Source organism: Bufo bufo, chromosome 1 (genome assembly GCF_905171765.1).
Source record: "Bufo bufo chromosome 1, aBufBuf1.1, whole genome shotgun sequence".
NCBI classification, from domain to species: Eukaryota; Metazoa; Chordata; class Amphibia; order Anura; family Bufonidae; genus Bufo; species Bufo bufo.
This window is the reverse complement of record NC_053389.1, coordinates 215,277,276-215,565,633: the sequence shown is the minus strand read 5'-3', so window position 1 is coordinate 215,565,633 and position 288,358 is coordinate 215,277,276. Positions and strand designations below refer to the sequence as shown.

General features: G+C 45.1%; 3 protein-coding genes across 3 annotated transcripts; 1 reads left to right on the top strand and 2 right to left on the bottom strand.

The window, feature by feature from the left end:
* Positions 1-72,534: 72,534 nt before the first annotated feature.
* Positions 72,535-109,277, top strand: CYTH2 (cytohesin 2). The gene is made up of 12 exons (XM_040434969.1): positions 72,535-72,768; positions 83,481-83,628; positions 86,277-86,343; positions 87,520-87,638; positions 89,212-89,292; positions 93,295-93,407; positions 97,276-97,424; positions 99,341-99,452; positions 105,567-105,643; positions 105,750-105,821; positions 105,908-106,062; positions 108,663-109,277. The coding sequence occupies exons 1-12, from the start codon at positions 72,750-72,752 to the stop codon at positions 108,769-108,771; spliced, it is 1,221 nt and encodes a 406-aa protein (XP_040290903.1). The 5' UTR covers positions 72,535-72,749; the 3' UTR covers positions 108,772-109,277.
* A 14,962-nt stretch (positions 109,278-124,239) lies between these two features.
* On the bottom strand, positions 124,240-143,563 carry LOC120986924 (neuronal pentraxin-1-like). Its single transcript, XM_040415606.1, has 5 exons — positions 142,537-143,563; positions 130,587-130,773; positions 126,501-126,748; positions 125,609-125,788; positions 124,240-125,035 (listed from the first exon to the last, which is right to left on the bottom strand). Exons 1-5 carry the CDS (start codon positions 143,410-143,412, stop codon positions 124,826-124,828), a joined length of 1,701 nt encoding a protein of 566 aa, XP_040271540.1. The 5' UTR covers positions 143,413-143,563; the 3' UTR covers positions 124,240-124,825.
* Positions 143,564-159,598: 16,035 nt separating this feature from the next.
* LOC121003259 (toll-like receptor 13) lies at positions 159,599-252,970 on the bottom strand. The gene is made up of 3 exons (XM_040434956.1): positions 252,754-252,970; positions 181,287-184,011; positions 159,599-160,014 (listed from the first exon to the last, which is right to left on the bottom strand). Exons 2-3 carry the CDS (start codon positions 183,968-183,970, stop codon positions 159,852-159,854), a joined length of 2,847 nt encoding a protein of 948 aa, XP_040290890.1. The 5' UTR covers positions 183,971-184,011; positions 252,754-252,970; the 3' UTR covers positions 159,599-159,851.
* Positions 252,971-288,358: the final 35,388 nt, after the last annotated feature.

The window sequence follows — 288,358 nt, the reverse complement described above, 5'->3', positions numbered from 1 at the left end:
AGATATATTCAATTGCCGCTGAACGTGGTCATATAGCTCTGGGATGACCTTCTGGGAGAAATATTTCCTTCCGGGGACCTTCCATACGCTCGAACATTTGGGCCACGGAAGCCTGCCATCTGCCAGATGAACACGACGATAGCACAGTGAAAGGTGGAGGACAAATGGGAGGAGAGAGGAGAAGGAGAAGAGGCAGGACGTGGAGCTCCAGAAGTGTGGCTTTGTGGGTTCTGACAGCATTGCTCCCACTGGACTCGGTGATGGAAGGCCAGGTGCCTTCTTAAGGCAGTCGTCCCTAAGTGAGTGTTGGGCTTACCGCGACTTAGGCATTGACAGCACAGGCGGCAGATGGCAACACTATTGTCAGCAGCTGACACGTTAAAAAAAGCCCACCCTGCGGAGCCATGTGCCGGCGTCCTGGGAGCGCAAGATTTGACTGTGCATGGTGGATGCCTCCTGTGCACTGCGAGTTCTGCCTGCTTCTCCTCATCTGCTGCTCCGTCTCTCCCTCTGTACTCCCCTCCTCTTCCCCTCTTGTGGGCACCCACATGACGTCCATAGACACGTCATCATCGTCACCTTCACCACCACTGACATTAGAGATCTTGGAGTAGGCAGCAACAGCAGGTACCACCCTCCTTGGGCTGATCTGGGTCGTCAGACCGCTGGGTGGTGGCCGTTGCTACCTCCTCTTACTCATCAGATGCCAAGAATTGCTGTGCATTTTTAAGGTCTGGGAATGGATGGGAAAATAATTCCTATGACTCGAGTGGAGGGGCTATAGTGGTGGTGTCTTTGGGGGTGCACACAGCAGAGAGTGAGGAGTGTGCAGATACAGAGGATGAGGAGGGTGCAGAAGCGGAAGGCTGAGTCAGCCACTCAACCAACTGTGGTGCATCCTTTGATGTAATATCACGCACCTTCTCCAACTTGCCACTTAGCCTACGACCTAGTGCACCTGCCTGACCCCTACCACGCCTGCGGAATGGCCTGCCTCTTCCTCTGCCTGTCATTTTTAAAATGACCCTGTGCCTAAGTCCTTATAGAAGAACAGCATTTGTGGAAGCAGGTATATCACAGGCCTCAATCAGTATTTGGTGGAATCCGGTATATCGCACCCCTCAATCAGTATTTTGAGGAAGCAGGTATATTGCACCCTTCAATCAGTATTTTGTGGAAGCAAGTATATTGAACCCTTCAATCAGTATTTTGTGGAAGCTGGTGTATGACTGGCCGCAATCAATATTTGGTGGAAGCAGGTATATCGCACCCCTCAATCAGTATTTTGTGAAAGCAGGTATATCAAATCCCTCAATCAGTATTTTGTGGTAGCAGGTATATCAAACCCCTTAACCAGTATTTTGTGGAAGCAGGTATATCGCACCCCTCAATCAGTATTTTGTGGAAGCAGGTATATCAAACCCCTCAATCAGTATTTTGTGGTAGCAGGTATATCAAACCCCTTAACCAATATTTTGTGGAAGCAGGTATATCGCACCCCTTAATCAGTATTTTGTAGATGCAGGTATATCGCACCCCTCAATCTGTATTTTGTGGAAGCAGGTATATCAAACCCCTCAATCTGTATTTTGTGGAAGCAGGTATATAGAACCCCTCAATCAGTATTTTGTGCAAGCAGGTATATCAAAGCCCTTAATCAGCATTTTGTGGAAGGAGGTACAGTCCTGATCAAAAGTTTAAGACCACTTGAAAAATGGCAAACAAATCATATTTTACATTGTTGGATCTTAACAAGGTTCCAAGTAGAGCTTCAACATGCAACAAGAAGAAATGAGAGTGAGACAAAACATTTTTTGAGCATTCAATTAATTGAAAATATTAAACTGAAACAGGCTGTTTTTCAGCTGATCCAAATTTTAGGACCACATGCCTTTAAAAGGCCAAATCTGTGCAAAGATGTAGATTCATTGTCATTTTCTGTCAGGTAGTCACACGTTGTGATGGCAAAGTAAAAAAAAACTCTCCCTTTTTGAACGTGCTTGGGTTGTTGAACTGCATAAGCAGGGTCTCTCACAGAGCGCCATTGCTGCTGAGGTGGGACGCAGTAAGACAGTCATTTGGAATTTCTTAAATGATCCTGAGGGTTATGGAACAAAAAAGTCAAGTGGAATTTCATCAGCACTGAGCCAGAGGATCCAATTGGCTGTCCGTCAAGACACTGGACGATCCTCGACCCAAATTAAGGCCCTTACTAGTGCTGACTGCAGCCCCATAACCATCAGACGGCATATGAGACTGAAGGGCTTCAAAAACAAAAAACGTCTTCAAAGACCTCGTCTACTTGAACGCCACAGAACTGCTCGTTTGGACTTGTCACGCTGCGTGGTGGGATATATGTCGGAAGTAACAGAGATAGGCCCCCTCAGAGGTGGGCCCCCTCTGCTTGTAAGGTTCACACTAGGTGACTAAGATATTCGCACTATTAACAGTGCTTAAAGAGAAGATCCGTTTTGCAAACAGACCGGTATGGAGGTGCAGTTGAAGCTCCTCTCTCCTGCTTCTCTACATGTAGGTGACGGAGCTGGAAGTCCGAGACCCTAGAATATTATCCCACTCCCTAACCAGACCAGATGCACCTATCCAGTCAGGCAGTTTTGGGAGCTGACTGCAGACATCATAGAAAAATTGTTTTTCAATTCGGGGGTTTGGGGAGGTAGAGCATGAAATAATAAAAAAAAAATCTCAGAACCTCTGTACAGGCATTTTACTGTACTTCAGGGCAGATGTAAAATGTGAGTGATTTCGAATGTATCTATTTAACTATCTCTATCTCATGTATGTATATACAGCTTTCGTGATTTCCTTACAGTGCAATGTAATATTTAAAAATGTAATTTTTGGGGAGTTTACAACATCAGGAATTGTATTACAGCTGTCTATCCATTTTTAGGTTGTGCCTTCCATTATTCAGATATCACATAGTAGTACACAAGTTTTCATAAATTTGCCCGGTAAATCTATTTAAATAGCAGTATACTGCCACCTTGTGGATATAATACACACTGAATGGAATAAATTACACGGGCCATGAAATTAGGTGGCACAGTTTGGGATGGTTTTTTTTTTTTTTATAATTGTGCTTAGCTTTTAATTGGACAAGCCTGAGATCAGATGTCCTTCAGCAAAGTCCACCTGCATTCCTTGACCTAATGAAATTGTACTTAGTCCACTACGATCTAAGGCTTACAAAACTGTGGCCAAATATCTCTCCTGATGGGCAGGATCCAGGTTTGATAGACTACCAGTAGTCGTAGGGTTGGTCTATCACTCTGACCTATTATCCGATGTATTTGGTAGCAAGGTAATGACTGTGTTTATGGGGCCAGCACAAAAAGTAGCTGCAACAGCGGATATAGCATATGTGCTACCTCTGCCGCTGCACAAGTGCCCAGCAGGTAAAGGGACCACCTTAAGGGCTCATGCACATGAACGCGTGCCGGCCATGCCCGTATTTCAGCCCGCAAACAGCGGGTTCACTATATACGGGCACCGGCCATGTGCGCACCGTATCACAGAAGGCCATGGAAACACTACGGAGCACTTTTGTGGCATTTCAGTCCGTGCCTCCGCACCGCAAAAAAATAGAACATGTTCTATTATTTGCAGTGCAGACAGTTCGTGGACCCATTCAAGTTGAATGTGTCTGAAGCCATCAGCGCAGACCATGTGGACAGTGGCCACACATTAAGGACAGCAATTTGCGGTCCCTGATGCACGGCACGGGCTGGACACATTATGTTTCAGCTGCAGATAGCTTGTTATAGAGTAGGAGGAGCTAAGCAGTTTGATATATAGCTTTATGTGAAAAGATTCAGTATAACTTGTATTTTATTCATTTAAATTCCTGGTCACTCTGCTCTATGAAGTCAAGAAGCCGGTTCTATCAGTGATTGACAGCCTTCACCCGCGGGCAAACCACTAGAAAGCATGGGGACGAGCGATGGCATTGGTGATCGCTCCTCCCCATACTGCGGATCAGATCGCTGCATGTAATAGCAGCAGTCTCCTCCGCTAGCGAGCAGGCGATTGCTGGGAGGAAATCCCAACATTCGCTTGTGCGACGCATGGCAACGGCCATGGGTCCCTTAAAGCAAATGTTTTTCGTGACGCCAGTTGCAGTGCAGCAACACAGCAACACGGACACAAGGCCCCTTTTAGTGCTGTAGTAGATAGTACCCAGGTGTAGAAATCCCAGAGTGGTGCAGGGTAGCCTATAATGTTCCTTAATGTTGGTGCACGTGTCACGGGACTCCTACCTGGATTCGCTGGAACCCAGGCGTTGTCGTCCGAAGCAGAAAAAAAAGGTAGTTGAATTAGGGGATGACCTTGTATATAGTTGAACAGCAGCTTTACTTGAATAAAGGTTCATCAGAAACAGTCTTCCAACCTTATCTTGGTTCCAGCAGGCGTTAGCATAAACTGTGGCAGGCAAACTCCTCTCTGCTACGTCTATATGCTGTACTTCACTTTGTAATCTGTTACTTTGTAAACGTTTGAAATTGCCTGAAGTGTTTTGGGAAGATTAGAAGCAGCAAGTGTGATCTTTTTCATATGCGATTTTTTTCATGCGATTTTCTCATGTGCTCACTGTGATATGCATTAAAAACAACATAACCATCTGTATTGTTTTGTTTTTAATTTTTGTTTTCAATTTACAGATAGTATTTTAATATTTTATGTGATTTTTTTTATATATTCCATGCTGATTAAACTTTTATATTTCAATTGGATGCTGAATGTATGAGTGCTCGCCCATTTCAACTATATACTGTTGTGTCTCTAGCTTTGTCCAGGGAACACTTTACTTCTGGTCTCTGAGGCTTCAGGCTTCTGCCTCCATGCCCAGTCGAGATGAAGATGCTCCAGCTGGCCTAGACAGGGCTCGTCCAACAGGGATGTGCACCTGCTCCTTTCCCCTAGCAGGGGATAAGCTGAACTGACTCCTAACTAGAACTCCCTCCTCCCTGCAGCAAGTGGGACACGCCCACCACACCACAGAGGGGGTGTTAGAATGGAAAGGAAAAGCTCTGCCATGTTTGCTGCCACCTCCTGGTGAACCAGTTACATAACAAGATTATGAATGCACATTATGGAAGACCTGGAACAGAATACATAAGATGACATACAGGTTAGACCATTAGAGATAGTAGCAGGGTGCATGAGTGGTAATGCTTGTCTGGGGTGTTACACTTGTTTAATCGGCCTGTGTAATACAGGCTTTATACTGTGAGTCCGCCACACCCTGCACCTAACAATCTTCACCAAGCGGTGTCCGGAAGGGTTTCCCTTCACTCAAAAGCTTTCGATCAGAGACACAATGCTAAAAGAATCATGACCTATGCAGGAGACCTATGCACAGAGAGCATATCCAGCTGTTGTGTGCATAGACATCTTATATCTTTAATGCACTACCTCAGGTTCTGTCAGTTCTTTTCCCTGGACTGTTCGTCTCAACTCCCAATCCCCATATTCGTGTTCTCGATCTTATTAGGCTACTTTCACACTGGCGTTTTGGCTTCCGTTTGTGAGATCTGTTCAGGGCTCTCAGAAGCGGTCCAAAACGGATCAGTTTTGCCCTAATGCATTCTGAATGGAAAAGGATCCGCTCAGAATGCATCAGTTTGCATCCGTTCAGTTACCATTCCGCTTTGGAGGCGGACACCAAAACGCTGCCTGCAGCGGTTTTCTGTCCACGATGTGGTGCGGAGCAAGACAGATCCGTCCTAGCACACAATGAAAGGCCTCATGCACACGACCGTTTTTTTTTACGGTCCGCAAAAACGGGGTCCGTAGGTCTGTGATCCGTGACCATTTTTTCGTCCGTGGGTCTTCCTTGATTTTTGGAGGATCCACGGACATGAAAAAAAAGTCGTTTTGGTGTCCGCCTGGCCGTGCGGAGCCAAACGGATCCGTCCTGAATTACAATGCAAATCAATGGGGACGGATCCGTTTGACGTTGACACAATATGGTGCAATTGCAAACGGATCCGTCCCCCATTGACTTTCAATGTAAAGTCAGGAGTCCCTTTTATACCATAGGATCGGAGTTTTCTCCAATCCGATGGTATATTTTAACTTGAAGCGTCCCCATCACCATGGGAACGTCTCTATGTTAGAATATACTGTCGGATATGAGTTAGATCGTGAAACTCAAATCTGACAGTATATTCTAACACAGAGGCGTTCCCATGGTGATGGGGACGCTTCAGGTTAGAATATACTAAAAGAACTGTGTACATGACTACCCCCTCCCCCCCTGTAGTTAACTCGTTGGTAGCCAGTGCGGCCGCCCCCCCTTCCTCCCCTGTAGTTAACTCTTTGTTGTCCAGTGCGGCCGCCCCCCCCTCCCTCCCCTGTAGTTAACTCGTTGGTGGCCAGTGGGCCCTCCCCCCTCCCTCCCCCTCCTAATTAAAATCTCCCCCCCTATCATTGGTGGCAGCGGAGAGTACCGATCGGAGTCCCAGTTTAATCGCTGGGGCTCCGATCGGTAACCATGGCAACCAGGACGCTACTGCAGTCCGGGTTGCCATGGTTACTTAGCAATTTGTAGAAGCATTATACTTACCTGCGAGATGCGATGTCTGTGTTCGGCCGGGAGCTCCTCCTACTGGTAAGTGACAGGTCTGTGCGGCGCATTGCTTAATGATCTGTCACTTACCAGTAGGAGGAGCTCCCGGCCGGACACAGACATCGCATCTCGCAGGTAAGTATAATGCTTCTACAAATTGCTAAGTAACCATGGCAACCGGGACTGCAGTAGCGTCCTGGTTGCCATGGTTACCGATCGGAGCCCCAGCGATTAAACTGGGATCCGATCGGTACTCTCCGCTGCCACCAATGATAGGGTGGGAGATTTTAATTAGGAGAGGGAGGGAGGGGGGAGGGCCCACTGGCCACCAACGAGTTAACTACAGGGGAGGGAGGGGGGCCCACTGGCCACCAATGAGTTAACTACAGGGGAGGGAGGGGGGGCCAGCCGCACTGGACAACAAAGAGTTAACTACAGGGGAGGGAGGGGGCCCACTGGCCACCAATGTGTTAACTACGGGGGGTGGGGGGCCTGCCCCCTGCTGCCTGGCAGCACCTGCCAGGCAGCAGGGGGCAGTCATGTACACAGTTCTTTTAGTATATTCTAACCTGAAGCGTCCCCATCACCATGGGAACGCTTCTGTGTTAGAATATACTGTCGGATCTGAGTTTTCACGAAGTGAAAACTCAGCTCTGAAAAAGCTTTTATGCAGACGGATCCGTCTGTATAAAAGTAACCTACGGCCACGGATCACGGACACGGATGCCAATCTTGTGTGCATCCGTGTTCTTTCACGGACCCATTGACTTGAATGGGTCCGTGAACCGTTGTCCGTCAAAAAAATAGGACAGGTCATATTTTTTTTGACGGACAGGATACACGGATCACGGTCTCGTGAAAGTCAATGGGTCCGCGAAAAAAAATGGAAAATGGCACAACGGCCACGGATGCACACAACGGTCGTGTGTCCGTGTCAGTTTTGGACCAGTGGTGGGTCAGTTTTTTGTTAATGATCCGTGAAACACGGATCCAACACGGATGGCATCCGTGGTTTTCACGGACCCATAGACTATCATGGGAGTGATGGATCCGTGAACACATACAAAATAGAGCATGCATCTGTGGTAAAAAAAAAACTGACCCCCGGACTGTGCTGAAACACTGATGTGTGAATACACACATTAAAATGAATAGGGACGTGTGCTGTCCGTGGAGAACACGGACAGCACACGTCCGTGCAGGGCCATCTTTAATATTGATTGGACCCTGGGCAAAATTTACTTGGGCCCCCTGGATCCCGCTTTCCCACACCTTAGCAGTCAATCACGCCCTCCACCACAACACACACGCAAAAAATCCACACATCTGGTAGAGTACAGTGAATGACTGTAAATACTTCCAGTTCTGAAGACTCCAGCGGCTCAGGATCAGTGCTCTGGGCAGCTGGGCTCAGGCTGGAAGTGGGCACCGCTCTGCAGGAAGGAGACCAGGGCTCGGCTCACCCTAGTGTTACAGTGCACCCCACAGTATGCAGTATAGCACCCTATAGTAAACAGCAACCCACAGTATGCAGCATAGCACCCTATAGTATACAGCACCACAAAGTATGCAGTATAGCACCCCACACTATACAGTACCCCACGGTATATAGTAGAGCAGTATAGCCCCCCACACTATACAGGCCCCCACACAGTATACAGCCCCCCCCCACACTATACAGGCCCCCCACACTATACAGCCCCCCCCCACACTATACAGCCCCCCCACACAGTATATAGCCCCCCCACACAGTATATAGCCCCCCCACACAGTATATAGCCCCCACACACAGTATACAGCCCCCCACACAGTATACAGCCCCCCACACAGTATACAGCCCCTCCACAGTATACAGGCCCCCACACAGTATACAACAGTCGTGTGCATGAGGCCTAAGTCAATAGGGACGGATCCGTTTTCTCTGACACAATCTGGCACAATAAAAAACGGATCCGTCTCCCATTGACCTTCAAAGGAGTTCATGACGGATCCGTCTTGGCTATGTTACAGATAATACAAACGGATGCATGCGGTTATATTATTGTAACGGATCCGTTTTTGCAGATCCATCATGGATCCACCCAAAACGCGAGTGTGAAAGTAGCCTTACTTATAGTTTCAGGAACACTCTCCGCTGTCTCTCTGTTTTGATTCTGGCCTCTCAAGTTGTTTTGTTACTGCAGAGACCTCCAGTAGAGGCCAGCAATCCTCCTCAGTTGCAGTGTGTTGGTTTTCCCCACTGAGATAATACTCTGGTACTGCTCCCTGAGTACTACCACCACAGACTTGACATGCTTACACTTGCTCTCTTCTCTTTCTGTGTCCAGGACCTTCACAGGATGTGCATATCATGTGCTCCAGGCCCAGAATAGGGGAGAGGAGTGGAGGACAGGACTGATGGTAGCAATAATGGTGCTTGTAGTTACTCACAGTAGCTGTCCTCACTCTTGCACTCCCTGGGTCAGCACAGTGATGGGGAAGTTGCACCTTTTCTTCCCTTCGTGGCACTCCCTGGCTTTGGGGTTCCTGCTTGGTGTTAGGTGGGGTGAATTTTGAGGTACAAGGCAGGATTCACTGAAGTGTGAAGTTATAATCTGGCTGGGTTAAGGCCTTATGCACACAAACGTATTTTCTTTCCGTGTCCATTCCGTTTTTTGGTTTTTTTTGCAGACCGTATGCAGAACCATTCATTTCAAAGGGTCCGCAAAAAAACGGAAGGTACTCTCTGTGCATGTCCTACTTTTGTCCGCATTACGGACAACGATAGTACTGTTCTGTTAGGGACCAGCTGTTCCGTTCCGCAAAATACGGAATGCACACGGACGTCATCCATATTTTTTGCGGATCAGTTTTTGGCGGACCGTAAAATACATACGGTCGTGTGCATAAGGCCTAACAGTAAAACTGTGCTTTTACTGGCAATTCCATTTCCCATGTACTATTCACAGCAGTTGTGACAGTTCAGACTTTGCATGGTCTGGCAGATCCTACATAGTTTTGCAGTTCCACAGTACTTACAGTTTCAGAGTCTGAGCAGGTAGTTAAAAGGTTAAGTTGTCTGTTTAACGCAATCTTCCTCACACTCCACCTCTCTACCCCACGCTTAAGCATCTAGACGAAGGGGTGCAAATCCCCCGGCACTCTCACTTTCTGTCACGGTTTCTCTGTACTCACAATGAGGTACTACAGGTTTCGGCCTCATGCACACGACTGTTGTGTGTTTTTCTGCGGTCTGCAAATTGCGGATTCGCAAAACACGGATGGCGTCAGTGTGCGTTTCCGCAATTTGCGGAACGGCGCAGACAGCCATTACTATAACTGCCTTTTCTTGTCCGCAAAACGGAAAAGAATAGGACAGGTTATATTTTTTAAGGACCGCGGAACGGAGCAACGGATGCGGACAGCACACGGATTTCTGTCCGCATCTTTTGCGACCCCATTGAAGTGAATGGGACCGCATCCGAGCCGCAAAAACTGCTTGGATGTGGACCAAGACAACGGTCGTGTGCATGAGGCCTTCCTCTGCGGGGTTTAGACCTTGACAGAGCCTCAGTCCGCCTCTAAAGTATGTCCAGGCTCCTGAAGCCTTTCATCTCCTGGACAAATTAGCTGAGGAGTCCAAAGTCATTCAGGCAAGTTATCTCCAGTCTTCATTTTGCAGTCGCCCCTCTGAACATTGGTATGCTCCACAATGTCTCCTTTTTCCCTCTCTCTGGCTGGTTCTTTTCCAGGGTCGTTCTTTGGTTCAGGTCACTGTTCTCAGCTACTCCTCCCCATGGGGAAGGTGGCACAGCTCCACTTGCTCATGGTTACTAACTGCCTGTTAACTCCTTCTGCAGCACATGCACAAAAACACATTTTCCTACTTAATGCCTCAGGCCTCATGCACACGACTGTTCTTTTGGTCCGCATCCGAGCCGCCGTTTTTGCGGCTCGGATGCGGACCCATTCACTTCAATGGGGCCGCAAAAGATGCGGACAACACTCCGTGTGCTGTCCGCACGCATCCGTTGCACCGTTCCGTGGTCCCGCAAAAAATATATGGCATGTCCTATTCTTGCCCGTTTTGCGGACAAGAATAGGCATGTCTACAATGGGCCACCCGTTCCGTTTTTTGTTAATGATCCGTGAAACACGGATGCAACACGGATGGCATCCGTGGTTTTCACGGACCCATAGACTATCATGGGAGTGATGGATCCATGAACACATACAAAATAGAGCATGCATCTGTGGTAAAAAAAAAAAAAGGACCCCCGGACCGTGCTGAAACACTGATGTGTGAATACACACATTAAAATGAATAGGGACGTATGCTGTCCGTGGAGAACACGGACAGCACACGTTGGTCCGTGAAACACTGACGTCTGCATGGGGCTTTAACAGTGGGACACTGCACATGTGCCCAAAGGTCCTGCTGCATGTAGTTTGGACACTAGGTGGCAGCATAGCAATGAACACGATAAACCATACATTTCTCAGGCTGTATGAGCATAAAGGCATAAAATGGTTGTCAATGGACAGGCACAGTATAAACCCTCTATACATATAACAGTTATCAGTAGTCTCACACATTTCGGTTTAGCGAGGGATGGGTCTCTCCACACCATGCATGTCCTAATTCCCTTGTTGTCTGGTTACCCAGAGAATCAATCACAAGGCTAGAAGCACTGAAGCTCTTGGGCCAGCCATTTACCTGAGCCATAATTAAACTCGTGGAAAAGGAGGGTGCAGTAGGTGAAATTGTACCGCCTGGTTGATTCTCTCTCTGGCTAGTGTAGCAACCAGACCGTAACAACTGTTAGCAATTGTCTTGGACTTTGACGCAGAGGATTTGTAGATTGTGTTCCTCAGAACTCCTCTCATCTAACTTTTAGGCCCCTTGCAGACTAGCGTGTCCGGATGCGTTGCGGATGCGTTCAGTGAAAACTGTGCGATTTTGCAAACAAAGCCATTCAGTTTTGTTTGCGATTGCGTTCAGTTGTTCAGTTTTTATCGCGTGGGTGCAATGCGATTTACAGCGTTTTGCACGTGCGTGATAAAAAAACTGAATGTTTACAAACATCTCTTAGCAACCATCCGGAAAATCGCATCGCATCCGCACTTGCTTGCGGATACAATGCTATTTTCACGCAGCCCTATTCACTTCTATGGGGCCAGCTTTGTGTGAAAATCGCTAAATATATAACATGCTGCGATTTTCACGCAATGCAAAAATGATGTGTGAAAACCACCGCTCATGTACACAGACCCATTGAAATGAATTTGCATCACGCATTGCACCCGCGCGGAATTCTCACTCGTGTGAAAGGGGCCTTATAGGCACGAGAATGGACAGACTGGCATAGAATAAGGTTGATGTCCAGCTTCAGAGACATTAAAGCTTAAAGGTGTCGTTCACCCCGGGGGCTTTTCAGGCAGACTTCCCCCCAGAGTGGCTGGACCAGCGGAGGGAATTATACTTACCTGATCTCTGACACTGCGCTCCAGCTCCTCTGCTCCCCCACTGCCACTTCAGATCTCAGGTCTTCCAATGTCCGCATTCGGTTTGACATGGGTCACAAAGCCGCAGCAAAATGTAAGCCATGCGTCATGTGACCTGATGACATGACGCATGGGGTACATGTCACGGCTGCAAGCATCATTGGCTGCAGTGGCCACGTGACCCAAGTCAAACTCGATTTCTTCATTATTCCTGCTAGAATGAATTACAATCAGTTTGCAATGAAGGTCCACATCAGGAGCAGACTGGGAACTTAAAGAGGACCTTTCACCAGAATAAAACATCTAAACTAACTATACAGACATGTAGAGCGGCGCCCAGGGATCCCCCTGCACTTACTATTATACCTGGGCGCCGCTCCGTTCGCCCGGTATAGGCTCCGGTATCTTCATAGTTAGGCTCCACCCAGGGGAACCTGACGGCATCTCTTTCTCCTATGCTGTAGCGCTGGCCAATCACAGCGCTCAGCTCATAGCCTGAGAGGTTTTTTTTTCTCTCAGGCTATGAGCTGAGCGCTGCGATTGGCCAGCACTACAGCATAGGAGAGAGAGACGCTGTCAGGTTCCCCTGGGTGGAGCCTAACTATGAAGATACCGAAGGCTATACCGGGCGAACGGAGCGGCGCCCAGGTATAACAGTAAGTGCAGGGGGATCCCTGGGCGCCGCTCTACACGTCTGTATAGTTAGTTTAGATGTTTTATTCTGGTGAAAGGTCCTCTTTAAAGTGGCCCTGGAAAAAAAAAAATAAAAGTGGCCCCATTTTTTAGGCAGGTGCAAACAGAAGTAGGCGGGGTCAACAATACCATAGTGCAAAATACCATCCCAGCAGAAACAAATAACACAATATACTGCCCAAAAAGCTGGTCCTCTGTGGTGGCCATCAATAGCCGCCATCTTCTGTCCTCCTCCTCCAGTTGTCTATGGAGCAGGGGGCTTAGGAGGTGAGGTGCGGGCTGCAGCAGTTGAATTCAAGAGGGCATGTGCGGTTACTGTTGAGAGCTCATTATGTACTTGGTCAGCGGCAGAGATGAGGGCTTAGGTGGCCCCCTGGGGCATCGGCCCACTGGGAAATTTCCCTGTAGGGTCTATGGCCAATCTGCCCTGGTCCACGTAATGGACTGCTACCAGTTGGGGGGGTCCCTGCACAGTCTGACTCTGGCACTTATTGAATAGAGTCAGACTGTGCAGGGGCTTTTCCCATTGGTAACATCCATCTGGACTTTCATTGCAAAGGAGCAGTAATTCATTCATAACTTCTAGGAGGAATAATAGTAACGGCACATCATAGTGTCATAAGAATAGATATTCCAGAATTGTTATTACACAGTGAATGAAAGTGGTTACTAAAACAGACATGTCAGGAGAGATTATAGGCCGTCTTTAACCACTTCAGCCCCCAGTGCTTAAACACCCTGAAAGACCAGGCCACTTTTTACACTTCTGACCTACACTACTTTCACCATTTATTGCTCGGTCATGCAACTTACCACCCAAATGAATTTTACCTCCTTTTCTTCTCACTAATAGAGCTTTCATTTGGTGGTATTTCATTGCTGCTGACATTTTTACTTTTTTTGTTATTAATCGAAATTTAACGATTTTTTTGCAAAAAAATGACATTTTTCACTTTCATTTGGATATGAAGAAAATGACTGGGCACACCTAAGGATACTTAGTTGCTAATGTTTATTAGATAAAAGGACAATAAATGTAGTGGAGTAAATATTATACAATATAAACTTGCGACAGTAAAATTATGTGGCAACACTTCATATAAAATTCTGTATGTTTGTAGTTGACGTGCGCATTTAATCACTATCGTAATGAAATAGCATCTGTGACTAAAAGCTGCACTTCAGATACAAAATAGAAATAAGTAAATAGATGGAATTAATGCATAGAAGACGACCTCATATAAAAGCAACAATGTATATAAGTGAAATATAATATAACATAGCCCAATAAAATTTAAATATAAGTGTTGGTCTTGATAAAAATAAGAGCCGCAAATTGAAGGTAAAAATACAATATGATATATTCTCCTAAGATATGTGGACTAAAAAGTAGAGATTCACTATCCTGGAAAAATCATGAAGTTCCAGGTAAGGCAGGTGTCAGTTCAATATATCGAAAACGGACCCTGACAGGACAAAGATGCAGTTTATAGTGAATGGTGTCTTACACCGTAGGTGACTCGGCGGCGTCCCGCTTTCAGTCAGAGAGGGATCCCTTAGAAAGATGGTAAACAAGTTTAGGAACAGTCTTACCGGTTTTTGGAGGTTCCTCACGTGTGGAAGGAGCCTCAGCTGTCTATCGGAACTTTGCTGTTTTCCGCTGTAATCAGGTAGAACCCCCGATAGATGTTTTGGGTCACCTGTTAGTTATTAGTTTGCTGCACGCGGTCCCGCTTGTTACACGCGGTTGCGATGTCGCAGCTCCCGATGAGCAGTTTCAGACCAGCTTTATAAAGACGGTGTAGACTTGTTCCTCAATATAGTCGGTGTGGTGCACTCACACAAAGTAGAGCTTGGGGGGTCAGACCAGACGCGTTTCGGGGCTAAGATATCCCCTTCTTCAGTGGCTATCCGACCTCCCCAAAAGACCTTTCTTTTATGCTCCACAAAGGAGCTTTGCAAAACCCGGTTCGTGTTCTGATACCGGAAGTCCTGTAGAAGTGATTGTTCCATCAAACATTATGTATTTTCTTTTTCGATATAGTAAAGTATAGTTTTTATTTTTTGTCACAAGTTAGTGGAATATGAGACTTTGTATGAAAAAAAAAAAAAAAAAAATCATCATTTTCCACTAACTTGTGACAAAAAATAAAAAATTCTAGGAACTCGCCATGCCCCTCACGGAATACCTTGGGGTGTCTTCTTTCCAAAATGGGGTCACTTGTGGGGTAGTTATACTGCCCTGGCATTTTCCAGGGGCCCTAATGTGTGGTAAGTAGGTAAATGACCTGTGAAATCCTAAAGGTGCTCTTTGGAATATGGGCCCCTTTGCCCACCTAGGCTGCAAAAAAGTGTCACACATGTGGTATCTCCGTACTCGGGAGAAGTTGGGGAATGTGTTTTGGGGTGTCATTTTACATATACCCATGCTGGGTGAGAGAAATATCTTGGCAAAAGACAACTTTTTCCATTTTTTTATACAAAGTTGGCATTTGACCAAGATATTTCTCTCACCCAGCATGGGTATATGTAAAATGACACCCCAAAACACATTCCCCAACTTCTCCTGAGTACGGCGATACCAGATGTGTGACACTTTTTTGCAGCCTAGATGCGCAAAGGTGCCCAAATTCCTTTTAGGAGGGCATTTTTAGACATTTGGATACCAGACTTCTTCTCATGCTTTGGGGCCCCTAGAATGCCAGGGCAGTATAAATACCCCACATGTGACCCCATTTTGGAAATAAGACACCCCAAGGTATTCAATGAGGGGCATGGCGAGTTCATAGAATTTTTTTTTTTTTGGCACAAGTTAGCGGAAATTGATATTTTTAATTTTTTTCTCACAAAGTCTCCCATTCCGCTAACTTGGGACAAAAATTTCAATCCTTCATGGACTCAATATGCCCCTCACGGAATACCTGGGGGTGTCTTCTTTCCGAAATGGGGTCACATGTGGGGTATTTATACTGCCCTGGCATTCTAGGGGCCCTAAAGCGTGAGAAGAAGTCTGGAATCTAAATGTCTAAAAAATTTTACGCATTTGGATTCCGTGAGGGGTATGGTGAGTTCATGTGAGATTTTATTTTTTGACACAAGTTAGTGGAATATGAGACTTTGTAAGAAAAAAAAAAAAAAATTCCGCTAAGGGCTCTTTCACACTTGCGTTATTGTCTTCCGGCATAGAGTTCCGTCGTCGGGACTCTATGCCGGAAGAATACTGATCAGGATTATCCTAATGCATTCTGAATGGAGAGTAATCCGTTCAGGATGCATCAGGATGTCTTCAGTTCCGGTACGGAACGTTTTTTGGCCGGAGAAAATACCGCAGCATGCTGCGCTTTTTGCTCCGGCCAAAAATCCTGAAGACTTGCCGCAAGGCCGGATCCGGGATCAATGCCCATTGAAAGGCATTGATCCGGATCCGGCCTTAAGCTAAACGTCGTTTCGGCGCATTGCCGGAGCCGACGTTTAGCTTTTTCTGAATAGTTACCATGGCTACCGGGACGCTAAAGTCCTGACAGCCATGGTAAGTGTAGCGGGGAGCAGGGGAGCAGCATACTTACCGTCCGTGCGGCTCCCCGGGCGCTCCAGAGTGACGTCAGGGCGCCCCAAGCGCATGGATCACGTGATCACATGGATCACGTCATCCATGCGCATGGGGCGCTCTGACGTCATTCTGGAGCGCCCGGGGAGCCGCACGGACTGTAAGTATACCGCTCCCCCGCTCCCCGCTACTACTATGGCAACCAGGACTTTAATAGCGTCCTGGGTGCCATAGTAACACTGAAAGCATTTGGAAGACGGTTCCGTCTTCAAATGCTTTCAGTACACTTGCGTTGTTACGGATCCGGCAGGCACCTCCGGCAACGGAAGTGCATGCCGGATCCCAACAACGCAAGTGTGAAAGAGGCCTCACTTGGGCCAAAAAAATGTCTGAATGAAGCCTTACAGAGGGGTGATCAATGACAGGGGGGTGATCAATGACAGGGGTGGTGATCAATGACAGGGGTGGTGATCAATGACAGGGGGGGTGATCAATGACAGGGGGGGTGATCAATGACAGGGGGGTGATCAGGGAGTCTATATGGGGTGATCACCACAGTCATTGATCACGCCCCTGTAAGGCTTCATTCAGACGTCCGGATGCGTTTTGCGGATCGGATCCATCTATCAGTGCATCCGTAAAAATCATGCGGACATCTGAATGGAGCTTTACAGGGGGGTGATCAGGGAGTCTATATGGGGTGATCACCACAGTCATTGATCATGCCCCTGTAAGGCTTCATTCAGACGTCCGGATGCGTTTTGCGGATCGGATCCATCTATCAGTGCATCCGTAAAAATCATGCGGACATCTGAATGGAGCTTTACAGGGGGGTAATCAATGACAGGGGGGTGATCAGGGAGTCTATATGGGGTGATCACCACAGTCATTGATCATGCCCCTGTAAGGCTTCATTCAGACGTCCGGATGCGTTTTGCGGATCCGATCCATCTATCAGTGCATCCGTAAAAATCATGCGGACATCTGAATGGAGCTTTACAGGGGGGTGATCAGGGAGTCTATATGGGGTGATCACCACAGTCATTGATCATGCCCCTGTAAGGCTTCATTCAGACGTCCGGATGCGTTTTGCGGATCCGATCCATCTATCAGTGCATCCGTAAAAATCATGCGGACATCTGAATGGAGCTTTACAGGGGGGTGATCAGGGAGTCTATATGGGGTGATCACCACAGTCATTGATCATGCCCCTGTAAGGCTTCATTCAGACGTCCGGATGCGTTTTGCGGATCCGATCCATCTATCAGTGCATCCGTAAAAATCATGCGGACATCTGAATGGAGCTTTACAGGGGGGTAATCAATGACAGGGGGGTGATCACCACAGTCATTGATCATGCCCCTGTAAGGCTTCATTCAGACGTCCGGATGCGTTTTGCGGATCGGATCCATCTATCAGTGCATCCGTAAAAATCATGCGGACATCTGAATGGAGCTTTACAGGGGGGTGATCAGGGAGTCTATATGGGGTGATCACCACAGTCATTGATCATGCCCCTGTAAGGCTTCATTCAGACGTCCGGATGCGTTTTGCGGATCCGATCCATCTATCAGTGCATCCGTAAAAATCATGCGGACATCTGAATGGAGCTTTACAGGGGGGTGATCAGGGAGTCTATATGGGGTGATCACCACAGTCATTGATCATGCCCCTGTAAGGCTTCATTCAGACGTCCGGATGCGTTTTGCGGATCGGATCCATCTATCAGTGCATCCGTAAAAATCATGCGGACATCTGAATGGAGCTTTACAGGGGGGTGATCAGGGAGTCTATATGGGGTGATCACCACAGTCATTGATAACGCCCCTGTAAGGCTCCATTCAGACGTCCGTATGCGTTTTGCGGATCCGATCCATCTATCAATGGATCCGTAAAAATCATGCGGACGTCTGAATGGAGCTTTACAGGGGGGTGATCAATGACAGGGGGGTAATCAATGACAGGGGGGTGATCAGGGAGTCTATATGGGGTGATCACCACAGTCATTGATCATGCCCCTGTAAGGCTTCATTCAGACGTCCGTATGCGTTTTGCGGATCCGATCCATCTATCAGTGGATCCGTAAAAATCATGCGGACGTCTGAATGGAGCATTACAGGGGTGTGATCAATGACAGGGGGGGTAATCAATGACAGGGGGGTGATCAGGGAGTCTATATGGGGTGATCACCACAGTCATTGATCACGCCCCTGTAAGGCTTCATTCAGACGTCCGGATGCGTTTTGCGGATCCGATCCATCTATCAGTGGATCCGTAAAAATCATGCGGACGTCTGAATGGAGCTTTACAGGGGGTTGATCAATGACAGGGGGGTAATCAATGACAGGGGGGTAATCAATGACAGGGGGGTGATCAGGGAGTCTATATGGGGTGATCAGGGGTGATCAGGGGCTAATAAGGGGTTAATAAGTGACGGGGGGGGGGGGGGGTGTAGTGTAGTGTAGTGGTGCTTGGTGCTACTTTACTGAGCTACCTGTGTCCTCTGGTGGTCGATCCAAACAAAGGGGACCACCAGAGGACCAGGTAGCAGGTATATTAGACGCTGTTATCAAAACAGCGTCTAATATACCTGTTAGGGGTTAAAAAAAACACATCTCCAGCCTGCCAGCGAACGATCGCCGCTGGCAGGCTGGAGATCAACTCTCTTACCTTCCGTTCCTGTGAGCGCGCGCGCCTGTGTGCGCGCGTTCACAGGAAATCTCGGCCATCGCGAGATGACGCATATATGCGTGACTCTGCGCAGGGCTGCCACCTCCGGAACGCGATCCTGCGTTAGGCCGTCCGGAGGTGGTTAAACGTGGCAGCCTCCCTCTCTTGCCCACCGTTAACAAAAGCGATAAGAGCAGTATAATAAGGCAAAAAGTTGCACATTTTTCTGCAAACTAGAGATTGTGGGAGACACTATCCTGGTGCAGAGGGCTTCATAAATCTCCCCCTTAACTCCAATCCTGTGAATACAGAATGCCAAGACCAGCGTTAGTCATACAATACTGACATCTAGTGGCCGTTTTTAAACTTGCCACAATAATATACATCAGATATGGGAAAGCTACACAGGAATAAACTAAGTGTAACTTTATCTGGATAATCAGAAGCCATTTTAGGGCTGCACTGTAAATATATGGAGACATTGTAAGAGCTAAAATCAGGACGCCTGCTCCCATTGCCTTATCCAGTTTCCTTCCTGTGTTTCCTTCCTGACTCCTTGTTAAGTTTCCTTGCCATGTATCTCTCCTTTGCCAGTTGTTAATTCAGTTGAAGGATGGCAACTTAGTGGTTACCATGAACCTTGCTGTAACTTTTTTTTACATTTTATTTATAAAAATGACCCTCCGGGTCCATGAGCCTCAGGAAAGGTAATGCCAACTACTGTTGGGATCTCTCAAATTTGGTTAATATTTTCTAAGTGTGCCGTGTTCCATGAACATGTGCATAAATGTGCAGTAAACACAGGTTACATTCAGCGCTGCATAACAATTAGGGGTGAGCGAATCGACTTCGGATGAAACATCCGAAATCGATTCGCATAAAACTTCGTTCTAATACTGTACGGAGCAGGAGGTACCACTTGGAAATGTTTTTTTTTACAGTACAAATTAATTTATGAAGTTATTGAGCAAGGCCTCACGAGACTTCGCGAACCGACTTCGGATGTTTCATCCAAAGTCGATTCGCTCATCCCTAATTGTTATGCAGCGCTGAATGTAACCTGTATTTCATGGACCCGGAGGGTCATTTTTATAAATAAAATTTTAAAAAAAGTACAGCAAGGTTCATGGTAACCACTAAGTTGCCATCCTTCAACTGAATTAACAACTGGCAAAGGAGAGATACATGGCAAGGAAACTTAACAAGGAGTCAGGAAGGAAACACAGGAAGGGAACTGGATAAGGCAATAGGAGCAGGCGTCCTGATTTTAGCTCTTACAATGTCTCCATACATTTACAGTGCAGCCCTAAAATGGCTTCTGATTATCTCATTCCTAATAACAATATACATCCCGCAATGCTAATAACTTCCACATACCAGCAATGCCACATTATATCTGGGTGAAGAGGATGATTAGAAATGCTGCTTTGTCCTTCAGTTGATCTGATCTTGTTAGCCGGGTTATAGATGATAAATACAGTGGCTCACATAGGTCATACCAAGGATTAAATGCTGGTTAGCTAGAAACTGTTTGCACAAATGGCCACTAGATGGAGTTATAACAAGATGAACACAAGTTACAGTAAACGCATAGTATTAATAGACAACTGCTGAAGACATGACACCACACTCTATCAATTCTATTCTAGTCCCCAAAATGTAAGCCATTTTACATGTGAATTTGCCAACAATCAAGGGTTATGCAATGAGTTAAAAAAAAAATATGAAAATCACACATCATACATTTAGCCCTGTATGTCACATGGATCTTGAGCTCTTCCCATTGCTATGCTAGGTTTATTTCAGCTCAGGGGGTAAGTCCTTTCTGCCGTGTCTCTTTCCCTGTCACAGCCTCTAATAGTAGATATGGCTGGTGGCAGTTGAAGGATGGAACTGAGAATGTGCAGGTGAGGTGGACAGGTTAATGAGGATCCAGGTGGTGGCTTGAAAAATGTAAAAGAATATTTTTCATGGCACATTGATACTTTTCGTGCACCTTCATTTCTACGTGTGGGGTTTATTATATTTGGAATTTCTCAAGATCTCTGCTGCAGTTCACCATTGGGAACTTTCACTGCTTACTCCCAAAGGATGAAAATCTGTCCTGGTTAAGTGATGGACACACAGGTGTAAGGCTCGCGTAGCTACAGTACAGTTACTAGAGCTCTGTCTTATGGGATTTAGGCAATAAATGAAGATTCCTATTGTACAGAGTTCAGATGCAAACAGAGATCTTGGAAGCCAAATTGACACATAAAATAGTAGGGGAAATTTATCATCAGGGTAATGTTTGAAGTCAGTTCTGCTTCAGCCCATATTGCCATACTTTGTGGGTTTTCCAACATTTACTAATGATGACCTATCCACAGGATAGGTCATCAGTATCTTGTTGTTTGGGGTCTGACACTCGGACCCCCGCTAATCAGATGTTTTAGAAGGCAGTGGCACTCCTGTGAGCGATGCAGCCTTCTCCGTGCTTAAAGAGGACCTTTCATCGGTCCAAACATTGTGAACTAAGTGCCATGATCTGTACAGCGCCCAAGGATCTCACTGCACTTACTATTATCCCTGGGCGCCGCTCCGTTCTCCCACTATGCCCTCCGGTATGTTTGGTGACTTGGTTATAGGAGGAGACTTAGGGGATTTGGTTATAGTAGGAGGAGACTGCCTTTGTTCTCCTGGGCGTCTTCTTCTCCCAGGCTGTAGCGCTGGCCAATCGCAGAGCAGAGCTCACAGCCTGGAAGGTTTCTTCCTCCCAGGCTGTGAGCTCTGCGCTGCGATTGGCCAGCGCTACAGCCTAGGAGAAGGAGACGCCCAGGAGAACAAGGGCAGTCTCCTCCTACTATAACTTACTGACCGAACATACGGGAGGACATAACGGGAGAACGGAGCGGCGCCCAGGGATAATAGTAAGTGCAGTGCGATCCCTGGGCGCCGCTGTATATGTCATGATACTTAGTTCACAATGTTTGGACCGATGAAAGGTCTTCTTTAAGAAACACAGCGCCGTATATTGTATAGTGGTTGTGCTTGGTATTGCACTCAGCCCCATTCCCTTCTACGGGGTTGAGCTGCACCTAGGACACGTGACTGATGAATGTGTCGTCACTGGCCTTGGAGATGCTGTGAGAAGGTACTGCTGCCTTCTCAAACACCTAATCGGCAAGGGTCCCAGGTGTCCGACCACCACTGATCAGATACTGATGATCTATCAGAAAATCCCTTTAAGTTTGGTGAACCTTTTAACCTAATGTGTTTGTCTAGAAATGCTGCTTCAGTTGGGGCGGACACAGACAGCAGAGGGCCCCTGTGCAAAGACTGTGCCTGGGCCGCCCGACTTTCCCATGCCAAATTCTCAACCTAACCTATTCCCTCCTAACGAAACATACAGGTTAAGGCTACATTCACACCTGTGGCACTATGACCCGGCCACCTGATCCGACAGGGAATGCAAGGAATCGACCAGACACAAACAGCAGCATGCAGTGGTTTATGTCTCACCAGTTCTCTGCAGTTTTGCCAGATTGTGGCCGGTTCTGTGTCAGACCCCGTTAAAATGAATGGGACCGGCGGGCATTCCATCTGGATCCAGCAGTGCCGGATCCGGTGAATTCCAGCATTCTGTTTTATGCTCTCTCGTCTCTGCAGAGTTCGACAAACAGACGTCTTAGTATCCTACTATTCCATCATCTTCCCACCTTCTCAACATCCTATTGTGCCACTCATAATATTGTGCCCACTGTGCTCCCCAATACTATACTGCAGAAACAGGTAAACCCCCTGAAAATACTAGTACCACACAGATAGTGCCTCCTTCAATAATTATTGGCACACAGTGACCTATAAAATAACTCCACCCAGCAAATAGTGTCCCTGACACTAATAGTGTAAACATAATGTCCCCCAAAATAACTGTTGTGATATTTTGCCAGGGTACCCACCACTGTATCAGTGCTCCCCAAAGTCCCACCAATAGTAATAATTCTCTGCCCCTCAACAGTAATAATGTCCTCACTGTGCCCCAGAAGTAATAATGCTTCTATAGTGCCCCCATTAACGTTCCTTTTAGTCCCCCAGTTGTAATAAAGCTCACCATAAGGCCCTGGTAGTAATAATTCACTTTATAATGTGTGTAAGTAGAAAAATGCCCCCTTATAATGTGAGCCAGTACATAAATGGCCACTTATAATGAGTGCCAGTGCACAAAATACCCCTTGTAATGTGCACCAGTACAAAAAATGCCCCGTTGTTTGGCAGTAAAAATAAATCCCTCCTCATAATGCCCCAGTAGAGATAATGTCCACATAGTGCCCCCATAATGTGTGTCAATGGCAGCTACTGTGTGACAGTACAAAAAAAGCCTTTCTTAGTGCCTCCAGTTGAGATAAATTCCCCATAGTATACCCAGTATAAAATATTCCTATATAGTGCCTCCAGTAGATGCCCCATAGTGCTCCTCGCCCCCTTCCCCATAGTGCCCCCATAATGTGTGCCAGTATAAAATGCCCCTATAGTGCTCATCCCCACCCCCATAGTTCACACATGTGTGCCAGTATAAAATGCCCCTATATAATGCCCCCAGTAGATGCCTCGATAGTGCTCCTCTTCCCCACTTCTCCATCGTGCCCCCCATAATCTGTGCCAGTATATAGGACCCCCAGTAGATTTCCCCATAGTGCTCCTCTTCCCCCTTCCCCATACTGGGACCAGCATATTGTAAATGAAAAAATAAAAACATATACTTACCTCCATGCCACTTTCAGTGATGCTATGCAGGCCTCTTCCGGCCTGCATCCCGCACTGTACTACGCCTGGCTCAGGCGGCAGAGGAACGGGGAAGGGAGATGCCTCTCCCATGTCCTACCACAGTGTTCAACTGTACAGTATAATATAAAGAGATGAGCGCTTCCATAATGGAAGAGCTCATCTCTCTATTTTCTACTGTACAGTTGAACACTGTGGTGGGGCAGGGGAGAGGCATCTCCTTTCCCTGTTCCTCCGCCGCCTGGGCCAGGCATAGTACAGTGATGGGCAGAGGCCAGAAGAGGCCTGCACTGCATCACTGAAAGTGTCATGGAGGTAAATATATGTGGATCACTATCAGAGCATCTACTGGGCTCATTTACCTTGGCCCTGCTGCCCAACCTTTTTTGAGACTGTTTAAACGGTCAGTAATAATTGTGAGTAAAAATACTGACTTAATGGGATGGCAGAACCCTTCCGGCTACCCCATACTCTTACCACAACCCCCCTGTTCTTCTAATAATACTCAACCACAATCTTGTTGGTAAAATATGGCTGTACAAGGCCACCTTTATTAATTTAACATATAAAATTACAACCTTTTCAAACATGCATATTATTTAAACAATAATATCAAAACATTATCTTAACATTTTTCCACTGTTACCCCTCCAAGAGATCCTGGGAGGCAACCCCAAAAACACGTCTTATTCCCGATCTCCTTTTCTCATGACTTTCCTTGCCCTTGGCCGCATTCACCGACCCAAGGACACCAAATCCACCAATTCCAAGTATACAACTCCCCTAGGCCAACTTAGGCCGAACAGGAAGCGCATTAACCAGCTTATTTTAACTCCAATAGACGCGCATTCCACCATCTAGCGCATCTCTTAACCATGAATTGCCCCCCAGGATCCCACATCAGAAACTGCCACCAACGACCACCGGTGACACCTCACCTGTGGGAGTCACGCCACACCTTGAAAGCCATTTCTAAACCGTCTCGAATCCCCAAAGCCCACATATCAATCCCTAGATCATTCAGATGTACTCCATCCGACCTCAGAAATTGAGGAGAAGCCACCTCCAACTCCTGATGCCGAACCACCAAGCCACCCTGGCGACGAACAAAACGCCCTACCTCCTTATTTAATTTGGCCCGAGCCTTATTAATACGGTCCACCGACCGCGCAAATCGCCATGATCTCCTGGCTACTACATCGGACCATACCACGATCAGGTCCGGGAATTGTGACAGCAAGCGGAGCAGATAAAGCTTAATGTCTCTGATAACATCACGCGACGTGCGGACGCTCAAGTCGTTCCCCCCCACATGCATCACTACAATATCAGGCGCCCGGTCCAAGGCTACGTAAGCCTGAAATTCCGGCAACACACGACCCCACATGAGGCCCCGCAGCCCTATCCACCGTACTTGTAGCTGCTCAGGGGAAAAACCCAAACGACGACCGTTCCGCCGCACGTCCGCCCGCAAGGCACCCCAGTAGACATAAGAGTGTCCGAAAATCCACGCCAATCCTGTCACCGGTTCTGTTGAACAAAACAAAACAGCAAACCACTGACATTAAAACCCAGCAAAACATTTCTTAAGGCCACATCTATATAGCACCTCCATATAACAAATGTGGTCGAACGTATGACCGAAAACATGACGACTCCCACCGGCCAATCCTTTTAATAACATTATCCCCCAAGCCCCACCGGGCCGATTCAGTTGCTGCGCCAATCCGAAACGAATGCGACGCATATTCCTGGGCCGGCAACCCAGCCGCCCTCAAACAAGCCCGAAACACTGCCACAAACTGAAAAACCGACAAACTAGATCCGTCTTGATGCACCAGCAAAGGAGCGGAACCACGTGGCCGCACTGCCAAAAATTCCTGCACACAGCGCACCGGACACAGCACAGACCCAATCAACGGCCGCAACCATAACACTGCCCCTTTTCCAACCTGATCCGTCTTGGACCTGCGCAACCTACATCGCAATACTACATCCTGAATACTAACATCTTCCCTCAAAAGACCCCCGGACCCTTTCCGAGTTGGAGACACCAACTCTGATATCCTAAACGCCCCAAGAAAGCTAAGGAAAACGCCACCCTAAACAGCACGACCTCAAAAGACGAAACACAAATACCCCCAGCCTGCCCCATAACCGCAACAAAACTTCAAAAGACACTGGGCGCCGCGAATCCCTGCGAACAGCCCCACGGCGATAGCCTTTCAACGCCTGCCGCACCAAAAAATTCTTGGTAACGTCCGCCAACCCGCGCAAACGCAACCAGAAGGAAACTGCAGCTAACCTCTTGGAAGCAACCGAGAAGGACAACCCCTCACTGAACGACACCCCCAACCAATATACCAACAAGGTCTGCCACTCCTCCACTGCATCACCCACCCCCACTTCCTCCAACAAACCTTCCCAAAGCGACCACACTGCCGAGTAAGACGACCACGTCCCTTTACTCACTGACCGCCGAATCAAGTCAGCCGAGACCCCAAGGCCACGCTCCAGAGCCACTGGGGACAGGACAACCCTTGAACCTCTGCTTCCGGTGCCAATCCTCGAAAACGATCCCACTGGAAACGAGAAAGAGAATCAGCTATGGAGTTCTCAACCCCCGGCAGGTGAACAGAAACAAAACAAGCATTCAACCGCAAACCTTGTAACACCAATAACCTAAGTAATCTCAACACCGGAGGAGACGAAGCCGATTGACTATTAATCACCTGCACCACCCCCATGTTGTCACAGTAAAAACGCACCCGTTTATTACACAACCTGTCACCCCACAGTATTGTAGCCAACACTATCGGAAACAGCTCCAACAAGACCAAGTTCCCAAGAAAACCAGCTTCTTGCCATTCCACCGGCCAGGGCCCTGCACTCCACTGTCTACCACAATACACCCCATAACCGCCGGAACCCGATGCATCCGAGAATAACTCCAAGTCCACATTAGAGACAGGCGCCTCCATCCACATCGCCCGGCCATTAAAACTCACCAGAAAGGCCTGCCATACCCGTAAATCCTCCCTCACCTCCGAGGACAAACGCAAATAGTGAAACGGAACCACTACTCCCGCCGAGGCCTGTGCCAGCCGGCGACAGAACACCCTCCCCATTGGCAGTATCCTGCAGGCGAAATTCAACTTGCCCAGCACCGACTGAACCTTCCGCAACTGAACCCGCCTAGCCTGCACCAAAAAGGCCAAATCCTCCAACAAATCCCTAACCTTATCTACCGGCAACCGACATTCCATAGCCACGCCATCTATTTCAATCCCCAAAAAACGAAGAACCGTTGCCGGTCCCTCAGTCTTATCCGGGGCCAACGGTACTCCATAGTTCTCAACAAAACCGAACAAACCCGTGAACCCGCAGGGCCGATAAACAAAGAGTCATCAAGATAGTGTAACACCGAATTCCAACCTGATTCCATCTTGATTACCCACTCCAAAAACGTACTAAAACATTCAAACAGCGAACAGGAAATCGCACAACCCATCGGCAAACAGCAATCTACATAAAAACTCCCCTCCCACTGAAAACCCAACAAGTGAAAACTCTCTGGATGAATCGGTAACAGCCTAAACGCGGCCTCAATATCGGTCTTAGCCAACAGGGCACCCTGACCAAAACGACGAACCCACCGAACCGCCGCGTCAAAAGAAGTGTATGAAACTGAACACAACTCCTCCGCTATACCATCATTCACCGCCCCACCCGGCGGAAAGGACAGGTGATGTATTAAACGAAATTTTTTGGGCTCTTTCTTTGGCACTAGCCCCAACGGTGATACCCAAAAATCTGGCAACGGCTGGCAAACAAAAGGACCAACAACCCTTCCCGCAGCAACCTCTTTAGCAATCTTCTCAGTCACCACCCCTGGACAACTCAACGCCAAAGCCAAGTTCCGCGGAACGGTACCATCCCCAACCGATTGACACGGAATTTTGAACCCCCACTGAAAACCTGCCAGCAACAATGCAGCCGCCTCCCTATTTGGGTACTTCTCTAAATAAGGCACCATCTCTCCCACCTTCACCAGCGTCACCCCTCTTTTGCGCAACCTCGGGTCCCTTGCCTCTCCCCCTCTTGAAGCACTTTGACAAACTATGGGCGCCTCCGCAACCGGAGCACTCGTGTCTGAACCGGCACTCAGCCATGAACCGACAATGGCCTTCGTTGTATTGCCAGCAACATCCCTTCCTTCCAACACCTTGACCCTCACCGGCCGAGGAACCCCCGGCCCCCCCTCGAAAGGGCATAGACCCCGCTTTAGGAGCCGTCATCAATTTCATCCAAAGACTAATGTCTTTATGATCCAATCTGATGCTCGGTCTGACCGCCTTCCTCTGCCTAAACTGCTCATCGTATCTGAGCCACGCCACACCCCCATAAACCCGATGAGCCTCTCCGATGGCATCCATATAACCGAACAACGCAGAGCAATGTTCCGGAGCCTTTTCCCCTACCACACTAGCAAAAATGGCAAACGCCTGAAGCCAATTCTGAAATGTGCGCGGAATGAGCCTATACCTCCGTTTTTCCTCCTCCTCCCGCTTACTTTCGTCAGGTTTTCCCCTATCCAAATTAAACTTCTCTAACGGAAGCAGGGAGAATATCTCCACATATTCATCCCGCCATATTTTTTCCTTAACCTCCTGCTTCAGGTGCGCACCCAACGGACCCTCGAAGCACACGTAAACTTCACCCTTAGCTGCATCCGCCAACCGCACACCATCACCCAGCACACTCCCTTGCTTAGCTGACTCCCCCACCGAAGGTCCCGCAGACAACCCAGGTTGAGAACCCAAACACTCCGACCCAGCAACCGCTCCCGGACTACTGACTCCCTGCAAAGGATCCCAAACCGCCGCTGGAGACACAGCTGATCCCTGTCCCAATTTTGCCAACAGAGCCAACATACCGGATACCAATTCCTGTGCTAAAACCGCAGGACCCCCTCCCCCCACCTGACTAGGCCCAGCAACCCCAATCCCCGCCCCCACAGTAACATGTCCAGATGTCCTCTCACCTGGCCGTCCCTGGGAAGAAGACCCAGCAGCCGCAGCTCCTCCACCATATGACGCCGACGGGCCTCCACACGGAAACGGCACAGCATCCGGCACCTCTTCTTCAGCTAGGCCACCTGCCGCCTGGGAATGCTCTGCTTCAAGCTCTCCCTCCTCCATGCTCCGTCCCAATGATGACCCACCGCCCGGGCTCCTAGCGAGGGTGTGGGAACCGGACTCCTGGTCCCTGCCTCCATGTTGATCCGCTGGACCTAAGGACCTCCTGGCCCCGGCCACCGCATTCGCCACTGACCCATACTCCGTCAGCACCCTCTCCTCTCCTGCTGAACTATTCCTGCTACACCGCCGCACCGGGTGCGGAAGCAAATCCGGCCCACCAGTCGGCGCTCCATAGTCCTGTCGCCGGCCCACCTCCAGGGGCCGCGACGCGCCCCTATCTCGACTGTCTCCCGCCGCCGCGCTCAGCGCATGTCCCCTCCTACCAGCCGAGGCCTCCGGTCGCGCTCCATCTTCCACCACCGATTCGCGCAAGGCCGCAGCGGATCCCCGCCCGGCCGCATCTCCGCTCTCAAGCAGGACTCCCCCCGCGTCCGCAGGTGAGTCCGTCGATCTATGTCTCGTACTCAGGGGCCTAGACCCGCCGCGCGACTCTCTAACGGACCTGGGGGCAGGCCCAGCAGATGACTGAGCCCCTCCCGCCGACCCGGCACGAGCAGCCACTGACCTCCCGCTGCGCCGGGGTGCCGAGCGGGACGCCGGCACCGCCGCTCTCCTCTGTGGGCCACGGGGAGGACTCCGCACCCGCCTCCTGACCCGTGGTGTCGCCTCAGGGCTAAGCCGCTCCGGGGGGACCGAACGGCGTGTCCTGGTCCTCACCTCCACCGCTGCACTCGGAACCGGAACCGCACTCAAAGCCCCAGTAAGGTGATCCTGCAGCCACGCAGTCCCGTGCTGCCGCGCCGCGTCTCTCACCGCCATCATCAAAGCCTCCAGGTCCGCCATAACCTCCTCGTTCTCTTCAACTCCCTAAGCTCCTCCTTTCTCCTTCTTTTATAATGCCCGCCAAACCGCTCTCCAACTCCTCCCCTTAACTACCTCCCCTCTTCACACACTCCCGATCTCTTAACCCTTACCTGCCTGAAGTCTCCCCCCCAAGTCAAGCCGCATTCCGCTAGGTCTGCGCCCCCGCTACATTGCTATTCTTTTCGCTTCATAAAACTCTCAAAAGTGAGGGGAAAATGGTGGTGCATCTGATGGAGTGAATGTGCTTCCATTATGGAAGGGCTCAGTAGGACCGGGCAGTGGGGAATACAGCACTCCTGGTGCTGACTTTACTCACTGCTCTCTGGTCTTCTTGGGGCATCGTGCTTCATTGTCCTGACTGTGTATAGCGTCAGGACCTAGTGCGCACACTATGACCTGTTGATGTGTGATGTCAGGTCACAGTGCAGAGAGGCACCCAGAGAAGACCAGGGAGTGGTGAGGGCAGGAAGAGCTGTTGGCTCTGTAGAGTAGCGGTGCCGTCTGGAGCAAGAGAGGTGAGTTCAATTATTTATTTTATGCCTGATGAGGGTCTGATCTGAGGGCTAATATGAATGGTGGTCTGATTTGGGAGTCTGATAAGGAATGAGGGTCTGATGGCGGTCTGAAAAGGAACAGGGGTCTGATCTGAGGTATGATGTGAATGGGGATCTGATTTGAGGTCTGATGAAGATTGGGGGATAGATCTAAATTCTGATGAAGATTGGGGGTCTGATGAAGATTCTGGGTTTGATCTGAGGTCTGATGAAAAATATTTATATTTTCTTATTTTCTGCCTCTAAATCCTGGGTGTGTCTCATGGTCCGGTGCGTCTTATAGAGAGGAGAATACAGTAATTAACATTGCTAACCACGTTCACTATCATACCCACTGGAGGGAGTGGTGTAATAGTGTAAAAAGTTTAAATTTTTGCGCAAATAGGCACTAAGCAAATAAGGAAAAGCGCTATATTGTGACTTTTTAAAGACAGAATTTTGGAGTGCAGGGGTTGATAAATTCACCCCATTGTATGTTGCAGTTCCATTTTCCATCATCTCTGATTGCTTTCACTGTTTGTGCAGCAAATCAACTGACTTTAGTGTTACATTGTAGCAGGCTACATTGGTGTGAGCAGCGTTAGTTTGCTAGTTTTCAGCCTCTAAACGTAATTCGCCAACAGCAAGCATTTATCCTGACTGATAAAACAAAAACAAAAAAAGCGATACTTACCTCTATTCTCCCCTGTCACTTCCAGCACTGTCCTATCTTTCATTTCCTGGCTTCAGCAGCACATCCTGTATACTGCTGAGGCCAGTGATTGCCTACATGGTACTCTGGTGTGCAGAGGATGTCATCACTGCAGTCAGGAAGATGATGTCAGTTAAAATACCAGTAGAGAATGTGAGAATCCCAGTAGTCAGACCCCAACATTTTGAACTTTTTGGTGTATCCCGTAGATATGGGAAAGTCATGACATGACATGACAGGAGGAAGGATCCCTAGTTTACCAAGGGTCAAAGAATGCGTATTGGCTGAGTTGAGGGAGCGGACAGAATTCTACAAGGGTCACGGTCTTTATAGCGGGCCACTGTTAGATAGGACCCCCCGCCATTTGCTGTATGAACCTTAAGACAAATCTACCAGAGATAATCTATCACGGACTGTGCGAGAATGGGGCAAATTTTAATAAGAACTAACAGGGTTTAAGGATTCTACTACTAGCTACGAGTAAAATGCTTCACAAGTGTACGGTCACACACATACACAGTGTAATTTCCACAGTAGAATTTCGGCTGCACATTTTGCCAATATGCGTATTTCACCGTATGACATGATCTGAAGCTTTCCGTTTTGTAATTTGAATCTGCGTCATTATTTTCGCTGTTATTTCACCTGGACTATGGCAGACAAATAATATACAGGGGTCATAGGGATCCATAGGGCCTAGCTAGCCAGTCGCACAGCTACTATAGTTACTGGGGCCCATGTAGTACAATTATTTGGGTATCAGTTACTAAAAGTGATTGACAAGTGATTGCTGTTACATGGGGAACCTGGGGCTAGTGTAGGATTTAATGGGGCCATCTTCGGCTAATATAGACTGTAATAGAGGGCATTTTTGGTTGGTGGTGACACAGCAGTATTTCGAGCTGGCACACTGGGATCATCGGTGAGATGCTCTCCAGAACAATGGGAACAATAGTAAGGTAATACAGAAACCTTTGCTCTGCGCCCTACATATCTCATAATGCCCTGGCCTATTCAGCCAAACGTAATAATCTGACAACTATGCATGGCACGTTACTTATTCCTCCTTTTTATTGCTTTGTCTTCTGGGGAGGACAGGCTCAATTTGTCAGTGGACAATAGATAACTTGGCCCTCACTCATCTAAGTACTGTATGTGGTATGCGCACCAGAAACATTTGCCCACCCCTCATCTAGAGTAAGGACCAGCATGAAAGTAAAAAGCGCTCCAATCAGAAATATGAGTCAATTAAAGGGGTTTTCTCAGGACAGACCATCACTAGCTGATCAACAGCAAGAGCTAACCAATATCATTGGTTCGATACCCCGCACCCCTGCTCTGTGTAGCTCTGTTGATGAGAGCACCATCAGAAGCTCATTACAGTGCTTCTCTCATTGACATCAATGGGAGCAGTGCTGTAGTAGTGACCTCCCACCGCTACAATGTTGATGATGTTCTGTAGCTCTGGTGCAGACTTCCGTTGAAGGAGCTACACAGACCATCTGATTGGGAAGGGTGTAGGCTGCAGGGTGTTGGACTCCCACCAATCAGCCAGTGAGGGCCTATCCTGATGATACCCTGTACAACCCCTAAGATACAGTAGTTCCAAGCAAGGACGCAGCCAGTATTGGTCAACGCAAGCATTCTGGTGGGCTACTGCAGCTCAGTCCCACAGCCTGTCATAGCTACATACACAATTCACCAAAAGACACACAAGGCTACCGAACATGTATACAAACCTAACCTGACGGAGCCCTGCGGCACCAATCTCCAGTGCCCAGAACCAGTGCGGCACAAGTACCCATCTACAGTATCACATGTAACGCAACCAACAGCCACAATTAAAGCTACAGTACCTGCACTGGTATATAACATAGCAAACATAACATCTACCAGTTAAACCCACTGGATTATAATGTCCAATCCACAGCAAATAAGGTTCAGTTCAGACATATCTTTGGTAAGGGGGTGTGATTCAGGTTTGTAGTTTAGTTCAACCACCATCTTACAACTGTTGCAGTGATGCAATATGGTTTTATACATTTCTTATTTTAGAAATGATAATTATACACGCTATACCTGACTTGTATAATGAAAGCTATGTGTGATGTACCTGCTGCTTATGAACAATTAATACTTGGGTACTAATAATTGTCTTGCAGCAGGAGAAGGGAGTGGGGCCTTTTACAGTCCTGTGCTTCACAATGTGGCTTTCAATCAGTTTATAAAGCTAGATCTATTTTTATATTAGTAGTGGGTAGTGTGGGCAATTATTGCTGTGTGGCACAAGAAAAATAAAGGAGGGAACGAAATTGTAATTTTCTTTTCTTACTACATGAAATTGCATGGATACAGCAGCCTAATATAACTTCGGCTAAGTGGGAGGATTGTGTTTTACATGAATGCTGATCAGCTTATTTTTTAACACTTATACTAGTCTTATAGTCGCTTTTTTATTTTATATAGAATTTTTTCCTGAATTTTTTTTTTTTTTAAAGAAATCTGCTAAACAGCCCTCCAAACTACAGTAAGTATTACAATGTGTAAGGCCCTCTGCACACGAACGTGTGCTTCCCGTTGCCGTATTGCGGACCACATTTGCGGATCCGCAATACACGGGTGCCATTCCGTGGGCATTCCGCATCACGGATGTGGACCCATTTACTTGAATGGGTCTGCAAATCCGGAGATGCGGAATGATGCGGAACAGAAGCACGGAATGGAACCCTACGGAAGCACTACGGAGTGCTTCCGTGGGGTTTCGTCCCGTACTTCCGTTCCGCAAAAAGATAGAACATGTCCTATCTTTTTGCGGAATGGCTGGATCGTGGACCCATTAAAGTGAATGGGTCCGCGATCCGTTGCGGCTGCCCCACGGACTGTGTTCGTGCATTGCAGCCCGCAATTTGCGGGCCGCAGCACGACCATGGAGTGTACACGTTCGTGTGCAGGGGGCCTAACGCTGATTCCGATTATATAATTTGTATATTTATACTCACCCTTTTTTCCTGCTGTGTTCCCACAAACCGCCAGTGAAATGCATTAAGAGGACACCTCCTTTATGTGGGCGCTCAGCAGTCCTCTAAATGCATTATACTGCCAGTTTGAAGGGGCATAGCAGGGAAAAAGGGGGTGAAAATAAATATAAAAAATCTACAAAATCAATAATTTTTATACTGTACAATGCTTACTTAGTTTGGGATCTATTTAGGAGCTGACGGATTTCCTTTAAGTTTATTTTTACTATTTTTTTTCTTTATGAGGCAAAAAACAGAAGTCTCAGTAGCAGTGTAATGTTTTGAGCACTGAATTCTCCACTCAGGAATCAAAAAGAAAGGTATTATCCAAACCAAATTCTTCTCACTCTGTCATAGGGCTCGTTCACATGACCGTTGCCGTATTGTGGCCCGCATTTGCGGATCCGCAATACATGAGCACCGTTCCCTGTGCATTTCGCATCAGGGATGTGGACTAATTCACTTTAATGGGTCCGCAAATCCGGAGATGCGGAACGGAATCACGGAACGGAACCCTATGGAAGCACTACAGAGTGCTTCCGTGGGGTTCTGTTCCGTACTTCCGTTCCGCAAAAAGATAGAACTTGCTCTATCTTTTTGCGCAACGGATGAATGCAGACCCATTCAAGTTGAATGGGTCTGGATTCACCCCGGCGGCCGTACTGAGGTTGCCCTTGCATTTTGCGGTGCCCAATGCATGGATCGACCCACCTACGGCTGTGTGAATGAGCCCTTAGGCCTCTTTCAGACGGACATTGTGGGAAAATGTGCGGGTGCGTTTTGCACTCGCGTGAGAAAAATCGCGCATGTTTGGGATCGGGGTTGTGTAGATTGTATTATTTTCCCTTATAACATGGTTATAATGGAAAATAATAGCATTCTGAATACAGACTGCATAGTAAAACATCGCTGGAGGGGTTAAAAAAAAATAATTATAATTTAACTCACCTTAGTCCACTTGATAGCGCAGCCCGGCATCTCCTTCTGTCTCCTTTCTTCAGGACCTGGGTAAAGGACCTGTGGTGACGTCACTCCGGCCGTCACATGGTCCATCACATGATTCATCACCATGGTAAAAGATCATGTGATGGATCATGTGATGACCGGAGTGACGTCACCACAGGTCCTTTACCCATGTCCGGAAGAAAGGAGACAGAAGGAGATGCCGGGCAGCGCGAACAAGTGGACTAAGGTGAGTTAAAAAAAAAATATCTTTTTTTTAACCCCTCCAGCGCTATTTTACTATGCATTCTGTATTCAGAATGCTATTATTTTCCATTATAACCATGTTATAAGGGGAAATAATAATGATCGGGTCTCCATCCCGATCGTCTCCTAGCAACCGTGCGTGAAAATCGCACCGCATCCGCACTTGCTTGCGGATGCTTGCGATTTTCACGCAAACCCATTCACTTCTATGGGGCCTGCATTGCGTGAAAAACGCAGAATATAGAGCATGCTGCGATTTTCACGCAACGCACAAGTGATGCGTGAAAATCACCGCTCATGTGAACGGCCCCATAGAAATGAATGGGTCGGTATTCAGTGCGGGTGCAATGCGTTCAACTCACGCATCGCATCCGTGCGGAATACTCGCCCGTGTGAAAGGGGCCTTAGATACAGTCTGAAGAGAACTACTGAACAAAGTTGCTGTGAACTCAGTACTGGGGTGAGACAGTAAAATATTTATTGTAACCAGCAGCATCTCTGTCTTGTGTGTATGTCTCTCTCTCTCTCTCTCTCTCTCTCTCTCACTGCAGCTTTTCCCTCAGGGGTGGATTCAGGACTGAAACCTGTGGGAAATCGGGGGTGGTAACGAGCTATGCCGATATCTGCTTTATTTGGTCTTGCACATTCTTCTTTTTTGGTCTTACACCTTCTCACTATCTTAAAGGGCCTCTGTCATCTCAGAAAAGCCCTATAATACAGTAATACATAAAAAGAACACCTGCTGCTGACTCCATATTAGTAACGTGCATCTCAATACCCCCTGGTGGCTCCACCACCTAGCTTGAGGTTTACAGAAATGTCAGTTTTAAGCACACAGGCAATGGTGCGCTTTAGGTAGGGAAAAGTATAATAAAAATACAAAATACATTAATAAAGTATATTAGAAAAAAACTTTTATTAGGGCATTAGGAGCATCTTATTGAAATTTAGTCAAAGGTTTAGTCACTCTTTAGTAATATGGTAACATAGTTTATAAGGCTGAAAAAAGACATCTGTCCATCCAGCTCGGCCTGTTATCCTGTAAGTTGTTCAAGAGGAAGGCAAAAAAAAAAAAAAAAACTGTGAGGTAGAAGCCAATTTTCCTCACTTTAGGGGGAAAAAAATTCCTTCCTGACTCCAATCAGAATAACTCCCTGGATCAACAACCCCTCTCTAGTAGCTAAAGCCTGTAATATTATTACACTCCAGAAATACATCCAGGCCCCTCTTGAACTCTTCTAGTGAATTCACCATCACCACCTCCTCAGGCAGAGAGTTCCATAGTCTCACTGCTCTTACCGTAAAGAATCCTTTTCTATGTTTGTGTACAACCCTTCTTTCCTCCAGACACAGAGGGTGTCCCCTCGTCACAGTCACAGTCCTGGGAATAAATAGATGATGGGAGAGATCTCTGTACTGCCCCCTGATATATTTTTTCATAGTAATTAGATCTCCCCTTTGTCATGTTTTTCAAAAGTGAATAACCCTAATTTTGATAATCTTTCAGGGTACTGTAGTCCACCCATTCCAGTTATTACAGTTATTACATGGTACTGTAGTCCACCCATTACCAGTTATTAGTTGCCCTCCTCTGAACCTCTCCATCTCTGCTATGTCTGCCTTGTTCACAGGAGCCCAGAACTGTACACAGTATTCCATGTGTGGTCTGACTAGTGATTTCTAAAGTGGCAGGACTATGTTCTCATCACGGGCATCTATGCCCCATTTTGATGCAACCCATTATCTTATTGGCCTTGGCAGCAGCTGCCTGACACTGGTTTCTGAAGCTTAGTTTGCTGTCTACTAAAATTCCTAGGTCCTTTTCCATGTCAGTGTTACCCAGTGTTTTACCATTTAGTATGTACGGGTGACTTGCATTAGTCATCAAAGTAAGCTAAGGATACCTGCGCTGCTGTTAGTATGAGTAACCGCACTATACTTTGAGGTTATGTGTGGGTTCTGTCACTGCAGGGTTCAAAGGGGTTAATTGCCTGCCCCCTTAAAATAAGTTGCTGAGATTAATTATATGGCCGAACCCACGCTGACTTAGCAAAGGTGTGTTGTATATGTGATATATAGAATCCTGTTTTTGCTCACTTAATCACAATCATTAAAAGATACTATGTACAGTCGTAAAGGATACTTGCCAATATCGCAATGCTGTAAGTTTGGTCCAGGGGAATCTTCCTTCTCTATTCACTCCCGGCTTGAACTTGTCTTCTGCTTCCTCCTCTCTCGCGGCTCCGTCCGGTAGCACACACGCGCGGGGGAAGCAGCGTGGTTATTTCAAAGGGAACCTTCGGTGTGATGTCACACATAAGTACTACGGATGCCTTCTCTGTCCACCAAGCCTCCGCCGCGTTTCAGAATAGACATATTCCTTCCTCAGGAATGGCAGCGGGTTCTCTTTTCGGAGTTTACAGCTACGCTTAAAACTCCAAAATTAGAACCCTGTACATAGTATCTTTTAATAATTGTGATTAAGTGAGCAAGAACAGTATTCTATATATCACATACACAACACACCTTTGCTAAGTCAGCGTGGGTTCGGCCATATAATTAATCTCAGCGACTTGCATTATTCCATCCCATGTGCATAACCTTACATTTAACGGAATAGGGTCTTTACTGACCCCTGTGGTACCCCACTAGTGACAGTGACCCAATCTGAGTGTGTACCATTAATAACCACCCTCTGTTTTCTATCATTGAGCCAGTTACTTACCCACATACAGACGTTTTCTCCCAGTCCGAGCATTCTCATTTTATATACTAACCTTTTATGTCGTACAGTGTCAAATGCTTTGGAGAAGTCCAGATATACGACATCCATTGATTCGCCGCTGTCAAGTCTAGAACTTACCTCCTCATAGAAACTGATTACATTTTTGGACATGACCGATCCCTCAGTGGTAGCTGCAAATACAGTGGAGGAGTTTAAGCATGCATGGGATAGGCATAAGGCCATCCTTCATATAAGATAGGGCCAGGGGCTATCCATAGTATTTAGTATATTGGGCAGACTGGATGGGCCAAATGGTTCTTATCTGCCGACACATTCTATGTTTCTATGTTTCTATGAAGCCATGCTGATATGGTGTTATTTGCTTATTTTCATTGAGGTACTCCAAGATAGCATCTCTTAGAAAACCTTCAAACAGTCTATCCACAACCGACGTTAAACTTACCGGCCTATGGTTTCCGGGCTCTGTTTGTGGACCTTTTTTTAATATTGGCACCACATTTGCTATGCGCCAATCCTGTGGAACAGTGGTCCCCAACCTTTTTTGCACCAAGGACCAGTTTCATGCAAGACAATTTTCCCAGGGACCGGGTGGGGGGAGGAAGGGGGTGTGGGTTCTGGGGCAGGGCTTATGGGGTGGGCGGGGCTTTTTTTTTTTTTCGTTACGGCGCTCACCACATAGGACATTTTTTTGATATTTTAATAGTTTATTTTATAAAATGTTTAGTAATATGATTATTTATTGTTTATATATTTTATATGTAAAATTGGGAAAGGGGGTGATTTATACAAAATATTTAGGTGTTTTATTTTTGTTTTGTTTTTTACTTTTTATTTAATAACTATTTCCCCCCTTAGGGGCTAGAACCTGGGATCTTTTCATCCCTTGTCCTATTCACCCTTATAGAGCTCTATTAGGGCAAATAGGACTTTACACTGTACCTGCTGCACTGTGCATAGCACACACAGCAGCAGGGAGCTCACCATGGCAGACAGGGCTTCAGTAGTGTCTTGGCTGCTATGGTAACCGATCGGAGCCAGTAGCGTCTTGGCTGCCATGGTAACCGATCGGAGCCCCAGGATTACACTGCTGGGGCTCCGATCAGAAGCTGCCACTGCCACCAATAATAATTAATACAGATACAGGAGGCGGGTGCGGCAGAATCACATAGCCGTCACCCGACCTCTGACAGGGAGCTGTGATCAGCGGCAGTTAACTCCTCAGGTGCCGCGCCCGCCTCCTGTATCTGTAAGAGGAAATTTCATGGGTCCATACTTTAGTAACTAAGTAGCAGGACATTTTAAATCCCCAATTAAGCAACAAAAGAAAAATTATTTAAAAATAGAAAAAATATAATAAAATAGACATATTTGATATTGCCGCGTCCGTGCCGCCTGGCTATATAAATCTATCACATGATCCACCCCATCCGATAAACACCATAAAAAAAATATATACAAACTGTCCAAAATTTCTTTGTCGCCTTACATCACCAAGTGATCAAAAAATCGTATGTCCCACAAAATGGTACTAATAAAACCGTCACCTCATCCCACAAAAGATGAGCCCCTACATAAGAGAATCGCTCAAAAAAATATATAACTATAGCTCTCAGAACATGGAGACATTAAAACATAATTTTCTGTTTCAAAAATGCTATTATTGTGTTAAAGTGAAATAAATTTTAAAAAGTTTATATATTAGGTATCGCCGCGTCCGTAACAACCAGCTCTATAATCACATGACTTAACCCCTCAGATGAAGGCTGTAAAAATAAATTAGTAAAAACTGTGCTAAAACAACCAATTTTTTGGTCACCTTGCCCCATAAAGTGTAATAATTAATGATCAAAAAAAAATTATCAAAAAAAATCATATGTACCCAGAAATGGGACCAATAAAAACATCAACTTTTCCTGCAAAAAAACGAGCTCCTGCACAAGACTATTGGCAGAAAAATAAAAAAATATGGCGTTCAGAAAATGGAGACACAAAAACATATTTTTTATTCAAAAATGCTTTATTATGTAAAACTGAAACAAACAAACAAACAAAGAAAGTAGACATATTTGATAGCATTGTGTCCGTAACAACCTGCTCTATAAAAATATCACATGATCTAACCTGTCAAATGAATGTTGTAAAAAATAAACTGTGCCAAAACAGCCATTTTTTGGTTACCTTGCCTCACAAAAAACGTAATATAGAGCAATAAAAAATCATATGTACCCCAAAATAGTACCAATAAAACTGGCACCTTATCCTGTAGTTTCCAAAATGGGGTACATTTTAGTAATGAATATTTTATAAGGTATGACTTTCTGTTTTAAAAGCAGAGAAATTGAAATTCAGAAAATTGCGAATTTTTCATACTTTTTGGTAAATTTGGGATTTTTGTGTTTGTATCGGGGGTCTAAGTACGTTGCCACACAGTACTGGTCCTTGCCCTTTATGATTTTTATACGGGGGTCCCTCTTCAAACACTGGAGCATGAAGGCCCCCATTTGCACAAAATTGGAAGCTGTGGAGCGGCCTGGCTCCTGCTCATCGCCCAGGAGAATGTCGTCCTCTGTCTCCTCTCCCCATCCAAGGACAACACCAGGGATCCCACAAAAGTTTAAAGCCTGCTCTTCTCGCTCCTCCTCCTCCCTACATCCACCATCCTCCTCTTACTCCTCTTCAGACTCCTGCTGACTTGTCTCAGATGGAGTAGCCCCCCCTGGGAATTCATTCAGCATTGCGACTTCCTCATCTTCCTGCTCCTGCTCCTCGACGGCTTGATCAATGACACGACGCAATGCACACTCCAGAAAGAAGGCGTAAGGTACGATGTCACTGATGGCATCCTGGCTGTGACTGACCAGTTTGGTGATCTCATCAAATGGCCGCAGAAGTCTGCATGCGTCGCGCATGAGCAGCCACTGGCGCAGTGAGAGAAAAAACGAGCTCCCCAGAACCTGTCCTGCCGCAAAGTTCGTTCACGTAGTCGTTAACGGCACGTTTCTGCTGGAGCAGCCTATCAAGCATATACTGTACAAGGTGGAGTTCCAGCACGTCGGGCAGTCACAAATCAGACGTCTGACAGGCAAGTGGTGTAGCCGCTAAACGTCAGCAAGGCGAGCCATGGCCGTGTAAGATCTTCTAAAATGGCCAGAGATTTTCCTGGCCTGCCACAAGATGTCCTGGACCCCGGGGTATTTGGCAACGAATCGCTGCACAACTAAGTTCAGGACGTGTGCCATGCACGGCACGTGTGTCATTTTACCCTGTTTCAGCACACTCAGCAGATTGACACCGTTGTCGCACACCACTTTACCAACTGTCAAATTGAGCGGGGTTAGCCACTGATCGGCCTGTAACCACAGAGCTGAAAGCAGTGCAGAACCGGTGTGGCTTTTGGCTTCCAGGCACAACAGCCGCAGCACAGCATGGCAACATCTCACCTGGCACGTCGAATAGGTTCTGCTGGAGCTGGGGGGTGCAGCGGAAGAGGCGGTAGCAGTGGAAAAGGAGGAGTCAGCCGAGGAGGAGACAGAGTATGGAGTAGGAGGAGGAGAAGAAGAGGCAGCCCTGCATGCAATCCGGGGCGGTAACACCAAATCCACATAGGTGCCAAGGGTTGCATGCTTGACAGCCGTCAGAAGTTTCACCCAGTGGGCAGTAAAAGTTATGTACCTTCCCTGCCCGTGTTTGCTAAACCACGTGTCTGTGGTCAGATGTATCTTGGCACCGACAGTATGTGCCAGAGATACATTCACTTGCCGCTGAACATCGCCATATAGCTCTGGGATGCCCTTCTGGGAGAAATATTTCCTTCCGGGGACTTTCCATTGTGCTGTGCCAATGGCCACAAATTTTCTAAAGGCCTCCGAGTCCCCCAGTTTATATGGCAGAAGAAAGGGGAAAGGACCCCAGGGGTGCCAAGGGGAAAGGGGGCGGTGCCCACCCAATGTACTCACAGAGAACACCCCTAAGAGATAACTCGATACAAGCTCCCGAGTACAGTAGCAGAACAACAAAGGAAATGGAGCTCAGAGTACCAAATGATAAATATTAAATTTTATTATGGTATAACAAGACATGATTAAAATTACATACATGTGATGCCAGAGGACAGGATGAAAGGGAGCAGGGAGAGGGAAAGAACGGCGCCACCCTGGGGAGAACACACCGGTCAAAAATGCATAAATTTATGGAGGTCAACGGGAAGTGCATGGTACAATGACCAGCCCATAACCAAATATGTATACATAATAAAGGTGAATGAAAATCAGCTGCAAAAAAACACAAACACGGGCATGAAACAAGGTATCTTGAGCAAAAGCTATGAAATAAAAGAATAGATGATAAACAGCATACCACAATGGATCAAGACCTAACGTGTAGAAAACATCCAGGTCAGAAAGGACCATGGAAGTAAAGTTGCAGCCGAGACTCACCTAGATCAGACCAGGAGTGAAACAACCCAGGATGGCGCTACCCCAACGCGCATTTCGGCGTGCCTTCGTCAGGGGGTAACGCCATCACTGTGGATGAGATGTTTAAAGTCTCTCTGGACCAATCAGGAGCCAATACTTACTCGTCCCCAGGTGCATATGCTGATTGGCGCGGAAACAATCCAGGGCAAGCACGTCCGGACACCCCGCGGCTGGCGGCCCGTCAAAGCACGCCCACCTCACGTGACTAAGTCACCTGATCGGGCGGAGATGACGTGAGGACGCACAGGCGCGGGGTGCCGGGGGCGGCGCTGGATGACGCGCGCACGCATCACAACGGGGGAGGAGCAACGGACGTCAACCTATCAAAAACACACCCCCTCCAAGGTCCGGATACCTCCATCATGAATCGTTACATAGAAGCGAAAGAGAGGAGGAAAACTACTAAAGGCACATTATATATACACCCATACTGGTGACCACATGCGTCATATAATATATATAATAAAAAGAACAAGTGAAAACATAAAATATAAGATGTACATAATATAATAATGCCCACATATATACATATATGCATAAACAATAATACACACAGGCATACATACCTGGCCATAAATACATACAAAAATAATAAGTGCATACATATGTACAAGGGAATATAAACATGATTGATGATTTATATAGTCATGATAATCAATAAGTCCATGATTGGATAAAAAGGCATACAATGAAAAAACGGAAAGATAGTAAATATATGCATACGTGTCGTGCAATAACGTAAAGTGCAGTGACAAAAGAATATGTGACAATCACAAAGTTATGTAGAGACCAATAATTCATACATATGGATAAAGTGCTAAGTGCTGAACAAAAAGGCTTTATTGGTGATGGGTGCATAGGGAGTAATTAACCGATGGAAGGACCACCGAAAGGTTTGTTATATATACACCCTCCTGGGGAGTAAAAAGGGGTGAGTGAGGGAAGGGGTTAGAGAAAAAGAGAGGGAGGGAAAGAAAAAGAAACCAAACAAGGAAAACGAAATGGGGGGGGGGGGGGGTAGAGAGAGGAAAAGGAAGGAAAGAAGGGGGGGGAAGGGGGGAAAAAAAGGAAAAGAGAGAAGAAGAAAACAAAAAAGAAAAAGAGAAAGAGGGGAAAAGAAAGGGACCAACACAGGTATACCGAACCAGCATAGGCATGCATCAACATGAATACAAATATAAACACAGATGTGCAACAGAAGCTCCAAAGATGGAAGTATGACCAGATGAAGGAATCTAATACGATGGTAGATCAGATAGGGGGTAAGTGGATATGGCGTCCTGTAAAAGACTGATGAAGTGCTGGAGAGAGAGACAAATAAAAAAAGTCAATAAAATTTGTAAATTAATACAAATTAATTTGTAAAAGAAATGATGGGATCCACAGTTGTGGACCCAGCGGCTACAAAAAAGCAGAGAAACCCAAGTTTTCGTTCAGGCCCCTGGGACGTAAGGTCCCGAGGGTCCAAATCCAACGGCTCTCCTGTTGGGCTAGCCTCTTGAAAATATTGCCAGCACGTAAGTCCACCCGGATGCAGTCAATTCCCCTCACCTTGAGGAGCCTAGGGTTGCATGAATGAAATTCTTTAAAATGCCTCGCAATAGGTTTGAAGACCTCAACTTCCTCTAGTTCCTGCGCATTCAAGATGTCCCTCACGTGCTCCCGCACACGGACCCTCAGCTCCCGTGTAGTCAAACCCACATAAATCTTGGGGCATGGGCATTGGGCATAATATACCACCCGAGTGTTAGAGCACGTGAGGGGCTGATTGATCCTAAACGTCCTGGTGTCAGATGAATCCACAAATTCGAAGGAGCGCTCCATGTTAGGACACGCGGCACACCTACCGCATGGTCTGAAACCAGTCCTGGGACTACCCTGTCCGGCAAAAAGCTGGGGAGGAATCGGCTGTAAGTACACTCTAACCAGGTTGTCACGCAGGATATTGGCCCTGCGCGCCTTGACAAGGGGTCGTATGGACAGGAGTTTTTCCAGGACTGGGTCCGTGCGTAGAATAGGCCAATGTGTGGCCAAACAACTCCTCATTTCATCCTAATATGAGTGATAAGTACTAATAAATCTAACTTTTTTATCTGGTACCCTCTCCTTTTTATTCTGTAACAATTGGGACTGGCACTGGGTTTTAGCCCGCCAATAGGCCTTTTTGATGGACCGGTGACTATAACCTCTCCTGAGGAACCGGTCCTTCAAATCACTGGCCTGTCTCTCAAAAGTCGCATCGTCGGAACATATCCGACGAATGCGCAAAAATTGGCCCACAAGAATTGAAGAGATGGTACTCTTGGGATGTAGGGAGGTTGCGTGTAGGTACGCATTGACGGCCGTCTCTTTACGAAAGACGTCAGTTCTAAGGTGGCCGCCAGTGTCTCTGAACACTGATACATCCATAAAATCAACCCTCTGTTTGTGATATGTATAGGTCAACTTTATATTTCTGGAGTTAGTGTTCAGTAATTTGAAACAGTCATGGAGCTGTTCCTCCGTTCCCTGCCAGATCAAGAAGACGTTGTCTATGTACCGCGCCCATAAAATGGCGCTGTCCATGACGACATGTCTGTCTGACAGAAAAAGGTCCCTCTCCCACAGCCCCAGGAACAGGTTGGCATATGCGGGCGCACAGGCTGCCCCCATAGCTGTCCCCTCGAGCTGCAGGAAAAAGGACCCGTTAAAGGAAAAAAAGTTCCTCGTAAGCACAAACTTGAGGAGTTGTAATAAAAAAGATGCAAAGTCCCCCGGTAGGTTGCTGGCAGAGAGAAAAAAACTCTACTGCCCGCAAACCATCTACATGTTGGATACTAGTGTAGAGGGACTCTACATTGCAGGTTACCATGATGTTATCCTCATCCAACGTAATCCCCTGTATCCTCTGCAGGAAGTCAGAGGTGTCTCTGACGAACGATGGCAGGGTTTCCACAATGGGCTTTAAGTGGAAATCCAACAGTTTACAAATATTTTCCACCATGCTGTTACACCCAGATATAATGGGCCTACCTGGGGGTACTAAGGCATTCTTGTGAACCTTATGTAAAAGGTACAGGGTTGGGATAGATGGTTCTTGAATAATGAGGGCTTCATACATCTGTTTGGAGATGATGTTCTTCTCCAAACCAGTGTCCAAGATTTTCATTAGTTCACCTCTTAAAGAAATAGAGGGATTAAAAGTTAGTTTTTGGTAACAGTTGGAGTTATTTAATTGTCGGTATGCCTCCGTCAAGTACATGCTCCGGGGCCAGACCACCAAATTTCCCCCCTTGTCGGCCGGTTTATAGATCACATCATTGATACCTTTGAGTTTATCAAGGCTCAGTCGCTGGTCCCTGTCAAGGCTGTCACGTCGAATGGACGTCGGGATTTGTTCAAAATCCTTGCTGACCATCTTGACAAAAAGATCAATCGCCGGACATAGCGACAAGGGGGGAAACTTCGCAGACTTTTTCCTAATCTCCAATGCAACTGTTAGGCTGTACAACCAACACCAACTGAGGCGGAGATAGACTGCACTCATCACCTACAGGTTCCTGTGAATATCATTCCATCCAGAGACTAAATTCTATAAGCTGTGATATCTACAGGTGAAACTCGAAAAATTAGAATATTGTGCAAAAGTACATTTATTTCAGTAATGCAAATTAAAAGGAATTGCATTAATGCAGCTTAAAATTAGAGTTTTGTGAAAAGGTTCAATATTCTAGGCTCAAAGTGTCACACTCTAGTCAGCTAATTAATCCATACCCCCTGAGCAAAGGGTACCTCAAAATTGAGACTTTGGGGTTTCATAGGCTGTAAGCCATAATCATCCAAGTTATACCAAATAAAGGCTTGAAATATCTCGCTTTGCATGTAATGAGTCTCTCATATGTTAGTTTTACCTTTTAAGTTGCATTACTGAAATAAATGAACTTTGCACGATATTTTAATTTTTTGAGTTTCACCTGTATATACTGTATATAAAATCTAATATATAAAGATGAGTGTATGTGTGTGTGCATGTCCGCTAAAGGAATCTGCACTGTCACATTTACAATCACAAAATTTGGCACACAGGTACATCAGGTGTCCAGCTCTCTAGGACATGCTGTTCCTGAGATATTCCCAAAAAATGCAAATATGGCACATCACATGACCTACATTAGCCAATAGAAGCCTGCAGGTCTTTCTCCTCATATCTCAACTGCCATAAACATGGTCACATGACCCTTATCAGCCAATAGAAGCTCGCAGTCCATTAGTCTCCACATACACACAGTTTTACACCAGGTTTCTATAACAACCCAGCCATTTTTCTTCACTGCTGTAGGTCAGCTCTAAAGGGGCAGGGCACTCTGGATTACACTGTTAAGGGAGCGGAGTGCCGTGGAGGTCACAGTTAAGGGGGCAGGTAGGGTGGCCATTCAGGCCACCCTCAAAAGACGGACTTAAAAACCCTGCCCCCAGGTCCCGCTAAGCCACTTCCCGGTTAGACCACGCCCCCTCCCACTCTGCAGCCGACGGTGATTGAAAAAATGAAGGTAAAAATCAACTTCTGTCAGCTGCAGAGGTGGGAGGGAGGATGACTTTCTCCCTGCAGTTCACGCTCAGATAGCACAGTGCTGCTGTCTGAGAGTGAGCTGTTCAAAAGGACATTCCTGTGTCCGTCCAGGCCCTGCGCCAGATGGAGGACAGGGAGTCTGAAAGCCGGACTGTCGGGCCTAAGACCAGACCTCTGGCCACCCTGGGGGAAGGCTGCTATGGAGGTCAAAGTTAAGTGGATGGTCCGCTATGGAGATTAGTATTAAGGGGCAGATTGCTGTAGAGGCCACTGTTAAGGGGGCGGGGTGTTGTGGAAACCACTGTTAAGAAGATGGGGTACTGTGGAGGTCACTAATAAAGGGACTGCCACTGTGGAGGTCACTGTTAAAGGAGCGGGCTGCTGTCGAGGTCACTGGTAAGGGGGCGGGATATGGACAAAACCAGAAATCAAGCGATTATATTACAAATCACATGGAATCTCCCGTTGTGCACATCTTCAAGAAAACTCATTCAAACTAGTCACCAGATGGTATCTCACGCCAGTCCGGCTCAAACAGATGAACTGTCTTAGTTCTGACGTCTGCTGGAAATGTCATCTTTCACAGGGCACCTATCTGCACATGTGGTGGTTGTGCCCAGTGTTACAGCCCTTCTGGTCTGGGATATTAAATCTGATCAAGAGCATATGTTCATTAGATAAGAAGACCCCTTCACCAATCTCTGTATTACTGAACATCAGACTAGAGGACAACATCCCTCATCCTAAGTGTAAGCTTTTTCAATACCTATCTGCAGCAGCAAAATCGCTGATACCCCAATATTGGAGCCAACAGACACCCCCTAATATACCCCAATGGCTACATAATGTGAACCACATATATTACATGGAGGAGCTCTCAGCTTGGGAATTGGGAACTCACACTAAATTCCAAAAGATATGGAAGGACTGGGTTATGTATCGCTCAACCTCTTCAATCCTGAAACAATTAGCGGAACATGCTCACACCACGAATGACTAATCCTCTAATGATATAAGTGAACCATTATGCCCACAACAAACCCTGTCCCCCCCCCTATATTCCCCTTACCCTACATACAACCCTATACACCCCCGTTACATATCTATTGTACCAGTTTTGCATGATGGCATGATGATTTCCTGCTTATCTTCATTGCATCTTATCAAATATGTTTGCATTGTACCAATTTTTGTCTTTTCTGAAAATGAATAAAAAGAGAATTGAAAAGAAAAGGGGGCGGGATGCTGTGGAGGTCACTGTTAAAGAGGCAGGTAACGGTGGAGGTCACAGTTAAGGGGATGGTCCGCTATGGAGGTCATTGTTAAAGAGCGGGGTGCTGTAGAGGTCACTGTTAAGGGGGCGGGGGGTGTTGTGGAGGTCACATTTTACTGTGGAAATCAATGTTAAGGAGACGGGGTGCTGTGGAAGTCACTAATAAAGGGGCGGCCGCTGTGGAGGTCACTGTTAAAGGGGAGGGCGCTGTGGATGTTACTGTTAAGGGGGCAGGCCGCTGTGGAGGTCATTGGTAAGGGAGGAGGGGACTGTGGAGGCCACTATAAAAGGGGCAGTGGGGTACTGTGAGGTCACTGTTAAGGCAGATGGGTACTGTGAGGTCACTGTTAAGGGAGCGGAGTACAGTGGAGATCACTGTTAAGGGAGCGGGGTACTATGGCAGTCACTGTTAAAGGGGCAGTCGCTGTGGAGGTCTCTGTTAAGGGGGCTGAGAATGGTGGAGGTCACAGTTAAGGGGACTGTAACCTATGGTCAGTGTTAGCGGACGGGTGCTGTAAAGGTCACTGTTAATGGGGCGGGCTGCTGTGGAGGTCACTGTCAAGAGGGTGGGGTGCTGTAAACTCACTCTTAAAGGGGCAGGCTGCTGTGAAGGTCAAAGTTAAAGAAGTGGTCTGCTGTGGAGGTCCCATTTTAAGAAGGTGGGGCACTGTGGGGGGCTCAGTGTTAAGGGGTGGGGGCTGTGTAGGTCACTGTTAAGGGGGTGGGGTACTGTAGATGTCACTGTTATAGTGGATACTGTCGATATCTTTTAATGAAATATACCCGTTCAACGGCAGGTCCTTCTGTTAGTAATATATATAATCTTATATATATATATATGTTAATGCCTTGTATTGCACCTACATGGATCAGTTGGGGTTAATGATTCTGACCCAGACCCATAGGGAAGTTAGGTTTGGTTCTTAGGACCGCTCCTAGCTCAGTCTAATGCATTGTGCGTTAGCAGAGAAAGTGAAAACTGTGACGTGCTGATCTCCTCACAGGATTAGGCCAACGTTCCAAAGAATCACCATCTTTGAGACTTATCTATCGAGAGAAAGACCTCGCTACTTCTACATTACTCCAGGAAAAGAGAAAGAATTAGCCCGAAGGTCCAGAACCTGCATGGTCAAGTATTATGCATTTTTGTACTTCCCGCCTTTTATGCTAATTCACATAAAAGAGTCATATCTCACTTGTGTGACCAGAGAAGAGTCATATTTTCAAGCTCTGACTCATCTCAGGTTAATTTGCATATGTATCAAATAGTTTTTTTTACACAATAAAAGCACAGAGAGCTATGGGGACTGGGTATTGCGGATGTGGTAGATGTCCTCAGCTCTATACCCAAAATCCAGGTGACAGGTTCCCTTTAAGGCTGATAGAGACTTTACTGCAGTGAGAGGGACATTGTTAAGACACCCTTCACACTTGGACACAGTCTGGCCCACCATATTTTAATCCTGTACCCCTCAGACGGGAATTCCAGCCACCATTGCAAGAGTAATATTGCCAGCCTTAGCTTCTGCAGAGAGAGAAGCTAAGGAAAGATGGAGAGGAAATAATACTATAATTCCCATCCTTGCTCAAAACCATATATTGCTATCTGGGAACATCTGCACTGTGAATTGTTTGAAACTGTGTTTTGATAATCTTCTAAACTTTAGCAAAGGAGGACGTTTATTTTCTACAAGTGGCCTGGTTACTGACCCCAGCATCATACGACAGCCACTGCTCCTGAATCTCCTGCCTTACACCCACAATAAATGCACAACACCAAGGGCACCCCAACTACCTTCAAGGTGGAGCCCCAACATCAGGTTGCGCCCTACTATCACTGCCCTGGCCCTAGGGAGCATCGGTGCAAGGATTGCCACTGTGACTAACCATTGTAGCCAGTGTCTACCACTCCCATCCTACGCTCTCTGCTCTTTCCAGGCTTGCAGCACATGCCTCGATAACTCAGAGCTGTCTATGGCTACTTTTAAGAATCAGGCATTACCAAAGACCCTTCCTTGGTATGCACATTCAACTCCATCCAGATGTCTCCACTCTTTCCTCACCCAGCGCTCGTTATTGCATCACAGCACTGTACATCCGTGTTGGCTCAGAGTCTGGCTGGATCACTGGTTCTTCCAGTTTTTTTCATATTCCTCTTGTTAATCCACAGGGTCGGTCTCCTGGACACATTTAGCACATGTACCTATTGTCTCACTCCCCCCACCCCAGTTACTTTGTAAGCTCTTATAGGCAGGGACCTCTCCTGTTAACTCATTGCTTGCTCATTTGTTGTGATTGCTTGCCATTTTTACTTGTGTTTCTTCTACCCTATTGTATCTACCCATAGCTGGAATATGTCGGCGCTATATAAAATATTATTAGTTCCAAACCGTTGAGCCCTTTATATGTTTGGAATCTGCCTGCCAGGTGCCAGCTTTTGTACCGAGTTCCTTGCCAAGTTTGGAATAATTGTGTCATATATAGATGGTTTATAACAGGATTTTTCAAAAACAATTTACAAGAACAGACACCTGTACTCTCTACTTTGCGGAAAGCAGGAGAGTGCACTTTGAACTACAGGAACTGTGACAGAGATAAGGGAGGGATGTTAGCAAGCAAATAATAAGCCATGACTATACACTGGCTAAAAATAACACAGTCAAACCGCTTTAAGACGACCATCCATAATTTTATTGAAAAGTTGTCTTCTAGTGGGAGGTCTTCTCAAAAAAGATGAACAGTATGCATGATATTTGATGGAACTGAATATGTCGCAAGAAATCTGGTCTTGATAAGGGCTCATTCAGAAGACTGTAAGGGCTCTGTGCCCGTATTGCGGACCGCAAACAGCGGATCCGCAATATACTGGCACTGTGTACTCTATTGACTTGAATGGATCAGAGATCCGCAAGATATGGTGAAAGATAGGACACCGGGCTTTGGGGTCTGTGCTTCCGCACCACAAAGGAGAGGACATGTCCTATCTTTTGCAGATCGCATATGGCCTCATAGACTACCGCACCACAATACGGTATTCACACGAGCGTTCCCCATGCATTGTGGACCACGAAACAGGTACAGAGCCCTTACGTTTATCCGAATGAGCCCTTAGAGAGTGGTCCTCTTAAAAAGATGGTCTTTTGGAGAGGTTTCACTGCGGTCTTTAAATTTGAAAACCATGCTACACGGATCAAAATCTGTGCAACAACAGGACTTCTCTCTAGCTGCCCCTTGTAATGGTACTGTAGGAAATTGACCTTTTTAGCAATTGCACTTCCACAGTCAAGCTTGCCTGCAGTGGCTTCACCCTAGATAGTGATCTGGTCTCCACTGCTAGGAGTTTCTGGTTGGGTCTGTAGAGTAGCCGCTGACTGGTGGAGCAGTGGGGAATCCAAATGCAGAGTCAGCATCACGGCCAGGTCTAATAACCGGGAAGGACTACAAGTACTAGTGTCAAAATAGCAGGTCAGTCAAGGGTAAAATCCAGAAGATTCCCACCCAAGTCTTTAAATTATCCACATAAATATGAAACGTTAGAGCTGTAGCTAAAGATTGGTAACAGATTCTGTTCTGCTTCTATTACTATTTCAGATGTTGCATTTTTTCTGTTTTGCTGTGGAGGCCAAAGGCAAATCCTGTGGTGGCATAACGGTCCCAACTTTTCCTGACATATCCCTTTTATTTTTATAAAATCTTTTTAATACCATGTTTTTAGCAAGATATTTTATAGTAATTTGTGAAAAAGGGCAAAAAAGTTCAAACATTTTTTAATCTAAGTGTAATTTTGACATTCTATATAAAAAAATCTGAAATGATGAATAGATATTAATATGTGATCCCCTTGGCGTCCATCATCTTTTACTTAGAGCATCTTATAGATGTATACAAATAAATTGCACTCTCTAGTAACAGATTTTTTCAAGTCCTTTCATTTACAAAAGTAACCTCTAATATTCAAAAAATTCAAAAAATTGCCCTATGCTCAGGTTGATAATACATCTCCTTACCATCTTTCCTGCCACCCCCAGTTTATAATGGAAATCACAATGCCATATCCCATGGCAGATTCCACTGGCTCCCCATATACCTAATTAATAACCTAATTATTCACACATTCAAACTTAAAGGGGTTCTGCAGTTTGTTTTAACTGATGATCTATCCTCTGGCATCCTCCTCATCTAGCATTTGAACAGCGGGGGTCCGACACCCGGGACCCCCGCTGATCAGCTGTTTAAGCTATGAACTCGCCATGCCCCTCATTGAATACCTTGGGGTGTCTTCTTTCCAAAATGGGGTCACATGTGGGGTATTTATACTGCCCTGGCATTCTAGGGGCCCCAAAGCGTGAGAAGAAGTCTGGTATCCAAATGTCTAAAAATGCCCTCCTAAAAGGAATTTGGGCCCCTTTGCGCATCTAGGCTGCAAAAAAGTGTCACACATCTGGTATCGCCGTACTCAGGAGAAGTTGGGGAATGTGTTTTGGGGTGTCATTTTACATATACCCATGCTGGGTGAGATAAATATCTTGGTCAAATGCCAACTTTGTATAAAAAAATGGGAAAAGTTGTCTTTTGCCAAGATATTTCTCTCACCCAGCATGGGTATATGTAAAAAGACACCCCAAAACACATTCCCCACCTTCTCCTGAGTACGGCAATACCAGATGTGTGACACTTTTTTGCAGCCTAGGTGGGCAAAGGGGCCCATATTCCAAAGAGCACCTTTTGGATTTCACTGGTCATTTACCTACTTACCACACATTAGGGCCCCTGGAAAATGCCAGGGCAGTATAACTACCCCACAAGTGACCCCATTTTGGGAAAGAAGACACCCCAAGGTATTCCGTGAGGAGCATGGCGAGTTCCTAGAATTTTTTATTTTTTGTCACAAGTTAGTGGAAAATGATGATTTTTTTTTTTTTTTTTTTTTTTCATACAAAGTCTCATATTCCACTAACTTGTGACAGAAAATAAAAACTTCCATGAACTCACTATGCCCATCAGCGAATACCTTGGGGTCTCTTCTTTCCAAAATGGGGTCACTTGTGGGGTAGTTATACTGCCCTGGCATTCTAGGGGGCCCAAATGTGTGGTAAGGAGTTTGAAATCAAATTCTGTAAAAAATGACGAGTGAAATCCGAAAGGTGCTCTTTGGAATATGGGCCCCTTTGCCCACCTAGGCTGCAAAAAAGTGTCACACATGTGGTATCTCCGTATTCAGGAGAAGTTGAGGAATGTGTTTTGGGGTGTCTTTTTACATATACCCATGCTGGGTGAGAGAAATATCTTGGCAAAAGACAACTTTTCCCATTTTTTTATACAAAGTTGGCATTTGACCAAGATATTTATCTCACCCAGCATGGGTATATGTAAAATGACACCCCAAAACACATTCCCCAACTTCTACTGAATACGGAGATACCAGATGTGTGACACTTTTTTGCAGCCTAGGTGGGCAAAGGGGCCCACATTCCAAAGAGCACCTTTCGGATTTCACTCGTCATTTTTTACAGAATTTGATTTCAAACTCCTTACCACACATTTGGGCCCCTAGAATGCCAGGGCAGTATAACTACCCCACAAGTGACCCCATTTTGGAAGAAGAGACCCCAAGGTATTTCGTGATGGGCATAGTGAGTTCATGGAAGTTTTTATTTTTTGTCACAAGTTAGTGGAATATGAGACTTTGTAAGAAAAAAAAAAAAAAAAAAAAAAATCATCATTTTCCGCTAACTTGTGAAGGCAGCGGTGCTGGCAGTAGCGCCGCGACCCCGCCGATCAGATGCTGTATGTCTTTCGTATTCGTTCAGTTTTTGCGGAATCATCTACTGAAAATGTTATGCCCAGCCCAATTTTTTTATGTACTTACTGTTTAAACATTATTGTATGCTTCTGTTTACGTTCTGAAAAAAAAGGATCACAAATGGAAAACAAACGGAAAGGAAAAATGGAATGAAAGCAGAAACACAAAAAAAACGGCTTGCAAAATACTGAAAAAGCCATACGGTCGTGTGCAAGAGGCCTTAGGCTGGGTTCACACTTGAGCGTTTTACAGCGCGTTCAAACGTTTGAACGCGCTGTAAAACGCTCAAGTGTGAACCCAGCCTAAGGGAAAGATCTGCTCCTGTTCTGTGTTTAGAGCCGCACCTGGTTTTGGCTCGAAATCACTGATGGAAATCACTGACCGAACACTGACGTGTAAATGAGGCATTAGAGCCCGTATACACATGAATCTAGCTCTGGCGGTTTTTTACCAGAATTTACTATTGTAAATCCTTTATGTTAAAATTCAGTCCATGTACCAACCTATAAGTTGGTGTAGTTTTACTTCAAAAAGTTGCCTAAATTTTGGAGCATGTTGGTGCACATCCCTTTCCCAGTGAAGCCAGGCAGACAGGCTTTTACACACATACTTCTATGCAGGCAGGCACACAGGATTTTACACACTTCTATACATGCAGACAGTCTTTTACACACATACTTCTGTACAAGCAGACAGACTTTTACACACACACACACACACACTTCTATACATACAGGGAAGCTTTTACACACATACTTCTATACATAAAGGCAGGCTTTTATACACACACTTCTATACATACAGGGAAGCTTTTACACACATACTTCTATACAGGCAGGCAGGCTTTCATACACATACTTCTATACATACAGGGAAGCTTTTACACACATACTTCTATACAGGCAGGCAGGCTTTTATACACACACTTCTATACATACAGGGAAGCTTTTACACACACACACTGCTATACATACAGGGAAGCTTTTACACACATACTTCTATACATAAAGGCAGGCTTTTATACACACACTTCTATACATACAGGGAAGCTTTTACACACATACTTCTATACAGGCAGGCAGGCTTTCATACACACACTTCTATACATACAGGGAAGCTTTTACACACATACTTCTATACAGGCAGGCAGGCCTTTAGGCCTCCTGCACACGAATGTGTGCTTCCCGTTGCCGTATTGCGGATCCACAATACACGGGGGCGCCGTTCCGTGGCCATTCCGCATCACGGATGCGGACCCATTCACTTCAATGGGTTTGCAAATCTGGAGATACGGAATGGTGCGGAACGGAAGCATGGAACGGAACCCTATGGGAGCACTACGGAGTGCTTCCGTGGGGTTTCGTCCCGTACTTCCGTTCCGCAAAAAGATAGAACATGTCTTATCTTTTTGCGGAACGGCCGGATCGCGGACCCATTGAAGTGAATGGCTCCGCAATCCGCTGCCCCACGTACGGTGTTCGTGCATTGCGGCCCACATTTCGCGGGCCGTAGCACGACCACGGGGCGCACACGTTCGTGTGCAGGGGGCCTTACACACATACTTCTATGCAGGCTTTTACACACATATTTCTATACAGGCAGGCTTTTACTCACAAGGATTGGATTGCAAGTGAGTATGAAGATACTCTGTGTCACTTACACTTTACACCACTTGCTTTAGCTTGGGGGTAAAGATTCAGAGCAGAAAGATTCCCTTTAATGGGTCAACCCTTATAACCCCTTAAAGGGGTATTGCCTTCTGAGACCATGGGGGCATATTGTTAGGATATGTCCCCATTGTCTGATAGGTGCGGGTCCCAGCGAGAACGTAGCGGGGAAGGTGGTGGCTGGAGGACCGTGGGTTTCCCCGGGTCCAGCCATCACCAATCGCTCTCTCCATAGAAGTGAACGGGAGCACACCACGCTTGCGTAGCCACCACTCCCATTCATTTCTATGGGGTCGACAGAAATAGCCGAGCCAGTGCTTGCCTATTTTCGGTGGCCCCATAGAAATGAATGGAGGGCAGCTGGCTGCACCTATGAGACAGTGGAGGCATATCCTAGTGATATGCCCCCATTGTCTGAGATGGGAATACCCCTTTCATGACCAGGAAATTCTCCATTTTTTTCATTTTTGTTTTTTACTCCCAGCCTTCCCCAAGCAATAACTTTTATATTTTTCCATTCACATAGCCGTATGAGGGCTTGTTTTTTGCAAGACAAGTTGTACTTTCTAATGGAACCATTTACGGTTGCATACAGTGTAGTGGGAAGTGGGGGAAAATTGGCATGGAATTATAAAAAACACAATTCCACCACAGTTTTATGGGTTTTGTTTTTACAGTGTTTCCTACGCAGTAACACTGACTAAACAATACTTTCATTCTCTGGGTCAGTACAATTACAACGATACCCCACGTGTATAGTTTCTTGTGTTTTAATACTGGAAAAAAAAAAGAAACAAACTTTGGATAAAACTATTTTTTTCTTTCCATCACTATATTCTTACCCCCATAATTTTTTTTATTTCATGTGTACGAAGCTATGTGAGGCCTTATTTTTGCAGAGCGATCTGTACTTTTTATTGATACCATTGTGGGCTGTGTATGACATTTTGATCGCTTTTTACTCAATTTTTTGTGAGAGCTGAAGCGACCCAAAAATTGGTGAATCGCCATTTTAACTTTTCCGTTTTGCTATATGTAATAAATATTTTCATATTTTAATAATACAGGAGAATTACATTAAGGTGGTAATTTATTATGAGCAGTGAGATGTTGGTCTTAATAACTCCTACGGTAGATCTGCCGAAGTTATATGGAGGTACCGGCGTCTACATAACTTCGGCACATCCCCTGCTGGTTTAAATGTAAGACAGCTTCCTTGATGGCTTAAATGTAGACCGTTTTCTATGCCTAAGGGTACTTTCACACTTGCAGCAGAGTGATCCGGACAGCATTTGTAAACATATCCGTCTTACAAATGCATTGCAAGAACGGATCCGTCTCTCCGGATGTCATCGCAGACTGGAAGGACGGATTCGGCCTTGCAGTATTTTTAATCCCGGATCCGGCACTAATACATTTCAATGTAAATTAATGCCAGATTCGGCAACTGATCCGAAATTGTGGACTGAGATAATACCGCAGCATGCTGCGGTATTTCCTCCGTCCAAAACCCCGTTCAGTGACTGAACTGATGACACCCTGAACGGATTTCTCTCCATTCAGAATGCATGGGGATATGCCTGATCAGTTATTTTCCGGTATTGAGCCCCTATGACGGAACTCTATGCCGGAAAAGAAAAACGCAAGTGTGAAAGTACCCTAAAACGGGTGTAGAAAATTATAAATGGGAGGGGCCTTCCGGTCCGTCTCCTTCCCAGCCCACACCATGCCATTGTTTTTAAACCTGGCATGAGTGGGGAAAAGTCGCAGATTGGGGCGCAAATCAACTTTGCGCCGCAAGCTGCAACAGATATACACCAGAAAACGAAGTACCCCTCCTGAGTACAGGGGCTGCAGTACACTACATCCGGCTTCCCCGATCTCCGTTGGGGGGAGCCGGAACACACCGTGCTTCTGGGTTTTTGCACCTCATGGTGCCATGGTCACATTTAGTCATGTTTCAAACAGCAGGCACCCCGTGGCTATAGCGTCCCTGTATGCGTGAGTCCCGACCGCTGACACATATATATATATATATATATATATATATACACTGCCTGTCAACAAAAAAAGTCACCACCTGGATTTTACTAAGCAAATAGTTATGAGCCTCCTATTGGATAATTACTGCCTGGGCGATTATCTTTCAGCTGGCAATAAGTTATTTAACCCCAACTGGTGCAATGAGTTGCTTCTCATTTCTTAAACAACCATGTCGAAAGACACATCTCGTGGTCGTGGAAAAGATGTTAGTCTGTTTGAGAAGGGTCAAATCATTGACACTGTCCCACATAGAAGACTTATCAATAAACTGCAGTCATTGAGCATGGACTCCCATATTGTTGAGTGGATTAGGCAGTGGCTGAGTGACAGACAACAGAGGGTTGTAGAGACAAATAGTAGTGTAGAAGCAGCACTGTGCGGTCTCAGGATAATGCGTCTATGTCAATGCAGCAGCCTAACCGTAGGCCCTTGATCCATCAGGCCAAATCGTATACGTGTAGAAAAGAAGATGGCTTCGGCAGCATTCCGCAATATCAAAAATACTTTAATCGTACCTCCAGACACAGATGGCAACGAACGTTTCGACTGTGCAACAGTCTTTGTCAAGCCTAATGACACAAAATCTGATAGGCATATATATACCCCCCTCATATAAAATACACACCCCGTTACATCATTAGTGCAGATCACTACACAATAAGATACACATGTTCATACTTTAACTCACAGCTAACGACATGTCCAACGAACTCGTGTAGTTCTCCTCGGCGTTCCCTTATCTGTAATGCGCAGTCGCGTCTCAACCCATCTAAAACCCGGAAGTATCATACGTCGCCATGGCGCCCGGAGGCGCACGTGTCTCTAGCCAATGAGCTGCCAGAGGGCCTCACTGACGTCACAGACTGCGCGTCAACCTCGTAACACTCACCCAAGAGCGCACATCCGTGCGTCGATGGCGTGGGTCACATGAGGTACGCAGCCAGTAACAACATCGCGCAGGTACCGGCGCCATGACAACGATGACGCCACGATCAACGCTGCTTACTGTGGAGTAAATATGTGCTATCCGTATCCAAAATGAACTGGTTTGTGCAACATATAGACAACACAGATAATAGCCTGATTACAGAGGGACATCAAACCGGACTGTACATATTCATGATCATAACAGGTATAGAGCAAAAACATATCATAGCAAGTACAGATAGCAATACAAACAGTGTATCCCATGTATACATCACATATAGATCATCATCATAGCACTTTGACATAAAAATTTGGGGACCAATCCCCCGGGGGATGCGCTACATATAGGTTAAAATCATAATGTCCCTATACTAAGAGGACAAAACAATGACACACATCAATCGATGGATGAGACATTGAACTCTAGATTCAAACCAAAGGGTTGAAGGGACCTAAGGGTATGGATCCATTTAAGTTCCTTTTTCCTCAGGATTCCCTTCCTGTCCCCACCCCTTCTCAAATATCCCACGCTATCAATAGCCCGAAATCTCAATTGATTGATAGAATGTTTGCAATCAATGAAGTGTTTGGCAACCGGTTTGTCGAGTGCACCTGTTCTTATTGTACTTTTATGTTTATTAATTCTTTCCCTCAATTCCATCGTAGTCTCCCCCACATAGATCAAGCTACATGGGCACTGTATCATGAGTTGGATGAGTTCCACGCGCACCTGAACTCTGGGGTCCGGGACCTGCAGTTCACCGTGATGCATTCTGCCCGTGAGCTGCAGTTCCTTGACGTCCGAGTTCAGGTGCTCAATGGAAGGATCTGTACTGATCTCTTCCAAAAACCTACAGACAAGAACACCTTGTTAATGTATGACAGTAGTCACCCTCAGAATATGGTAAGCTCCCTTCCGTGGAGTCAATTACTTAGAGTACGTCGCATCGTATCAGATGACACCCTCTTTGAATTTAGAGTTGATGAGATGTGCGACAAGTTCAGTAAGAGAGGTTATCCCACCAAATTGATTAACCGTACCAAGCATAGGATTACATCTATGGAACGTTGTTCCACTTTGGTAAAGAAACCACAGAAACATGAGACCCCCCGAATTCCATTTGTATCCATCTTTGGGAGTGATAGCGGTAATATAGCCACCATCCTACGTCAGGAATGGCAGATCCTGCAGAAAGGATTACCTACAGTCACTGAATTTTCAGTTCCCCCAATGATGGCATACAAACGGAGCCCCAACCTACGGGATAGATTGGTGAAAGCGGATATAGGGGGTAAGGACATCGAAAGACAGAAAAGACTAGCACCAATGAGGAATGGTAATTTCCCTTGCCTTTCCTGTTGCAACTGTGGTGGCATCATGAAAGGCGACGGTTTTACACATCCCTATAGTGGTAAACGGTTCAAAATCAAGGGTCACTATACATGTAAGTCCACAGATGTGGTTTACATGATACAGTGCCCATGTAGCTTGATCTATGTGGGGGAGACTACGATGGAATTGAGGGAAAGAATTAATAAACATAAAAGTACAATAAGAACAGGTGCACTCGACAAACCGGTTGCCAAACACTTCATTGATTGCAAACATTCTATCAATCAATTGAGATTTCGGGCTATTGATAGCGTGGGATATTTGAGAAGGGGTGGGGACAGGAAGGGAATCCTGAGGAAAAAGGAACTTAAATGGATCCATACCCTTAGGTCCCTTCAACCCTTTGGTTTGAATCTAGAGTTCAATGTCTCATCCATCGATTGATGTGTGTCATTGTTTTGTCCTCTTAGTATAGGGACATTATGATTTTAACCTATATGTAGCGCATCCCCCGGGGGATTGGTCCCCAAATTTTTATGTCAAAGTGCTATGATGATGATCTATATGTGATGTATACATGGGATACACTGTTTGTATTGCTATCTGTACTTGCTATGATATGTTTTTGCTCTATACCTGTTATGATCATGAATATGTACAGTCCGGTTTGATGTCCCTCTGTAATCAGGCTATTATCTGTGTTGTCTATATGTTGCACAAACCAGTTCATTTTGGATACGGATAGCACATATTTACTCCACAGTAAGCAGCGTTGATCGTGGCGTCATCGTTGTCATGGCGCCGGTACCTGCGCGATGTTGTTACTGGCTGCGTACCTCATGTGACCCATGCCATCGACGCACGGATGTGCGCTCTTGGGTGAGTGTTACGAGGTTGACGCGCAGTCTGTGACGTCAGTGAGGCCCTCTGGCAGCTCATTGGCTAGAGACACGTGCGCCTCCGGGCGCCATGGCGACGTATGATACTTCCGGGTTTTAGATGGGTTGAGACGCGACTGCGCATTACAGATAAGGGAACGCCGAGGAGAACTACACGAGTTCGTTGGACATGTCGTTAGCTGTGAGTTAAAGTATGAACATGTGTATCTTATTGTGTAGTGATCTGCACTAATGATGTAACGGGGTGTGTATTTTATATGAGGGGGGTATATATATGCCTATCAGATTTTGTGTCATTAGGCTTGACAAAGACTGTTGCACAGTCGAAACGTTCGTTGCCATCTGTGTCTGGAGGTACGATTAAAGTATTTTTGATATTGCGGAATGCTGCCGAAGCCATCTTCTTTTCAACAGAGGGTTGTAGTCAATGGAGAACATTCAAAACAAGGTCATGTTACCAGTGGGGTTCCACAGGGATCTGTACTGGGACCAATTTTGTTTAATATCTTCATAAGTGATATTGCAAAAGGCCTCGCTGGTAAGGTTTGTCTTTTTTGCTGATGACACAAAGATATGTAACAGGGTTGATGTTCCTGGAGGGAAACGCCAAATGGAAAAGGATTTAGGAAAACTAGAAGAATGGTCAGAACTCTGGCAACTGAAATTTAATGTGGATAAGTGCAAGATAATGCACCTGGGGCGTAAAAACCCAAGGGCAGAATATAGAATATTTGACACAGTCCTGACCTCAGTATCTGAGGAAATGGATTTAGGAGTAATTATTTCAGAAGACTTAAAGGTGGGAAGACAATGTAATAGAGCAGCACGAAATGCCAGCAGAATGCTTGGGTGTATAGGGAGAGGTATAAGCAGTAGAAAGAGTGAAGTGCTTATGCCGCTGTACAGAACACTGGTGAGACCTCACTTGGAGTATTGTGCGTAGTACTGGAGGCCATATCTCCAGAAGGATATAGATACTCTAGAGAGAGTTCAGAGAAGAGCTACTAAACTAGTACATGGATTGCAGGATAAAACTTACCAGGAGAGGTTAAAGGACCTTAACATGTATAGCTTGGAAGAAAGAAGAGACAGAGGGGATATGATAGAAACTTTTAAATACATAAAGGGAATCAACTCGGTAAAGGAGGAGAGCATATTTAAAAGAAGAAAAACTACCACAAGAGGACACAGTTTTAAATTAGAGGGGCAAAGGTTTAAAAGTAATATCAGGAAGTATTACTTTACTGAGAGAGTAGTGGATGCATGGAATAGCCTTCCTGCAGAAGTGGTAGCTGCAAATACAGTGAAGGAGTTTAAGCATGCATGGGATAGGCATAAGTCTATCCTTTATATAAGATAGGGCCAGGGACTATTCATAGGATTCAGATATATTGGGCAGACTAGATGGGCCAAATGGTTCTTATCTGCCGACACATTCTATGTTTCTATGCATCAAGCAGAGAAAACATCTAAGGAGATTGCAGAAACTACTAAAATTGCAACGCATTATTAAAGGATAACTGTCGTATTTTTATTTTTTTTGTATTGGATTGTGGTGATTAATATCACCTTGGTGGCCCTATTTAAACTTTTCACTGTGTATTCAATTACCCCTTAATTCCACATTTTTGTTCCCTGTACTGCCTACTTTTACCTGTGCTTAAAATAGGGTTGCTAGGCATGGTCCGTCTATCTGTTGACGGACGGAGGACGCAGAAGCACGCAGCGTGCAGGCTCACATTACTGACAGCCAGGGACTGTAAGTAAATGATTAAAGCCAGGTCCTCCCCAGCAGCTGATAACAGTGCCTGGGCTGTGTGCACTTCTCCCTGTCCCTGCGCTTGGCAGACGCTCCCTCACTCAGCAGAGCTGGAGAATGCAGAGTTCGAGCAGCACAGACCAGGGAAGGGAGATCTGCCATCTGCTGTCATGGTCTTACCTGCTTGCTGCTCTCCTTCGTTTGACATGTGCTGGCGGCCATCTTGGGTCCTGGGTTTCTTGTAGCCTTCCACCCTGCGGCTCCTCCTTCCCCTGGGAGGAGCTGGATGCCTAGCTCATATATATAGGAGGTCTGTGGCTTCAGTTCCTTGCTTGGTCCTCTTGTGTTCACATGCTTCTAAGACTGCTGCTGCTTCTGGTTCCTGATCCTGGCTTCGTCTGACTACCCTGCTGGTTCCTGATCCTGGCTTCGTCTGACTACCCTGCTGGTTCCTGATCCTGGCTTCCTCTGACTACCCTGCTGGTTCCTGATCCTGGCTTCGTCTGACTACCCTTCTGGTTCCTGACCTCTGGCTTCGCAAAGACTCTGCTCGGTTTCACCATCCGTTTGGACTTTTGCTTTACAGCTTTATTTTCAATAAAGCCTTCTTATTTTCATTTATCTCTTGTTGTACGTCTGGTTCATGGTTCCGTGACATTAGGACCAAGCCATGAATTCTGACGGTACAGGGCCATCCTCGCTACCCACGCTGGTTGCCAGACTTGATCAGCAGGATCACCTGTTGGGTCGGTTCGCTGTGGCGTTGCAAACCCTGCTTGAACGCACGGCTCATTTCGCTCCCGTTGCCGATGGGTCGGTTGTCGCTCCTGGGCTCGCTCCTACTGCCGCTCCGGTTGTTGCGCCAGAGTCTACCCCGACACCTGTTGTTGCGCCTGCGGTGTTTCGGGGTATGACCGGTTCTGCCCCTCTTCCACAGCGCTTTGGGGGAGAGCCAACTCAGTGCCGAGGTTTCCTTAACCAGGTGGGCATTTATTTCGAGTTGCTGCCACATGCCTTTCCTACTGAGAGATCAAAGGTGGGCTTCTTGATCTCGCTGCTCTCGGACAAGGCCTTGGCCTGGGCCAGCCCTTTATGGGAGAACAACAATCCGGTGGTTGCCGAGTTTTCCGGTTTTGTTGCTTCTCTTCGGAAGGTATTCGATGTGCCGGCTCGTGCTGCCTCTGCTGCGAAGCTCCTTATGTCCATCAGACAGGGTTCACGATCCGTAGCTGAATACGCCATTGAGTTTCGTACCCTGGCAGCAGAGGTGGGCTGGAATAATGAGGCTCTGGTCGCTGCTTTCTCTCATGGTCTCTCGGATGCCTTGAAGGATGAGGTTGCAGCTAAGGACCTACCAGTTGAGCTCGAGTCTCTTATTTCTTTCCTGATTTTGATTGACACCAGACTCAGGGAGAGACCTTCCTTTAAGGAGAACCTGCGGAGGTCTTCTAACAGATTGGTGCCTACGTTTGCTGTCCCACCCGTGCCTCCCTCTCCTCCCACGCCTCCTGGGGATGACTTGTCTGGGGGTGAACCCATGCAGCTGGGGTTTGCTCGCCTGTCCGAGGGGGAGAGGGCACTCCGGAGACGCGAGGGCCGATGCATGTACTGTGGTCTCGGTGGGCATTTTCGGTTGGCATGTCCGAACCGTCCGGGAAACGCTCGTACCCTGAGATCCTGTCGGGGGCAGATCTTGGGTGGAGTCTCCTCGTCCCCGGTTTCCCGTGTTGACAAACCACTGATCACTGTTGTCCTCTCCTGGGTCGGGGGCTCGGTGACGACCCAGGCGTTGGTGGACTCTGGTGCTGGTGGTTTGTTCATTGATAGTGTGTTCGCTGCCGCCAATTCCATTCCTCTGCAGGCTCGAGGTTCCCCACTGGCTCTTGAGGCGATAGACGGCAGACCCCTTCTGCCGCCACACGTGACTCATGAGACCCTTCCAGTGGGGATAGCCATTGGTGCCGTTCACAGAGAGTCGGTCTGCCTCCAGGTTATTTCGTCTCCACACTACTCGGTGGTCTTGGGGTACCCCTGGCTCCAGAAGCATAATCCGACTTTCGATTGGAGATCGGTCGAGATCCTCTCGTGGTCACCGCAGTGTGGGGCTAGTTGCATCCATGGGTCTGTCAAGTTGCTGTGTACTTCCTCGGACTCTCTGTTGCCTCCTGAATACGAGGAGTACCGGGATGTATTCGATAAGGTGCGCGCGGTTGCCCTACCTCCGCACCGCCCATACGATTGTGCCATAGAGTTACAATCTGGTGCCGTTCCTCCTCGTGGCAAAGTCTATCCACTGTCGGTAGCGGAGAATGAGGCCATGGAGGAGTACGTGAGGGAGGCGCTTTCACGCGGACACATTCGCAAATCTTCGTCCCCGGCAGGGGCTGGATTTTTCTTTGTGAAAAAGAAGGGCGGTGAGTTGAGGCCTTGCATCGATTACAGGGGTCTCAATCGCATCACGATCAAGAACGCTTACCCGATACCCTTGATTTCCGAGCTGTTCGGTCGCCTTAAAGGGGCCACGGTCTTTACCAAACTCGACCTGAGGGCGGCATATAACCTGGTAAGGATCAAGGCGGGCGATGAGTGGAAGACCGCGTTTAACACCAGGACCGGTCATTACGAATCCTTGGTTATGCCCTTTGGGTTGTGCAATGCGCCCGCAGTCTTTCAGGAATTCATCAACGATGTTTTCCGTGACCTGTTGCAGCAGTGTGTGGTAGTCTATTTGGATGACATCTTGGTATATTCTGAATCCATGGAGGCCCACATTCTGGATGTCAGACGAGTGTTGCAACGGTTACGAGAGAACAAGCTGTTCGGTAAGCTTGAGAAATGCGAATTTCACCGATCCCAGGTAACCTTCTTAGGTTACATCATTTCCGCTGAGGGGTTCTCCATGGATCCTGAGAAGGTTTCGGCTGTCTTACAGTGGCCCCAGCCCAGTGGTCTTCGTTCCCTGCAGCGCTTTTTGGGCTTCGCCAATTATTATCGGAAGTTCACCAGGGACTTTTCCATGCTGCCCAAGCCTCTCACGGATCTGACCAGGAAGGGCAGTAATTCCCAGGTCTGGCCGCTCGAGGCCATCCGAGCTTTTGAGGCCCTAAAGTCCGCCTTTGTGTCGGCTCCGATTCTGTCGCATCCCAACCCTGGGTTGCCCTTTGTCCTCGAGGTGGACGCGTCTGAGACGGGAGTAGGCGCCCTTCTGTCTCAGCGTAGAACACCAGAGGGTCCTCTGCTTCCTTGTGGGTTTTACTCCCGGAAACTGTCTTCCGCGGAGTGCAACTATCAGATTGGTGACAGGGAGTTATTGGCCATCGTGCAGGCCCTTAAAGAATGGAGGCACTTGCTCGAGGGTTCGGTGGTTCCGGTTCTCATCCTGACGGACCACAAGAATCTGACCTACCTTTCTGAGGCCAAGAGATTGACACCACGTCAGGCCAGATGGGCTCTGTTCTTGTCACGTTTTAATTACGTGGTCTCCTACCTACCCGGTTCCAAGAACATCAGGGCGGATGCCTTATCACGGCAGTACTCCGAGCTGTCCAGGGAGGAGTCGATTCCGACTTCAGTCATACCTCCGAATCAGATCCTGGCCGCCATTCGCACCAGCCTGACCTCTCCCCTGGGTGAGCAGATTTTGGCGGTTCAATCTGGTGCTCCCTCTGGGAGACCCAACGGCAGATGTTTTGTGCCTGAGGAGTTGCGCACTCGGTTGTTGCGAACCTACCATAACTCCAAGACCGCGGGGCATCCTGGAAAGAATCAGCTGTCCTGGGCTGTTTCACGTCTGTTCTGGTGGCCTTCCCTACGTTCCGACATCGCCGCATATGTAGCGGCATGCTCCGTTTGTGCCCAGAGTAAGTCCCCTCGGCACCTTCCGTTGGGCCTTCTGCAACCCATAGCCACCGGGGAGCGCCCATGGTCACACCTGGGGATGGATTTCATTGTGGACCTCCCTGCATCCCGAGGCCATACGGTCATTCTCATGATTGTGGATCGGTTTTCCAAAATGTGCCACTGTGTTCCTCTCAAGAAGTTACCCTCTGCACAAGAGTTGGCCACGATTTTTGCCAGGGAGGTCTTCCGGTTGCACGGTTTGCCTAAGGAGATTGTGTCGGATCGGGGGAGTCAGTTTGTGTCCAGGTTCTGGCGCGCCTTTTGCTCCCAGTTGGGGATTCATCTCTCCTTCTCCTCGGCCTACCACCCTCAGTCCAATGGGGCCGCAGAACGATCCAATCAGGCCTTGGAGCAATTCCTTCGTTGCTATGTCTCCGATCACCAAGACAATTGGGTTGACCTCCTGCCTTGGGCTGAGTTTGCCAGGAACACGGCGGTGAACTCTTCCTCTGGGACGTCTCCCTTCATGGCCAATTATGGGTTCCAACCTGCCGTGTTACCGGAGGTATTCTCTCCCCAGGATATTCCGGCTGTGGAGGATCACCTTTCCGTCCTACGTGCTTCTTGGGTACAGATCCAGAAGTCCCTTGAGGTCTCTGCGCAGCGCCAGAGATTCCAGGCTGATCGCAGACGAGCGCCTGCTCCTTCCTACCAGGTCGGAGACCGTGTATGGTTGTCCACCCGCAACCTCAACCTTCGAGTGCCCACTCCCAAGCTGGCGCCTCGCTTTGTTGGTCCCTTCCGAGTGCTTCGCAGGGTAAACCCGGTAGCCTATGCCCTTGCGCTTCCTCCTGGCATGCGGATCTCCAACGTGTTTCATGTCTCCCTGTTGAAGCCACTGGTGTGTAATCGTTTCACTTCCTCGGTTCCTCGGCCTCGTCCGGTCCAAGTGGGCAATCGTGAGGAATATGAGGTGAGCAATATCCTGGACTCACGCCTGGTCCGCGGTCGGTTGCAGTTTTTGGTCCATTGGCGTGGTTATGGTCCAGAGGAGCGTTCCTGGGTTCCCTCCGCAGATGTCCATGCTCCTGCCTTGCTCCGAGCCTTCCACGCACGCTTCCCTCAGAAACCGTTTTGTGCTCCGCGGAGGAGGGGCCCTTGAGGGGGAGGTACTGTCATGGTCTTACCTGCTTGCTGCTCTCCTTCGTTTGACATGTGCTGGCGGCCATCTTGGGTCCTGGGTTTCTTGTAGCCTTCCACCCTGCGGCTCCTCCTTCCCCTGGGAGGAGCTGGATGCCTAGCTCATATATATAGGAGGTCTGTGGCTTCAGTTCCTTGCTTGGTCCTCTTGTGTTCACATGCTTCTAAGACTGCTGCTGCTTCTGGTTCCTGATCCTGGCTTCGTCTGACTACCCTGCTGGTTCCTGATCCTGGCTTCGTCTGACTACCCTGCTGGTTCCTGATCCTGGCTTCCTCTGACTACCCTGCTGGTTCCTGATCCTGGCTTCGTCTGACTACCCTTCTGGTTCCTGACCTCTGGCTTCGCAAAGACTCTGCTCGGTTTCACCATCCGTTTGGACTTTTGCTTTACAGCTTTATTTTCAATAAAGCCTTCTTATTTTCATTTATCTCTTGTTGTACGTCTGGTTCATGGTTCCGTGACATCTGCTCAGTGTATAAATGAAAGCAACATGTGGTAAGAGGACCCCTTTGTGCTGCAGGAGATTAACCCTTTAGGGGGAGGGCTCTGGTTACTGACACTTTTGGGGGGCTATTGTTACTGGCTAGTGCATGTGAGGAGCTCAAAGCATTGTGGGTAGTGAGGGCAGGCGGGATTAGCCTCAGGGTAAGGGCAGTGGCGGCCATCTTAACTGAATAGTGAAATTGCAGTTTTATGCAGACTGGTTGCTAAGGGCTAAATCTTATTAAATATGGGGTAAGTCAGTCTAATAGTAACTGATTCTGGAATATCATGTTATTAGTAACTACATATATGAAAATTGAAATTAGGGTCTAAATGTGACAGTTATCCTTTAAAAACTGGAAGGATAGTGGGGACCATCGTATTTGAGGAAGAAATGTGGCGGGGAAAAAATCCTGACTGATCGTGATCGCCGATCACTTAAACGTTTGGTGAAATCAAATCGAAGAAAAACAACAGTAGAACTCAAGGCTATGTTTAATAGTGAAAGTAAGAGCATTTCTACACGCACAATGCGAAGGGAACTCAAGGGATCGGGACTGAACAGCTGTGTAGCCGTAAGAAAACCACTAATTAGTGAGGCAAACCAGAAAAAAGGCTTCAATTTTCTAGGGAGCATAAAGATTGGACTCTGGAGCCATGGAATAAGGTCATGTGGTCTAGATTTACCCTGTGCCAGAGTGATGGGCGCATCAGGGTAAGAAGAGAGGCAGATGAAGTGATGCACCTGCAATGAGCAGGACCGTGGTACGGTTAGGCGGACGCCAAAATATGTAGTGAGTCCGGATATGGGTATATAAGTCTATAGTTTTTTGTTCGTGACGCCAATTGCAGCATGCGCAGGGTACAGTCTCAGGGCCCTTTAAGGTTTTGCAAATCACGCACCAGGTGAGGAATGCCAGAGTGGGGTAATGTCTCTGTGTAATAGTAGTAATAGTGTCAATGGTGTCTCCTACCTTGGTACGGCTGGACTCCTGGATCCTGGCTCACTTGCAATAAATGACTGTGTTGCTAGTAGGAGTAATTGAGGGTTTTGGTAGCAATAATTGAGATCCAGACTTGGGATATAATTCAACTTGTCTTTACTGAAGGCAGCATTAATCCATATGAGTTACAGCAATAGTCTTGGGTCCCAGCAGGTATTGGCAATGTATGGCAGGGATCAATATCTCTTCTGCTCCTATCATGTGCCTGGAGAATATGGCAGGAATCTGTCTTCTGTTGTGTATGAGACTGACTAGCTGAGGAGGAATTTGGCTTCTCCTGGTCTCTGGATGTTACTCAGTTAGCTTACAGGGAATGGCTCTTCCTGGAGATCTGGAGGTGCTGCTTGCTTGCCAACCATCTGAGGCTGAAGGGCTCAGACTGGGGATGAAGATCTTTGGTCTCAGCCGAGACTCGATCCTGGGTTGGGATCCCTATTTCTGGGAGCTCCTACTTGCACAGCCTTCCCCTAGCAGGGGTGGCTGGCACACTAAACTTAACTTCCTTTCCTCCCCATGAGACAGGATGTGGGAACATTCCACACCTCCTCAAAGAGGGGGGAGCTAAACTGGAATGTTCTATTCCAATCTAGATATGCTAAACTGTTACTAAGGCCCTGGTAACACATTGCTGCCACCTGCAAATTACAGCAAATTACATGTAACAGGCTTAGAATATGCACATTTGTGAGGAATATTACATAAAATCACATTAGATGACAAGGCACATGTTACCAACAAATAGTAGCGGGGAGAAAGAGTTTAGTAACATAACTCTGGGATGTTACACACCCATCATGCCTAGTGCCTACTGTACAAGCCTGTGGGGGCAGTGCTATGATATGGAGTTGCTGCAGTTGGTCAGGTCTAGGTTCAGCAACAGTATATGCTCCAAGAATGAGGCCAGCTGACTACCTGAACATACTGAATGACCAGGTTATTCCATCAATGGATTTTTTCTTCCCTGATGGCACGGGCATATTCCAAGATGACAATGCCAGGATTCATCGGGCTCAAATTGTGAAAGAGTGGTTCACGGAGCATGAGACATCATTTTCACACATGGATTGGCCACCACAGAGTCCAGACCTTAACCCCATTGAGAATCTTTGGGATGTGCTGGAGAAGGCTTTGCGCAGCAGTCAGACTCTACCATCATCAATGCAAGATCTTGGTGAAAAATGAATGCAACATTGGATGGAAATAAATCTTGTGACATTGCAGCTTATCGAAACATTGCTACAGCGAATGCGTGCCGTAATCAAAGCTAAAGGCGGTCCAACGAAATATTAGAGTGTGACCTACACTAAATAACTGCATCCTGAATGCATGTCAGAACTGCACGGTGCGCCCTTAGACTAGTTTCACACTTGCGTTCACATTTTAGGCAGGCTGTTCTGACAGGGGAGAAGCCTGCCAGAGTGGGCTGGATGCTGCATTGCCCGACGCTACCTGACACCCGCCGACCCCATTCACTATAATGGGAACCAACGGAGATCTGGCTGCAACCCGACAAACATGCTGAGATCCCGCCACTTCTCCACATATTTGTCGGGTTGCAGCTGGACCTCCGCTGATCCGCATTATAGAGAATGGGGCTGGATGGCAATGCGGTTGCTTCCGGCAATGCCGAAATTCAGAGAGATTCGGCAGGCTGTTCCCTTCCAGGACAGCCTGCTTGATCTCTTTATCACAAGTGTGAAACTGGCATTATGACCACCCTGCAATCCAGCAGCAGTGGTCGTGCTTGTGTACTATAGGAAAAAGTGCTGCCTCTCTGGTGGCCGGAACCATGGGAGCTCACATAGGCACACATGCGCAGTCTACCTTCCCGGCCCTCTCGTATCTGCTCTGCAGTGGTGACCATAACCCCTGGATATGAGCAGTGGATAATGTGATGAAAAAATGAATCCAGCCAGCAAAGGGGGCAATATGGACAATCAGGATACAATGGTAAGTGGCTTGTATTAACTTTCTCAACATGGTATTTGCCAATTGCTGAAGTGACACAGCCCCTTTAAATTCATCTGAGCTCAACAATTTTGCCAGATTCTGCCCACCATGGGCGTCATTTATCAAAACTGTCTAATAGGAAAACGTGGTTGCCTGCCCATAGTAACCTATTAGAGCTCACCTTTCATTTCTTAAAATGATCTGAAAAAAATGAAAGGTGAGCTGATTGGTTGCTATGGGCAACTAAGACAGTTTTCCAGTTTTGATAAATGAGGCCCCATGTCTTCCTCAAGGGCAGATGTCCTGGGATCAGGCAGAGGAATGTGAACATGCCCAGTTCTTACGACCACCAGAGGTGACTGACAGCGGCTCATTCAGAACACATGTAAATGACCGTACATGGGTCGGGGGGGGGGAAGTTATCCCACTGCAGACAGGGGCTGCCAATCTTTGTACTGCGCCGCAGAATGGTGGCGCTATTTCTGCTATCAGGCACGTTTGGCCCTTTCTAATGGTGTCCAAGGGAATCCATGTGATCATTCCAGTGCCGTAGTTAGCGGATCCGTTATGGATCTGCACAGATGGATCCGTTCAAATAATACAACCGTCTGCATCCGTTCAGAACGGATCAGTTTGTATTATCTGTAACATAGCCAAAATTGATCCGTCTTGAACACCATTGAAGGTCAATGGGAGACGGATCCGTTTTCTATTGTGCCAGATTCTGTCAGTGAAAACGGATCCGTTTCGTCAGACGGACACCAAACGCTGCAGGCAGTGTTTTGGTGTCCGCCTCCAGAGCGGAATGGAGACTGAACTGAGGCAAACTGATGCATTCTGAGCGGATCCTTTTCCATTCAGAATGCATTAGGGCAAAACTGATCCGTTTTGGATCGCTTGTAAGAGCCCTGAACGGATCTCACAAACGGAAAGCCAAAACGCCAGTGTGAAAGCAGCCTTATGAGGGAAGAGGTTGTAAATGCAGACATTGCACTTATGAGACATTCCATTAGCATTTCCTTTCAGGAGCTCCTTGGATTCCCCGCCCTTACCAACCTCTATTTGGCTTAGCTACGCTTGTATCCGTAGATTTTATTGGTCGATGTACGGCGTTGTCCCGCCTTTACCAGACAGTCTTGGCTTAGGATTGGCCAAATAGCTTGTCAATCAAGAAGGAATGCACGTCCTCGAGACAAAGAGGCCGTAAGCTTCTGCCCCCCACCCCTAACTCCCCGACCCTGATTACAATCGCGACGTGATTGGATGACTGCACTGTCGGTTACCGAAGTGGGCGGTGACTGCGGGTGGCTGCTATGGAGGCAGTAGGTGGGCTTTAGAGGCGACGGGTGTTGGGGGGTGGTGAGCCCGATGAAGGCGAGCCGGATAGAGAGCGGTGGGAACGGAGCTTCATAGGAACCGTTCGTTTAGAATATTATTCTGGGTCCGTGGACATTTCTGACGTGAGGTCGTGATTTCCGGTCAAGCGAGTCCTCGGACTTGTCACCTTCCTGGACATGGACGATACCATTTACGGTAAGTGCAGCTATGGATTCTCCTGCAGTGAGTGGTCGGGAGTGTACATTATTTCGGTTTCTTAGGCTCTTCCTGGGCTGTAAACGGGGAAGGGGCAGGATGCTCCATTTTATGCCTTGGGATGGGGTGGGGATTAGCAGTGCTGTGCATGGGAAGCAGCGTGGAGACCGTTCCATCTTTACCGTTGGGGGGGTGTAGCCTGCAGTCATGCTGGGGGCGCAGGCTGGAGCCAGTGTGCAGATTGTTATCGTGTCAGCCCTGTGATAGGTGATAGTGTCAGAGCCCTCTCCATTCTTTCTGTGTGTGGCCCTTTAACAAGCAGTGATAAGTCGTCTCTGGACTGGAGGGAAGAATTGCTGCATGTATGGGACCGTGGCGATATCTGCCGACCGTGGCGATATCTGCCGACCGTGGCGATATCTGCCGACCGCGGCGCGTTATCTGCTGTGATGAAAGTCAGACGAGCCGTGTGTATTAAACTTTTACATGTCATTATGATCGCCTGGGCTGTGTTCACGTTACATGAGGAGCTGACGCTGGGGTGTACACGTGACGGGTGCATCTACATCTGTACAGCCGGCGCTGCCTACGTTGCCCGCTTAGTATACATTTCATTTTTTTATTTTTTCCATAGCGCTTGACTATACAGGAAACCACCGCAGGCCGCGCTCCTCTATAGAAATCCCACCTGGTCGGCGCCAAAGGGACGCTCCTTAGTCGTGACCGGTGAGGGTCTCTGGATGCATTAGGCTTCATTCAGATGGGGACCTTTATCTTCTCCATATGCCTCCCGGGATTGGCGACTGGTGACTAAATTTAAGGGCAATTTTTGTTTATTCCTCGGCCAACGAGAGGATGTGGCCATAGGCCTCGGCACGTTTATCATTCACGCCAGTTTTCTGGCTTAAATGGTGACAAATGTATGCCACCTGAGTTGCCATATGTGTCCTATGTGTCATCTCCAGAGGTGCGGGAGATATAAGGCTGGCATAGCAGACGCTGGTCTTCACGAGTCTCCCCCCAATGTGTATGGGAACAAGTAAACCTTAGATACATTGGGTATAGAGCTGTTCGCTAGCGGGCTGGCGACATACCAGTAATCTGCCCGGCTCCTGGCTGCAGTAGATTTTGGTTCTGCAGCACGGACAGCAGAAGAGGAGGCACCTCTTAGTAAATTGGTTGGATCTTCCTCCAGCGAGGTTCCTACTAGCACTAGGGATCGCTCTGCTTGAGAGGCTCCATCCAGCCCCATTTACTGTAATGGGGACCGGCGGTGATCCGGCCACTATCTAGCGAAGGGTACTTTCACACTAGCGTTATTCTTTTCCGGCATAGAGTTCTGTCAAAAGGGCTCTATACCAGAAAAGAACTGATCAGGCATATCACCATGTGTTCTGAATGGATAGAAATCCGTTCAGTCACCGTCAGGCGTTTTGGCGGGACATTATACCGCAGCATGCTGCAGTGTTATGTCCGTCCAAAATGCCTGATAAGTCGCTGGAATGCCGGCATTAATTCCCATTGACTTACATTAGTTCCGGATCCGGCATTGCAAAACAACTGAAGGACGGCATTGCAAGCGGAGAGACGGATCTGTTCTTGCAATGCATTTGTAGACTGATTTGCACCCGGATCCATCTACAAATGCTGTCAGTTGTCACACTGATCGGCGGAACCGGCAGGCAGCTCCGACGACGGATCACACTAACGCTAGTTACCCTAATATGCTGAGAATTGTCCATAAGAAAATCCTTTCTTTTAACCTGGGGATCTGTGCATGGTTCATGCCCCACATTGTATACAGTGGCATACGATATGTATGTGGAGATTTTCTCTGCCACAGATGCCACCTAGTTGACAGGTATATGACGGGCCCCTGTTATAAGACGGTGGTGTCCATAGTACAATAGATCCTTCACTGCACCATGGATTCTGTTTGGAGCCCAAACATAGATGAGCGAGTTCAATGTGAGAAACTCGCAGCGTGTCAGTGTGAGGTCTTGCTCCTCTGAGGAGATCGCACTGCAGTATAATGATTTATAATACTGGGGGACCCTGAGAGTCCTGGAATCTATTACAGTGACCACATTATGTCAGGGTGACACAGTATTATAAATCATCATGCTGTGTGATCCTGTCAGAGGAGCGGAGGTCAGAACGGGCTACGAGTTTCTCACATTGAACTCGCTCATCTGTGTCTGGCCTAAGGGTTCAGCTACAGGGTGATTTTGGGGCTGATACATGTCCCATGCCCAAGTATTGCAGTGTAGGTGGGCAGCCATAGGAATGAATGGGGTCGCAGAACTTGGATCCTTTCTCCTCAGAGGAGGTTAGCTGCTGCCATGGGTGTCTGTCCCTATAAGGAGCCCGTGTGAGCGTGCATAAGTATGGAGGGCATGGAGAGGCTAAAATGCTGAACGTGGGGTGTCGGGATTTCCATTTTCCTGTTCTCTTCGGTCCTCGGTGATTTCAGCACATGGAGCTATAACGTCCCCTGGGGCTGTATAAAATCATCTGCAGTGAATCACAGCACTGAATGTCTCCTGCTTCACGTATGAAGCAGGGGTGTGACCCACCTGGAATGTAGGTATGGCCGACCACGTGAATGGCATCTGTCATCAGCCCGCGTAGAAGGGTTGTCTCAGGACGGAGGCCTAGAGCAGTGGGTCCCCAACCAAACTGGCTGAAGTGGTCGCTCATTATAGTCAATATTAGTCCGTAAAGGGGTTTTGCAGTCTCAGACAATGGGGGCATATCGCTAGGATATGCCCCCATCAGCTGATAGATGCATTTACATTGAGAGCGGACCCCTGAAGATTGTGGAGGGCTCACTGGGCATGTGCAGCCGCCCTACATTCATTTCTATAGGGCCGCCGAAAAAAAAAAAGCCTGCTCGGCTATTTCTGTTGGCCCCATAGAAATGAATGGGAGCTGTGCTCGCGCAAGTGCGGTGTGTTCCCATTGAATCCTATGGGGAGAGTGCTTGGTGGTGGCCGGACTCCAGTAAACCCGGGGTCCTTTGGCCAACACCGTCCCCGCTCCATTCTTGGAGTACGTACGGATCCCAGAGGTGGGACCCGCACCTATCAGACAATGGGGGCATATCCTAGCGATATGCCCCCATTGTCTGAGATTGGAAAACCCTTTACGATAAGTAGTGTATATACTAACGGACTAATCATTTCGACTATAATGAGCGACCACTTCAGCCCACATTGTCTGAGATGGAAATACCCCTTTAAGTGGGTTGTCCCACCATAATAACTTGCCACCTATCCAGATCGGATCGTGGCAGTCTGACTGCTGGGTTCTTAGTCCACCGAGTGGATGGACCGATGATCACGCATGCTGAAGAGAAGCCAAGTACATGACGTAGAGAGGAGCATCAGCGCATATGGGTGGCCATTGTTTTGCTCACCCCAGGGTCTCTGGCCCCTTGTTGTTGTGATTGTTGGGGGTCCCAGTGGTTGGATCCCCACCAGTCGGATAGGTCTCCTCAGTTTCTCTGTTGTCAGGTCAAGTTTGGGTTATAGAAACTCTAAAAACGTTCTCGTCCCCTTTGTGATGAAAGTAGGTTACGTATTCCTGTCTGAGTACCGCCATGGTAAGCGCTTTATGTAACCTAGGAACAGGATCAGACCGGGAAAAGAAAGAACTGAATAGGTTTTCTTAGGTAATGATTTGCAGCAGAGTGTGAATTATGGACTCGCTGACCTTTTGTGCTGAAATGAATTTTAGCAATTTGTGGAGAGCGCTGCAGCTTGCTCCATCATATGTACTGTACCTCCTAGGTCCTGTGCTAAGGAGGGGGCATAATCTGGTCATGCCGTGTCCAGGGAGACCCCTATCAGGGGACTATAGTCACCTAGTGTCCTGCTTTGCCGTGGCTTGTTATAACAAGTTATATGAAACCTCACGGTCTCAGCCGCTCTGTGTGTTTACCTTAAGGTACCTCTGTGTCTGGTGGTTGAGGGGTCTGTGACCACCTTTATGCTGCGCCCCCTGCGCGCAGTGTAAGGTAGTGACAGACCCGCTTGTCTGTTATGTGAAGATAATGTCACTTCTGAGAAATGGGCTTGTCTACCTTCGGAGGGGGGGGCCCTTTCAGCCAGACCCCCATCCCTAAGTCGCTGGACCCGCAGAGGGAATTATACTAACCTTCTCTCTGCCCCTGGGTTCAGGCTCCTTCAGTCTCTAACCGCAGCTGGTAAACTTCTTGTTTGATGGGGGTCACTTGGTCGCTGTAGCCAATGACTGGCTGTATTGTATGTAGCAGGGCTCAATTTGTGATGGCAAAGGCAGCCCCATGGTGGCGGAGAGCCTTTTTTTCCCCCGGCTGGCCCATGGTGGAGGAGAGGCCTTTTTTCCCCCGGCTGGCCCATGGTGGCGGAGAGCCTTTTTTTCCCCCGGCTGGCCCATGGTGGCGGAGAGGCCTTTTTCCTGGCTGGTCCCACAATGCAGTCTCTTGCTATTATCGTGCATATGACCGTGTCTGTATTGAGGCCCACAAACCACGGATAACGGTTGTGTGCATGCCGCATCAAGGCGCGGACCCATTAACTTCAATGGTTCCTTGGTCCGCAAGTAATATGACATGTCTTATCTTTTGGGGCTGCCTGGATGCGGAACCACATGTTCCGAATGTGTTTATATTTGCTATCAGTGTTTTGGTTTCCATTAGTATATAGGTCACAGTGTACAATTTGGGATTGTGCCCTCCGTACAGCAGTACAAAACCACAGTCAGGATCCATCCAGCCGGTCCTGTAACAGTGACATTTGTCCGGCTCCCTGGACTGTGCTCGTTGGCAGCCAGAAACCCGTATGTATGGCTTCTGCATTCTGCCCTATTCCTGGTAAGGGGCCGTTCACCTGGTTTGTAAAGTACACTTACCAATACATCACCCCTGGGGACCTTTTCTGCAGAATCGTACTTATCTGGTCCCCACTGCTAGGTTCTGACTCCTGGGTCTCCTCACGTTAACATCTTGTTTGATGCGGGTGACGTGGCCACTGCAGCTGATGACTGGCACAGCAGTGGCGTATCTCATCCGTCACGTGACCCAATGACATTGACGAATAAGGACAGGTGGTCACTGCAACCTGGTGACGCTTGTCATGCAGGATGTTGATGCTGGGAGACCCAGAAGCTGTGGGGGAGCCGGAAAACAGAGATGGGGACCAGATAAGTATGATTCCCACCGTGGGTCCCAGGGGTGAACAACCCTTTTAAATGGACATGAACAAAGTTGCACAAATGGCAGCAATTTCAGGAATATATACGGTAGTTTTTAAAGGGATTCTGTCACCTCTCATAACCCAAATTCGGATTTTAAACCAGTCATGCTCCACAGCTTACCTTGAATCGGCTGTGCTGTTCTATATTGTAATCCGTCCAGTAGTTTTGCAGAAAAACGACTTTTATAATTATGCAAATTAACCCTGAAGGTGCCCAGAGGGGCGTTATGTTCCCGTTTGTGTGCCCAGTAACGCCCCTCTTACAGTGCCCAGAATGCCTTCCTCCAGAATCCCTAACCGCCCACAGCGTCTCATCCCTCTCCTCCCTGACGGCCGAGCGATATCTCGCGCAGACGCAGTACCCACTGAGGGCTGCGCCAGTGCGATTTGCTGGGGACTGAGGGAAGAGCGAGCATCGGACGTCACTGGGCTCGGCGCATGCCCAGTGACGACGATGAAGCTCCTGCCCTCAGTGGGTACTGCGTCTGCGCGAGACTTCGCTCGGCCGTCAGGGAGGGGGAGGAGAGGGATGAGACGCTGTGGGCGGTTAGGGATTCTGGAGGAAGGCATTCTGGGCACTGTAAGAGGGGCGTTACTGGGCACACAAAGGGGAACATAACGCCCCTCTGGGCACCTTCAGGGTTAATTTGCATAATTATAAAAGTCGTTTTTCTGCAAAACTACTGGACGGATTACAATATAGAACAGCACAGCCGATTCAAGGTAAGCTGTGGAGCATGACTGGTTTAAAATCCAAATTTGGGTTATGAGAGGTGACAGAATCCCTTTAATGTATACATTTGTCTAGATGGTTTATATGTTTCTGTTTTTATGGAAAAACGCGTCCACACATGCACATTTGGACTACATTTTCCCAATTATTACCTACAAGTACGTCAGGCAATGTCGGTACGTTTTTTTGCCACATTCATACTTCTATCGATGTAACCAGGTTGATGGTGGTTATGGTGGCAGCCTCTGTCAAGATGGGTAGTGATCTGTGACCGCCACCTCTTGGGCAGGTGGCGCTGTCAGTGCCAGTCTGTAGGAATTTGACCTGACCGACTATGATACTGATTTGCTAATTTGATCTGATAAATGATTTTCTTGTGTGACCTCCATTCCTCACATTTTGTGACCGAGGTGGTAATTGTTGTCTGGGGCATTTAGAGTCCTTGTTTCACTTTTTTTATTTTATTTTTTTGAAAATGAAGGCTGGACTCTGGTCCTGTTAATTGTTCATCTGGCTGGTGCCAGGATCTGGTATTACACTTTTCAGCCCAGGATAAAGAATGCTTTGTTGCTGCAGGCATGTACGACGTTGGTATCTGAAGTATCCGCAGCCAATTTGCATCTAGCGTTTGCGGTCACCCATTCAACATATCTGTACACAATGGCGCCTCTTATGTCGCCCTCTCTCGCCTGCAGTCCGGCATCCCTCCTATTACACCATGTACAGTTCTGCTGTCAGTATTGGTAGAGATTCTCTTCCTTCGTATATGGGTGAAGGAGCTGCGCACGTTGGGCCCAGCCAAAGCTGAAATGTATCATCCGTTCCCGGAGCCGTGCTCAGGTCTATGGGTGGCTCCAGCTGACAGGACTGGAGTCACTGGGTGTGAAACCAAAGCCAAAAATGTGTAATTTTACGAGCTGATTTGATACAAGTTTTACAGAGTTTTTCCAGTAAAACTAATTTATTCATTTATATACCTGATTATTCTTAGGACCGCCCACTGGACTCCTAAGCTATCAGTCATTGACAGCTATACAATAAAGGCTGTCAGTCATGTAGTAGAACTGCCCACTGGACTCCAACAGTGCTGGCTGCCGCTGCTAAAAGGATCTTACCTGTTCCCTGCCTCTCCTGTCCTCTGCGCTGGCTCCTAAGCCTCCATCTTCTGGTCCAGGGTTTTTCTTTTTTCCCAACATGGACATGGTCACCTGATCCTCTTCAGCCAACCACTGGCTTCAGTGGTGATATGTCTCTTGTGGACGCATCACTCCTGAAGCCAGAGGTTGGCTCAAGAAGATCAGTTGACTATGTTGGGAAGGAAGTAAACAAATCCTGCAACGGAAGATGGAGACGCGGGAGTCGGCACAGAGGAACGGCGTGGTGGGGAGCAGGTAGTAGTATGATTTCAGTGGGGGAGGCATCTGTTAGAAATCATTTATTCCTGGACAACCCTTTTAAGGGACTAGTTGTAGCTGTTAGATTGTCAGAAACTCAGAATTGAATGCCTTCATGTTTTTTTATTTTTTTTGTTTTTTTTGTTTTTTTATGGGGTGATGATTGTTCTTATTCATTGCCCTCATGCTCATTGATCACATCTTTTAAGATGACACAAAAATGAATGAACAACCTTTGCATGAAACACATAAATGCAATGAATGAGTGCCGATCTACTGTGTCCTTGAAGGAAAGGATCCTAAAGGTGACAGTACACATTAGTCTAAAGTTGATCAAAATGGATGATTTCAACCAAAAATGAACATTCATTGAGTGAAGTTTAAAGGGAACCTGTCATCAACTTTCTGCTGCCCATACTAATGGCAGAATAATGTAGAGACAGGTGAGTTGATTTAAGCGGTCTGTCATTTATAAGATAAAAGTAAGTGTTTGCAGAGCAGACTGGGCCTGGAAAAGAGTCACGGCCACCTAAGAAGAGTCCTGGTTATTCATGAAGTCCTGCTCTCCCTGCCCACCTGCTGATGACTGACAGTCTTCTACCTAGTTTTCTCCATTTCTATCTAGGAGAGACAAGCCAATCATCAGCAGATAGGCGGGAGATCAGGAGATTATAATAACCATGACTCTTCTCAAGTAGATTTGACTCTTCAAGGCCTGAGCGGCAATGGTTATGATGCTGGTTCTCAGCAACCACTTACTTTTAGCTCATAAGTGACCCTACTGAGGTCAGCATTTCTGTCACTATTTTATGCTGTCCTCAGTGAGGTTAGCTTAAAGTTGATGACGGGTTCCCCTTAACAGATAATCGTTTTAGTCAACCAATGACAGACCTTTATCATTTGAAAAGAAGTTGGCCGTGTGTTATATTTTTGTTCGATAGCCAGATGAAAGAACTGTTTTTGAAAGAAGGTTCCCAGAAAGATCTTTCGTCCATCGCCCAGTTTCATTGAACATGTATGGGCAGTTTGAGCAACTGTGACGGCCAATATGGACTAAATATGTTCAGCTGTGTCTGCAGACAGAACGTTCACCAGATGACTGTGTGTTCAAACTGCTGTCTAATCTGTATAGCTTTAGATATGTAATGTCTAATCTGATCATCTGTTTCTGATGAGTAGACAAACCTACCACCATAACATCAGGTATGATATATATATATACACATGTATACACAAATAGCTCAGTGCCTTTTCGTGGACTTGTCACTGACAGGTTGTTATGGTTGTTAGGTTTTGGCACCTGAAATTGCCTTTCATCCCCAACAAATTGCCCTGATGTCCAATGGTGACTGGAGGACTCCAGTGTATCTTCCATCAGAGCTTGTATTTGGGACTGATCATGGATATAAATGAGGGACTGTCATCAAACAGGACTTTGTTTTACAGTATGACAAGGATTATACCATGACCAGCCCTTGGCATCCAGTTTAAATTTTTCTTTTTTTTTTTTTTTTTTTACAATAAAGACCTTTTTCTCACAAGACAAAATGCACAATGACTTCAGTGTTTCCTTACCAGCTGCTAAATATTTCTCTCCGTGTACAAAGCGCTTATTTTTGGCTTTCTAATAAATAGTTAGCTATCTATGACTGTAGCTGTTAGAACGGATTCTGACGACTTTCACCAACAATGCAAATTCTGTAATAATGGTCCCAAAGTAAGGAAAGTATGCTAAGTGCAAAAAGCCCGTGGTGAGCAAGTCCGTCTCCAGCCAGGAAAACTGAGAACTCCATTCACAAGTGGGATTCTTATTCTTCTCTGCTCTCTAGTGTCTGATGTAGGCCATATCCCAGCTGGTTTCTGGAGTCTCATCTGGCCGCTCATTTTCCCTCCAGCATTACATGCTAGCTATTCGAATGGATGGCCCACCAGGACGGGAGTCACTTGTACAGAGCAGGTTCTTTGTTCTGCCTCATTGAGGGTGCCCTGAGCAGGGGACGCCATTTTAGTTTTTCTGCTGCTACAACTCCTCTACTGCAGTGCCTTCTCTCAAAGATTGGGCGTGAAACCGAAAGGCAATCTATTATGTCCAAAATCCGTTTTGTTAATACTGATGATCTATCCTCTGTGTAGGTCACCAGTATCTGATAGGTGGGTGTCCGACACCCAGGATCCCCTGTTTGAGAAGGCAGTGGTGCTCCTGTGAGTGGCGTGCCCTTCTCGCAGCGCAACGCTGTACATTATATAGCGGCCATGCTTTGTATTGTGCTCAGCCCCATCCACTCCTGTGGGCTGTGGCTCTACTGCAAGTGCTGCTACCTTTTCGAACAGGTGATCGGTTTGGATCCCAAGCGTTGGACCCCCACCAATTTGATACTGATGCCCTTACCAGCGGATAGCGGTCATCAGTATTAACGTCTCGGGAAAACCCCTTTATGCATAGCCTAGGAACCCCAAAACATAACCGTGCCTTTGTTGTGAAAATCTGGTCCTCTAATCCTGAGAAATATTTTTTTATACAAATAAGATTTTTAGTACTGAAATCTCAGAGACTGCCAGTGAAAGGAGGGGGTGGGCGGCGTTATGGTGAGAGCTATGGCGCACCACACTGGATGCGTAACATTTAAAAGGATTAGGGCACCGGGTTTTCACAAGAGAGATATCGTTCTCTTTCAGGGCACCTACTCTACATGCTGGTATGCTTACTTTGAAACCGATTTGGATGTGACAGACCTCCAAGTCAGATGAAACAGTAATTGTGGTAAAATTTCAAAAGAAGTCATTTTGCTCCCCTGTCCTTCCCGCCGGTGTTTGCGTTCTTGGACGCAGCAGTATCATCCTGGGCACACCAGGTCACTGCTGCAGTCAGTCAATGGCCTCAACAGTTGTGTGCTGTATACTGTTGAGGCCAGTGACTGGCTGCATGGATACCTGGCATGTTCTAATCATTTATAATACATGTCAGAAAAAATTTACCTGTTTTCTCCACGGAATCCGGTGCAGATGTCTAGGGCTGACCCTCAGATTTCTGCCGCAGGTTTGTAGTTTGAATTTGGCCAATCCAGTGGGGTAAATTTGCTTGCAGACGCCCGCTGTAGTTACCATGTAGAAACCTCATCAAGAAGGGACATAACCTTTCTTGAAGTGGCACAGATTTCAATAGGAGGTGGAATGCGTGACAAGATCCTTCTGTGTGAACATGTCCTTTGCCGGTCAAAGCTAAACTTTTTGGCTTCAAATTTACAGTGATTTTATTTCTTTTCTTTTATTCCCCCCCCCCAACATAAAACACGTCGCTGCTATGCACAATAGATCCTGAGAATGTTTATCTTGTTGCTTCCTCTTTAGTTCCCGCTGACCTGACTCCAGAAGAGCGTATTGAGCTCGAGAACATCCGTCGCAGGAAACAGGAACTGCTGGAAGAGATCCAGAGGCTGCGTGATGAGCTGAGTGATGCTATGAATGAGGTGGAAGGCCTGGAGGCCAATGAAGGAAGGTAAGGCTGTGTAGTCTCACGTGCAGCATGTCCATGGGCCATTGCGTGCTGCTAAACGTGTGAGTTAAAGTAAATGCGGACTTCAGCTTGGTTTTGGCGAGGCCTCATGCACACCGCCGTGTTAGTATTTTGGTCTGCAAATAACGACTCTACACTCCATATTTTTCTCACTCCAATTGATAGAAAGGACTGTTCTTGTAAGCAGCATGGACAGCCACGTAGATCCATGAAAAATACGGATGTGTGCATGGCACCATAGGAATAACTGGGCCAGCAGAAAATGCACTTTGTTGATAAATATGACCATGTGCCTGAAGCCTAAGGCTTCGTTCACATCACCGTTCAGCCCTTCCGTTCTCCTGCTCCGTTTAGGAGCAGGAGAATGGAAAGGATGGAGAAGGCACATAACTGAGCCAAATGGAGCCCTTAGGACACCATAGACGATAATGGGGTCCGTTATGTTTCTGCTCAGAAGATGATTTTGAAGCGGAGTCCTGCATGCACAGCTGAGCGGAAACATAACGGACCCCATTATAGTCTATGGGGTTCTTAGGCTCCGTTCAGCTCAGTTATATGCCTTCTCCGTTCTTTCCGTTCTCCTGCCCTATAATTAAATGGGTTATTGAGATAGGTATAAGGGTTAATCAATATAATTTTTTTCTACATTGGAACTCTGGTGACGGATGCCACAGTATGGGATCTGTCTGAGGCATCCATTAACGTATACGTTTTGTTGTATGTTTCTGTGTACATATGACAAACGTGATGTGGACCCAGCCTGACCGGAACAGAGCTGAACAGACTTCTCTGACAATGATGGAGTCCGTTTTATTTTTTCTCATAAAAAGATTGTCTTTTTACTGGGCAAAAGTGCTGCATCCAGGGCTTTTTTTGTCCGGTCTTTTTGACAAAATCTGCAAACAGATGTGAACAAGTGTGGGCCTACGCATCATGTATCTGAATTACTGCAACTTTCGTACTCTCCTTCGGCTAAAAATACTCCCCAAAAGTGCTAAGAGGAGTGTTTTTTTTTTTTTCTCTTTAAAAAAAATTATAGAAAGTACCGCGACCTCGGGGTGCTATATTTTGTGACTTTTTTTATTATGCCACAATAATGGAGTAAAACCATTAGTAAATGTCCCCCAGAGTATTTATTGGACGACTATCGCTGAACTCAAATGGCAGACCCTGTTTTCACTGTAGTAGATGGTGGACGAATCCTTCTGACTGCAGAGCTGGCCCTGAGGCCTAATACATCCTGGTACTTACCTTCAGGGTGGGTTCAGAGAAACGCCATGACCACAGTCCTAACAGCTATTGACAGTTTCCGCCCCAAGGCCACTGTCCGGAAAGTTTTTATCACTGTCGCCTTCCTGTGAATCACTTTACTAAATAAATGCGTTTTTCTAGTGACCAATAAAGACTGCGTTGTACGGGGTTTTCCCATGTGGAGGGGCTGTCGGCTCTGACATGTCTCAAGTAATACCAATGTTCTGGAGCATCTTGGAGCTTTCCATTGGTCTGTTCTTCTGTTATTTCTCCCAGAAATTCTGTAGAGACAAATTGGTCTTAACATGTGTCCTTATACAGTCCAACACTGTCAGTTCTGATTGGACATGTGTGTCAGGACATACAGTTGTCAATAATTCATTTTCTAGGATGAATAGCCAAGGAGCAACATATTCTCCAAAATTGTAGTTTTACCATGTGTAGTGGTGACAGGTGCCCTTACTATAGGCAGAGATACAACAGCATCTCTTGAAATCGCGGTCATCCTGCATTAAGGGCATGTGACCACTGCAGCCAATCACATTGTCTAACTCTGAGGACAGTGATTGGCATCTGTGGTGACGTTCCATACCCGCGCACATCACCATGTCGGTGACACATATCCATGTTAAAGGATGAAAAACGGGCTAAGGAGGAAATTGTGTAAAACAATAAAAGAACCATTACTTGCCTGTTAGAGGAGCTGTCGCCTCTCCTGACAGGTCGGTTTTAGTAACTAGTTGTATTCCCCATGTAATAACCATTCTGGATCTGCATCTGTTCTTAGGACTCTGTGTTTTGTTATTCCTTTATTCCTATGAATAACCGTTTGCAATGAAGGTCCAGATGGGTGTTACTAGTTGGGTTTGTTTATAAGGCTAGTACTACAGGAATGTTATCACAAGAGGGGTGCCAGTAGTTACTAAAACGGACATTTAAGGAGAGGTTACAGGTCCTCTTTAACTCCTGCTGCTCCAGTGTTCTTCACTGTTTGTTGCGCTTCAGCGCAGTAATGTCACTTTGACACGTGTGACTGCTGCAGCCAATGAATGGCTGAACAGATCAGAGGTCTGTGTAGAGGGGGACCAGGAAGGAGCGACCCCCACGGGAGCGTCGGGGGATTGGTACACCATTCTGAATGCCTTGCTTATGTCCTGGACACGCACATAACGCAGTGCTGTTATTAGACTGAAGCCTCGCTGGAGCAAATATTACTAAAGCCGACCGCTTTGCTTGTTGGTGCAACTCGATCGCACTTTTGTTACATTGGGATCCTGTAAGTGACGGCAGTGTACTGTAACGTCTACTTGTTCTTATCTGCCTTACTTTGGTCATTCTGGTTAACGTTGTTTCCTTATGGTTTTTTTTTCCCCCCACAGCAAAACGTTACAAAGAAACCGGAAGATCGGGATGGGCAGAAAGAAGTTTAATATGGATCCTAAAAAGGTAAAAAATAATGTATTAAGGGCCTCTTGTGGTCATGCTCTGTCATCTGATTTAGCATTTGGGATACTACAACACTGTTTCAGTTCTGGAGCAGGACTTCTGGGAATTGGGCAGACCACACCTACACCTGAGCCATAGGCGAAAATCTCCAGTGAATCCCCGGAATGCGGAATTTGCTGAATATTTGTAGTGCATTTCACCCTCTGTTTCAAAGGGTGAAATCTGCAGCAGGAATGTAATATCCGCACGACAGGTCAGCTTATACTGTGGATTTGTTTTACAGTGTGAGTTCGGTTTCTTAAAGTCTCATCCATGTAGCTGGTACTGAAGAAGCCGCACGCATATCCAGTGTCCTGTCCTGTGTAGACATGCTCTTAAAAGGGTTTTCCGAGATTCTTATATTGATGGCCTAGCCTCTGGATAGGCCATCAGTATGTGATCCGTGGGTGTCCAACACATAGGACCCCGCCGATGCGCTTTTTGATGTATTGTATAGCGGCTATGCTTGGTCTGACAGCTCAGCCCCATTCACTTCTATGGGACGGAGCTGTGCCTAGGCCACATGACACGTTCATCACTCGGCCCAGGGATAACTGAGAGAAGGCCGTGGCATACTGCAAGTGCCTCTGCCTTCTCAAACCGCTGATTGGCGGGGGTCCTGGGTGTTGGACCCCAACGGATCCGATACTAATGACCTATCCATAGGTCATTGCTATAGAAATCTTAGAAAACCACTTTAAAGGTTTTATTTCATGGCTACTAAAAAAAAAATGGCTTATGGAGTTTTGACTTTGGTGTAAAATATTCAAGAACAGAACGCCATGTTTGATATGAAACTTGCTATATTGTGCTAACCCCTTGTGGCGATACCATGGAACAAATTCTGCTAGAAATGTATTGCTGTCATCAAACTTGACTTGTCTTCCGTTACCGGAAGGGCTTGTTATCTGGCTTTGGATAACCTCTAAGGAGCGCCTAATGTCCAGGGGGTTAAGCTGTGGCTAGCTTTGTCACCTGCACTTGGGTAGATGAAGGTTTAAGATGCTTTACTACAGCGACTACCTGCGTCTTCAGTGACTCCTTATGATGGTTCTCGTCTGTGTTTTGTAATTTAGTTAGAACATGATGTATTTTATACTGTTGGTTAATTTTATGACATTCGGTTCCTGCTTTTAGGGCATCCTCTATCTCCAGGAGAATGAGTTGCTGAGAAACACTGCAGAAGACATAGCACGCTTCTTGTACAAAGGGGAAGGGCTGAATAAGACCGCCATCGGGGACTACTTAGGAGAGAGGTAAACCTGAGCTCTATGGAAATTAGTCTAACAAAGACAGTGTTCACCATCTGGATTCTTGAGTGAAAATTCTTTAAATATAAAGTGGATTTATAGAGAGATGGTATAGATGGTGGTCAGACCGCCAGCATAATGACCAATGCAAAGGGACATTCTCCCTCCTAGCCTTATTACTGCTGAAGTGATTCCACTCCTGGGGGTCTCCTAATGCTGTTCCCACCTCAGAGAAACTTGGTGTAGTCAGGTAAAGCTTTCTGTAATTCTAGGTACACATGTTAAAAGGGTTGGCCACTATACCTTTAATCCTACAGATGCACTGGGAACAGCACTCAAAGGCAGCTGATGGGGGGGGTCATGTGATCAATCCATCAGCAGCCTCCATTGACTTCCCCTGCACTGTGCATGTTCACGTTTCTATTGCTGTGTGCACGGTTAATCAGTGGGACTTATCCCGTGACCCTCCATCAGCAGCTGTTTTGGGACTGGAGTGCCGGACTGTATATTAGTCACTAAACCATCAGACATCAGCGACAATTGTTTAATACCAGTTGATCCCTAGCTGCCATTATGTGCCATGCCATTTCCAGCACATATGTAGAGAATAAGGTGGCCAACCCCTATAAGCAGGCTGGCACTGGGTGCCTTCCCTATCGTGACTATATTCTGGGGAACCCCTGATTAGAGCTGAAGGGACCCTATTTGGAACCCTGGTTGGAAAATACTAGTACTTGTCATTACAGTGTCTGATTCTTGCAGTTAGTTGAGCCGTGGTGCCTTAAGCAGCGTTACATGTACGTCATCTGCTAAAGGCAACAAGTCTGATCCCTATAGTTTAGTATGGTCAGGGAAGGTCTGCTTACATAGCATGCTGAAGAAAGGTCTTAGTTTTCACAGTAATTGTCAAGCAATGTGAACCGCAAAGTTGAAATATGTTGTCGTAATCTTAGTCTGAGCAATCACTATTATAGAGTTTCTGGGAGTTAAAGGGGTATGCTCATTGGCACATTTATGGCATATAAGTAGGAGCGCGCTTGTCTGGCTATCTACGGAAGTCACACAGCAGTGAATGGAGAGTAGGCTGCGCATACACTATGTGGTCTCCATTCTCTCTGGAGCCCCATTCTTGAGATGGGTGCGGGTCCCACCTCTGAGATCTGACATTTATGGCGTATGTTATCGATCTGCCATAGGTGTCCCAGATGGGACAGTTCCTTTACATAACTTAGGATAGGTCACCTATATGATTAGTGGGGGTCCGACTCGTGGCACATCAGCTGTGTCAGCATTGCAGAGCAGTGTTGTACATTGTATAGTGGCTTTGCTTGGTAGTGCAGCTGAACCCCATTCACTTAAATGGGTCTCCTGCCGAGGAACACACACAGTGTTTGCCCGAGTGCCAAAGCACAGCTGACAGCTGATCAGCAGGGCCCCTCACCGATCAATATTTAAGGCCTAGAAACCCCTTTTAATTACCATTACTTCAACGGTTAAAAGAAAAGCAAAGGCCCACACTTTTTCGGGTTGCTTTGCATCTATTAACAACTCTCACAAACTTTTTCTTTACTTTTTACAGGGAGGATTTGAATATTTCTGTTCTTCATAGCTTTGTGGATCTCCATGAGTTTACAGATTTGAACCTTGTTCAAGCTCTCAGGTCAGTCACGTCAGAGATCATGTACAGATATTGCTGTGGAACCACAGGTCTGCAAAGAAACAGGAAGGTTTCTGTAAAAGAGGAAGTGGCCATGTCCACCACAGAATAAGCAAAAGTCTCCTCCAGGAAGCTGTAAACCTAGCCATGGTGATCTAGCAGCTCGGCCGGCCGTCTGAAATGACTGATCTAACCCTAGATGTGGAGGCTTGCTGTAAAACTGCCATTCACGTATTGGTTTCCTCTTTCACGAGTAGCAGACTCTCTACATGGTTGTGGGTTTGTGCTTCTACCTTGCAAGCACATTCTAATAGTAGATTTATTTTTAGTTCTGATTCTGATGCTCTGTCACCTTAAGGCTCCATTCACACGTCTGCATTTTGCGTAACGGAATTGCGGACCTATTCATTTCTATGGGGCCACACAATGTGCTGTCCGGATCCGGAAATGCGGATCCCCACTTCCGGGTCTGCAATTCCTTTCCCGAAAAAATAAAATAAAACCTGTTTTATTCTTGTCTGCAATTGCGGACAAGATTAGACATTTTCTATTATAGTGCCGACGATGTGCAGTCCGCAAAATGCGAAACGCACATTGCTGGTGTCTGTTTTTTGCGGAATCGCAAAACACATACGGATGTGTAAATGGAGCCTAAATGTATGTATTTTGTGCTAAAATTCTATACTCCAAATGATCGTTATTAGCAATTTTCAACAATTCTTCTACAGCCAACACCTTTTCACATACTTTGCAGGGTGTTTTTTCTCCTTCACACAAATATTAAGTCCCCAGAAACCAAAAAGTAGATTATTATTTTTTTTTTATATGCATTTACAATCTTCAGGACTCCTTTCGACCCCTCCCGGCCTTTTTCAAGTAGAGTGCAGCACTACTTTGGAGGATCGGGTGCCGATCAGCATCAGACGCTTTTCTCCTTTACGGTGAAAACATCAGAGGAGCTGCAGTAACCCATCCAGCTACTACAGAACAACTGGTAGCGGGTATGCACTGTCAGACCCCCGACGATCTGATATTGATGGCCTATCCTGAGTGTAGACCATCAATAGTAGAGTCCTGGAACACCCCTTTAAGGGCTAGATTTCACTGTGAAAGAGAGCATTCTGGTATGTGAAATGGTGCAGGCTGCAGAGGACAAACAGTTGAGTTTCTTAAATAAAGACCTTTTAAAATGTTTAAGCTGAAAATAAGTACAATGCAGTAATAAAAAACATGCATTCAAAGCTGTCCATGGCCTAGAGAACTGAAATCTTCATTTATTTAAGGCCTCATGCACAATAGTTTATTTTTCCTATTTAGAGCAGCATATGCCATAATTAAAGATTAACGTAGCGGCTCTTGTATATGCCTTGTATTTACGTGTTGTCAGTGATGTGCCATCTATGGCTTGTCGGCCACCTTTGTCTTCTTCCTGTCTGATACAGTTCCCCTAATGTAGCCTACCTATTGCATCATGCCTGGCTTTGCCGATACAGAAGTGGTGGACTTTTATCACACTAAGGGTCCATTCACACGTCCGGAAAAGATCCGGACAGCACACAGTGTGCTTTTTGCATCCGCGCTCCCGTTCCGCATCAAAATAGAACATGTCCTATTCTTGTCTGCAGACACGGACAAGAAAAGACATTTCTATTTAAAGTGTCGGCCATGTGCGGTCCACAAAATGCAGAACGCACATGGTCAGTGTCTGTGTTTTGCAGATCCGCAATTTGCGGACCTCCAAAACACTTGTAGACGTGTGAATGGACCCATTGACTATACAGTAATCGGTGACACAGTACATCTGTCCCCTAAATCTCCCTCCAGTCTCTGTGTATTCCTGTGTGTCCTCACTGCTGTATTACTGATCTCTTGGTATTCGCTAAGGCAGAAATGATATCTTCAGCAGCATTTTATGCATGGAGGGAAGTACAGAGGATCAAGTAAGGTGAAACTGGGTGGGGAGGGGAGGTGTCTGAGAGCTGCACGGAGGGAATCGAGGAAGTGAGCCACACAAGAAAGCAGGCACCAAATTAGGGTCCCTTGACATGTGGCAGAAAATTCTGTGACTGAAAATCAGTTCCATTCACCTTAATAGAGCTTAAAGAACTGCATGTGCTTGCTGCCCCCTTCAGTTGAATGGAACTGATTTTTAGTCGCGGAATTTTCTGCCACAAAATCTGGCTCATATGAAGGCACCATATGACACAGCTGCTCAAAATAAAAGGGTTTAAAAAGTATGGGTAAAACTGAGCTGGGATCAGACAGATTACACTGCTAGGCTGTCGCTGATGAGTTAGTATTCTATGTCCAAACATTGCTGGAAAGGTAATCCATATCGGATAGGTGGGGGTCTGAGATTAGCACCTCCACCACTCAGCTGGTAGCTGTAAGTGTGGTTCTGGAAATAAAGGTGTACTGAGCTGGACCTCCTCCCCTACACTGTGTAGTGGCCATCCTTGGAGTACTGCAGCTCAGCTCCCATTCACTTGATTTCTCAGTACACGAGAACAGCCACTACAGTGTACAAAGCCGTGTTCTGGCTCCATGCACTGCCTACTTCCAGAACCTGCAGAGGCCACAAACAGCTGGTCTAATATGGGTGTTGGACCCCCACTGGTCTCATATTGATGACCTATCACTATGTTGGTCCAGGAAAACCCCTTATAAAGGGTATTCCGGTTATCGGATGTTATTCCCTATCCACAGTACAGGGGATAACTATTAGATCAGTAGGGGTCCTACTGCTGGGACTTTCACCAATCACTGCTGCTCTAATCATCTCTGCCAGAGACAGCAGGGTACAGCACTCGCCTATTTCCAGAACACCCATAGAGATGATTCAAGCTGTAGTTCTCATGCCTGACCTGCTGCTCTGTTCATTTCAGAGGGGAGGGATATGAGGTCCTCATCCTCATGATCAGTGGTAGTCTCAGCAGGATAGGCGATCATTTTTCAAAACCGGAATACCCCTTTTTAATGAAGCACTGGTTCATTCAGATATGTTTTTTCCTAATGAATCCTACATTTCCCATCATGCCTGGCTTTGCAGAGACTGGGCGGAGTCTCAACGCACTGCACTGCTCTTTGTAATGGCAGCCATGACAAATGAATGACAGAGCGGTTGTCCCTCACACTGCAGTTTTCCTAAGAGATGCAGCCTGAGCCTTTCTGCCCTGTCATTTCTATCCCCTGTCAGCTCTTACATGCTGGGATCAGGGAGACCAATGTGAAGCTACATCCCCTAGAACTACACTGGAGAGTCAGTACACACAGATAGTACAGGAAATGGGAGTCAGGAGGTTTATATAAATGCAGCTGTTTGTATACACCTACCTACTATATATCCGCACTCCTGGGCCTTTAGATAGGGGAGATATATCTACAACACAGGAACAAGGAGGGTGGAGAGGGGCCTGAAAGCTGCCAGGAGGGATTTCATTGGTGGTGATCCTGTAGTTCACAGGAAGTCAGTCACAAGAGATCCTGCTTACACATTACCGCGTAGAGTCAGACGTGAGATCACATGACCAGGTTGTATGGAGCTCCCAGTGCCCATAGATTTCTGAAAGTTATGGCATGCTTCATTGGGGTCCTCAGTGCGGAGGTATTCTTCTCTAAAAGCATTTCTAGATGCAGAAGTGTTCTGTGAAACTTCATTGTTCAAAGAATTATTATTGAAGTGCCGAGGTTCTTGTGATGGATTTTATTGTTACAACTGGTAGTTTTTAGGTTTTCAGTTGCTGATTTTCTTATTTCTTGAGTCTGATTCTTCTTTTGCGAAAATTACAAAAGTTTATATTTGGTATTTTTGATACTAGATGACATCTTAAAAACTACAATTTGCAGTACATAAGAGTCCATTAAAAGTGAACGGTGTTCTTTTGAACCATGTTCCATATTTCTGTGGTGAGACAAGGCTAATCCTTATTGTATAGTATTTTATATTTTTATCTAATCAACAGAAACATTTGGCACAATCTAATTTAGCATTTTTCACATGTTTAGGCAGTTTCTATGGAGTTTTCGTCTGCCAGGTGAAGCTCAGAAGATTGACCGCATGATGGAGGCTTTTGCGCAAAGATATTGTATGTGTAATCCGGGTGTGTTTCAGTCCACAGGTATGGAAATTGTAATATTTCTAACGAAAAAAGTAAAATGAGCATTAGTAGACCTTCTCGATATAGTTGCTCACACACAAATAGATTTTGCCTCTTTTTGATTAGCCCACATAGCATGTGGTACCTAATGGCAGAATCATGCTTGCCTGTTCCCTGCCACTCCATTTGGTGTTCTTCCAGATCCCTGCTTATTCACTTCCAGAAGGGGTCACGCCAATAGCTGGCCTCAGTGGTGACTTGTCTCAGTGGCACATGTGCTGCTTGGAGACATGTCACCGCGGAGGCAAGTCATTAGCTGCAGTGAGGCACAAGATCCTGTCCTTTCCCTGGCCTGAAATAAACCAGCAACCTGAAGATTGGCGAACGACTTGGCAGACTGCAGGTGGCATGATTCTTTCACTTGCATTACAGAACCGGCAGGCTGTTCCCTTAACGCCAGTGTGAAACAGGCCTAAGCAAGATTTTTTAAAATAAAAACTATTTTAAATGTATTATAGCGCAAAATTCATCTGAATCAATAAGACTAATGACTACGAAAGTGTTCATGGCCTTAATCTAGAAACCTGACAATGCAGAGTAAATATGCTTCATAGTGTTTGCTGCTGTATTCAGGATCGGCAAGCTGGTTGATACCTTTGTATCTATATTCATACAAGCTAAGCAGGCAGTCAGTCCATGTGGGCGTTGGAAGCCAGGCTCATGGTTTTTCTTGGGTCGAAAAAATGTAATGCAGTTGCCCTCAGCAGCACCTCCTCTATCTTGGGGTCCATTCACACGTCCGCAAAATGGGTCCGCATCCGTTCCGCAATTTTGCGGAACAGGTGTGAACCCTTTTATTTTCAATGGGGCAGGAATGTGCTGTCCGCATTTGCGGACCCGCACTTCCGTTCCACAAAAAAATTTAACATGTTATATTCTTGCAATTGCGGACAAGAAAATGCATTTTCTATGAGAGTGCCAGCGATGAGCGGTCCGCAAAATGCGAAACGCACATTGCTGGTGTCCGTGTTTTGCGGATCCGCAAAACACATACGGATGTGTGAATGGACCCTTATACTGTTCAGAGATGGTGCCTGACTTGTCACTGCTTTCCCCTGTAGGAAACAATGTCTCCATAATGTAATCAAAACTAGGGATCAACCGATATTGATTTTTTTTTTAGAGCCGATACCAATAATCTGAACTTTCAGGCCGATAATTTATACGGATATTCTGTGAATTTTCATTTTTTTTAATTTTTTTTTAAAATCCTACACAAATCTGCTGAAAATGAATATGTTTAGTGTTAACGTGTATTTTTTTTTTTTTTTGTAAATCTTTCTTTTTCATTTATACTTATTTATTTTTTTAGGGACTAGAACCCTTGTCCTATTCACCCTGATAGATCTCTATTAGGGTGAATAGGACTTCACACTGTCCCTGCTGCTCTGTGCTCTGTGCACACAGCAGCAAGGGAGCAGACTATGGCAGCCAGGGCTTTAATAGCGTCCTGGCTGCCATGGTAATCGATCGGAGCCCTAGGCTTACACTGCTGGGGCTCCGATCAGAAGCTGCCACTGAGGAGGAGTGGAGAGGGGACTCTGTGGCCACTGCCACCAATGATTAATACTGGGGGGCTTGTGTGGGGGGGGGGGGTGCACTGCGCCACCAATGAAGGTAACTCTCTCATTCATTCATATACAGGAGGCGGGAGCTGGCTGCACAATCACATAGTCGGCTCCCGAACTCTGAGCGGTAGCTGTGATCTGCGGCAGTTAACCCCTTCGGTGCGGCACCTGAGGGGTTAAATACTGCAGATCGCAGCTACCGCTCATAGAGGTTGGGAGCCGGCTATGTGATTCTGCAGCCAGCCCCCGCCTCCTGTATAGAAATTAATGAGAGAGTTATCGTCATTGGTGGCAGTGGCCACAGCCCCTCCCCTCTTGTCCTCCCTCCTCTCATTGGTGGCAGCAGCAGCACAGGGGGAGGGAGACACTGCTTCTTTCTCCCCTGTGCTGCTGAGGGAACATGGAGAGCGCTGACAGCAGCGCGATCCTTGTTCCCCATACGTTATCGGTATATCGGCAAAATAGATGCCAATACAGATAATGTTCAAAATCCTGAATATCGGCCGATAATATCGGTAAAACCGATAAACTGTCGATCCCTAATCAAAACCTCAAATTCCTCTGCTGAAAAAGTAGTGGTCTGTCCTCATCACTATTACATGATTTAGAACACTACTGTGAAATACTACTCTATGGGTATAACAGCATTAATACTGGGTTGCCGGGGGCATCTATATAATTCATTTAGTCCAGTATTCAACAAACAGCATTAGAAAAAAAAAAACATTAACCCCTTCATGAAATCCACCATACATGTAAGGTGGATAGTGCCACATAATAAAGATAGCGCCTGCTGTGGAGCGGGCACTATAGCCGATGGGTTTCTGCTGTTTCACTCGGCAGACACCCAGGGATAATGTCTGCTGTCAGTGTTATCGCTGATCAGCGACTATAAACCCCTCAGATGCCATGATCAACTGTGATCACGGCACCTGAGGTGGCATTCCCCAGGAGCTCTGCGCTCCAGTGTGTGAGCTGCTTCCCCGCACCGAGTGGGCAGGCTGTCTGTTGGTGGTGATAGACCATGTAGCCTCCAGTGGGTTCCAACTTATGACAGGTATGTTCTTATGGACGCCTGCAGGTGGCAGTGCTCCATATGAAAATACTAAATTCCCCATATAAACGGTATTAAATCACTTTTCTGTTTTGGGGAGAAGAGATCTAAAGATAGCATGTTCAGATTCCCTAGGGAAGGGGTGGGGGCTTGAAGAAAAAAAATAATAATAAAAAAAAAATTCTGACCCCCCCCCCCCCCCCCCTTTCCCCATAATAAAAAATAAGCAATCAAAAAATAAAGATCATTGCACTACAGTGTGCCAAAATGCCCAAACTATAAAAATATAAACGTATTTATCCTATACTGTGAACGCTGTAGTGGGGGGGGGAGGGGATTAAAATAGCCGATTTTTTTTTTTTTAATTTATTTTTTTTAATTTTTTTTAGCTACTTCACCTCCCCCAAAAGATTGAACAATACAAATGCCTAAATGGTCTTAGTGAAAACTACAGGTCACCCTATTGATTTTTTTACCACCTTCCACTACATCGTATGCAAAACTAAAATGGTGCCATTAGAAATTACAACCTTTCCCGCAAAAAACAAGTCCTCATATGGCTATATGAACAGAAAAATAAAAAAAAGTTAGCGCTCTAGGAAGGCAGGGGGTGAAAGAACGTAAACGGAAAATCGCCTGGGCTGAAAAGATTAACTATTTCTGGAGGGTGGGGATATGGCTTACAGAAAGCTATTATGGAGTTTTCATCCCCTGAAGTATCGTAATCCTGCCTTTGGTTTACACAATAAAATCCTCCGAAGCAAAGTCCACTAGTCCTTCTGTTCGGACAAGACTGTTCGGCAGGTGCCTGCTATTTTGGATAGTCTGATAACCTAGATTGTTGTGGTTTTGGTCTGACCTGGGTTTGGCTTTAGGGGTTATGTAGTTGGTGGTGTTGTGACCATTAGTTTACTTTTGTGACTGGGAACTCTGTGACCACCTACAATGGATTTGCTGCAGATTACCACTTTTTAGCAGATTTTAGCCACTCTGCAAGTATGGTACATGTGAATAATAGGGTTTTACGTGCTTCACCTGTGTTTGCCATGGACCTGAGAACCACATGGCTATCGGCATACGACAGCTATATGTTTGGGTGCCATAACAGTTTGATACTAAGAATAAACGTATGTGTCTGGGGATGATTAATTAAAAGCTGATTTCCATTTATTACTTTTAAACTTTATTATTATAATTTTTTATACAGATACTTGCTATGTCTTGTCTTTTGCGGTCATCATGTTGAACACTAGTCTGCATAACCCCAATGTTCGAGACAAACCTGGCTTTGAAAGATTCATCTCTATGAACAGGGGAATAAATGATGGGGGTGACCTTCCTGAGGACCTACTCCGGGTAAGAGTCCCAGCGACAAGCAAAAACACATTGTGGCTTGGACTGCACGACAACTTCTGGCCATGCCATAGAACATTGCACTGCTAAAATGTGGATACGAATGTAGTTCTGCTGAAGTTTTGGATTTCTGCCCACTGTCATGTCGTGGGCGCGGTAACTTGACCACAATCACATATTTATATATATGGCAGCTTGACGTTGCAAACCTGTCGTGCATCCACAAGTTGCCTTCTCGCCAGAGACTGTCTTGCACAATTTCAAAGTATTTCTCATTATGAAAGATTTTAATTAGTGCTTAATAATAATCCTTTACAAACCAATACCATCGACTGATCTTCGTACTGCAAGCCTGTAGGAGTCTAAGGAACAGAATTCTGGTCCAGATGCCAACCGCCACAATTACCATGTGCTTTAGACAGTTTGCACTTCGCTGTACGAGAAGGTGTGGCTGAAAATGTACCAAATTGGTCTACAGCAAGCCACCCAAGAGGTTACATTTAAAGGGGTTGTCTGACGTCAGAAACTGGCGTTTATCATGTAGAGAAAGTTAATACTTATTAATGTATTGTGATTGTCCATTTGTTGGCTGGATTCATAGTTCTAATAAGTAAAAAAAAAACACGGCTCGTTTCCAGACGTAATAGTCACTGCAGCAGAGCAGAAATAAGGTGGCCGGGACTGAAGAGGCTGCATATATGTGCCTATGCGCTGTCCTGTGGTTCCTGGTCAGCGTGATCTGTAGCTTGAAAAAGACCTTTGTGTCGAAACGTTGCTAATACAAGATATGGATTCAAGATTGGGAGCGCTGCGGTTTCTTCAAATCTCTTCTGGTCCTGTGGTCCCTGCCGCCAGAGTGGCTGGCATTTTTTCCTATGGTGTGCAAGCACGACCACCACTGGTGGATTGCAGGGTGGTCATAACCATGGAAACGAGCAGTGTATAATGTATTAGAAAAATGAATCCAGCCAGCAAAGGAGGCGATATGGACAATCACAGTACATTAGTAAGTGCCTTTGTATTAACTTTCGCTACATGATAAATGTCATTTACTGAAGTGAGTAAAGACCTTTCGGTTAGACAAGTGACTAAAGACGCCTGAGCCACTGCGATAAATTTGGCACATCTAGTCTAGTTCGAAGCTGTCTACATTTCACATAGTATTAATAAATCTTCCCTATTATCTTTACTCAACTTCAAGATATCCAGACTAAAGGCCTCTTTTATACAGGCTGACTATTTGGGCAGTTATCGAGAACGCTTGTCCCAATAATTGCCTTGGGCAGAGGCGGTGCTGATGTATGTGCTTGTTAGGAGGAAAATGGCGATCTTCCTCCCAAACGGCGAAGACTATTTATTCATTGTAAGCTCACTGTCTTCATTGGAGGCCTGTTGACTCCACCTCTGATATGTATCTATGTTTCTGTACATTTAGATTTTGCTCAATAAAAGAGTTAAAATAAAAAAAGGAAAAAAAAAAAAGAAACGGCGAATGTGTATGATCAGGCATGAGCGGAGGGAACAATCCCTGGCACAGACTGCCCATGTAAGGCTTCTTTCACATGTGCGGCTGTGCTCTCTGGCAAGCTGTTGGGCAAAGAATGCCAGCAACCGGGCTGACAAAAACCGTTGCATGCAGCGTTTTTTGTCTGTCCGAATCCCGGCATATTTGCCAGTTTGAGACCAGATCTCAGCTGTGACCCATTATAGTCAATGAGGCCGGTGGGCATTCAGGTAACATCCCACAATACCAGATCTGAGGAGCTCCGACGGGTTGTTCTCAGCCTGCCCGAAAGCACAGCTGCAAATGTAAAACTAACCTGAAGGGGCCTTAAAATTGCTACACATTTCTTAAAGCTCCTCACCTCCCAGCCTTCCGATTAACCCTCTGTTAATCAAGTTCTTTTTTCCTTTTACAGAACTTGTATGACAGTATCAGAAATGAGCCATTTAAGATCCCAGAGGATGATGGGAATGACCTCACACACACATTCTTCAATCCTGATCGAGAAGGCTGGCTTCTCAAATTGGGTAAGACATCCCCCCCTTGTCCAGTGCCGTGAAAGCATGGACTGAATAAGTTCTGCTCTTCTGTATTCTCCCTCTTCTTTTGCCATCGCTCCACATCCCTCTCGAGCCATGTAACATGAAATCAGACCTGCTTGTAATGCTGAAGGCCATGCTGCACTGTATCTTATAAGACCCCTCAGCATTTGATCAATGACAAAAAAAGACAACTACTGGTGAGCCTCATAATACATTCTTCCAAAAGTAAGGTGCTGCACAGGAGGTAGGGTATCTGTGGGTCTGCTATGTATTTGAATTGGGAAGGCAAAAAGTCACCTGAAATCAGTGGAGGAAAAAGGGCATTAAAGGGGTATTCCCATCACAATGATCACAGTTTAATCTGTTAATAGGGTGCCAGTGATCATTTTTGTAAATATATTGTATAAGCAAATTCCCACCCTTCTTGATCAAATTCTTTCCCTCCTACCTCAATTGTTGTCCTTTGGTCTCCCATAGTTACGGCCACAGCTGCCTGACGATTCCATGGGCCGCGCCTGCGCAGATGAACCACATCCATCCAGTGGCCGGCCTCTCATTTCATTCATGAACGAGCACGCCGCCTGAAACAGAGCCGCGCATGCTCTGTTTGCAGGGCAGACTTCTGAGACTCTGTAAGGACCTTCTGATGTCACAATATCAAATGACATCCCTAGGTCACGTGGGTCGGCAGCCGGAGAGCTCTATCACAGGCACCCACTGAATGTTTACAGAGTAGGAAGGTCTGCAGCACAGAGAGAGAGAGTCTGACAGTGCTGGAGAGGTGGGTGTAACTACTGGGGAGGGGCTGAGAATTGTATGTAGGGGGGAGGGCTTCTGTGTGGGACTGTATGCTGGGGGAGGGGCTGCTGTGTGAGATTATATACTGGGAGGGGCTGCTGTGTGAGATTATATACTGGGAGGGGCTGCTGTGTGAGATTATATACTGGGAGGGGGCTGCTGTGTGAGATTATATACTGGGGGGGGGCTGCTGTGTGAGATTATATACTGGGGGGGGGGGCTGCTGTGTGAGATTATATACTGGGGGGGGCCTGCTGTGTGAGATTATATACTGGGGGGGGGGGCTGCTGTGTGAGATTATATACTGGGGGGGGGGGGCTGCTGTGTGAGATTATATACTGGGGGGGCTGCTGTGTGAGATTATATACTGGGGGGGGCTGCTGTGTGAGATTATATACTGGGGGGGGGGGGGCTGCTGTGTGAGATTATATACTGGGGGGGGGGGGGGCTGCTGTGTGAGATTATATACTGGGGGGGGGGCTGCTGTGTGAGATTATATACTGGGGGGGGGGCTGCTGTGTGAGATTATATACTGGGGGGGGGGCTGCTGTGTGAGATTATATACTGGGGGGGGGGCTGCTGTGTGAGATTATATACTGGGGGGGGGGGGCTGCTGTGTGAGATTATATACTGGGGGGGGCTGCAGTGTGAGATTATATACTGGGGGGGGGGGCTGCTGTGTGAGATTGTCGTTAGTTTACTATGGGTAAGAGTACTATAAAGATCGGATGCACAGAAATCCAGCATTTTATTAATATGCAAAGAAGTCTCGGCGTACAATCTTACACACAGCTCCCCCCCTCGGCATAATTCCCCTTTCATACAATCTCACACAGCAGCCCAACTTCCCCCCCCCCCCCCCCATACAAATCCCACACATTTTAGAACCCCAGAAGCGATTCAGGGAAGACAGATGTAGCAGAGCTGTATCAGAAGCGGTTTAGCCACAGTGCTGGTAGGGAAGACAGATGTAGCAGGGCTGTATAAGAAGCAGTTCAGGGAAGACAGATGTAGCAGAGCTGTATCAGAAGCTGTTTAGCCACAGTGCTGATAGGGGACTGGGGAAAACAGATGTAGCAGAGCTGCATATGAAGTGGTTCAGGGAAGACAGATGTAGCAGAGCTGTATCAAAAGCGGTTTAGCCACAGTGCTGGTAGGGAAGACGGATGTAGCAGGGCTGTATAAGAAGCGGTTCAGGGAAGACAGATGTAGCAGAGCTGTATCAGAAGCTGTTTAGCCACAGTGCTGATAGGGGACTGGGGAAAACAGATGTAGCAGAGCTGTATAAGAAGCGGTTCAGGGAAGACGTAGTAGAGCTGTGTAAGAAGCGGTTCAGGGAAGACAGAAGTAGAAAAGCTGTATATAAAGCAGTTCAGCCACAGTGCTATTGGGGGAGGGGAAGACAGATGTAGTAGTGCTGTATCAGAAGCAGTTCAGCCACAGTGCTGGTAGGGGACTGGGGAAGACAGATGCTTTTGGGCTAAAGTATATTAGTGAATTATTTTGCTACACAGATTGGGTTTGAAAAAGATTAGACATGTTCTGTGTAAAACTATTCGACTGCAGAACAGCCACATGTTACTGTCTACTGAGCTCACTTATCACGGCTCTCTGCAGACACTGCAGGCTGATGACTGGTACTATCCACATGAACTAGCACACAAAGACTAAGTTCTCAGTGTGATGTCATATGGAGGCGTGGCCGGCCTTCACTCAAACTGCCTAAGTCCGCCCAGACTTAGAAGCCGGAAACCAGGAAGTAAACAGCAGAGCTGGCTGCAGGTGAGGATGAAATAGCAAGATGGGAATACCCCTTAAAAATAGTTTGCAAATGTATTTGCATAGTGGTAAAAGACAAATTCTTTCATGTTTTACACATTGCAGTAGAGCAGATTATGCATTTCAAGAGAGGAGTACTGTTACTCATGGCACAGTTCAATGGATCTATATGCACCAAAATGTGTTCTGGGGCGTGCCTATCCCCACATGTGAAACAGGACTTTGCCCATATGATTTATATATCACTTTTGTCAGTTCTGTAGCATGGTGACCGAGTGCTTAGCACTCTCAGAGCTGGGATCTTGGGTTTAAATCTAATCAAAGCCTTGGGTTTCCTTTGGGTACTCTAGTTTCCTCCTACACTCCAAAAACGTATAGATTGTGAGCCCCAGTGGGGACAGGTGAGTGCTGACAATATCTTTACAGTGCTATGGAAAATGTTAGCGCTATTTAACCATAAATAAAATGGAGAACTAAACTCTATACAGTGCTGCAGAATATGTTGGCACCATATGAAAGAATAAAATGGAGAACACACACACAATACTTCTTGGACACCCAGGAACAATGCATGTAAATTTCCTCTTTCCTTACTTGGCTCCTGACGGTCAAGGCTTTCCCTGGTTTCCTCGCTTTATTACTGAATGCGCCAAAAATGCTCCGTGCCTAGAGGATGTGTATGAACCTTGATTTCCGCCTTTCGTTTATGTAACTTATTTTTCCTTTTCTCTTTCTCCTTGCCTGCCTGCCCTCTCTTGTCCTCATCACAAATTCCTCTTTCTTTGTCTTTGCCCCCCACTTTTTTTTTTTTCTCTATACCTTGTGTGCTCGGCCGCTGATGACATTTGCTCTACGTCTTCTCAAAATAACTCCCCAGGAGGTAGGTAGAGCTCAGCATTTATTTGTCATCATAGTTGTATGTGTAGAGACACTGTACGTACACAATCATCGAGTGATTATGTGTTTGTATACCTAACAGGGGGTCTGTCGTTTCAACTAAGCCTGTAATACCAGAGTGGCCTCTTTCAACGTGACATTACATTATGTCATTGTACATTGTGGACAAGCAGCCTTCTGGTCGCTAAGTGTGTCCTACTACCAATCCTCAATTGGCTGATCTCCTTGAAGCCAACTTCTTGGTGTCATTTTTAGAAAATATAAAAGCCAATCACTTCTGTGCATTTACACAGCATTTGGTAGAGCATGGGGAGATGAGCCAGAGAAGAGGGCAGCTTTTATTCTCAAAGACACTGAATGACCATCATATAAAACTCCATTTCCCTTGCAGTGGCCATCGCAAGAGAAATGATCAGGCAGTAGTTTCTTATTAAAGGCATTGTACAGGATCAGAAAAACATGACTGCGCTCTTGCAGAATAATTGCCCCACCCACCCACCGGTTTGCATCTTGTACTGCGGTGGAGCTGATCTGTAAAACTAGTGTCTCCCATGTTTTGTAATCTTGGACAACCACTTTAAAATGAGAGCCAATGGCAAAATCCACTGTGACTCTGCCCTTTTACCACAGATGAGCAAAAACGTAGCACTGGCTCAGCTCTGCAGTGTCGCTTTTGTTGACTCTAGGCTAAAGTGTGTATTACACCTGCAGATTTTTCCGGCAGATCGTTAACGAGCGTTCATAGTAACAATAGTTGGCAATCATCTGGCAGTGTAATACTGCTGCCGATTGCCCAATGAACAAGCAACTTTTTTGACAGATTAAAAAAAATCATCGGTTTGAAGGTGGCAGATCGTGGTGTCTAATTACGATCTGCCAGGAAACAATGATTCAGTAAAGGGAAGAGCGATGGCATAACGATTGCTCCTCCCTATACTGAGGAGGGGATCGCTGCATGTAATAGCAGCTGTCTCCTGCGCTGGCAAGCAGACTATTTCCGGAAAGGTACACTTCCTTTCTGACAACCGCCTGTTAAATCGGGCTCTCTCATACACCGTTGACACTAAGGAACTGCATTGCAGTGTAGTAACTCTTTATCTAAGCAGTAGCACCACCGGTCCTGCATAGCAACTTGTGATGAAGTAACAGGCACTGGCTGCAGTACAACAGGAAGGCCATAGGAAGCTAGAATTCCCTATGACTTTTTTTTTCTGTGTATTCTCTATCAGAATGCCCCCATTGATAAAAAAGAACTGTTTAGACTACATGTATTTGGGAGTTGCTATTATGCATTTTCTTAATGGAATAGTGTGAGTTTAATCACCTCATCAAATATCTGATTCTGCATCACTTTTACTGAAACCACCATAAGGACTCATTCACACATCCAAAATACATTGTTACTGCATTTAAATGGTTACTAACATTTTACACAACTTTGCATAAATAAATAGTACAGTTGACCATATGAAACTTTGTAATATGCCTTATCAGAGAGAAATCCCCTGTTCTCATGTTATCAGCTGTTTTATCTCTCTCCCCTTGCTAAATGCTTTTTCTTTGAAAAATGTCTTAAACCCCAGGAAGAACCAGCTCTGCTGAAGTATATTACACATGTCAATACAAATCTGCGGAGAGGGGAGGGGGAGGAGTGAGCAGGAGCAGAGTGAGGCACACACAAAGAGACTGCACAGCTAAATAGAAAGTTTATATCTCAGCTGAAATGCTTTATTCACAACCATACAGGTCAGTACTTCATGATCCTGGGGATGCTTGTGAGTGAGTAAGAGAAAGTTAGGAAGGAGATTCTCTTCTACTTTCTCTGTGCAGTGGATGGCAGATTGTTTCCACCCACTATGTCTGGGAGAACTGCAAACTAGACATTCAGCGTGCAGAGGGGAAAACTGTTTAAAAAATATATATATGCCAGGTACAAGTTATATATTGGCCACATATAGTGTTATTCCTCATCTAAACACACTGTACTATTGAATAATGCAATGTTAGTTGAAAGGTTAGGTACACTTTAAGAGCTACCATGTCACTGCCTCTAGATGAAAACTTGATCTCTAAAACCGACCCTCATCCCCGCGGTTCCAATTTGCACACTTTATTATCAGAAATCCTTGTGTGCATGAACCCTAACTTTGTATGATGATGTTAGTAACAGTGGAAAGTAAAGGCTGGAAACTGACCGACCACATTCAGGTTCAGTGCAGTCATGGACACTGCAGGAATATTATGTGCTTAGTTTTAGTGATGGCTCCCCTTTTAGTTTTTTGCACCCATATTATTTTTTTATTTGCCTCCATACAGACTAATTTCAGAACTTGGTATCTTAATTCATTCTTGTCAACAAATGATTAAAATATTTGTGCACATTTCATAACGTATGTTGTCTCCTAGGATTACCAATCAATTATTGTGGCTTTTTTTTCATTGACTGTACAAGTCACGATTCTTAATGTCACTGCACATGGTGTTTTTGTGGCTGTCTTTTGTATACGGTAGTTGTGTCTTGCCTGCTTGATAAAGCACAAAAGAAGGTAATCATTTAGTGTGCATATATACTAAGTCCTCTCTCTCATCACCACCCCTCCCCCTATATTTCCTGACCTCTTACAGGTGGCCGGGTGAAAACATGGAAGAGGCGCTGGTTCATCTTAACTGACAACTGTCTGTATTATTTTGAGTATACCACGGTAAGTTAATTACCTTTTTTTTTTTTTTTTTTTTTTTTTTTTTCTCCCTCTCCCCTCCCATTTTGTATTAAATAAATTCTTACGTATTATTGTTATTATTATTCAGGATAAAGAGCCGAGAGGCATTATCCCGCTGGAGAACCTCAGTATTCGTGAAGTTGAAGATCCCAGAAAACCGGTGCGTTGTGGTATATGTGAGCGCCATCTTTTGAGTAATATCTAGAATATATGAAACTGGTACATTTATCTATTTCTCCATTTCAGAACTGCTTTGAACTTTATATACCAAACAATAAAGGGCAACTAATCAAAGCATGCAAAACGGAGGCTGATGGGAGAGTAGTGGAAGGCAACCATAATGTCTATAGGATTTCGGCCCCAACTCCTGAAGAGAAGGAAGAATGGATCAAATCTATACAGTAAGAGCGCCTCCTATAAATGTGTTTAATTGACCAGCATTCTAGTAATAAAACTCATGCCAAACATAACAGAATGAAGATTGCTGCATGATGCCTCTATTGCAGGAATTTTACACATTTTTTTTTTTTTCTTTACAAAAAGACATTTATTGTCAATTCCAATGTAGTCTTTAAGCCTGCATCCTGGGGACTGCTAATATGTTAGATTTCCCTCTCTGTACTTCAGAGTACACACAAAGTTTGTGTGGGAATAAACTCTGCTCCTCTGTACATTTACTCTTGCAAAAGTGGTATTGGTAAGGAAATCAATACATACTGGATTCCAAATCCAGTATGTATTGATTTTCCTTACCAATTTTTATATATAGGCAATACATGGAAATAATAGAGAATTTGTTTATGGGAACCTGTGACAGTGCAGTATTACCTTTTTAAAAATATGATCTTTTGGCAGTTCTGCAGCAGCAAAATGAGCCTCATGTTTAGATCTTTGTTCACATCACATTTTCAAGAAACTCTTTTGGTCTCTGTCAGGTATATAAATCCTATAACGCCATAACATGATGTGAACATATCATGGCTAGTAACTCATTAGTAAGTGTGGATCGCTGTGTACAGCCCGAAATCAACACCACCGATATTTGTTCAACCCCTTAGTGACCACCAGTACGTCTTTTTATTGTGGTCACTAAGGAACCTTAGACTGGGTTGTCTCCTTTTTACTGTGAACCAGTATATGGGTGCACGGGTCTCCCGTGTAGAGGGAGAGCTGGGGCTCAGCTCTCATTAGAGAGCCGGCTTCTTGTTCTAACAGCCCAGACTGGCAGAAACCCCGACCTGGGCCATTTTAACCCCTTAGATGCTGCAGTCAATAGTGACTGCGGCATCTAAGCAGTATAAGAGGGAGTGGAGTCCCTTTGTCTCCCATTGGCATCCCACAAATTACATTGTGGGTTTTCAATGTCTCTCAAAGGCAGTCTGAAGCCCACTGAAGGCCCCAGTGCAGTCTGCAGTGTATCCTAGCAGGCTGTGCCTCTCTGGCGCAGCCTGCTGGTGACTGTCAGTATAGCACGGATAGTATAATTCTTTTATTGCACAAGCAGTACAAGAGAATTATAGAAGCAATCAAAAGTTTGCCTATTAAAGTCCCCTTTGTGGGATTGTTAAATGGTATTAAAAAAATGAAAACAAAACTTGAATTATCGGTAACTAAACAAAACTCCAAGTTTAATTTAATTTATCAGTGTTCACTGAGTTAAATTGAAACACACCAAAAAAGATATATTTTAGTCAGACGGATAGTACGGCTATAATTATAGTGAACCAGAGAATAAAGTTATAAAATTATTCATGATAAGAAATGAACACTGCAAAATTTATACAAAAATAAGTTATAGCTCTTGGAATGCGACAATGAAAAAATGAAGGAAAAATCATTTGGTCATTAAAGGGGTTCTCTGGGAATTAAGAGTCAAATTATTGCTGTATTATAAATGAAAAGGGAACAATCATTAGGAGAAATAAAATGGCCACTGTCCTATTGGTTCGCAGAAAACCTGTCCTAATCACACAGGAAGACAAGTTACTTTACAACACTGAGGTAAAGAGCTGCCTCATTCTTCTCTCTGCTCTGCTTGTCAGGGATTACAGTCCTGAATACAGTTTTTAATATGATCATCAGTTGAATCTCTGTAGGAATGGAGTTCATGAGGAGGTGGGGATAATGAGCAGCAGCTCTTGTATGCAGTCTCCATTACCACAGCCCCACATTACTGCAGTCTGTTCTGTCTGTCCTTTCTGTACTTCATGTCTCCTCATGAACTCCATTCCTACAGAGATTCAGCTGAAGATCTTATCTGCTTTATTCAGGATCATAATCCCTGACAAGTATGAGAGGAGGGTGACTGAGCTCTTTAGCTCAGTGTTGTGAAGTAGCTTGTCCTGCTGTGTGATTAGGACAGGTTTTGTTTGGCACTAATAGGACGGCAGCTATTTTATTTCTCCTAATGATTGACACAGACAAAACGAGCCATTTATGATTAATGAAAGGTATTTGGGAATATATAATAAAGTAATATTTTAAGTATTTCCTTTAAGGCCCAAAACAGGCTGGTCATTAAGGGGTTAAACGGGTTGTTTGTGATTTTGCTTCGGATAGGACAGTAATATATGTTCAGTGGGGACCACCAAAGATTAGCAGAATGAATAGACGGTGGCACTCTATACAGGTATGGCTGCTCCTGGTACTCCATGGTAGCCCTGTTTATGGGCTGAACTGCGGTAGCGGACACAACCACTCACACACACTGTTCCTGAATAAAGGGGCCACAGAGCTCCGGCCCCTGCAGTTTTCTATGTCTTGTCATGGAGCTTGTAGACCTATAACAGATGAACACTTCTCCGTATGTCATAACCGCAATATGTGAGACATTTTACAGTGAATTCATAAATTATACAGTTAATGGTTCTCCATTCTCCTATAGGTGGACACTATATTGTCATGAGTTAACTAACCCCTTTATAATTCCATGGTACATGTTTTGCATATAGAAAAATGCTTTAGGTTCTACTCTTATAACATGCCTTTTCCCGTCCTCTAGGGCTGCAGTGAGTGTGGACCCCTTCTATGAGATGCTGGCTGCCAGGAAGAAAAGGATCTCTGTCAAGAAAAAACAGCAGATGCAACAGGAACAACAAGAACAGTCTTAAAGGACTTGTACCTTCTTCTTGGAAACTCGCCTCTCCTGGCTTGCAACCACTGCTGAGCACTCCATTGCCAAATGAGGATGGTGACTATTGCCGGTGCTCACGGGTAGGGCACTATGGAAACGGAGACCTTGTTTGCACTGGATGCCTAGTGTACTCGCTAGAGCGTAGCTGAACTTGATCTCGCCTCCATCATTTCAAGCCGGGCCTCAGTGTTCACTGAGTGCTGGTCATTGAGGACTTTGATTGTTGGATTTTTCCTTTTTTTCCCCCCTCTCCATTAGTGTAAAGAATCTTTTTGTTTTATTGAACTCTAAACCTATTGGACAAATATGTGATGTGGAAAAGTGCATGAAAAAGCAATACGACCCGAAACCTTTCCATTGCCATAGCACAAGCTTCGCATTTGTTCTGTAGCCAGTTCTTTTTATAATCTTCTGCCAGATGGTCCTCCAAGGTTGGTAGGGACTATCACTTAAGGTGACGCCTTGGTTTGGCATTGCTTTCTCTATGGGCTAAAGCCGACCCTTTGGAAAATAATTTTGATTTGTGTCTATCTTGTCTAAATCTAGCCATAACCCTTCGATAGCTGTTAGCCAAATGTTCATTTGCACAACAGCTATTCGTTCTGGTCCCCCAAATGCACACTTAGCTTGACTGGATAATGGACTTGCATGTGTCCTGTATGGAGAAAGGGGACTAAGCTGCTGCCAGATGTCCATCTTCAGACACTTAGCAATGGCTTATCTACCTTTAGAAAAAAGAAGCCCTTTACACTTCTCTCCCGTCAATCTGAGTCGAGTAGTGTGGCCTCTCATACACAGTTAGTTGGTCAGCTAGTCCTGCCCAAATCGCTGCGTTCAGCTGGCATCCATCTAATGTGTATGGCAACCTTTTAGTCCATTTTCTGCTGCTGGCAGCTTGAAGAAACAAATTTACAGCCGTAGAAGATTAAAGAAAACGTGATCTTCAATCTTGAAAATGGCACATTGTCATGTAGCCACCTGGACTGTTCGGACCTCACAAATGTTCATAAAAATGGCAGTGCTCGTCTTTTTGGCACAACCATGCTACTGAAACTGCCCTCAACAAATGCCAAGGCAGTGGCATAGCACTAGAAAGCTACCAACTCTCACCATGCTGAAGCCCAATCGTGGACCTGCCCTTACTCCATGTAATGGGTGGCATGAGCTTACACATCTGTATACGACCCTGTTTTCTGCTTTACTTCAGTAGCTGTTCTGGTGTAAAATATGTTGAGCCCTGTACAGAGTTTACCACCCTCCACTACCTCTGCAAATTTTCTTCATATACGCTATACCAGGGTTCAGCAACCTTTGGCACTGCAGCTGCTTTGAAATTACGACTCCCAGCATGCACATTTGTTTTTCTGTTCTTGTAACTCCATTAAAAGCAAATGGAGCATTCTGGGAGTTGTAGTTTCTGAACAGCTGGCGTGTGGGGGGGTTGCTGATCCACGGGCTATACTTTGATATTCTGTGCAGTCACTTCTACTGCAGAGCCATAGGGCAGCCCCCATGCCGACACTTCTGTAATACAGCATATGATGGAATATGCCATTCTTTTTAGGCAGTCTGAAGAGCATATTGGGTAACTGCATATACTGCAATCCCCTGCATTATCTCTTACATAGAAGAGATCTTCACAGATATCCCTAAAGCATCAGTTTTATGATATATTTTTTTTTTTTATAAACTAGCACTTCCTCCTATTTATTTCTGTCCATTGTGAGAGCTCGTCTCACAGCCTCCTTTATGTTATCAGACTAGTGTTTGTGATTTTTCTGGATATCACAAATACCCATATCGCAGGTAGTGGAGCACAGCACTGGATCCTGATTGCTACTGTTATGGATTGGCCTTGTATGATACTTTCTCCCTCCGCTGTGTGGGATACAAGATGCCAGCGCACGTCGCTGCTATTGTTTTTGCCAGTCCACGGGCAGCAAATAAGTGCATTATCCTTGATGTCTCATTGTGCGCCAGCAAAGCGATTTTCAGTTTAATACGCTAAAGAGGCATTAAACCTAAAGTCTTCGTGCTGTGCAGCTGGTTACGCTCTATTGTCCCTGTTGTCAACCACTTCAGGCTGAGAGGCAGCTGACTAGTGTCCAGTGAGATTAATGACAGAGGTGTCACATTGTTCCAGCTATGAGAACCTCCAGAAATGTGGGATTGATATGCGCAGCCCTTTAAGAGAAAAGTATTGACCTAAATCAGATTTTCAGAAGGCTGGTTCCTAGAATCTCACAGCATGTTGAAGCTACTTGTGCACCGACTTTGCTCCCCAATGTTGATAGGGAAGAAAACACTACAGCAGGCTGAAGGTGGCCATAGAATGACACTGACCGTGCATGCATTTATCCCGATCATGCCAGTCGAGAGGAATGGAAAGCACATCTTTTTGGATATGTTTAAGGGGCATTACCCATATTTCAGTTTTGTAATGTGACGCATTTGACAGGATGTGTAATTGTAGTGCCATGGTGGGGTACGGTCTCCTGTCCCCCGCCGCACTGTGCCTGTCTGTCGCATTCACTCAGAAGCTGTGAAAATGATTCAGGACTGAATACCTCATCTTTGAAGGGGTAAGACGCGGTAATATTGGATTGGAATTATGTTTGTAATTTTTTCTATTTAATATATTGTACACAGATACATTAATAAAAAACCGTAAATAGTAGTATGAGAGCTTTTCTGGACTCGCGTGGTTTATTTCTAATGGTAGGTTAGAATGTGGAAGTCGACCCGAATGTGTGTTTTTTTTTTTTATTTTTTTTTTTTTAAAGTTGGATTACCTTTTCCATTGAAAAACCGCAACATGACTGCACACTGTGATAGCTTTTCAGTCGGAGCTCTTTCTACTGTGTAAGGCCGAATGCACATGGTCGTGTTCCGCGGCCGAGAGCGGTCCGTGGTATGCCGGGCTGGATTCCTGTTCAGAGCAGGAGCGCATGGAGTCATTGATTGCTATGACGCCGTGCGCTTCATGCCGCCGCTGCTGTACAGTAATACACTCGTATAGTGTACTACTGTACAGCAGCGGCGGCATGAAGCGCACGGCGTCATAGCAATCAATGACTCCGTGCGCTCCTGCTCTGAACAGGAATCCAGCCTGGCATACCACGGACCGCTCTCGGCCGCGGAACACGGCCGAGTGCATTCAGCCTTAGGGTGCTTTCACACATTTCTGCATTTTTGCTTTTTTTTGGTGGTGGTTTTTGGTGCAAACCCCAGTTCAGGATGTTAACTGAAGGTCTATGGGAAATATGAAATGCAAGATGCACAACTTTTTCTTTAGGGGAAAAACACTGATCAAACCCTAATCGTAAAACACACTACAAAGAAACGCAGAAATAAAAACCACAAAACATTAAAAACTTAAGGTGCCCAAAAATAAATGAACAGGTAAAACCGTACAGAGAGCTTACTACAAAGTTTTACAACTTTTTCATGTGCACCATTTTTCTTAAAGTCCCTGTAATACATCTTGAAAAGTATGAGCGTTATTTATTACGTCCAGCATTTTAGACGCCGGTTTTAATAACCCCCATAGCTGGCGGTGGATCCGCCAAAGTTATGTAGAGTATTCAACACCAGTTTAAATGTAAGCCAGCTTCCTTGCTGCCTTACATTTAGACCATTTTCTATGCCTAAAACGGACGACCCGCCGATGTCACGCCCACTTTTTTTAGACCAGGCGTGAGCGGGAAAAAGTCAGATTGCAGCGCAAATAGCCTTTGCGCCACAATCTGCTCCTGAATAGTAAACGACCCCTATATTCTTTGGTGCTACAATCAGCAAATGTAAATCTGGCATCTTTACCATGTATTGTCTAAGTATCAATATATATATCAGAAAGTTATAAAAACATCTTGAAAAGCCAGGCTGTCTGCTATAATTGGACAGCATCAAAGTAATGCTATAGACCCCACCTATGGAGCAGAGAGCTGGTCTACACCCAGTTGGACCGTGACTCTATATTTTTATATAGAGGACCAAGTAGGACAGGGGGTAGATCTTGGTTAAGGGGCAGGTCTTTTACATTCTCATAACTCATGGCAGGTCCTTAGTCACATTTTGTACTTGTTCAGTTTCAGCCTCTAGATTGGCATAGTTGACGGAATTAGCCTCGCTTAACTACTTCTTATCTAGATTTACCTCTTACCTCAAGAAAACGTCTACAGAGCAAGCATGTGCCAGTGTAAAACTCTTGGACACGGCAGCATTGCCTGTACTGTTTATATATATATATATATATATATATATATATATATATAGCAAAAGAAGGCAGCACTCCAGATTGCAGTAAAAAAGTGGACGGTTTATTCACTCATCAGCAACGTTTCAGCTCTCTCAATGGAGCCTTTTTCCAGCTGGAAAAAGGCTCCATTGAGAGAGCTGAAACGTTGCTGATGAGTGAATAAACCGTCCACTTTTTTACTGCAATCTGGAGTGCTGCCTTCTTTTGCTACATTATCTACATTTGGGATCTTGGTCGCAGGTCTCTTAGGAGGATTCTTTTGCACCCGTCCTTTTTTTGTGTGCTGCTTCTTTTCTTATATATATATATATATATATATATATATATATATATATATATATATATATATATATATATATATATATATATATATATAGATTTCACCTAAAGAATTATTAGATTTCACCTAAAGAATTATTAGGAACACCATACTAATACTGTGTTGGACCCCCTTTTGCCTTCAGAACTACCTTAATTCTACGTGGCATTGATTCAACAAGGTGCTGATAGCATTCTTTAGAACTGTTGGCCCATATTGATAGCATAGCATCTTGCAGTTGATGGAGATTTGAGGGATGCACATCCAGGGCACGAAGCTCCCGTTCCACCACATCCCAAAGATGCTCTATTGGGTTGAGATCTGGTGACTGTGGGGGCCATTTTAGTACAGTGAACTCATTGTCATGTTCAAGAAACCAATTTGAAATGATTCGAGCTTTGTGACATGGTGCATTATCCTGCTTGAAGTAGCCATCAGAGGATGGGTACATGGTGGTCATGAAGGGATGGACATGGTCAGAAACAATGCTCAGGTAGCCCGTGGCATTTAAACGATGCCCAATTGGCACTAAGGGGCCTAAAGTGTGCCCAGAAAACATCCCCCACACCATTACTCCACCACCACCACCAGCCGGCAAAGTGGTAACAAGGCATGATGGATACATGTTCGCATTCTGTTTACGCCAAATTCGTACTCTACCATTTGAATGTCTCAACAGAAATCGAGACTCATCAGACCAGGCAACATTTTTCCAGTCTTCAACAGTCCAATTTTGGTGATCTCGTGCAAATTGTAGCCTCTTTTTCCTATTTGTAGTGGAGATGAGTGGTACCCGGTGGGGTCTTCTGCTGTTGTAGCCCATCCGCCTCAGGGTTGTGCGTGTTGTGGCTTCACAAATGCTTTGCTGCATACCTCGGTTGTAACGAGTGGTTATTTCAGTCAACGTTGCTCTTCTATCAGCATGAATCAGTCGGCCCATTCTCCTCTGACCTCTAGCATCCACAAGGCATTTTTGCCCACAGGACTGCCGCATACTGGATGTTTTTCCCTTTTCACATCATTCTTTGTAAACCCTAGAAATGGTTGTGCGTGAAAATCCCAGTAACTGAGCAGATTGTGAAATACTCAGACCGGCCCGTCTGGCACCAACAACCATGCCACGCTCAAAATTGCTTAAATCACCTTTCTTTCCCATTCTGACATTCAGTTTGGAGTTCAGGAGATTGTCTTGACCAGGACCACCCCCCTAAATGCATTGAAGCAACCGCCATGTGATTGGTTGACTAGATAATTGCATTAATGAGGAATAGAACAGGTGTTCCTAATAATTCTTTAGGTGAGTGTATATATATTTGTGCGCGTGGTTTACTAGAAATACAGAGTGGCTTATCTGTATTCGTTGTCCTGACCTTGTCTCTGTCAGCAGATGACATCAGTACTTATCCTCTTGCTAATGAGATGATCAGAAGAGGCTAAAACCAGGTTAAGTGGCCAGTGATCCTATAGATAATAGTACTGACACTGGAGAAATTACAGTCAAGATTAATGGTAGTTTTCTTGGGGGAGTGGGGGGTTTACAATAGAAGTTTTTCTGGACTGCAATGTTTGACCTATCTTTAGGAAAGGTCATCAATATTAGATCAGCGGGGGCCACATCTATCACAATAGACTCCTGCAGCTCTCAGTATCTCTACGATCACCTGTTTGGGTCACTGCACTGCTCCATACACTGGGATCTGGCACGTTGTGCTTCTCGTATTTATCTAAATGTTGTTTTAGTGCCTGTTCTTAAGTGGAGCAGCCTGTCAAACAGCTGGTCGGTGGAGCTATGGGAGTCGGTCCCACACCGATCACATATTGATGACCGATCCTAAGAACAAGTCATAACTAAGTACAGTCCTGGAAAAAATAATCCCTTTTTAAAGGTGTTGTCACATGGTAATCACTTATTCAGAATACCTTTTGACATATCAAAAATTTTGATCAGTGGGCATCTGAGTGCTGAGAACCCACCAATCGCTGTATCGAGGAGAGGGAAGCGCTCGGATAGTGTTCTCGCGCTCCTCGCTGCAGGAGACTGAATCAAGACCAGCTGTGGGGTAAGAGTGATATGCGAGTGCTCATCTGTCCTTGTTCTAGCGATTGGGGTCTAGGCACCCCCCCCCATTCAAAACTTTTCATATGGCTCTATGACATATCAGAAGTTTTCTGAAAACTCAGTAGCCCTTTAATCCCTAACTACAGTAAAGGAGATCTGATTGGCAGGAGTCCAACCTTTTGGGCTCCATCTCATCATGACATGGAGGAATAGGAGATTAAAAAAATAGGGTTAAAAGGTTTAAGGATATTTAGTGAGACACAGTTCTTGAAAATGGCTGGTACATTTGTGGTCTTCAAGCCTGCTTTTCCTGGAATTAAACTGAAGCAGGAAACCACTTTGAGAAGTATTTATTTGCAAGAACAAACGTTTATGTAGATTCTTTACAGACTTCTTTCTTATGATCATGGTAATTACAAAAAAAAAATATTCAAAGATTTCCCCACTGTATGTTCATGTTAATAAAGCAGGTGGTTGATAATATTTAACCCCTGACTGGATTTTCTACTGGAACATACAGCTGATTTCTTCCTCCAGTGGCCTGGATTAAAGGCCCGGTGGTATCTGTATACCCCCATACAAGAAATGCTTTAAAGGGTTTGTTCAATCTCAACATGGCATGTTGCTAGGATATACCTCAAATATCAGGAGTGTGTCTCGCCTCTTGTACCCACTCCTGCTTCCTGAAGTGAAAGAGCATACTGCACATCCGCAACAGTATGTAGCATCAAGGCCTCTTTACAGTAAGAACTGTAAATCTGTGCAATAGTTTAACGAAGGACGTGGTCATAGCAGGAACAGTGGACATTCTGGTCCGCAGCTCTGGAAAAAAATAGAATGTGTCCTATTCTTGTCCGCAATTGTGGACAAGAAGAGGCAGTTCTATGGGGGCGCCGGCCGGGTGTAATATACTACGGACGTGTGAATGGACCCTAATGAACTATAATGCTTATGAAAATATGTAGAAGTCTGGGTCTTACTCCCCTTTTCTCAAATTGATATCCCCACCTATTCCTTGGTTGAACTTGATGGACTTGTATTTATTCATTTTTTTCCCAGTTTGAACTATGTAACTAATATGTAACTTTAAAGATTACCTGAGCGAGCACACCCAGAACTCTCGTAATGGAGAATGGAGGGCAGTGGCCAGGGGTGGACTGGAAACGTAAAGTGGCCCTGGTTTGTAGTTGGGTCCAAATTGATGGAAGGCAGGGCCAGCAATACTATATTGTGGCACATGATACCACCCTAAGGTTTATTTCACACGGGTGTCATGTTTTTGGCCCGGATAAGATGCGGGTGCATCGCGGAAAATGCGCGATTTTTTTTTCCCGCGTGAGTGCAAAACATTGTAATGCGTTTTGCACGCTCGTGAGAAAAATTGGCATGTTCGGTACCCGAACTTCTTCACAGAAGTTCAGTTTTGGGTTAGGTGTTGTATAGATTGTATTATTTTTCCCTTATAACCATGTTAAGGGAAAATAATACATTCTTAATACAGAATGCTTACTAAAATAGGGCTGGAGGGGTTAAAAAAAATAAAAATTTAACTCTCCTTAATCCACTTGTTCGCGCAGCCCTGCTTCTCTTCTGTCGTCTTCTTTGAGGAATAAGACCTTTGACGTCACTGCGTTCATCACATGATCTTTTACCATGGTGATGGATTGTGACGGACCATGTGATGAGTGCAGTGACGTCACCACAGGTCCTTTTCCTGTGCACAGCGAAGAAGAAAGAAGAGAAGCCGGGCTGCGCGAACAAGTGGATTAAGGTGAGTTAAAGTTAAATTTAAATTTTTTCCTTTTTTTTAACCCCTCCAACCCTATTGTACTAGGCATTCTTAATACAGAATGCATAGTACAATAGGGTTGGAGGGGTTAAAAAAAAAGGAAAAAATTTAAATTTAACTTTAACTCACCTTAATCCACTTGATCGCGCAGCCCGGCTTCTCTTCTTTCTTCTTCGCTGTGCACAGGAAAAGGACCTGTGGTGACGTCACTGCACTCATCACATGGTCCGTCACAATCCTTCACCATGGTAAAAGATCATGTGATGAACGCAGTGACGTCAAAGGTCTTATTCCTCAAAGAAGACGACAGAAGAGAAGCAGGGCTGCGCAAACAAGTGGATTAAGGTGAGTTAAATTTAAAAATTTTTCTTTTTTTTTTAACCCCTCCAACCCTATTGTACTATGCATTCTGTATTAAGAATGTTATTATTTTCCCTTATAACCATGTTATAAGTGAAAATAATAATGATCAGGTCTCCATCCCGATCGTCTCCTAGCAACCGTGCGTGAAAATCGCACCGCATCCACACTTGCTTGCGATTTTCACGCAGCCCCATTCACTTCTATGGGGCCTGCGTTACGTGAAAAACGCACAAAGAGGAGCATGCTGCGATTTTCACGCAACGCACAAGTGATGCATGAAAATCACCGCTCATCTGCACAGCCCCATTGAAGTGAATGAGTCCGGATTCAGTGCGGGTGCAATGCGTTCACCTCACGCATTGCACCCGCGCGGAAAACTTGCCCGTGTGAAAGGGGCCTAACAGAGCCAAATACCACAGTTCATCACAAAATACTGCCAGCAGCACAAAATACATCCACAAATTTTCCACTAGCCAGCTAAGAGGAGGGCCCAGGTGGCCCCCTGGGAGATTTCCCTGTAAGGTCTGTGGCCAATCCGCCCCTGGCAGCGGCACATGCGCGATTGCTCTTTCTTCACTTTTGAGGCCTTGCTGTGGAAATAGTGGGTACCAGAGGTGACACCAACTCCTATCTGATATTTATGGCACATCCTAGCAATATGCCATAAATGTTGAAATGGGACAACCCCTTTAATAGAAGACTTGGTCCATGCAAATCTGTGCCATCAATGTTGTGTCAGTGGTTTTCACAGACCCATAGGGCCAGATTTATCATTACTCTGACAGCTCACTCCACTTTCACATATGGCTAAAGTCAGTTTTAGCCAAGTCAGATTTATGATCGGCCCTTTAAGACTGTAATAAATGTGGTTTGACGGTAGCAGTTTATCCGTCAGTAAGCAGCTTTACAAAAGTCGCACATCTTTACGAAAAAGTTGCAAGTTCTATTAAAAAGTCTCATAAGATAAGCATGGTCCTCACTGGAGTGAAATTGCGACTTTTTTGCAACTTTTTAGCGACTTTTTAAATAGTCCCAATAGTAAATCCGTCGAGATTCATTTACATAAGAAAACACGCCCACTTTCAGAAAACTGGCGAGCATAGTGCAGAGCAGAAAAAAGTCGCAAATTTGTGTGCAGTTTTAGCGTTTGGGACTTTTTTGGGGACTTTTTTCACTCCATTATTCTGACCTGAGCTAATGATAAATCTGGCCCATAGACTTTAATGGGTTGTGTTGGTCAGCATCACCCATGGTCAGTGGAAAATTACTGATGTGTAAACTATCCTGCTTTAATCAAGGGGAACATATGCCGTCCGTGATTCATGTGGGAAAATTTTGGGATTTCCTTTCTCATCCCACAGGAGTTGTACTCTAAAGTATTTTCTCTTCTAAAGACAGGTAGGGAAATCATCCCAGTGCACACCTATTATCGACACAAAAGCTACAGTTTGCTCCATGTTGTGTTAACAATTGGTGATGGTAGTATTAAAGGGGAACTACACCCTGAAAAAAAACATATTATACAATTACATTTAAAGTAGTTATCCAAGAGTTAAGTCTCATTCACATGTCAGTGTGCTGTACGTGTTCTTCACGGACAGCACACGTCCCTATTCATTTTAATGTGTGTATTCACACATTCGTGTTTTAGCACGGCCCGTGGATTCGTGTTTTTAGCACGGATGCATGCTCTATTTTGTCTGTGTTCATGGATCTATCACGCCCATTATAGTCTATGGGTCCGTGAAAACCACGGATGACAACCGTGTTGCACGGATCATTAAGAAGAGATGCTCTGAAAATCATTTTTCAGCTGTTCAGTGTCAGTGAAACACGGACAGCAAAAAACGGACACATGGATCCTTCACGGATGCATCACTGACCACTTGCTTACGGATTTGAGCACGGACATGTGAATGAGGCTTTAGACCTCCAAGAGGAGAATGGCTGACCTGTGGTAGAGATCATACTTACCTGGTCCCCGCTGCTGGGTTTGGTGTGTAAGGCTCCTGGGCCGACTCCCCCCCCCACCCCCCCCCCCCCCCCCCCCCCCTCCCCGCATCTCTGAGATCCACATCTGTCACCGGGAGCTACACATGCCTACTGCAACCAATCACAGGCTACAGCAGTGACCTGCTCCCCTTGTGTCAAATGACCAGTTGTTATGACCCAAGGGGAGCAGGTCACCCCTGCCGCCTGTGATCGGCTTTAGCAGTCATGTGTTCCCCGTCAACTGATGTCAAAAGCCCAGCAGTGAGAGGATGAGAGCCTTACACACCACACCCAGCACCGAGGACAAGGTAAGGATGATCTCAAGTACAGTTCAGTTACTCTGGGAGGGCTGTCTAACTCATGGATGACCCCTTTAACCCATAGAGCTACATATGTCTACACGTTGCTCCCCAGACTGCTGTCATAAGCAGTTTAGGGGAGATCTTGCAGACAAAGCACTTTGTCGCTCTCATCTTTGACTACAGAATGGCTGGATGAACAATACACACACACATTGAACAGAAAATTCATGAGTGGTGAGGGGCTTAACCACACTGACTGTGTACCTGCAGTGCTATAAGAGTCCCTGCCCTTGGCCTCCACAGTGAGTTTCTCTCCCACTCCATTGTGATCTATCGTCTGACTACCTGCCTTGCTCACGCCACAGGGGAAGGACCTGTCAGGACCTGAGTGGGCAGAGCTCCTGAGATATGTATCTGTGAGAGGTGAGTGTTTTCCTTTATAAGTTGTCATGCTAGGAGTTGTACTTTTCTTATACTCGTTCCCTGTAATGTCCTCTGCTAGACCATAATAGCATCCTAGAACTGCTGGGAGTTGTAGTTCTCTCCTATTATATCCCTCTCCATGTAATGGACACTGATACCCCATAATAAGTCTGGTCATGCTGGGAGTTGTAATTCTGTCCTCTTATACCCTTCTCCTATAATGTTCACTGATGTCTGGAGGACCTGTGGGTAGTTGTAGTTCTCCCTTTTTTTTTTTTTTAAAAGATGCACCCAGATTCTTCCTTTCCATCGGTGCCTGACAACATTCCATTTCTCTAACCTCTTCAGCAGATGCCAATGTATGACATTTGTATGAAGCAGCTGTTTACTTTGTGACAAAATTTCATAGGACAAAAACGTGATGTGAACACAGCCTTACATGCTTGACAAATAAGGCTACTTTCACAATCTCGTTTTGGCTTTCCGTTTGTGAGATCCGTCATTGGCTCTCACAAGCGGTCCAAAACGGAGCAGTTTTGCCCTAATGCATTCTGAATGGAAAAGGATCCGCTCAGAATGCATCAGTTTGCCTCCGTTCAGTCTCGATTCCGCTCTGGAGGCGGACACCAAAACACTGCCTGCAGCGTTTTTCTGTCCGCGATGTGGTGCGTTTTCTCTGACAAAATCTCGCACAATAGAAAATGGATCCGTCTCCCATTGACTTTCAATGGAGTTTATGACTGATCCGTCTTGGCTATGTTACAGATAATACAAACGGATCCATTCATGACGGATGCATGCGGTTGTATTATTGTAACGGATCCGTTTTTGAAGATCCATGACTGATCCGCCCAAAACACGAGTGTGAAAGTAGCCTTAAGATCACTATACAAGAAGATCTGATCGGTTTCTGACAGATGGAGGTTTCCATCAGAACAGGAATTTTGTCTCACTGCCTGATCCGCAAAAAACGGAAGCCTCCCGTGTGCCTACCGCAATTTGCGGAACGGAACGGGCGGCCCATTGTAGAAATGCCTATTCTTGTCCGCAAAATGGACAAGAATAGGACATGTTCTATTTTTTTTTTTGCGGGGCCACGGAACGGAGCAAGGGAAGCGGACAGCACACAGAGTGCTGTCCGCATCATTTGCGGCCCCATTGAAGAGAATGGGTCCGCATCCGAGCCGCAAAAATGGCGGCTTGGATGCGGACCCAAACAATGGCCATGTGCATAAGGCCTATATTTGAGTGGGAGGGGGAATTATCTTATAGATTTAGAATTGAGTGGTTCACATGGTGGTGACCCAGCTTACCCGGGAACCTGATGGCAAAATCTGCTTATGGTATTATTTAGGAATGGTGAGTGGGATTTATTTTGGTAGATTTAGTAGTCTTCAGTCTATTACAGTTCCACATGGTGGTAACCAAATCTATTTGTACCTTTTAGGCTACTTTCACACTAGCGTTCGGAGCGGATCCGTCTGATGTTTCATCAGACGGATCCGCTCCGATAATGCAGACGTTCGCATCCGTTCAGAACGGATGCGTCTGCATTAAAACTTAGAAAATTTTCTAAGTGTGAAAGTTGTCTGAGCGGATCCGTTCAGACTTTACATTGAAAGTCAATGGGGAACGGATCCGCTTGAAGATTGAGCCATATAGTGTCATCTTCAAGCGGATCCGTCCCCATTGACTTCCATTATAAGTCTGGACGGATCCGCTCGCCTCCGCACGGCCAGGAGGACACCCGAACGCTGCAAGCAGCGTTCAGGTGTCCGCTCACTGAGCGGAGCGGAGGCTGAGCACTGGCAGGCGGATGCATTCTCAGTGGATCCGCCTCCACTGAGAATGCATTGGGGCCAGACGGATGCGTTCGGGGCCGCTCGTGAGCCCCTTCAAACGGTGCGCACGAGCGGACACCCGAACGCTAGTGTGAAAGTAGCCTTAGTAACTAGGAAATTCCTTACAACATAATAGCCATGCTTACTGTGTAGACAGAATGTATCCAGACTAGACCCAGCCTTCTCCTCCTATACTTCCTGCTTTACATGCACTAGCATGAGAGGGCGAGACGGAGGGGGATATAGATATGCTGCAGCCTGAAGAGAACAATGCACTGCTTTTTCTAGTTTATTTTTCATGGTCTGCAATTGTGATATCTGACGAAACAAGATCAAATAACAAAGCCACATATTGAGATTGTTTTCTTGTTTTTTTTTATGTTTAGATTCTGGCTTTAGTTGCCCTTTAAAGTGTTTTTTGTTGTTGTTTTTATAACATTGAGAAAGACACCAAGTTAAAAGTTCTGAGTATATATTATGTGAACACATGCACAACATTACAGGTTGCTAAGGTACAGAAGTAATAAAGTCCACAAATGTTAATAAAACAGTATAATTAGTGTGCACAATATACAACACATGGATATGATCCTCCACATCCAGCACATACAGCCAAGTGGTTGCCAGCAGTTGTTGAGCTGGCATTTATGCTGATATACATTTTGCTCTGAAATAATCCCCAGTATCCAAGAGATATCACACAATACACCCACTTAAAAATATATACATATAGAAAGCAGCCAGCAGTCACACTAAACATCAAGATATCTAAATTTAGATCAAAGAGCAAACCATACTTAGGTCTTTTTCACATGTTCAATCACATCTGCAGTTGACATCTGTGACAAGATGGTCGGTGGTTCATCTGTGAAGATGTCCATAAAGGATCTGTGTTTGGTCCTTCTGTCATCCTTATTCCACGTACACTGCTAGGCTGAAAATTAATTTCCAAAGCACCTCCTAGCAATGATCTATGAAAACCAGGGACCAAACATAGATGGCATCTGAGTTGCGTCCATGGTTTTTACTGGACCCATGGACTGTAATGTGCGTGAGGCATCTGTAATCACGGACAAAATACAGTATGCTTCCATAGTCTGGTATCACCATGGACCCTAGTGATCCACCGAAGTGCGGAGTAACAGATTAAAGGGAATCTGTCACTGGGATTTTGGGTATAGAGCTGAGGACATGGGTTGCTAGATGGCCACTAGCACATCCGCAATACCCAGTCCCCATAGCTCTGTGTGCTTTTATTGTGTCAAAAAACCGATTTGATACATATGCAAATTAACCTGAGAGGAGTCCTGTCCCTGACTCATCTCATGTACAGGACTCATATGTATCAAGTCGTTTTTTTTTACACAATAAAAGCACACAGAGCTATGGGGACTGGATATTGCAGATGTGCTAGTGGCGGTCTAGCAACCCATGTCCTCAGCTCTATACACAAAATCCCGGTGACAGGTTCCCTTTAAGGTCAATGGGTAGGTGTACTGTCCATGATTCACTGAAAGAGGTGTCAAAAGAAAACAATGAACAATTTATATGAGTATATACTTGCGTAGAAGTGGATACTCAAATAAATAAAATTATACTGACAAATGCTTAGGACAGCCGCTAAATACTTCTGGGGATAAAAAAAATGATGTAACTGCTTTCAGTCTCAATTAAAAATGCTCTTCCCCTGCTCCTTATATCACACATTGTATCTCTTATAAAAGCGGTGACACAAATTCATTAATGCGTTTCATTAGAAAGTCATAGCAAGGGTTAGAAAAGTGTATACATTACGATTGGTGAGAAGAGGATCAACACCGGTATAATACTAACTGCAGAGAATCGCACAAATTATCTCTAACGAGCGTTCATAGTAACGCTCTTAAGCGATGATAGGGTGGTGTAAATTATGTACACCCAAAAATTATCATTTACCGGCAGCAGATCGTACTGTGTAAACACGATCTCCTGCCGGCAAACGAGTCAGTATGGGGAAGAGCGAAGGCAATAGCGATCGCTTCTCCCCATACTCTGGAGGAGATGACTGCATGTAAATGCAAAGGTCTCCTCCACCAGCGATCAGCAGATTGTCGTTCCTTCCCGACTATCTGCTTTAATATTGACCAATGTAAAGGGACCTTAAGTCATTTTTACACAATTTCAACTTATCTTTATACCAGATAGGCATCCCTTGAGAACACTCCACAAAGTTTTCTAGACAAGTACCTTCTGGGTACTGAATTCTGTTCCACTGAATGCAAAGCAGTGTCTACCAAATGATTGAGTGGTGCTTCATACCTTTTCAGAATTATTTCCGTAAAGAGAGACCTGAAGGATATTTCCATACATGCAGAGTACCTGGCAGTTTTATTTTCTCTAACACTATGTGAGAGCTTTCAGTAATAGTTTGCAGGATTAGGCATGCAGTAGAAAAATACACCTGTATGCTAGCTGCTCGAGTATGCAAACCACATTACATCTGCAAAATACAACACACTATTACAAAGACAATAGATTGTGACCAAAAAGCAATACGGAAGGAAACAATGTCATCCATGTGTGGGAATAACAGTGATGCACAATGGTTTCTACTCCATTTGAAACATTAGTCATTGGGGTACTGGGAACCCATTCCATGCCTGGGTTCCCTATCAGAGCATGCTGCATGTGGAGGGACTCCTCATGTCAATGACAAGAGTTGAAAGGGAGCTTGGTAACACCACCGTGGAGCTCCATGGATGACTCCATCCACTCTATGACGTCGCCAGTGGAATAGACAGCACAGGTTGCCAGCTTGTAAATCTCACTAGGTGTTAAGATGTGGCTCCACATGTTAAAGTCGGAAATTTCTCCCACAAAGGCTTGTGTAGCATCAAACCTTCCTCCCAAGGTATCCTAATTGTAGGAAAACACAATTTAGTCATGTTCATCAAATATTAACTACCGTGCATAAAGATACAGTGTAAACAAGATCTACAAAATATGCAGAGCTTACAGCTTATAACCATCTCTAGATTGCTTTAGCTCAGCTACTGTTCTTCATTCATCATTCAATATAAAGTGGTTCTCCAATGTATTCATAGGCTATATTATCCATGTGTGATCATGAGGTCTTCCTCAGCTATAAGAACAAAAGGACTAAGGAGCTGTAATGAATGGGACTGTGAATGTAATACATTCTAAATATAATAAGGTTACACGAAAGGCTTTTGCCACGGTCGCCTCTTCATGTACAGAACGTATATGTGCAACGTATGTGTGTCCAAAGGAAGGGCCATGTCTGTACTTAATTCAGCGGCTGTCACAGGGATGTAAGTAGTTATTATTATTTTTTAAACCATGAGACCTTTATTTTGAAGGCTGAATAAAAAGTATATATCCTGGAGAATCCCTTAAAGGGGTTAATATGGAAAATGATCACCTGACTCTCACCAGTTCAGTATTCAAAAATAATGTAATTACATTTACCTGTTCTTGTCCCAAAATAAATACTCCACCCGGTTTTATTGGATGCCAAGGTGCCAAGTTTTCACCATTTCCACGTCTTACACCATCCAGGTATGACTCCCATAATCCATCCCTGGAAGACCATGTAACGCAAACATGGTGCCACTTAGCATCATTGATGGCCAGTGGTAGAGTTGCAGCCTGTATATATAAAAAACACAAACTATGATCCAAGTTTGAAAAAAATATAACTTTTTATAATTTGAGCTGGTTTTACTAAAATGTGCTACCACATTGGGCTGATAGAGGTGAATTAGAAACCCTGTATCACCTCCATTGTTAATATTTCCCTCTTACAAATTGTCTCTTACAAGAGGAAACCACGGGAAATTGAAAGGGGGAAATCTACCTTAAAAATGTCTTCTAAGCCCCATTGAGTATTTGTGATTTGAGACCCTGTCAATTCCTAAACCCATTTAAAGCTAACAAGAGATTTCATTCACTGAAAATTTCCTACACAACCCTCAAATTATCATATCACTGAAATTACTTATGGCACCAAATATACTATATAATGTGGCATACTAATATTGTTTTTCAAAATTATTCATCCCTCTAAATTTTGCTTTTAGATTAAATTAATAAAAATTAAAGTACAAATAAAACTATTAAAAGAAGAGGTGTTTTAATGTTGCCTTAATCCTATATACTCCTTTAATTAAAAATCCAATTCCGTGATTGAATTGCATACATAACTTTTTGTAGCTGCATTGAAAATAAGACAAAATATAAGTTCACATAATTTTCCCAAACTGTTAAACAGCATACCTAAAATAAGATGTGTAATAAGTTCACATAATTTTCCCAAACTGTTAAACAGCATACCTAAAATAAGATGTGTAAGATCAATTACCTTGTCATTAATAAGCAATTCCATGGGGTTGTTTCCCCACTCAATAAGCACCACTTCATTGGCCTGGCCTGGAACAGAATAGGAAAAAGGTGTGCCCATGCCAGGGGATGAATTGGACTTCAACCATAAGCAGATGGTGAACGCAAAGATCTCGTGGTGAAGCGTCCGTTTCACCTTGGCATACATATAACTTGTTCTGAGAGGGAAACTGACTCTGAAATCATTAGACTTCTTGTCTGCTTTATGTCCTGGAGATAAGAAATTAAGCCTTAAATAAATATTGTAATTAAACACTTGAGTAAATAAAGTCCTTGTTAGACATTTATAAAACTCATAATATGGTTAATGATTAAGAGCGCGAAGGTTTGTGCACCCCTGGTCAAAATTATTGCTACTGTGAACAGTTAAGCAAGTTGAAGATAAAATTATCTCCAAAAAGCATAAAGTTAATGATACATTCCCTTAGTAATTAAAGCAAGAACATTTTATTTTTATCTTTTACATTTTCTAAATAAAAAAGGAAAAGGGCTAAAGGCAAAACTTTGGGCACTCTGCCTGGTTAGTGCCTAGTAGCACCGCCTTTAGAAAGTATCACAGCTTGTAAATGCTTTTTGTAGCCAGCCAAAAGTCTTTCAATTCTTGTTTGAGGAATTGTCATCCATTCTTCCTTGCAAAAGTCTTCCAGTTCTGTGAGATTCCATGCACTGCTCTTTTGAGGTTTATCCACAGATTTTCAATGATGTTTGGATTAGCGGACTGTGAGGGCCATGTTAAAACCTTCAGTTTTCACCTTTTTAAGGTAGTTTATTGTGTATTTTGAGGCGTGTTTAGGATCATTATCCATCTGTAGAAGTCATCCTCTTTTCAACTTCAGCTTTTTTACAGTTCGTGTTATGTTTGCTTCCAGAATATGCTGGAATTTCATTTAATCCATTCTTCCCTCTACTTTTGAAATGTTCCCCGTGCCATTGGCTGCAACCCCAATGCATGATTGATCCACCTTCATACTTAATGATTGAAGAGGTGCCCTTGTTTCTCCAAACTTACCGGTCCACAGTACTTGTTTCCAAAATACATCAGGCTTGTTTAGGTATTCATTTGCAGACTTGTAATGCTGAATTTTGTGTTGAGGATGCAGGAGAAGTTTTCTTCTGATGACTCTTCCAGGAAGGCCGTATTTGTCGCTGAGCTATACCACAACTCCTGATTCTGCTAAATATTCCTGAAAGTCCTTTACAGTCAACCGGGTCTTCTGATTTGTCTTTTTAGCAATCCTACAAGCAACTGTCCAGACCTTCTCTTGACCTCCACTGTTCTTGTTAACTGCCATTTCTTAATTACATTTCAAACTGAGCAAATGTCAGCCTTAAACTACCTCAAAACGCACAAGTTGGTTCTCACAGTCCCCTGATCTGAACATCATTGAAAAATCTTTGGATAGGCCTTAAAAGAGCAGTGCATGCAATACGGCACAGGAATCTCATAGACCTGGAAGACTTTTGCAAGGAACAATGGATGAAAATCCATCAAACAAGAATTGAAAGACTCTTGGCTGGCTCCAAAAAGGGAATACAAGCTGTGATACTTACCAAAGGAGGTGCTACCAAGCACTAACCATGCAAGGTGTTCAAAGTTTTGCTTCAGGCCCTTTTCCTTTTTTGTTATTTTGAAAATTTAAAAGATGGAAAAATAGTTTTTGCTTAAAATACAAAGAGAATGTGTCATTTTTACCTTTATGCCTTTTGGAGATCTTTTCATTTTCAACTTGCTTAACTGTGCACAGTAACAGTAATTTTGACCAGAGGTGCCACTGTATATTAAAAATGTTGTGGTATCACATTCTGTAATAAAGAGAGGACTATACTAAAGGGCAAATAGTTAGGCTAAAGGTGGCCAGACACATTAATCTAAAATTGATCTAAACAGACAATTTCAACCAAAACAATTGTTTGTCAAGTGAAATTTAACAACAAACTATTGTTTTAGCCAATGGATGGCAAACCATTATCATCTGAAAAGAAGTTCTCTGCATTGAAAATTGACTGACTATCAGACCTGTCTGTCATTCAAATAAAGATCGTTTGCGGCCGAAAGATCCTTCTTTGGAAAAATGATGGCTAGTTTGAACAAGGGTGATGGCCAATATGGACTAAATAGTGTGTACTGTATGTGTGGCCATGTCAGTGCACTGATCATTGACCAGATATTTGTTCAACTAACCTGAGATGAGTCAGAGCCTGAAAATATGACTCTTCTCTGGTCACACAAGTAAGATATGACTCTTATGTTAATTTGCATAAAAAGCAGGAAGTACAAAAATGCATAATACTTATTGAATTCGTCTGTAAATGATATGCACTACAATTCTGGTATTCTGTTCTAGCATAGGCACAGAATATGAAATCGCTGGATTTAGCATATGCCGAACACCTCTGAAGCCTGACAGATCCCATTGACATTCTGCCAAACAAAATACTTCTGCATGCAGTGTTTTTTGTCCTTTTTCCTGCTGTAATCTGTGACAGAGGCTGCTGCTGGAACCTCAACCACAGATGTGAACCTAGCCTTATTCCATAACGGGCTCTGTTGTGTTGTCCCTACTGTTTACTGAGGTGGACAAAGAAGTAAGAAAAAAAAAAAACAGCAGGTAGCACTATACAGATACATTTTATTGAATAACTGGGTGGCTATGCTAAATTTTTAATTACATGAAATTACAAAAGTATTCAGATTCAGGTGCTGGTTTGAAAACTGTAGAATCTTTTTTGTGGAACAATCCCTTTAACGTTATGGCTGATTTGTGTCTAATGTCTATTCAAGAAGTATTTATTGGAGGTATGAAGGATATATTAGGAATGATTGGGGTTAAATGGGAAAAATATTTGTTTTTCATTTGTGTCTAACTGCATGCGCAGGTTAATAACCATATAGTAAGAAACTCCATGCCTTGTGTCTGCTTCTGATGTACCTCCACGTGTCAGGAACTTTTTTAATATTGATAATCTGGGAAACAAATATCAGTGGGAGAGGTCTATTCATACCAGGGATTCACATTTAAGTTTCAGATATATCATGGAATTCTTATTTAATGGGAGAGAGAAGGTGTGTCTCTCTGGAGGATCTGGCAAAGCTGTACATAAGAAAGCCCAGTGTTTTGATTGGAAACTATATAATGTCTACTTTTCTCTATGGCGTCGCTGCAGAAGAGTTGACCATTTCAGATTACAGCTGATTACCAAGGATTCCACCAGTGGGACACCCTGTGATCAGCTGATTATTACGTAAACCTTTAGGGATGAGCGAATTTCATATTTTGAAGTTCATGTTCGTGTTGTGGTATTTACTGAATTGCGTTATGGATTCCGTTACCACGGACCAGGCATTTCGTTATTCATTCCATCATAATAGAAGTCTATAGCCTGCATAACAGATTCGTCCAGTTTCCGTTATGCAGAGTGGACTCCCTTGCAAAACTAAAACGGGACAGATCAGTTTTGCAGCCCATAGACTTCTATTATAGAGGGGCAAAGGTTTAAAAGTAATATCAGGAAGTATTACTTTACTGAGAGAGTAGTGGATGCATGGAATAGCCTTCCTGCAGAAGTGGTAGCTGCAAATACAGCGAAGGAGTTTAAGCATGCATGGGATAGACATAAGGCCATCCTTCATATAAGATAGGGCCAAGGGCTATTCATAGTATTCAGTATATTGGGCAGACTAGATGGGCCCAATGGTTCTTATCTGCCGACACATTCTATGTTTCTATTATGACGGAATGAATAACGGAATGCTTCTAAAGGCATTCAGTTATGCATTCCGTCATGGAATTGCATTATGGTCCGTGGTAAAGGAATCCATAACGCAATTCAGTAAATACCACAACACGAACCCTCACATGAACTTAAAAATATGAAATTCACTCATCCCTATAAACCTTCAGACAAAAAGGGACTGTCCAAAGAGGACAGCCCCTTTAATTTGAATGCTAGGTTCTATATTGTATTAGATATAAAATTATGTTAGACTATACTATGCAAAATTTTATGTAGCTCTTGGTGGATGAAATGTCTTCAGTTTAGGTCTTACCTTTACCATTCCCATGTAGTGCACTGTCCATCTTGTGTCTACCATGGTCTTCATGCTCCTGATCATGGTCTTTATCATGGTGCTCTGATGTGTTACGCTTTTCATGGAGCTGATGTTCCAAGATACTGATCTTCTTTTGGAGGGTGTCTCTTAAAGATGTGGAAAAGAGACTGGAGTTTCTGTTTCTCTGTTAAAACAAAAAGCAGAGAATGACTTGTCACTGTGCTAATAACAGAATGTGGAGAAGCAGCTTGGAGATAGTCATGCCTTTCCAAGTTTCTTACTTTGGTGTTTTTCAGATTTTTTTTTATACATATACATTTAGCAGGAGAAAACTTCTATGCCTCACTAATTATGTGGGTGATGTATAATATGTTCCCTGAAGGGAATCTGTCAAGAGGAATTTCACTAATAAACCAGGCAAAATGCCTCGTTGAATAATCTACTATGTAGCCATTAGAGATGTCCCGAACTATTCGCCGGCGAACATAGCTTTTTTGCGTTCGCCACGGCTGGCGAACATATGCGATGTTCGGTCCGCCCCCTATACATCATCATTGAGCAAACTTTGACCCTGTACCTCACAGTCAGCAGACACATTCCAGCCAATCAGCATACCCTCCCTCCCAGACCCTCCCACCTCCTATCAAAAAGCAAGGACAGCATCCATCTTAGATTCATTCTGAAGCTGCAGTGTCACAAATTAGACTAAGTTGTAATCTCAATGCGATTAATACAGGTTATATTAATCACATTGCGAATTCAACTTAGAGCTGGGTTCCTAATGGTTGTATTGCTAGAATATAACGAAGATTGAGAATATAGTGCTATATTCGTTATATTCGTCAATTCTAGCAATACAACCATTAGGAACTCAGATCTAAGTTGTAATCGCAACGCGATTAATACAGGTTATATTAATCGCATTGCGAATTCAACTTAGAGCTGGGTTCCTAATGGTTGTATTGCTAGAATATAACGAAGATTGAGAATATAGTGCTATATCCGTTATATTCGTCAATTCTAGCAATACAACCATTAGGAACTCAGATCTACGTTGTAATCGCAATGCGATTAATACAGGTTATATTAATTGCATTGCGAATTCAACTTAGAGCTGGGTTCCTAATGGTTGCAGTGGCGTTGCTATGGCTGGTGTCACCCGATGCGGTAAAAAATGGTGTCACCCCTGCCCCCCCCGAAGCCATAATAAAGAGATAAAGAGAAAATAAAAGAAGTCACTAAGTCAGCTCTTTTGCACATAAACGTTTAAACTATATTCCTTAGTAAAAATGACCAGTCCACACCATGTGGGTCTATATTTATGAGGGCCCTCCTGAGCAAAGATTAGTAAATGTGGCCGGGTGGCCCCAGCCCACAGTTCAACCCAACCCCTTATGTCTCCTGGCCTGGGGCCATCTCTATAATAATCCACCAGTAATTTATGAATGGGGTTAGGTTATTAACTTATTATTATTGGGGTATTATTAAAATAATTTTGTCTATAAAGTCAGAGCCGCTCTACCTACCTCCTCCTCCCGGCACCGGAGACTCCTGCAGGGCAGCTGCCGCGGCGCCCCACCACTCACCAGGCTGCAGCGAGTCACCCCCCCGTCCCCTTTTACCACGTGACGGCGCGACGTGCTTGCTTGCTTGCGAAGTTGAACTTGTGAGTGAGAACTCCTGCGCCGGCGGGCCCTGGGTGACACTCCATCAGACTGGTGTCACCCGGTGCGGCCCGTACCCACCGCACCCCTCTCGCAATGCACACCTGAATGGTTGTATTGCTAGAATATAACGAAGATTGAGAAATAGTGCTATAATTCATTATATTCGTCAATTCTAGCAATACAAACCATTAGGAACTTAGCTCTAAGTTGAATTTGCAATGCGATTAATGCAGGTTATATTAATCGCATTGCGAATTTAACTTACCACACTCTCCGTCAACAACGTAATTTTTCATGGGAGTTTTGCCATGGATCCCCTCCGGCATGCCACAGTCCAGGTGTTAGTCCCCTTGAAACAACTTTTCCCATCATTATTGTGGCCAGAAAGAGTCCCTGTGGGTTTTAAAATTCGCATGCCTATTGAAGTCTATGGCGGTTCGCACCGGTTTGCCAGTTCGCGGAACATTCGCGGAAGTTCGTGTTCGCCGTTCACAAACGGAAAATTTTATGTTCGCGACATCTCTAGTAGCCATCTTAATGGCATTTTCTGAAGTGTTTTACACTGAGCCTCAGGATAGTTCATATGTATGTGATCGGTGGGGCTCTGACTCCCAGCTCTCCATAGATCAGCTATTTGAAGAGACCACGGCACTCACCAGAGCATGCTCGTAGCTCACAAGCTGTCATTGGATATCAGCTGTGCTTTGTATTGCAGCTCAGCCCCATTCACTTGAATGAGACTGAGCTGTTGCCTGGGCCATGTGACTGATGAACGTCGACATCACTGGTCTCCGAAGATGACCCAGGGCTCACCACAGTCTCTTCAGCTGATGGACAGCGCTGTCAGAAGTTGGACCCCTACTGAGCAAAATTTAAATTGGTGGGCCCCAAATTCTGAATTAGTGTATTACATATTGTACGTACAAAGATCCCTATGCACCCATTAGGCTGTGTGTTATTGGACGATAAGAGCACCACTAAGGGGCACCTGAGGCCAGTGTTGTACTAAGGGGGGGGGGGGGGGGGCGGTCCGGCTCTCAGGAGGGGTGCCCACTCTCATTGGGGTGCTTAGAAGCAATGAGTGCTTCCATCATACAGATGGAAGCTCTCATTGCTGGAGCGCTGGGAGCTGCAGTCCTGTCACTCACTGCTCAGCTCCCAAGCTCTCCTCCAATCCTCCCTGCTTCACCATTCAGCCTACAGACACACATCGTGCTGCCAGCCAATGATGGCGGAGCCTGCAGTCGGAAATCTGCATAAGCTCCGCCCACACATTGCTGCCAGAGCGATCTGTGACTGCAGGAAGAGAGGTATATGAGCTTCAGGAACGGGACAAGGTGAGTAGTTACTGTGGTTTTTTTTTGGTTTTTTTTAATACGGAGAGGGCACAGAAGACTTTTATTATTATGGAGGGGGCAAAGAGAAACTTTATTACCTATAGAGGGGGCACAGAGGGCATCACTACTATGGAGAGAACACAGAGGGCATTACTAATGTGAAGGGGCACGATGGGCATTGCATTTCTACTATGGAGGGGGCACAGAGCCAGAGGGCATTACTACAATGAAGGGGCACAGAGGGCATTATTACTGTGAAAGGGGCACAATGGGGATATCTACTATGGAGAGGGCACAGAGGACATTACTAGCACAATGGGCATTACTACTATTAAGGGTCACAATAAGCATTATTACTGTGAAGGGGGGCACAAATGGGCATTATTACTAAGAAGGGGCACAGTGGGCATTATTACTATAAAGGGGGCACAATGGGGATTTTTACTATGAAGGGGACACAATGGGGATTATTACTGTAACGGGGCAAAAAGAGGGCCATTACAACTGTGAATGGGGCACAGAGAGGGCAAACTACTGTGAAGGGGGCACAATGTGGGCATAACTATCTGTGAGAGGGCACCAATTTGGGTATAACTACTGTGAGGGGGCACAATCTGTACAAAACTACTGTAAAGGTTGTACAATGAGAGCAATACTACTGTGAGGGGGTACAATTGTTTTAAAGTATTGGGAAGAATGTGCCAGAGAAAGGACCTGCCCGGGTGCCAAACACCCCAGGTACGCCACTGCCCGGGGCTAATGTATGGGATGACGATGACATAGATTGCACGCATTTAACTCCTCAGATGCCTGCTCAAGTGTGACTATGGCATCTGGGCATTCAAAAAGACAGCTTTTGGGGGCAACATAATGTGTTGCACTGTGGTATATGGTTCTGATGAGGCAGTATTTTGCCCTGCCTCTTTCAATTTGGACCCCGCTACAATATGGGGCCACTTTTATTTTTTTCCATGGCCTCTTTAAGTTCCCAATCCACCTTGGACTCAGGGAATAACTGTGGAGTGCAGCAGAGGTTGTCTGCTATGCCGAATCTAATTGTGTCTAGTTAAACATATATTGCTGCCACATATGAAGCTGTAGGACTGCTATCTGCTTCTCTGGTTTCATGGTAGATGCAGCCATGAATAGGGGCCCCTTTGGAGATAGGGGGTCTGGAGAATTGCCAGTTTGTCTGTAGAAACAGTCACATTTCCAGTTCAGCCTGGCATGCTGATTAAATCAGAAGAGACTAAATGAGCATTCAGAGGAAACATTCATTTCTGATCATTGCCCGCACGTTAGCTACATTTATATTAATTCCCCTTTCTTGCCTGTTTATTTCCTTCATTTACTAGTATATGCAGCAGTGATCACTGCTGTATGGGAATGAATGATCGCTGTTTGGATCAGCTGCCAAAGGAGCATTTAACTGCTTATTATAAATGTAAACTAACTAGGTGACCATCTGGAACACACATAATAGCCTGAGTCCAGTAGGAAGTCCATAGGACAGGCCTGAAGATACCATATCATTTACTATGGATATATATTAACAGAATCAGCATTTGACGTCAGTCACAGTAATACCCACTGACTCTGATATTAAAGGGGTTGTCCGGGTTCAGAGGTGAACTGGACATATCCCTTTCTTCCCCCACTCAGCCCCTCTGACATGAGCATCAAGCGCTGTTTGTTTATATTTTTATGCTGCTAGGCGGAGGCTTCCACCTAGCAGTGTTCCCAGTGACGTCACTGGCACTGATGGGCGGGCTTTAGCGTTGCCCTAGCCGTTTTACAGGCCAGGGCAGCGCTAAAGGCCTTCCATTAGTGCCAGTGACGTCACTGGGCTCACTGCTGGGCGGAAGCCTCTGCCTAGTTTACCCATGGAGAGCCTGGTACGCCACGCAGGGCAAGGGAGAGCATCGGAGCATAAAATGCTCCAATGCTCATATCAAAGGGGCTGAGTGGGGGAAGAAGGGGATATGTCCAGGTTCAGCTCTGAACCCGGACAACTCGTCTAACCCTTGTCTTCACTCAGAACAGGTAAGGCACAGTAGTGGCTATGTAATGATCAAACAGTGGGGAGGAATTCCTACTGTATCTAGGAAAGCTAGGTAAGTATACTTGCTCTATATTTGACTGAAACTGTATTGATTGTTATCCATCTTTATTAGAAAATTATGGGGGACATTTATTAAACCAGATTTGTCTGTTTTTTAGTATAAAAATATCACACGGCATGCCGATTGTGACTTTTTTGCAACATTTAGGAGCTACGCCACTTTTCAGTGGTCTATGTTTAAGGCTGAAAAGTGAGATTAGACCTTGGATTATGGCACATTTATTATCTGTTTAACCTGGAAATGTCACAGAAAAGTTGCAAAAAAGTTGCATCCTACTGTATGCCCGGCAGCCACTGGTGTATTTTTTAAAACTCAGGCTAGTTTCACACTAGTGCTAAACTGTTCTGGCGGCTGTTCCGATATTTATCTGCCCGGATCTGAAACAGGCCGGATCCCCACCGGGTCCTATTATAGTCAAAGGGGTCTGGGGGTGCTCTGGCAGTTTCCGGCTATTTCAGATGTGATGAACTCCGGCAAGACAGTTTAGCTTTAGTGTGAAACTAGCCTACATCATACAACACGATGCAGTTGCACTAAATACATGAAAACTGTGCACCATTTCATAAATTTGGTGCACCCACACAATGCTAAACCAGACTTAATAGTGACATGAAAACAAACTTAAATGATAAATGTCTCCCTGTGTGACTAATTATTGAGCAAATACTTTTGTACAGTTTGGCAGTGGTTTATTATTTTGAGCGCAATGTTCTATAACAGTGAGGCGCATACCACAGACTCCCTGAGTGAGCAGTGCAATTCAGGGAGCTTAAATGAGAGTTGAAAAAAAATCCTTCCCCTTATGAATATCCTGTTTTTCCAGATTTAGTATTCATGGTGTTTGTTATGCCAAGATTTACATTGTATTCAATGTAATAAAATAGATTGGTGGTTATTATAAGGGCTCTTTCACACGAGCGGCTGCCGTGCGGGTAATCTGCTGCGTGAAAGACAGCCAAGCCCCGTTCCGGACAACAGAGACACGGAGCAGTAACATGATTGATAATCCTCTCTGATCTTTTTACTACAAAATCACAGTGAGATAAAGTTGTCACCATGATGTTGTAGTAAAAAGATCAGAGAGGCAAAGAGCATTATCAATCATGTTACTGCTCCGTGTCTCTGCCGTCCGGAACGGGGCTTGGCTCTCGTGGATTACCCGCACGGCATCCGCTCGTGTAAAAGAGCCCTATGGGATCCTGTCACCTTGAAAGTGCAGTCTGCAGGCAGCATGTTATAGAGCAGGAGGAGCTGAGCAGACTGATATATAAAGATTCAGTAAAACTTGTAATTTATACATTTATATTCCTGCCCATTCTGGGCTTTGAAGTCAAGGAGGCGGGCCTATCAGTGATTGACAGCTATCTGTGTATACACAGCCATAGAGGGAAAGCTGTCTATCACTGATAGGCCCGTCTCCCTGACTTCAAAGCCCAGAATGGGCAGGAATATAAATGTATAAATTACAAGTTTTACTGAATCTTTATATATCAGTCTGCTCAGCTCCTCCTGCTCTATAACATGCTGCCCGGACACCCTTTTCAATGTTACAGGTTCCCTTTAAATAGGCGAACTACCTACACTATGGTGATACTAGTCTCTATACAGAAACTTTGTCTTGGAATAGTTATCTCTTTAGCATCTGCAAACTAGCTTTAGGCTGGGTTACAGAATTTTTGTAACATTTTTGCTTGATTTTAACTGTTGAGTGATAGCTGTCTTGCACAAGACTGCATACAAGTCACTTTACTGCTTTGGACTACAGCTGACACCATAGTTACAATCACTCAAAAATGCTACAAAAAGTCTGGGGGCCAGATTTATCATTACTCTGACAGCTCACTCCACTTTCACATATGGCTAAAGTCAGTTTTAGCCAAGTCAGATTTATCATCGGCCCTTTAAGACTGTAATAAATGTGGTTTGACGGTAGCAGTTTATCCGTCAGTAAGCAGCTTTACAAAAGTCGCACGTTTTTAAGAAAAAGTCGCATGTTCTATTAAAAAGTCTCATAAGATAAGCATGGTCCTCACTGGAGTGAAATTGCGCATTTTTTTGCGACTTTTTTGCGACTTTTTAAATAGTCTCAATAGTAAATCTGTCTAGAGATTTTATTTACATAAGAAAACACGCCCACTTTCTGAAAATGGCGAGCATAGTGCAGAGCAATAAAAAGTCGCAAATTTATGCGCAGTTTAAGCGATTGCGCAAAAAATTGTGACTTTTTAACTCCATTATTCTGACTTGAGCTAATGATAAATCTGGCCCCTAGGTGTAGCCCCAGAACCTGCCATCTACAAGGGCAGCATAAAGTAGGGATGGACAAGGTCATTTCAGTGGTCTGTCACCTATGTGTGGATATGGGGTAGTCTTTGAGAATGTACAATTAATTAGTTGCCACGTGAGGCAGAAGTCTCCACAAGATGCAAATTCCCCCTCACCAACTCATGGCTAATTGACAGATTTCTTCCTATTACTGTGCAGTGGGAGAAAGCTGTCAATCACTGTCTGGAGTGCGGCGGAGCCTACATATCATGGATATGGCCTTTTTCACGCGACCGTTTTTTTTTCTCCCGTTTACAGGCCGTTTTTTGCGTTCCGTATACGGTATTATATGGAACCATTCATTTCAATGGTTCCGCAAAAAAAAACGGAACGTACTCCGTATGCATTCCGTTTCCGTTTTTCCGTTCCGTTGAAAGATAGAACATGTCCTATTAGTGCCCGCAAATCACGTTACGTGGCTGCATTCAAGTCAATGGGTCCGCAAAAAAAACTGAACACATACGGGAATGCATCCGTATGTCTTCCGTATCCGTTCCGTTTTTGCGGAACCATCTATAAAAAATTTTATGCCCAGCCCAATTTTTTCAATGTTATTACTGTATATGCCATACGGAAAAACGGAACAGAAACGGAAACACAACGGAAACAAAAAACGGAACAACGGATCCGTGAAAAACGGACTGCAAAACACTGAAAAAGCCATACGTTCGTGTGAAAGAGGCCTATCTCAGACTCTTGCATTACAGCACTGGCCTGACATTGCAACTAATAAACTGTAAGTTCTCTACATCCACACATACATGACATTATGAAATCAGGTTGTCCATCAATACGGTATGCTGCCTTCAGAGACAGCAGCATGAACAGACTGAGAGGCTCCCTCTAAGGGCTCATGCCCATGAACGTAAGGGCTCCATGCCCGTGCTGCGGACCGCAAATAGTGGTTCACAATGCACGGGCACCAGCTGTGTGCACTCCATGCTGCAGATGCGGACCCATTGACTTGAATGGGTCCATGATCCACAAAGTATGGCTAAAGATAGGACATGTTCTATCTTTTGCGGTGCGGAGGCACGACTTGTGTGTCATAATTATTGCGGTCCACGATGCACGGGCACAGGCCATGTGTCCGTGGTCTGCGGACACGCACCCTTCACTTGAATGTGGTTTGCAATCTGCATCCATCGGTCCGCACCTCAAAATAGTAGTGCATGCACCATATCTTCCGCATTGCGGACCCATTCACATGATGCTGTTTGTGGGCCGCAATATGGGCATGGGCCTGCTACAGTTGTGTGCATGAGGTGTAATGTGTAGTTTTGAGGAATGCAGTGCGCACAACACTAGCAGTTACATAATCCTCATAATTTTATATACCGATGATATAGAAATTTGTATGTCTATTGGGGTCATTTATCAAACTGGTGTAAAGGAAAACTGGCTTGGTTGTCCATAGCAACCAATGAGATTCTGCCTTTCATTTATCACAGCTCCTTTGGAAAATGAAAGGTGGAATCTGATTGGTTGCTATGGGCAACTAAGCCAGTTCTACTTTACACCATATATCTATATATCTCTGATCTACACTGGGGAAGTTCAGGAGAATCAGGGCATGTTCACATGTGGCAGACTTCTGTGACTGTCCATTTTTATGAATCGGGCTTACAGAAATGTGTGCGCCTGCTGCAGAAACATCCCTATTCAGTGGAATAGAGCTGATTTTCAGTTGCAGAAATTTCTGTAAGCGCACACAAATGTGGTCTGGCGTGTTTTGCTCAGAAACCGCTTGCCTTTTTCCATCCTACACGCAATCTTTATGGCAGTTTTTCAGCGGCATTTTTCATGCTGCACTTTGAAACAAAAATTTACAACAATTTCCAAAAAGGCACTAGGAGTGGGCAATTTAATGCGGATTGGGGTGCAGATTCCGCGCAGCAAATCTGCCACAAATTACAGTTCGATGGGGTTTTGAAAACACATCCACATGTAGTGAAAATATTCAGTGTGGGAAAACTTAGTATGTTGCAGATTTTCAGATTGGGGGTCATTTATCAAAGACCATCTTTTTGACATCGTCCTTTTCCACTTCGCTTCAGGAGGATGCACCTAATTTACGCCTCTCGTATCCTCCAGCAGTATGCACCTAATTTACGCCTCTCGTATCCTCCAGCAGTATGCACCTAATTTACGCCTCTCGTATCCTCCAGCAGTCCGTGTTCCTTGTGTGAAAACTACTGCAGTCCTTGACTGGAGCCATTTTTCACCAACATTTATGACTGTTTGCAGGAATACATGTCAGTGAATGTGCTGCTGCTGATGGGCCTGGCCCCGACATGCCCCCGCCACCCTCCACGGGTGAGGACAGTGTAAAAACGCAGCATGTTGCTCCTTTTTTTTATGCCTAGCTGGCGTTAGTAAATGAACCCATTGAGGCACATCAAGAGGTTTTGCGTCTCTTTCAGTCGTAGTTTATCTGTGTTGTGCAGACATTTCTATTTAATCGCATTTATTGTCGGGTTTGCGCCCTGTCTTAGACTTTACATCGTATTTGCGAATGTTTTATTTTTCTGTTTCGTCAGTGGACTCGTCAGTGCGCCTTTTTAACGTCTAAATTCTATTCGTTTACTTGTGCAAAACTCCACCAGCTCCTGGCTGGCGTACTTAGCTGCGATTAGTCGGATCTTTTGCGACTCTGTTGAATTTAAAAAGTCACAGAATGAATGTATGCGACTTTCATTTTAATTTGCAACTTTTTAAAATATATTTGTGACTTTTCTGGAAAAAAATGCGACTTTTTAAACCATTAGATCAGCGACTTTCAAAAGCCACATCAGACATAAATAACACATAGAAAATATGACACACAACTCTAAAAAGAATGGCAAAAAACGGATTTATCAACTCGTCAAAATAAAATTGCACTAGCACTGTGATGGTTAACCTCCGGATCTCCAGCTGTGGTAAAACTACAACTCCCAAGATGCACACTTGCTTGGCTCCATAGAACTCCATAGAAATGAATGGAGCATGCTGGGAGTCGTAGTTTCACCCACAGCTGGAGTGTTGGAGGTTAGCCATCACAGCACTAGCTTGATAAATGTGCCCCATTGTGTTGTGGAAATGCTGTGGATTTTCACTGTGGATTCCACTGCACAATCCGCAGTACCCACACGTGTGTCCTTCCTACAGAGCGGTCTCCATTTTCTGGAGCTCGGGCCCTAGCTTACAGCTCTGATGTCTCAATGACATGTTATATATAAGGCCTCATGCACACGGCCATGTTCCGCAGCCGAGAGCGGTCCGTGGTAACCCGGCCGGGATTCCTTTTGACAGCAGGAGCGCACGGCGTCATTGGTTGCTAAAGATCATACGAGTGTATCACTGTACAGCAGCCGTCGGCATGAAGCGCACGGCGTCATAGCAACCAATGACGCCGTGCGCTCCTGCTGTCAGAAGGAATCCCGGCCGGGTTACCACGGACCGCTCTCGGCCGTGTGCATGAGGCCTAAGAAAGGTAAAATCTATTTACTCATATAAAAATACTGAATAAATAATAGCATAACTAAAATTGCTGTCACATTTACGGGTCATCAAGCTCATTTTAACGAGTCGATTAAATTCCCTAGTTGATTAACCACACCTTCTTCTGGTTGCCTTCATTAGTAATAGATCACTTTAAGGGCTCTTGCACACGGCTGTAGTTTGGATGCGGACCTATTCATCTAAATGAGGCTGCGCACCCGCATCCGTAAGTCTGTTGAGCAGCTCCGCAAAAAAATAGAACATGTTCTATTTTTGCATGTTTTGCAGACAAGGATAGGACAGTTCTGCACAAAAAATGGCAGCAAACTCTCGACCACTATTTGTGTTTTGTGGATCCGCGATTTGTGGACCGTAAAAACGGATATGTTCGTGTGCAGAAGCCCTTAGACTGAATTCACAGACAGACGGGGAGATTTATGCAAACTAGTGTAAAGGAAAACCAATAGCAACCAATCAGATCCCATCTTTTTATTTTCCAGAGAAGGTCCGAAAAATGAAAGGTGGAATCCGGTTGCTATGGGCAACTCAGACAGTTTTCCTTTAAACCAGTTTTGATAAATCTCCCCCAGTGTTTTTCATGCTGTTTTCGTTGGCATTTTTATGGCTTTATAGGGCTAGTGACGTATTTTCACATCATGCTCTGGTTATGACTTTCTGATGTTTTTCCCATAGGTTTTACTATAGGAGTTGACACCATAAATAAATGCCACCAAGACACTTGTAAAAAAATGCTATGAAAAATGCTTGAAAAACATTACGGGCATTTAAAAACTCTTAAAAAATGGTGTGAACAAACCTTAAATAATATTTTGAATAGTAAAGAAAACAAAAGTTCATCAAAAGTTCATCATGAAAAGTAAAGAAATAGTTCATCATGTAGCAGAGCTGAGTTACCATGATGAACTAAACAAAAGTATTACGTTATTTTACAATACTGTTATATGTGTATTAAATACACACTAAACAGTTGTAGGAATATAAATATGGTTACCTGTAAATGTTCCAGTCTGTCCTTCAGTGATTCCAGCATTCTTTCCATTTGAAGAGCACTAGGTGAAGTCACCTCTGGGGGGTCTTCCATTGTGTTTGGTGGAGCACTTGGTTTGCGGTAATGTGAGTCATGTGCTGGCTGTTCCCGGTTGGTGAGATGATGATATTCATGATCTCTTATATGTCCATGTACATCATCATAACTGTGAGGATATTCTCTGTCATGGCCATGTTCTCGTTCATGGCCATTCTCCCGCTCATGCCTCTCTTCCCATTCATGACCATGTTCTCGTTCATGGCCATTCTCCCGCTCATGCCTTTGTTCCCATTCATGGCCATGTTCTCTTTTTGGTCCATGTTCTCTCTCATGCCCATGTTCTCTTTCATGCCCCTCTTCCAACTCATGACCATGTTCCCTTTTGGGACCATGTTCTCTTTCATGTCCATGTCCACTTTCCTGTCCATGTGTGCTTTCATGCCCATGTGCACTCTCATGTCCAAAAGGTTCCTCATGCCCATGTTCTCTTTCTTTTCCATGCTCAGAAGAATGACCATAGCCTTCTTCATGTCCTCTACTATGAGGATAACCTTCACAACGACTAAGTTTCACATTTAGCTCTCTGATTGTCTCCCTCTGATCTAGTATTGTTTCCTTCTGGTGAACAACTGTCTCACGGAGATGTAGAATGGTTTCCTTTGCTTCTTCTTGCATGCCAACCCAGTGCCCTCCACTACCTGCACTATGACGCTGCATGTTTGGCTGGCAGTCCATATCTAAAGGCATTGGGGTGCAAACAAATTTTGGAGGAGAATATTCTCCCAAGCAATTTCTGACCAGGAAAGCATAAAGTAGCACAGAAAGTATGAAAAGCTTCATTTTATCTGAGGAATTCAGAGAAGCTATAAATTTAGTCGCTTTTGACTTCCTCTTGGTCTTCCAATGCTTCAGTTGTCCTTCTTAGTTGATGAATGACATTCAAAGGATTTTAAAATCTGATTTGCTGCATTTCTAATGTCACCTCCCTCTGTAACGATCCAATCCTCTTCTGTTGTTGTTCCATCCTTGTTCTGGCAACCTGGTCTGCAAGTGGCATTAGGCAGACGGCTAATATCCTTAAACCCCTGGGAGGCCCCACCTCCATCTAGGTGTCCTACATGCAACCAGAGCAGATCAACGACTTACTTTAAACATAGCTATTAACTCAGGAGGATTTTAAGGAGATGATGCCCTCATAAACTATTCGTGCCCTAGAATCACTTCTAGACAGTCAGTATAAATCCAGTATATTATGCTGTGACTCTCTAATGGCAATCCAACATATTTCATCTCTATTATAGTACCATGAGGATTCAAGTTAATTGCACTCTTTATACTAACAGAATATATAACTGCTAAAACTCAAAAAACAAAAGGGAGAAGCTTGGAGATGGCCATACACATTAGACAGACGTAGGTTGATGGCTGAATATTTGTTGAATGGATGATTGGAGGAATATTCACCATTTAAAGGGGTTTTAATACAAGGCACTTACTAATGTATTGTGATTGTCCATATTGCCTCCTTTGCTGGCTTGATTTTTCCATTGTTTTATACACTGTTCATATCCAGGGGTTACGGTCACTGCTGCAGCACAGATATGAGGTGTCGGGACGGGAGATGCTCTGCGTGCGTACCTATGTGCCCTGCCACAATCCAGGTCACCATCACCAGAGAGGCCTTTTTCCTATGGTGTGTAAGCACAGCCACCACTGCTGAATTGCAGGGTGGTTGTAACCTCTGGAAACAAGCAGTGTGTTCGATAGAAAAATTAATCAAGCCAGCAAAGGAGGCAAAATTGACAATCCCAATACATTAGTAAGTGAATTTTATTAACATTGTCTACATGATAAATGCTATTTACTGAATTAAGAAATTCCTTTTAATGGTGAATATTCCTCCAATCATCCATTCAACAGATGTTCAGCCATAAATCTTTTCTAATATATATATATCAATCTGTTCAGCTCCTTCAGTTATATATACATCTTCACTAAAAATGAGCGAACCAGTTCATACCAAACTTGGAGCCATATCAGGGTGCTGAGGAGGAGGCAACATCAGTGGAAAAGGGTGGTGGTGGCAGCAATAAAGAGCAGAGGCCATGTACCTTTCCAAAAACTGCCATGGCCACATCTGCTTTGCGATCTGGTGATGCCGCTGACACCGTGGGTGGGTTGGGCCTAAAACGTGCCAGATCTAATTCAAGCTTGGCTGCTTGTAGCTCTGTGCGAGCAGCTCCTGTATGGTGTTGTTACTCCACAAGGCAGGCACACAAAACCACAGCCTTGTACAAGATCTGCAGGAATAAAATAAGCTGTGGCCATTCAAACACAATCATAGGTACCAGGGCTCTATTGCAGCACATGAGGCGGCATCACCGTATCCTTTGGGAAAATACAACTGACCAGCACTCCCAATCAGAACAAGTCTATCCTCTTTCTCCTGGTCCTCTTTGTGGCAGCCCACCCACATCTCCAAACAATATGGTGTCTTTGTCATCACCTTCTTCTTCCCCTGCTAAAACGACTCCTTGTCCTCGGCTCCATCATGAGACATCTATAATGGAATGTTTGGCCATGTAAAAACTTTTCTCCGCTGGCAATTAGCTTGTCTACAACATGAACCCCCACCTGGCTATGTTGCTGGCAGTGCAGTTAATGCCATGCTATTGTATAAGTGCCTTGTACTCTCACAAAGTACATGGTGGACACCTGGAGCAGCTGTTACAGGCAGGGACAGGCAGCACTGGGTCAATGTTTTTTGCGGCAGTGGAGAGGAAGCACCCCAGCAACATGGCCAGGTCCTTTTGACGCCCTCCCCACTATATCATCGGACTGGCTCCCAAAGCAGGCACTTATCCACCTCCTCCTTCATGAAGATGGTACCATCCCCAACAGCAGCAGGGGAGAGTGTCGCTCCCAGTCCCCCTCCTTCCTATCACTTGTCAAGTCAAGCGGTGCCAAACATCCCGCTGGCTGTTACCCTGCCAACTCCAACTGGGCAAGGTGGTCAGTGACAATGAGCGCAACATTCTGGCAACCCTGAACCTGGGGGAAATAACATATGCTCCCTGTATGGCTTTTAAAAAAAATAAACTGACTTGCGTAAGGTGCTGGCTATGTCCAGGATACTGTCCCTCTTTTCAGCCATTCTCAAATGGTGAGGAATATTCTCCTGGACTTGCAGCGTCAGAATGGTCTGCAGCTACAATACTTAACGGGGTTGTCTGGGCTTTTACCAGGGCCGGACTGGCCTGCCGGGATACCAGGAAATTTCCCGGTAGGCCGGCAGGCCTGAGTGCCGCAAGGCCGCGGACCTGGTGACAAGTGGGGGCGGCCGGGCAGAGCAGGAGATGAGCGCTTCCATTGTGGAAGCGCTCATCTCCATAGTCATCTGTATTGCCGTCCTCAGGACGGCAATACAGATGCCTGTGCTGCGGCAGAGAAGGGAGAGGTGTGCCCCCTCCTGTTCCTCTGATAGGCTGCCGGCCTAGTGCTGGCAGCCTATCAGAGGCCGGTGCAGGCGGCGCGATGACGTCGCCTGAGCCGTATAGCGAGGGACACAGGCCGGAAGAGGCGGCCTGCATCGCATCACATCGCTGGAGGTAAGTATAAGTGTTTTCTTTTTTTTTTTTTTATATAGGTACAATACTGGGCAGGCACATGATAAGGGGGGGACTACTGGGCTGGCACATGATAAGGGGGGGACTACTGGGCTGGGCTGGCACATGATAAGGGGGGCTACTTGGCTGGCACATGATAAGGGGGGGACTACCGGGCGGGGCTGGCACATGATAAGGGGGGACTACTGGGCTGGCACATGATAAGGGGGGACTACTGGGCTGGCACATGATAAGGGGGGACTACTGGGCTGGCACATGATAAGGGGGGACTACTGGGCTGGCACATGATAAGGGGGGACTACTGGGCTGGCACATGATAAGGGGGGACTACTGGACTGGCACATGATAAGGGGGGACTACTGGGCTGGCACATGATAAGGGGGGCTGCTGGCACATGATAAGGGGGGCTGCTGGCACATGATAAGGGGGGCTACTGGCACATGATAAGGGGGGCTACTGGCACATGATAAGGGGGGCTACTGGAACATGATAAGGGGGGCTACTGGCACATGATAAGGGGGGCTACTGGCACATGATAAGGGGGGCTACTGGCACATAAGGGGCTATTGGCACATAAGGGGGGCTACTGGCACATGATAAGGGGGGCTACTAGCCCATAAGGGGGGCTACTGGCACATGATAAGGGGGGCTACTGGCACATGATAAGGGGGGCTACTGGCCCATAAGGGGGGCTACTCTACTGGCACATAAGGGGGGCTACTGGCACATGATAAGGGGGGCTACTGGCACATGATAAGGGGGGCTAATGGCACATAAGGGGGACTACTGGAACATAAGGGGGCTATTGGCACATAAGGGGGGCTACTGGCACATGATAAGGGGGGCTACTGGCACATGATATGGGGGGGCTACTGGCACATGATATGGGGGGGCTACTGGCACATGATTGGGGGCACTCTGGCTACTGGCACATGGTATCGGGGCCCTCTGGCTACTGGCACATTATATGGGGGGGCTCTGGCTACTGGCACATGATGGTTGGGGGGCTCTTATTACTGGCACATGATTGGGGGCATCTATGGGGGCACATCTTACTGCAGATTATTGGGGGGCACTATAGGGGCATCTACTGAGGCTAAAAAGAAGGGGTAATTTATATGGGGGCTCTGTATAGGGGCATTTTATACTGGGACACATTATGGTGGGTACTATGGGGAAGGGGGGAGCACTATGGGGGTCATCTACGGGGCACTGAGAAGGGGTATTTTATATTGGCACATTATGGGAACATTAGCTCAACTGGGGGCATTACAAAGGGGTATGTTTTGCATATTATAAGGAGAATTATTACTACTGGGGGGGCATTATGGTGGGCTTTATTACTCCCCCATGGTATGACCCCCTAGTAGCAGCACCAGCCTCTCTCTGCTCTGCTATCCCTCTGCCCCTTCTCCAAATCCTTATTATGAAATCTTTCTCATTAGGATAAAACACAACATCAGCTCCGCCGAGCCCCGGGCCAAAGTGTTGAAGTGGTGTCCGAGATCCCCAAGGGCCAAGTCAAGTAATTGTAAGTTTTTATGGGGGTTCAACAAAAGAGCTATCGTGGGGCAAAGTTCATATTCGTGTTTACACACGTGTTTTAAAATTAATGCTTTCTCCTATTATAAACAAGTAAATAATGACGCAATGCTGTGGGGCTGGTGTGCAACTTTTTCCAGGGCTGGTTTTTATCCCCAGTCCGGCCCTGGCTTTTTACTATTGATGACCTATCCTCAGGATAGGTCATCAATATCAGATTGCCGGGGGTCCGACACCCCCACCGATCAGCTGTATGAGGAGACGGCGCATGCAGTGTCTCCTTTCTTTCTTCCTGTCCGCTGCTGCTGTCTATGGTCTTTGCCTCATACAGCCGATTGGCGGTGTTGCCGGGCGTCGGACCCCCGCCGATCTGATATTGATGACCTATCTTGAGGTCCTGAGTTAATCTGCGACGTTCCAACTCAATGGAATTCAACACTGCACATGCTTGAGCGTCTGTATGAGCAGCGGAAAGCTGTGAATGATTTTGTCATGCACCAGCGCACCTTAGCAGGGAGTGTTGTTTCTAGGTTCAGTAGTGGCAGCTCTGCCGTTCATACTGCAGTTGTCCGTCATCCCCCTCATATGTATTTTTGAAGAGACACTGATGCTCATGCAACAGGTAATGACGAAAGAGGAAGAAGAAGAACAGCTAACACATCTTGCTATCTGCCCTGCAGCTGTTAGGGACCCACAATGAGAAACTCCCATGGGGGAGGAGGAGGTGGTGCCACTTGAGAAGGAGGAATTGGGGTTGTAGTCGGAGGAGAAAGAGGATGATGATGATGATGATGACGGTGACACAGGCCACAACACCCAATCGTCTCAGTGGGGGCGGAGGTGGAAAGAACTGGCACGCTGGCCAGAATAGCGACCTGTATACTCGCTTGCTTATACAGTGACAAGAGGATCGGTAAAATAAAGCAGTCTGATGATTACTGGATAGCCATAATTTTAGATCCTTGCAACCAAAGCAATATGGGAGAATGTTTTCCTGCCTCCTAAAGGGAGGAAAAGTTATGTTATTACCAGAAAACACTGTGTACACAGCTTGCTGAAGCTTACAGTGAGCAGACACCTTCTGCCAGCATGTCTGAAAGGGAGACCCCTCTTTGCCCCCCTGCATAGTCACCCCCTCCTGGTGCCACAAGCAGCAGTAGCAACAACAGTCATTTTAATCTCCTCAACATGATGCAGCAGTTTTTTCACGTCCCGCAACAGGCTGAGGCCAGTTAGCAACTAGCAAGCCAACAGCTCCCACCTCAATGCCCAGGTTCAGGCCTACCTAAACTCTGGCCAGTCTTTGGCACATTCTCAGTTCCCTGACTCTGTGGATTTCTGGGCAGGCAGATTTGAACAGTGGCCTTAAAGGGAATCTGTCACTAGCATAATAGCAATTTTTTTTTTTCAGGAATCCATGTGTAATAAAGTACCTTATTTCCATATGTCTTGTTCTTTTTATTCTGTCTTGTCATTTCTTCAAAAAAATGCTTTTTATGATATTCAAATGAAGCTGTAAGGAGCCCAGAGGGGCGTTATTCTTTGTCCACGGTGCCCAGGAACGCCCCTCTGAAGTGCCGTGCCCGCCTAAATTTGAAAACTAAGAACTCCTCCAAGATCACCTAAATCGCCTCCCAGAGGCGAGGCTAAGTGCTCCCCCCCCCCCCCAGCGCCGCGCTCTGCGGCAAACACCCCCGATCCTCCTCTCGCCCGCATCCGAAATCCCGCGCAGGCGCAGTGCTTCCAGCTGGCTGAGGAAACAGCGAACACGTCACTGGGATCGGCGCATGCCCAGTGACACTGTTGAAGCTGTTGCCCTCAGTCGTCTTATCATCGCGCAGGCAATCGCTGGCACTGCGCCTGCGAGGGATTTTGGATGCAGGCGAGAGGAGGATCGGGGGTGTTTGCCGGCGCTGGGGGGGGGGGGAGAGCACTTAGCCTCGCCTCTGGGAGGCGATTTAGGCGATCTTGGAGGAGTTCTTAGTTTTCAAATTTAGGCGGGCACGGCACTTCAGAGGGGCGTTCCTGGGCACCGTGGACAAAGAATAACGCCCCTCTGGGCTCCTTACAGCTTCATTTGAATATCATAAAAAGCGTTTTTTTGAAGAAATGACAAGACACAGAATAAAAAGAACAAGACATATGGAAATAAGGTACTTTATTACACATGGATTCATAAAAATTTTTTTTTGCTAATATGCTAGTGACAGATTCCCTTTAACTGGCGCAGCACGCTCTCTTTCTTCTCAGCCTCCAGTGTCACCTCGGAGAGGGTTTTTAGCTCCACGGGAGCGTGGTGACACTCATACGGACCAAGTTGTCCTCCACCAGTGTCCAAAACATCACTTTTCTCAAAATAAACCAAGCCTCGATTGAGCAGGATTTTGACGCTCCTCAAGCTGAGACTGATGAATAGATCTGACCTTAATGGTGATGCTACATCTTGCCACAGTTGCAGCCTGCCAACCATCATATTCTGTAAGTCTGCTGCTGCCTCTGTCATGCTACTGCCTGTCTGCAAACATATACCATGTGGCTGCTGCCGCAGCTGCTACTGCCTCAGCTGCTAATTCCTTAGCCCTACCACTATTAATGAAAAGCATATGCCACTGCTACCACTACCACTACTACTACTACCCATACACAGCCGTTATACTGCCTTGTATGTTCCATGCTGTGCTGCTCCTGCTGCCGCTACTATTGCGGCCACATGCCACTATACCTATACTCTTTCCACATCCACATTGCAATGTTGCTGCTCCCAATTAAAAGGGAGATTTTTTTTTTGGGCTTGTTCGCAATGAGCCACTTTTTCTTCTGACAATCAATAAAATATTGTGCATGTTGTATGACATTCTGACCCTGCAAAGGCATAAGTTTAGGACGCTTGGTCCCCCGAGCATCATTTTTTATCTCATAACACCATGTGTGTTTAAACATCATCTGCCCCTGTTAAGGGACAGTTTTTGCAAGCTTTGGAATATGAAAAAGCATAAAACGTGCAATGGCGAGGTGTGTTTTTAAACACATTGTATATTAACGCCGTGGATATTCATATCGCTAGGATATGCCCCCATTGTCTTATCCACCGCTGGGACCTGCACCTATATCGAGAACAAAGCGGGCCAAAGTGGTGGCTGTCGGACTCCGGTTCAGCCACAACCAAGCACTCTCCCCATTGAAGTGAATGGGAGCGCACCGCGCATTACCAGCCACCACACCCATTCACTTCTATGAGCCCGACGGCATGCGCAGTGCACCCTCCACCACTTTCAGGGCTCCGTTTAGGAGATAGGTACGGGTCCCACCGGTGGGACCTGCACCTATCAGACAATGGGGGCATATCCTAGATGAGACAACCCCTTTAAGGGTCATTTAAGGACCCGGAGGGTAGATACATATTTTTATACTGCTTAACCTGTACGATACCAGCGCCGTATATGTACGGTGCTGGGAACTGGGTCGGAAATCCCATCGCCGTACAGCCACGGCTCGCTGATCAGCTGCAGGGGTCCGGCAGTCACTCATATGAAACCACGGTCTGCGCTGACCGTGGCATGTGCGGTATCCTGTTGGGTGACGGTGTCCATTGGGTCCCCGCGCTACTGTGACAGGGACCCGATGGCTGGGACGGCAGCCCGATGCCTTCCTTAGGTGCTGCCTTCCCTGTCAGTCTGTGAGATCCAGCCCCCTGGATGTCACAGGCAAGCAGGCTGAAGTGTATTACAGTGTGTAATATACTTACAGCCAAAGCATTACAATACAATGCAATGCATTGTATAGGGGATCAGACCCCCAAAAGTTGAAGTCCCAGAGTGGGACAAAAAATAAAGTAAAAAAAAGTTTTTAAAAAAAGTTTTACAAATAAAAAAATGTACAAAAATTGTTTCAAGTAAAAATTTTTTTAAATTAGGGAAAAAATAAAAGTATGCATATTAGGTATTGCTGCATCCATATCGACGGCTCTATAAAAATATCACATGATCCACCCCGTCAAGTGAACTCTGTAAAAAATAAAATAAAATAAATAATGCCAAACAGCTATTTTCTGCTGGTCACCTTGCCTCACAAAAGGTGTAATATTTCGCGATCAAAAAGGTGTATTTAGCCCAAAATGGTACCAATCAAACAGTCATCTCATCCTGCAAAAATGAGCTCCCACAAAAGACAATCACTCAAAAATTAAAAAACAATGGCGCCCGCAAACCAATCCATCAAAATCTGCGTTGCAAAAGCCATATGGCAATCCTTCCTTTCCGAGTCCTGCCATGTGCCCCCACAGCAGTTTACCACCACATATGGGGTGTTGCCGTATTCAGGAGAAAATGGGTAACAAATTATGGGGTGCTTTTTCTCCTGTTACCCCTTGTGAAAATGAATAATTTGGGGCTATAGCAACATTTTATTGGAAATGAAACATTTTCATTTTCACAGCCAAGTGTTTCAAAATTCCGTAAAATGTTCAGGTGGACAAAGTGGTCAGTACCCCCCTTAATATATTTTTTAAGGGTTATGTCAGGGTCTCTTCAAATACAAAATGGTGCCTAAAAACCATTCTAGCAAAATCTGACTCCAAAATCCATATGGCGCTCCTTTCCTTCTGACCACTGCCATGTGTCCACAGAGCAGTTTCCGACCACATATGGGGTATTTCTGTAAACTGCAGAATCAGAGTAATGTATATTAAGGTTTATTTTGCTGTTAACCCTTGCTGTGTTGCAAGAAAAAATTGACTAACAAAAAAAATCTACCAAAAAAGCAAAATTTCTAAAATGGCGTCATTTATGGGTGGTTTCCATTATGTTAGCCCCTTAAAATCACTTTATAACTGAATCAGTGCTTAAAAAAATGATTTTTGGAATTTTTGTTGAAAATTTGAAAAAATTGCTTCTAAAATTCAAAGCCTTCTAACACCCTAAAAAAATTTAATGACATTTGCAAAATCATGCCAACATAAAGCAGAATGGGAATGTGGGACTTACACTCCCTGAATTGTATGGTAGCCGTCATGGCACATAAAGGGTAGTAGTTAGTGTTAGGACCCGTCTTACAGAGATCGCCTTGACGTGCGGCAGACGGGCTCGAATAATTTTGTACAAAATGTATTTGCCAAGCATCTCTCATTTATAAGTATAGCATTAGCAATTATTATGCATTTTTGTACTTTATTTGGCTTGCAGAGAGCTGTTGCATTGCATGTTTTGTTTTACAGTGTTTTCAGCCATAGCAACATGCCTCTGCGCATTGGGATGTGCTGACTGACCCCCTTTTTCTTTGCATATGGGGAATGTTAATTGATAACAATTTTATGAGGTATTACTATCTGTCTCAAAAGTAAAGAAATTAAAATTTCAAAAATTGAGAATTTTGGATTATTTTATAAATAATGTCATGAAGTACAATGTGTCACAAGAAAACAAGCTCATAATGGCTTGGATAAGTAAAAGTGTTCCAAAGTTATTACCACTTTAATTGACATATGTCAGATTTCCAAAAATCGGCCTGGGATTTAAGGTGAAAAGTGGCTTGGTACTGAAAGGGTTAATAGGATATCTTAAATGTGTTTTGCCATTGTTTTATATTTCCCGGGAACTTAAATCGATCCCTTGGTTACATTATAGAAATTTTATAGAAAGAGATATCCCCCTCTTTCTCTTAGGAATCTAAATAGAATTCACGATGTATGGTGTCTGTGAAATCCAGAATAAGTTATGTATTCATGTTTCTTTGGAGGTGGTGAGGCCATGTCACGTAAGAGAGGGGATAGAAAACCAAAAACAGCAGAGTGGCCTTACTGCATTTTCGGGAATATGAGGAGAAATAAGAAGGATCAACTTATGATGTCTGCATAACCTTGAGAATGCTGGGTATTCATGCTTTTGCAGAGGCAGTAAGGCCATGTCACAAATGTTTTTTTTTTAAAGATTGTTAGTGGAGAAAATAGAATATGGCCCTAGAAGTGTATCTGATCCTATAGTGGACATCAAAACGGTACATCAGTATGGACTAAGATTTTTTTTAGCTTCAATCCAGTTGAAACTAATAGATCAGTATGAGAAGAAAAGAGAAATGTGGCTCTTTTGAAATAAAACTCAACCAACAAGAGAGCTTAGGATTTTTATAATGATGGCCTGTCCTCAGGAAACAACTGCATAAGAAAAGGCTTTGGCTAAATGATATTTTGGGGTATGTAATCTAAAGAAAAGCAGATGTTATATAATGTGTATTAAACCCCATTGTGCAAATTTGATTCCAAGACAGATTCACGCTGTATCAGAGGTAAAAATGCTAATACAATTCTTATTTATATATAATATGACCGTGCATCAATTCTTATTTATATATAATATGACCGTGCATGCCTTATTTCAGATAATTTCCTTTGATTCCACAAATGTTCTTTTTAGGTATGGTATGGGAATTAAAGGGGTTGTGTCACTTCAGCAAATGGCATTTATCATGTAGACAAAGTTAATACAAGGTAATTACTAATGTATTGAGATGGTCCATATCGCCTCCTTTGCTGGCTGGATGCATTTTTCTATCACATTATACACTTTTCTTTTCCATGCTTATGACCACCTTGCAATCCAGCAGCGATGGTGATGTTTGTACACTATAGAAAAAAGTGCCGGCCTCTCTGGTGGCCTCGACCGTGGGAGCTCACATAGGCTGGCGCTTTTTGCTATAGCATGCAAGCATGGCCACCACTGATGGATTGTAGGGCGGTCATAACCATGAAAATGATAAGTATATAATGTGATGGAAAAATGAATCAAGGCAGCAACATGGACAATTACAATACATTAGTAAGTGCCTTGCATGATACATGCCACTTGCTGAAGTGCGACAACCTCTTTAAAGGAAGGAGGGAGAGAGTGATTGTGGGATTAAGAGTAAGTAAGAAGAACTATTGCATTTGCCCCTACAAGATTCGACCTTTGGTTATGAATATTTTGGCAGTTGCGGAAAAATAATATCAAGAAAACAAGTGACAATTGGAAAAATATATTGCTATCGTCATTCTTTGAATAGAAGTATGGTAATAACTTGTCATGAAATGGTTTATTTTGTGTTTTTACTTGTGATTGTATTTACAGATATGTGTGCGTATACTGTGAGTGTTTATATATATACAGTTGCAAGAAAAAGTATGTGAACCCTTTGGAATGATATGGATTTCTGCACAAACTGGTCATAAAATGTGATCTGATCTTCATCTAAGTCACAACAATAGACAATCACAAAAATAAAAGAGATATAGGAAATAGCTCACCCACTCGCATCCACTATGAGGTGCTCTAGTCTAAATGTGAACCACCCTTCACGGCTGAAAAATACATAAAATGTTGGAAGACTGGCACTCTCAACACATGGAGTCGTAAGGTTTAGTTGCAGATCACAAATTTATTATAGGTACATAAAAGGTTAAAAATTAATAAAATGTGCAAATCAATACACTATTAGTAAATGACAACAGTCTGGTATCAGTGGTAACAAATGAATCAAGGTGAAAAGTTCATTTTATCAATGTTGCAGGTCCTTGAGAAAATAGCAACAAGAAAGGAACCTCCTTTTTGTTCGTGGTAAAAAAGATCCAATGTTTAAATACTTCAGTTATATTAAGCTTTAAGTATGATGTTCCTTTTTATATTTCGAACAGGCTGTATAGTTTGGCAGTTCAGAATGTATCTGATAACACCCACTCTGTAGGTATACTTTGATGGTAATCAATCCCTCTGATGTTTCAAGGTATATATGGTACCAGCCCGCTGTACGGGCTTGTCTCTATATCGGTCCGACACTCTAAGACAGTGTATTAAATGACAACCCACTATGTGGGCTTACCTTCTCCTTTGTGTCGGACGGTCGCCCAAGTATTTTGGGAGCTGCTGGGAGCCGGCGTCCCGGCTGTTCCTTAGTCAGCGTTCCACGTGGAGTCGGAGACAGAATCGTCGCTCCAGAAGTGACGTAGCGGCACTCGGGATTTTGTTCTTTGGTGTTTTCTTCTGCCAATTGTATGAGGCACAAGCTTCGTTACGTCCGATCAGGGATACAGTGCACTGTTGTCCCGAAGAATGTTAGGAATATCTTCTTATAGCTGCGTCATGTATAGATCTTTGTTCAGATCACTGGAAACCAAACGCGTTTCGAGGACACCTCTCCTCTTCTTCAGTGGTAATGACCCTACTCCATATTTGGTTGGTTTTTATACTCCTGGTTGGGAATTCCAAAAATCAGACATGGAGTATTTATCAACATCATTTTTTTCTCTTTTTTTTCTTTTTTTCAATTCTAGATACATTGGATATCATTTTTTCTTTTTTCACATATATCCTCACCATTTTTTTCTCATCTAGTATTTCATAAATTGCATTATTTTTCAATTTTTCTACTTGCGTTTTTATTGCGTTTTAAGTGCGTTTTTATTTGGCACATGCGTTTTTTTGAAAGAAGCTGCAGATCTTCCCAGGTTATAAGGTCCTTCAAGGATTTTGTTGCAGCAGCTTTACTTAAGCTTTTATAGTGATTTTTATCACCCATTTTTGGAGGTCATGTTTAATTTTATATCTAATTGGTTCATTTGTCATGTTTCATCATGTGTTGTGTAATATTCAACATCATAGACACATATAATTTAAAATTATAAGAAACAATCTTGTTATAAAAAATATATAAAATGTAAGCTGCATATATTATAATTCCCATTAAATGTGACATCCTGTTCGGATTGTTCAGAATATAATGGATATTATCAAATATTCATCCAATTGTTAATATTATATGGATTTAACCACCAATCAACAGGATATAGGAGTTGAGTCGATTTTATACTTCAAAGATATGGCAATGGTTCTTTTTGGGATTGTAAATCATTTTCTAGGTACACAATATTGGGTAGGGAAAAGGGTACACATGTGTGTCTCCGAGAGAGAGCCGCAGCACTGATTAACAGTCAAGCATGCGATTACCTGTCAGAGAGAAACATATGTCCCATGATGTTAAAGAAAGCCAAAAATCTCCAAATCTGCATTTAATCCTCTAGGTATAAGACTTCCAAAATCATAAATTCGCTTCGATTCTGCCCTTGACATTTTTTCAATGTGGTAGACAATCACAGTCTGTTTAAACTAATAACACACAAAGAATTAAATGTTACTTTTTTTTTATTGAACACACCATGTGAACATTCACAGTGCAGGTGGAAAAAGTATGTGAACCCCTAGACTAATGACATCTCCAAGAGCTAATTGGAGTGAGGTGTCAGCCAACCGGAGTCCAATCAATGAGATGAGATTGGAGGTGTTGGTTACAGCTGCCCTGCCCTATAAAAAACACACACCAGTTCTGGGTTTGCTTTTCACAAGAAGCATTGCCTGATGTGAATGATGCCTCGCACAAAGGAGCTCTCAGAAGACCTACGATTAAGAATTGTTGACTTGCATAAAGCTGGAAAGGGTTATAAAAGTATCTCCAAAAGCCTTGCTGTTCATCAGTCCATGGTAAGACAAATTGTCTATAAATGGAGAAAGTTCAGCACTGCTGCTACTCTCCCTAGGAGTGGCCGTCCTGTAAAGATGACTGCAAGAGCACAGCGCAGACTGCTCAATGAGGTGAAGAAGAATCCTAGAGTGTCAGCTAAAGACTTACAAAAGTCTCTGGGATAGGCTAACATCCCTGTTAGCGAATCTACGATACGTAAAACACTAAACAAGAATGGATTTCATGGGAGGATACCACAGAGGAAGCCACTGCTGTCCAAAAAAAACATTGCTGCACGTTTAAAGTTTGCACAAGAGCACCTGGATGTTCCACAGCAGTACTGGCAAAATATTCTGTGGACAGATTAAACCAAAATTGAGTTGTTTGGAAGAAACTCACAACACTATGTGTGGAGAAAAAGAGGCACAGCACACCAACATCAAAACCTCATCCCAACTGTGAAGTATGGTGGTGGGGGCATCATGGTTTGGGGCTGCTTTGCTGCGTCAGGGCCTGGACGGATTGCTATCATCGAAGGAAAAATTAATTCCCAAGTTTATCAAGACATTTTGCAGGAGAACTTAAGGCCATCTGTCCACCAGCTGAAGCTCAACAGAAGATGGGTGTTGCCACAGGATAACGACCCAAAGCATAGAAGTAAATCAACAACAGAATGGCTTAAACAGAAGAAAATACACCTTCTGGAGTGGCCCAGTCAGAGTCCTGACCTCAACCCGATTGAGATGCTGTGGCATGACCTCAAGAAAGCGATTCACACCAGACATCCCAAGAATATTGCTGAACTGAAACAGTTCTGTAAAGAGGAATGGTCAAGAATTACTCCTGAGCGTTGTGCACGTCTGATCTGCAACTACAGGAAACGTTATTGCTGCAAAAGGAGGTTCAACCAGTTATTAAATCCAAGGGTTCACATACTTTTTCCACCTGCACTGTGTATGTTTACATGGTGTGTTCAATAAAAACATGATAACATTTAATTCTTTGTGTGTTATTAGTTTAAGCAGATTGTCTATTGTTGTGACTTAGATGAAGATCAGATCACATTTTATGACCAATTTGTGCAGAAATCCATATCATTCCAAAGGGTTCACATACTTTTTCTTGCAACTTATATATATATATATATATATACATATACATATACATATACACTCATCTAAAGAATTATTAGGAACACCATACTAATACGGTGTTGGACCCCCTCTTGCCTTCAGAACTGCCTTAATTCTACGTGGCATTGATTCAACAAGGTGCTGATAGCATTCTTTAGAAATGTTGGCCCATATTGATAGGATAGCATCTTGCAGTTGATGGAGATTTGAGGGATGCACATCCAGGGCACGAAGCTCCCGTTCCACCACATCCCAAAGATGCTCTATTGGGTTGAGATCTGGTGACTGTGGGGGCCATTTTAGTACAGTGAACTCATTGTCATGTTCAAGAAACCAATTTGAAATGATTCGAGCTTTGTGACATGGTGCATTATCCTGCTGGAAGTAGCCATCAGAGGATGGATACATGTTCTCATTCTGTTTACGCCAAATTCGGACTCTACCATTTGAATGTCTCAACAGAAATCGAGACTCATCAGACCAGGCAACATTTTTCCAGTCTTTAACAGTCCAATTTTGGTAAGCTTGTGCAAATTGTAGCCTCTTTTTCCTATTTGTAGTGGAGATGAGTGGTACCCGGTGGGGTCTTCTGCTGTTGTAGCCCATCCTCCTCAAGGTTGTGCGTGTTGTGGCTTCACAAATGCTTTGCTGCATACCTCGGTTGTAACGAGTGGTTATTTCAGTCAATGTTGCTCTTCTATCAGCTTGAATCAGTCGGCCCATTATCTTCTGACCTCTAGCATCCACAAGGCATTTTTTCCCACAGGACTGCCGCATACTGGATGTTTTTCCCTTTTCACACCATTCTTTGTAAACCCTAGAAATGGTTGTGCGTGAAAATCCCAGTAACTGAGCAGATTGTGAAATACTCAGACCGGCCCGTCTGGCACCAACAACCATGCCACGCTCAAAATTGCTTAAATCACCTTTCTTTCCCATTCTGACATTCAGTTTGGAGTTCAGGAGATTGTCTTGACCAGGAGCACACCCCTAAATGCATTGAAGCAACTGCCATGTGATTGGTTGACTAGATAATTGCATTAATGAGAAATAGAACAGGTGTTCCTAATAATTCTTTAGGTGAGTGTATATATATATATATATATATATATATAGAGATGAAAAAACGGACAGCACTCCAAGTAAAAGCTAGTGGTGTTTATTCACCCATGTGGATGGCAACGTTTCAGCTCATACAAGAGCCTTTTCTTTTCTATATATATATATACACACACACACACATAATATACGCATAAAATAAGCAACATAGCAACAACTCAGAGCTTAGCTTTCATTTTTTAAGCTGCTCTGGAAAAATGAAAGCTGAGCTCTGATTCACCATTAGACAGTATTGATAAATGTTGAAGTTTGATACATCTTGTCTAGATAAATGTTTATTGATATATATCCCATCTCAGGCTACATGTGATGTGGCACAATTTCCGATCCTGGAAATACAATACATTAGTACAGATGCTTCTTTTTATCCTTGTTGTCAGTTAGTCACAGAAAGCTGCATTGTGTCCGTTTCATATACACCAGCATCTAATGCTTTCCGAAGCTTGAACCAGAAGAATTCATTGCCTTTGGGGTCTTCAGGCCAGTTAATGTATGTATTCTGCTTTATCAGCTTCCTTAATTTGTGATAGGCGGAAAGTCTAAAAAGAAATTGAACAACATTATGAGCTGTGAGGATCTCTGGCTGTGGGAATAAAAGCCTATCATAACACAAAAGATGTTCTCATCACACAAATGCCTCAATGGCTTTTCTACTAATGGGATTTCAAAAAGCTAAAACATCAAGAAACAGGACCTGGCATAATCCAGACAAGAAAATAAAGCAGATGCAATCTCAGTCTCACACACTCGGATGTCTCGAGCTACTGGAGTTCATCAGAGGACAGGAAACACATTTTTCGGAGAGCTTATTGCTGTGATTGCTCAGTTCTACTATAAAATAGCGTTTCAGGTTTTTCTGGCAGTATACAAATGCCTGGGAGATGTCCCAACTATGTAAGAATTCATAAAGATGCATGATGCCTATGAAGGAGATCTGCATAAATTGATCAGAGACATTTTAGGGATGAGGACTGGACCATCATCCCCATCTTCAAGCATAAATACACTTGTCCATGTGGAGGATATAGACTTAACAGAGCACTTACCTATTCTACAGGTAAAGAAAACAGACTTGGGTGTACACACAAATTTCATAGGGCTCCATACCAAAATTTAGCATGCCACCCCCCAAGCTTTCAAGTACACATGCTTTATAAGTGCCAGGCAACGCAGAACACAAAGCTCAATGCCCCAGATTTATGACTTTTTTATTTTTTTATTTTAGTTCAGTGGAAGAAATTTTAATTAATAAAACTGTAAGAAATAGAAGTTTCCCTCCACCTCATCCACTTTATCCAAGGTCTATGTGGGAAAAAGGTAATTCACAAATATGGCACTCATTCTGAACACCATATTTCTCAATGTATTTAGACCAGACAACTGGCATGAATACATTGATACATCTCCCCCTTACAGCTCTAAATCACTGCTTCCCTTCACATAAATTATTACTAAACTGGCTGTCTGCAGCCACCACTAGGGGGAGCTAGGAGCATAAGAATGTATACAGTTGTAATAATATCTTTGTACTGAGCACTTTCATGTCAGAAAGAAATGTTCAAGGTAAACAGCAGAGCCGGCCGGCCCTCGCTCGTGTGTGCACGCTGCACAGGGAAGGAGCGAACGCCACTCCATACCGTACGAGAAATCCCAGGCGCAGCTGTGTCTTCATAAATGCATATAGACACAGCTGCTGGGATTTCTCGTACAGAAAGAAATGTTCAGCGCTGTGCACCTCCTTCCTCCAGGCCTCGTGGCAGTCACATGAAGATTAGCAGCTGGGAAAACAGCCCTCATTTTGGATAATCTTTAACCTACCTCCATCACAACAGGAGATATAGCAATAAGTGGTGGGATCTGGATACTAACCAATTTTCTAGTTATTTTAGTCCAAATGCCGTCCTGTTAACAATGTACCTAACATTTATTACTCATATACCCAATGGCGTAACTAGAGTGCTATGGGCCCCATGGCAAATTTTAGATTGGGGCCCCTCCCCCACGCCGTGCCCGGTCGCACCCCGTGTCCACAATTGTCACACCCCTGGTCCCTCATTGCCCAGTAATGCCCCCAGTAATGTCTCTCACTGCCCCCCAGTAGTGTCTCCCACTGCCCCCAGTAAAGTCCCCAGTAGTGCCCCCCACAGCCCCTAGTAGTGTCCACCACTGCCCCAATAATGTCCCCAGTAGTGTCCCCCATAGCCCCCAGTAGTGAACCCCACTAGTGCTCCCCACAGCCCCTAGAAGTGTCCCCCACTGACTCCAGTAATGGCCCCAGTAGTGCCCCCCACTGCCCTAGAAGTGCTTCCCACAGCCCCTAGAAGTGTCCCCCACTGCCTCCAGTAATGGTTCCAGTAGTGCCCCCCCTGCCCCCAGTAGTGCCTCCCACAGCCCCTTGTAGTGTCCTCGACTACCCACATAGGTTAGGCTCCACCCACCTGCTTAATTTGTGACTAGTTTTAGTGTGGCAGCGCCGGGGCCTGATGCTGGAGGCCTAGAGACTGGAGAAGTGCATATCATGCAGGTGAGATGAGCACTCTGACGGGGCCTGGCATTAAGTACAGTGAAAATGCCAGGCTGCTTTACATGTGAGCGCAGCGGACCCCCTCCCCCTGCCAAGCCCGGTCGCCCCTGTATATATCTCCATTGGTCAGTGACTTCAAAGCCCAGAATGAGCAGAAATATAAATGAGTAAACTAGAAGTTCTACTGAATCTTTTCCTACAAAGCTATATATCGATCTGATCTGCTCAGCTCCTCCTGCTCTATAACATACTGCAACTCAGACACTGTGTTCAATGACAGGTTCCCTTTAAAAGGGTTGTCTGAGATAATAAAAAAAGTCAGACTAGCTCCTCAATTTGCTAAAATAAAAAGTGTTTTACTGGACGCTTTCTCCACTGCCCTTCTCTGCTCCGCTGGTCTGGTCCTCCTGTTGCTACTTGTTTACAAACTGCCATGTCAGTGATGTGCAGGTTTATGGCATGTGACTGCTGCAGGCAATCACTGTCCTAAGCAGTAGACCACTGAAGCCAATGATTGGCTGCAGTGGTCATGTGGTCACCCCTGCTGTTTGTAAACAAGCAGCAGCAGGAGTACCGGACCACAGGCGCAGAAAACAGCACTGGAGACAGAATGAGTATAACATTATTTTATATTTTAGCCAATTTGGGGTTTGTCTAAGATGTTTAACTATTGTGGACAACCCTTTTAACATCTGGTTTCTGTACTGTCTCTTCTTTTATGTGAAAATAATATGCTGGATGTCATTAAGGCTCTCTTCATATTTCTGCAAATATTTCCATTTCACTAGAGCAAAAAAAATGAAAATAGTGTAGTGCTGGGTTAATTGATGCCTGATAGACCCCACTGACTTTTGGTCATTCTGGTTTCTGTCATGATATCAACAGGAAGCATTTCTAGTACAAACCGGATTCCAAAAAAGTTGGGACACTATACAAATCGTGAATAAAAACTGAATGCAATGATGTGGAGGTGCCAACTTCTAATATTTTATTCAGAATAGAACATAAATCACGGAACAAAAGTTTAAACTGAGAAAATGTACCATTTTAAGGGAAAAATATGTTGAATCAGAATTTCATGGTGTCAACAAATCTCCAAAAAGTTGGGACAAGGCCATTTTCACCACTGTGTGGCATCTCCCCTTCTTCTTACAACACTCAACAGACGTCTGGGGACCGAGGAGACCAGTTTCTCAAGTTTAGAAATAGGAATGCTCTCCCATTCTTGTCTAATACAGGCCTCTAACTGTTCAATCGTCTTGGGCCTTCTTTGTTGCACCTTCCTCTTTATGATGCGCCAAATGTTCTCTATAGGTGAAAGATCTGGACTGCAGACTGGCCATTTCAGTACCCGGATCCTTCTCCTACGCAGCCATGATGTTGTGATTGATGCAGAATGTGGTCTGGCATTATCTTGTTGAAAAATGCAGGGTCTTCCCTGAAAGAGATGACGTCTGGATGGGAGCATATGTTGTTCTAGAACCTGAATATATTTTTCTGCATTGATGGTGCCTTTCCAGACATGCAAGCTGCCCATGCCACACGCACTCATGCAACCCCATACCATCAGAGATGCAGGCTTCTGAACTGAGCGTTGATAACAACTTGGGTTGTCCTTGTCCTCTTTGGTCCGGATGACATGGTGTCCCAGATTTCCAAAAAGAACTTTGAATCGTGACTTGTCTGACCACAGAACAGTCTTCCATTTTGCCACACTCCATTTTAAATGATCCCTGGCCCAGTGAAAACGCCTGAGCTTGTGGATCTTGCTTAGAAATGGCTTCTTCTTTGCACTGTAGAGTTTCAGCTGGCAACGGCGGATGGCACGGTGGATTGTGTTCACTGACTGGTTTCTGGAAGTATTCCTGAGCCCATTCTGTGATTTCCTTTACAGTAGCATTCCTGTTTGTGGTGCAGTGTCGTTTAAGGGCCCGGAGATCACCGGCATCCAGTATGGTTTTACAGCCTTGACCCTTACGCACAGAGATTGTTCCAGATTCTCTGAATCTTCGGATGATGTTATGCACAGTTGATGATGATAGATGCAAAGTCTTTGCAATTTTTCGCTGGGTAACACCTTTCTGATATTGCTCCACTATCTTTCTGCGCAACATTGTGGGAATTGGTGATCCTCTACCCATCTTGGCTTCTGAGAGACACTGCCACTCTGAGAAGCTCTTTTTATACCCAATCATGTTGCCAATTGACCTAATTAGTGTTAATTGGTCTTCCAGCTCTTCGTTATGCTCACATTTACTTTTTCCAGCCTCTTATTGCTACTTGTCCCAACTTTTTGGGGATTTGTTGACACCGTGAAAATTGGAATCAACGTATTTTTCCTTTAAAATGATACATTTACTCGGATTAAACGTTTGATCTGTCATCTACGTTCTATTACAAATAAAATATTGACATTTGCCATCTCCACATCATTGCATTCAGTTTTTATTCACAATTTGTTTAGTGTCCCAACTTTTTGGGAATCCGGTTTGTAACAGAACATGTCTATTATTCCCATCAAATACGGTGAGTGTCCTGGAAGGAAAAAGTACTCAGCATCTTCCCCTCTATAATGCAGTGCCCTCAGTTAGGGTTTCTATGTTTCTATTGGCAGAATGGGAGGTATAATTATTTACCAAGAGACTCGGGGAGATTTACCATGTCCCTACACCATGGTTTTGGCACTGAGAAGTCACAAAACCTTGTTATGCGACTTTTTAAATGCGGTTGCGCCTAGTTTCTAAAAAGGGGGCAGTGTTTGGGCAAGGCCATCACCCACAGCACATTCATCATAATTTCTGCCAGAAAGTGGCATAAATAATGACTGAAATTTATGCCAGCAATGAGCTGGAGTACATTTCAGTCTGACGCATGGACTGACGGAGGAGGTATTTAATCATAAGGAGTATTCTGGTTATATGAAGTTATTTTCTATCCACAGGGAAAGCTATTAGATCGATGGGGCTCCGCAGGTTATGAGGTCCCCTTTCTCCTGATTGGAGGGGACCCTAGTGGTAGTACCCCCACCTATCTAATACTTATATCCTATTTATAACTTCATCTAACAGGAATACCCCTTTAAATTTTGCACCTCGTCATGAATTAAATATCTCCGACAGCGCAGGGCCCATCAAGACTGGTATACAGGGGGTAGCTAAAGGTTCATTGACCCTGGTGCAAGAGTTCAGCTTGTGCCCCCTTTCCCTCAGTGCTTTGCGGCCAGGGGCAGGGAAGCACATAGCCTTCGTGCTGCCTGAGGCAAAAATTTAAATAGCACCCCCCCCATGCCAAATTCTTGATATAACCCCTTCACTCCAGCCAGAGGTGTAACTTGACCAGCATGCCATTTCTATAATACCGGTGTCTTCTTATGTGGCACAAGGGTCTTTGGTCCCCCTCAGGCTCCTGGGCTCGGTAGCGAGTGCTACCTCTGCACCCCTACAACCATGCCCCTACTGGCATAGTACATGTAAGTCTTGATAGATCAGGGTCTTTGTGCATGATTTCCACTCTCCATTTTCTTTCAAATGACATCCACACACTAAATGTACGTGAAAGTAATCCTATTGCATCTATTTGGCTCCCATTATACTGATTAGTTTACAGGATCTTTAAAACGCGGATTACCTGCATGCACAGTTTTCATATGGATCTGGAGTATTCAGAGGAAGTCCAGTGAAAGAAATGTTCTGGTAAGTCATACATGTAAGAATATTGCTATGGTAAAGTCTGCAATAAAATGAATCACATATATGGGTATGCTGTATATTTGGAAATCCCTAGTATGCCCTAAAATCTATGCAGATTTTTTTTCTTGTAAGTAGGAGTTTGTAAAACGCCATTCACTTAACGGTATATTGTACTGTACTTTGAGTAAAGAGGCTTTAGAATATTGGGGCAGAATATTGTGCACCCTTTTTACTTTGTGCCAAATTTACTGACCAATTGGCCAGTTGTATGTAGACCTCATAGTAAACAGGCCCAGCCTGCCAAATTCCTGGTGGTCCAATCACAGTGTTCTACCTGTCCCATTCCTGTGTGTCCCATCCCGTCTGTGTAAGTTCTACCTGTCTCATCTCTATTAAAATGTGGTTATGCTATGGTTTGTGCCATGATCTTGCACAAATGGTAGAAAAAAATCCAGCTAAAATGAGTGGACAATCTTTGGTCATATCATGGTCTTTATCAGCACCAGAGATGAGGAAGACACAGACTGGAAGAAGACAAGCACATACAGTCAGGTCCATAAATATTGGGACATGGACACAATTCTTAAATTTTTAGCTCTATACACCACCACAATGGATTTGAAATGAAACAAACAAGATGTGCTTTAACTGCAGACTGTCAGCTTAATTTGAGGGTATTTACATCCAAATCAGGTGAACAGTGTAGGAATTACAACAGTTTGCATATGTGCCTCCCACTTGTTAAGGGACCAAAAGTAATGGGAGAGAATAATAATCATAAATCAAACTTTCACTTTTTAATACTTGGTTGCAAATCCTTTGCAGTCAATTACAGCCTGAAGTCTGGAACCCATAGACATCACCAGACGCTGGGTTTCATCCCTGGTGATGCTCTGCCAGGCCTCTACTGCAACTGTCTTCAGCTCCTGCTTGTTCTTGGGGCATTTTCCCTTCAGTTTTGTCTTCAGCAGGTGAAATGCATGCTCAATCGGATTCAGGTCCGGGGATTGACTCGGCCATTGCATAACATTCAACTTCTTTCCCTTAAAAAACTCTTTGCTTGCTTTTGCAGTATGCTTTGGGTCATTGTCCATCTGCACTGTGAAGCGCCGTCCAATGAGTTCTGAAGCATTTGGCTGAATATGAGCAGATAATATTGCCCAAAACACTTCAGAATTCATCCTGCTGCTTTTGTCAGCAGTCACATCATCAATAAATACAAGAGAAGCAGTTACATTGGCAGCCATACATGCCCACGCCATGACACTACCACCACCATGCTTCACTGATGAGGTGGTATGCTTAGGATCATGAGCAGTTCCTTTCCTTCTCCATACTCTTCTCTTCCCATCACTCTGGTACAAGTTGATCTTGGTCTCCTCTGTCCATAGGATGTTGTTCCAGAACTGTGAAGGCTTTTTTAGATGTTGTTTGGCAAACTCTAATCTGGCCCTGTTTTTGAGGCTCACCAATGGTTTATATCTTGTGGTGAACCCTCTGTATTCACTCTGGTGAAGTCTTCTCTTGATTGTTGACTTTGACACACATACACCTACCTCCTGGAGAGTGTTTTGATCTCTGGCCAACTGTTGTGAAAGGTGTTTTTTTCACCAGGGAAAGAATTCTTCGGTCATCCACCACAGTTGTTTTCTGTGGTCTTCCAGGTCTTTTGGTGTTGATGAGCTCACCGGTGCGTTCCTTCTTTTTAAGAATGTTCCAAACAGTTGTTTTGGCCGCGCCTAATGTTTTTGCTATCTCTCTGAAGGGTTTGTTGTGTTTTTTCAGCCTAATGATGGCTTGCTTCACTGATAGTGACAGCTCTTTAGATCTCATCTTGAGAGTTGACAGCAACAGATTCCAAATGCAAATAGCAGACTTGAAATGAACTGTGGACCTTTTATCTGCTAATTGTAATTGGGATAATGAGGGAATAACACACACCGGGCCATGGAACAGCTGAGAAGCCAATTGTCCCATTACTTTTGGTTCCTTAACAAGTGGGAGGCACATATGCAAACTGTTGTAATTCCTACACCGTTCACCTGATTTGGATGTAAACACCGTCAAATTAAAGCTGACAGTCTGCAGTTAAAGCACATCTTGTTCATTTAATTTCAAATCCATTGTGGTGGTGTATAGAGCCAAAAATGTTAGAATTGTGTCCATGTCCCAATATTTATGGACCTGACTGTATGTGAGAAAATTGGGGAGGGCATAGGGAGCAGTAGAAAGGTGGGCATGGGGAGAAGTCTGCGGGAGAAAGAGGTGAATAGGGAGCTGTCTCTGAATGGGCAATGTTGAGAGCAGTCTGTGTGAGAAAGGGGGCTTGGGGAGCAGTATTTCAGAAAGTGCAGTGATGGGAAGAAGTCTGTGAGTGAGATACATAAGGAACTTCTATGTGAAATGGGGTTTGGGAGCTTTCTGTGTAATGGGGCTTGGGGAACAGTCTGTGAGAGGAAGAGGAGACTATGATGAGCAGACTGTGTGAGAAAGGGAGGGCCATTCAGAGTAGTCTACATAGGAAAATCTGGGCACGTGGAGTAGTCTGTGTGAGAAATAGGGGCATGGGGAGTATTCTGAGTGAGGAAGAGGGGCATGGGGGGTATTCTGAGTGAGGAAGAGGGGCATAGGGGGTATTCTGAGTAAGCAAGAGGGGCATGGGGGTATTCTGTGTGAGGAAGAGGGGAATGGGGGTATTCTGTGTGAGGAAGAGGGTCATGGGGGTATTCTGAGTGAGGAAAAGGGGCATGGGGAGTATTCTTAGTGAGGAAGAGGGGCATGGGGATATTATGTGTGAGAAAGAGGGGCATGGGGGTATTCGGAGTGAGGAAGAGGGACATAGGGGGTATTCTGAGTAAGGAAAAGGAGCATGGGGAGTATTCTGAGTGAGGAAGAGGGGCATGGGGGTATTCTGAGTGAGGAAGAGGGGCATGGGGGGTATTCTGTGAGGAAGAGGGGCATGGGGGTATTCTGAGTGAGGAAAAGGGGCATGTGGAGTATTCTGAGTGAGGAAGAGGGGCATGGGGGGTATTCTGAGTGAGGAAGAGGGGCATGGGGGTATTCTGAGTGAGGAAGAGGGGCATGGGGGTATTCTGTGTAAGGAAGAAGGGCATGGGGGTATTCTGAGTGAGGAAGAGGGGCATGGGGGTATTCTGTGTGAGGAAGAAGGGCATGGGGGGTATTCCGTGTGAGGAAGAGGGGTATGGGGGTATTCTGTGTGAGAAATAGGGGCATGGGGAGTATTCTGAGTGAGGAAGAGGGGCATGGGGGTATTCTGAGTGAGGAAGAGGGGCATGGGGGGTATTCTGAGTGAGGAAGAGGGGCATGGGGGGTATTCTGAGTGAGGAAGAGGGGCATGGTGGGTATTCTGAGTGAGGAAGAGGGGCATGGGGGGTATTCTGAGTGAGGAAGAGGGGCATGGGGGGTATTCTGAGTGAGGAAGAGGGGCATGGGGGGTATTATTTGTGAAGAAGAGGGGCATCGGGGGTATCCTGTGTGAGGAAGAGGGGCATGGGGGTATTCTGTGTGAGGAAGAGGGGTATGGGGAATGTTCTGTGTGAGGAAGAGGAGACGGAGTAGTTTGTGTTAGAAAGAGGGGATTATAGGGAGCAATCTTTGTTGCATTTCTGCCAATAAGGAGGTCTAACTGACTGGCCAATCTGGAGGTTCAGTCAGCAGACCAATCAGGAGGCTGTTAGGGTAACCAATCTGGCCACCCAGAAGTCTACTGAAACCTGTCTTGCCCTGACATCTGTGGCACTTTTAGGTTTAAGGGAATTACACCTAGCCTACACCAAGGGGATGTAACTTCACAGAAAAGGGGAAGTAACCTAATATGCAACATTTTGTGTGAAAATTGTGCCACAGCTCTGGAGTAAAATTCTGTCTCAAGCCAAGCCAACCAATAGTTTGTGTATAGTCTAAAACTGTCTATTCATTCCCAAAAGTTATCATCCAACCTGGGAACCTGAGATAAATTGAGTGCATGTCTAGACAGCCTGTCTGAGCTTAGTCTGCCTGATTGTGTCACACATCCTGGTGCTACACTATTGTTAAAGTGTAAGGGCTGTATTAGACCTGCAGATCAGAATTTCAATTTTAGGGAAGGAAGCGTTCCTTACCAACAATCGCCTGCTCGTCAGTGAAGGAGATCGCTGCTATTACATGCAGCGATCTTCTCCACAGTATGAGGAGGAGCGATCAGTAATGTCAGAGCTCGTCCCGATACAGAATCATTGTTTGCCTGCAGCAGACAGTGATTAGATGGTACGATCTACCGCCAACAAACAATGATTTTTTTTAGCATGCATAAAAGATGTGATCGCCAGATGAATAAGGATTTACTCGTTAATCAGGTAATCGGCGGCACTTTTACACAGGCAAATCATCAATAATGAGCGTTCCTATGAACGCTTGTTAACAATTATCTGGTCAACTATCTGCAGGTCTAATACAGCCCTAATATTGTTTGTTCTGATCCGGCTCTTTCTTGACTGCTCTTTTATTACGCCTTCCCTTTCCTCATTGTATTGACCTTGCACTGTCTGATTTCCCATTTGCCTGCCATTCTGTCACTTCTAGTTCCTTCATGGTATGACTCTTCTTTGCCTCTGACACTGTTTTTGGATCTTGCTTCTCTTAAGCTGGGTTCACAGTGGATTATGACCTAGTGTGGGACCGCCACTGCCTGGGGTGGTATATGTTTGACTACCCCAAAGCAGTATTCAAAAGTATCTTCAACAGGTAAAACAATGTGGCACTCATCATAAAATCTTTTCTTTATTCATGAATCCATAAAATACATAGGCTTTGAAGTGCCAGATGCCAAACGGGGATGAAAAAGGACCCTGCATCCCCTGTGGGATCCCCCTGTGAGCAGGGAAGAGCAAGGGGCACGGGGGGTTCCAGAGGAGAGCGTGCCCTTCACTCTTCCCTCCTCACTGGGGTTGGGCGAGGGGATCCTGTGCGGGAAACAGGGTCAATTTTCGCCTCTGGCATCTTGCACTTCAAAGCCTATGTATTTTATGGATTCATGAATAAAGAAAAGATTTTATAGTGAGTGCCGCATTGTTTGGACTGTGAAGTATTTGATGCAGAGTACGACTTATGCATTGCTTGCTGTCCCTGGACAAGTTCCATAGAGTTTAATGGTATCACAGTGATTGGAGCAGAGTAAGGTAGTGCCGACATATTTACTTTTTTGAAGTATTCGAAAGTATATCACAACCGGCATTGAAATGAATGAGGCAGATGGAATCTAAAGGATCCATCTTTCCGATTGACCTGCTTTCTGTTTCTTTCTGGTTTTTTGAAGGATAGAATAGCGTAGTTTACCATAGGGATTGAAATATGAAAACCTGTGGTTTCTTAGATCCTGCAAACTGGTCAGTAGAAGGTATGAATGTTTAAGCCCTATTGTAAACAGGCTAAGGTCCAAAGAAGTGAGGAGCATGACCAAGTAAAGCAACATTTGTAGAAGTTCTGATTGGTTTGATTAGTCCCAATTTGATCCTGATATGTCAGTTTCTATTAACTTATGGTTCCTGACTGCTCTATTTCTGTTTCTTCTCAGGAAACATGCATGGCCAACTTATCACGCCAAGGATATAGTGATATTTTCTGATTGCTTATATCTGAACCAATTTGTGGATTGTTGATATTTGTAACATATTTCTAATATTCTGGGAGGCAAACAAGCAAGCTGACACTGCCTATGAATACCACAGAACTCAGCTTACCCAGACCAAAGCAGACAAACTGAAGGTGGATTTAGACTGCCCGATTATTGGGTGGATTATTGGGAATGACCGTTCCTGTAAACGCTTATTCCCGACAAACTGCCCATCTAAATGTGCCGCCGATCACCTGATGAACAAGCGAAATGCTCATTGATCGGGTCTAAACAGCGATCTGCTGCCCATAAACAATGATTCTGTATGAGGGCGAGGGATCGCAATAGTGATCCCTCGTCCTCGTACTGTGAAGGAGATCCGCAGCAACACCGTGCAGTGTAAACCCACCACAAAGTGTGAGACAAAGCAAACGAACTGCAAGCAACAAACAAACAAACAAAGAATGATAGCCAATAGAACATTTTACTATTCCTAAAAGGAGACAGACATTGATGCCTAAAACCACTAAACTGTACCCATGTGGTACCATAAAAGAGGAACATGACTAGGTTGTATGCCCCTCTTAGCGCCAACAATCTGGTTAAACAGGTCCGGGATCAGAGGAAGCGGATATGGGTCACGAAATCCAGACAAGGTCTTAAAGAACCATCTTTTTTCTTAACAAAAAAAAAAACAGCGGCAACAGGTGACTTCAAGGGTCGGCTGTGTCCCTTTCTCAGGCTCTCAGAGATATAAGTACGCATAGCGACTCTTTCAGGTTGGGAGAGATTGTATAAACGTGATTTTGGCAGCTTGGCGCCTGGGATGAGATTAATAGGGCAATCGTACTCCCGGTGAGGGGGCAGCTCCTGGACACCACTCTCGGAAAACACATCCGAAAATTCAGAGAGAAAAGATGGTACAGTCTTAGTAGAAACCTCTGAAAGAGATGCCGTGAGGCAATTCTCTCTGCAAAAGTCACTCCAACCATTTATTTGCCTTGCTTGCCAATTAATGGTGGGGTTATGTTTAGTGAGCCAGGGTAGCCCCAGCACTAGAGGAGTAGGTAATCCGCTTAGGACGAGACATGACATATCCTCAACATGAGCGTCAGCCACAGTCAAACGGATATTGTGAACTATGCCCTTTAACGATCTTTGAGAAAGTGGAGCGGAATCGATAGCAAAAACAGGTACTGTATATCATTTTCCAAAGTGCATACCTGAAAACCATGTGTTAAAGCAAATTGATTATCAATGAGATTGACAGCTGCTCCACTATCTACAAAAATCTCACAAACAATGTTCTTGCTATCTAGCGCCACCCTGGCAGGTAGGAGAAAACGGGAACTACAAGCAAACGGCAAACCTTCAATTTCCGCATCAACCTTGCCAATAGTAGCAAATGGAAAGTTTTTAGATGTTTTTTTTCTTTTTGTTTCTTTATTACCCTCAGAAAACTCCCTGAATCTCCTAGAGGGGCAAACATTATCCAAATGATTTATACCCCCACAACAGAAACATACCCTCCTCTGAGAGCTGAATCCTCTACTATCAGAGGAAAGCAAACCCAGCTGCATGGCCTCCTGCTCAGAGGGGATTGAGAGAGACTGAGGCCCCTGTGCACTGAATGAGACCGCCCCACTGTCCTTGGACTGAATATGACAGGAAGGAGTGGACTCTCCTCTCTCTCTAAGACGCCTATCAATACGAACAGCTAGAGACATGGCAGACTCCAACGAGGCAGGTCTCTCATGAAAAGAAAAGACTATGGCAAAATTGACTTCGGAGTGCAGCATCGTTCCAACCAGTATCAGCTGCCCATCTCCGAAATTCAGAACAATATATCTCTGCGGACTGTTTACCCTGGCATAAAAGACGCAGTTTAGATTCAGCCAGAGCAATACTATCCGGGTCATCATATATCTGCCCTAGGGCTACAAAAAGTTCATCCACCGATCAGAGGGGCCGTGCCCCCACCGGCAGCGAAAAGGCCCAAGACTGAGCGTTATCCCTGAGCAGCGAGATGATGATCCCCACCCTCTGCTCCTCATCACCAGAGGAATGGGGAAGTAGGCGAAAATGGAGTTTGCAAGCCTCTCTAAAGTGGACAAAATTCTCACTACCCCCGGAGATTGTATCCGGAAGATCTTAAGCTCGGAACAAACTCCATGAACGCAAGCAGAACCGGTCACCTGAAACTGAGACACAGTTTTACGGAGATCTGCTACCTCCAGTGAAAGACCTTGCATGCGGTCAATCAAGGCTGAAACCGGATCCATGCTTAAGACGGTTATGGCGGTTTATAATGTCACGGATGGTGTTGCAGAAAGCTGGAACTTATAAATAAACATCCAACTGGCTTGATCCCAAACTAAGGAGCATAAAGATGAGCCCTATAAAACCCTAAGAGCTCACCCTGACTGCTAAGCACATACAAGGGTCTCAGAGGTAGACGATTGCCATCCCTCGTACTTAGACTGTGTGACACCTGAAAACCCTATAATAGTGAGGGGACACGACCACCGGCTCCCTGCACTGAATACAGAGGGAGTAAGGGTCACCTAGAATCAAGCCAGCAAGGAAACACAATACATGAAATGACTTATCTGAACAAGCAGCAACAGAAGTCTCCAACAGTGAACACTCCAATCCAGGAAGTAGTATAAACCGCAAAGTGAGGCAGTATGGGAGGGAATATAAAGGAAAGAGGATTAGTCTAAATAGGTGACACCTGGGAGAAGGAAATGAGATGACAAAGTGAAACCAAAACAAAGAACATCATGCAAGAGGTAGAAAAGGACGTCTGTCAGAACTTCTCACAGAAGTGGCGGTGACACGGTGGCTTTAAAGGGGTATTCCCATCAGCAGTTTTCATACTTACCTGCGGCGAGCGCGATGTTCACTTCCTGGATTCGGCTGGGCGGGCTCATCTCAGCTTGATTGATGTCTTCTCCTGGCCGGGCCGCGCTTGCGCAGAAGACTGAAGATTTTCTCCCGGCCAGGCCGCACAATGTCCTGAACGTGCACACCGCCGTGCATGCGCCATGGTGACTTATTCCTGCCCTGTATAGTACAGAGCCGGCGTGCGCGTTCGTGGCTCTGTTCTATACTGGCCAGGAATAACTCCTCATGGCGCATGCGCGGCGGCGTGCACGTTTAGGATATTGCGCGGCCCGGCCGGGAGAAAATCTTTAGTCTTCTGCACAATCGCGGCCACAGGATTCGACAGGCGAGAGGTGGCCGTAACCAGGGGAGACGAAAGACAACAATCGGGTAAGAGGGGACTTATTTTCTCAAAAAGGGTGGGAATTGGGTAATAAAATGTATTTACAAAAATGATCACTGTCAAATCATTAACAGATTTAACAGTGATCATTGTGATGGGAATACCCCTTTAATTTATTAGGAACCCTCTTATATGTTTTTGTTGTGAGGGAGAATTTTCCTGACAATTATATTTATTCATTTAGATTCTTTTTAATATAGTGACCCCATCCTTCTCTCTGTATTTTATTATGTGTACCAGTTCTGACAATGCATGTGAGTGTCTGCTAGCAAAGAAGATGCTTACCCATGAGAAGCTTTATGGCTGCGGTTGACTTACAGAAAAACGTCCCTGGGTGTGTTTCCTGTCTTCAACTATATAGATCTGGTTGTTAAATATACCTAAAGGAATATTGCCACCTAGAGGATATTACACGTTATTGCTGCTTTATTGTAGATGTAATTGTTCTTCTCACCACTTTGCATATTTCTGAACATGTCCTTCACTTCAGAAGAAAGTCCATCGTCAATTCTGACTCACTGCATACTTCATAGAATGAAAATTCACATTTTCTAATCATATGGTGACAAGTACACTATTCCACACCAGAGGCAACTAACCCCTTGGGGGTAATGCACAAAGTCACTCAGTGCTATATAAAACAGTAACTGGATTTCTGAACTGCTGCAACATCAGGGGGAGGTACACTAAGCTACCAGACATGAACTTGTGAAGTAATACTACCACTGGAAAAATTCTAGTGGAGCACTCATTCCACCCTTATGGTACTCTTGAGTTCTTCTTTGTTGTTGACAGTGGCGTACCTAGGGTGTTTGGCACCCGGGGCGGGTCCTTTCTCTGGCACCCCCCCAACACTTAAAAAAAATTGTACCCCCTCACAGTAGTATTGCCCTCATTGTACAACCTTCACAGTACTTTTGTACAGATGTGTGCCCCCTCACAGTAGTTATGCCCACATTGTGCCCTCTCACAGTAGTTATGCCCACATTGTTACCCCCTCACAGTAGTTATGCCCTCTCTGTGCCCCTTTCACAGTTGTAATGCCCTTTTTGTGCCCCCTTCACAGTAATAATCCCCCTTGTGCCCCCTTTACAGTAATAATCCCCCTTGTGCCCCCTTTACAGTAATAATCCCCATTGTTCCCCCTTCATAGTAATAATCCCCATTGTGTCCCCTTTATGGTTATAATGCCCAGTATGCCCCCTTCACCATAATAATGCCCATTGTGTCCCCTTAATAGTAGTAATGCCCACTGTGCTAGTAATGCCCTCTGTGCCCCTCCATAGTAGAAATCCCCATTGTGCCCCTTCACAGTAATAATGCCCACTGTGTTCCCCTCACAGTAATAATGCCCACGGTGCCCCTTTCATAGTAATAATGCCCATTGTGCACCATTCACAGTAATAATGCCCATTGTGCCCCTTTCATAGTAATAATGCCCATTGTGCACCATTCACAGTAATAATGCCCATTGTGCCCCTTTTATAGTAATAATGCCCATTGTGCCCCCTTCATAGTAGTAATGCCCACTGTGCTATTAATGACCTCTGTGCCCTCTCCATAGTAGAAATTCCAATTGTGCCCCCTTCACAGTAATAATGCCCACTGTGCCCCCTTCATTGTAGTAATGCCCTCTGGCTCTGTGCCCCCTCCATAGTAGAAATGCCCATTGTGCCCCCTTCACATTAGTAATGCCCTCTGTGCCCCCTCCATAGTAGTAATGTTCTCTGTTCCCCCTCCATAGTAATAAAGTCCTCTGTGCCCCCTCCATAGTAATAAAGCCCTCTGTACCCCCTCTCTATTAAAAAAAAAACCCACAGTAACTACTCACCTTGTCCTGTTCCTGAGGCTCACATATTTCTCTTCCCTGCAGACACAGATCGCTCTGCACCACTGTGTGGGCGGAGCTTATGCAGAATACTGGGCTTCAGGCTCCACCCACACATGACAGCAGCGCCATCTGTGCCTGCAGGCTGAATGGTGAAGCAGGGAGAAGTCTCCCTGCTTCACCATTCTGTGCGCTACTGGCCTGAAGGAGGGGAAGAGCACGGGGAGCTGAGCAGTGAGGGACAGGACCGCAGCTCCCAGCGCTCCAGCAATGAGTGCTTCCATCTGTATTGATGGAAGTGCTCATTGCTTCTTGCCCCCCCCATAGAGCAGACACCTGGGGCGGACCGCCCCCATGCCCCCCCCCCCACTTAGTACGCCACTGGTTGTTAACCCTGCTGTGTGTCCTAACTGCTGTGGCTGTGTAACTTCCATACTGTATGCTGCCTTATGTATATAATAGTCAATGGGCTACTGTACAGGCTGGCACCGCTAGATGTTGCAGGTGTCGCTGGGCAAAAGGAAACCGATTCCTTGATGCCAACTTTCAAGATGTTAAGGACAGTGGATGTGGACCCATTGTGCCAACTAACCAGTTTGGCTTTGTGCTAAACCTAAGGGCGTTGTCTTGGTAGTTACCTGGTATTCACCCTTTAACCTCTGTACAGGGATCTGGACTTCGCTGCAAGGAACCAACCAGGCCGATACCTCCTGGAATAGTCCTGGTGTGGTTGGCTGTTGACCCACGCGGGTCAGAGACACCAGTGCAAAGCACCAAGAACACGGAAAAAGCGTAGTCTGAACACAGTCCAATAGTCAGGGGGGCTAAGCCAATTCTCCGCAACCCCTCCTCCTGCAGCTACTTTAGATTGCCCATGCTCACCATACAAACCCCCACCAGTCCAAAAATATGAAAACAAAATGATTGTGTCACGGCTGTATGTGAGCAACTAGAGCATACACAGAAAATAGAGCCACTGACCGGACCCAAACTAGGGAGGATAAAGGGTGACCCCTGTCAGACCCTCAAAGCTCTCCCTATGCTGCTAAGCACATACCCGGATCCTAATGGTGGAACGAGGCATGCCCGCGTACCTAAGACTGATGACCACTGTAACCCCTACAATAGTGGAAAGGGCACGGCCACCGATGCCCTGCTCAGTATATGGAGGGAACCGTGGTCGCCTCGGATCCGGTCAGAAAACAAACAGATACACTACAATGTCTGCACACTTAGCTGAAGGAGCTGCGGCAGCAGAGAAGATGGATCCAAAGACAGGTGGCAATATCCGGAGTACTTGCTGCAGCAGAACACAGGTCCAGTGAAATGATAGCTTACAAGTGAAGATACTCAAGCAAGAGCTACAACTCAAATGAGAAATATAATCCACACTCTACAAAGGAGGAGGGGTGATTTAAAGGCAGAGAAATCAAACATAGGAGGAACAGCTGGGAGGAAGGAAACAGAAAGTAATGACCTCATCCCAGGGGCGGAGAAACAGAGCAGTGAGAACTCCTCCAAGCTCTGGTAGTGACATCATCACAGGGGTGGAGAAACAGAGCTGTGAGAAAATCTCAAAGCTCTGGTAGTGACAGATTGCTAATGCTGGACAGGAAAAGTCCAGCACTGGAAAATATGCGGCCTGGGCTTTATATGTACTGTGGCAATATGAATAGTGATGGGTGCAGTAAAGTCCCGGGGAAACATGAAAAAGGGGTGTTGTTTGCACCAGGAGTGTGTCACCAAGGGGCCCGGCCTTGGTGAAGTAAAGGCCCTAGATATAGGTGGCCACCAAGTTAGTTGGTGGACACCAAGACAGTTAGCTTATCTGGCTCCAGCTAGTCCAGGGCGGGCTTTTACTGGGAACAGGCAATGTGTTGGGTGGGTGCCTGTTCCCCTTGCTCCAGTCCGGGGTTTTTGGAATATGCCCATGTCCAGGGATGGTATTTAATACTGTTGCTGGACTTGGGTGTGGCTCTCAGTCTGGGGAAGGAGACAGAGTTTTTGTGAAACACAGTCCTGCTGGAGGCTCTGGAAGAGTGGTCTCAGCTGGGCTGGCTGAGGGGCCACGGGGCTAGGTGCTAGCCACATTGTTGGGGGACGCTGTGACGCTTGGGCGCAAGTGGTCACAAGGCCGGAGTCGGGAGGACTACTGGTCCACACTCCCCCATAAAGGCCCTGGACTTTAGACCGTGTGTGAACGGTGCTCTGTACAGCTAGGAGGCTGATGGACATTGGGCTGGGAAAGCCGCATGTTATGACCGTGTGTGAATGGTGCTTTAGGTGAGTCAGGTTATGTTATGTTTAGTTAGAGCCCAGCCGGGCAGGTGTTTATTTAGTATCATTTATGTTTGTTTTGCTGAGGTGCCAAATAAAGCGATGTTTGGACCTGAAACTTGGTGTCTGGCGAAGATACTTGTGTGAATGACCCCCGGAGAAGAGCTAACCCCCCACAGTACCCTTATTGCTCCCACACAATAGTTAGTTCCCCATCACAATAGAATGCTCCCTTAGTGCCCCTTCACAGTTGAGATGCCCTCTTAATACTCCCACACAGTAGAATGTTTAATTAGTTCTCCCTTCACAGTAGTCATGCTTATTTAGTGCCCCAACACAGTAGTCACCTACTTTAGTGACCAAACAAAGTAAAATGCCTCCTTAGTGTCCCCAAAAAGAAGTTATACCCCCAATTACAGTAGTGCTGGCTCCTTAGCGCCATTACAGTAGTGTTGGCCCCACAGTGCTCCTCTTACAATAGTGAAGCCCCTGTAGTGTTAATAAAATAAAAATGAATATTTACCTAACCCCGTCCCGCCGATGAATGTAAAACATCATGCTCTCCCCAGCAGCAGCCGTGATGTAGTGACGTCCTCATGCTTGCTGAGCTGAGCAGTAGAGCGCACAGGCTGGAGAATGATCCCAGACCTGTGTGCTACTCAGCCTAGCAGTCATGATGATCACTGTATTACTCCTGCTGTTATGGAGAGCACAGGTAGGGGAATGAGGCCAGGGAAGTAATAAATGACAGTTACAGCATCTGGACTCGGGCCTGAATTTAGGGCCTGATTCTGGCTACTGTGTCATCCATTAGGGTCTGGGCCTTGCCTGCCAGTACACACACACACACACACACACACACACACACACAGTGGCCACAAGCAGTGTCTTGGAAAACTGAAGATAGTAGGCCCTAGGGAACAGTTTAGGTCATGGAAGTCATAGCTTGCCTAGCATATTGGTTAAGAGCTGGTAAACTGCTGTACACGCTGGTGTTGCCAACTGTTTGTGTAAATGGCACCAGAAATTAGAATGTGGTATATGGGAACCAGAAAACTGAGTTGCTGGGGTCTGAGAACCATATGTGTGTAGTGTGGACTTGTTGCCTAATGACCTACAAAAGAGGGCGTGCTAGAGTTGGAGGTACAAGTGGAAGTGTCTCCAGTTGACCGAACAGCATCTATTGTGACTCCTCTTCGTGCAAGGCACAAAAGGTATGAATATTACAAAGTGATATAATCGCAGTACCCTGGAACAGAGAGAATTTAGAGAAGGAGAGAGGAGTACCACAACACCCTTTCATTGCTGCTTTCTAACCAGATATTGCTATTGAAAAAGGATTGCACTGTGAATAGTTGTTGGAATTGTGTCTTGATCCTGATGGATGTTCTACCACTCCTATTCTGCAAGAGAGACCTATTTATTTGCCCCAACTGGCTTGGTTACTGATGCTATCACCTTTCACCAACCACTGCACCTATATCTCCTGCCTTCAACCCTGAAAAAACATTTAACAGCAAGGGCACCCTACTGCCGGGATGTTTCCAGGGAGAAGAAAGGGTGTGCCCTCCTGTTGCTGCACAGCACTAGAGAGATATTGGTGAGAGGATTGGTGTGTGGACTTCCACTGAGATTTGTGTATCAGAACTACTACCACTCCCATCCTCAATCTGCTCCTCCCAGGTTGCAGCTGCAAACGTAACAAAAACTGAATTGTAAAGAAATTTCTCAATGATGTCATAGTTACAGAACTGTTACAGCTGGTCCAGGATAAGCAAGCTGTTTTCTCCTTATCTCTATTCTTGTACTCAAACCGTGTTGATAACACTATGTGAGGACAGGGACCACTCTCTAGTAAAAAAAATCACTAGTTTTTAGTTGTGTGCACCTCTGTATGTCTGCAGCCATCAGTGGTCAGGAGGAATTTTTTGAGAAAGGTAATGGCCTATTAGTCTTGAGGTACCTAGAAGGCACTAAAATGTGCAACCCTGCAAAGTATGCTTAGATAGGATAGGCTATGTCAGAGTTACCCTCCTTAAGACTCACAGGTGCACAGTCAGTTCGAGTGAGAGCTATTAGGGCCCCCAAGAGACATCTAAATAATTCCAATACCTAATTGGTGTTCTGCAGATCTTCCTGTTGTTCAGCTGCAAGTTTTCCACCAAGTGGAAATGTAACTACTACATATTGTGTACTACTTAAAATGACGGTAGCCACTAAACATACTATTCAGCTTAAAGTGATCCTAGTGTTCCAGTCTGGGGTGTAGGTACAGTTGGAGCAGAACACCCAGAACCTAGTGCCTGAGGGGGCCCAAATTCCCCTCAGCCACATAAGAGAACATCAGTGTCATACATAGAACATGTTAATTGGGGGGCGCGGGGGTAGGCTTTTGTAAATTTTTCACTGGGGCTCAGCAGCTTCAAGTTACTCCTGTAGTTCTATTGTTTCCTGTCTGACTAACTAGATGAAACATTGATATTTTGTATTTCTTGCTATATGATATTTCCAAATTATTCAGGTCCTTAGGTACTACACATTTTTCCTATGAAATCTAAAGTCAAAAGCCATCATATCATATGATTACCCTTACCTGAAGTTTGGGATTTCTTCCAAAAACACCACAAGCAATACATCCTCCTTCTCATAAAAGACTCTTGAACATGCGATTTCAACTTCTACTTTACACCACTGACTTTCCAAATAATTTCTGCTGACTACACACAAAGTCTTGCGGCTATTTTTAATGGACTCTTGGATATTATCAATATGGTAGGATCCAGGAATGAAATCTCTAGATTTAAAACAAAGTTTATACTTGCGTTGTCCTTTGCTTTCCAAATGGAACAAAAGTTCTTTTATGACCCAGTCTTCATCTTCTGAGCAGTAGGATATGTATGCATCATATTCGTAGAGTTTCTTCCCTTTTTTTATTCTCCATCGAAGCCAAACTTGCATCATATGGTAGAAGTAAAGTAAGGACCACTTCAGTTTAACTGTTACAAGACTTGCAACCAAGAGGAGCAATGTTAAAACAAAAGATGCAATGAAAAAAAAAAGAGATATGTCAGTCCCACAAAAACTTAAATCCTGGTTCACAAAACTGATTTCATGGGTTACTTGTCCAAAACAAATGTATGATTCTAAAAATGGTATCTGCACCTGAGGGTCAAATTTAGACCAGTTCTGGAACCAGTAATTTTCGCATGAACATAAGAGAGGATTCATAAACAGATCAAAATTTCTTAAGTTAGACAAAGGTTTCACAAGGTGTTCACTAATGTTCTTAAGTTTGTTGTATTTCAGAGAAAGGTTTTCCAGCAGATTAAACCCAACAAAGGTATCTACAGGAATATTTGTGATTTCATTGTTATCAAGGCAAAGATATCTTATTTGATTACATTTTCTGATTAATTCCACCATGGAATACAAATCAGCTCCTTGGAAGGTCCCAGTCATATCAATCTCTGTCAAATTGGGCAAAAATGAAAAAGATACATCTTTGAAAAAGGAGCTTGGAATACCTTGAATATAAAGCTGTTTAAGGGATCGTAGGCCTTGAAAAAGTGCTTCTGAAACGGGATCCTTGTAGCGTCGTCTTTGGTAGCTTATATCTAATGATTCAAGATACTTAAGCCTTTGAAAGGGACTAACAGAATCACGTTTATTAAAGCTTAGTGCATTTCCACTGATATTCAGGATTTTGAGAGTTTTTAGAGAATGAAAAGTGGTATTTGAAACTTTATAAATGTTATTATTAGCTAATGTTAGTTTTTTCAATAACACAAGCTCTTGAAGACCATTACCCTGTACTGACTGTATTTTGTTTTCTGACAATAACAGCGTTTCAAGTCTTTTGAGATGGTCAAATGACTTCCCTCTAATTCTTGATATACTGTTGTCACGAATGTCTAGGAAGCTTAGATTCCTTAAATTTTTGAAGGTAAATGGCTTAATGGTTGCTATTTTGCAACTTCTCAGAATAAGGGTTTTGAGCTTGTTTAAGTCTTCAAATGATCTGCTGTTAATGTAAGTTAAAGAATTTTTTGAAAGGTCCAAATACTGAAGACCAGTTAGAGGGCTAAATAATCTGTCTTGTAAATACAAAATATTGTTTCTCTCTAGGATCAAGGTATGGAGAAACTTAAGACCAATCCATGTGGTATTCCAGATTGTATTTATTTTACACTTGTTAAGATATAGAACCTTAATGTACTTAAACATCTGAAGATCCCTCTTAATCAGGTTCCTAAAAGAACTTGTTGAAAGAACAAGGGTTGTTAGATTGGTGCACTCGCCAATTTTTCCAATATTGGAATGTGAAACTTTTGAGCGCATTATGTACAAAACTTGTAATTTTGGTAAAGACTTGAAAACCTGGCATGGAATAGTCAACTTATTGTCAAGGTTGGGTCTCATGCTTGACCAGTGAAGTTCTGTCAGATTAGGAAGCTGGATTCCCAGAAGGAAGGAAATGTTTAATGGATTTTCATCAAAGTTGATCTTAGCTAATTTTGGTACATTTAAAAAGGAGCTAGCATTTATAGCACCCATATTATTTTTCATGACCATGAGACCACTCAGATTGGGCATGTAGAAATAACTAAGGTCTAAGACACCAATGGCATTAGAGCTCAGATCTAAAATCTTCAGTGACTGTAGAGTTATCAATCTCTGAGCATTAGATAAATTGGTCACCAAATTAGAACTCAGATTCAGTGTGGATAGTTCAGCTAAATTGTTTACAGCTTCTGCCACAGTTGCAAAGTTTGTAATATAATTATAAGAAAGGTCAAGTTCTTGTAAATGATGCAGGGGTGTTAAACTCACGATTTGTATTGTATTGATATTGTTATGACCAATGTTGAGAATCCTTAAATCTGTTAAATCACTTATGTCCCAATTGTCCAAACTTTTTATTGAATTGTAACTGAGGTCCAGCCAATGAAGATACTTCAAATTCTGGAATGCCCCAGACTGAACTGTGCTGATTTGATTTCTGTTCAGCTGAACCCCTAAAAGATTGGGCAAATGGAAAAAACTTTTGCGTTCCACTCTGACTATGTAATTTTGTGAAGCATTCAGCCATTGCGTTTTATTGGGGAGATGTTGAATGGCTTGGGTCAAATTCACAATCCTTTGTCCTATACAGTTTGCATATTGTGAGTTCTCATAGGCCAAAAAACACTTTGCATATCCAAAGGCAGATATAGAAGTGGCAATCTGTACTAATATTAGTAACAAGATTATTTGTTTTGATGTGCAATAATAATTCATGTCAGAACTTCTTTTCCTCAAACAAAAGAATCAGTTGTGATCTGAAAAGAATAGAAATGGATACCATTATGTAATTAGTATACAAAAAGCATAAAAATCATATGAAAGCAATAGTCAATAAATAATATCTACATGCTTTGAGATTTGAAGTTATATTCTTGTATGCTATATCAGCACTGATGAAATATATTTTATTTTATTTTCCCTACTGTCACACAGCAGAAGAATTTTTATCATCTAGTGACAGGAAGTGCAAATGTTATTATGTGAAGCATTTACATTCGATTGTGTCTGATTGATGCGCCTCAATGGTAACCCTGATCCTGGCCAATTATTGAAACATCACTATAAATTGCGACAATAATGTGCTAATATATATATATATATATACAGTATATATATATATATATATATATATATATATTTATATAAAGGAAAAAGCCAGCATCACACCATTGAGATAAAAAAAAACATGTGTGGTTTATTCACCCAGTGTCATGTAGCAGCGACGTTTCAACCGCTTGTTGCGGTCTTTCTCAAGCTATGTGCACATGTGTTGCAACCACAATATATATAGGTGTGCCAATTCATGATACAAAAGATCCAATTAACTTTAAAAATTAACAAAATTTGTGATAAATCACATTTGGAAAGATTACAAAACTCATCAGCATCAATGTGAAAATTACATAATTGGAATAAAGTGACAGTGCCTTATAAACAATACATGATATATAGTGACAATACATAATAAGGTATAATTGATTATTAACAAATACAGGTGTACCCAATACATGGTGTATTAAAAACTCACACAATCAGCTGATACACTGCGTGCGCCAAGCAAAGCGATCTCGGAGGCGTCCACATTCGGTTACTGCGCATGAGCGAGAACAATAGATTTCGCGATATCTCGGGCGCAAGAGAACTTAATGGAGACCTCATCAAAGATGGCCTAATCCAAAGGTGCCCACATGTGCGCATGCTTACGCAATAGAGGCCTACTCTAGAGTCATGTGATCCTTGTCACATGATCCAAACAAAGCCAGATAAACAAAACTATGGGGATGTAAAGGATCCAAGCGGTTTCAGTCGTTACCTTATAGTCAATTCCTCCGAGTCAAGAGGATTGTGAGGGATAAACCGACTAGGGATTTACGATTTAGGGAAATGAGCAAGAAATTTGCTGCTCGAGGATATCCCAAGAAACTTATTGCAGGGAGTATTTTGAAAGCTGATAGTAATTATGCACAAACCCCATGCAATGATACTACAAGAGTCCCACAGATTCCTTTTATTTCACAATTTTCTGCTGATAGCCCGCAAATTGCGTCTGTCATCAGAAAACATTGGAAGATTATAGGGAACAGTTTTCCTCAGATTGAAGAGTTTCGCACACCACCACTTTTTTCTTACCGAAGAGGGCGGAACCTGGGTGACAGGTTAGTTAAGTCTGATGTGGGTAGCAGCAGGACCAGTGTAAGGTCATTATGTGGCTCCACGTGGACTGGTTGCTACCCATGTCCTCACTGTGTGAATTGATGCCTTGTGCTTAAGGGGGATTCGTTCCATAATCCTGCGACCAATAAAATGATCAAAATCACTCAGTATTTGACGTGTGATTCGTCCTACGTGGTCTACCTACTGTCATATCCATGTGAGAAGTGGTATGTTGGTGAGACCATGTGGGACGTTAAGACACGCCTAAATCAGCATAGATACTCCATTAGAGAAGAAAAAATGGATTTGCCAGTCTCCAAGCATTTTAAGGAGGCGGGTCATTCGGAAAAAGATTTGAGGTTCCGCATATTAGAGCAGATACAGATGGGCAGACGTGGTGGAGATAGGAAGGCTCTCCTCAAAAAGCGAGAGCTATTTTGGATTTTTACCTTGAAGACCCTCAGGCCAAATGGTTTAAATGTTGACTTCAGGGTGGATTAGTGGTGTCTCTCCCCGTGTACCGTGTTGTTCTTATTCCCTGGTATGGATATAGTTAACATGTGTACAGAGGCGGCTCTTCCATTAGGCCACTTAGGCCACCGCCTAAGGCCTCGCGCTGGTGGGGGCCTCGCTCTGGCTCCCACCCGACACCGCCACAAGTACTTGCGGCAGTGTCGGGTGGGAGCGTCCTTAGGTCAAAACATTCCAGGCCCCGAATGCTATTCCCCACGCCCCTTGTACTTGTCTGTCCACTAATGGCTAATGCTAGGCTGCTGCACGGTCATGAATTCAGTCACTTGACAAGGCGACCCAGTCGTGCGGTGCGTTACGTGCGTAATCTCGCGAGACCGGCGGGAGGTCACAGGTCTCGCAGGATTACGCGCCACAGGATGGGGTTGCGCTGTCAAGTGACTGAAGTTGAACTCATGCCCGCGCAGCAGCCTAGCAGATCAGCGGACAAGTACAAGGTGGGGGGGGGGGGAAATTTCATAATATGAAGCAGTGTGTGGGCAAATTTGTGAGGCAGTGTGGGGGGACAAATTACTTAATGGGGGCAGTGTGGGGGGACAAATTACTTAATGGGGGCAGTGTGGGGGGACAAATTACTTAATGGGGGCAGTGTGGGGGGACAAATTACTTAATGGGGGCAGTGTGGGGGGACAAATTACTTAATGGGGGCTGTGTGGGGGGCAAATTACTTAATGTGGGCTGTGTGGGGGGACAAATTACTTAATGGGGGCAGTGTGGGGTGACAAATTACTTAATGGGGGCTGTGTGGGGGGCAAATCACTTAATGGGGGCTGTGTGGGGGGCAAATCACTTAATGTGGGCAGTGTGGGAGGCAATTTACTTAATGGGGCAATGTGGGGGACAGTATTACTAATGAGAGCATTCTAGAAGGGAATTCCTATTGGTGGGACTATGAGGAGTACTATTACTATGGGGGGCACTAATATTTCTTCAGGATAGTATTTGGGGGCACAGCGAGCAGCAGGATAACACTGTGGGGGCTCCAGGTTGGGGGATGATGATAGAAATGTGAGGAAGCTAAGATGTCCGTGTGTCACACTCTGCAGAGACGAGGCGGCTGAGAGAAGTGTCCGGGACCGAATGGAGAAGATGATGACAGAGAAGATCTACACCGGAGGAGACGTCACCTGGAGGCCCTGGATGTGACCGGTATGTGCTGCTGTATAGCAAGTACAGCACAATGCGGTGTGTGGGGGGAGGGTCGATTTAGAGAACTGGGCCAGGGTTAATGCAAAGTGTTAATATGCACTGTGAATATAAGCCCTGTACTGTGTTGTCACTGTGCATATTAACCCTTTACTGTGATGTCACTGCATATTAAAGGGGTACTCCGGGATAGGAAAATAAATCCCCTATCCAAAGGATAGAAGACAAGTGTCTGATCAGGGGGGTCTGGCCGTTGGGATCCCCCACGATCTCCTGTATGGTACTCTGGATCTCCTTGTGCCCAAAGCGGTGGTCAACACTCCCTCTCCATGTATCTATGGGAGAGCCGCAGAAACAACACTTGTGTATCTCCGAGTCCTCCATAGAGATACATGGAGGGGGGAGTGTTGACCACACCACCGCTCCGTGCGGTGGTTGACACAGCTTATTTCTTGAGGATTGAGGCGGGGCGCCGTACAGGAGATCACGAGCATCCCAACAATCTTTCTGGGGGCCTCATGTTCGAGTTTCGCCTAAGGCCTCACAAAGTCTAGAGCCGCCTCTGCATGTGTATAATACAACCAAGCTGAAATATAAATTGTTTTTATTGAATAACATTTTCTCTTTTTTCTGTACCATTTGTAGATTCAGCTACTAATCACGATCTTGGCTGATATTCTGCTTGAAGACAAGAGCATCTCGGTCCCCATCAGCTATCCACATTCTGTTTTACATATCTTGTTAATGACCTGTATGATGGCCGTGTCTGTATTGTGCCATACATGTGACGTGCTGCATATTGCAATTTTAGGTCCACTTATATATTGATTACTTTTGGAACATGTAACACCTGAAAAGGTGCTGCCCCCTCTTTGACAAGGGGTCACGCCAGCTCTGGTTTTATCTATGTAGGGCACACGTGTGGACTTGGTCAGTGTCTCATAGGGTACATGGGCGGTTTGACACGGTGACCCGTGCCAACGCCACTGCTACCCTATTACAGTGATGACTTTACTGCTGACCCGATTGGTCCTGGCTGTGAGACACTTTTTTCCCCACGTAGTGTATTTCATGAATGGGTCTATATAGCGGTAGGAGGGTTGGTGAGACGCTTGACCTTGGGTTTCTATGGCAGCGTTTCTACCGCCGATTACTGGGGAATCATGGGCTGTTTGAGCGGTCCTGACCCGCAGTCTACCTCTTGGATCCTTTACATCCCCATAGTTTTTGTTTATCTGGCTTTGTTTGGATCATGTGACAAGGATCACATGACTCTAGAGTAGGTGACATCTATTGCGTAAGCATGCGCACATGTGGGCACCTTTGGATTAGGCCATCTTTGATGAGGTCTCCATTAAGTTCTCTTGCGCCCGAGATATCGCAAGATCTATTGTTCTCGCTCATGCGCAGTAACCGAATGTGGATGCCTCCGAGACCGCTATGCTTGGCGCGCGCAGTGTATCAGCTGTATCAGTGTGAGTTTTTAATACACATCATGTATTGGGTACACCTGTATTTCTTAATCATCAATTATACCTTATTATGTATTGTCACTATATATCATGTATTGTTTATAAGGCACTGTCACTTTATTCCAATTATGTAATTTTCACATTGATGCTGATGCGTTTGTAATTTTTCCAAATGTGATTTATCACGAATTTTGTTCATTTTTAAAGTTAATTGGATCTTTTGTATCATGAATTGGCACACCTATATATATTGTGGTTGTAACACATGTGCACATAGCTTGAGAAAGACCGCAACAAGCGGTTGAAATGTCGCTGCTACATGACACTGGGTGAATAAACCACACGTGTTTTTTTTATCTCAATGGTGTGCTGCTGGCTTCTTCCTTCTTATTGAATGGGACCTTGGTGCTGGTTCATATTTGCCTGATTTTGCACCCAACCGATAAGTGTGCTGCACCTTCATCTTCCATTTTTATATATACTCACCTAAAGAATTATTAGGAACACCTGTTCTATTTCTCATTAATGCAATTATCTAGTCAACCAATCACATGGCAGTTGCTTCAATGCATTTAGGGGGGTGGTCCTGGTCAAGACAATCTCCTGAACTCCAAACTGAATGTCAGAATAGGAAAGAAAGGTGATTTAAGCAATTTTGAGCGTGGCATGGTTGTTGGTGCCAGACGGGCCGGTCTGAGTATTTCACAATCTGCTCAGTTACTGGGATTTTCACGCACAACCATTTCTAGGGTTTACAAAGAATGGTGTGAAAAGGGAAAAACATCCAGTATGCGGCAGTCCTGTGGGCAAAAATGCCTTGTGGATGCTAGAGGTCAGAGGAGAATGGGCCGACTGATTCAAGCTGATAGAAGAGCAACGTTGACTGAAATAACCACTCGTTACAACCGAGGTATGCAGCAAAGCATTTGTGAAGCCACAACACGCACAACCTTGAGGCGGATGGGCTACAACAGCAGAAGACCCCACCGGGTAACACTCATCTCCACTACAAATAGGAAAAAAAGGCTACAATTTGCACGAGCTCACCAAAATTGGACTGTTGAAGACTGGAAAAATGTTGCCTGGTCTGATGAGTCTCGATTTCTGTTGAGACATTCAAATGGTAGAGTCCGAATTTGGCGTAAACAGAATGAGAACATGTACCCATCATGCCTTGTTACCACTGTGCAGGCTGGTGGTGGTGGTGTAATGGTGTGGGGGATGTTTTCTGGGCACACTTTAGGCCCCTTAGTGCCAATTGGGCATCGTTTAAATGCCATGGGCTACCTGAGCATTGTTTCTGACCATGTCCATCCCTTCATGACCACCATGTACCCATCCTCTGATGGCTACTTCCAGCAGGATAATGCACCATGTAACAAAGCTCGAATCATTTCAAATTGGTTTCTTGAACATGACAATGAGTTCACTGTACTAAAATGGCCCCCACAGTCACCAGATCTCAACCCAATAGAGCATCTTTGGGATGTGGTGGAACGGGAGCTTCGTGCCCTGGATGTGCATCCCTCAAATCTCCATCAACTGCAAGATGCTATCCTATCAATATGGGCCAACATTTCTAAAGAATGCTATCAGCACCTTGTTGAATCAATGCCACGTAGATTTAAGGCAGTTCTGAAGGCAAAAGGGGGTTCCTAATAATTCTTTAGGTGAGTGTATATATATATATATATATATATATATATATTTTTTTTTTCATAACTCAGACAACCCCTTTAACAATTATATATATATATATATATATATATATATATATATATTTTACTTTATTTTCTCTACCTACGCTTACCCCTTTATTAATCCCTTAGTGACCAAGCTTATTTGGGCCCTAATGACCAAGTCAGATTTTATAAATCTGGCATGTGTCACTTTAACAGACAATAACTACATAAAGATTTTGCACAACCAAGTACTTTATTTAAAAGGGGTTAACCGGGTTCAGAGCTGAACCTGGACATTTACCCTTCTTTACCCATGCAGCCCTTCTGAGATTAGCATCGGAGCATTTCATGCTGTGATGCTCTCCCTTGCCCTGCGCTGAATCACTCAAGGCTTTTTCTGCAGATCCGGGGACCTACTGGGTCTCTGCTAGAGCGGAGCAGTGCTAGCAGTATTACCGGTGATGTCACCGGCACTAATTAGGGCGGCGCTAAAGCCCGCCCATTAGTGCAGATGACGTCCCCGGGAACACTGCTGGGCGAAATCCTCCGCCTAGCAGTGTACAATTGTAAACAAAAAAGCCCTTGCCCTGCATGATGCAGCTCGGGGCAAGGCATGAAATGCTCCGATGCTCATCTCAGAAAGGCTGCCTGGGTAAAAAAGGGGATATATCTGGGTTCAGCGCTGAAACTGGACAACCCCTTTAATTGGTAAAATGTAACTGAAATGATTTGCATATATTACAACTATTTACAGCTGCAATATTTCACATATATACATACATCAATTATTTTGGCCGCACTTTTAAAAACATTTATATTGTTTGTGAAATTTAGGAGACTTACAGTTTTAATATTAATTTGTGAAAATTTGTGAAGTACATACTGTATTTTTTTCTTGCACCAAGCCAAGTTTGTAGGGGCTTATAATTTAAAAATTTTTGATTTTGAAACCTACGCCCAGAGGCATACATAGAAATCATTGAGCCCCATAGCAAGAATCTGAATTGTCTGAATTGGGTCTCCATGCCCCATCCATTGCCCATCCCACTATCCATTCCCAACCCTTCCTCCTGCTCCATGCTATGTGTTATATAGTTTGCCATTAGGGCTGGACTGGGATTACAAAACAGCCCCGGCAAACAAACCCCACCAGTCCACATATGATAATGCATAAAAATAATGGTGCACAATCTAGACTGAGGAGGTAAGTTTTTCTTTACTTGGTCAGGCCCTATATAAATCATCAATACATAAAAGAAAATAAGTATTGAATACAAACATGCCTAACCACATGGTCAGGGACATACGTTACCTTCCACAACACATGCCATGATAAAGGACAAAATACCTCCCAGCAGCATCAGATACAAGCAAATACCTCTACAACGTCCCCATATAAATACCACATTGCAGCACAAAATAAATATCCAGCCACTGCATCTACAGTATTATACTTTGTAAAATGTATAATAGATGCAGTGTGTACAGATATATAGTATATACAGCAGAGTACTGATATTTGAGGTATAAGGTATAATAGATGCAGTATGTACAGATATATGGTATATACAGCAGTGTACTGATATTTGAGGTATGATATATAATAGATGCAGTGTGTACAGCAGTGTACTGTACTGATATGTGAGGTACGAGGTATAATAGATGTAGTATGTAAAGATATGTAGTACAGTTGTGTTCAAAATTATTCAACCCCCAATGCTGTAAAGGGTTTTAGGGAATTTAGTGTACATTTGTAATTGTGTTCAGAATGAAATCTTACAAGGACTTTTTAAAGAACCAAATGCAACTAAAATGACATCAATTGTTTTTGTAATACAGTATTAAATGTTTTTTTTGTGATTTCTTCATTGAAACAATTATTCAACCCCTTAAAGACTACCACTCTTAAGAACAGAGGTTCATTCAAGTGTTTTCGATCAGGTATTGAAAACACCTGTGGATGTCAAGGAGCAGCAATCAAGCATAATAAGCACCAATTAGGCAGATTTAAAAGGACTGTGATACTCAGCTCCTTCTAGACATTTACTGGTGTGTTTACAAACATGGTGAAGTCAAGAGAATGGTCCAGGAAGACAAGAGAAGAGGTGATTTATCTTCACAGGAAGGGCAATGGCTATAAGAAGATTGCAAAGATGTTAAACATACCAAGAGACACCATAGGAAGCATCATTCGCAAATTCAAGGCAAAGGGCACTGTTGAAACGCTACCTGGTCGTGGCAGAAAGAAGATGCTGACTTCGACTGCTGTGCACTACCTGAAGCGCAAAGTGGAGAAAAGTCCCTGTGTGACTGCTGAGGAACTGAAAAAAGATTTGTCAGATGTGGGTACTGAAGTTTCAGCTCAGACAATAAGGCGCACACTGCGTAATGAAGGCCTCCATGCCAGAACTCCCAGGCGCACCCCCTTGCTGTCTCCAAAGAATAAGAAGAGTCGACTGCAGTATGCCAAAAGTCATGTGGACAAACCATGGTGGGGGGGGGGGGGGGGGGGGTCAATCATGCTTTGGGGCTGTTTTGCTTCTACAGGTACAGGGAAGCTTCAGCCTGTGCAAGTTACCATGAATTCTCTTCAGTACCAGGAGATATTGGATGAAAATGTGATGCAGTCCGTCACAAACCTGAGGCTTGGGAGACGTTGGACCTTTCAACAGGACAATGATCCCAAGCATACCTCCAAGTCCACTAGAGCATGGTTGCAGATTAAAGGCTGGAACATTTTGAAGTGACCATCGCAGTCACCAGACTTAAATCCAATTGAGAACCTCTGGTGGGACTTAAAGAAAGCAGTTGCAGCGCGCAAGCCTAAGAATGTGACTGAACTGGAGGCTTTTGCCCATGAAGAATGGGTGAAGATACCCGTAGATCGCTGCAAGACACTTGTGTCAAGCTATGCTTCACGTTTAAAAGCTGTTATAACTGGAAAAGGATGTTGTACTAAGTACTAAGATTGAATGTCACTTGGGGGTTGAATAAAACTGATAATGATGTGAGCACAGAAAAGACATTTGTGGTTATTTCATTATAAATGTTATGTTATATTTGTCTGACTTACAAGTGCCTCTTTGATTTAATTGTAAACAAGATGACTGAAATGATCAAAATCAATGTCAAACTGGCCAAAACACTCAATTTCAGTGGGGGTTGAATAATTTTGAACACAACTGTATATACAACAGTGTACTGATATGTGAGGTACAAGGTATAATAGATGCAGTGTGTACAGGTCTATAGATATACAGCAGTATACCTATATGTAAGGTATGAGGTATAATAGATGCAGTGTGAACAGATATATAGTATATACAGCAGTGTACTGACATCTGAGGTATGATATATATATATCAGATGCAGTGTGTACAGATATATAGTATACAGTCAGGTCCATAAATACTGGGACATCGACACAATTGTAACATTTTTGGCACTATACACCACCACAATGGATTTGAAATGAAACAAACAAGATGTGCTTTAACTGCAGACTGTCAGCTTTAATTTGAGGGTATTTACATCCAAATCAGCTGAACGGTGTAGGAATTACAACAGTTTGCATATGTGCCTCCCACTTGTTAAGGAACCAAAAGTAATGGGACAATTGGCTTCTCAGCTGTTCCATGGCCAGGTGTGTGTTATTCCCTCATTATCCCAATTACAATGAGCAGATAAAAGGTCCAGAGTTCATTTCAAGTGTGCTATTTGCATTTGGAATCGGTTGCTGTCAACTCTCAAGATGAGATCCAAAGAGCTCTCACTATCAGTGAAGCAAGCCATCGTTAGGCTGAAAAAACAAAACAAACCCATCAGAGAGATAGCAAAAACATTAGGCGTGGCCAAAACAACTGTTTGGAACATTCTTAAAAAGAAGGAACGCACCAGTGAGCTCAGCAACACCAAAAGACCCAGAAGACCAAGGAAAACAACTGTGGTGAATGACCGAAGAATCCTTTCCCTGGTGAAGAAAACACCCTTCACAACAGTTGGCCAGATCAAGAACACTCTCCAGGAGGTAGGTGTATGTGTGTCAAAGTCAACAATCAAGAGAAGACTTCACCATAGTGAATACAGAGGGTTCACCACAAGATGTAAACCATTGGTGAGCCTCAAAAACAGGAAGGCCAGATTAGAGTTTGCCAAACAACATCTAAAAAGCCTTAAAAGTTCTGGAACAACATCCTATGGACAGATGAGACTAAGATCAAGTTGTACCAGAGTGATGGGAAGAGAAGAGTATGGAGAAGGAAAGGAACTGCTTATGATCCTAAGCATACCACCTCATCAGTGAAGCATGGTGGTGGTAGTGTCATGGCATGGGCATGTATGGCTGCCAATGGAACTGGTTCTCTTGTTTTTACTGATAATGTGACTGTTGACAAAAGCAGCAGGATAAATTCTGAGGTATTTCGGGCAATATTATCTGCTCATATTCAGCCAAATGCTTCGGAACTCATTGGACGGCGCTTCACAGTGCAGATGGACAATGACCCAAAGCATACTGCAAATGCAACCAAAGAGTTTTTTAAGGGAAAGAAGTGGAATGTTATGCAATGGCCAAGCCAATCACCTGACCTTAATCCGATTGAGCATGCTGAAGACAAAACTGAAGGGAAAATGCCCCAAGAACAAGCAGGAACTGAAGACAGTTGCAGTAGAGGCCTGGCAGAGCATCACCAGGGATGAAACCCAGCGTCTGGTGAGGTCTATGCGTTTCAGACTTCAGGCTGTAATTAACTGCAAAGGATTTGCAACCAAGTATTAAATAGCGAAAGTTTGATTTATTCTGTCCCATTACTTTTGGTCCCTTAACAAGTGGGAGGCACATATGCAAACTGTTGTAATTCCACCGTTCACCTGATTTGGATGTAAATACCCTCAAATTAAAGCTGACAGTCTGCAGTTAAAGCACATCTTGTGCGTTTCATTTCAAATCCATTGTGGTGGTGTATAGAGCCAAAAATGTTAGAATTGTGTAGATGTCCCAATATTTATGGACCTGACTGTATATAGCAGTATAAATATATGTAAGGTATGAGGTATAATAGATGCACTATGTATAGATATATATGGGTTCATTTATTAAACTGGTGTAAAGTAGAACTGGCTTTGTTCCCACAGAAACCAATCAGATTCCACCTTTTATTTTCCAAAGGAGCTGTTAAAAATGAAAGGTAGAGTCTGATTGGTTGCTAAGGGCAACTAAGCCAGTTTTACTTTACACCAGTTTGTTAAATGACTCCAATAATCTATATAGCTGTGTACTGATATGTGAGGTACGAGGTATACTAGATGCAGTGGGTACAGACATACAGTATACAGCAATGTACTGATATCTGAGGTACAAGGTATAATGGATTCAGGGTGTACAGAAAAATAGCATATACAGCAATGTACTGATATGTGAGGTACAAGGTAAAGTAGACGCCATGGGTACAGATATATATTATATACAGCAGTGTACTGTACTGATATGTGAGGTACAAGGTATAATAGATGTAGTGTGTGTAAAGATATGTAGTATATACAGCAGTGTACTGATATGTAAGGAACAAGATTTAATAAAAGCAGTGTGTACAGGAATACAGTATATACAATAGTGTACTATATATGAGGTACAAGGTATAATAGATGCAGTGTATACAGATATATATATATATACAGCAGTATACATATATGTAAAGTACGAGGTATAATAGATGCAGTGTGTACAGATATATAGTATATACAGCAGTGTACTGCTATGTGAGGTACAAGGTATAATAGATGCAGTGTGTACAGATATATAGTATACACAGCAGTGTACTGATATCTGAGGTACAAGGTATAGTAGATGCAGTGTGTACAGATAAATAGCATATTCAGCAATGTACGGATATATGAGGTACAAGGTATAATAGATGCTGTGTGCACACATATATACAGCAGTATACATATATATAAGGTATGAGGTATAGATGCAGTGTGTACAGATATATAGTATACACAGCAGTGTACTGATATCTGAGGTACAAGGTATAGTAGATGCAGTGTGTACAGATAAATAGCATATTCAGCAGTGTACAGATATATGAGGTACAAGGTATAATAGATGCTGTGTGCACACATATATACAGCAGTATACATATATATAAGGTACGAGGTATAATAGATGCAGTATGTACAGATATAAAGCATATACAGCAGTGTACTGATATATAAGGTACAAGGTATAATAGATGCAGTATGTACAGATATATACTTATATGTAAGGTATGAGGTATAATAGAAGCAGTGTGTGCAGATATATAATATATACAGCAGTGTACTGCCATGTGAGGTACAAGGTATAATAGATGCAGTGTGTGAAGAGATATAGTAGATATAGCAATGTATTGGTATGTGAGGTACAAGGTATAATTAATGCATGTGTACACGAATATAGTATATACAGCAGTGTACTGATATGTAAGGTACAAGGTATGATAGATGCTGTGGGTACAGATATATGTGGGCAGTTATACATTATGGTCACTGTGTGTGGTACATGAAATATTGGGGGTTGTAGCTGTCTGCAGTACTATGTATGAGTGAGATATGAGGTACTTCTCAGTTATAATGTGGTACTTCTGAGGTATAAGAATCAATTAAACATGAGGTACTACTTCTGAGTAGAAAAGGGGACTGGGGCGACATCTAGAGAAAAGGGGAGGACCTCCTTTTACCCAGTGCATTGTAGTCTCAACAGAGAGCTTCTCTTGCAGTTCTTCTCCATGCTGTCAGGGAATGAAATACCTGTGATGGCAGCTGCTCCTTCCTAACTTGAGAACTACACCAATCTCTGCTCAGTTCCTTTACTAGATGGTGCCAGACCTGTGATGATGATGATGTCATCACAAGTCCTGAGAGCTGAACCTTTCTAACCTGGAAACTACACCATTCTCTGTGCAGTTCCTTCACTAGATGGTACAGGACCTGTGATGATGTCATCACAGGTCCTTTAGCTTTCTTAGCCTCTAGACTGCACTGATGACTAGAGATGGCCCGAACTATCCGACGGCGAACAGTTCCCGGCGAACATAGCTTGTTCGCGTTCGCCTCTGCCGGGCGAACACATGCGATGTTCGGTCCGCCCCCTATACATCATCATTGAGCAAACTTTGACCCTGTACCTCACAGTCAGCAGACACATTCCAGCCAATCAGCAGCATACCCTCCCTCCCAGACCCTCCCACCTCCTGCACAGCATCCATTTTAGATTCATTCTGAAGCTGCAGTCTTAGTGAGAGGAGGGAGACTGTAACTGCTGCTGATTTAATTGGGAAATCGATAGCTAGGCTAGTGAATTCAGTGTCCACTCCAGTCCTGAAAGACTCATCTGATCTCTGCTGTAAGGACAGCGTCCTGACAGCACCCCAAAAAGCCCTTTTTAGGGCTGCAACATTAGTCTGCTTTTTTTTTTTCCTTTATATACATATTGCAGTTGCCTGGCCTGCCTGTGTGTGAGGAGCTGCAGGCCCACAGACTGTAGTGTGCCCACTGCCAGTGCTCACCCCTGTCATTCCGTGTGGCACAGGACTTTGCTTAAAAAAAGGCACTTAATTTTTACACTTTAATCTAAGGTTAGTTGCCTGCCAGTGTGTGTCAGGCTGACTTCCACTGACTGTAGTGTGCCCACTGCCAGTGCCCACCACTCATACCGGCTGGCACAGGACTTTGCATAAAAAAGGCATTTAATTTTTACACTTTAGTGTAATTTCAGCTGCTTGCCTGCTGCTAGTGTGTGTCAGGCCGACTTCAACTGACTGTAGTGTGCCCACTGCCAGTGCCCACCCCTGTCATCCCGTGTGGCACAGGACTTTGCTTAAAAAAAAGGCACTTCATTTTTACACTTTAATCTAAGGTTAGTTGCCTGCCAGTGTGTGTCAGGCCGACTTCAACTGACTGTAGTGTGCCCACTGCCAGTGCCCACCCCTGTCATCCCGAGTGGCACAGGACTTTGCTTAAAAAATAGGCACTTAATTTTTACACTTTAATCTAAGGTTAGTTGCCTGCCAGTGTGTGTCAGGCTGACTTCCACTGACTGTAGTGTGCCCACTGCCAGTGCCCACCACTCATACCGGCTGGCACAGGACTTTGCTTAAAAAAGGCATTTAATTTTTACACTTTAATGTAATTTCAGCTGCTTGCCTGCTGCTAGTGTGTGTCAGGCCGACTTCAACTGACTGTAGTGTGCCCACTGCCAGTGCCCACCCCTGTCATACCGAGTGGCACAGGACTTTGCTTAAAAAATAGGCACTTAATTTTTACACTTTAATCTAAGGTTAGTTGCCTGCCAGTGTGTGTCAGGCTGACTTCCACTGACTGTAGTGTGCCCACTGCCAGTGCCCACCACTCATACCGGCTGGCACAGGACTTTGCATAAAAAAGGCATTTAATTTTTACACTTTAGTGTAATTTCAGCTGCTTGCCTGCTGCTAGTGTGTGTCAGGCCGACTTCAACTGACTGTAGTGTGCCCACTGCCAGTGCCAACCACTGATACCGGGTGGCACAGTAGCTTGCCGATAAATAAGGCATTTAATTTTTAGACAGTAGTCTAAATTCAGTTGCTTGCCTGCTGCCAGTGTGTGTCAGGCCCGCTTCCACTGACTGTAGTGTGCCCACTGCCAGTGCCAACCACTGATACCGGGTGGCACAGTAGCTTGCCGATAAATAAGGCATTTAATTTTTAGACAGTAGTCTAAATTCAGTTGCTTGCCTGCTGCCAGTGTGTGTCAGGCCCTCTTCCACTGACTGTAGTGTGCCCACTGCCAGTGCCAACCACTCATACCGGGTGGCACAGTAGCTTGCCGATAAATAAGGCATTTAATTTTTACACTTTAGTGTAATTTCAGTTGCTTGCCTGCTGCCAGTGTGTGTCAGGCCCGCTTCCACTGACTGTAGTGTGCCCACTGCCAGTGCCAACCACTGATACCGGGTGGCACAGTAGCTTGCCGATAAATAAGGCATTTAATTTTTAGACAGTAGTCTAAATTCAGTTGCTTGCCTGCTGCCAGTCAGTGTGTCAGGCCCTCTTCCACTGACTGTAGTGTGCCCACTGCCAGTGCCAACATCATACCTGATCGTATACACACACTGGATGTTTTAAAGCACGTTATTCCAAACAATTTAGGAATGTTAGTTGATTTATGCCCTTTATGGATTAAAACCCGACTCTGCGTCCACTACGTAATTTTCCATGGGAGTTTTGCCATAGATCCCCCTCCGGCATGCCACAGTCCAGGTGTTAGACCCCTTGAAACAACTTTCTCATCACTATTGTGGCCAGAAAGAGTCCCTGTGGGTTTTAAAATTCGCCTGTCTATTGAAGTCTATGGCGGTTCGCCCGGTTCGCCAGTTCGCGAACATTTGCGGAAGCTCGCGTTCGCTGTTCGCGAACTGAAAATTTTATGTTCGCGACATCACTACTGATGACAGGGGCACTGGATAGGAGTCTGTATTAAATGTAATTAGGGGATGGGGTCTTTTGTCCCCTGCTGGGCCAGATAGCAGCTGCATGGTCTGCCTCTATTGGAGGTAGGCCAATGCCTGCACCCCTTGAGTTATTAATTAGGGGGTGTCGTCAGTATTTTTTGCAGGAATTAATGGTAAGCAGGTGAAAAAATTTTCAATGTTATTTTTTTTTACACAGAAGTGTCCAAAACATATCACACCATTTCTCTTCAGAAATATACCCATTTTGCCCTAATCTTATGTCTTGACACATGTCAGGGCCCAAATGTAAAGGAGCATTTTCTGGATTTCAGAACAAAAAGGCGTTGAACTACTAAAACTATAGAAAGCTCCCAGAAATGACTCCATTTTGAAACTCTGTCCCCTTAAAGGGGTTTTCCGAGACTTTAATTCTGCAACTTTAATACAGGTCATCAGTATCTGATCTGTGGGGGTCCAACACCCGGGACCCCCATGATCAGCTGTTTGAGAAGACAATAGAGCTTGCAATAGCTCAACAGCCTTCTCCAGCATTTCCTAGGTTGTGAGACAGGCTTCAATGTTATTTGAACAGCAATTACTGTCACCTTCTTTCTCATCTCTTTCAGGACTGCCCATTGTGCTGTTGGAGGGATCTTTACAGGATACCCACTTCTAGGTAATAGCTATAGCACTATAGCAATAGTCTTGAATTTTGTCTCCTAGTAGAGCATTTTTCTAGCCATAGACTGATGTACACCTAGATCTTTAGCAATATTTCTGAGGTCTTCTGAAAGTCGTTGGCATTGAGCATGGCTCATACTTGTCATGAAAGGTAGGGAATAGTGCAGCACTGTACTTCCACCTACACCACTATCCCTACCTACTTCGATCATCCGGCCTCCAACTAGTCGAAAGTCCCTAACTTAACGCAGAATCAAATAACAGGAAGGGTCAAAAGCAGGAGGCATCATCAGAAATACAATCAGCAGTCAGTGGCAAGGCCAATCTCAAAGCATAAGTCAAGATCTAAGAGTTCCAAAATATACAAACGCTACTGTGGGAATGAAGATCAATACAGCTACCTACTGCCAGGAGCTGCCTGTTTAAAACTCTCACTGACAGAAAGCATGTGACTCTGGCACCAAACCTATTTGGCCGGTGTCCTTACACCCTGATAGGCCGACCAGCCCAACTCTCAGTGGGGATGGTTGTCACAGCAATGGAATGATCTTGGCTGCCCGTTTCCCTTAAAATGGATTGACTGAGCAGGCAATTATAGTGTCAGAGCTGTATTTACATGTAGCACTCATCACCTCTGTATGGGAATGAGCAATCACTACTGCGATCCCTTGTCCCTATAGAGGATCATTGTTTCTGGGCAGCAGAACCCTGTTCATACGGTATGATTTATTGCCCAGAAACAATGATTTTTGTTTTGGGCGCCACATAAATGATGCTTTCACCCTATGAAAGAGTGCTTGCTCATTCATTGAGTGATTGGCAGCACCTTTACATGGGCCAATTATTGGGAAGAAGCATTCATATGAACATTCATACCCCAAATTGGCCTACTAATCGGACCAATTGTCAGGCTGATTATTAGATACGAGCATTTGTATGAACGCATGTGCCCAATAAGGCTAGTTTTACATCTCTGATAGCAATTCTGGCAAGCTGTTCCAGCAGAGAACAGCCTTCCGAAATTTTCCAGATCCAGCACTGCAATGCAATGCAATCCGAGAACTGGACGGACAGAAACCACTTCATGCTACGGTTTGTATCCGGACAGTTCCCGGCATGCTGGCTGCTGGATCACAATGCCAAAGATGTAAAAATAGTCTAATTGACTCATGCAAACTCACATAGCAGTTTCCTGTCAAGATGAAGAGTTTCAGAAAAAAGTATTTTCATGCCATAGTTACATCAAGGAAAATATTTTTAGTTCTCCTGTTGAAAAAAGAGTCAAGAATATAGAGGAACAGAACAGAAAGAGTGGCCAGATCTTTTTTTTTTTTTTTTTAAGTTACAGTAAGTTTATATTTCTTGCAACAGTTTACCTTTTGTGTTATGAGTGTTACATCTGTATAATTATTTCATCACAAGAGTGTTATGCAGAAAAGGATCTCTGGACACATGAAGCATCAAACATTGACATGTATGGACTACAGCAGCACAGGACCACAACAGTCAGCCACCAGGAAATATAAGAACGGAGGGCAGAGGCTCCCCAAATCTGGGCACCTGCTCCATTAACCTCTATGGGACTGCCAGAGATGGTGCTCGCACACATTAAGCTTTGGAAAATATGACCTGATGAATCTGTATTTTTAGTGCATCATGCAGAAAGGTGTGGTGGTGTAATGGCACTGGGATTGTTTTTCTGGGCCCTTTAAAAGGGTTGTCCCACTAACAGAACTTGAGATCACTGGAGGTCCGACCACTGGTACTCCCAACGATCACAAGAACCTTCAGCAATAATGATAACTGAGGTCCCAACACGTTCCACGAGAATGGAGTGGTGGTGTGCATGCACTTCTGGGGGGCTCACAATCCCTTTAAATTCACATGGATCTTTCTTCTGCTGCTTGTAGTTTTCGACACGTGCATTATACTATAGTTTGTTGTAGAGTTGCATCAAGTTAGGTGGGATCCTATAACGTAATTGACTTTTCTGCGCTCTGTTGGGTTATTCCGTTTTTATCTCATACTGTACAGTAACTTGCCGCTCCTGGTTGTAATTCAATATGGTATATTCTGTACAGAACCTGAACCAGCAGGGGAGTGTTGTGTGCCCAGAATTATGAAAAAGCAGAATTGAAGAAGTAGAAAAATAATTAGATTAAATACATAGTTAGCTGTTAAAGGGAACCAGTCAGAAGGTTCATTCTGCCCGTAATACATAGAGGCTTCCTAAAAACAATGGACTATGCTGTATTCTGAACCACTGCAGCTTTTCAGAGAAATCATGGTTTTAACAAGTGCCAGGCATGGGGAGAAGCATCCTCTGGGTGGCTTCTTTCCGGCTTCTCCCTGCCCAGCTAATCTGAAAGCGTCCGTCCAGTTCAAGAAAAAAATAATAATCACATTAACCGGAAAAATGAACATTATCACATTATCTGGTGCCCTCCTTTTCATCTCTTTAGCTGCAGTTCCCGGGCTCCCCCTCTGCCACCCAAGATGGCCGCGCCGCCTCCCAGACTGCCTGATGAGTACTGTGCATTCAGTAGCCCAAGACACTTCCTGCTGCCCTTGGATTGGCAAGCACCGCTCACATGAACACAGCTGGCCAATCCAACAGCAGTGCTGGACAAGTAGGAAGCATCTTGGGCTGTCGATGCACAGTGTGCACACAGCCTGAGACACAATGCTACCCTCCTGAATGGCTGAAGAGAAGCCCGAGAATTTGCAGATCTGAAATAAAAAAATCTGAAAAGGAAGGCACCATGTATGTGTTCTTTCTGTTCATTCCCCAGCCAATGTGATGCTTTCCTCCTGAACTAGAGGGTCACTTTTTTTTTATAAATCTTTATTACATTTTTTTTAACCAATTACAATTTGTTCAATATTCAGTTGTTACATTTATATACAATTAATTACATTTTTACAACCATTGCATAATTTATTCAATATTTAATTATTGCATTATATACAATTACCCAACCCCCCTTCCTTTGCGCGCCACATGCTCCCCCCCTCACGTCTCCAATCTCCCCATCTCGCCAACTCCCCCACATCTCTTGATCCCTACTCTTCCTCTCCAGAGACACTCACTTTTTATTTAGCCATTTCTGCCATAGCTTAACGAATCAAAATTTTTTCTTATTGCCCGCCAGATGAAATTCCTCTCTAACGAGCAAGATTCTGGTGGAGTTCTCCCATTCTTTAACCGTGGGGGCAGCACCCCCCCCCCCCCAGTGTCCAACAATACATTTCCTGGCCTGGAATAGAAGTTTAGATGCTATCTCTCGGTGTTGGGGGGCATCCACTCCATCCATCACCCCCAAGATACATTTTTCTAAATGCCTTGGCACTTTAAACCGATGGTATTCCTCTATTTTTTCATTAACCTTTTCCCAATACTCTTGAATTTTTACACATGACCATAATACATGTATGTCATCCGCTCCTATCTGACCGGATTTTTGACAAGTAAAAACTTTAGGCTTGTAACACTTCATTAGCATCTTGGGAGAATAATAGAGGCGGTACAATATATTAAATTGAATAATTCTGTGGGAAAAATTATTTTTTGCCTGTATGGCCAGTTCCCAAAAATCTTCCCGTTAAGAATTTAGGTCCCTCTGCCATTTATGCATTAAACTATCAACTGCTCTTCTCTTGGTCTTTTGATGTACCAAGCATTGATATATTCTTGAAACCAGTTTCTTCCCTGGTGTTAATTTAGTGATATTAACTAAAGGCTGCGGTAAAGCAATTATTTGTGTACCTTTTCCTAACGTCTTGTTCAATGCTTGTTGTAGTTGGAAATAAAAAAAACTCAACTCTGTATTTTTCAGTTGACAGTTATCTATAAGTTTTTTATAGGGAATTATGTCCCCCTCTTCCCATACCTGGCCTAGTTTATATATGCCATGTTTCCACCAAATTTTTGGTTCGATCGAATTCAGTTCTGTGAGATAAATATTATCCCACAGTATGGTATCCGCATGGAGACCACAATTCTCTTACCACCTTCCAAATTTTAACCATTAGCCCAAGTAAAGGTATATTATTGCACTCCTGTTGCGGCAAAATACCTGCTTCCAATATATGAAAGATATTACATTTTTCCAATCTTTTATTAATCCCCGCTATTATATTCTTATATCTTTGCCACTATATTTCTGTGATTTTGTTTTATATGTATTGAATGTGCCTTTACCTGGCATTTAAACATTCTTTTGCACCTGGTAACCCCCATCACATGGTCTGATATGGGTGTGGCTTACAGTCTTGCTTTATTCACATTGCACTAGTTGTCCTGCTAGGCGGTTGTGTGGAAGCTGTGAGCTGGATTTCATCACCTTCAGACCGTGTTCAGACCATAGTTAGCGTAGTGGTAGGACCCTTGCCATGCTGAGAGACTGTGACAAGGTGCATGATGGGCTCCGATGTGTTCCTGACAGGAATATATTGGCAAAAGTCTCAGCTTTTAATATCTGCTTGTATGACTAGCTAGTATAGTCAGTGGCATATCTGTTTGGTGCATTTTTTTCTGTGATTTATACAATTATATTTTCATGCGCACAATGCTCCGTTTTGTGTAGGATGCCTTTGTGGTGCATGTGGACCGCGCCGGCATCCTCCATTGTACGCATTTTTTGCTGGGGATGGTCGTTTGCTGCGGTCCACATGCGGTGGGACTGCTCCCCCAATGAGAAACACGCTACAGTGTTTGGGGTTTTGAGCAGTTCCCCCATATTTGCCACTATATTTCTGTGATTTTTTTTTTATATCTTTGCGTGTTACTCCATAATATCATATTTTTTATATGACCAGAGATTAAATAAAGTTCAAAATCTGGTACTGATAATCCTCCCTCCTTCTCCTGAATGCACAATATGTGTGCCTTTAGCCTCAGTTTTTTCCCACGCCATATTAAATCTGTTAATAAGCTAGTTATTTTTTTTTTTTATAATTCCATTTTATTTTGTTTTCTTCATAATACAAAACAACACATATTATAATCGAAAAAACAGCCAATACAGGGTAGCCACTATAAAACAATAGTTAACTATCCTATAACATACCACAAAATCCTACAAAGATTATAAATAGAACTGTAAATTCACAATTACTACACACAATAAGACTATAACCACCCACCCCTTCCCCCCCAATTGGTCGTCACTCCAACTCTAATAAGAACCGACACAATTACCCTAGTAACTATGTCTGAACAGTCACACGTGCCGCTCTCCGTTTCCTTTCCATATCCTCATAAACTTTAATTTGTTGAAGGTACCGGATCCATTCATTTAACGAAGGTGGGGAGACAGAACCCCAATATCTGACTAAAATAACTTTTGCCACCATCAGACCCCTCATCCAGATCTGTCTGACCCGGGCCGGAACTTCCATAACAAGAGCATAATCTCCCAACAACACTGTCACCATCCCAGGGTTATATGTCGAAGAGGACTCCTTTTGTAGGGCTACAAAAACTTGTTCCCAATACCTTTTTATTTTACTACATTCCCAAAGTAAATGCCTGAAATCCGCATTCACATATCCACCTTTAGGACAGCAACAGTCTCGGCCTTTATTTTGGGGAAATTTCCCTTGGATTTTTGGCGTATAGTACAACCGATGGAGGATCTTAAATTGAATTAATCTATGGGCATTAGACATTGTAGCCTTTCTTACGTTCCTATATATACTAGACCATTGTAATGGTGGGTAATGCAGCTCTTGCTCCCACTTACTTGCGCTTTTAAATAGAGTTACAGTTGCCAGTGCTGTTCGAAGTTTACTGTATAAACTAGGCCTTACAACTAGCTGGTATGCTGAGATAACAGTATGAGGTACCCTAAAATTGCATCACAAAAACTAAAGAGAAAAGTGGGTTACCTTTCAAATATAATGTTTAAGAATATATTTGTAAAATATATGCCCATATGTGATAAGAGCTATTTGAATAAGCGGGATATATCTACCCCGTTATTGGGTAGGTGGGTGGTGTTTCTAGGGAGGGGTAAGGAAAGGGGGAAAGGGGCTTCTGGGTCTCTGCCCCTACTAACACCCTGGTTTCAGAGCCCTAATCCTGGTCAGCCGCACACCTCCTACTCCGTCCCTATATCCTTCCCTAGACAGTGCACTGACTCCCCAGCTTCGTCCTGAAGGGGAAGGAAAGAGAGGGGAGGGATCCCTAATTCATCAACCACCTACACACGAGGTTGTGTGCCCAGGTCCCTGGGACACAACTAGTCTATGCAGCGCTTGGATATTACAACCCTGCGTATGCAAAACAAACTGTTCAGGCGTCACAGTCCGTGAAAGCACCCGGTATACAAAACTGTGCTGAAAAATAATGCTTAACAAGACATCATATGGCAGCCCGACGCGTTTCTCTGATATTTATCAGTTCATCAGGGGCCTTAGCACATTGATGTCAGCAACAATAGAATCGACTCACCCTCAAGTGGAGGGGGTCAATATCAGCTTCACAACAAACTATGCAGTCATTAATAACAATAACTGTTTTGGTGTCAATCAAACTTCACAACCTCCCAATGTATTGGCAGTATGTCATAAGCCAAAACTACATGGGGGGGTTCTGAACAAAGAAGTTACTTATCTTTAGGGTGCACAGTCAGTGGACTCGTTCCCAAGATTCCAGGCCTGCTTCCTGTTCCCTGCTGGCCTGACAGCTGGATCCCGCTTATGGCAGTACCGCTCCGACAGCCGGCACTGCCGCACTATTTAAAGCCGCCCGCGCTGTCAGAGAACCGCCCACCCTACCGATCACATGATCCATCACGTGACCGCAACGTCATGGTCACGTGGGATCCCATGTGATTGCAGGTCCTGCGACCACACTGCATCGGAGTAATGTATCTGGGGAGGCAACCAAAGTAGGGGCGTGCTGGAAATGTTTGAGCCTCGCCCACCTCTCCCATATACAAGGGTCTCACACGGGGGTATTAGATATTACTCCCCATGGGAAAAGAGCAGTAGCTACTGTGCGGGGATTCACTTAACGGGCATCGTATCCCCGCACCTTAATATTATGTTAGGAAATCAAATCCATGTTAGGGGCGCCGCTGTTCCTCACTCGGTGGTGCCAACATCGTTGCCCAGAGTATTTAGTGCCAGTATAGGATTGACAGGACTAAGAACTAAAATCCTTAACATTAACCCCTACTTATGACATAGGGGTGTTGCTGATGCATTCAATCATCTCGAGATATTCCACAACGGGAATCTGTCCCTATAGTGGAATAGGCAGAATGAGTTACGCCTATGTAGGCAGCTTCGCAGGAGGCATGGGGGTTAATTCAAATGAAGCAACCGAATGAGAGCTGCTCACACTTTTTAGTTCAAAAATCCACCAGGTTTCTCTTTGGAGGATCTTTTGGTCCCAATCACTTCCCCTGGATGGGGGTAGGACAACCTCAATGCCCATAAACCGAACCCGTGAGTAATCCCCACCATGGACAGATGTCACATGGCGCGCCAGGGGGGTATCTCTTCCTTGACGTAAATCCCCCAGATGTTCTCCTATCCTCCTGCGCAGCTCCCGTCTCGTTTTGCCAATGTATTCAAGGCCACAACCACACTGCACCCTATATATCACCCCTCTTGAGCGACAATTTACAAATTGTTTAATATCATACGTTTTGTTAGTCACATGACTCTTGAATGTGTGTCCCTGCTTTATATACGGGCATGCGACACATCCACTACAATGATACGAGCCCCGCAGTGGTCTCAGCCACGTAGTTGGTGCAGTGGTTGTGCCCGAGTAGTGGCTGTGTACCACATGATCCCGTATATTCCGTCCTCTACGATAGGTTACTTGAGGATTGGGGGTCACCATTTTGGCTATATCTGAATCCAGCAGAAGAGTTCCCCAGTGCCTCGTCAGAATTTTTTTGATCTCCTCCGCCCCCATATCGTATGTACCTATCAGGCGTATCACCTTCTTCTCGCTACAGGATCCATGTGGATGCAATAGGCCTGTGCGATCAGAAGTGAGTGCTCTTTGGTATGCCTTTCTCAGCACATGGTCCGGGAAACCTTTTGCCAAAATTCTCTGACGAAGGTCCCCTGCCTGTTCCTTGAATTGCCGAATGGTGGAGCAATTCCTTCTCATCCGAAGGTATTGTCCTGTGGGGATCCCTCGTTTGAGTGGACCTGGATGGTAGCTACCCCACTCCAGGAGGGAGTTAGTGGCCGTCGGTTTTCTAAAGGTCTCCGTGCAAATTTCGCCCTCAGGTCCTTTATCAATCTGGATGTCAAGGAAAGGCAGGGACTGTACAGATGTCTCATGTGTAAACCGCAACCCCAAATTATTTACATTGAGGCTCTCCGCCAGATATGAGAAGGTGTTCACCGACCCCCGCCAGATAATAAAGATGTCATCAATATATCTGGCCCACATTATCACTGGTACGGTGAGTAGGCTAGGGGGGTCGGTGAACACCACCTCCCTTTCCCACCAGCCCATGAACAAATTTGCATACGATGGGGCACAGGGACTCCCCATCGCGGTGCCCCTGAGCTGGTGGTAATAGGATCCGTCAAAGACAAAATAGTTGCATGTCAGAGTAAAATGCAGCAACTTTACAACAAACGCATTGTGATTGACAAACTGGCAACCCCTGGTGGCCAGAAGCTCTGACACCACCCTTATGCCCAGTTCATGCGGAATGGAGGAATACAGAGCTTCCACGTCTATGGATGCTAGAAGACAATCATCCTCCAGCGTAATTCCCTCCTATCTTGCCAGCAAATCACTGGTATCCCTCGTATAGGATGGTAAGGCCTTCACAAAGGGGGCCAATATCTGGTCCACATAGACACCCACATTTTGGTTGAGGCTGTTGATACCTGAAACAATCAGTCGTCCTTTCAGGGGGGACGTTCCCTTGTGAATTTTTGGTAATGAGTAAAACGTTGCGACTCTGGGATGTCGACATTCCAGGAATGCAGATTCGTCCTGAGAGATGAGGCCTTGTTCCTTCGCCTCCTTTACTATTTGGTGAAGTTGTGATTGGTAATGTTTGGTCGGATTTTCCTTCACTCTCTCACATGTTTCTGAATCAGACAACAGCCTCAAACACATGTCCCTATTTTGTGAGGTGTCCAGGACCACGATATTGCCCCCCTTGTCCGAGGGTTTTATCGTCAGATCCTTATCTTTTTCAAGATTCCTTAACGCCAGATGTTCTTCTCTGGTACAGTTAAAGGTCTTTCTAGATATCATTAGATGATCCAGATCTCTAAGGACCTGATGCATAAAAACATCCACACAAGTGGGGTCTCCCACTGGTGGCATCTTGGTGCTTTTGTTTTTTAACGGTGTGAAGGGGCCCTTCCCATCTAATGGGGTACTGTCAGTCAGGCTAAAAAGAAGACGAACATCCTGCAAGATATCCTGCGAAACACCTAATTCCCTACTCTCTCGTTTTTCGATCAGGGAAAAGTGTTTAGACCAGCAGAGTTTTCTTGCGAACAGGTGAAGATCTTTCACCCAGTTGAATAGGTTGAAAGATGGTGTTGGGACAAAGTAGAGGCCTCTACTAAGGATATCTATTTCTACTGACGAGAGGGTTCTTATGGATAGGTTCAGGATCTGTGTTGAGGATTCTGCGGAGTATTGGTGCCCGGGGGTGATTTTCGTAGCCGCAGATGATAAGGTACTGCTTGGTCTAAAAAACCCTGACTGCCACTATCTTGACTCCCTCTACCTCCCCTCCCTCTAAACCTTCCTCTGTTTCTCTTTCCTCCGTCCCTTTCTCCCTCCGAAGCCTCAATATCACTTGAAAAGACGTCCGAGTCTACCTTTTTATGGGGAATAACAGGTACTTCCAGAGTCGTGTAAACCCTGTTGTCACGAAAGTCCTGTAGGTCGCGATTAAATTGTTTATGTTTGCGTTCCTTCAAGTGATATTCGAACTTATCTATTGTGTTCTTCAGCTGGAGTTCCTTACTTGTGAAGTCCGGCTCCTGTTTAAATTTATTTATTGTCTCAGTTAGGCCTTTTAAGGAGGAGTCCAGTTCTTCCAATTTAAATTTTTCCTCTTCAAGTAGGAGGTTCATGAACTGAAGAGAGCTTTTTGTGGCCTCATCCTCCCACTTAAGGGTAAGCCTAGAACTCCTACACCTGTTTGCTGGTAATAGAGGGATCCGCAGGCCCCGGGGAACTATTTTCTGTCTAATATAGTTCTCGAGGGATTGTACTTCCCACCAAGACGTCACCTGCTCCTTATATGCCTTGATCAATTCCTTAAATGCCGCTTTGAATGAGGGGGTATATTTGGTCAGTGTGAGGGCCTTCTCAGAGAATACATCATTAACTGCACTCAGCCATGATACATGTTCAAAGCCTGTCTCCAAAAAACCGGCCATACTCTATGTCAATTGAATAGGCCTTACAACTAGCTGGTATGCTGAGATAACAGTATGAGGTACCCTAAAATTGCATCACAAAAACTAAAGAGAAAAGTGGGTTACCTTTAAAATATAACTTTTAATAATATATTTGTAAAATATATGCGCATATGTGATAAGTGCTATTTGAATAAGCGGGATATATCTACCCCGTTATTGGGTAGGTGGGTGGTGTTTCTAGGGAGGGGTAAGGAAAGGGGGAAAGGGGCTGCTGGGTCTCTGCCCCTACTAACACCCTGGTTTCAGAGCCCTAATCCTGGTCAGCCGCACACCTCCTACTCCATCCCTATATCCTTCCCTAGACAGTGCACTGACTGCCCAGCTTCGTCCTGAAGGGGAAGGAAAGAGAGGGGAGGGATCCCTAATTCATCAACCACCTACACACGAGGTTGTGTGCCCAGGTCCTTGGGACACAACTAGTCTATGCAGCGCTTGGATATTACAACCCTGCGTATGCAAAACAAGCTGTTCAGGCATCACAGTCCGTGAAAGCACCCGGTATACAAAACTGTGCTGAAAAATAATGCTTAACAAGACATCATATGGCAGCCCTATTTTGTCTTTGACGGATCCTATTACCACCAGCTCATGGGCACCGCGATGGGGAGTCCCTGTGCCCCATCGTATGCAAATTTGTTCATGGGCTGGTGGGAAAGGGAGGTGGTGTTCACCGACCCCCCTAGCCTACTCACCATACCAGTGGTGATGTGGGCCAGATATATTGATGACATCTTTATTATCTGGCGGGGGTCAGTGAACACCTTCTCATATCTGGTGGAGAGCCTCAATGTAAATAATTTGGGGTTGCGGTTTACACATGAGACATCTGTACAGTCCCTGCCTTTCCTTGACATCCAGATTGATAAAGGACCTAAGGGCGAAATTTGCACGGAGACCTTTAGAAAACCGACGGCCACTAACTCCCTCCTGGAGTGGGGTAGCTACCATCCAGGTCCACTCAAACGAGGGATCCCCACAGGACAATACCTTCGGATGAGAAGGAATTGTTCCACCATTCGACAATTCAAGGAACAGGCAGGGGACCTTCGTCAGAGAATTTTGGCAAAAGGTTTCCCGGACCATGTGCTGAGAAAGGCATACCAAAGAGCACTCACTTCTGATCGCACAGGCCTATTGCATCCCCATGGATCCTGTAGCGAGAAGAAGGTGATACGCCTGATAGGTACATACGATATGGGGGCGGAGGAGATCAAAAAAATTCTGACGAGGCACTGGGGAACTCTTCTGCTGGATTCAGATATAGCCAAAATGGTGACCCCCAATCCTCAAGTAACCTATCGTAGAGGACGGAATATACGGGATCATGTTGTACACAGCCACTACTCGGGCACAACCACTGCACCAACTACGTGGCTGAGACCACTGCGGGGCTCGTATCATTGTAGTGGATGTGTCACATGCCCGTATATAAGGCAGGGACACACATTCAAGAGTCATGTGACTAACAAAACGTATGATATTAAACAACTTGTGAATTGTCGCTCAAGAGGGGTGATATATAGGGTGCAGTGTGGTTGTGGCCTTGAATACATTGGCAAAATGAGACGGGAGCTGCGCAGGAGGATAGGAGAACATCTGGGGGATTTACGTCAAGGAAGAGATACCCCCCTGGCGCGCCATGTGACATCTGTCCATGGTGGGGATTACTCACGGGTTCGGTTTATGGGCATTGAGGTTGTCCTACCCCCATCCAGGGGGGGTGATTGGGACCAAAAGATCCTCCAAAGAGAAACCTGGTGGATTTTTGAACTAAAAAGTGTCCAACCAAGAGGACTAAATGAGCAGCTCTCATTCGGTTGCTTCATTTGAATTAACCCCCATGCCTCCTGCGCAGCTGCCTACATAGGCGTAACTCATTCTGCCTATTCCACTATAGGGACAGATTCCCGTTGTGGAATATCTCGAGATGATTGAATGCATCAGCAACACCCCTATGTCATAAGTAGGGGTTAATGTTAAGGATTTTAGTTCTTAGTCCTGTCAATCCTATACTGGCACTAAATACTCTGGGCAACGCTGTTGGCACCACCGAGTGAGGAACAGCGGCGCCCCTAACATGGATTTGATTTCCTAACTGGAGTTGAGCGAACACCTGGATGTTCGGGTTCGAGAAGTTCGCCGAACTTCCCGGAAATGTTCGGGTTCGGGATCCGAACCCGACCCGAACTTCGTCCCGAACCCGAACCACATTGAAGTCAATGGGGACCCGAACTTTTCGGCACTAAAAAGGCTGAAAAACAGCCCAGGAAAGAGCTAGAGGGCTGCAAAAGGCAGCAACATGTAGGTAAATCCCCTGCAAACAAATGTGGATAGGGAAATGAATTTAAAAAAAAAAAATAAAAAAAAATTAACCAATATCAATTGGACAGAGGTCCCATAGCAGAGAATCTGGCTTTACGTCAGCAGAGAATCAGTCTCTTCATGCCATAGCAGAGAATCTGGCTTCATGTCAGCAGAGAATCAGTCTTCATGTCATAGCAGAGAATCAGGCTTCACGTCACCCATCACTGGAACAGGCCACTGTCACATATTTAGGCCCAGGCACCCAGGCAGAGGAGAGAGGTCCCGTAACAGAGAATCTGGCTTCATGTCAGCACAGAATCAGTCTTCATGTCATAGCAGAGAATCAGGCATCACATCACCCACCACTGGAACAGGCCACTGTCACATATTTAGGCCCCGGCACCCAGACAGAGGAGAGAGGTCCCGTAACAGAGAATCTGGCTTCATGTCAGCACAGAATCAGTCTTCATGTCATAGCAGAGAATCAGGCTTCACGTCACCCACCACTGGAACAGGCCACTGTCACATATTTAGGCCCCGGCACCCAGGCAGAGGAGAGAGGTCCCGTAACAGAGAATCTGGCTTCATGTCAGCACAGAATCAGTCTTCATGTCATAGCAGAGAATCAGGCTTCACGTCACCCACCACTGGAACAGGCCACTGTCACATATTTAGGCCCCGGCACCCAGACAGAGGAGAGAGGTCCCGTAACAGAGAATCTGGCTTCATGTCAGCACAGAATCAGTCTTCATGTCATAGCAGAGAATCAGGCTTCACGTCACCCACCACTGGAACAGGCTACTGTCACATATTTAGGCCCCGGCACCCAGGCAGAGGAGAGAGGTCCCGTAACAGAGAATCTGGCTTCATGTCAGCACAGAATCAGTCTTCATGTCATAGCAGAGAATCAGGCTTCACGTCACCCACCACTGGAACAGGCCACTGTCACATATTTAGGCCCCGGCACCCAGACAGAGGAGATAGGTCCCATAACAGAGAATCTGGCTTCATGTCAGCACAGAATCAGTCTTCATGTCATAGCAGAGAATCAGGCTTTACGTCACCCACCACTGGAACAGGCCACAGTCACATATTTAGGCCCCGGCACCCAGGCAGAGGAGAGAGGTCCCGTAACAGAGAATCTGGCTTCATGTCAGCACAGAATCAGTCTTCATGTCATAGCAGAGAATCAGGCTTCACGTCACCCACCACTGGAACAGGCCACTGTCACATATTTAGGCCCAGGCACCCAGGCAGAGGAGAGAGGTCCCGTAACAGAGAATCTGGCTTCATGTCAGCACAGAATCAGTCTTCATGTCATAGCAGAGAATCAGGCTTCACGTCACCCACCACTGGAACAGGCCACTGTCACATATTTAGGCCCAGGCTCCCAGGCAGAGGAGAGAGGTCCCGTAACAGAGAATCTGGCTTCATGTCAGCACAGAATCAGTCTTCATGTCATAGCAGAGAATCAAGCTTCACATCACCCACCACTGGAACAGGCCACTGTCACATATTTAGGCCCCGGCACCCAGACAGAGGAGAGAGGTCCCGTAACAGAGAATCTGGCTTCATGTCAGCACAGAATCAGTCTTCATGTCATAGCAGAGAATCAGGCTTCATGTCACCCACCACTGGAACAGGCCACTGTCACATATTTAGGCCCCGGCACCCAGGCAGAGGAGAGAGGTCCCGTAACAGAGAATCTGGCTTCATGTCAGCACAGAATCAGTCTTCATGTCATAGCAGAGAATTAGGCTTCACGTCACCCACCACTGGAACAGGCCACTGTCACATATTTAGGCCCCAGCACCCAGACAGAGGAGAGAGGTCCCGTAACAGAGAATCTGGCTTCATGTCAGCACAGAATCAGTCTTCATGTCATAGCAGAGAATCAGGCTTCACGTCACCCACCACTGGAACAGGCCACTGTCACATATTTAGGCCCAGGCTCCCAGGCAGAGGAGAGAGGTCCCGTAACAGAGAATCTGGCTTCATGTCAGCACAGAATCAGTCTTCATGTCATAGCAGAGAATCAAGCTTCACATCACCCACCACTGGAACAGGCCACTGTCACATATTTAGGCCCCGGCACCCAGACAGAGGAGAGAGGTCCCGTAACAGAGAATCTGGCTTCATGTCAGCACAGAATCAGTCTTCATGTCATAGCAGAGAATCAGGCTTCATGTCACCCACCACTGGAACAGGCCACTGTCACATATTTAGGCCCCGGCACCCAGGCAGAGGAGAGAGGTCCCGTAACAGAGAATCTGGCTTCATGTCAGCACAGAATCAGTCTTCATGTCATAGCAGAGAATTAGGCTTCACGTCACCCACCACTGGAACAGGCCACTGTCACATATTTAGGCCCCAGCACCCAGACAGAGGAGAGAGGTCCCGTAACAGAGAATCTGGCTTCATGTCAGCACAGAATCAGTCTTCATGTCATAGCAGAGAATCAGGCTTCATGTCACCCACCACTGGAACAGGCCACTGTCACATATTTAGGCCCCAGCACCCAGGCAGAGGAGAGAGGTCCCATAACAGAGAATCTGGCTTCATCTCAGCACAGAATCAGTCTTCATGTCATAGCAGAGAATTAGGCTTCACGTCACCCACCACTGGAACAGGCCACTGTCACATATTTAGGCCCCAGCACCCAGACAGAGGAGAGAGGTCCCGTAACAGAGAATCTGGCTTCATGTCAGCACAGAATCAGTCTTCATGTCATAGCAGAGAATCAGGCTTCACGTCACCCACCACTGGAACAGGCCACTGTCACATATTTAGGCCCAGGCAGAGGAGAGAGGTCCCGTAACAGAGAATCTGGCTTCATGTCAGCACAGAATCAGTCTTCATGTTATAGCAGAGAATCAGGCTTCATGTCACCCACCACTGGAACAGGCCACTGTCACATATTTAGGCCCCGGCACCCAGACAGAGGAGAGAGGTCCCGTAACAGAGAATCTGGCTTCATGTCAGCACAGAATCAGTCTTCATGTCATAGCAGAGAATCAGGCTTCACGTCACCCACCACTGGAACAGGCCACTGTCACATATTTAAGCCCAGGCACCCAGGCAGAGGAGAGAGGTCCCGTAACAGAGAATCTGGCTTCATGTCAGCACAGAATCAGTCTTCATGTTATAGCAGAGAATCAGGCTTCACGTCACCCAACACTGGAACAGTCCATTGTCAGATATTTAGGCCCCGGCACCCAGACAGAGGAGAGGTTCATTCAACTTTGGGTTGCCCCGCAATATAATGGTAAAATGAAAATAAAAATAGGATTGAATGAGGAAGTGCCCTGGAGTACAATAATATATTGTTAAGGGGAGGTAGTTAATGTCTAATCTGCACAAGGGATGGGCAGGTCCTGTGGGATGCATGCCTGGTTCATTTTTATGAACGTCAGCTTGTCCACATTGGCTGTAGACAGGCGGCTGCGTTTGTCTGTAATGACGCCCCCTGCCGTGCTGAATACACGTTCAGACAAAACGCTGGCCGCCGGGCAGGCCAGCACCTCCAAGGCATAAAAGGCTAGCTCTGGCCACGTGGACAATTTGGAGACCCAGAAGTTGAATGGGGCCGAACCATCAGTCAGTACGTGGAGGGGTGTGCACAGGTACTGTTCCACCATGTTATTGAAATGTTGCCTCCTGCTAACACGTTCCGTATCAGGTGGTGGTGCAGTTAGCTGTGGCGTGGTGACAAAACTTTTCCACATCTCTGCCATGCTAACCCTGCACTCAGAGGAGCTGGCCGTGACACAGCTGCGTTGGCGACCTCTTGCTCCTCCTCTGCCTTCGCCTTGGGCTTCCACTGGTTCCCCTGTGACATTTGGGAATGCTCTCAGTAGCGCGGCTACCAACGTGCGCTTGTACTCGCGCATCTTCCTATCACGCTCCAGTGTAGGAAGTAAGGTGGGCACATTGTCTTTGTATCGGGGATCCAGCTGGGTGGCAACCCAGTAGTCCGCACACGTTAAAATGTGGGCAACTCTGCTGTCGTTGCGCAGGCACTGCAGCATGTAGTCGCTCATGTGTGCCAGGCTGCCCAGAGGTAAGGACAAGCTGTCCTCTGTGGAAGGCGTATCGTCATCGTCCTGTGTTTCCCCCCAGCCACGCACCAGTGATGGGCCCGAGCTGCTTTGGGTGCCACCCCGCTGTGAACATGCCTTATCCTCATCCTCCTCCACCTCCTCCTCATCCTCGTCCTCCTCGTCCTCCAGTAGTGGGCCCTGTCTGGCCACATTTGTACCTGGCCTCTGCTGTTGCAAAAAACCTCCCTCTGAGTCACTTCGAAGAGACTGGCCTGAAAGTGCTAAAAATGACCCCTCTTCCTCCTGGGCCACCTCCTCTTCCATCATCGCCCTAAGTGTTTTCTCAAGGAGACATAGAAGTGGTATTGTAACGCTGATAACGGCGTCATCGCCACTGGCCAGTTAGTGGAGTACTCGAAAACAGCGCAACAGGGCACACAGGTCTCGCATGGAGGCCCAGTCATTGGTGGTGAAGTGGTGCTGTTCCGCAGTGCGACTGACCCGTGCGTGCTGCAGCTGAAACTCCACTATGGCCTGCTGCTGCTTGCACAGTCTGTCCAGCATGTGCAAGGTGGAGTTCCACCTGGTGGGCACGTCGCATATGAGGTGGTGAGCGGGAAGGCCGAAGTTACGCTGTAGCGCAGACAGGCGAGCAGCGGCAGGGTGTGAACGCCGGAAGCGCGAACAGACGGCCCGCACTTTATGCAGCAGCTCTGACATGTTGGGGTAGTTGTGAATGAACTTCTGCACCACCAAATTCAGCACATGCGCCAGGCAAGGGATGTGCGTCGAACCGGCTAGTCCCAGAGCTGCAACGAGATTTCGCCCATTATCGCACACCACCAGGCCGGGCAGCAACCACTTGTCGGTCTGTTGTTCTATACCCCGCCACAACTCCTGTGCGGTGTGGGGCCTGTCCCCCAAACATATGAGTTTCAGAACGGCCTGCTGACGTTTACGCCGGGCTGTGCTGAAGTTGGTGGTGAAGGTGTGTGGCTGACTGGATGAGCAGGTGGAAGAAGAGGAGGAGGAAGCTGAGTAGGAGGAGGAGGAGACAGGAGGCAAAGAATGTTGCCCTGCGATCCTTGGTGGCGGAAGGACGTGCGCCAAACAGATCTCCGCCTGGGGCCCAGCCGCCACTACATTTACCCAGTGTGCAGTTAGGGAGATATAGCGTCCCTGGCCATGCTTACTGGTCCACGTATCTGTGGTTAGGTGGACCTTGCCACAGATGGCGTTGCGCAGTGCACACTTGATTTTATCGGATACTTGGTTGTGCAGGGAAGGCACGGCTCTCTTGGAGAAGTAGTGCCGGCTGGGAACAACATACTGTGGGACAGCAAGCGACATGAGCTGTTTGAAGCTGTCTGTGTCCACCAGCCTGAATGACAGCATTTCATAGGCCAGTAGTTTAGAAATGCTGGCATTCAGGGCCAGGGATCGAGGGTGGCTAGGTGGGAATTTACGCTTTCTCTCAAATGTTTGTGAGATGGAGAGCTGAACGCTGCCGTGTGACATGGTTGAGATGCTTGGTGACGCAGGTGGTGGTGTTGGTGGTACATCCCATGTTTGCTGGGCAGCAGGTGCCAACGTTCCTCCAGAGGCGGAGGAAGAGGCCGAGGCGGCAGCAGCAGAAGAGGCCGAGGCGGCAGCAGCAGAAGAGGTAGCAGGGGGAGCCTGAGTGACTTCCTTGTTTTTAAGGTGTTTACTCCACTGCAGTTCATGCTTTGCATGCAGGTGCCTGGTCATGCAGGTTGTGCTAAGGTTCAGAACGTTAATGCCTCGCTTGAGGCTCTGATGGCACAGCGTGCAAACCACTCGGGTCTTGTCGTCAGCACATTGTTTGAAGAAGTGCCATGCCAGGGAACTCCTTGAAGCTGCCTTTGGGGTGCTCGGTCCCAGATGGCGGCGGTCAGTAGCAGGCGGAGTCTCTTGGCGGCGGGTGCTCTGATTTTGCTCACTGCTCCCTCTTTGTCTTTTGCTACGCTGTTGGCTTGGTCTCACCACTGCCTGTTCCTCCGAACTGTGAAAGTCAGTGGCACGACCTTCATTCCATGTGGGGTCTAGGACCTCATCGTCCCCTGCATCGTCTTCCACCCAGTCTTGATCCCTGACCTCCTGTTCAGTCTGCACACTGCAGAAAGACGCAGCAGTTGGCACCTGTGTTTTGTCATCATTAGAGACGTGCTGAGGTGGTATTCCCATGTCCTCATCATCAGGAAACATAAGTGGTTGTGCGTTAGTGCATTCTATCTCTTCCACCCCTGGGGAAGGGCTAGGTGGATGCCCTTGGGAAACCCTGGCAGCAGAGTCTTCAAACAGCATAAGAGACTGCTGCATAACTTGAGGCTCAGACAGTTTCCCTGATATGCATGGGGGTGATGTGACAGACCGATGGGCTTGGTTTTCATGCACCATCTGTGCGCTTTCTGCAGAAGACTGGGTGGGAGATAATGTGAACGTGCTGGATGCACTGTCGGCCACCCAATTGACTAATGCCTGTACCTGCTCAGGCCTTACCATCCTTAGAACGGCATTGGGCCCCACCAAATATCCCTGTAAATTCTGGCGGCTACTGGGACCTGAGGTAGTTGGTACACTAGTATGTGTGGCTGTGGCAGAACGGCCACGTCCTCTCCCAGCACCAGAGGGTCCACTAACACCACCACGGCCATGTCCACGTCCGCGTCCCCGTCCCTTACTAGATGTTTTCCTCATTGTTCCCGTTCACCACAATAAGAAAAATATTATTCGGGCCAATGTATTGAATTAAAATTCAGGCCTTTTTTTTTACAGACACCTAACACTGTCTGGCTATCTATTTAGGTACCGTATTACACTAATACAGGCACACCAGTAATGACAGATTTAGCTGAATATAAATGTGAGGCCCATTTTTTAGGCGCTGTGTGACAGGTATACGTTTAATCACAGAATTAGACTTGTATCTGCACTGTAGCGTGTGTGTTAAGTTTTTCAGAATGACCCTATCAGCACCTTGAATCTAATATACCCTTTTAGGGATAGATTTAAAGTAGGCCTGATATAGCAGAAACTACTAATTTTGAGAATGGCAAATTTGGGAATAGTTTTTCAACCCAGAACAAAAACTGTGCTTTTACGGTCACTAAAAATAATTTGACCAGCTAAAACAGTACTGATTTGGAGGAATACAAATGTCAGGCCTATTTTTTAGGCGCTGGGTGACAGATATACGTTTAATCACAGAATTAGACTTGTATCTGCACTGTAGCGTGTGTGTTAAGTTTTTCAGAATGACCCTATCAGCACCTTGAATCTAATATACCCTTTTAGGGATAGATTTAAAGTAGGCCTGATATAGCAGAAACTACTAATTTTGAGAATAGCAAATTTGGGAATTGTTTTTCAACCCAGAACAAAAACTGTGCTTTTACGGTCACTAAAAATAACTTGACCAGCTAAAACAGTACTGATTTGGAAGAATATAAATGTCAGGCCTATTTTTTAGGCGCTGGGTGACAGGCTCAACTTGCCCCTGATGTAGTATATGGCCAAAAAATAACCACACTATTGATGGTTAAATGCACTTGATGAAAGCTTGACCCTGATGTAGGATATAGCAAAAAATAACCACACTATTGATGGTTAAATGCACTTGGGTGACACAGGCTCAACCTGCACCTGATGTAGTATATGGCCAAAAAATAACCACACTATTGATGGTTTAATGCACTTGGGTTACACAGGCTCAGCCTGCACCTGATGTAGGATATAGCAAAAAATAACCACACTATTGATGGTTAAATGCACTTGGTGGTAGCTTGTGCTGGCGCACCACAAGCCACAAAATGGCCGCCGATCACCCCAGAAAAAAGTGATATAAAAACGCTCTGGGCAGCCTAAAAAAAGTGAGCAATTCAATATCAGCACTTCAATGATCCACAGCTGGAGATCGATCACTGAATGAAGTCTTTTGGAAGAGTTAATCTGCCTAATCTCGCCCTAACGTCGCAGCTTCAACCTCTCCCTACGCTTGTATCAGCAGAGTGACGTGCAGCGCTACGTGACCCAAGCTTATATAGAGGCTGGGTCACATGCTGCACTGGCCAATCACAGCCATGCCAATAGTAGGCAAGGCTGTGATGGCCTCTTGGGGCAAGTAGTATGATGCTTGTTGATTGGCTGCTTTGCAGCCTTTCATAAAGCGCCAAGAAAGCGCCGAACACCGAACCCGGACTTTTACGAAAATGTTCGGGTTCGGGTCCGTGTCACGGACACCCCAAAATTCGGTACGAACCCGAACTATACAGTTCGGGTTCGCTCATCCCTATTCCTAACCTAATATTAAGGTGCGGGGATACAATGCCCGTTAAGTGAATCCCCGCACAGTAGCTACTGCTCTTTTCCCATGGGGAGTAATATCTAATACCCCCGTGTGAGACCCTTGTATATGGGAGAGGTGCACAGTTAGTGGACTCGTTCCTAAGATTCCAGGCCTGCTTCCTGTTCCCTGCTGGCCTGACAGCTGGATCCCGCGTATGGCAGTACCGCTCCGACAGCCGGCACTGCCGCACTATTTAAAGCCGCCCGCGCTGTCAGAGAACCGTTCACCCTACTGATCACATGATCCATCACGTGACCGCAACGTCATGGTCACGTGGGATCCCATGTGATCGCAGGTCCTGCGACCACACTGCATCGGAGTAATGTATCTGGGGAGGCAACCAAAGTAGGGGCGTGCTGAAAATGTTTGAGCCTCGCCCACCTCTATATTTGAAAGGTAACCCACTTTTCTCTTTAGTTTTTGTACTGTATAAACTAGCTATCTTAACCCTCTCATCTGTCTGGGCATAACAATAATAAAAAAATACATTCTCCCGTGGACAAATATAACCTTTATTCCTAGAAGCCTCATACACGTGTTTTAAACGTGAATACATAAACACATCTAATAATGTACTATCAGTGAAATTATAGTCCGAAAAGGATTTAAAGTGTCCACACACAAAAAGGTGACACACATTAACCACCCCCCTACGTAGCCAATAAACAAAGTCTGTGATTTTGAAGAATTCCATCAGATTCCTGTTCTCCCACAAAGGGGTGAAAGCAAAACAGTGGGAGACTTTCAAAATCCTCTTAAAGGGCTTCTGTCACCCCCCAAAAGTCATTTTTCATTTTTGGGCTAATTAAAATCCTTATAGTGCGATTATTCAATATATAGTGCTCTTCCCTTTTTCTGTGGCTTAGTTTCTTTAAAAACCGCACTTTTATAATAGGTTAATTGCCTTGCTACCAGCAAGTAGGGCGGTTGCTTGCTGGTATCCGCCGCATCCTCCTTTCAAAAAAACGCCCCCTTCTCCTGTTGATTGACAGGGCCAGCGAGCGCTCTCCTCCTCTGGCTGGCCCTGTCTGCAATTCAAATCCCATGCCTGCGCCTTACATGTCTTCATTCGGCGCAGGCACTCTGAGAGAAGGACGCTCGCTTCCTCAGCACTTCCTCAGTGCGCCTGCGCCGATGACGTCTTCTCTTTTGGGTTTAGAGGTGACGTCATCGGCGCAGGCGCACTGAGGGAGTGCCTAGGAAGCGAGCGTCCTTCTTCCAGAGCGCCTGCGCCGAATGAAGACACGTAAGGCGCAGGCGCGGGATTTGAAATGCTGACAGGGCCAGCCAGAGGAGGAGAGCGCTCGCTGGCCCTGTCAATCAACAGGAGGAGGGGGCGTTTTTTTGAAAGGAGGATGCGGCGGCTACCAGCAAGTAGCCGCCCTACTTGCTGGTAGCAAGGTAGTTAACATATTACAAAAGTGTGTTTTTTTTAAGAAACTAAGCCACAGAAAAAGGGAAGAGCACTATATATTGAATAATCGCACTATAAGGATTTTAATTAGCCCAAAAATGAAAAATGACTTTTGGGGGGTGACAGAAGCCCTTTAAGCTTATTACAAACCATTTGTAGGGTCCAAGGAATCAATAGGGACTTCCTCACCCCAAATAACCAGATTCCAAACATGTAAAAATATTCTCTATTGGTTTTTCCATAACCTACGACAAATATTGTGCTAATACACTCTCTTTAAAATTACAACAACGCTGAACCTGTGCACATAAATAATATCCTTGAAAGAAAGGAAATGATAGCCCACCATCTGATTCCGACAGCCATAAATATCTTTGTTTTATCCTCACCCTCTTCCTTCCCCATATTAGATGATCGTTAATAAGAGTCTCCAGTCTATACTGCAGCACTTGGAGACAGGGCCGGGAAGCCAACGGTGTTTGCCGGGGGGAGCGCTGCCCTTTCCCCAGGGGGTTGCATTCTCTCCCGGTATGATCACCCGGGCTGCGGCCGTCCGGCATTCTATATCGGGCGGCCGCAACAGTGGCACGGCGATGGAAGCAATGGATCTGACACAGGATACGCCTGCACCTGTGGTGTATGAAGTTGAGGTGGAAATTGAAGGCACAGAGAGACCATGCAGTCCAGAGACATTGGACACAGTGTCTGAAGATATGCAACGATCAAGCAGCGCGGAGAGTGGTTGGCCCTAAAGTGTCAATGGACAAACAGATGGGAAAGATGCCGGTAAAGGTGTCTAGGAATGTGATTTCCGGGGTCAGTGAAGCAAGTATATCTCGCCCTGGAGAGTCTGGTTTGTCTCACCTAGGTGGGGCTGGTGTGGATGTGACCAAGGTGATCCGCAACTGGGGTGTGCAAGGCCCCACAGATACTACAGACATTTTTGTTTCCAGAGTGTTTTTTTTATCTAAAGCTATATGATGAAATTAAAAAAGACTTGAGAAAAGCAAAATTGGAACACAAAAATATGAAGCTACAGGAGGGCTTATTGCCCAAGTGTAAAAAAAAAATCTCTCCTCTAAGCTGGATAAGCTAGAGGAGGAGATCATGATCCTGGAAGAGAAGAAACTGGCCATAGAAAAAAATGGCGGTCCATTTATGGAAAAATTCCAAAATGATAGACGGTTTGAAAACATGTCAGATGCTGAGTCTGGCTCTCCTGGTCCGTCAGGGCTGCGGATCAGGAGCCCGAGTAAAACAGTAGTGCCCGAAAATTCTGGGCAGGACTCCTTGCCAGCAGGGCAGGGGGAACCCTCTTGGAGTCAGGGAGCAGCCTCCGGGGATGAAAGTGAGTCTGGTGGTGGATTGATATTGCAAAGCATCAGGCAGCTGGAATCCCCGGTAGGTAGGCTCTATTTTGGAGATGAGGAGATATCTGAAGAGGAGAAAGTAAAAGGATAAAAAAATAGAACCCAAGTTATGGAGAAAGAGGTGTTGGTGTATGGCCCTTTAGACACTTCAAAACCTGCTGCTGAGCCCAGCTTAGCTCCTGATGTGGAGCTAGGTTGTACAGAGCGGGAGAGATTGGCTGCGGACAAGGTAAAGATGGACGAGGGCGGACAAGGTCGCGAAAAGGGCGTGCAAGGTTGCTCCTTCTGCGGTAGAGGGGGTGGTGGTGCCTGCAAAGGCACCACTGAGGTCAGGAGAGACAGTAGCAAGGAAAGATAAAAAAAGTGATGGCAAAGTGATGGAGCCAGTACAGAATACAGTGGTTATTAAGGGTAGAAGTGGGGAGAACCCGGCCAGTCTAGGGCGAGTGAGTGGTGGTTCCCGGGTAAAAAATGATAAGCATGTGGTGAAAAGGGGAGTGAACGATGCAAAAAGAGATATGAAAGGTAGTATGAAAGAAGGGGAGAATGGAGTCAGTAATGCAGGACCAAGTGTGGATGCAAGTGTGGATGCAAGTGTGGATGCAAGTGGGAATGCAAAAGTAAGTGAAAATATGGAAGTGAGTGGAAATGATGTAAGTGGGAATGTTGTAGGTGGTGAAAATGTGGATATGGAAGAATACGATGCAAGGATTTTGAAAAGAGGAGGAGGAGGTAGAAAAGGAGAGACAGTCAAAAAAGGCAAAACGTACCTTTGCAAATGTCATTAAGCAGGGAGCAAGGGACTCTTTGCCCACAGGATCTGGCAAGGGTAACTTGCAACGGCGCCTCTTGGGGGCCTTGAAAGAGGGTGCGGAGACCTCCATACAAGTAGAGGGTGAATCGGTTGACCTGTCTTTCTGGACGGAGAGACCCGGGCTGAGAGCCTTCCGAGAGGAAAAGGGGGGTGAGACCGGCTGGACTCACCCCACATCCGGGGGGGACCGTAGGAATGTGGCCTGTTTGTTTTGGAAAGGTAAGGAAGAGACATCTTCCAGGAAGACTGTTGTGGAGCTTTTCCTGCAGATGGGTTTTGAGGCGAAAGACATCCATGCCCTCATCCATCCCTACGGGACCAAGTTCTTTGACGTCAGCTTTGTGCGGCCAGAGGGGCTTGAGCTCTTCTGGTCCAGATATGAGCTGACAAAAAGAGCACCCCGGAGTGGCAGGGTTTTGCCGTCCAGGCCATCACCCGCCAGAACAAGGTGAAGAAAGTGACTGTGTTAACTTGTAATGAGTCTCTTTCTAGTGTAGACATAGCGACCTGGCTTAGTCGCTATGGTGAAGTGGGCTACCCAGCCAAGGTCCTGGACGAGCATAGTATTTGGTCAGGGGCCTGGACCTTTAACGTGATATTGAGGGCCCGAAATTCTGTTACCCATGTCCCCTCCTCGGCCTTTATAGGGAGGGATCGGATAATGTTTTTTTTACCAGGGGCAGCCAAAGGTCTGCCACAGGTGCGGCGACCCCACACACTTCAGTGGACAGTGTAAGACCCAGAGGTGCATGAGGTGTGGAGGGAGTGACCATCTTGCCGCAACCTGTCTGAGGATCAGATGTAACCTGTGTGGGGACCTGGGTCACCTGTTTAGTCGTTGTCCGCTTGCCTTTGCCAACCAGGCTCAGGGACAGGCTCAGAACCAGGCAGATACTAGCCGCAAGGCTGGGCCTGAGGTTGGTGAAGAGTCTGCTGCCGGGACTGGGCAGACTGGCGAGGGGACAAGTGCCAGGGATCCCAGCACTGGAGGAAGCAAAAAGGATTCTGATCAGGTAAAAAAAATTATAGCAGCTAGGGCCAGGCGGCAGGAACAACGCCGCAACAGAGGGAGCAGGAGGCAGCTAATCCCTCAACTGGTACCCTAGTTGAGAAACCGGCCATTAGTGGCAAAGATGACAGTGATGATGATGGGAACCCCGGAGTTCATCTCGAAGAGGCTGACCTCTCCACTGTCTCTGTCTCCTCAGGTGGGGATAGTGTGGATGAGGAGGACAGTGAATGGTTGGTGAGGAGGAGGAACAAGCAGGGTAAGAAGAGAAACAACAAGAGAGAGGGCAGGAAGGCCTCTCTTGAGTGGGATCCGTCCATCCCACTCTCCCTTGACCAGATACCAAGGGAGGTTTTGGCTGGTGCCCCTCTTGTGGAGGTCTCCAACCGGCATGGCATCCTAAGTGATACCTCCGAGGCTGGCTTGGCTGAGGGGGGGCGAGGGATGCAGTGCCGGAGCGTGAGAAGGCCTCCTCGCGGGTTGCCGGGCCCTGCTCTTCAGAGGGGAAACCTTCTGGAAGGGGGGCCAAGTCAGATCCTGTGGGCAAAGAGAAATGTGATATGGATGTCTCCCAATGCCTGAAAAGGCAGAAAGAAAGTGGGGAGTCAGATGGTTGTGATGGTGAGGGTGGCAGTGGGGTTAAGAAGAAAGCTATCTAGTTCAATCACTTATGATGGCGGAACTAACCCTGTTGACGCTAGCAAGCATTAATGTTGCTAGCATTAAGTCAGACATGGCTTGTTATGTGGCCTTTGATTTTTTCAGCCATCTTGATTAGTGATGAGCGGCAGGTGCCATATTCGATTTCGACGAAATTCGCGAATATTCGATAGAATATTCGTTTTATATTCGTCGAAATCGAATATTCGTCATTATTCTTGTTATCGCGATTAATATGCGATTTAAATAATCGCGTATTGCGATTTTAACTTAAAGGCTACTCTCCTATTGAAATAGCAATGCGATTAATTCAAGTTATAATAATCGAATTTCGATTTTAACTTAGCACTGCTATATTCCATATTCGTTAATTCTAGCCTAATATGGAAGATAGCAATGTTTATAACTTGAATTAATCTAATTGCGATTTCAACTTGGACCTTGTTTACTATGGTTGGCTTGGTAGAATTAGTGAATATGACGAATGTATTCGTCATATTCCACAAAACGAAGATAACGAATGTATTCTTCATATTCCACAAAACGAAGATAACGAAGTATTCTGCATCTTCGTTTTAGCTACCTATTCATCAACTTCGCTAATTCTAGCAATCATATAGGAAAGTTTACTATAGAGACAGCTAAGTTTAATTCGCTATGCGATTATATGACTGCTTTTTAAAAAAAATAAAAAATAGAATAATCATAATACCTGATAATTATCATAATTATTCTATTTATAAAAAAAAAGCTAAGTAATATAATCGCATAACGAATTAAACTTAGCTGTCTCTATAGTAAACTTTCCTATATGATTGCTAGAATTAGCACTGTTTAATTTGTTTTTCTTTGAATGTTGCAGAGACCCCCTGTATGGGCAGAGGTTTGTGGAAGTTGAATTCATCTCTCCTGGAAGATGTGACAATAAGACAATCCTTTGAGGAGTTCTGTCAGGGCCAGGAACCGTTAGTGGACCTCTGCAACAGTAAGTCAGAGTGGTGGGAGATGTTTAAAACAAGGATGGCAAGGTTTTTCGGAGAGCTTTCGTACCTCAGGTGCCAAGACAGAAATAATCTGTACCAGGAACTGAGGAAGAAACCTGAAAGTCTGGTCTCGAGGGGAGGTAGCCATGAGGATATCTCTCGTGTGAAGTCCTTGCTTAAAGCGAACCTTTCACCTAATTTTCACTTTAGAAACTAGCAACAGTACCTTATCTTTAGTGTGTTCTTATACCTGTTAGTGCCGCTTTCCTGCGCTGTTTATTCTTGAAAAAATCATCTTATAAAGTTCACATTTCCTGCTCCAACAGTCATGCAACAAGTCAAGGGGGTATCCCTTCCCTCACCTCTGGCTGTACCTCACCTGCCCTAACCCTGCCTCTATGCTCTGTAATTGACAGCCGGCTCAGTCGCTGGGACCGCGCTTGTGAATCCTGTGCATGCGCCTGTCACAACTAGACAGCTGAGAAGCTCTGACAGGAGCTTTCCAGATCCTCCTCCTTGAGTTTCTTTGTTTTGGTTAAGTTCCTCATCTCGTTAGTCTATCTGAGCTGTCATGCAGTTGGACTGATTGCTTCCCTTTAAGTTCCTCCCCATGATGCATTAGGTTGCGGCTTATACAACTTCCTGGAGTGTGTGTGCATGCTGTTTCTATTCCTCAGTCCTCTGCAAGATAAGTGCTGTTCCTTTTTTTGTGATTTTCTGTCTGCTGGATTTTCAGGTGACCCTGACTCCCTCCGTGTCTTGTGTAGGGAGCCGGTGGTCGTGTCCCCTCACTATTGTAGGGTCTTCAGGTATTAAATAGCCGAGGTACGTGGATATGCGCCCATCCACCTTTGGGGTGTTCGCATAGGCTGAGCAATTAGGGAGAGTGGCAGGTCTCATGTAGGGGTCTCCCTTTTGTTCCTTAGTTGTGGATCCAGTGAGTCATTGATTATATTGCATTGTATTGTTTCCTGTACACCATCCGTGACATTATAAGCCGCCAAAACCGTCTCAAGCATGGATCCGGTTTCACTTTTGGCTGAGCGCTTCCAGGGTCTTTCATTGGAGGTAGCTGATCTCCGTAAGACTTTTTCTCAGTTTCAAGTGACCGGTTCAGCTTGCGTTCATGGAGTTTGTTCTGAGCCTAAGATCTCGCTCCCGGATACGTTCTCCGGGGGTAGTGAGTATTTTGTGCGTTTTAGAGAGGCTTGCAAACTCCATTTTCGCCGTCTTCCGCATTCCTCTGGTGATGAAGAACGGAGGGTGGGGATCATTATATCGCTGCTCAGGGGTAACGCTCAATCCTGGGCCTTTTCGCTGCCGGAGGGGGCACGGCCCCTCCGTTCAGTGGATGAATTCTTTTTAGCCCTGGGTCAGATATATGATGATCCGGATCGTATTGCTCTGGCTGAGTCTAGACTACGTCTGTTATGCCAGGGTAAACAATCCGCAGAGATATACTGCTCAGAATTTCGGAGATGGGCAGCTGATACTGGTTGGAATGATGCTGCACTCCGAAGTCAATTTTGCCATGGTCTTTCAGAGGGATTGAAAGATGCATTTGCCTTTCATGAGAGACCTACCTCCTTGGATTCTGCTATGTCTCAGGCCGTTCGTATTGACAGGCGTCTTAGAGAGAGAGGAGAGATCTCTCCTTCCTGTCATACTCAGTCCCGGGACAGTGCAGCGGTCTCTTTCTGTGCGCAGGGGTCTCAGTCGCTGTCAGTCCCTTCTGAGCAGGAGCCCATGCAGCTGGGGTTGATTGCCTCTGACAATAGAAGATTCAGCCCGCATGGGAGGGTTTGTTTTTGTTGTGGAGGTATAAATCATTTGGCAAATGTTTGTCCCTCTAGGAGATTCAGGCAGTCTTCTGGGAGTAATAAAGAAACAAAAAGGAAAAAATCTTTTAAAAATGTTCCGTCTGTTACTATTGGCAGGGTTGAGGCGGAAATTGAAGGTTTTCCGTTTGCTTGTAGTTCCCGTTTTGTCCTGCCTGCTAGGGTGGCGCTAGAGAGCAAGAGAATTTTTTGTGAGATTTTTGTGGATAGTGGAGCAGCTGTCAATCTCATTGATAATCAATTTGCAATAACTCATGGTTTCCAGGTATGCACTTTGGAAAAGGATATTCCTGTTTTTGCTATTGATTCCGCTCCACTTTCTCAGAAATCATTAAAGGGCATAGTTCACAATATTCATTTAATTGTGAGTGATGCTCATATTGAGGATGTGTCATGTTTCGTCCTTAGCGGTTTGCCTACTCCTCTAGTGTTGGGGCTACCCTGGCTCACTAAACATAGCCCCACCATTGATAGGCAAGCGAGGCAAATAAATGGTTGGAGTGACTTTTGCAGAGAGAATTGCCTCATGACATCTGTTTCTGAGGATTCTACTAAGACTGTACCACCTTTCCTCTCTGAATTTTCGGATGTCTTCTCTGAGAGTGGAGTTCAGGATTTGCCCCCGCACAGGGAGTACAATTGCCCTATTAATCTCATCCCAGGCGCCAAACTGCCTAAATCTCGTTTATACAATCTTTCCCAACCTGAGAGGGTCGCTATGCGTGCTTATATCTCTGAGAGTCTGAGAAAAGGACACATACGACCCTCGAAGTCACCTGTTGCCGCTGGTTTTTTCTTTGTTAAGAAAAAAGATGGTTCTTTAAGACCTTGTCTGGATTTCAGGGAGCTGAACAGTATCACTATTCGTGACCCTTATCCGCTTCCTCTGATCCCGGACCTGTTTAACCAGGTTGTTGGGGCTAAAGTCTTCTCCAAATTAGACCTAAGAGGGGCATACAACCTGGTCAGGGTCAGAGAAGGAGACGAATGGAAGACGGCTTTCAATACCCCTGAGGGCCATTTTGAGAATTTGGTTATGCCTTTTGGTTTGATGAATGCCCCAGGCGTTTTTCAGCATTTCGTCAACAGCATTTTTTATCATTTAATGGGAAAATTTGTATTAGTGTATTTGGATGACATTTTGATTTTTTCTCCTGATTTCAAGACTCATAAGGAACACTTACGTCAGGTCTTGCTCATCCTGCGGGAGAATAAATTATACGCGAAACTGGAAAAATGTGTGTTTGCGGTTCCAGAAATTCAATTTCTGGGGTTTCTTCTCTCCGCTTCTGGTTTTCGCATGGACCCCGAGAAGGTCCGCGCTGTGCTTGAGTGGGAGCTTCCTGAGAATCAGAAGGCGCTGATGCGTTTTTTGGGCTTTGCCAATTATTACAGGAAATTTATTTTGAATTATTCCTCTGTTGTTACACCACTCACTGATATGACCAGAAAGGGGGTAGATTTTTCTTCCTGGTCGGTAGAGGCGCGTAAGGCCTTTTCTAATATCAAGGAGAGTTTTGCTTCCGCTCCCATCCTGGTACAACCTGATATTTCGTTACCCTTCATAGTTGAGGTTGATGCTTCTGAGGTAGGGGTGGGTGCGGTCTTGTCTCAGGGTTCCTCTCCTGCCAAATGGCAACCATGTGCCTTTTTCTCGAAGAAACTCCTCCGCAGAGAGAAATTATGATGTGGGAGATAGGGAATTGTTGGCCATCAAGTTGGCTTTTGAGGAATGGCGCCATTGGCTAGAGGGAGCCAGACACCCTATTACCGTGTTTACTGACCATAAAAATCTCGCCTACTTGGAGTCAGCCAAGCGTCTGAACCCGAGACAGGCCAGATGGTCTTTGTTCTTTTCAAGGTTTAATTTTGTTGTCACGTTCCGCCCTGGGGTTAAGAATGTGAAGGCAGATGCCCTGTCACGTTGTTTTCCGGGAGGTGGGAATTTTGAAGACCCGGGTCCCATTTTGGCTGAAGGTGTGGTGGTCTCTGCTCTTTTTCCTGAATTGGAGGCAGAGGTACAGGCAGCCCAGTCAGAGGCTCCTGATCTTTGTCCTCCTGGGAGGTTGTTTGTGCCTCTCGCTTTGAGACACAAGATTTTTAAGGAACACCACGATACGGTCCTTGCTGGGCACCCGGGGGCAAGAGCCACACTGGATCTCATCGCTCGGAGATTCTGGTGGCCTGCGCTTCGTAAGTCGGTTGAGGGTTTTGTGGCAGCTTGCGAGACTTGCGCTCGTGCCAAAGTCCCTCATTCACGGCCATCAGGTCCTCTCCTTCCCTTACCCATTCCTTCCCGTCCTTGGACACATCTGTCCATGGACTTCATAACGGACTTGCCTCGTTCCTCGGGGAAGACTGTGATTCTGGTGGTGGTGGACCGTTTTAGCAAAATGGTGCATTTCATCCCTTTTCCTGGTTTGCCCAATGCTAAGACGCTGGCGCAGGCATTTATTGACCACATTGTCAAATTGCATGGTATTCCTTCAGACATAGTCTCTGATAGGGGCACGCAGTTTGTTTCCAGATTCTGGAAGGCTTTCTGTTCTCGCTTGGGGGTTCGGTTGTCATTCTCTTCTGCTTTCCACCCGCAGTCGAATGGCCAGACAGAGCGCGTCAATCAGAATCTGGAGACATATCTGCGCTGTTTTGTGGCGGAGAATCAGGAGGATTGGTGTTCTTTTTTGCCCCTTGCTGAGTTTGCTTTAAATAACCGTCGTCAGGAGTCCTCTGATAAGTCACCATTTTTTGGTGCATATGGGTTTCATCCGCAGTTTGGGACTTTCTCGGGAGAGGGGTCTTCTGCTTTACCTGATGAGGACAGATTCTCCTCGTCTTTGTCATCTATTTGGCAAAAGATTCAGGATAATCTAAAGAGCATGAGTGAGAGATATAAGCGTGTGGCAGATAAGAGACGTGTGCCTGGTCCGGACCTGAATGTTGGTGATCTGGTGTGGTTGTCTACCAGGAATATCAAATTGAAGGTTCCCTCCTGGAAGTTGGGTCCTAGGTTTATTGGGCCTTACAAGATCCTGTCTGTCATCAATCCTGTTGCCTACCGTCTTGATCTTCCTCAGACTTGGAAGATCCATAATGTTTTTCATAAGTCCTTATTGAAACCTTATGTTCAACCTATTGTACCCTCGCCTTTGCCTCCTCCTCCGATTATGGTTGATGGAAATCTTGAATTTCAGGTCTCTAGGATTGTGGTTCTCGTCTTGTCCGCGGTTCCCTCCAGTACCTCGTTCATTGGGAGGGTTATGGTCCTGAGGAGAGGATGTGGGTCCCAGTGACGGACATTAAGGCCACTCGTCTCATCAGGGCTTTCCATAGGTCCCATCCTGAGAAGGTGGGCCCTGAGTGTCCGGAGTCCACTCGTAGAGGGAGGGGTACTGTCACAACTAGACAGCTGAGGAGCTCTGACAGGAGCTTTCCAGATCCTCCTCCTTGAGTTTCTTTGTTTTGGTTAAGTTCCTCATCTCGTTAGTCTATCTCAGCTGTCATGCAGTTGGACTGATTGCTTCCCTTTAAGTTCCTCCCCATGATGCATTAGGTTGCGGCTTATACAACTTCCTGGAGTGTGTGTGCATGCTGTTTCTATTCCTCAGTCCTCTGCAAGATAAGTGCTGTTCCTTTATTTGTGATTTTCTGTCTGCTGGATTTTCAGGTGACCCTGACTCCCTCCGTGTCTTGTGTAGGGAGCCGGTGGTCGTGTCCCCTCACTATTGTAGTCTTCAGGTATTAGATAGCCGAGGTACGTGGATATGCGCCCATCCACCTTTGGGGTGTTCGCATAGGCTGAGCAATTAGGGAGAGTGGCAGGTCTCATGTAGGGGTCTCCCTTTTGTTCCTTAGTTGTGGATCCAGTGAGTCATTGATTATATTGCATTGTATTGTTTCCTGTACACCATCCGTGACAGCGCCGTCCTCCTCATTCGCCGCGCGATCCCGTCTTTCTTGCGGACACAAGTGCGATCCTGTAACAGAATCGCGCATGCGCCGCGCTCCCCTATCTTCAGGCTCCAAGTGCCCCACATGATCACTGTAGACTTGCCATCTGCGGCAAGTCTACAGTGATCACGTGGGGCACTTGGAGCCTGAAGATAGGGGAGCGCGCACACGGGAGGGAGAGCAGACAGGCAGGCATCGCGTACGGCGCATGCGCGATTCTGTTACAGGATCGCACTTGTGTCCGCAAGAAAGATTCACGAGCGCGGTCCCGTCGACTGAGCCGGCTGTCAATTACAGAGCATAGAGGCGGGGTTAGGGCAGGGGAGGTACAGCCAGAGGTGAGGGAAGGGATACCCCCTTGACTTGTTGTGTGACTGTTGGAGCAGGAAATGTGAACTTTATAAGACGATTTTTTGAAGAATAAACAGCGCAGGAAAGCGGCACTAACATGTGTAAGAACACACTGAAGATAATCTATAAGGTACTGTTGCTAGTTTATAAAGTGAAAATGAGGTGAAAAGTTCGCTTTAAGAGGTGTCAGTACGATAGGTACGCATCTTTGGTTGTCGAGAGGGATTTCGGGAAGTACCGCTCGCCCAACCCTTACGGCAACTGTAAGATGTCAGTAAAACGTAAGCTGGTGACAGGCCTGATTGATAGTACAGGATCCCTGAATAAGTCCAAATCAGGGATCCTGGAGGTGGTCAGGTCTTTCTACTCTCACCTCTTGGGTAGGAAAGAACTAGATCGGGACAAGTTTTCAGCTTTCTTGGCTGAAGCTGTTCCCAAGGCAGGAATGGACCCCTCTCTTGACGTTTTGTCTGAACCAATCAGGGAAGAGGAAGTGAGACTGGTCATTGAAGGGCTTAGGCCCAAGAAATCGCCAGGTCCAGATGGCTTAACATCTGAGTGGTACAGGACTTTCAAGGAACAGTTAGTTCCTTCTTTGACTGAGGTCTTTAATGAGTGTCTTTCCTCGGGCACTTTACCAAAGTCAATGGGTAAGTCAGCCCTAATTATGCTGTCAAAAGGGCAAAGATCCATCCCGTATTGAGAATTGGAGACCCATATCGCTTCTCAATGCGGATAGAAAGATCCTGGCAAAAATACTTTTTAATAGATTGGTGAAGTTTGCACCAAGACTTTTTTCAGGGGCTCAGCACTGCACAGTTCCCGGTCGGAGCACTTTTAGCACCGTTCTCAGTGTCCGAGAGGCCGTGGAGTGAGGCAGGGCGGGCCTTTGGAAAGGGTTTCTTTTGACTTTGGATCAGGCTAAAGCTGAACCATGAGTACCTGTGGTCTGTCCTTTTGTGGTACGGTCTGCCGGGGAGGTTTGTGAATTGGCTAAAGGCTTTGTACAAAGGGGCTGAGAGTTTCCCGTTGGTTAATGGTTGGTCAGGACAGCCCTTCGAGATGACTTCCAGTGTCCGTCAAGGATGTCCCTTAAGCCCCTTGCTGTATGTGTTTGCGATCGATCCCTTCATTAGAAGGGTAGATTGTGGACCGTTAGCAGGGGTGGGGATGGAACTGGCGGGGGCAAGGGGGCCGTCTTTGAGGGTGGTAGCGTATGCGGATGATGTCACCATTTTCGCCTCTTCTGGTGAGGAGGTGGGGTGGGTGATGTCAGAAGTGGACCGCTATTCAGAGGTTTCTGGGTCTCAGATCAACCGTGATAAATGCAAAACTCTCTGGTTGGGAGAAGGAGATCCAGCTTTTGATCTCCAGGGCGCTCTCCCAGAGCCTCAGAAAACTGTCAAAGTTCTCAGCATCAATTTTGGCCAGGATGAGGACTATCATCAGAAAAATTGGGAAGGCAGACTGAAAGATGTTGGTCAAAAGGTGGACCGCTGGAAGGGTTGGTCTTTGACCCTCAGGGAAAGGGTTCACCTGTGCAAGGCTTATCTGATCCCGGTACTATTGTACTTGGGCACTGTCTGTGTCCTGCCAGATTCTCTCTGGGAAACGGTCTACAGCCTGTTTTTCCAGATGTTATGGGGAAACAGGCTGAACCTACTCAAGAGAAATGTCACTTACCGACCAAGGAGACTAGGTGGGTTGGATATGGTCAACCCAGTGGTATTCCAAACGAATACCTTCTTAAAAGCTAACATTGCAATCCTCTGGATGGAGAGGGCTCCTTGGTGGGTGAATTCCTGTAGGGAATGGTTTTGGCCCTTCTTCCAGGAATGGGAGACAGGAGGGCATGTGAAAGACCTACGCTCGTCAAGGCAGAGATATCTCCCGGCTTATGTTGCCCCGGTCCTGAGATTTATAAAGCGATGGTGACTCGGGAGGGGAGAGATAGAGACCAAGTCGAGGTTCGACCTTGATTTTAAGGTCCTGTCTACCCTCTTCCAGCCTCCGTTGGCCTTGAGGGATTGCCCAAGTCGGGATCTAGAGGGCGGGTTGACTTTATTAAATTCGGTGAGGATCCCCTTAAAAGTTTGGGATGTGGCTTGGCGCTGCTTTCATGGTAAGCTATATGTAAGGGATATTGTGAAGTGTAGAAACTCTGAGGAAAGGGGTTGTCCCCGGGAGGAGTGCGGTGCTGTGCTAGAAAGTATGGACCATTTCTTGCTTCACTGTCCTTTTAATATAGAGGTCTACAAAAGGGTGGGGACTTCCATCAGCTGGCCTGGGCTGGCTGCCCTATCCTATGCAGAGTGGGCCTATGGTGCGTTCAAAGATCTGGGTGGACGGGACCGTTGCACTTTATTCCTAGTTAGCGCAGTGGTCAGGTATCACATTTGGTGCGCAAGGGGTCTAGTGTCGACGGGTTCTAAAGTCCTCCCAGTGGAGACAGTATATAGGAGCATCATGGGTGACCTGGATAAAGTGCGCTCTCTTGAGAGTGAAAGGTTGGGTGGCCCTAAAGTCTCTCTTCTGTGGAGGAGCTTTTGTTTCAGGGTACACTAACCGAGTAACTCTCAGCCCTGGTGGTGGGCTGGCATGACACTATTAGATTTTTGTTTTGTTTTATGATGAAGCAGGATGGTTTGGTTTACAGGCACTGAACCATAGCTAAAAAGTTGGATTTTGTGTCATGTATTATATGATAAGTATATTGTATATGTATAAGTTGACTATATAGGGACCTAATGTTTTGGGGTTAGTCAGGTTGGGAGAGGGGTTTGGGGGGTTTATGTATATATACAGTGGGATGCGAAAGTTTGGGCAACCTTGTTAATCGTCATGATTTTCCTGTATAAATCGTTGGTTGTTACGATAAAAAATGTCAGTTAAATATATCATATAGGAGACACACACAGTGATATTTGAGAAGTGAAATGAAGTTTATTGGATTTACAGAAAGTGTGCTATAATTGTTTAAACAGAATTAGGCAGGTGCATAAATTTGGGCACTGTTGTCATTTTATTGATTCAAAAACCTTTAGAACTAATTATTGGAACTCAAATTGGCTTGGTAAGCTCAGTGACCCCTGACCTACATACACAGGTGAATCCAATTATGAGAAAGAGTATTTAAGGGGGTCAATTGTAAGTTTCCCTCCTCTTTTAATTTTCTCTGAAGAGTAGCAACATGGGGTCTCAAAACAACTCTCAAATGACCTGAAGACAAAGATTGTTCACCATCATGGTTTAGGGGAAGGATACAGAAAGCTGTCTCAGAGATTTCAGCTGTCTGTTTCCACAGTTAGGAACATATTGAGGAAATGGAAGACCACAGGCTCAGTTCAAGTTAAGGCTCGAAATGGCAGACCAAGAAAAATCTCGGATAGACAGAAGCGATGAATGGTGAGAACAGTCAGAGTCAACCCACAGACCAGCACCAAAGACCTACAACATCATCTTGCTGCAGATGGAGTCACTGTGCATCGTTCAACCATTCGGCGCACTTTACACAAGGAGATGCTGTATGCGAGAGTGATGCAGAGGAAGCCTTTTCTCCGCCCACAGCACAAAAAGTGCCGCTTGAGGTGGGCTAAAGCACATTTGGACAAGCCAGCTTCATTTTGGAATAAGGTGCTGTGGACTGATGAAACAAAAATTGAGTTATTTGGCCTTAACAAGGGGCGTTATGCATGGAGGAAAAAGAACACAGCATTCCAAGAAAAACACCTGCTAGCTACAGTAAAATATGGTGGTGGTTCCATCATGCTGTGGGGCTGTGGGGCCAGTGCAGGGACTGGGAATCTTGTCAAATTTGAGGGACGCATGGATTCCAGTCAGTATCAGAAGATTCTGGAGACCAATGTCCAGGAATCAGTGATAAAGCTGAAGCTGCGCCGGGGCTGGATCTTTCAACAAGACAACGACCCTAAACACTGCTCAAAATCCACTAAGGCATTTATGCAGAGGAACAATTACAACGTTCTGGAATGGCCATCTCAGTCCCCAGACCTGAATATAATTGAAAATCTCTGGTGTGACTTAAAGAGAGCTGTGCATGCTCGGAAGCCATCAAACCTGAATGAAATAAAGATGTTTTGTAAAGAGGAATGGTCCAAAATACCTTCAAACAGAATCCAGACTCTTATTGGAACCTACAGGAAGCGTTTAGAGGCTGTAATTTCTGCAAAAGTCGGATCTACTAAATATTGATTTCATTTCTTTTTTGTGGTGCCCAAATTTATGCACCTGCCTAATTTTGTTTAAACAATTATAGCACACTTTCTGTAAATCCAATTAACTTCATTTCACTTCTCAAATATCACTGTGTGTCTCATATATGATATATTTAACTGACATTTTTTATTGTAACAACCAACGATTTATACAGGAAAATCATGACGATTAACAAGGTTGCCCAAACTTTCGCATCCCACTGTATTTATATGAGTGTGTGTGTATAATAAATATTTTTTTCTCTCTTACAAACCGGTCAGCCCCAGTCCGACTGGGGAGAACTATGGAACTGGAGAAGCTCGGGGTTATCCTCTTGAACTTATGTGGGAGACCGGTTTGGTGTGTTATGTGGGGACGGGTGATGGGTTATAAGTTAGATTTAGGGTTATGGATAGATCCTGTAAATATGTAAATAGTGTATGGATGTGCATGAATGGGTACTATGAATGTAGAAGGGGGTGGGGGGTGTGAGGTGGGAGACTGGCCGGGTTAAGTCCTTTATTGGAAATGGTCTTTGTGTTGTATTGTTCTGTTATGATTTAAAATAAAAAGTTCTGGCTTAAATACTGTGAGAATGACAGCAATTAAAATTTTCTCATTGAAGTCAATAGGGAAAATCTGATTGGTTGTTTGTGGCTCTGCCCACTTTTTAGAGTCCCCAAAATGTGACAGACATTTTCAGGTTGACCACATGACTAAGTGACCCAAGTTTGGCGAGTTTAACTTCAAAGCTGTACGAGTGGAAAAAGTTTACAATTTTCCAATAACCGTCTATGACAAAAAGTGGGGTCTTTGGGGGGCCGCCCCAGGGACCCAGAGGGTGGGATTGGTTAACAAAGCACAAGCAACCTATTCGGGTATGTGCCGAACAAGTGTGCAAAGTTTGGTAATTGTACTCCTAAAACTGTGGGAGGAGTAGCGTATAGAAAATAGCAAAATTTTCATTGGCCATTGCTAGCTCCGCTCACTTTGGGGTGTCCCCTCAAAATTTACCCTTTTATTCGGGTTGACACCAACAATATGCGTTCCGAGTTTGGGGAGTGTAGCTTAAAAACTGTGCGAGTGGGAGCGATTTGAAAATTTTCCCTGTCAAAGTCAATGGCAAAAAAGGGGTCTTACTGACTTACTGACGTATATTAGTCCCTATTTGACGGCCGTGCTTGCGGTGTCAGGCCCTGGCCCTAGGGACCCCTCAATAGCCAACAAAGATAAGAAAAAAACCGTAGCACTCCAATCCAATCGTGTGTTTATTGACAACAAACAAAAGCAACGTTTCGACCCAGAAAATCTTTTTCAAGCTACAAACCAATAATGCAGGTGAACAATACATATACACCCCTCTGTGTATATGTATTGGTTGGACAATTACCACAAGAGAAGGTCAACCCCTTCCCTTTCACAATATTACCATTATATTAAATCAGGCATCCTCAAACTGCGGCCCTCCAGCTGTTGTAAAACTACAACTCCCACAATGCCCTGCTGAGGACTGATACCTGTGGGCTGTTCGGGCATGCTGGGAGTTGTAGTTTTGCAACAGCTGAAGGGCCGCAGTTTGAGGATGCCTGTATTAAACCATAGTGACACTTTTGTATACTTTTCACATAGAATCAAATCTGTGCATACATTATTTATTATTTAGGACTTATGTCAGAGCTGAACTAGAGAATAGTCAACTTAATCAAGTGGGAAGAACAACGTCTCCGGCACGTTACTGCGCCTGCGCGGCTAAAACGTATATTGAAGTGCGGCCGAAACCAAGACTACATCCGCTCACGTGTCTGGAACTGGAGGCAGTAGTCAAGACGCTATAGCCGAAAAGCGATTTTCAACCACCTCTTAATCATAAGGCGGTTGACACCTATGTTTCCCTGGTCAGATCGGATATCATGAAGTTGGGGAAGCACATATATGATATATAGTTGCAAGAAAAAGTATGTGAACCCTTTGGAATGATATGGATTTCTGCACAAATTGGTCATGAAATGTGATCTGATCTTCATCTAAGTCACAACAATAGACAATCACAGTCTGCTTAAACTAATAACACACAAAGAATTAAATGTTACCATGTTTTTATTGAACACACCATGTAAACATTCACAGTGCAGGTGGAAAAAGTATGTGGATTTAATAACTGGTTGAACCTCCTTTGGCAGCAATAACTTCAACCAAACGTTTCCTGTAGTTGCAGATCGGACGTGCACAACGATCAGGAGTAATTCTTGACAATTCCTTTTTACAGAACTGTTTCAGTTCAGCAATATTCTTGGGATGTCTGGTGTGAATCGCTTTCTTAAGGACATGCCACAGCATCTCAATCGGGTTGAGGTTAGGACTCTGACTGGGCCACTCCAGAAGGTGTATTTTCTTCTGTTTAAGCCATTCTGTTGGTAATTTACTTCTGTGCTTTGGGTCGTTGTCCTGTTGCAACACCCATCTTCTGTTGAACTTCAGCTGGTGGACATATGGCCTTAAGTTCTCCTGCAAAATGTCTTGATAAACTTGGGAATTCATTTTTCCTTCGATGATAGCAATCCGTCCAGGCCCTGACGCAGCAAAGCAGCCCCAAACCATGATGCCCCCACCACCATACTTCACAGTTGGGATGAGGTTTTGATGTTGGTGTGCTGTGCCTCTTTTTCTCCACACATAGTGTTGTGTGTTTCTTCCAAACAACTCAACTTTGATTTCATCTGTCCACAGAATATTTTGCCAGTACTGCTGTGGAACATCCAGGTGCTCTTGTGCAAACTGTAAACGTGCAGCAATGTTTTTTTTTGGACAGCAGTGGCTTCCTCTGTAGTATCCTCCCATGAAATCCATTCTTGTTTAGTGTTTTACATATCGTAGATTCGCTAACAGGGATGTTAGCATATGCCAGAGACTTTTGTAAGTCTTTAGCTGACACTCTAGGATTCTTCTTCACCTCATTGAGCAGTCTGCGGTGTGCTTTTGCAGTCATCTTTACAGGACGGCCACTCCTAGGGAGAGTAGCAGCAGTGCTGAACTTTCTCCATTTATAGACAATTTGTCTTACCATGGACTGATGAACAGCAAGGCTTTTGGAGATACTTTTATAACCCTTTCCAGCTTTATGCAAGTCAACAATTCTTAATTGTAGGTCTTCTGAGAGCTCTTTTGTGCGAGGCATCATTCACATCAGGCAATGCTTCTTGTGAAAAGCAAACCCAGAACTGGTGTGTGTTTTTTATAAGGCAGGGCAGCTGTAACCAACACCTCCAATCTCATCTCACTGATTGGACTCCAGTTGGCTGACACCTCTTGGAGCTCTTGGAGATGTCATTAGTCTAGGGGTTCACATACTTTTTCCACCTGCACTATGAATGTTTACATGGTGTGTTCAATAAAAAACATGGTAACATTTAATTCTTTGTGTGTTATTAGTTTAAGCAGACTGTGATTGTCTATTGTTGTGACTTAGATGAAGATCAGATCACATTTTATGACCAATTTGTGCAGAAATCCATATCATTCCAAAGGGTTCACATACTTTTTCTTGCAACTGGACATGACTCCAATCTGACCAGGGAAGAGGGTGATGCTCTCCTCTCTCAGTCGGCGCAAGGAATTAACTATCAAAGTGGCTGATAAGGGAGGAGCGATTGTTATCATGGATACGGACAAATATGTCACTGAGATTAAGAGCCAATTGCAGGATAGGGAAGTGTACAAACCGGTAAATGTTGATCCAAAGTTTGAGATTATGAGAAAGATTAAAATCTTGGTAGATAATGCCTATGCTAATAATCTTATTGATGGGAAATTGCATTCTTTTTTTCATACAGCAGCATCCGGTGACACCAATATTGTATACTTTGCCCAAGATCTGCAAAAATTTGTATAACCCACCTGGACGCCCGATAGTTGCAGGAACAGACAGAGTGTTTGCTCCCGCGGCAATTTTTTTGGACAAATTATTGAGAGCATCAGCGACAGGGGCCTTGTCATACGTGAGGGACACGACCGATTTCATAAATAAATTGGGGAATATTACATTCAACAAGAATGATAGGTTGGTGTCCTTTGACGTAGTAAGCTTATATACCAGCATTGAGCATGAACGGGGTTTGGAGGCGATACAATGGTCATTAGGGCTCACTGATTATCCGACGGAGTTATGCGAATTTGTGTGTTCCCTGTTGGAAATATTACGGACCTGCAACTACTTTCGTTTTGAGGAGGAGTTTATATGCAGTGTCGGGGGACCGAAATGTGGTCAAATGCAAACATATACATATGTGGAAGAGTCGTTTATATTCCCATCTGCCCTTTACCAACATGTGAGGGGCTGGATGAGATATATAGACGACATCTTCCTGATATGCACGGGGACAGATGTTGATTTGCAGGTGTTTTATGATTTCTTGAACAATATACAGTCATGTGAAAAAATTAGGACACCCTTTGAAAGCATGTGGTTTTTTGTAACATTTTTAATAAATGGTTATTTCATCTCCGTTTCAACAATACAGAGAGATTAAAGTAATCCAACTAAACAAAGAAAACTGAAGAAAAGTCTTTTCAAGATCTTCTGTAAATGTCATTCTACAAAAATGCCTATTCTAACTGAGGAAAAAGATAGGACACCCTCACATGTATTCCCTCTTAAATTGGCTCAGATCTCACACAGGTATATCACACCAGGTGCACATAATTAGTAGATCGTTACTCTGCATGTTGAATGAGGCTTGCCCTATTTAAACCTCAGACATTTAGTTTGGTGTGCTCCTGACTGTTGAAGTGAGAGTGAGCACCATGGTGAGAGCAAAAGAGCTGTCAGAGGACTTCAGAAAAAAGATTGTAGCAGCCTATGAGTCTGGGAAGGGATTTAAAAAGATCTCAAAAGATTTTGAAATCAGCCATTCCACTGTCCGGAAGATAGTCTACAAGTGGAGGGCTTTCAAAACAACTAGTATAGAAAGGGGGGAGAGACGTGAAGCGTGGACAGGCGGCACTGCATACACTGAATACGCCTTGCAAAAACCGAGCCAGATGCAGTCAGGAACACTTCCAAGCGTGGTGCTCAGCAAAATAGTATAAAGTATACAAATGGCAACTTGGAGAGAGAAGTGAGAAACAAAGTTGCGGCACTCACCGAAGTGTATCAAAAAGTATCCTTTATTGTAGCTTCCTCAACAGGTAGCAATGGGGATCCAGGGCGGACACATAGTTGCGAGCAGCGACGGCCGTTTCGCGCGTCTGAGCGCGCGAAACGGCCGTCGCTGCTCGCAACTATGTGTCCGCCCTGGATCCCCATTGCTACCTGTTGAGGAAGCTACAATAAAGGATACTTTTTGATACACTTCGGTGAGTGCCGCAACTTTGTTTCTCACTTCTCTCTCCAAGTTGCCTTTCAAAACAACTGCCAACATGCCCAGGACTGGTCGCCCCAGCAAGTTCACCCCAAGAGCAGACCGCAAGATGCTAAAAGAGGTATCCCAAAACCCTAAAGTGTCATCTCGAGAACTACAGCAGGCTCTGGCTACTGTTGATGTAGAAGTACATGCCTCTACAATCAGAAAGAGACTGTACAAGTTTAACTTGCATGGGAGGTGTGCAAGGAGGAAACCTTTGCTTTCCAAGAGAAACATCGAGGCCAGACTGACATTTGCCAGCGATAAAGTTGACAAAGACCAGGACTTCTGGAATAATGTTCTTTGGACAGATGAGTCCAAAATTGAATTATTTGGACACAACAGCAGAGGACATGTTTGGCGTAAACCAAACACAGCATTCCAAGAAAAGAACCTCATACCAACTGTGAAGCATGGAGGTGGAAGTGTCATGGTTTGGGGCTGCTTTGCTGCAGCAGGACCTGGTCAGCTCACCATCATAGAATCCACGATGAATTCTACTGTGTATCAGAAGGTGCTTGAAGAACATGTGAGACCATCAGTTAGAAAATTAAAGCTGAAGCGGAACTGGACCATGCAACATGACAACGACCCAAAACATACTAGTAAATCAACCAAAGATTGGCTGAAAAAGAAGAAATGGAGAGTCCTGGAATGGCCAAGTCAAAGTCCAGATTTGAATCCCATTGAGATGCTGTGGGGTGACTTGAAAAGGGCTGTACGTGCAAGAAACCCCTCAAACATCTCACAGCTGAAAAAGTTCTGCATTGAGGAGTGGGGTAAAATTTCCTCAGACCGATGTCGAAGACTGGTAGATGGCTACAAGAACCGTCTCACTGCAGTTATTTCAGCCAAAGGAGGTAACACTCGCTATTAGGGGCAAGGGTGTCCTATCTTTTTCCTCAGTTAGAATAGGCATTTTTGTAGAATGACATTTACAGAAGATCTTGAAAAGACTTTTCTTCATTTTTCTTTGTTTAGTCGGATTACTTTAATCTCTCTGTATTGTTGAAACGGAGATGAAATAACCATTTATTAAAAATGTTACAAAAAACCACATGCTTTCAAAGGGTGTCCTAATTTTTTCACAAGACTGTACATGTGCAACTTAAATTTACGAGGGTGGATTCTACACATTCCTTACAGTTCCTTGATACTTTAGTGTACGTGACAGCTGATGGCCTACAAACAGACCTCTATGTGAAACTAACGGACCGTAATAACATGCTGAGGTTCGATAGTGCCCACCCTAAGGGTATGTTGGAATCTCTCCCTTACAGCCAGCTGCTTAGGACGAGACGCATTTTTTCAGATGTGAAGTTGGCAGATGACAGACTACGGACGATGGGACATACGTTTGTCGATAGAAAATACCCTAGGAATTTGGTTAAGAGACATCTGGACAGGGTTAAACAACAGTCGCGATCACAGCTATTGAGCACACATAACCAAAAGATGGATAGGAAAAGAGTACCATTTGTGTCTACATTTTCAACAGTGAGTGGACAGATAGCAGGAGTGCTTAAACGTAATTGGCAGATCTTAGCGCGGTCTTTTTCAGACATAGAGGAGTTCCAGTCCCCACCCCTGATGTCCTATAGGAGGTCAAAGAACTTGGATGACAGCCTCATACATTCCGAATTACAGAGCCCAAAGGTGATGCAGAAGCTTAGGAAGGGTTGTTACCCTTGACTTAACTGCTGTAATTGTGTCTTTTCTCATCCCAGTACCGTAAGCAATACAAGATCACAGACTTTTACACCTGTTCCTCTGATTTTGCAAAAGCCGTATTTCTGGCCTAAAATGAACAGTCCCTTATGAACCTATAATCCTAGATGTGCACTATATGAAACAGATGGTTTTTTTTTCACCCCAGTATGCCCCAGTATGAAAAAGCCGTATTTGTGGCCTAAATTTCACAGTCACTTATGCACGTCTAATCCCAGATGTGCAGTATATCAGAGGGTTTTTTAACCCCAGTAAGCAAAAGCCGTATTTGTGGCCTAAATTTCACAGTAACTTATGCACCTCTAATCCCAGATGTGCAGTATATTAGAGGTTTTTTTAACCCCAGTAAACAAAAGCTGTATTCTTGGCCTAAATTTCACAGTAATTTATGCACCTCTAATCCCAGATGTGCAGTATATCAGAGGCTTTTTTTTAACCCCAGTAAGCAAAAGCCGTATTTGTGGCCTAAATTTCACAGTTACTTATGCACCTCTAATCACAGATGTGCAGTATATCAGAGGGTTTTTTAACCCCAGTAAGCAAAAGCCGTATTTCTGGCCTAAAATGAACAGTCCCTTATGCACTTATAATCCTAGCTGGGCACTATATGAAACAGAGGGGTTTGTTTCACCCAGTATGCCCCAGTATGCCAAAGCCGTATTTCTGGCCTAAATGTGACACTCACTTATGCACCTATAATCCTAGATGTGCAGTATAGCAGAGGTTTTTTTTTAACCCCAGTAAGCAAAAGCTGTATTTTTGGCCTAAATTTCACAGTAACTTATGCACTTCTAATCCCAGATGTGCAGTATATCAGAGGATTTTTTAACCCAAGTAAGCAAAAGACATATTTCTGGCCTAAAATGAACAGTCCCTTATGCACCTATAATCCTAGATGTGCACTATATGAAACAGAGGGGTTTGTTTCACCCAGTATGCCAAAGCCGTATTTCTGGCCTAAATGTGACACTCACTTATGCACCTATAATCCTAGATGTGCACTATATGAAACAGAAGGTTTTTTTTTCACCCCAGTAAGCAAAAAGCCGTATTTCTGGCCTAAAATGAACAGTCCCTTATGAACCTATAATCCTAGATGTGCACTATATGAAACAGATGGTTTTTTTTTCACCCCAGTATGCCCCAGTAAGAAAAAGCCGTATTTGTGGCCTAAATTTCACAGAAATTTATGCACCTCTAATCCCAGATGTGCAGTATATCAGAGTTTCTTTTTTAACCCCAATAAGCAAAAGCCGTATTTGTGGCCTAAATTTCACAGTAACTTATGCACCTATAATCCTAGATATGCAGTATATCAGAGTTTTTTTTTTTAACCCCAGTAAGCAAAAGCTGTATTTGTGGCCTAAATTTTACAGTAATTTATGCACCTCTAATCCCAGATGTGCAGTACCGGTATATCAGAGTTTTTTTTTTAACCCTAGTAAGCAAACCCGTATTTGTGGCCTAAATTTCACAGTCACTTATGCACCTCTATTCACAGATGTGCAGTATATCAGAGGTTTTTTTTTAACCCCAGTAAGCAAAAGCCGTATTTCTGGCCTAAAATGAACAGTCCCTTATGCACCTATAATCCTAGATGTGCACTATATGAAACAGAGGGGTTTGTTTCACCCAGTATGCCCCAGTATGCCAAAGCCGTATTTCTGGCCTAAATTTGACACTCACTTATGCACCTATAATCCTAGATGTGCACTATAAGTGCCACAGTATGAGAAAGCCGTATTTGTGGCCTAAATTTCACAGTAACTTATGCACCTCTAATCCCAGATGTGCAGTATATCAGAGGGTTTTTTAACCCTAGTAAGAAAAAGCTGTATTTGTGGCCTAAATTTCACAGTAACTTATGCACCTCTAATCCCAGATGTGCACTATATGAAACAGAGGGGTTTGTTTCACCCAGTATGCCAAAGCCGTATTTCTGGCCTAAATTTCACAGTCACTTATGCAGCGATAATCCTAGATGGGAACTATATGAAACAAAGGTTTTTTTTAACCCCAGTGTCTCAAAGCAGTATTTCTGGACTTGCAGACATGCAGATATCCTGTGCTGGTGCACTGTCGTTGCATAAAATGGCTGCCGATTATGTATTGATATTGACTAACTGAAGGAAAAAAAGTTTGTATTCAGTAGTAGTTGGCTCAGGGCAGGCTTAAAACAATTGTGCACTGCACCCACAAAACACATTTGCTGTAGATCGCTGAGTAAAGAAGCAGTTCTTCATAAGATTCCTCCCTGATCTCTCCCTCACAGCAGCTGCAGCCTATCCCTACACTAATCTGAGCAGAGTGACGGGCGGCGCTACATGACTCCAGCTTAAATAGAGGCTAAGTCACATGCTGCAGTTGGCCAATCACAGCCATGCCAATAGTAGGCATGGCTGTGATGGCCTTTTGGGGCAAGTAGTATGACGCTTGTTGATTGGCTGCTTTGCAGCCTTTTAAAAAGCGCCATAAAAATTGCCGAACACCAAACCCGAACTTTTACGTAAATGTTCGGTTTCGGGTCCGGGTGCCGAAAAACCTAAAGTTCGGTACGAACCCGAACTTTGCAGTTCGGGTTCGCTCAACTCTACTCTCAAGATCAGGGGAAAAAATCAAAACATCATCAGGGTAAACAATCACAAATTTACCCAAGAATTCCCTGAAAATACCATTCATAAAATTTTAGAACACCGCTGGCGCTTTGCTGAGTCCAAAAGGCATTACAAGATATTCGAAGTGCCCAGCTGGAGTATTGAAAGCTGTCTTCCACCCGTCTACCTCCTTAATTCGAATTAAGTTGTATGCCCCCTTTAAATGAATTTTAGAGAACCAGGAAGCCCCCTGTACTTGATTAAACAAATCAAGAATCAACGGGAGGGAGTATTGATTCTTAATCGTAATCTTATTTAAGATGATTATTTAATTCCCGATAAATCGATACAAGGTCTGAGGCCTCCATCCTTCTTTTTGGCAAAGAAAAATCCCGCCCCCATAGCAGATACAGAAGGCCTAATGTGTCCCTTACTGAGACTCTCCTTAACATAATCCTCCATGGCCTCGTGTTCAGGCCTAGAAAGATTGTAGATACAGTTGTGTTCAAAATAATAGCAGTGTGTTTAAAAATTTTCATAAAGCTCAAAATCCTTCTAATAGCTTTTATTTTCATACAGACAAATGCATTGGGAACGCTACACATTCTATTCCAAATCAAAATATGAAGAAAAAAATATCAAATTTGTGTTGTTCCTCTAAATTCAAGAAAAGTGAATATTAGACTGTTCAAAAAAATAGCAGTGTTTGTATTCTTCTTTACAAACTCAAACATACACTATATAAACTGAATAATGTTTGAAGATTTTGCTTTTCTTTGAATCACTTAAATATTTAGTTGTAAAACCACTGTTTCTGAGAACTGCTGTAAATCTGTGTTGCATGGAGTCAACCAACTTCTGGCACCTGTGAACAGGTGTTCCAGCCCAGGATGATTGGACTACATTCCACAGTTCTTCTCAATTTCTTGGTTTTGCACAGAAACTGCATTTTTGATATCACCCCACAAGTTTTCTATTGGTTTAAGATCCGGTGATTGGGCTGACCACTCCCTAACGTCAATATTGTTGGTCTGGAACCAAGATGATGCACGTTTACTGGTGTGTTTGGGGTCATTGTCTTGTTGGAATACCCATTTCAAGGGCATTTCCTCTTCAACATAAGGCAGCATGACCTCTTCAAGTATTCTGATGTATTCAAACTGATCCATGATCCCTAGTATGCGATAAATAGGCCCAACACCGTAGTATGAGAAACATCCCCATATCATGATGCTTGCGCCACCATGCTTCACTCTCTTCACAGTGTACTGTGGCTTGAATTCAGTGTTTTGGGGTCATGTGACAAACTGTCTCCGGCCACTAGACCCAAAAAGAACAATCTTACTTTCAACAGTCCACAAAATGTCTCTTTAGGCCAGTCAATGTGCTCTTTGGCAAATTGTAACCTTTTCAGCATGTCTTTTTTTTCTCCACAATAGAAACAAACCCCACGTCGGCGACACTAATCTCTACGAGTCATCCCGACCTGCATGGGTTCCTCTGAAGAGATATCGGCTCGGCTCATAGGACAGACTTCTGGCTGGACCATCTCCTGGGGAAAAACAAATGTTCCTGTCGTCTCTCCCTAACACATCTGTCAAGTTGAACAGCGAGTGTCATGGTCTCCTCCAATGTCTCAGGAAGCTGATAGTTGACTAATAGGTCTTTAAGATTCTCGGACAAGCCTGACCTAAATTGGCTTTTAAGGGCTGGTTCATTCCAGCCAGAGGGGACACACCATCTTCTGAACTGGGTGCAATACTCTTCTGCAGGTAGATCTCCCTGAACCAAAGCTCTAAGAGCGGTTTCAGCTACCATGGCCTAGTCAGGTTCATCATACAGAGTTCCCAGAGCCTGAAAGAACCCCTCAACGGAACTGAGACAACTAGCATCGGAAGGCAAGGAAAAAGCCCAATCCTAGGGGTCCCTCTGCACTCGTTGGCTCTCAGAGCCGGATGACAAGGGGCCTAACCTGACGTAAAGCTTACAGTTTTCTTTGAAGGAAAGAAACTTTTTATGGTCACCAGAAAATGGTTCCGGAAGTTTTATCTGGGGCTCCAACTGATGACTAGGTGAATGCGGATTGGAGGCACTTTTCCCTGACTCATGTAAACAGAGTTTCTCCCCCAATTCCGAGTCAAATTAGAAAAATGCTCCGTCAGAGTAACCAAAGGATTCATGATAACAGTGGTAAATGGGCCTGTTATTGTGTCACGTACACAGGGAGTGGGGAAGTGATCGCTGAGCTCAACCCACACCCCTGTCCCTGCCTACTTGCCTCGCAAGTCCTAGTGACTAGGGACAACTGTTCGACCATCCCTAAATTTGGATAAGTGCAGGGAAGACAGACAAACATACAACAGCGAAGTCAAACGAGCCAAGTCAATAACCAAGAGAGCAGCAAATTACCAGAGGAGCAAGCAGAGGATCGTCAGGGAGAAAGCCGAAGTCAAAACCAGGAGGGAACGCCAAGACCAAGGGATGAGACAGACGGGAAGTAGCAACACAAGCAGGAGACCAACAAACCAAGTATAATCGCAGGAAGGACCTCAATAACAGGCAATCTGTGGCCAGCAGATTGCCTGTTTAAATAGGGCACTAGTGGAGTCATGTGACGTGGCCAGCGTCACATGACTCCTGAGTTCCAATACAGCCGAGCGCCGAGTGAACCGCTCGGTGCTCTGCCCTCTTGCGGTTGCCACGGGAACAGGCCACACCGGGCGCGCTGAACTCCGCACCGTGACACAATTTTAAATGAATGAGTATGGTCATTAGAAATCATCATGGATGTTTGGCCTGAATAGAGCAGAAAAGAGAATGACTTCAGTTCCAGGTTGAGTAGATAGCACCTGAAAATAAATGGATTCACCTGCATTGTATTAACTGTGTATACACTTGTGTAGAACTGTTAGGCTAGTTTCACACTGTCGTTTAGAAGTTTCAGCAGGCTGGTCTCTGTTCTGTCTAAGCCCTATGGATCGGGCATTGCCAGATGCATTACTTAGTGTGCACTTCCTTTCAGTCCGGCCGGGTACAGGAAGCAAAAGCTTCGGCCACGCTACACTAGAGGTGGGGGGGAATGAGAGTGACAAGGGAAGGGGGGGAATGAGAGTGACAAGGGAGGGGGGGGGAAATGAGAGTGACAAGGGGGGAGTAAATGAGAGTGACAAGGGAGGGGGGGGGAGTAAATGAGAGTGACAAGGGAGGGGGGGGAGTAAATGAGAATGACAAGGGAGGGGGGGGGGTAAATGAGAGTGACAAGGGAGGGGGGAGTAAATGAGAGTGACAAGGGAGGGGGGAGTAAATGAGAGTGACAAGGGAGGTGGGAGTAAATGAGAGTGACAAGGGGGGGAGTAAATGAGAGTGACAAGGGAGGGGGGAGAAGAGAGTGACAAGGGAGGGGGGGGGAGAAGAGAGTGACAAGGGAGGGAGGGGGGAGAAGAGAGTGACAAGGGAGGGGGGGGGGAGAAGAGAGAGTCCCCAGAGCCAGACCAAGAGCCAGACTGCTGCCAGAGACCAGATCATCTTATTGTCCTGGTGGTAAGTAGACAATCCAATATGTTTATTATTTAATTGTTTAGTTATTAATACTACATTGGAAACTAATTTACCTCACATTAAGGCTCCATTCACACGTCCGCAACGTGTTTTGCGGAAACACGGAGCCGCTGATCCGCAAAACACGGAAAGCGGCAATGTGCGTTTCGCATTTCGCGGACCGCACATCGCCGGCACTAATAGAATATGCCTGTTCTTGTCCGCAATTGCGGACAACAATAGGACATGTTCTATTTTTTGGCGGAACGGAAGTGCGGATCCGCAATTCCGTGTCCGGGCAGCACAACGTGCTGCCCCATAGGAATGAATGGGTCCGCAATTCCGTTCCGCAAAATGCAGAACGAAATTGCGGACGTGTGAATGGAGCCTAAAAGGACACTATAGTCCCAGAACCAGTACAGTTTAATGTAGTGGTACTGGTGTCTATAGCCTGTTCCTGCAGAGAAAAGACAGTACTGGTACTGTGCAGTACTGGTGGTAAAGGAGCACTATAGTGCCAGGAAAACAAACTCATTTTCCTGGCACTATATAGTTGTTAGGAGTGGGGTACCCTCGTGTCCCCCTCCCACTGGGCTGAAGGGGTTAAAGCCCCTTCAGCCACTTACCTTTCTCCAGCGCTGGCACTGGGAACTCTTCTCCCCGATCCTCTCAGCTGCACATGCGCACGCATTCAAAACTATGTTCCGCGTCTTCCCACTGTAACTTTCACAGTGAGAATCGCGGAAGCACCTCTAGCGGCTGTCAGGGAGACAACTACAAGAAGCTTGATTAACCCTAAGGGAAACATAGCAGTTCTTTTAATTTAAATGCTGAGAAAGGGGTGGAACATATGTGATGTCATGATATGGGCAGATCATCTGAAAGGGGGGGGGGGGGGCGGCGGCAATTTTTATCTTGCCTAGGGCGGCAAAACTCCTTGCACCGGCCCTGCTTGGAAGCGCATGCTACGCCATTCGTACAGAGTACCCAAGAGACAAGGTGACCTTCAAGTCACAAATGCTTGTCATTTATCCAGAAGGAAATGGTGACTTGTAATCAAACATGTATTACAATGTGGAACAGTTTGGGTTTGGCAGCTAGGACACCCTTTAAAGAGGGATATGTTGTGTGCCTTCACAACCCATATTAATTTTCAACAGGCAACTAAAAATGCCCTTTTCTCCATATCAGTGGTTAAAACACTAGTAAAGAATGTTCTACCTAGGGGATACAACTATTAGGATAGGCTATGAGTGTTGGAATGGTGTGGGTCTAACCCCTCAGACCCCCATCAAATCAGCAGGATGAAGGAGACCTGTAGCTTAGCCCTATTAATTGTTTACAGATTACGGACTTACCATAAAGAGCAGGTTTTTCTTTCCCCTCAGCTGTCAGGCTTTCAGTTTTGAACTTGAAAGATATTGCTTGGTGATGAGTGATGTGTAAATGTATAGATATAATACCAACTTGCTGTTCCACAGTGTGCAATGCAAGGGAATGATGTTCCTCCTGGATTCAATGGTAATTTCAGGTGAGTTCTCCCCTCAATATGAACTGTTTGCTACAGCTCCAATCTGTCTAAAATCTATGTAGAATAATTAAGACTTCCTTAAAAAAAAGAATCACGGAATTACCCTGTTGCAACAACTAATACAATAAGTCATCGGCAGTTAGCAGAAGCAAGAATGATGTCACTCTTCTTCTTCTGCTTTTATTCAGTAGACCATAAAATGCATATTCATTAAGTGACCAAATTCTTAGACAACTGTAGTTATAGCATCATTGTCAGTGCACTTGGAGATCACTAGAAATCTGAGGCAAAAATCCTGTTTTACATATGGATTTTAGACAGATTTTGATGGGTATTTTTTAGGGGATTTCACCCATTGGGTTTTGTAAAATACAGTTACTACCAGAGAGGAAGCTAAAAGCAATCAGCCTGGTCTGTTCAGTTTCCTGTTACAGTTGGATATTGTCAGAGCCTGAAACCATACACCAGCAGGGAACCTGAAATTAGAGTGCGAATGCGATCACTAAGATTGTTAGGCAACAATAAGTAGAGGTCAGTATAAACCTTTCATTTTGTAATACACTTTAAAAAAAGCAATAACTTTCTGCTCTGCATGCCTCGATGTGAACTCTGGTTACATGATCCCACCCACTAACCAAGATGGTCCTTCCGCCAACTTCACATCACTGGTCTCCTTTTCTGTTTTATGGAGAGTTTCAGAGAACATGACCACTTATTTGCATGGGCCATTAGGAGGTAGTTCCAGAATCTTTCCCCCAGTCATGATGCATGCATGGTCCATTGTCACGGATGGTGTACAGGAAACAAGATGATACAAATAACAAATGATGACTCACTGGATCCACAACTAAGGAACATAAAGGGAGACCCCTGCAATCGACCTGCCGCTCTCCCTTAATGCTCAGCCTATGCGACCACTCTAAAGGTGAATGGGCGCATATCCACGTACCTCGGCTATCTTAACCTGAAGGCCCTACAATATGGGGGGGAAACGACCACCGGCTCCCTACACAGACACGGAGGGAGTCAGGGTCACCTGGATCCAGACAACAGAAAATCATAAATACAAAACAGCACTTATCTGAAGACGACTGGGAGCTGGGAGCTGGGAGCTGGGAGCTGGGAGCTGGGAGCTGGGAGCTGAAGTCAGCATGCACACTCATTCCAGGAAGTAGTATCAGCCACACCCAACTACCTTATGGGGGAGAATATAAAGGGAGGTAATGAGTCTGACTGCATGACAGCTGAGATAGCCTAACGAGGTGAGGAACAGAAACCAAAACAAAGAAACTCAAGGGGGAGGATCTGAACGGCTCCTGTCAGAGCCTCTCAGCTGTCTGCTTGTGACAGTACCCCTCCCTCTAGGAGTGGACTCCGGACACTCAGGGCCCACCTTCTCAGGATGGGACCTATGGAAAGCCCTGATGAGGCGAGAGGCCTTAATGTCCGTCACTGGGAGCCACATCCTCTCCTCAGGACCATAACCCTCCCAATGAACGAGGTACTGGAGGGAACCGCGGACAAGACGAGAATCCACAATCCTAGAGACCTGAAATTCAAGATTCCCATCAACCATAATCGGAGGAGGAGGCAAAGGTGAAGGTACAATAGGTTGAACATAAGGTTTCAATAAGGACTTATGGAAAACATTATGGATCTTCCAAGTCTGAGGAAGATCAAGACGGTAGGCAACAGGATTGATGACAGACAGGATCTTGTAAGGCCCAATAAACCTAGGACCCAACTTCCAGGAGGGAACCTTCAATTTGATATTCTTGGTAGACAGCCACACCAAATCACCAACATTCAGGTCCGGACCAGGCATACGTCTCTTATCCGCCACACGCTTATATCTCTCACTCATATTCTTTAGATTATCCTGAATATTTTGCCAAATAGATGACAAAGACGAGGAGAATCTGTCCTCATCAGGCAAACCAGAAGAGCCCTCTCCAGAGAAAGTCCCAAACTGCGGATGAAACCCATATGCACCAAAAAATGGTGACTTATCAGAGGACTCCTGACGACGGTTATTTAAAGCAAACTCAGCAAGGGACAAAAACGAACACCAATCCTCCTGATTCTCCGCCACAAAACAGCGCAGATATGTCTCCAGATTCTGATTGACACGCTCTGTCTGGCCATTCGACTGCGGATGGAAAGCAGAAGAGAATGACAAGCGAACCCCCAAGCGAGAACAGAAAGCCTTCCAGAATCTGGAAACAAACTGCGTGCCCCTATCAGAGACTATGTCAGAAGGAATCCCATGCAATTTGACAATGTGGTCAACAAATGCCTGCGCCAGCGTCTTAGCATTGGGCAAACCGGGAAAAGGGATAAAGTGCACCATTTTGCTAAAACGGTCCACCACCACCAGAATCACAGACTTCCCCGAGGAACGAGGCAAGTCCGTTATGAAGTCCATGGACAGATGTGTCCAAGGACGGGAAGGAATGGGCAAAGGAAGGAGAGGACCTGATGGCCGTGAGTGAGGGACCTTGGCACGAGCGCAAGTCTCGCAAGCTGCCACAAAACCCTCAACTGACTTACGAAGCGCAGGCCACCAGAATCTCCGAGCAATGAGATCCAGTGTGGCTCTTGTCCCCGGGTGCCCAGCAAGGACCGTATCATGGTGTTCTTTAAAAATCTTGTGTCTCAAAGCGAGAGGCACAAACAACCTCCCAGGAGGACAAAGATCAGGAGCTTCTGACTGGGCTGCCTGCACCTCTGCCTCCAATTCAGGAAAAAGAGCAGAGACCACCACACCTTCAGCTAAAATGGGACCCGGGTCTTCAAAATTCCCACCTCCCGGGAAACAACGTGACAGGGCATCTGCCTTCACATTCTTAACCCCAGGGCGGAACGTAACAACAAAATTAAACCTTGAAAAGAACAAAGACCATCTGGCCTGTCTCGGGTTCAGACGCTTGGCTGACTCCAAGTAGGCCAGATTTTTATGGTCAGTAAACACGGTAATAGGGTGTCTGGCTCCCTCTAGCCAATGGCGCCATTCCTCAAAAGCCAACTTGATGGCCAACAATTCCCTATCTCCCACATCATAATTTCTCTCTGCGGAGGAGAGCTTCTTTGAGAAAAAGGCACACGGTTGCCATTTGGCAGGAGAGGAACCCTGAGACAAGACCGCCCCCACCCCCACCTCAGAAGCATCAACCTCAACTATGAAGGGTAAGGAAACATCAGGTTGTACTAGGATGGGAGCGGAAGCAAAACTCTCCTTGATATCAGAAAAAGCCTTACGCGCCTCTACCGACCAGGAAGAGAAATCTACCCCCTTTCTGGTCATATCCGTGAGTGGTTTAACAACAGAGGAATAATTCAAAATAAATTTCCTGTAATAATTAGCAAAGCCCAAAAAACGCATCAGCGCCTTCTGATTCTCAGGAAGCTCCCACTCAAGCACAGCGCGGACCTTCTCGGGGTCCATGCGAAAACCAGAAGCGGAGACAAGAAACCCCAGAAATTGGATCTCTGGAACCGCAAACACACATTTTTCCAGTTTCGCGTATAATTTATTCTCCCGCAGGATGAGTAAGACCTGACATAAGTGTTCCTTATGAGTTTTGAAATCAGGAGAAAAAATCAAAATGTCATCCAAATACACTAATACAAATTTTCCCATTAAATGATAAAAAATGCTGTTGACGAAATGCTGAAAAACGGCTGGGGCATTCATCAAACCAAAAGGCATAACCAAATTCTCAAAATGGCCCTCAGGGGTATTGAAAGCCGTCTTCCATTCGTCTCCTTCTCTGACCCTAACCAGGTTGTATGCCCCTCTTAGGTCTAATTTGGAAAAGACTTTCGCCCCAACAACCTGGTTAAACAAATCTGGGATTAAAGGAAGCGGATACGGATCACGAATAGTGATACTGTTCAGCTCCCTGAAATCCAGACAAGGTCTTAAAGAACCATCTTTTTTCTTAACAAAGAAAAAACCAGCGGCAACAGGTGACTTTGAGGGTCGTATGTGTCCTTTTCTCAGACTCTCAGAGATATAAGCACGCATAGCGACCCTCTCAGGTTGGGAAAGATTGTATAAACGAGATTTAGGCAGCTTGGCACCTGGGATGAGATCAATAGGGCAATCATACTCCCTGTGTGGAGGCAAATCCTGAACTCCACTCTCAGAGAAAACATCCAAAAATTCAGAGAGGAAAGGTGGTACAGTTTTAGTAGAAACCTCAGAAATAGATGTTATGAGGCAATTCTCTCTGCAAAAGTCACTCCAACCATTTATTTGCCTCGCTGGCCAATCAATGGTGGGGTTATGTTTAGAGAGCCAGGGTAGCCCCAACACTAGAGGAGTAGGCAAACCGCTAAGGACGAAACATGACACATCCTCAACATGAGTATCATTCACAATTAAACGGATATTGTGAACTATGCCCTTTAATGATTTCTGAGAAAGTGGAGCTGAATCAATAGAAAAAACAGGAATATTTTTTCGCAAAGTGCAAACCTGGAAACCATGAGTTATTGCAAATTGGTTATCAATGAGGTTGACAGCTGCTCCACTATCCACAAAAATCTCACAAAAAATGCTCTTGCTCTCTAGCGCCACCCTAGCAGGCAGGACAAAACGGGAACTACAAGCAAAAGACAATTCTTCAATTTCCGCCTCAACCCTGCCAATAGTAACAGACGGAATATTCTTAAAAGATTTCTTCCTTTTTGTCTCTTTATTACTCCCAGAAAACTGCCTGAATCTCCTAGAGGGACAAACATTTGCCAGATGATTTATACCTCCACAACAAAAGCAAACCCTCCCCTGCGGGCTGAATCCTCTATTGTCAGAGGCAATCAACCCCAGCTGCATGGGCTCCTGCTCAGAAGGGGCTGACAGCGACTGAGACCCCTGTGCACAGAATGAGACCGCTGCACTGTCCCGGGACTGAGCATGACAAGAAGGAGAAATCTCTCCTCTTTCTCTAAGACGCCTGTCAATACGAACAGCCTGAGACATAGCAGAATTCAAGGAGGTAGGTTTTTCATGAAAGGCAAATGCATCTTTCAATCCCTCAGAAAGACCATAGCAAAATTGACTTCGGAGTGCAGCATCATTCCAACCCGTATCTGCTGCCCATCTCCGAAATTCTGAGCAGTATATCTCTGCGGATTGTTTACCCTGGCATAACAGACGTAGTCTAGACTCAGCCAGAGCAATACGATCCGGATCATCATATATCTGACCCAGGGCTAAAAAGAATTCATCCACTGAACGGAGGGGTTGTGCCCCCTCCGGCAGCGAAAAGGCCCAGGACTGAGCATTACCCCTGAGCAGCGATATAATGATGCCCACCCTTCGTTCTTCATCACCGGAAGAATGGGGAAGAAGGCGAAAATGGAGTTTGCAAGCCTCTCTAAAACGTACAAAATTCTCACTACCCCCGGAAAACGTATCCGGGAGCGAAATCTTAGGCTCAGCACAAACTCCATGAACGCAAGCTGAACCGGTCACTAGAAACTGAGAAAAAGTCTTACGGAGATCAGCTACCTCCAATGAAAGACCCTGGAAGCGTTCAGCCAAAAGTGAAACCGGATCCATGCTTGAGACGGTTTTGGTGGCTGATAATGTCACGGATGGTGTACAGGAAACAAGATGATACAAATAACAAATGATGACTCACTGGATCCACAACTAAGGAACATAAAGGGAGACCCCTGCAATCGACCTGCCGCTCTCCCTTAATGCTCAGCCTATGCGACCACTCTAAAGGTGAATGGGCGCATATCCACGTACCTCGGCTATCTTAACCTGAAGGCCCTACAATATGGGGGGGAAACGACCACCGGCTCCCTACACAGACACGGAGGGAGTCAGGGTCACCTGGATCCAGACAACAGAAAATCATAAATACAAAACAGCACTTATCTGAAGACGACTGGGAGCTGGGAGCTGGGAGCTGGGAGCTGGGAGCTGGGAGCTGGGAGCTGGGAGCTGAAGTCAGCATGCACACTCATTCCAGGAAGTAGTATCAGCCACACCCAACTACCTTATGGGGGAGAATATAAAGGGAGGTAATGAGTCTGACTGCATGACAGCTGAGATAGCCTAACGAGGTGAGGAACAGAAACCAAAACAAAGAAACTCAAGGGGGAGGATCTGAACGGCTCCTGTCAGAGCCTCTCAGCTGTCTGCTTGTGACATCCATAGATAGGACAGGAAAGTCCATCACCACCTGCTTACTGTCCATACAAATAAGTAAAGTGGTGAATCAATCTGAGACTCTCCTGACCAAAAAAAAACAGAAAGAGAAGTGCACATCTTGTTTTGTGGATGGGGTTGTGTGACCAGAGTTCACATGATGAGATACAGAGTAGAAAGGTAAATAAAGTACAGGGTGGGGCATTTATATGGATACACCTTAATAAAATGGGAATGGTTGGTGATATTAACTTCCTGTTTGTGGCACATTAGTATATGTGAGGGGGGAAACTTTTCAAGATGGGTGGTGACCATGGCGGCCATTTTGAAGTTGGCCATTTTGAATCCAACTTTTGTTTTTTCAATAGGAAGAGGGTCATGTGACACATCAAACTTATTGGGAATTTCACAAGAAAAGCAATGGTGTGCTTGGTTTTAATGTAACTTTATTTTTTCATGAGTTATTTACAAGTTTCTGACCACTTATAAAATGTGTTCAATGTGCTGCCCATTGTGTTGGATTGTCAATGCAACCCTCTTCTCCCACTCTTCACACACTGATAGCAACACCGCAGGAGAAATGCTAGCACAGGCTTCCAGTATCCGTAGTTTCAGGTGCTGCACATCTCGTATCTTCACAGCATAGACAATTGCCTTCAGATGACCCCAAAGATAAAAGTCTAAGGGGGTCAGATCTGGAGACCTTGGGGGCCATTCAACTGGCCCACGACGACCAATCCACTTTCCAGGAAACTGTTCATCTAGGAATGCTCGGACCTGACACCCATAATGTGGTGGTGCACCATCTTGCTGGAAAAACTCAGGGAACGTGACAGCTTCAGTGCATAAAGAGGGAAACACATCATCATGTAGCAATTTTGCATATCCAGTGTCCTTGAGGTTTCCATTGATGAAGAATGGCCCCACTATCTTTGTACCCCATATACCACACCATACCATCAATTTTTTTGTTCCAACAGTCTTGGAGGGATCTATCCAATGTGGGTTAGTGTCAGACAAATAGCGGTGGTTTTGTTTGTTAACTTCACTATTCACATAAAAGTTTGCCTCATCAATGAACAAAATCTTCTGCGTAAACTGAGGGTCCTGTTCCAATTTTTGTTTTGCCCATTCTGAAAATTCAGTGCGCCGATCTGGGTCATCCTCGTTGAGATGCTGCAGTAGCTGGAGTTTGTAAGGGTGCCATTTGTGAGTAGCTAATATCCGCTGAAGGGATGTTCGACTAATGCCACTCTCCAGTGACATGCGGCGAGTGCTACGCTGTGGGCTCTTGCTGAATAAAGCTAGGACAGCCACTGATGTTTCTTCATTAGAGACAGATTTCATGCGTCCACATTTTGGCAAATCCAACACTGAACCAGTTTCACGAAACTTAGCAAGCAGTTTGCTAACTGTAGCATGGGAGATGGGTGGTCTCGTAGGGTATCTTGCATTGAAATCTGCAGCAATGACCCAGTTACTGCGTTCACCAGACATCCACACAATTTCTATCCGCTCCTCAACCTCGGCGACATGTCAATGGCTGTAAACAAAGAGAAACTTGTAAATAACTCATGAAAGAATAAAGTTACGTTAAAACCAAGCACACCATTGTTTTTCGTGTGAAATTTCCAATAAGTTTGATGTGTCACATGACCCTCTTCCTATTGAAAAAACAAAAGTTGGATTCAAAATGGCCGACTTCAAAATGGCCGCCATGGTCACCACCCATCTTGAAAAGTTTCCCCCCTCACATATACTAATGTGCCACAAACAGGAAGTTAATATCACCAACCATTCCCATTTTATTAAGGTGTATCCATATAAATGGCCCACCCTGTATATTACAAAATGAAAGGTCTATAGAAATTAAAATTAATGAGCCCTACTTATATAGAGGCTGGGTCACATGCTGCACTGGACAATCATAGCCATGCCATTAGTAGGCATGGCTGTGATGGCTTCTAAGGGCACATGAGTTAAATGCTTGTTGATTGGCTGCTCTGCAGCCTTTCAAAAACCACCATTAACTCGCCGAACCCGAACTTTTACTGAAATGTTCAGGTTTGGGTCTGGGTCTGGGGTCCAAAAATCCTAAAGTTCGGTACGAACCCGAACTTTACAGTTCGGGTTCGCTCAACCCTACTCCTGATGACACATCTCCCGATGAAGAAACTCATTGAGCCAATGTTTAGGGATGCATCAATATGGAGCAGGGCAATGACATGATTACGTGTCGATTGGGCAGCGATACACCTTCATATCTTCTGCAAATATTGGCACATTTAGAGGTGTAGGTGCACTGTGCTGTCTGCCTCACTCACGGTTGATATTTTATTATTGGACCTCAGTGGGTGATACTGACCCGTTTTTAGCGCATTCATGCTAGACAAAGTTTTTTGTGTTATTTTAGTGTCATAACATTATCTGTAAATATAATATTTAAGTCCAATACCCTAAATTGTGAGCTTTTTGCAAAATACTGACCAAACTGCTGTCATGTGAACGTAGTGTTGGGGTGTTAACAATTGTGGTCAGATGACATTTTTTGCAAAAACATATCTTAAGGTCATTTTCACAAGGTGTTATTTTAGTCAGTATTTTGCTTCACTATTTGTGAGCCAAAGCACAGAGGAGGTTAAACATGTTTCCGTTTTCTGTAGGTTCTATTACTGGTTTTGGCTTACATGGTACAAGTGTGAAATGAGGAAACAGCTCCCATTGTGTGAACATTGTATTTGTGTAAATGAAGTTAAATTATTTGAACTGACATTCTGCTGTTTGGCCACAAGGGGTTGTTATTTCCTAAGCACAGCTAACAGACCGCATTTTAATATTCATGTATGCAAAACTCTGAGAGGTGGGGTCTCAAGCCTGAAAAAGTAAAGCAGCAGCCATCTTAGAGTGAGCCTGGGAGAAGCTACAGGAGCTGTATGTGAGGAGAATCCCTTAACATCCAGGCGTGAGGGCATCCCTCAAGGACCAGAGCGGCAGCCAAGTGGAGCTGATCGTGTCCATGACCCTGATCTTGTCCAGAGGAAGGGAAATTGCTCCCAGGAATGCTGAGAAGTAAGCCACAGACACTGTGGCACCGCACGCTTGTTGGAGAAACCCTTGTTCCATCCACAGTCACCAGCTTATACAGAATAGACCTGGGTCGGTAAGACTAATCGTGCACGTACTTCATCACAGTTTTGGCGCCTAGGATCCTAGAGACTGAGACCAGGCCTGTAGTTAGTTAGTTAGGTTTGCTGTTTGTGTCAGGCCACAAGTATTGTTAACTGCTCTTAACAAGGGCTTCACATTTAAAGTGCCAGTTCACACTGGAGAGCTAATAAGCTTTACAACGAATTCAAGCCAGGCTAGTGTTTATTCAGGAGAAACACTATAGGCACATGCTATTTGACCAAGGGGAATACTGATGTATGTAATAAGATTGTAAGCTTTTGTGCTGTACTGCAGGCTAGCCCGCATCACATGCCAAAATAATTGTTCCTGATTTTATTGTAATAACAAGTAAAGCCTGACTGGTCTATTTGAGCCCGTCAGTAGGTAAATTCACCGCTTTTAACTCCAGCATTTACTGGAGGGTGCTGCGCTGTACAGCACAAGGGTCTCAGCCTCCTGGCTGGGTGTATGTAAATATATTTGTGTGTAACCAGCATCTTCTGTGGTCGCGTTCATTACCACGATTAAGTAAAATACGGTTTTGGCAAAACTGGTCTCAGAGTTGCTTTCCTCGTTCGTGACTTCGCTGTATCCTGGGGAGCCTACCCCGGTACATGGCTTACACAAGGACCAAGGGTTGGTCAAAAATACAGAAGAGATGCAAATTATTCTGTAACATCCCAGAGTTATGTTACGAAACTCTTTTACCCCGCTACAACCTGTTAAGTGTATTTATACTGTCATCTAATATGATTTTATCAAATTTCCTCACAAATGTGCATTTAAAGTCTACCTGGAATTAAAAAAAGGTGAGTGGTCCTCAACCTTCTGAACATCATATAATCGGATCCTGTAATATTAATATGAGGAAAGACAGAAAGAATAATAGTACTGTCATACTTATATACAATAAAACAAATCAAATATGAAATATGTGATTCGAGGAAATTTTAAGATCATGAATCATGGATACATTGCTTGCATTATGACAAAAGAAGCATATGATGGATAAGTCCATATTGCGATCAGAATAGGTATCTAGCAATCGGATGTTGGATGAGAAGTAAAATTTCATGATTTTCCTATTCCATGACGTAAAGTCATGATTTTATAAAGGACACGGAGGCGAGTATTGCTATTCTCTCTCTTTACTGTTTCCATAGCAGCAAAGACAAAACATTTAAAATATGCAGTAACTATGGCAACAAGCCAACCCACTCCCTCCCAGTGTCCATATAAACCACGGTCACACTGGAAACGTCCTCTTTCTTTGTGGTCCATAAACTTCAACCTGGAACTCCCCCAGCAACGAAAGGTAAATCAACGAAGGTCTTCACAAAACCAAGAACCAAGAACAGGAACATAGGCTTGGATCCAACTTGACGAAAGACTTTGCATCTCCCGGACATCTGGTCAGGAACATCAGCCTATAGAAAGAACAGACAAACAGAAGCGGTAGCATACAAGCAAAATAGAAAGGCACAGCCTATGTGTCATGTCAAATAATAATAAATTAAACATCAAGAGTCATAACTCAAATAAATTATACAAAGGGGAGGGAGGATACAAACCTGGGTGGGCAATACTCGCCTCCGTGTCCTTTATAAAATCATGACTTTACGTCATGGAATAGGAAAATCATGAAATTTTATTCCAGGACACGGAGGCTTCCTATTGCAAGTTTAAAGCTGGTCCACTACAGCCGAGAAAGCGTGAGATGGTGGCCGAAAGTAAAACTCACGGAAGGTAGAAACCCTGGACCAATCCGCCACTTTCATGACATCCTCCAAACGGGCCCCAGAAACCGTCATAGAGGTGGCAGAAGCACTCCGGACCGAATGAGCAGAAAATATAGAGGTGTCGATACCCGCGAGGGACAAGATCCATTTCACCCAGCGTGAAAGGGTAACACTGGTTACTGGCTTAAAAGGTCTGCGAAAGGAAATGAAAAGATGAGGAAACTCGGGAGAACGTAAAGCATTGGTGCGTCGTTCATATTCCTGCAAACATAGACCGGGACACAGCTCTGGACACGTCGGAAAATACGGATAAGACACCGAGCGGATGTTCGTCTTCGTGCGTCGGGAGATATTGAATGTCACACCGACAGGAGAAAAGGAACGGGCGTCATGATCCAAAGCCCGGACGTCAGAAACTCTTTTGCAAGAGATAAGGCATAAAAGAGTAACCAACTTAGCCGAGAGCTGCCGCAACGACAAGGAGTCATTAGAAGGCCAGTTCTGAAGGAAAACTAACACAATGGAGACATCCCAGGTAGTGGAAAAACGCGGCCTCGGAGGACGAGATAGGCGAGAGCCACGCAACAACCTGCAGACTAAAGGGTGTTGTCCAGCTGGGCAACCGTCAAAGCCCGAATGCCTAGAGGAGATGGCAGATCTATAAAGATTAATTGTACGATAAGCCTTGCCCTCCTCGAACAATGCAGATAAAAAGGACAAGACCGCCGTCACAGGAGCATTAGTGGGATCCAGGTTCCCTGTGAGACACCAACGAGCCCAGGAATCCCAAGCTGAGCGATAAGCCTTTCTGGTTCCGGGTGCCCAAGCGCTCTCCAGCAAGAATCGAGTCGTCTCCGAAATTCCTGAGACCTCCCAGGGGCTCCCTATACTCTGCACGCGAGAAGCTGCAACGTTCCTGCGACGAGTAGTGGATGAAGTTGACCCGCCGGCCCCCTGAGAAGGTGGGGTAGAAAAGGGAGCAAGACTGGTTCGGCAATGAGAAGGTCCAGCAGGTGGGGAAACCACGACTGAGACCTCCAAAGGGGCAAGATGAGGACTAGTTCCGCCAACTGGAGGCGAACCTGGAGAAGGACTCTGGGAATCAGAGCGAAAGGAGGAAATGCGTACATGACTGGAGACGTCCACTCCTGGAGAAAAGCATCCACCGCCTCCTCCTCCGGGTCCGGACGCCACCTGAAAAACCTGGGTAACTGAGTGTTGAGCCGCGACGCAAAGAGGTCGATGGAGAAAGGACCCCATCGAGATGACACGGCATCGAAGACCCTGGAATCTAATCTCCAGTCGCTGGCATCCGACAGATAGCGCGAACTCCAGTCCGCCCGCACATTGTGGAGGCCCGGAAGGTATTCCGCTACCACCATGATTCCCCTGGAAAAACATTGGTCCCAAAAATCCTTGGCCAAGTGGGTGAGCACGGAAGAACGCGTGCCGCCCAGATGATTGATGTACCTGACCGCCGACACATTGTCCATGCGAAGTCTGATACAGGCCCTGACTGTGTTGTTGACGAAACTCCGGATCGCAAGAGAACCCGCTAACAATTCCAGGGAGTTGATGTGAAGAAGGGACTCGCTCTGGGACCAGGGACCCCAGGTGGAGACGCCATTGCAATGAGCACCCCACCCGTGGAGGCTGGCATCCGATTCGATGATCAGATCGGGTTGAGGACCAAATATGGCTCTGCCGTTCCACGACGAGAGGTTGTGGATCCACCAACTCAGCTCGTGCCTGGTCTCCGAATCCAAAGTGATGGAATCGGCGTAAGACGCGCCCTCCCGTAGGTGAGCAATCTTGAGGCGTTGAAGTGCCCTGTAATGAAGCGGCGCCGGAAAAATCGCCTGGATGGAGGAAGCAAGTAAACCTATTATCCGGGCAAGATGCCTGAGGGACAAATGGGGTAACGAAAGGGCATGTCTCAGCTCCTTCCGGATATTCCGAACCTTCACCTGCGGCAAACTGAGAGATTGCGAAATGGAATCGATCTGGAAACCCAAAAACTCCATCGTGGTGGAAGGAGTCAGGCAAGATTTGTCCCGATTGATGACAAACCCCAGATTGGAAATAAGGGAGATGGCCAACTGAAGATGGGAAAGAAGAATTTCCGGACTGGACGCCATGAAGAGAATGTCGTCCAGATATATAACCAAACGTACCCCCCGACTGCGTAACCAGGCTACCACCGGACGCATCAATTTGGTGAAACACCACGGGGCGGACGAGAGGCCGAATGGGAGGCACGTGAAGCGCCACACCTGACCTCTCCAGACAAAACGTAACAGATCCCTTGATACTTGGGCCACTGGGACGGTGAGATACGCGTCCTTCAAATCTATTTTCGCCATCCAATCTCCGGGAAGGAGCATGTCTCTCAGGAGGTGAATCCCCTCCATTTTGAAATGGCGGTACCTGACGAAATTGTTCAATGCTTTTAAATTGATGACTGGGCGCATTTGGCCCCCTTTTTTCTGGACCAAAAAGATGCTGCTCAAGACCCCATAAGAGTCTGTGAGAGCCATCTCTATCGCCCCCTTGCCCCACAGACCCGAGAGTTCTGAGTCGATGAGAGCGCAAGCGGGGCCGGCTAGAGACTGGGACTTTGGTGTTGGAAGCCCCACCGGGTCGGAGACCAGCTCGATAACAAAACCCCTGATCGTGGCCAGAACCCAAGGATCGGAGGACACCTTTTTCCACACATGAGAAAAGAATTGGAGTCTTCCCCCCACCTGAAATAAATGACTCACCATAGGGTCTCCTGGAGTTAGGATGTCCACGGAATCCTCTGCCACGGCTGAAACCGCCACGAGTGGGGAAGAAGGTGGGCTGATGTTGTTGATCCTGCAACGAGGGTCTGTGAGTGAAGGAGCCTCTACCCGAATCACGGGTATAAGAGGAGGAACGGCCGGGCAGACGGCCCCTGAAACTGCCGGCCCTGGCAGAAAGACGGTTGGGAAAAACCTTGCGCATAGATGTTTGCGCCTTATCGAGGGTGGTGAAGGCACCAATCATATCTGCCCAGTTCCTTTATGAAGGGCTCACCAAAGAGGAGGCCCTGGGCATCCTTGCCCGCTTCAGAGATAGCTAAATTAGCCAACTTAGGCTCAATTTTCATTAATAGCGCTTTGCGCCGTTCTATGGCCAGTGACATATTTGCATTGCCAGCAAGGCAGATAGCTCTCTGAGCCCAGCCAGTCAATTCCTCTGGGTCGACCTGAGTACCGGCCGCCCTGGCCGATTCGGCCATATCCAAAATCTTGGCCAATGGACCCATAACGTCCAAGACCTTGTCCTGGCACGCCCGTAGGGCGGAATCTAGGCCTTTGCGGGGGTAAACCCGGTCTTAGTCAAGAACTGGACCATTTTGGGGTCCACCACCGGGGTCTCACAGACTTTGTGAGGGATAAGGGGTCTAGGACACTCAGCCCGCAGCTTGGTACGTGCCTCTTTAGTGAGGGCCTTGCGGGTCATAGACTCAATGTATTGAGTGACATGCGATGCAGGAAGCCACTCAGAGGACCGCGGATGGTGCAATGCATTGGGATCGAACATGGGATCCCCCAATGGATCCAAAAGAGGATCAGCAGACCCAGAAGGGGCCACGGGGTATGAATCAGTTAGGGGTGGCGGTGGATCCTGATCTATAGGTGTAACAATAACTCCCGTCAAATCCTCCTCTGAACCATGCAGGGAGTGGTGCCGTACCTCCTCATCAGACTCTCTGTCAGAGTCAGAACCATATTCGGGCTGTGACCGCGCCGATTTCCAACCTCGCGCACGTTCTGCCTGGCGCGGACAGGCTCTTTTACGCGACCTTAGCGCGTTGTCAACTGATGGGACAAGGCCATCGTTCTCATTTGTTCTGGAGGCATTAGTGGGATGTGATGCAAGGGCCTGAGTAACAGACTGAGATATCACAGAGGACATGGACCCCATGGCAGACATTATAGCGCTGGATATGGAGCGCTGCATAGCTAAAGTCTGGGGATCTGTAACAGCAGACTCTCTGGAATGATCCCTAGACCCCCTGGGAGAAGGGGAAATCTGAGACCTGGACCCTAAATCCTGAGTGGGATTAGCCCTAGGAGAACGGGAGCGGGACTGGCGAGACATAATGAGGGTTAGTCACCCTGAGAAATAACCTGAAAGAAGCAAAAAGGTGCCGAATAGAAGGCACAGAAGAACACAGGACCGGCGCTGCAGGAGCTGACAGACCACAGCAGAGCGGAAGCAGTCACCAGCCGGAAGTCCCGCGAGATCTCGGCGGGAAACGCAGAGACCTCGCGATAGCCAGGAAGAAAGAATAAGAAGCTGAGGAGACGGAGCGTAAGATGGCGCCGCCTCCTTGCAGCGACGTGGATACTAGCGAAGTCGGGCGGATGTCAGGAAGCGACAAGTAAGTAACGCCGCTCCAAAAGCCTGCACCGCATAGCCCCCCCTTCCCCCGCTGGAACCGGAGCGCAGCTCCTGTAGCAGGGAAGGTACGGGTAATCGGCAAAAGGAGGGGACAGATGAAATAATCAAATGAGCACAAAAGCAGATATAATCAGGGCCGTCTTTTCGAATGGGCACGCTGGGCAGTTGCCCGGGGGCCCCACTTGCCTGGGGGCCCGCCTGCCCAGTGAACCCACCAGCCAACTTCCCAACCGTCATTTAGCAGCGTTGCCGCCAGGGCCGTCTTTACCAAGGGGCAAAAGGGGCAGCTGCCCTGGGCCCAGTTGCTCCTGGGGGGGCCCAAGGCAGCTGCCTCTTGAGCCCTGCTAGCTACTGCCCCGGGTGTCAGGCTGTCGGCTACACAGGCATCATGATCGTACTGTGTTAATGATCTTAATTCTAGGACCTTAATGAGTTTTGATCTAGGACCTTAATGACATCATTACCATGTGACCAGTAACCTAGCAATTACTGGTCACATGGCTATGAAGTCATCACAGGTCCTATCAGGAGTGTTGCAGAAGTTAACTGTGGAGCTTTTCTGTGTAAAGATTACATCAGAAAAAGGTGACATGGGGTTGTTATTTTAATATACTGTAAACTACTGTATAGTGGGGTGCTGTGTACTGTGTGGGGGGCTGTATACTGTGTGGGGGCCTGTATACTGTGTGGTGGGCTGTATATTGTGTGGTGGGCTATATATTGTGTAATGGGCTGTATATTGTGTGGTGGGCTGTATACTGTGTGTGGGGGGGGGGGGGGTGGCCTGTATACTGTGTGGTGGGCTGTATAGTGTGGGGGGCCTGTATAGTGTGGGGGGCCTGTATAGTGTGGGGGGGGGCTGTATAGTGGGGGGAGTGCTATACTGCTGTACTGTATAGTGTGGGGGGCTGTATACTGTGGGTGCGGTATAGTGTAGAGTGCTGTACTGTATAGTGTGGGGGGCTGTATCGTGTATAGTTTGGGGTGCTGTATACAGTGAGGTGCTGTATAGTGTGGGGGTCTATACTGCTCTACTATATACTGTGGGGTACTGTATAGTGTGGGGTGCTAAACTGCATACTGTGTGGTGCTGTATACTATAGGGTGCTATACTGCATACTGTGTGGTGCTGTATACTATAGGGTGCTATACTGCATACTGTGTGGTGCTGTATACTATAGGGTGCTATACTGCATACTGTGTGGTGCTGTATACTATAGGGTGCTATACTGCATACTGTGTGGTGCTGTATACTATAGGGTGCTATACTGCATACTGTGTGGTGCTGTATACTATAGGGTGCTATACTGCATACTGCGTGGTGCTGTATACTATAGGGTGCTATACTGCATACTGCGTGGTGCTGTATACTATAGGGTGCTATACTGCATACTGCGTGGTGCTGTATACTATAGGGTGCTATACTGCATACTGTGTGGTGCTGTATACTATAGGGTGCTATACTGCATACTGTGTGGTGCTGTATACTATAGGGTGCTATACTGCATACTGTGTGGTGCTGTATACTATAGGGTGCTATACTGCATACTGTGTGGTGCTGTATACTATAGGGTGCTATACTGCATACTGTGTGGTGCTGTATACTATAGGGTGCTATACTGCATACTGTGTGGTGCTGTATACTATAGGGTGCTATACTGCATACTGCGTGGTGCTGTATACTATAGGGTGCTATACTGCATACTGTGTGGTGCTGTATACTATAGGGTGCTATACTGCATACTTGGGGGTTTACATCCACTTTAATCATACAACTAAAAAAACGAAATAAATATAGATATATATATAAATGTACACACACTCTGGTGCTGGTGGGTAATGCTGGTGTGGGTACTGCTGGTGCTGGTGGGTATTAATGTTGGAGTGGCGTGTGTACTGCCTGGGTACTCTACATTGTGACATCACAAAAAAAAAAAATGTTTGGGTTTACATCCACTTTAAGTTATTAGTGCCCCTCAAGTTTTGACTGTAATATCTTATGTGTCCCCCTTATATAGCAATCTTAGAGTTGCCACTCGTTCGAGGAAGTGTAAAAAAGGTGAGGAAAAATAAAGTTTATTACGTGTTGGTGAAAATAACCTTTAGTGCAGAAATGAAACGTAATGTTTTGAGTGGAGCACAGAAGAGGAAAAAGGCTGCAGAGGAGAAAGAGAAAATGTGCAAACTTCCAAAACTAACATCTTGGCTCAATCCAGGTGCAACGTCAGCCAGTAGTTCTGCTCCTCCAGATGTAGCATCCACATCTACATGCACTCCAATTCCAGCAGAAATACCAATGGTATCATTACCTGATCCTACTGCTGGGGAAAATCCACAAGAGGAAATGCCCAATAAATATCGCCTTATTGATAATTTGCATTTTTATTCTAGTGCGTGATTGTGTAGACAGGGCCCCAGTGCACTGTATTGCCCGGGGGCCTATAATGCTCTTAAGATGGCACTGGATATAATAACACAATATATGAATAATCTAGACGAATCTAAGTAATAAAATATATAGCATACAATACAACAGAATATAATGCCCAAAAGCGCACCCAAAAGGGAACACCACAGGGCACAATGAGCTGCTAAGGATGAATACTTAACTGGAGCAGCAAAGAAAGAGGACGTTTCCAGTGTGACCGTGGTTTATATGGACACTGGGAGGGAGTGGGTTGGCTTGTTGCCATAGTTACTGCATATTTTAAATGTTTTGTCTTTGCTGCTATGGAAACAGTAAAGAGAGAGAATAGCAATAGGAAGCCTCCGTGTCCTGGAATAAAATTCTAAATTTAGACGCATGCCCAATATAGCTATACTTATGATTAAAATGCATGTTTAGTATAACTAGACCTTTTACTAAAAACATCAAAATATCTATACATGCGCCGTACATATTAGTGAAGGATCAATGAAACTTGAAGTCTAAGTTCAGGCGCAAGCGCTGTACCACCAAATCCCTGGAGGCTTTTATGAAAAGAAATTTAGAGTTTCCGCACATGTATAATTCCGAATATATAAGTATGAATATGAGTCGAAATGCCTAAGTATAGGCGCATGCCCAGCACTGTAATTTTCCGATTTTAACAACTATAGCTCCTACGCATGTGCACTTGTAGATGCATACCTGGTATAATTAAAAGTGTTAAAGTACCTACACATACGCTGCATATATGAGTGGAGGAATAATGCAACTAGAAATCTAAGTCTAGACGCATGCGCAGTATCGTCATGTCTCCGGAGAAAATAAATTCTGAGTCTCTGTGTAGACGTAACCTCGAATATATATAAGTATGAAAATTGAGCTGAAATACCTAAGTATAGGCGCATGCTCAGTAATGCCATCTTTTGATTACAAAATTATACGTTTCTGCGCATGCAAAGTATATAGGTCTAAACGTAAGACGCGACCACATGATGAAAACATAGCCGAAATACCTAAGTATAGGCGCATGCTCAGTAACGCTATACATCCGATTATTAAACTAAAAGCTCTGGCGCACGCATAGACGTAACTTTAAAAGAAAAAATATATAAGTATGAAAAGCGAGCTGAAATACCTAAGTATAGGCGCATGCTCAGTAATGTCATCTTTCAATTATAAAATATAAGTTCCTGCGCATGCGCAGTATACAGTTTTAAACGTAAGATGCGACTATATGATGAAAACATAGCCGAAATGCCTAAGTATAGGCGCATGCTCAGCAATGTCATACTTCCGACTATTAAACTAAAAGTTCTGGCGCATGCGTAGTTCGCAATGCTGAACGCAAGACGCGACTATATGACGAAAACATAGCCGAAATACCTAAGTATAGGCGCATGCTCAGTAATGCCATACTTCCGATCTTTAAACTAAAAGTTCTGGCGCATGCGTAGTTCGCAATGCTGAACGCAAGACGCGATTATATGACGAAAATACAGCAATCAATGCTCAGATTGGGCCATTAGACCATCAATCAAGATGCTTTAGCAGCGGTTGGCTGCAGCATATCCAATGACCCACCCACAGAGGTTAAAAGAACACTTTTGAAAAACATTCTTGTTGATAGTAGCTTCATTCCCCTGATGAAGCCACGTTCAGTGGTGAAACATGTTGGGGGAGCTCTAGTCTTGAAATTTTAGATTAGGTTAGGCAGGATCTCTGTCACGGCGAGGAGTAACTGCAGACTCCCCTAAACCGTGACCTTAAATGGTGGAGAGTCGTGCTAAAGACAGACAAAGACGAAAATATATGATTGGAAACGACTGTTTAGGTGACCTCTTAACATAAATTCCATCAAGGCGGAAAAAAAAGTACCGCTAAAATGCAAAGCAAAAGGTGGATGAATGTATGTTACGGAGGCAGAATATATGGGTGAATTGAACCCTCAGCTCCGCCTATAGAATCCTGCTATACCTAGGATTTTAAAGTTTTCCTTTGTTATCCCATTTTATATTATTATTATTATTATTATTTTTTTTTTAATTAATTATCTTTATTAATTAATATATCAAACAAATTACAAGACAAAAAAGAATACAAAAAAGAATTATTTTTTCCCTTCCCTGTTTTCCCCCCATATCCCTATTCCCTAACCCCCCCCTTCCCCCTGCTTGTGGTGCGTCACAAAAGAAAAAACAAAAACAAAAAACAAAACAACAGCAACAACATTTGTCACAACTAATCAAATCCTCCAATCACCCCATATCTTAATCCACTTCTCCTCAGCTCCCCTCTGTTTAAAGATAATTTTCTCATAGTTTTTTACCTTATCAGTAAGGTTTATCCATATATTTATATCTGGAGTATAGCGAGCAAACCAGGTCCGACTGACCAAAACTCTGGCCAACATCAATATCCTACCCAAAAAGATCTTTTGATACTTAGGATTATCTATTTTGGAAAAATCATTAAGCAAGAATAGTTGTGGTTCAAAAGGGATTCGTATTTTTAGTTTATATATGATGAAATTATTGATGCTATTCCAATATTTTTTAAGTTCTAGGCAGGTCCAGATCATATGGAGATAGTCCGCTCCTAAAGTGTCACACTTAGGGCAGTTAGACGTGTCCCTTAGTCCACATTTATTCATCCATAAAGGGGTAATATATAATCTGTGGCAAATATAGAAGTGTACTACAACATGGTTGAAGTTCAGGGATAGTGAACCTAAATTACCAAAAATATTCTCCCACCCTTCTGATTGTAAATTCGGACAATCCACCTCCCACGCTCTTTGTCCTGGTGACTGTATATCACTAAAACGTGCCTTGAGTAATCGCTTATATATATTTGAAATCTTTATTTTAGACAGTGTACCCCCTACCCAATCATTCAAAAAAGATGAGCTATCTATATCCAACACCAATTTATCGTCCAGACTAGATAGTACTGAACGCAATTGAAAATACCTAAACCATGAAAAATTTTCTATATTATGTGTCATCTCTATAAATGGCTTAATGTCTCTATCCTTAATTACCTGTGAAATATACAAAATTTTGTTCCTTTGCCAAAATGTGTCAGCTGCAATATCATCTAACCTTTGTAAATACACATTGTGCCAAAGAGGCGTGAATGTAAATGAACCCTTTACCTTCAACCATGTCTTAGTAGTAACCCACACTTTCAGGAGTAGCTTTATAGTCTCTCTGTAGCCCCGCTCATAGGTCTTCAATAGCCCGGATTCCAACAGGGTAAATATATTATTATGAGCATAGCTCCCTACCAACTTCCCTAACAGTGCACTGTTTTCTGATTCGTAGCACATCAATAACTGAGCTGCAATAAAATACCCTTTAAAGTAAGGGAGATTTAAGCCCCCACACTCCAGTGATTTATACAAATATTCCAACTTTAATCGAACTCGTTTTCTTTCCCATATTAAATCATTAATTATTCTTTCCATGAGTTTAAATTTTTTATTATTTTTAATAAATTAAACCAAATAAACGTTATGTCTTAAGTTGACCAGAAACGGGAGCTTACTAGTCTAGGAAACTAGACTATTTGAATTATACCATTTAAAGTCTTGTTACATATGTATTGCTGTAATTTTCCTGTTCACCAGCAGGTGGCAGCAAAGTGTTAGCAGAGACTTAGAGACAGTTTAGTATTTCTAGACTGGAATAGTTTATTCCAGTTTAGCTCCCCCCTCTTTGAGCAGAGTGGGCTCGCCCATGTCCTGCCTCATGGGGAGAGAAGGAAGTTCAGTTAGTGTGCCAGCCACCCCGGCTAGGGGAAGGCTGTGTGAGTAGGAGCTCCCAGATATAGGGATCCAAGCCAGAATCTTGTCTCACCTGAGACATTGATCATCATCCCCAGCCTGAGCCTTTGAGCCTCAGCTGGTAGAAGCAAGCAGCCACCTCCAGTATTCCAGGAAGAAGCATACCCTGTGAAGCCAACTGTGAGTACCATCCAGAGACCAGGAGAAGCCAAATTCCTCCTCAGCTAGTCAGTCCTCAAGATAGCAGAAGATAGTAAGCGCAGAAGATATAAATTCCTGCCACATTACAGAGCCGCAAGCAGACGACTTATCCTGCAAAGAGCTCCAGGCACATGATAGAAGCAGAAGATAGATTCCTGCCACACATTGCCAATACCTGCTGGGACTTTAGACTAATGCTGTATCTCGCATGGATTAAAGCTGCATCAAGTAAAGACTAGTTTGAACTATATTCCAAGTCTGGATCTCAATTATTGCTGCAAATCCCTCAATTACTCCTACTAGCAACACACTCATTTTATTGCAAGTGAGCCAGGATCCAGGAGTCCAGCCGTACCCAGGTAGGAGACACCGTTGACACTATTGCCACTATCACACAGAGACATTACCCCACTCTGGCATTTCCTAACCTGGTACGTGAGTTACAACACCTTAAAGGGCCCTGTGTTAGTACCCTGCGCACGCGGTAACTGGCGTCACAAACAAAACCATAGACTATTATACCCATATCCTGACCCACTGCATAATTTGGCGTCCGTGTAACTGCACCCATGGTCTGGCTCATTGCAATTCCACTACAGATTTTCCTTGTGCAGACTCCACTTCTGGTTTTGGCATAGTACGAGAGATGGAAAATAAAACATCTTTCATTTTGGACAGCTCCTTTGGAAAATTAAAGGTGGAATCTGGTTGCTATGGGCAACTAAGCCAGTTCTACTTTACACCATATTGATAAATGACCCCATATATACATTCCGGTTTTGAGATCCGGCAAAGGATCTCAAAACCAGAAGAAAATGATTCAACTTTGTGCCCATTCATTATCAATGGGGACAAAACTGAACAAACTGGAACGGGGTGCACCAGAATGCATTCCCTAACGTTTTTTGGGGGGTTCCCATGCCGGATCCGGCATGTTCTTTTTGGATATAATACAACTGGATCCGTTCTGAACGGATGCAGACAGTTGTATTATTCAAATAGATGCGTTTTTCTCCAGTTTTGAGATCCTCTGCCAGATCTCAAGACTGAAAAGGAAAAAGCAGATGTGAAAGTAGCCTAATATTAATAATAATATCAAAAGTGTGAAAGCAGCCCTAAAGAGGACCTGTCACCTTTTCTGACATGTCTCTTTTGGCATCTACCTGCTTTCCCCATGTAATAACAATTCTGGTGCATATTTTTTTATAACTCTGTTGTACCAGGTTTATGCATGAACAAGTGTTACCAGTTGTAGGTGTATCTGATTTGGCAGCACTGATTTGATAGGGTTATACTATACAGGGACATAATCACAACTGGCAACACCCAGTTGGACCTATACGACTGACTGTTGACTATTCATAAATTTTTAGTAGGTGCCCATCCATGCCATGCCCGCCAGTGTCCCACTCTCCCGGGCAGGCATGAATGTTGCCATACTCACCCCTCCCCTCCATTCTGATGGCCCAGACTTGCTTTCCCTCCTTGTTCTCACCCACAACAGGCCGGCCACTGGAGCCCCCTTCCTACTTCTCTAGGCTGTGGCCTGAATTTCAGTGTGTGTGCTTCCTTGCTCTTAAAAGGTGGGAGGGTGACTGAGCTTTAGGTATTCCAGCTTGCTAGTCCTAGTAAAGGTGTGATTTTCTGTTTGTCTACCAGTGTACTGAACTAAATTTTTTCTTTTTTCTTTCCTTTTTTATTAATAAAATTGTTTTAGGGTTTTTGTATGTATCACTAATAACAATATAATGATACATATGAGATATGATTGATATAAGGTGTAATTAGGTATCACTAATTTTAACATATTTATGTTACGCAATTGATAGGGGAACAATCATGTATCACTAATAAAGCTATTTTGGTATGTTATTGATATAGGGTGTTATTTAATATTATTTTTATATATATATATATATATATATATATATATATATATATATATATAAAACAAAAGAAGTCACAGCAGCACAAGACCGATGATGTGGGTGCAGGTAATCCTCACAGCCGCTGGCTCAAACGGCTATAGCTAAGTATAACATCAAAAGGATGAGGCAGCACTCCAAGTAAAGTGAAAAAGTGGTGGATCTTTTATTCCCCTCTGCAACGTTTCAACCGCTCAATGCGGTCTTTCTCAAGCATACAACATGGTGTCATTCAAGAGTATATATACCCACAATGCATAGCAACAAATAAAGTGACAATAATTAAATTAAAAATATTCTGAGAATAAAAGACCAAATATAAAATACAATAAGCATCTCAGCATTGTGAAAATTACATCAGTAGTGATTTACATGATATACTACATCATATACAGAAGTGATAATCATAATGCAAACATAACAGTGCATTAATTTGTGACAATAAGACACATCATTACAATGTGATATCACCTGTGTGTCCATATAAAAAATGACCATAAATCAATAAAGTTTAAAAAAAAACAAAAAAAAAAACACACGGCGGTGCATGGATAGGGGCGCCAAAAGTCCGCGTCCTCACAATCAGACCGCGCATGCCCAAAATCCCAGCAGCGTCACCCCCACAGACGCAGCCCCGTGACGTCACCACGGACATGTGAACAAACACATGACCAACGTGACAATCACGTGTCCAGTCCAGGGGAGGCTTCGCGCCAGGTCAGGCCAGCGACGCGAGGCAAGCGTCGCCCGGCCAACGACGCCAGCGTTACTGGCGTCGTTGCCCCAGCAACCGCAAGCCAAACACCGCAGGCAATGACGTGCCCATGCTGGAGAGAAAGGGGCCGGCGCAGCCAGATTGGAACGAGAGGCGGAGACGGGAGAGAAGCAAAGGGCACAATAATCTAAAAGATTCAGAAAAACAAACAAACGGGAGCATATAAGCACCCCCTACAGTCACTGTATACAGGTTTAGAGAAATAGAGTGAACGTGGTATTAAGTATATCGGCACTAAGGGGGAACACCTTCAGAATATATGCCATACTGATACAGCAAAACAGGGGAACAGGGGCCAGTGGTCCTGTCATTCTCACGAACATGACCACAGGTCCATTACGGGTGCGGGGTCAAGGACACGTCCATGCCCAAGAACCCAAACCCAAAACAGTCCCCTGGGCCTATAGAGTAAAATAATTAGAACAAACAACCACTCATAGAACAAACAACCGCATAAAGTTGACCCACATGATGTATGATATACAGAATACTTTTGCGCCCCATGGATCTCCCCCACCACCAAGATCTCAGCAGAGGAACGTAGAGAAAAGCGCCCGCCATCCATAAACAGCGCCATTAGAGCATAGATGGTAGAAATCTAGAGAAAGAAAAAATATTTTTTTTTAGAACAATGGATCCAAAATTAATTGTACATCCAGTTATCATAGTTAGTTATATAATTGATGACACTAATAGAATTCACATATCCCAGGGCACAACAAGGAGAGGATCAAGCGGGAACAATAAAGAGCCCCACCCTATATCACACTCCACTTAAAATCAACATTGAGACCACCGGGTCTCAGAGTATTGAGGCAATGGATCCATTTAAGCTCTCTCTGTTTGAGGGCCAATGTCCTATCACCTCCCCTTCTAGACGGAGTGATCTGATCCACTATCATAAATTTCAGGTCCCTCTCCTTGTGATTGGCCTCCACAAAGTGTTTAGGGACTGGCAGATCCTTCCTTTTTTGTCTAATTGAGAACCGATGGTTGTTTAGACGTGTCTTCATGTCACAACGTATGAGCTATTGCATGTTAGAAAGTGACCAATGTCATACTGGCTCCCCGTAACAGGATGAGTAAACCTCTCCCCCTTGGTCATGTATGAACAATTCACACACCCAAGACAAGGATAGGAACCTCTCCTCCGAGAGCCAATATGGGTTTGTACCAAAGCTTTAGCTGGAATGTCTGCCCGAACCAATTTATCACGAAAATTGGTGGGCCGCCTGTAGGAAAGCAAGGGCGGCACTGTAAATGCTGTAATATTCGGGAGATTACTTTTAAAGCGAACCTTTCACCTCATTTTCACTTTATAAACTAGCAACAGTACCTTATAGATTATCTTGAGTGTGTTGTTATCCATGTTAGTGCCGCTTTCCTGGGCTCTTTATACTTTAAAAATCGTCTTATAAACTTCACATTCGGTGCTCCAACAGTCATGCAACCAGTCAAGGGGGTAGCCCTTCCATCTCCTCTGGCCGTACCGCCCCTGCCCTAACCCCTCCTCTATGCTCCTTAACTGACAGCCGGCTCAGTCGCCGGGACGGCGCTTCCGAAAACTGCGCATGCGCCGTCCTCCTGATTCGCCGCGCGATCCCGTCTTTCTTGCTGACAAAAGCGCGATCATGTAAGAGAATCGCGCATGCGCCTTACGCGATGCCGGCCTGTCTGCTCTCCCTCCCGTGCGCGCGCACGGGAGGGAGAGCAGAAAGGAGAGCAGACAGGCAGGCATCGCGTAAGGCGCATGCGCGATTCTCTTACATGATCGCGCTTTTGTCAGCAAGAAAGACGGGATCGCGCGGCGAATCAGGAGGGCGGCGCATGCGCAGGTTTCGGAAGCGCCGTCCCGGCGACTGAGCCGGCTGTCAGTTACGGAGCATAGAGGAGGGGTTAGGGCAGGGGCGGTACGGCCAGAGGAGATGGAAGGGCTACCCCCTTGACTGGTTGCATGACTGTTGGAGCACCGAATGTGAAGTTTATAAGACGATTTTTTAAAGTATAAAGAGCCCAGGAAAGCGGCACTATCATGGATAACAACATACTCAAGATAATCTATCAGGTACTGTTGCTAGTTTATAAAGTGAAAATGAGGTGAAAGGTTCGCTTTAAGTATGGACCAATGTTTGCGGACAATACGGGCAATTTTCACACTCTGTTCAGAATATGTAGATATGAATAGTATCCTTTCCACTTTATTGCATGTAGTATCTGGTGGCACATGTTGTGAGCCTTTCACCTTAGTGAGATGTTTATTAATCACCCGAGTAGGGTAGCCACGTTCTTTAAACTTATGTACCATCTGTGAAAACCGAGTAGGTAGTCTATCTGGATCCTGTACCACCCTTTTCACCCTAAGCAATTGACTATATGGTACCGAATTGATAATTGACCTAGGGTGACAACTTTTGTAATGTAACAACGTGTTACAATCAGTGGGCTTAGTAAAAATGTCAGTAGATAATTGATTAGAAGAAAGGTGGGTTATTGGTGGCTCACCTGGTCTATACAATGGGTAGGTGCTCTGGTTCTGAACTGACTCACCCGGTCAGAAAAGGCGGTTTATAACAGTAATGTATATAGTGAAGGACCGGCACTCTACATCTATCAGTAACGCTGAGTAAGCAGTATACACAGATGGTATTAAAAAAATGTATTTATTTTTTATAAAAATACGTTTAGGAGCATAAAAAGTATATAGAAGTTCTAAGGATGTAGAAGTTCTAGAGGATGAGATTCGAAATTATATATAAGAATCTTCTGAGGGATAAAGTTCAAAAATTAATAGAATAAAAAATATATAAGATCATAGGCAGCGGTGGAGGTGCACAGTAGAAATTGCGCAGGCGGCAGTGTGACAATGCGGTGATTGTCAGGTGGTGACAATACAGTGGTTGTCTGGTGGTAGTTTTCACCTACTGTAGGTACAATATATGGCTCTGTCCATTTGTGTACAGTTCATCAAAATGAAAAAATGTGGGAGTAAATATGTATAGGCAGACCGGAAAAAGATAAGTAAAAAGGTATGTAAAAAGGTATATATAAACGAAAAAAACATATATGAATATATGAATAAAAATGAAAAAGTTTGTAGCAGTCAGGTGCTGGGCTTAGTGTGGCGTCCCACACATTGGAAAGAGCTGCACCCTGACTGTGTACCTTCTTTGTGAGGTTTTGGATGTCCCGGCTGTTGGAGCGATCTCAATGCGCTCTGTTGTGTCTGTTTCCCGGTCTTCTCGGCGTGCCGCGTGGGTATGACGTCACTTCTTTGGCGTCTCGCTTGTCTTAGTCGGACTTGGTTGAAGACTTTCGCTGGGGGTCTTTGTCGGTTGTTGGGAAGCGCTTCCAGGGTAGAATTCTTTTGGCAGTTAATAGAGGGAGGTCACCAAAACGGGAAACAGACACAACAGAGCGCATTGAGATCGCTCCAACAGCCGGGACATCCAAAACCTCACAAAGAAGGTACACAGTCAGGGTGCAGCTCTTTCCAATGTGTGGGACGCCACACTAAGCCCAGCACCTGACTGCTACAAACTTTTTCATTTTTATTCATATATTCATATATGTTTTTTTCGTTTATATATACCTTTTTACATACCTTTTTACTTATCTTTTTCCGGTCTGCCTATACATATTTACTCCCACATTTTTTCATTTTGATGAACTGTACACAAATGGACAGAGCCATATATTGTACCTACAGTAGGTGAAAACTACCACCAGACAACCACTGTATTGTCACCACCTGACAATCACCGCATTGTCACACTGCCGCCTGCGCAATTTCTACTGTGCACCTCCACCGCTGCCTATGATCTTATATATTTTTTATTCTATTAATTTTTTAACTTTATCCCTCAGAAGATTCTTATATATAATTTCGAATCTCATCCTCTAGAACTTCTACATCCTTAGAACTTCTATATACTTTTTATGCTCCTAAACGTATTTTTATAAAAAATAAATACATTTTTTTAATACCATCTGTGTATACTGCTTACTCAGCGTTACTGATAGATGTAGAGTGCCGGTCCTTCACTAGATAATTGATTACCCAATAGTTACAGTAGTGTCAAGGAATTGAACATGGGTGGCTGAGTGTACCAGGGTAAAACTGATGTCCGGGTCCAAGTTATTCAGAAAATCTTGAAAAATCTTCAAAGAAATAGAGTCACCGTGCCAGATCAGGAAGACGTCATCTATGTATCGCCACCACCCCAGAACATTACGGAAGTGGTGGGATACATAGATAAGGTCCTCCTCGAGGGCCGCCATGAAGACATTGGCATAAGTGGGTGCCACATTAGACCCCATGGCGGTCCCTCGTAACTGAAAATAAAAACTCTCCATAAACAAAAAATAATTATTTCTCAGTACCAGGTCCAACAATTGAATGATGAAATCCTGACAATGAGGAGAATGATTGCTGCCAGATAGATGTCTCCGGACCGCAGCCACCCCCCTGTTGTGGTCAATGGACACAGACAGACTGTACAGACTCGTAACGTCAAAGGAAGCCAAGAGACACCAATGCGGCAGCATAACATCGGAGATCTTATCAAGAAAATCCCCGGTGTCTCTAAAGTAGGACCTGGCACTGACTGCATATTGGCAGAGTAATCGATCCAGAAAAATCTAAATGTTAGAAAAAATGGATCCGGTACCTGCAACAATGGGACGACCTGGCGGGTCAACCATTGATTTGTGAATTTTCGGTAGCACGTATATGACCGGTGTACGTGGTTGTGACATAGTTAAGAATGAATAAAGCTCACCATCAATAATGTCCTGACACAAAGCCGCGTCAAGGACCTTCTTGATGCATCGGGCAATATCAAACCTCGGATCACCAGCCAATACCCTGTATACACTCAGATCACCCAGTTGCCTCTTAATCTCCTGGATATATTTAGAGGTGTCCATGACAACAACCGCACCACCCTTGTCGGCTGGTTTAATAGTGAGGCTGTTGTCATGGCACAATCCCTCCAGTGTGATAACATCAGAAGTAGTCATATTGGGATATTTTAAAGGCATATTCATGACCTCGTCATGCAGAGAGGCTATATCAACAGAAACAGCCTTCCTAAACGTGTCAAGTGCAGGTGAATTACTATGTGGCGAAAAATCACTATTATTAACCACCTCAGCCCCCAGTGCTTAAACACCCTGAAAGACCAGGCCACTTTTTACACTTCTGACCTACACTACTTTCACCGTTTATTGCTCGGTCATGCAACTTACCACCCAAATGAATTTTACCTCCTTTTCTTCTCACTAATAGAGCTTTCATTTGGTGGTATTTCATTGCTGCTGACATTTTTACTTTTTTTGTTATTAATCGAAATTTAACGATTTTTTTGCAAAAAAATGACATTTTTCACTTTCAGTTGTCAAATTTTGCAGAAAAAACGACATCCATATAAAATTTTGCTCTAAATTTATTGTTCTACATGTCTTTGATAAAAAAAAATGTTTGGGTAAAAAAAAAAATGGTTTGGGTAAAAGTTATAGCGTTTACAAACTATGGTACAAAAATGTGAATTTCCGCTTTTTGAAGCAGCTCTGACTTTCTGAGCACCTGTCATGTTTCCTGAGGTTCTACAATGCCCAGACAGTACAAACACCCCACAAATGACCCCATTTCAGAAAGTACACACCCTAAGGTATTCGCTGATGGGCATAGTGAGTTCATAGAACTTTTTATTTTTTGTCACAAGTTAGCGGAAAATGATGATTTTTTTTTTTTTCTTACAAAGTCTCATATTCCACTAACTTGTGACAAAAAATAAAAAGTTCTATGAACTCACTATGCCCATCATGAAATACCTTGGGGTCTCTTCTTTCCAAAATGGGGTCACTTGTGGGGTAGTTATACTGCCCTGGCATTCTAGAGGCCCAAATGTGTGGTAAGGAGTTTAAAATCAAATTCTGTAAAAAATGACCTGTGAAATCCGAAAGGTGCTCTTTGGAATATGGGCCCCTTTGCCCACCTAAGCTGCAAAAAAGTGTCACACATCTGGTATCTCTGTATTCAGTAGAAGTTGAGGAATGTGTTTTGGGGTGTCTTTTTACATATACCCATGCTGGGTGAGATAAATATCTTGGTCAAATGCCAACTTTGTATAAAAAAATGGGAAAAGTTGTATTTTGCCAAGATATTTCTCTCACCCAGCATGGGTATATGTAAAATGACACCCCAAAACACATTCCCCACCTTCTCCTGAGTATGGAGATACCAGATGTGTGACACTTTTTTGCAGCCTAGGTGGGCAAAGGGGCCCATATTCCAAAGAGCACCTTTCGGATTTCACAGGTCATTTTTTACAGAATTTGATTTCAAACTCCTTACCACACATTTGGGCCCCTAGAATGCCAGGGCAGTATAACTACCCCACAAGTGACCCCATTTTGGAAAGAAGACACCCCAAGGTATTCCGTGAGGGGCATGGCGAGTTCCTAGAATTTTTTATTTTTTGTCACAAGTTAGTGGAAAATGATGATTTTTTTTTTTTTTTTCATACAAAGTCTCATATTCCACTAACTTGTGACAAAAAATAAAAACTTCCATGAACTCACTATGCCCATCAGCGAATACCTTGGGGTGTCTTCTTTCCAAAATGGGGTCACTTGTGGGGTAGTTATACTGCCCTGGCATTCTAGGGGCCCAAATGTGTGGTAAGGAGTTTGAAATCAAATTCTGTAAAAAATGACCTGTGAAATCCGAAAGGTGCTCTTTGGAATATGGGCCCCTTTGCCCACCTAGGCTGCAAAAAAGTGTCACACATCTGGTATCTCTGTATTCAGGAGAAGTTGAGGAATGTGTTTTGGGGTGTCTTTTTACATATAGCCATGCTGGGTGAGATAAATATCTTGGTCAAATGCCAACTTTGTATAAAAAAATGGGAAAAGTTGTCTTTTGCCAAGATATTTATCTCACCCAGCATGGGTATATGTAAAATGACACCCCAAAACACATTCCCCACCTTCTCCTGAGTACGGAGATACCAGATGTGTGACACTTTTTTGCAGCCTAGGTGGGCAAAGGGGCCCATATTCCAAAGAGCACCTTTCGGATTTCACAGGTAATTTTTTACAGAATTTGATTTCAAAGTCCTTACCACACATTTGGGCCCCTAGAATGCCAGGGCAGTATAACTACCCCACAAGTGACCCCATTTTGGAAAGAAGACACCCCAAGGTATTCCGTGAGGGGCATGGCGAGTTCCTAGAATTTTTTATTTTTTGTCACAAGTTAGTGGAAAATGATGATTTTTTTTTTTTTTTTTCATATAAAGTCTCATATTCCACTAACTTGTGACAAAAAATAAAAACTTCCATGAACTCACTATGCCCATCAGCAAATACCTTGGGGTCTCTTCTTTCCAAAATGGGGTCACTTGTGGGGTAGTTATACTGCCCTGGCATTCTAGGGGCCCAAATGTGTGGTAAGGAGTTTGAAATCAAATTCTGTAAAAAATGACCTGTGAAATCCGAAAGGTGCTCTTTGGAATATGGGCCCCTTTGCCCACCTAGGCTGCAAAAAAGTGTCACACATCTGGTATCTCTGTATTCAGGAGAAGTTGAGGAATGTGTTTTGGGGTGTCTTTTTACATATACCCATGCTGGGGGAGATAAATATCTTGGTCAAATGCCAACTTTGTATAAAAAAAATGGGAAAAGTTGTCTTTTGCCAAGATATTTCTCTCACCCAGCATGGGTATATGTAAAATGACACCCCAAAACACATTCCCCACCTTCTCCTGAGTACGGAGATACCACATGTGTGACACTTTTTTGCAGCCTAGGTGGGCAAAGGGGCCCATATTCCAAAGAGCACCTTTCGGATTTCACAGGTCATTTTTTACAGAATTTGATTTCAAACTCCTTACCACACATTTGGGCCCCTAGAATGCGAGGGCAGTATAACTACCCCACAAGTGACCCCATTTTGGAAAGAAGAGACCCCAAGCTATTCGCTGATGGGCATAGTGAGTTCATGGAAGTTTTTATTTTTTGTCACAAGTTAGTGGAATATGAGACTTTGTATGAAAAAAAATAAATAAAAAATCATCATTTTCCACTAACTTGTGACAAAAAATAAAAAATTCTAGGAACTTGCCATGCCCCTCACGGAATACCTTGGGGTGTCTTCTTTCCAAGTGGGGTCACTTGTGGGGTAGTTATACTGCCCTGGCATTTTCCAGGGGCCCTAATGTGTGGTAAGTAGGTAAATGACCTGTGAAATCCGAAAGGTGCTCTTTGGAATGTGGGCCCCTTTGCCCACCTAGGCTGCAAAAAAGTGTCACACATCTGGTATCTCCGTACTCAGGAGAAGGTGGGGAATGTGTTTTGGGGTGTCATTTTACATATACCCATGCTGGGTGAGAGAAATATCTTGGCAAAAGACAACTTTTCCCATTTTTTTATACAAAGTTGGCATTTGACCAAGATATTTATCTCACCCAGCATGGGTATATGTAAAAAGACACCCCAAAACACATTCCTCAACTTTTCCTGAATACAGACATACCAGATGTGTGACACTTTTTTGCAGCCTAGGTGAGCAAAGGTGCCCAAATTCCTTTTAGGAGGGCATTTTTAGAAATTTGGATACCAGACTTCTTCTCACGCTTTGGGGCCCCTAAAATGCCAGGGCAGTATAAATACCCCACATGTGACCCCATTTTGGAAAGAAGACATCCCAAGGTATTCAATGAGGGGCATGGCGAGTTCATAGAAAAAAAAAAAATTTGGCACAAGTTAGCGGAAATTGATTTTTTTTTTTTCTCACAAAGTCTCCCTTTCCGCTAACTTGGGACAAAAATTTCAATCTTTCATGGACTCTATAAGCCCCTCAGCAAATACCTTGGGGAGTCTTCTTTCAAAATTGGGGTCATTTGTGGGGTGTTTGTACTGCCCTGGCATTTGAGGGTCTCCGCAATCATTACATGTATGCCCAGCATTAGGAGTTTCTGCTATTCTCCTTATATTGAGCATACGGGTAATGAGATTTTTTTTTTCCGTTCAGCCTCTGGGCTGAAAGAAAAAAATGAACGGCACAGATTTTTTCATTCGCATCGATCAATGTGGATGAAAAAATCTCTGCCAAAAAAAGAAAAAGGAGGGGAAAGGCGTCTGCCAGGACATAGGAGCTCCGCCCAACATCCATACCCACTTAGCTCGTATGCCCTGGCAAACCCGATTTCTCCATTCACATCAATCGATGTGGATGAATAAATCATTGCCGGGATTTTTTTTTTTATATATATATACAAAGTGTTTGCCAAAGTATATGAACACCGCCACCTCCTCAGCTCATATGCCTCGGCAAACGTATCTTTTACTGCAGAGGAGAAATCTCGTCTTGCAGCGCCGCATACACCGACTTGCGTGTAATCTGACAGCAGCGCAATGCTTCTGTCAGAATGCACATCAGTGCTGCAGCTAGTCGATCGGTTGGTCCACCTGAAAGGTAAAAAAAACAAAACAAAAAAGAAAAAACCAGGCCGCAAAGCAATAACTTTATTAACTTTAGAACAGAACATATTAACTTTTTTTAAACTTTTTTAACTTTTTTTACTTACCGGTAATTTTTTTTTTGTTTAGTTTTTTTACCTTTATAGAACAAACCTCTCCTTCCCCATGGGACAATGTGCAAAGCGCAAATCGCCCAAAGATGTGGCAAAGTACGTTATGCACTTTATCCCAGGTGAAAGGAGAGGTTTGCAGCAGCTGAGAGTAAAAGGGCCCTAATAGCCCTGTGTGCCTGTCCTGTGAGATGCAATCCCTATGCTAGGTGTACCTGTGTGTGGTACTTCCGGAAACACTCTCCATAGCATAGGGCAGGGTGGTCAGCACAGTCAGGACAGAAATAGCGGGTGTCACGCCTTATTCCACTCCTGCTACAGACACGACATCTTTTTCGGGTTGACGGTTGGGTTGAGGTACCAGGAACGACACTGGGGAAATGTCGCTCGTGTAGACGGCTAACTACACTGGTGGATGGGGCCACGGAACCTCCTGGGTAAAGGAGGTTCTCGATGATCTCTTCCTGGAATTTGAGGAAAGATCGTGTTCTCCCAGCCTTACTGTAGAGAACAAAACTATTGTACAGCGCCAATTGAATTAAATATACAGACACCTTCTTATACCAGCGTCTGGTTCTGCGGGAAACTAAATACGGAGACAACATCTGGTCATTGAAGTCCACCCCTCCCATGAGCGCATTATAGTCGTGGACACAGAGGGGCTTTTCAATGACACGGGTTGCTCGCTCAATTTGGATTGTCGTGTCTGCGTGAATGGAGGAGAGCATGTAAACGTCACGCTTGTCTCTCCATTTCACCGCGAGCAGTTCTTCGTTACACAAGGCAGCCCTCTCCCCCCTTGCAAGACGGGTGGTTACAAGCCGTTGGGGGAAGCCCACGCGACTAGTTCGCGCGGTGCCACAGGCGCAAATCCGTTCTAGAAACAAATGCCTAAAGAGGGCCACACTTGTGTAGAAATTGTCCACATAAAGATGGTACCCCTTGCCGAATAAGGGTGACACCAAGTCCCAGACTGTCTTCCCACTGCTCCCCAGGTAGTCAGGGCAACCGACCGGCTCCAGGGTCTGATCTTTTCCCTCATAGATCCGAAATTTGTCGGTATAGCCTGTGGCCCTTTCACAGAGCTTATACAATTTGACCCCATACCGGGCACGCTTGCTTGGGATGTATTGTTTGAAGCCAAGGCGCCCGGTAAAATGTATTAGGGACTCGTCTACGCAGATGTTTTGCTCAGGGGTATACAAATCTGCAAATTTCTGGT

What these genes read in the sequence shown, in the direction of transcription:
- LOC120986924 (XM_040415606.1), bottom strand. Translation starts at nt 143,412, where the DNA reads ATGAAGCTTTTCATACTTTCTGTGCTACTTTATGCTTTCCTGGTCAGA. An exon ending in AATTGCTTATTAATGACAAG is followed by an intron (nt 125,789 to 126,500) that starts GTAATTGATCTT and finishes TTATATATACAG; the next exon opens with GCTGCAACTCTACCACTGGC. An exon ending in TTATTTTGGGACAAGAACAG is followed by an intron (nt 125,036 to 125,608) that starts GTAAATGTAATT and finishes TCCTACAATTAG; the next exon opens with GATACCTTGGGAGGAAGGTT.
- LOC121003259 (XM_040434956.1), bottom strand. Translation starts at nt 183,970, where the DNA reads ATGAATTATTATTGCACATCAAAACAAATAATCTTGTTACTAATATTA. An exon ending in GAAGAAATCCCAAACTTCAG is followed by an intron (nt 160,015 to 181,286) that starts GTAAGGGTAATC and finishes ATTTCTTTTTAG; the next exon opens with ACTTTCCGCCTATCACAAAT.
- CYTH2 (XM_040434969.1), top strand. An exon ending in TTCCTGAGGACCTACTCCGG is followed by an intron (nt 97,425 to 99,340) that starts GTAAGAGTCCCA and finishes TTCCTTTTACAG; the next exon opens with AACTTGTATGACAGTATCAG. An exon ending in GAATGGATCAAATCTATACA is followed by an intron (nt 106,063 to 108,662) that starts GTAAGAGCGCCT and finishes CCCGTCCTCTAG; the next exon opens with GGCTGCAGTGAGTGTGGACC.